The following is a 243,793-nucleotide window of genomic DNA, read 5'->3' on the forward strand; positions in this document are numbered from 1 at the left end:
CAAAAGCGCCGCGTGCTGACTCGCCACTCGGGTGTCAGAACGATGTTGGACTGTTGGCTGCGACCTTCAGGAACAACGTGGCCGAGCTCTGCGTGCCCCCGCCGCACTTTCCCGAGATCAAACTGCTGGACGTGAGCAAGAACGCCGTAATGGACATCTCGCCCGGCTTCCTGACGGGCTGCCCCATGCTGGAAATCTTCAACGCCTCCTCCAACAAAATAAGTGAGTGACAGGATGTGAGCAATGGACATCATGTGTTCTGCAATTTACGGAGATAATTATCGCCTGCAGGTTGTCTGGCACAGCTCCCAGCAAAGCTCACTACACTGAAACTTGCCAACAACGACTTCACTGCCATTTCTGATGACATACTCCGCCTACCTAAGTGAGTGTGAATGCAATAGAAATATTTCATTAACTTTCTGACTCATGAAATGATTATCATTTTACCACTTGCTATTGACGGAAAATGACATCACAGTGCCAAAGGGCTCAGTTAACAACCAATCACGACTCACCTGTTTTCTGTGTGGTCATGTGACATTCGTAAGGTGAGCCCTTAGGCATTATCAACAGAAAGTGGCGTCCCAAGAGATTGATAAAAATTTGTGATAGACCGCGCCAAAATTCAGCATTATACAAATATCGGCATCGGCCACTTTGAAGAATCATACGGCCGATAACAGATCAATATAAAAAAAGTGTTAACTTCAGTGAACTATTTATTAAAATTTTAAGACATACTGTTGACCCTGAACTCTCTGCACCTTCTGTTTTTGTTTGAATTTTTTTGTTTGAAATAAAAGCTAAGATAAGTAAGAACTGACTACTTCCTTATTTAGACATTTTGGAAAACATTATTTACTCTAGAAAAATAGACCAAGCAACTTACTCGTTTAAACTTTTATTTAACTATTATAGACATGCAACTGTCCCTGAGATACCAGAACTTTTGTTAGATTTTTAAAACAAAAATGTCTATTGACTAAGATGTATTTAGTTTGTTAATACTACAATATTTTACGAATCCTGAAATCCTGTTGTTCAATATACACATGCTTAAAAATTCAACAATTTAAACTCATTCCCTCCCAGCCATTTTCACTGAAGCAACACCCTTCGCTCCCGGCTGTTTTACTGGATTTTGACTGATTTTGTAAGGCCCACTGAATATTGTGTTCTTTTGCTATAAAAACCTACCTGAAGAAAGATTAGTATCATCTTTTATCAGGAAAAAAAAAAAGTATATTTCTATCTGTTTGCGTTTTGCAGAAATTAGCATTAGAATATAGCTAAATTTCATCATTATTCACAAATCTATTTAGAAATGTGAGTAAAAGACATGTCCCTGGTTGATCTCTTTTACTCTGCTGCCACCTGCTGGCCGTTTGTTTAATTACTACCATTCCTTCAACCGTTCTTTGCAGTTGAGAGGCTGCACCAAAGCCTTCTGTATGCGCTAACATAAAAAAAAAACGTAGAAATGCGTATTTGGGAAGCTGAAAACATTTAAAATAGAACGTATTTATACGCCAAGATTTTCCCTTTTAGTGAAAATGAATATCGGCTCCAAAAATCAGTCATCAGTGTCCTTGTCTGCTAATAATGGGTATCGGCCCTGAAAAAAACATCTCGGTCTATCTCTAATAAAAATAGCTATATTTTGCTGTTTAATTCATATTTCATAAATGCAATATTAATCGGAAAGAGCCATGTTTAAGCCTCGTGGGGCTGCAGAGAACATACTGTAGTAAAAACAAACAAAAAATTGACTTGACTTAATGGAAGCGTTTTAAGTTGACCAGACTACAATATCCATTCTACATAAAAATCTAAACTCATTTTATTGTTAATTATTTTCCTAATTTTATTCAATTTGTTTGGTTTAATTATTTCACTTATATTTTTTTTACAGCTTGAGGTCAGTGGACATGAGGACCAATCACATCGAGGTGTTCCCGGGTCCAGGCTCGTGGGCGTCCAGTAACCTGCGCGAGTTGATGTTCAGCCACAACAACATCGCCGCGCTGGATTTAAGCGGGCCCGTCCACAAGTGGAGCCGACTGGAGAAGCTGCACTTGAGCAACAACAAGCTCACTGAGGTGAGCTGAACCTTGGACATATGTAAACAGCAGAACCAAAGGATCCAAAAATGAAGATTTTTGTGTACATCGGGATGTCAGATCCCGCCGCAGGTCGGTCTGCTGGAGGGTCTCACTTCCCTGGACGTGAGCCGGAACGCCGGCCTGCGCTCCTTCCCCGACGAGATGGGCAGGCTGGGCCGACTGTGGGACCTCCCGCTGGACGGCCTGCGACTCCAGTTGGACCTCAAACTGATTGGAAGCAAAACCAAAGACATTGTCAGGTAGGACCTCGACTAGGAATTTTTTTTTTTTTTTTTTTTTTTTTTTTTTTTTTTTTTTAGAATAAGCACCTTCCTCCTCCCTCGTTCAGGTTTCTGCAGCAACGTCTCAAGAAGGCAGTTCCGTATTACCGGATGAAGCTCGTCGTGGTGGGAATCGCCGGCAGCGGGAAGACCAGCTTGGTCCATAAGCTGATGAAGATCAAGCGCTCGCAGCAGGCCTCTTCCAGGCGGTCGGCCGGGGCCACCGTGGACGTACGCGACTGGAGCATCAGGGAGCGGGACAAGAAGAAGATGGTGCTGAACGTTTGGGACTTCTCAGGTGCGTGGCGGTCAGTCAGGGTCAGCAAGGCCTAAATACTATCACATATAATTGTCACATGATAATGGTTGTCTTACAAGTTGTGTAAATCCCTACCGAAGGCCCAGGTACTAAATGAAGTCCAAGCGTCCCATGCGTGATTATTTCTCAGTAGGTTTTTTTTATTTTGATACCCGCCCCTCCCCACTCAGGCGGCGACGAGCTGTGCGGCTCGCAGCCTCACTTCCTGTCCTCCAGAGCACTCTACCTGGTGGTGCACGACCTGAGCAAAGGCGCACAGCAGCTGGATGCACTCAAGCCCTGGCTCTTCAATATCAAGGTAGCTCGAAGTGAACCGCTAACCGTAACCTCAATCCAAATCTTGGCCCGGTAAAACTAAACTAACATAACGCTTAGACCAGGGGTGTCCAAACTTTTTCATTTGAGGGCCACATACAGAAAATCAGAAGGACGCAAGGGCCACATCATGTTATGAAGAGAAATTGTGTTTAGTCCTAAAAAATGTACAAGTAATTTTTTTGTGCTTTTGCATCTTTAGAAAAATGCTACAGTATATAAACCAATTTATTTGTAATATGGCAGTAGGGTTATTGTAGTTTTGGAATTTTTTAGGGGTGTTAAAAAAAATCGATTCGGCGATATATCGCGATACTACATCGCGCGATTCTCGAATCGATTCAATAAAAAAAAAAATCGTTTTTTTTTTTTTTTTAAGAGCTCAGAATTGTTCATTCGGTAGTCTTACCGATTCAACGTCTTATCATCATTGCCTTTTTTTTTTTTTTTTTTTTTTTATTTGTGTGTGAATCGATTTTTAAACTTCCATTTTTAATGGAAAAATATTCAACAAAACGTCTGACTTCGGGTTAGGATTCACACCTTGAGCATGGAAGAATGTTATATGAACGGAACATTAAGCCTTAATATTTTATTTTAATGCTGTTCAAACATGAAACAGATTACAACCTCTATAAGACTGAAATTTCAGATAAATAAATAATACATTTTCATATAAATCTTACACTCTACAAGCTTACTGATTAGTATTTTCTAAATTTGAATGAAAAAAAATCACAACAATCGACTTATGAATTCGTATTGGGATTAATCGGTATTGAATCGAATTGTGACCTGTGAATCGTGATACGAATCGAATCGTCAGGTACTAGGCAATTCACACCCCTAGAATTTTTCCATTTTAATTTTAATTTTGTTTTGAGGTTTCTTTTTTTTTTTTTTTTATTTAGTTAGTTTTAATTAGTTTTCAGGGTGGTTCTGTTAGTTTTTATTAGTTTTAGTTCTTTAATAAATGCTTAGTTTTAGTTTAGATAGTTTCAGTAGTAGTTTTAGTTTGTAGTTGTTTTATTTTTATGTGTATTACTTGTGCGCAATATTAAAAAAAAACACCATGGGCGCAATGTCATTATTCTGGTTTATATAAAAAAAAAAAAAAAAAAAAAAAAATCTACTAAAAATCACATTTAAAATCATCCCCAAAGGCTCATGCATGAATTTAATTACCAAAAACTAAAACGAAGGACATGTTTGCTATAATTATAGTTAGTTTTATTTTAGTTAGTTTTGTAAACAGAAAATGTAGTTTCAGTTAGTTTTGTTTTTTTAAAAGGGATCTTCGTTTTTATTTTATTTCGTTAACGAAATTATAGTTTTGAATTTTAGTTTTTCATTAGTTTTATGTAACTAAAATAAACTTTAAATAGCACCTGTGTTTTTCGACACCCTCCCTTCTTACCTTGACCATCTCCAAACATTTTTGTTCTTATTTTATTTGAACTGAGTCAAATGCCACTTTTAGCATATGTCGCGGGCCACTAAAAAATGGACGGCAGGCCGCAAATGGCCCCCGGGCCGTAGTTTGGACACCCCTGGCTTAGACACATGAACTCCAACCCTAACCTGGCTCTCAAACATGACCTCTAGAGCATGTGTGCAGATCACAAACTCCTGGCCCACTTCTGACACATACTCATATTTCTCCTCTTTTATTGGGATTCAGCTAGCACAAATGGTCACTTGTTGCTCTAAGGGAGTTGGGGAAATAGCAGCAATGTGACAATCATTTACAGCACTGCAGATGTCTTTTTTTTACTCAAGGTGTCTCAACCATAAAACTTCTCCAGTCAGTAGTCTTTAAAGTTTGTTTACGGCCTTGGAATGAAGTTTCTGTCTTCCACTTTCCCGCAGCAGCTCCAACAGATGTCTCAATGTTGAATACCCCACAATGTTAAATACATGCTTTATAGTTTAGTTTATGTAAATAATTAAAAAAAAAAAGTAAAATTTTTTTTTACTGGTGAAAGAAGAGACTTTATTTTGGTAGGTTCCATGTTTTTGATAGAACACAATATTCTGTGGGCCTCGCAAAAATCAGTCAAAATCCAGTTGCTTCAGTGAAAATAGCTAGGAGTGAATGAGTTAAACATGGCGGACAATTGTGACATAAGCGGGACTTTTGTCAGGACTTTTACCTTGGGGTTCTTTTTTTTTTCCTGCTTGGTTTGTCTTCCTTTTTTTCCATTCTTCCACCTCCTTTAGCTCCCTTTTTTAGATATACGGAAGTCATTTTAATTCTTCTTCTTCTTCGAATTACAAACCCTCAACCTAACTGGAACTGCACCCTTACCCGATAACCCTCAACTACCCAAACCCATAACCCCAACATGAACGCTAAAGTGTCTCATCCTGTTAAAGGCGGTGGCTCCGCTCGCTCCGGTCATCCTGGTGGGAACGCACATGGACGTGAGCGACGACGTGGCGTTCCAAGCCTGCCTCACCAAGATCCGCGAGGAACTCCTCAACCACCAGGGCTTCCCGACCATCCAGGACTACTTCACCGTGTCGGCCTGCGAGGACTCGGACGGCGTCGTCCGGCTGCGCAAGGCCATCGCCAAGGAGGCCGCCGACTTCAAGGTGGCTCCTTGTTGCCGTCGTCCCGTCTGAATCCGCTTTCCTCACTCCCCCTTGCCTTTCTACATCGCAGATCCAGGGTCAGCCCGTGATGGGCCAGTTGGTTCCCGACAGCTACGTGGAACTGGAGCGCAGGCTTCTCCAGGAGAGGACCAGAGTTCCGACAGAGTTCCCCGTGCTCACGCGGCAACAGCTGCTGGAGCTCATCCAGGAGAGTCAGCTGCCACTGGAGGAGGCGGAGCTTCCCCATGCCATCCATTTCCTCAGCCAAGCTGGTCAGTGTTAGGCTGCTGAGAATTAGCACATTAGCACCCTTTATGCTGTAGGTTGTGACACAACCTAATGAGTTTTTAAATCGGATGGATGGGCCAGGACATTCATAAAATGTCTATGTAAAATAGTTATATACACATTTATTTAAAATTCAGTCTCATTTTATGGTATTATTTGTAACTATTTTTATTAAAATTAATCACTTTTAGAATAAAATCTATGTAGAATTATTTCTTTTACAAACATTTTTATTTTATTTACAATATATCAGTCAAGCAATTATTTAATATGAGTTGAATATTTGAAAAAAAAATACAAATTAAGAAAACATTTGGAATCTCTGGTTCAGAGTCCGGTAGATTACTGTAGTTAAACACTGTAAAATAAAGTAAAATGACTTGAGCTGTTTGTTTGTTTATTTATTACTTTGTGTGCCTTCAGGGGTCTTACTGCACTTTGACGATCCCACCCTCCAGCTTCAGGACCTCTACTTCATCCATCCACAGTGGCTCTGCAATGTCCTCTTGCAGGTTTGTAACAATTTTGTTGAATTTGATATAAAAATTTACACAGAAAAAAAAAAACACATTTCTGCTGATTTTTAAAAAAAAAATTTATTAGTCTTAGTCTCTTACACTTTCCTTCAAAATGTTTTTTTTTGTTTTGTTTTGTTTTCTTTTAAACCAAAGAAGTCTAATGATAAATCTTTATTGTTTTAATACAAAAATTTTCTTCGCCGGCAACCACAATTCCCTCAAAATCATGATTTGTTTGGTTTGTTTTGTTTAAAATTTAGTCTGAGTTTCAATTTTTTTGTTTACAGCCCCCCCCAAAAAAACGACTAGGGGGGGGGGGGGGGGGGGGGCGTCATTTTTAATGGTCTTGGTTTTCAGATACTTATTATACAAATCAATTTTTATTCAAGAGATTTTACTCCTTTATTCCTGTCGCTGTGGTTTCCTGTTTTGCCTTGCGTACTTAAATGAGGAGTGGTCATCTAAAAGGGCCACTTACATTATTATTGGGCGTTCCTTTGCAGAAGCTGACTCTCAAGGAAGGATGGAATCATCCCCAAGGAGTGGTTCAGCGCTCAGCGTTGGAAAACTTTCTGCTTGAAACTAAACGTTTCCCCGCCGCTCATGCCACACATTACTTGAAATTGCTGGAGAAGTTCCTGATCGCGTTGCCGTTTGGACAAGACCAGCTGCTTGTGCCCAGCAGGTACGAATTTTGGCCCACTTTGGTGGGTGAGACAATCAGTGGTACTTTAACTTTTAAGTTTAACACGCAGCACACTGGACACAACATTAGGTACACCTGCCCCGTCTTAACATACTGTAATCTGAGTATAATGTCAAAGAATAACAATAATCCAGAGAGAATATATATATATGTTATTGTAAAAAGAAAATTCTAAATCGTTCTGAATAAAATGAAAAAAAAAATTATGACACTACAAAATAAAGTTAAAGAATGATGAGATTGTATAATAAAAAAAAAATAAAATAAAATAAATGTAAAGTACCAATTCAAAAATAAAATAAAATTCAGGATGAGGTAGTAAATTAATATACAAAGAAAAAAAATAAAGAATGATGAGATTGTAAAATAAAAAAATAAAATAAATGTAAAGTACCAATTCAAAAATAAAATAAAAATTCAGGATGAGGTCGTAAACTAATATACAAAGAAACTCATTAAAATAATTTAAAAACTGTAAATTTAAAAATAAATATTTTTTGTTTCAACGACTAAAGTAATGAAGTATATATATTAAAAAACAAGAAAAAAAAGAAATGAATTTCTTAAATATTAAGTATTTATTTAAAATTAAATAAATATTAAAATAATGCAGCTAATGGGCGGCACGGTAGTCGAGTGGTTAGCACGTCCGCTTCCCAGTTCTGAGGTCTCCGGTTCGAGTCCAGGCTCGGACCTTCCTGGGTGGAGTTTGCATGTTCTCCCCGTGCCCGCGTGGGTCTTCTCCGGGTACTCCGGTCTCCTCCCACATTCCAAAGACATGCATGGCAGGTTAATTGGGTGCTCTGAATTGTCCCTAGGTGTGCGTGTGAGTGTGGATGGTTGTTCGTCTCTGTGTGCCCTGCGATTGGTTGGCAACCAGTCCAGGGTGTCCCCCGCCTACTGCCCAGAGCCAGCTGAGATAGGCGCCAGCAGCCCCCGCGACCCTTGTGAGGAATAAGCGGTCATGAAAATGGATGGATGGATGGATGCAGCTAATAAATTTCCATCATGTAAATCAACACAAATTACCGGTACATGAATACAAAATAACGATACATGTTTTAAAACATTAAATGAATTAACTAATCTAAATAAATATATTTTTAAAATCTAGCTCATAAAGTTACAAAACTAACTTGAAATTTACAAAAAAAAAGCGGTAATATATACAATATATACGGTATATTAAAAAAACAATCCAACTAAATGTAAAATAATATAACTATAGCCAGTAATTTTTCAAAATAAACTTGCTGTTTATTTTTTTATTGTTTAAAGAAATAGAATGAAAAAACGAAATGGAAGAAACAACCTAAAAAGAATGTAGCCTACATTATAGATAGATTTTACATGCTGAGATAGGCTCCAGCACCCCCCTTGTGAGGAGTAAGCGGTTCAGAAAATGGATGGATGGATGGATGGATGGATGGGTGATTCAACATTTTTTTTCCCCCTCCAGTTTGTCAAAATACAAGCCGAGCTTTGATCTGCCTCACTGCGAGAACTCGGAGGTGATCGTGCGAGAGTACGAGATGCCGTATTTCCCCACCGACTTCTGGTCACGACAGATCAGCCGCTTGCTGGAGGTCTCCGCTTATTTGCTCCACGGACGAGGTAACGTGTGCTCGCCAATCAAGTCTTTTTGACTCCTGCTTCAAGTCATTCACTTGCGTGTTTTCCCAGAGAAAGCGTGCCCGCCCGAGAAAGTGTGCTGGAACCGAGGCGTGTACCTGAGCTGGTCGCCCGAGGCCTACTGCCTGGTGGAGGCGACGTCTCGGCAGGAAGACGTGTCCAGCGTGCTCAGAATCACCGTGCCTTCCACGCGCAAAGGTATGCACTGGCCTGCTCGCCAGACAATCACGTTACCAACTCCACGATCCGACCGTTATCCTCGTCGTTATTGTTATTAACTCATTTGCTCCCAATAACGTGTAAATACGTTTTTTAAAAATGTTTTAAGTGTCCCAAAGACGTATTTATACGTTTTATTTTATTTTTATTTTTTAATGTTTAAAATGTTTAAAATGTTTTGAAATGTTTTGCTGTTTTCCAAATTGATTACTAAAATTTATATAGAGTAACTAATATTTCCCAATTTGGCTTTCCAGTGAAAAATTGCCTTTTCCGTCAGTAAGTGCAATTATCTTTATAAAATCTTTTTTTTTCCTATGAATTTCCCTAATTTTCTGTCGGCATTTGCTTGTATTTAACTAATTTGCTCCCAATAACGTATAAATAAGTTTTTTTTTTAATGTTGTAAGTGTCCCAAAGACGTATTTATTCATTTGTTTTGTTTTTTTTATGCTCGACCATACAGAAGGTTTTGATGCAGCCTCTCAACTGCAAAGAGCGGTTGCAGAAATGGTAGTTATTACACAAACGGCCAGCAGGTGGCAGCAGAGCAAAGGAGATCAACCAGGGCCATCTAGAAAAAAAGCTCAGTTACTTACAATTTTAACTAGATTTGTGAAAACTGATGAAATTTAGCTCTCTTGTAATGCTAATTGCTGCAAAACGGAAACGGATAGAAACATACTTTTTTCCTGGTGAAAGAAGAGACTTTAATCTTTCTTTTGATAGATTCCATGCTTTAGAACACAATATTCTGTGGGCCTTGCAAAATCAGTCAAAATCTAGTAAAACAGCCGGGAGCGAACGGGATTGCTTCTGTGAAAATGGCTGGGAGTGAATGAGTTAACCTTCAATTCTAGGTGGCTACGATTGTGGTTGTCATTGTTTCATTCCTCGCCAGGCCGGGTTCTCCTGGGCCAGGTGGTGGACCAGGTGGACTCGCTGCTGGAGGAATGGTTCCCGGGCCTGCTGAGCACGGACGTGCACGGCAGCGGGGAGGCTCTCCTGAAGAAGTGGGCTCTCTACAGCTTCCAGGACGGACACGAGTGGAGCAGGATGCTGCTGGAGGATCTCTTCGCCCATTTTGACCAGGGTGCGGCCAGCGGAGTGTGATGAAAACGTGTCAAAATCATGACACAAAAATATAAGAAATGTTTTGGATATCTGTTCAGATTTTCTTCTGGTGAACCCCGAGGACCCTCGTTGCACGGTTCCCATCTCTCAGGTGGCTCCCGACGTGGTCCTTAGCGACCAGCCGGCTGGGACCATTCTGGACAGTGATGAGCTGCATGTCGACCTCTCCAAAGCGAACCTCCTCGGTGAGAAATGCGACTTCATAATACTGACAATAGTGTTAATAATGGGAAGAAATCTTGGTGGTTTATCTTCTTCTACTGTACTGTAATTTGATGATACATCCGTGTATACAGTTATAGTACAAGTTACAGTTGAAATCTGTTAAGTTTAGTATTGTTACAAAATATCTACTTTTACAGTCATTATCAATAGTAATTTTTAAATTGAATAAAATCACAAGTTATGTAAAAAAAAAAAAAAATAAATAGTATAAACATTTTATAGGCAGAATGTACAATTAAATTTGAAAAAATGTAAAAGAAAATACTAATTTTTATGGGTAGTTACAATAGTCATTTTAAATTGGTGGCAATAAATTAAATGCATTTGGTTTGATATACAGGTATATTTAAAATGTGACGTAGTAATTTTAAATAAAAATGTAAATAAAATATACAGACATTTAGTATACACATTTTCATTTTTTGCATACCGGTTTATCAAAAGGCCTGAAAATACACACTATTTAGTGAACAAATATATAAATAATATAGAAAAAATACAAAAAAATGAAACCATGAATGTTTAAAAAAAAAAGTACTGTCGCACATTGATTGCAAAAAATAAATAAATAATCTATATACAGATCTATGCTGTAGCTAATTTAAATTAAATGAAAATAGCTAGCTTTATTTTATATGTAGGATTATATTTACAGGCAACACAATGCAATATAATTTGAAAAATTAAATTTAAGAAAGTTTTTTTTTTTTAATTAAGAAAGTTAATCAAACTTTTTTATAGGTGTTGTCAAGACTAATTTTCATTCAATATCCAAAAAAAGTACAAATGTATTTTTATTTTGGCTACATAAATATTTTTACTGGCAATTTCTATAGTAATTAAATGTAAAAAATATATATATATAAAAATGTATTGAACATAACCTTTTATTTTTTTTATGTAGTCATGTATATAGTGTACAAAGTAAAGCAGTGGAATCGAATCACTGGTCGATGGCCCAATATTTGGTAACCAGACATACAAATACTAGATTAGGTAGATTGAGGGGGGGAAAAAAAACTAATATATACTTACGTCATCACGTGTTATTGAAACTTCATGTGATATGTTGAACTCACAGGTGACGGCGGCTTTGGCACGGTCTACCGAGGCGTCTACAAGAACGAGGACGTGGCTGTCAAGTTATTCAACAAGCACGCATCGGAACTTTACATCTACAGACTCCTCAGACAGGTACAGGCGCACGATTACCCATCATGCATCACCGGACAGTCACCGTTCTCTAACCAATCGTTTTACAGGAGCTTGTGGTGCTCGGTCGCCTGCGCCACCCCAGCCTGGTGGGCCTGCTGGCGGCCGGCTCGGCTCCACACGTCCTGGTGATGGAGCTGGCCATGCGGGGCTCCCTCGACTCACTGTTCCAGCACAAGAGCGGAAGCCTGAACAGGAAGCTCAGGCACAGGATCGCGCTGCACGTGGCTGACGGACTACGGTAAGATTCACTCGCAGCCATTTTCACTGAAGCAACCACTTTCGCTCCCAGCTGTTTTATTGGATTTTGACTTATTTTACAAGACCTACAGATTATTGTGTTCTATTGCTATAAAAAAAGGAACGTACCAAAAGAAAAATTACAGGCTCTTCTTTCATCTGGAAAAAAAGTATACTTCTGTTTCCATTTTGCAGCAATTAGCATTAGAATATAGCTAAGTTCCATCATTATTCACAAACCTGTTGAAAACACTGGGAAAAAAAGCTTGTTGCAACATGTCCCTGGCTGAGCTCTTATACTCTGCTGCCACCTTCTGGCCGTTTTTTTTTTTTATAACTACTATTCATGTCAGAAGCTGTATCAAAGCCTTCTGTATGTTCTAGCAAAAAAAAAAAAAAAAAAAAAACAACGTATAAATACGTTTTTGGGAGTGCAGGACAAAGTATTCAAAAACGTATTTGCGCGTGTTTGGGTTGGAATGAGTTAATGAGGCAGTCAACTGTGATCCGTCAGGTACCTCCACTCGGCCATGATCATCTACCGCGACCTGAAGCCTCACAACGTGCTCCTGTTCAACCTCAAGACGGACGCCGACGTCATCGCCAAGATCACCGACTACGGCATCGCTCAGTACTGCTGCAGCATGGGAGTCCGCAGCTCGGAGGGCACGCCGGGTTAGATGGAGCACGCTCACTTTAATGGCGCCCATCACATAAATACAACCGCCTTTTGTCACGGTGGAGATATATATATATATATATATATATATATAGATATGCATCCAAAATTTGCAAGCATAAAATATATAGAAAATCCTTATGTTGGGCAAAAGCTTCCTATGTCCAAATTTGGTCAATTTTCTTTTTGTTTAACAAATTTAAAATAGCTTTAGAACACACTGGTTAATAACTATAAATAAATAAATAAATAAATAAATAAATACAATTTTAAAAAAATTATAATTTTCTGAAAAATACTATTGTTGACATACGAGGATTCCACCTGTCTGATGATTATGGAATAATAAGGGACATATTCTAAAATAATAATAAAACTAGCGACATTTAATGCTCATTTTGGGTACTTGCTATATTGACGACATAACTTCAGTGAAGATGATGAATTAATGAGTATAAAAATACCGCAAGACTGCTAAAACAGACTACAGTACATATTAGGGGTGTTAAAAAAAATCGATTCGGCGATATATCGCGATACTACATCGCGCGATTCTCGAATCGATTCAATAATCGGCAGAATCGATTTTTTTTTTTTTTTTTTTTTTTTTTTTTTTTTTTTTTTTTTTTTTTTTTTTAGGATTCACACCTTGAGCATGGAAGAATGTTATATGAACGGCACATTAAGCCTTAATATTTTTATTTTAATGCTGTTCAAATGTGAAACAGATTGCAAACTGTTTGTGTACAGTGGCTCACGGTTATAAGCCTCAAGTTTTAGATAAATATATTCATACAAATCTTACAGTGTACATGTACAAATTTACTGATAGTATTTTCTAAATTTGAATGGAAAAAAATCGCAACAATCGACTTATAAATTCGTATCGGGATTAATCGGTATCGAATCGTGACCATTCGTATCGGGATTAATCGGTATCGAATCGAATCGTGACCTGTGAATCGTGATACGAATCGAATCGTCAGGTACTAGGCAATTCACACCCCTAGTACATATTGACTTAGTTATTACTGCATGTTAATATTTGCTATCAAGTGAAAAGTGTAAAAAAAAAAGCTCTAAAAATAACTGAAAAGAATATGTAATGTAATAATATAATATATAATATAATAACAAATAATATAATGATGTATATAATGATGTAATGATAATATGCAGATTTTTTTTATTTTTTTTATTTTTATTTTTTACACATTTTAGCGGCTACAGTAGACAGGTAGATGCATTTCACATTCACAAAAATATTCTGCGATATAGTGTGGCAACTGTGTGCTTTTTTGTTGTTTTTGTTTTACCCGTCCTACACATACTTTTTAAAACAAATTTTTTAAACGCATTTGTAATTGTAAATCCTGAACTAGAAAGTAACAGGAGTTCTCTGTTGACCCCCCCCCCCCAAAACAAAAACAAAAAAAAACAAAAACATGCTATTTAGCAGTAGCATGCTAAATGAAAATCTTCGACATCACTGGGCAACATCAACTTTGAGGCTAATAGCAAAGTTGTCATTCAGGTTTCCGCGCACCAGAGGTCGCCAGAGGGAACGTGACATACAATCAGCAGGCCGACATCTTCTCGTTCGGGCTCCTTCTCTATGATCTGCTGACGGGCGGCGAGCGCATCTGTGACGGCGTCAAGTTCCCCAGCGAGTTTGACGAGGTGGCCGTACAGGGAAAGTTACCAGGTAAACCACAAATAAACAAATGAAGGATCTAATCCTCTTATGGCAATCATTACAAACTGATCATTTCCATTTTATGTTGAGATGAAATTGATGAACTTCACCATGCGCTTAAGACAGCATCAAAATGTTTTGAATGATGCTGGAAACTTTCCACGGGAATCAGGAAGTGGAATTAATGTGAATAATGTGGAATTTTGCACAATTGCTTGTTTGATATTAACTCTTTTACTGCCACACATTATCCAAAAAAAAAAAAAAAAACTCAGTGCCAGACGATTTTGAACATTTTAACTTATCTTTATCTTTCAAGGCAAACAGAATATTGTGTGCTCTTACTACATATACAAGGCGAAAGATCGCATTCCATTCTTTCATTAGAAAAAAAAAAGTATTTTTCTACCTTATTCCGTTCTTTAGTAATCACCATTTTGAAAATAGACATTTGAGTGACATTGGGCGAAAATTGTAAAGATAAGGAGAAAACGAGCTTTTTGTGACTTTGACACTAATATTTTTTGTTTACTGAGACACTGTGAATTAGATTTAATATGACAAAGGCTTTGATCATTCACGTCATCCTTGATCCTTTCGTGATGTTTCATTGTAATTCCATACAACGGCAGACCATTGAAAAGAGATACAATGCTGCCATCTGCTGGCCATAGTTAGTACTGTGTTTTTGATTACACAACCCATTGACCAGGCAACGCTACACTTAGACGTGGCACTTCCCATTGATTTAAAAAAAAAAAAAAAAAAAAAAGTAGTTGACGTCTTTTAACGTTTATGGCGGTATACATCGTGATTTTACTAATCATTATTAAACGTTTTTGGTGATAATCTTCACCCCAAAATATTTGTAAATATCGACACCTTTTTAAAAATAATCGCCTAGTCATATTTTGACAAAAAATATATGTTTTTTATTTACTTTACATTATTTATTTTGTCTATTTTTTTCCTCTCACATTATTATTGTTTCCACTTTTATTCTGTTGGTTCTCATTATTCTTTTCCTTCATCTATAAATTTTGTATTTTTTGTTTTTCTTTTCTAAGTATTTTCTTCTTGGTACTTTAAAAAAGTCTTTATTTTATTTATTTTTTTCAAACTATTTTCACTGTAATTTTTTTCAGTTTCTCAAAACTCCTCACCTACTTATACATCCACGTTTCAATTTAAAAAAATCTGAAATACGTCACCTGGCTCCATTGCAAGCATCGTTAGAGCTGCTATCTTCTTCATTGTTTGTTGCGTAGATCCGGTGAAACACTACGGCTGCTCCCCCTGGCCTGGCTTCCAGGCTCTGATGAAGGAATGCCTGAAGGTTAATCCTCATGATCGGCCCACTTCCGCACAGGTGAGGCGCCCCTAGAAAACGTCTACGAAAGCATAGTCGTCATCGTCACATACATGTGTAACTGTTGTGGTCAGGTGTTCGACGGGCTCAATTCGGCCGAGATGTTGTGTCTGATGAGGGAGCTGCCTCTGCCAAGGCCCGTACATGCCGAGTGCGTGGCCGTGAGCGCCGGCACGGCCTGGCTGGGAGGAGGCAGCAGCACCCAGAGGACGGGAACCGTCACTGCAGTGGACCTGGAATCCAACATCATCACCACGCAGGTATCGTAGGTGATGGCAAAATGGGAGAGAGCAGGAAATTAAACTATAACGTTGAAAAGCGTCTAGTGAAGTTTAGAACATGGTCATTTTAGGGAGCATCTTAAAGAAAAACAAGTGTTTTGCGCTTTATTAACTCATTCGCTCCCAGCCGTTTTCACAGAAGCAATCCCGTTCGCACCTGGCTGTTTTACTGGATTTTGACTGATTTTGAAAAAGCATGCAACCTACCAAAAGAAAGATTAAAGTCTCTTCTTTCATCAGGAAAAAAAAAACCGTATGATTCTATCTGTTTCCGTTTTGCAGGAATTAGGATTAGAAGAGAGCTAAGTTTCATCAATTTTCACAAATCTATTTAAAATTGTGAGTAATTTAGCTTTTTTTCTACATGGCCCTGGTTGATCTCCTTTGCTCTGCTTCCACCTGCTGGCCGTTTGTGTAATAACCACCATTTCTGCAACCGTTCTTTGCAGTTGAGAGGCTGCATCAAAGCCTTCTGTATGCTCTAGCATAAAAAATAAAAAAAACAAAAAAAAAACGTATAAATACGTCTTTGGGACACTTACAACATTAAAAAAAGAAAACGTATTTATACGTTATTGGGAGCAAATGAGTTAAATGTCTTGATTTTTTTTTATCGTTTATTTTTCTTTTATTTAATTTTTCTAAATTTCTCTTACTTTTCATTTATGCATGCAATTGTTATTTTCTTACTTTATTTTCTGTGATACATCATGTTTGCTTTGTGTTACTTTTTAGATTTATTTTTCTTATCTTTTATATTTTCTTGTTATGTTTTTCTTTGATTTCTTTCTATTTTGGGTCAAATTCTTAACCATTATTGAATACATTTTTAAACTTGCTTTTTATGTTTTTCTTTCTTTCATTATTGATTGGTTTCTTTATTTCTATTACTTCTTGTATCTTATTGGTTTTATACATTTAATTTATTTTTGATTTACTGGTTTTTAACTATACTTTTTTATTCATCTATAATTCATTTTCTTTCCTATTATTTTTTTTCTTTTATTTGTAACATCTTTATTTTTTCATTTATTTATTTTCTATCATATTTTTTTTTAATTTACGTAGTTTGTTGAATACATTTTGTTTGGTTATTTTTTACTTTATTTTAATTTTTTTTTACTTTTATTTATGTGATTGTGTTTTGTTTTATATTTTTTTATTTTTGTGTTTTTATTTTCCTTTTTTTACTTGATCTATTTATGGATTTGTGACTTTAGTTTTAACATCTATTTTCTTTATTTATATTTTTGTTTTCTTTTTCATTTTCTTAGCTTTTCTTTATTTTCAATTATTTTCTGTAAATTTTTCATTTTTCTTTATTTTCAATTATTTTCTTAATTGTTACATTTTATTTTCTATTATTTCTTCCTGGTACATTAGTTGTGCTCTTTTTATAGTTTTCTTTTATTTATTTTATATATATTTTGTCATTCTTGTATAAAAAAAAAAAAAAAAAAAACGTATTCTTTGTCAAATTTCCCAAAATTCTTCTCTTAAATTTTCCACAGAAAGTTCTGAGTGTCATACAAACATTGAAAATAACCACTTATCCCGGTGGATTATCATCATCATATTTCTTGCAAGCATTTCTTCAACTTCAACCGTATGACTCTCGTCCAATCAGGAGATCGACAGGAGTCCCATTCTGTGCCTGGCGACGGTCCAGATCCCCGGCGAGGCTTCCGATTGGCTGGTGGCCGGCACGCAGTCGGGCTCGCTGGTGGTCCTCAGCGGCGAGGACGCTTCCGCGTGGTTCCTCTTGAACAACGTCACCGACGCCGTCACCTCGCTCTACTTTCATGTAAACCACCCGCGCCTGTGAGTGAAAACTAACGTCAGAAAATGACATCATCCTTCTGTCAATTATACTAACTACAGCAAAAATAATTACCGTATTTTTCGCACTATAAGGCGCACCTAAAAGCCTTCAATATTTTCAAAAGCTGACCATGCGCCTTATAATCCAGTGCGCCTTATATATGGGTCAATATTGAGCCGCAACAGGTCTCGCTGTCAAGACGCTATCGGTGACCCTGCGCGATCGGTGACGCGCATGCGCAGAAGATCCCGCCATCTTGGATCGCTAGCTAATGCTAATACTTTACCTCAGAGAAAATAATAAAACAGCTGTTTATTCATTTTGGGAGTGACTGGAGTTGTCAGAAAGCTGGTTTGTATTCTATTACTAAAGTTTGACTGACCTATCTGACTGTTTTGTTGACATTCCCTTTAGCGCAGCACCATCTAATGGATGCATAACGTAACCCCAGCCTCTACTGCAGCGCCTTATATATGGAAAAAGTTTTGAAATATGTCATTCATTGAAGGTGCGCCTTATAATGCGGAAACTACGGTAATGTCCTGTGTCTCCTATTCTTTAGGCAAAGAAAAAACTACTTGCTGGTTGGCACCGCTGACGGCCTTCTCACCATTTTCGAAGATTCTGCTCTCAAGGTTTGAAATGAACAATCAATCCCGTTCACCTGCGTGACATCGCGGCTCTTTTCTCATAACATTCCACCAGGAGTTCGGCCAGCCTGTGAAGTCGGCGATCCTGGGCAGCGTCAACACTCCCGTGGTGTGCTTGGGCACGTCGTCGTACTCGCTGGACGGCCGCTGCGTTTGGGCCGGCTGCGGTACCAGGATCCTGTCCTTCAGCGCCGACTACGACGTGAGCCGGAACATCGACACCCGCAACGCCGTGACGCTCCCGTCAGTAACGCTCCCGACACTCCGCACGTACTCCTTTAGTCGAGTAAAAGTAAAAAAATAAAAATAAAAAATAAAAAATAAAATACTCTGAAATATCAAGGCAAGAGACCAATTCATTTCAGAGATCTGACAGCTAGTAACCTATTCGGCTTGAATAATAAATAATATAAAAATAAATAAATGAATTAATAATAATAATAATTATAATTATAATAATAAAAAAAAAAAAATGTTAACTCTGGAGATTTATTTAAAATCTTCAAAGCATAAAAAAAAAAATCTAATAATAATAATAATAATAATAATAATAATAAATAATAAAAAGTGTTAACTGGAAATTTATTTAAAATCTTCAAAGCATTAAAAAAAATCAAAAAAAAAAATCATTGAACTCGGTTTTATTTACTTCCTGTTTTCACTTATAACCTGTAGCCAAATTTAGCCACTGGCGCGAAGATGGACAAACACGGACCATTGGTCGTTTTACTTTCAATTTTATTTGACGTTTGTGGGATGAATTTTAAATAATTTGTGCACTTTACAAAGCCCAAATTCAATAGCGTAGCATGTCAACTCATCTCAGAGTGAAATACCCCCCCGCTCATATTCCCTCCACCAGGCCTCACAAATCTTCAAGTATTGTGTTCAAGGATCAGCTAAGTAGAAGGTTATTAGAACAGTCTTCAGATATTCAAAATGTATTTTATATCGGCTGATATTACATTCATTCCAAGGTTTTACTCAAGTGACTGTTACAAGCTTTGTGCCGTTTGTGGGTGCGGATACAGATACCACACTAATTCATTATTTATACAACTAAAAACTTTCAAATGTAATGAATTGATGGAGTTTAACTCTATCAAAATAATGTTTAAAGCCCATCATGAAATGTACCAGTTAAAATACAAATTAAATTTCAAATAAGGGAAAGTGAGTATAAATTAAGAGGAACAGATATTTTATCCAAAACAAAATATAGAACAAAACAAAATGAATGATGTATTTCAACTCGAGGTCTGTGGAACAATCTGGATTATAAAACAAAATCATCTTAGTCTATTTGTATGTTTTAAAAAAAGACTCAATTGCTGGAAAAATACATATAGCACAAGGACATGCTGCTGAATTATTGTTATAAAATTGTTATCGAAAGGATCTTGACTCTCATTTACTTTGTGTTGATGATTTGTTGTTGTTTTTGTTGTTGATCAGGGGCAGATAACAAGTTTGACTTCTTTCTGTCCCTTTTCATTTTTCTTTTTTTTTTTTAAGGAATGAACGAACTTGAATTTAATTAAAAAGAAAAAAGTAGAAAAGTGTGATTAATTGTGATTAATTATGGAAAATTGTGCAACTAATTATTTTTAAAAAATGTAATCGCTTGACAGCACTAATAATAATACATTTATAAAAAAATATATATATAAAATGAATAAATAAAATATTAAAAATGTACTTGAGAATTTATACTAATAATGCTTTGCCATTAATGTAAAAAATATCAAATAAATAAAATATTTAAAAACTTACCCTGAGTATTTATACTTCTCATCACCGTCTACTTGCGTTTCCGTAGCCATCAGCCCAGCGGCGAGGCCAGCGTGTGGCGCATGGCGGTGGATAAGCACGTGTACCTCAGCAAAGCCGGCATGGCCACCGTCGAGGTTTGGGACAAGAGGAGCGAGCGCATGCTGGACTGCATCGACTGCGCGCAAATCATCAGGTCAAGTGAGAACCCGATAATTGGCCAACAACTGCGACAACCTTGCCTCACTGTCGTACGGTGTTCCACAGGGTTCAATTTCGGGGCCCCTGCTGTTTTCATTGTATTTGCTGTGCCTCTTCCATCTTAAATTTTTATGTTGTTAAGTCTGTTTTTTTCGTCAGATGTTTACTCAATGTACAGGACTTTGGCAGTTATGGTTGTTTTTGAAGCAGGAGTGTCAAGCTAATTTTTTGTCGCGGACCACATTGTAGTTACGGATTCCTTCAGAGGGCCGTTATGTGTTGTATGTTTAATCATCTACTCATATTATTAGATATACACAATAGGAAAAAAGTAAATGATTATTTAGTTTATTCAAGTTGCTGTAAAAAGAAAAAAAATCAATGAAAACGTATTTATAATAATTATTAGGGGAGTCAAAATTTGTGTGTTAATTTTTAGTTAATTTATAGTTCCTTTAACGACACATTTTTTTTAAATGTGCGATTAATGACTGCCCATTACAAATACAATTATGCCATCTAGTGGCAGAAAAAGGACCTCAACATAAATCAATATCACACTCGTTTTTTTTTACAGTACATCGTTTTAATTTTTGTTTTGTGAATTATGAAGTTACTGTATCAATGACTAAAGATGCAGTCATATTTCTAATTTTTCCACTTTTATGTTAACATGAGTATGAAAACTTAAAAAATATATTTTATTGTACAGATACTATTGAAGTCATGCGATTAATCATGGTGAACAAATTTTAATCGGCTGACACCCTTCATGATAAAACAATTTGGAATTGTGGTAAAGATTTGGTCAAGAAATGCAAACATTGACACTTACAGACATGATTTTCTTTCCCGGGCCATATAAAATGATGGGTGGAACCAAATCTGGCCCCCGGACCTTCATTTTGACACCTGTGTTTTAAAGTTGAGTTGATCCCAAACGTCTCGCCGCCTCCCCGCAGACACGAATGCGGTTCCGTCGGCGGCGGCGCGGAGGGGCCCGCCGACGGCTCCCCGTCTTGGGCCCGGTGGGCTCGGGTCAAGTCCCTGCTGGTCGGGCAGGGCTCGTCCACGCTGTGGGTGGGCACCCGAGGGGGCCACCTGCTGCTTCTGGAGCTGGGAAACAAGCACCACGTGCTGCAGGTCATCCCGCCGCGATGCCACTCGCTACGATGCATCGCCTCGGCAGTCATAGGTGGAGATCATGATTGATTATTAAACCATGTTATTCAAAAGCAGGTGATGGTGATTTATCTCATGATTGCAATTGGGTCTTGTAGAGAAAGCGAACTGGAAGAACGCGGTGCTGGTGTTGGGCAGAAGACTCCCGCAGGACAAGAGCGAGTGGGGTGGGTGAGGATGCGCGATTTGTCGGGGTTTCAATGTGGACTCTTTGTTAAGCGCGCTTGTTTTACGCGCCCGCAGACGCCCAGTCGGTGTTGATGGTGTGGAGCAGTACGCTGCCCTCCGAAGTGAAAGACTTGAACAAACACGGTGAGAGGCGGCAACACATCGCGGCCAGGATGAGACAACAGCTACACAACCACGAATGAACACTAAGGTTGATTTACGACTCATTTTATTTCATTCATTTTTTTTTTACTCTTTATGTAAAATGAAACTTCTAACTTAAAATACATCTAAATCTTCTTTTTTTTTTTGTTTGTTCCTTATTTTCCAGAACGTTGTTGGGAAAGGGATTAAGTTGACCTCAGCGAGCTCTTGAATGAACCGTGAAGCGGGAACCGTAAATTCTGAACAAACCATGTTGAGGAGTCATTCTGGAGCAAATCTGGACATAAATGAATGATTTTAAAGGGACAAAATATTTTACATCAGGGCCCACGACCAACAATAACATTTTAGCTGCTGCACACACACACACCAAAAAAAAAAAAAACTACATTAGCATTAGCCACAATGCTAATTACGTCAGCCATTTCAAGTCATGTAACCAACATTTAAATGATTGACTGAATAAACACTACACATTTTTTTTTTTTATTGGAATGGTGTGTTCCTATTTGTGGTTTTCATTCCCATTTGAACCAGGTAGTCATCACCAAAAAAAAAAAAAAAAAGAATCAATTGACACCTCAAATGTTGTTTAGGGTCATATTTCATGTTTAATGTTAGAAGAAAAGGAGGGGGAAGAAGACATTTCTCTGATGCATGTTTTCAAGCCATTTCATGGATACAAACTATTTACAAGAACGAGGACTCGGCCCTCACAAACACATTAGTTAAAAAACAAACAAACAAACAATGACGTTAATAATAATGATTTGATGACTGAACCTTAAAAACGTTTATCCGAACAAGGCAGATAAATATATTTATATGTACAGAATACTGCAACTTATACAAACATGGCGTATTCTATAAATGTCAACATAGGAACGCATTAGACTCGCACAATCGTGGGGACTTTTCAAATGACATCGTCTTTGCTGACTACTGCATCTTCACGTCCACCTTATTGCTCACACTTTCTTCCTTCGCAGCAAGGAGGACGGGTCCAAAGATCGAGTAAGTGAAAGGGGGGGGTGATAGGAAGTTACACACTCAACCAGACATTTCATTAGGTACACCTGCTAATAAAATGTATACGTTTGTGGTAAAAAAAAATTTTGGTCATCACTTCATCGCATGAAGTCAAGCTATTGAAATAATGGCACATTTGGAACGTGCTCATCCAGGCCTTTCATATGAGATATGTGACATAGGGGCGGTTGCTATTTTATTTTATTTTTTACCTTTTACCAGTATGCATTGATTGAGATTTTGGCATTGGCAAATCTTGTCCCATGTGCTATCTTCAGCCCTCCTAAAAACAAATATGCAAAGATTTTCTCACCTAAATGGTGAATATTAAGTAGTTTTGCATTTTATATAAAAAAAAAAAAAAGTTAATGTTTTTAAACATTTGAAAGTAAAATCATATTTAGTTTTTTTTGTTTTCATTTTGGCATCTCAACAACCAAAAAATAGAACAGTCAAAATATATCTCGATCATGGCCACATTTTTGATATTTTCTAGATTTTTTTTTGTTTTTTTTTTTTAACCATTATGTCATTTTATGAGGTTGTATTGACAAATTAATAAACCATAAAACGTTCAACAAGACCATGAATATGCAAGTTGACGTGGTTGGTCGCAATTTCATTTTTTATTTTTATTTTTTGAACTTAGTAACATTAATGGAATGAAAACATTTAACTTACAAATGCTGACAATACTGCATGTAAACTTTTGTTCAATGGCTGCATAAATTAAGAGATCTGTCCTGAGAATTTAGTTTTTAAGTCTCCAAAACTATTCGCAAATTAACCTTTTCATTGATTTTTTATTTTTTTTTGGCAGGGGGAAACTATCCTCCATTTGTCATTGAAAAAAAAAATCGGCTGATAGCCATTTCTATTGCCTTTTCTGAAATACAAATGACGCAAAGCGCTGTCCAATTAAAAAAATAAAAAATAAAAAAAGTGCTCTGGCGCCATCTTTTGGCATCTTGGTGCTTAAGGAACTCTATGATAAAGTGACATTCTCATGTCTCACGAGAAAAGGAGTGCATTAGATGTGCCAAAAAGCTATGTGGAAGTGATAGCTTTTATCAAATGTACAAGTAGTGCTTTGGCGCCAAATTGCACGCAAATATAAAAAAGGAGCATTCATTGAAATTCATGTTAGTGTGCGCACCTGATGGTGTACCTAATGAAGTGGCATGTGAGTTTATATTCCCACTCCTTGTTTTGTAGTTTGAAAATGTTAAGGTTCAGAGACGACCGAGAAGAAACGATAAGAAATAAAGCGGCGAGGCTGTTTAACGAGGAGTATGCGGTACACACGGACGACTAGACGGGAAGAAGGGGGGTGGGGGCCGCTCTACAAGTCCGACTCCGGCATGTCCGGCACCTCGGCCATCAGGTAGCCGATGCCGTAGCGACCGTTGGGCGCGGCGTCCGCCTCGGGACCCCCGCCGCCACCGCCGCTCGGCTTGCGGTAGATGCCGTTGGCGGGCATGGGCGAGGGCGCCTCGCTGGGGGGGGTCTTGGCCTCTAAGGAGGCTGGCGTCGTCGCCCTCGCCGGGCGCGCCGCTCTCCTTGATGATGCGGCCCTTCTTGTAGGAGACGGCCGAGATGCCGCCGGCGCCGTCGTCGATCACGTTGAAGTAGCGCAGCGCGAAGACCACCGGCACGGGCAGCACCGCCACCACCACCAGGGAGATGCACACCGCCACGCCCCACGGGGGGAAGCCCACCCGCTTTTCCTGGGCCTGAAGCAGACCAGACTTGGTTGTTGTAGGAATAATTGTAAATATAAGTTATCATACATTTGCTGCAATGAAGAATTGCTTCTGCTTTGCTCGGCTCTACATTCACATAGCTATGTTATCGAAACAGAAGATGACTCAAGAACCAGATCATCTAATGCAGCAGAATGGTTAGAGCCAGTCTGCTGAGGTCGCCTGTTTTCTGTTAAGGAATGATTGCAAACTTGACCACATGTACTCAGAAATCTTCCACTCACATGCACACACACATAGACAAACAAGTACAGTGTTCCAACTTCCAACTATGTTTTGCATTTAAATTATTCAGGTTGGAACACCGAAGTAACTAGGGGCGTGGAAACCAAATAAAAAGAGAGGGTGAGGAGGGGATTTTCAGAGCGTGCAGTAGTGAATTTTATCAATCAGTTCGTCTCCTCTCTCTTCGCGAGCTTTGAACTGAGTGTCTTCTCTCCTTTTTGTGTTTAATAAATGTCAACCAGGTAAACCTGACTGACGGTTGTTAATACAGAAGAGCAATGCAGACAAACAAGCGGCGAGTAAATGGAAGCCATGTGCATAAGTACTGTACGTGTCGTGTATAAAAGTATCAAACAAAGTAATGTGGTTTGGGTTTAATACAAAATAAGAGGAAAATATAACAAATGTTTGTTTTTTTTAAATTGAATATATTATTAGTCGTGCTACTAATGCATAACAAGGAAATAGTGCATCTCCAATTTTGGGGGTTTAAAAAAATTATTTGTGATGATGAAATGAAGGAAGAATAAAACAAAATGTAGGAAATAAAAGGAAAATAATATTTTACAAATCAGAATATATTATTAAATTAAGCTTTAATAGTTTTAGTACTACAACTGAAATTTTTTTTAATCTCCAATATATCAGGTGTGAGTTTTCTTTGTTTTCGTCATTTTTCCAACTTTCATTTCAAATATAAATAAAATCAAATGATCATTTAAAGGGGACGTCAAATTAAATTAATTATGCTCCATGCTGCCACTCTAGTGTAAACATGACATTCTGCATCACAGGGGGCGGCCATTTTGTCACTTGTTTACGACTTAAAATGACATCACAGTGCCTAAGGGCTCAGGTGAACGACCAATCATGGCTCGCCTGTTTTTCTGGATTTTATCATGTGATGTCATTGCCTGAGCCCTTAGGCACTGTAACGTCAATTTCAGTTGACAAAACGTCCAAGACACAGGTGGATTTTGTTGCTAAATTCATATTCCACAATCGCAATCTTAATTCATATGAAGAAAATGTCTGGCGATGATGTGAAGGCATGCGACCGACCTGCTCCTGTATCCAGGCGCTGTATCCGGGCGGCGTCATGATGAGCTGGACGAAGCTGGAGCCCAGCAGCACCAGCAGCAGGATGGGCGTGATGAACTTCCACATGTAGTAGTAGAAGCGGTACGGCGTGAAGCCCAGCATCTCCTTCAGGTCCTCGAAGAACCTGACGCAAACGGACGTTTTGGATTCAAACGAAGCAAAAAGCAGGACGTTTCCCAACCGTCATGTTCAAAAATGTGATCTGATGCACGTACTTGTCGATGCCGTAGAACCAGGCGATGGCCAAGTTCTCCAGGATGACCACGATGAGCAGCGGCAGCGTGGCCGAGTAGTCGTCGAACATGGTCACAAAGTAGTTGCCCGAGCGCTGCACGAACACCAGGCCGAGGCAGAAGGCCAGCACGCAGCAGCCCACTGCGCCGCGGGGACAGGGTCACAATATTAGGGACAGCAGTTCTTCATGACTGTACTGAAAGCTGATTTTTCAGGTATGTGCATTTTTTTTATTTAGCTCCCTACATTTGAAAAATGGAAATCTGAACTTTCTACTCATTCGGTGCCATTGACGGCTTTAGACGTCAAAGTCCATTTTTACTGGGTTGAATCAGTACTTCTATATATTTTTTTCTTACACAAGTATCTGAGTACTTTGGCCAACTCTGGATATCAATAAATATGTTTCACTGACCAGTCAGGAGCTCCTTGCGCACTTTGAAGGTGTCGATGAGCGGCGTGAGGATGCCCTCGATGGTGCCGAACATGCTGCCCAGGCCCAAGTTGACCAGCATGAGGAAGAACATGACGGACCAGAAGGGTGAGGCTGGGAAGTGCGTCATGGCCTCCGTGAAGGCGATGAACGCCAGGCCCGTGCCCTGCACCGCCTGGTGGGTGGGGGAAAGGGGGATTGTGACAGTGGCTGGTTGACACTTTGTCTTTTCAAAAATAACAGCTTAATGTGGCTTTTTCATGAAAAATAAGATTTTGTGTCACTTGAATACTTTTTTCCCCACAAAATATTCCATGTCATACCATCCATTCCATTATTTTTTTTCTAAAAAAAATAAAATAAAATGAAAAATAATATATTAATATTATTTGTAAAAAAAAAAAAAAAAAAAAACACTTCATTTTATTATTATTATTATCATTATTATTTTTACAATACAACTTTTCATTAATAAAATAACTTCATTTTTGTCAAATTAACACATTTTTCTTGGACAAGAAAAACAAGTTTATTCCCAGAAAGAAAATTCCCCTACTGTCATAAATTCACTGCTGTTTTTTTGTTTTTTTTGGGGGGTGGTTAAAAAAATGTAATCACAAAAATGTCTCTATTTCCTGAGAGTCGAGTACTGGTGTCAGTCTGAAAAAAGTAATATAGAATGTCACTAATTATTATATAGTTATATTCTGATTTTTTTTTTTGTCAGAAAAACTGACACTCATTAGATATAGACTTTTTAAAAGCGTTTTAACTCGAAAAATTATGACTTTATTCTCATACAAATACTATTTTGTTGAGAAAAAACCCCCCACTGATATTGTTGAAATATAATGTTTTTTGCTCACAAAAATCTGACGTGATTCTCATAATATTCTGTTATTATTCTGGGGAAAAACTTTTTGAATGTCATGTATTAATTGGGCATGTCCATACTGCCGTGAGTCAGTCGCCATACCTTGTTGAGCTCGTCCTCGATGCTGCAGGAGTCCAATCCGAGTTTCTTAAAGTTGTCCTCCTTGACTCCTTTGATGATATCGATCATCTGACGGTAGTCGTCCACGCTCACCTTGTGGCTGAGGTTGATGTGGCTGGGTATCAGGTTGGCCTCGATGCCGTTGCCCAGAAGATCGGCAATCTTGTTACTGTTGCTAAAAAAGTGAACACAAAATCCGGTCGATAATTTCTCATGCAGAACGTTACACTTTTCCTTATTTGCGCTTCACTTCCTTCTGACTTTCGCGGCTTCCTAATAAGCCATCGACTAAACGCGAGGAGGCGGAGACTCACAGCGCCACGCATCTGCCGTTCATCATGTTGGCCTTGAAGCCGAGCACGGCGAACACCACCAGGGTGGCCAGCACCGACGTGAAGAAGTTGATGAAGGACACCAGCACGGCGTCAAAGTGGCAGTTGTTGTCGCGCTTGTTGTAGCTGGAGAAGGCGATGACGCCGCCGAAGCCCAGGCCCAGCGCGAAGAACACCTGCGTGGCCGCCTCGCGCCACACCTTCGCTTCCAGCATGATCTCCAGCTGGGGACACACAGGGTGAGATAACTCATTGTTACTTTTAAAGTGTATCTATGTTATTATATATTTGCAAAAATGCTTCACACTCATATGAACTTTAAGTGAACTGCTTTTTTTTTTTTTTTTTTTAGATGAACTGTACCAGACAGTGTGGCTGTGTTTAAAATGACTCACACCATCTGGGGCAGAAGCGAAAACGAGAACTTTCATTGCTAATGGATAATCACATGCTTATTTGCAACACACTTACATCCAAGCAGACAGATATGTTATTTTATGATAATGCAGCGTTTCCCCACCCCTTAATAGTGCAACTATTATTTCTTGTAACCGGATAGGAAATCATCCCCAATAAAAAGAGAGGACGCAAAAGAATTGCATCTTTGACAGCTTGTACCTGGCAACTCTGCTCTCCTCGCTGCAAGTAAAAACGAATAAGTCTTGTTTTCTCATCCTTGTGTTGTCATTTTTATATGTTTTGGTGTGTAAAACTAACACTCATGTTATAAAATGAAAAAGTCTCCATAAGAAGGGAGGACGAGGGTCACACTGAGGGTTGGCTTGAAGGGACACTTTTCAACAGTGAAAAGTTAATATTTTGTCCAGAATGAATTTGATACCTTCATTATTTTTCATGTACAATTAACACTTTTAAAAAGAAATTTTTCTACTTGCTGTCGACTGATGATGAATCACCTGTGCTGAAAAAGTAGGTCAGTAAACTGAGCAAAGATGGTCGTTACCTACTTCCTGAGTACATGTGATGTCATCCTTAGTCGGCAGCAAGTAGAAAAATTACTTTTTAAAAGTATTAATTCTACATGAAAAATAATGAAGTTACCACATTAATTATCGACAAAATACTAACTTTTTTACTGCTAAAAATGGCTCAATGAGTCTAGTATACCTTTAAAATGAAAATTCAAGGTGAATTTCTTCAATAAGTTAATTCTACTACACATTTTCTACTACTACTATTTTCTACTACCATGAGTTTACCTTTTAAATAAGAAGTAAATAAAAAGAAATAAATAAAAAGCCTAAACATTATTTTAAAATTACAGCTTTTTTTTTTTTCCTTAGAAGGAAAAAAATAGTACACTTTTTTTTAATAATGTGATTTTTCTGAGTACTGCTGTGAATTATTTGTTTTTTTGTAGCACTTTTATATGTAGATGGCTGATCTGGCTGCATGACAAAAGAGGGCGTCAGAGCACCACAGAAGCGTTCGTAGTTCAGTCTTTCCTGTGAATTATATCAAACGATAACGCTTGTTTCCATGGCGATGGAAGCTGCTGCAGAATCAGCCTTCAAAGCTGATTGGTGTGCTATTGTTGAGATGTCACCCAATCAAAGCAGTGAAAGCACAGACTTTTTTTTTTTGTCCAGACAGTTTTTTTTTCTCTTACACAGGGTTATTTTGATGTATTGAAAGAAACATCACTTTAAAACCAGTTTCTATAAGCAGATTGTTTGATCATTTTCCTGTTAAACTGAAAATGTGACACCTTAATGCTCGCTGTTGCGCGAAGAGAGTTGGACACCAATTCCAACACTGCGCCTTACCTTGGGCGTGAACATGTGGCGAATCCCGTCCATGGAGCCCTCCAGGAGTAGCGAGCGAACCAGGAAGCAGATCAGCACCACGTAAGGGAACAACGAGCTGAAGTACATCACCTGAAAGAGCAAGCACAGCGCAGGTCACCAAAATATTCTAAATTAACAAACGAACTTTACATTTTGTTGAAATCAGGGAAAATTTTAAGGACTGCTTTTTGTCTCGAAAGAACCCATGGAAAATGTCTAAAATGAGCCTAAAATGTCCGTTTCTACTTTTTTGGGTGGATCTATGATAGCCATTTCATATTGGTAAGCAACTTCAATGCTGCAGGGGGGCACATATGCCCGTGCACTTCCGAACCAGATATATGACAAAAAATGCGAATGAACAAGAAACCATCATTAAGTGCAAGAACTCATTTTGTGCATTTTTTATTTGTATTTTTTCAGAAAAGCAAGTGACTCAAAACATTAATTTTATTGAGGACTCATGTTTGTCCTGCATATTATTCCAAATCCACACAAAAAATATTAGATCTTTCTCATGTTGTTGTATAGGGCACTAAGATCCAGCCATGTTTGCCATCTAGTGGTGATGAGTGATATTGCAACTTAAAACTACAGTTGACACATGTTCGCAGTTCTGTGAATTCACAAATTTGCAGATTTTATTTATTTTTTATTTTTCTCCGATATTTTTCCTTCCTACATTTTTTGAAGAGTTTCTTGTGTTTGTACAAAACAAAAACATATGCTCAGTTGCTCATTCCTGCTCTAATATGACCACTTTCCTCAATGAAGTAATCGAAATTTATTATTTCCAAATTGATAATCAGATTAAAGCTATTTATCCTACTCACTGTGCTAAATACAGTATTGCGAAAAGAATGAGTCGCCCTAGAAAAGGAAAGTAGTTCAGTTTGTTGAATGAAAACGCTTTCGTGAGTACTCTGCCAAAAGACACACCCCCAGGTAGTTGCTAAGTCATTTACGGGAATTACCGGGAGGTCACGACAGCCAACACGCCCTGCGGTCAAGAGTTAATTTAATATTAAATAAATGCGCAATGCAAACATACACAAGACAGGACAGGTAAGTTACACACACTTTCATTCGGGAAATGCAGACAAGTAAACAATTAACGCCATTTTTTATGTACAAAGGAACTTTTTTTTTTTTTTTGCTAGCAAATTTTGCAGGCATTTTATTCTGGAGTTTAGTCAGATTATACTTGACCACACTTTCATATGTGTACAATTGTTGAGTCCAGTTGTGTTGCACTAAGTTAGCATGCTTTGCTAAGTTTGGTACTGCGTTAATTGAGCAAGTGCAAGTCAGACTAATATTGCATTACTGTGTCCACCTTTAGGTTGTTTTGATAACATTCATGTATGCTAATGTAACAAGTAGTTTGTAAAGGCACTTTTTACCTTTTAAAGGAGTAATCAGATTACTTTTTCAAGGTAGATGTGGCTACATTGCTGCTGAGTGAAACAGACACTGGAGACTGAATTTCCCAATAATTGGAGAGGGCGACTGAACCAACAGTCACAAAACTTTGTTGAAAGCTCCAACCACAAGCTAACCTCACAAGCCATTAATTGTGATTCACTCAAGGGAGTTCTTCACATTATCAATCTGGAACTTCACTTGGCAGATCCGTTCGGGAAAGGAGGGACATTCTGTACGATATTTTGAGCTGATTGGACAATGCGGCATCTCGTGCGCGTTTGTTTTGACCAATCACGTCAATAGATGAAAATGTCGTCATTGGTCTTGCCTTGGGGGGAAAAGAAAAAAAAAAAAAACACACAAACATCTTTACCACATAAAAATGCACAAACGCCTCTTGCTGTTCAACATTCAACAAGGAAACGGTGTGTTCTGCGAGAACAGAATTAATTGCAGCGTCCATTCGTCTGCTAGGTTTGTTTGTTTGCCCCGCCGCCATTGGCGCTTCTTGGTTTCGTCCTGCCCTAAACAACGCCTGATTGGTCCGACCTAAAAAAGGTCGGTTGCAAAGGTATCAGCGGGAGCTGTACAAAATGTATTTCTCGTCGTACTTGTGAACAAATACAGCTTGCTGGCAAGGTTAACCGCACGCAATAACGAAAACAAACTAAAAACTAAAAAAAAAAAACTAAAATCGGACATCTGTCCTATGTTTATCTGTCCCGTTTGTTAATCAAAAAGACCAGTTTGCCTTTGAAATGAGCCTGATAAGATTTACAAAGTATTCCTCTTTGCTAAACCAAGCTGCCCCTTGTCAGCCTCCCTCCGTCCTCACCATCTCTGACAATCAAGCCAAGCCGAAAGAGCGCGTGTAACCATGGCAACCAGATCCCTTTCACGCCCACCCACGCTCACACAAGGATATTCCTTGCAGAAGGGGGAAAAAAAAAAAAAAAAAAAAAGTCTTTGTGCACACGGGAGGAGGAGAGACTCCATTAATATTCTTTTGTGCTCACACTTGCAAGATGCCTCGTGGGGGCTACGACATGGAAAGTTTGGACTCAGAATCTTACCCCAAAACCTGTCTAGACACACCCAAGTCAATTCTTTATATGTTGTCTTTAGGGATTATTTCCAATTACAATAGTGACGGCACAAAAATAGACCAGAGTGTCAGCGGGAGATAGCGTCTTGACAATGGCAGTGGCTATCGGCCGCATTTCAAGCCACGGAGGCCAGACGGGGAACGGTCTCAAGATGGCATCCATCTTGTTTTGTCTTGGCCTGCCACATTGGACGGGGGCACAAAGAGCAAGACAAAAAAAAAAAAAGGCCGTCTGGCAGAGTTCCAGGTCCCACCTTAACGACGCAATTTGGACCAAAATGAGAACGAGAACATAACAAGATTGCGCTAAAATGATTGATGACACATGATAAGGTACATCGTTAGTGCATGCTGTAGTCGAGGTGTGACGTAAGAAGAGGGGATCAAACCAAATTCAAACGTCAAAAACATCAAAGCTTTCCTCTCCTAAGATTAAACGCTGTGCCCATTTTTTCCAATTAGCTCCGGCTTGACCCCCGAACATCCAGCGGCTAATACCTGTCATATGACAAACAATGGAATGATTAGAAAAAACGGAGGTACGCTCAGGTCTTAATCCTTCCGGATGGTAGTCACGTTACTGTCAGCTTTGATGCTGGAGGTCAGCGTAGGTAGCAGGTGAGCTTAAGGATGAATCCCTCCAGGAAAATCACATGAGCGATCAAGGATGACACTTCGTAACATCATTTTACAATGTTGTTTTTTTTAAACTACCACTTTGTTCTCATAACATTGAGCCTTTTTAGAGCTGCATAGTTTTGCAACTTTAAACTTTATTCTTCTTTTTGTAATAATTCTTTATTCTCTGACTATTGTTACTTAATTCTCATAGCATTTTTTATTCCCTGTAATATTACTACCTGATTGTCATAATGTGCCTTTCCTTGATTAACATTACTTTTTTCAGAATACAATATTCTCGTAATATAATTGCAACTATTTTCTTATAATATTATGATTTTAACCTCTTTTTTTGCAATATTCCAATTCAACATAACATTACCCCTTTTTTGATCTCATAACTTAAAGGCCCAGTATGCCAGTTTCACTCAGGAAAATGTACTTTTTAAATACAGGATTTAAACAAACAAACTACTTCTCAATTTACAGATCAGGGCTTGTCTTCATTTCTGGTGGTGATTTTGTCCTCTTATGACGATTTCATATCATTACAACTTTTGCTGGCGGTTGACTAACTTTTCCAGAAAATTGGGACAGTATTGTCAGACATTTTACAATATATTTTGGAGTACTGAAACTATTTTAAAACTGTGACAGCATTGCAATTTTTTTTCAATATCATTATTCTCGTACAATGACGTTTTTATGTGAATATAACTTTATTCACGTTTCTTCGGGGGGGTTTGTACACTACCTACTTCATTGCAACTTCTTTTTGTAAAATTCTAACTTTATACTTTTAAAATTACAGTATTTTTTTCTGAATAATACAATTTTATTCTCATAAAATTGCAACTTTTCTTCACAATACTATGCTTTATTCTCAATGTATTTTTTTTCTTTGAAATATTACAAGAAAAAACTTTTTTTTTTTAACTGAAGGCGGTACTAATTATGAACTTTTTTTTTTTTTTAAAGAATATTTCAATTTATTATTGAGACATTGTAACTCTTGGATAATATTACGAATGTAACTTTTTTTTTTTTTTTTTTTTTGCAATATTGCAACTTTACTTTTGTACCTATACATGCTTGTAAACTTCTGACTTTATTACTAACTAAGCATAATTGAGCAATCCGAGTGCGTGCCTGTAGACAAGGCATCCATACAGTTAGCGCTCCGTAATCTTCTGCCTTAATGTGAGCTAACGAGGTGTGAGAGGATTTCCCAAACACTTTGCAAGAAATGGCCTTTTGTTCTATGGACACTGCTCCCAATATCCAACACTACATTTAACCTGGCTATGTAGGCCGAGACCTTTCCCCCGGTTCCCTTTAAGAGCAGACAAGGTTAAGCATACCTTCCCGGAAGACTGGATGCCCTTGATCATGGCCAGGCAGACCATGGACCAGGCGGCCAGTAGGCACAGCGTCATCTTCCAGTTGAGTCCTCCGCTCTCGGAGATGCTGTCGGAGATGTCCAGGGCCTCGCGGTACCAGTAGTAGGTGGTGGCTGAGCTCTTCTCACACTCGGGCACCACAACTGTACGGTAAAAAGGAGCTTTGTAACTTCAATATGTTTTTAGTGTCTTAACGTTTTGTTTTAATTTAATACTATTAATTCTTACAACATGCCATTTTATCCTCTTTCATCACCTTATAATATTCTTTCGTAACAATTATTATTTTTTTTTTACATATCTTACACGTGCTGTTCTTGTTCTTGACCAGTGGGCACTCGTGCCATGGCAGCGGTTGCTGGAAGGACTGTGAGAAGTAGAAGAGGCTCCAGCTGATGATGACATTGTAGTAGAGAGCCACAAAGAAGCACACCTGCACAGAACGTCTATTATTGGAGGCGGAGCCATTAGGGAGGCCGGGTGTCAGAAAAGGAAGACATGTTTGAAGGATGCCTTGATTTGTGCCACAGTAAATGTTGCCTTTTTAGTTAGCAACAGAATTCAAATTGGGATTTCAAGTCTTGGCGCTATTTGTGGTTAGGGATGTAACGATATCCAAATGTCACGATACAATATTATCACCATATGAAGCTCACGATATTGTGTGGAGGTTGGCGATATTTTTAAAAAAATGAGCTCATACTAAAAAAAAAAAAAAAAAAACAATATTGTGCTTTTGTACATAACATCAATATTATGTTATTAGCATCATGTTTTATTATTATTATTATTATTATTATTATTATGTTATGTTGTTAATGCACGCACACGTTGTTCCTCCACATATCGACTTGTTTCACAGGCATATTATGTTCGCCTTCATCTGACAATTAGTGTAGATTTTAAACATAGAAGGGCCAAAACATCCCTAATGAAAATTAAATTGCACTAAAAACTAGCCACCAGAGGGTGCTAGAACTGCACAAATGGAAATCAACCAAGCTTATTTGAACAGATGTTTCCATTTAAATATTGTGACCATGACGACGACGATATTGTGGCAGTTTTAATATCACAATATCACGATATTGCGCTTATCGTTGCATCCCTATTTGTGGTTGTAAAAAATAGTTGTTAAAAGGACAGTGCAAGAATTAACCACATTTCCTTATCAAACCAGTGACATCATCCTTTTACATATTACAGCTAGCTTGTTACTGGCTGGCTAACATCATTAAGAAAAAGGGATTACTTATTACATAGCATTCGATATAATTAATCTTCTTACTGAACATTACAGTTATCGCATTAGTGGCTAAGGTCGTTAAGAAAATGGTAAGATATTACTATTTGTCCAAACAAGCTAGGTCAGTGGCAGTGCGGCAATTTGTAGGCCAGCTAGCAAGCTAACGTTTCCAGCCATAGGACAGCGCGGGACTCACCACGCAGCTAGCGAAGCCGATACCCCCCAGTCGAGGGCTGATGTAGTTCCACACGCCGATGCTGCCTCGACGGATGCGCTGACCCACTGCCAGCTCCAGGAAGAAAAGCGGGATGCCAATCAACACCAGCAGGATCAAGTAGGGCACCAGGTACGCCCCTGATGGTAAAGAAAATAACACGTACAGTTTTTTAAAAAATAAATAAATAAATGAATAAATAAAATACAAAATAAAAAAAGATAATACATTAGCGGTCGACTAATTGACATCAATTATCAATTGTTTTTGATAATCAATTAATCATTTAGAGACCTAAAATTGTCCAAATCATTAGCATTTAAGCCTCGTAATAGTAAATATTCCTTTTTTTTTTTTAAATCAGTCCTGCAAGAAAGGACACTGATTATCATTGTGTTGAATCGAAACAGCAGCCAGTTCAGGGTGTACCCCGCCTACTGCCCGAAGCCAGCTGGGATAGGCTGCAGCACCCCCGTGACCCTTGTGAGGAGCAAGCGGTTAAGAGGATGGATGGATGGATGGATGGATGGATGGATGGATGGATGGATGGGTGGATGGAAATAAGACATATTGGCAAACATCGGCTTTTACTTTGGAAAACAATGATCAACATTTTTGCTTCTATTGAACCATAAAAATATTGTTTTTGCATTTTCTGCATGTCAATTTGAAAAGATGTCCATGTGTTTTAATCCGATTCTTCAATTAATCGAAAAAATTAATTAACAGAATAATCGATGATTAGAATAATCGTTAGTTGCAGGCTGAAAATAGGGCCCCAAATGTTTACTAATTACAGCAACACTCTTTATTATCGAAAACAATTACCTCAGTTCGGTTTTGGTTTAGCTGAAGGAAATTTTGGCTCCAGTGGTTAATTTGCCTAACACAATAGAAAAGGTGAATTTCTTGCTTCTGATGTTTTGTTTTGTTTTTTCTTCAAATCTGAATTACTTTTAGGTTATTTTTTTTCAAGCTAAGATAATAACATACTAGCATAGCATTGGCAAGGCAAGGGCAAGTACACGTGGCATCTGTTTTGTCCTGAATAAAACTTGGGGCCCAAATTCAACTAATCCTAACCCTAGTTATACTTAGAAACCATTTTTTGACCTATTTTAACAGGAAGTCGGTTGCTTTTCAGGTGCATACATGTGAAAGCACCCTTTTTAAAACTAACAACACAGACTTCTCTCCTATGATGCGAGTGGCTTGTCTTCAATGTGGTTTCCATCAAATACCAGTAAACTTAAAGATGGAGTCAAAAATGACTCATAGTGGGATTACTCAGCGAGAAGTCCTCTCTAGAATTAAAGTCTGTAACAAGTTAGCTTTTGGTGTACTTCCGCCGGCACTCGAAACCACCAAAATCAGTTAAAGCAGCATTGCATCACACCTTTCAAAAGTACATACATGATGAAAGCACACAGTCTTTTTCCTTACACACTCGGACACACAAAATTATGTTAGCATTGTTGATATTTTTAGCGACACGTCATGGCATTGCACAATCTGGCCACGTGTGTATTGTATGACTGTTAGTTTAATCCTTGTCCAAATAGGGTTTTGTTTATTGTTTCCCCAGGCAGGATGTTCTTCGTTTAAGTCACACTGCCCCTCCCAGGTGTGCATGTTGTCTTAACAATTAGATCATCTTATTCTATTTCATTCCGGGGAGAGGCTGACACATCAATCAGCATCAAACCCACACCCACATCCCAGGTGGTCTCCCATTGTCTTTCCAAAGGCAAACAATCTGATATTAGCACCTTTTATCTTGCCCCCAAAATAGCCTCTGCAGTACGGTAGTCCAAGTCGTGGTTAAATGTGCTCCAAGCGCTCAGAGCAATTGGCATGGTTGCTCTGATTCAACGTAAACATTACTAACATAATTTATTTCATTTTATAAATAGCTCATTTTTTATTCCATCCATCCATTTTCTGAACCACTTATTGTTTTAGTTCAAGTTAGGGCTGCTCGAATATTAAGACAATATTAATTACGATTAATTTGCTAATAATTGAAATCATAATTAAAACACTGTATTTGTTTTGGTACAAAATAAGAAAATGTTCAAATATGTAAAAAAAAATCTATATATTAATGCAAAAAAAATTGCTTTGAAACATTATAATTATGCAATTTCCTTTTTGAACCAAACAAGATTTATTAATTTAGTCATTTTAAAATAAAAAAGGTGCAAATATATAAATTTAAACAGCTCAAAACTAGTATTAATAATCTTTTATTTTTGCCTATGATTATGTCGATTTGCTGTATACTGGAGTATAATAATTGAAATTGTAATTGAATTTTGATTAATTGCACAGCTCTAGTTCAAGTGATATTTTGAAGTTGTACAGTCTTATTTAATATTTTTGTCTATATGACACTCATGCTCTGATTGAGAAAGAAAATCGTTGCAGAAGTACGGACCAAAACCTGGAAAAATGCACTTGAAGTACAGTGGGAATTACTACTTTCCTCCGAAAGTGGTGTTTATTTATTAACTAGTGGAGCCATCTGTTAATTTAAGGGAGAGACGCTAATTGTTGTTAAAGATGCCATACAGGAAGATCATCTTTTCTCTTAATTTTTTTTCTTATTTTTTCTGTTCATATTATGAAACTACAGTATGAATTGTTGCCCCTGTGTTCAACTGTACACTATTTCTTGAAATAAAATGAAATGATGATGATGATGATCTTTAATACTGCACAGGAAAAAAAAAAAAAAACATTCATTTACTCTGATTCTTTGTGTGCTGCTGTTTTGGTTAGCAACAGTTTGTTACATGCTGGTTGCCTCGCAGGAGAGCATTCTTCTTCCATTCTCACTTTGCTGGTCGTCAACCAGCAGATGAATCACTCATTGACTAAACCTAAAGTTGTACAGTAGCCCTAAATCCGTTTTTCCACTCAGGTCTGTGCTTTCTTAAAGAGACAGTAGCGCCCGGTCTGTGTCACCATGAAAGGAAATTTGTACCTTTTTAATAGATGAAAGCATAATGACGTATATATGAACTACACTGAGGTTTCTGGTGTGTGTTGTGATGGCGCTGCTGAAGTCCCAGACGTGTCGTTTTAATCCAATTACGCTCGGACGCAGCGGGGTGACCAGAGCTGTTTAAAACGGGCCTGACTCTCTGGCTGACTCATGGGAACGACCTGACTCACAGCATGAGTGTGCCGGGCACCTCACTGTACAAAAGTAGAACAGTAACGTCATGTTACATGTATTGTATAATACTTGAACTCGGCTGTTCCATTGCCGTGAGCCTTCTCTGGCTTAGAAATTCCTTACCTATGGCACCCTGTTAGCACACAGGATTCAACTCATAAATACTCTATGTGCCACATACAGTATTTATTAGTTGTTAATTGGCAGACCTTCTTCCGCAAAAAGGTTCCACGCCCGTGTTGTCAATATTTTGGCATCCATTAAGTAGTTCAGCTGAGAAAATACAGTCCTCTGCTCGTTGCTATTATCATTTATTTATTCATTTATTTATTTATTTTATTAATTTAAATTTACATCTCTTACATAAATCTAGACAGACTTGTCAGAACTAATGAGTAGTTTAGCTGCCCAAAACATACACATGGTCGCACATAACATTGTGGAGCGACCAGCTACGAGTCTATCGACCACTAATCTCTGTTTAATACAACATCTCTACTTAATCTAAGATCTGCAACAGACTTGTCAGAACTAATGAGTAGTTTAGCTGCCCAAAACATACACATGGTCGCACACAACATTGTGGAGCGACCAGCTACGAGTCTATCGACCACTAATCTCTGTTTAATACAAAATTTCTGACCTTTTCTCTGGTCTCCTGACCATTTAAACCTCACGACTCTGGCAAGATTCTGAAGTACCTGGTTAAGGCGAAGGGTAATGGGATATTTATAAGGCTTTAGGTGAATGAATGAGTATAAATTTACACGTATTTGCACGCACGCGCGCACGCACGCAAACGCACGCACGCAAAAAAAAAAAAAAAGAGCAATGATGACAAGACGTTGAATCGGTAAGACTACCGAATGAACAATTCTGAGCTCTTTTAAAAAAAAAAATAACAATAATAATAATAATAATAATAATAATAATAATAATAATAATACAAAATTTCTACTTAATCTAAAATCTGCGACAGACTTGGGAGAACTAATGAGTAGGTTAAGCTTCCTACAACATACTCATGGCCACACACAACATTGTGGAGCAAGTTGCAACCAGCTATGACTCTATCGACCATTAATATCTGTTTAATACAGACTTGGCAGAACTAATGAGTAGTTTAGCTGCCTGCAACATACACATGGTCGCGCACAACATTGTGGAGCGACCACTTCAGAATCTACTGGAGCACAAACGGTCATTTCACTCACCTCCCCCATTCTTCTGGCACAGATAGGGGAACCTCCAGACGTTGCCGAGACCTACGGAGAAGCCCACCTGGGCCAGGATGTACTGCAGTTTGCTGTTCCAGGCCGGGCGCTCCTCCTCCTCTTCCTCGTCGCCGTCGGAGCCGCCCTCCTCCACATCGCGCTCCTTGCCGTCGCCGTCATGGCTGCTAATGATCAACGAGCTCTTCTTGAAGGATTCGTCGCAGGCGTCCTCGTTGGAAAGCAGGTCCCGGGCCGACTCTGTGACATCGTCGTCAAGCTCTCTCTTGACGGCTTTGCTGTTTTTGGGCATTTGATAAACGCAAACGAGGGCTGCCAAGTGCTTGTTGTCGTTGTGTTAAGGTAGCTCGATTGTCCCGCTTTTCAACTTTTCAGTTTGTTTGAGTCTGTAGGATTTCGGGAAAGAAGTTGAAAGATGTTCTTAGTTCGTCATTATCACCGGATCTGTGGAGCACAATGGGGAAATTAATCAGTAGCCAAATTGAACACATTTAGTTTTCTCAGTCACAATCTTCCTCGGTTCACAAACAATTTACGAACAAAATTTTTGAAGAAATATTGCCTCAGTTCACGCAGTATGATTCAGTTCATGAACTGCACTCAGTATGGTTTCAAAGAACCTAATCCTGTTAGCAATAGTGTTACGAGGAAGCCTATTTGCATTACTGTTGGGGGGAAAAAAAGAAAGTAGTAATACTGTAGCTAAGCATGTGTGGTGTTTTGAGAACTTACTGCCCAGTTTGTTTTGGCAAAATCTACCATCTATACTACTCTCCCGAACAAAGAGGCAATAAAGGAGTGACTATTCTTTAGGAGTGTGACGATATATCGATATCGTGATAAATCGTGATACTTTGTCTCCCTATATATAATATATATATATATATATATATATATATATATATATATATATATATATATATATATATATATAGAGAGAGAGAGAGAGAGAGAGAGAGAGAGAGAGAGAGAGAGAGAGAGAGAGAGAGAGAGAGAGAGAGAGAGAGAAAGAGAGAGAGAGAGAGAGAGAGAGAATCGTGGTTGGATTTTAGTTTGGTTTTGGGTGTTTGTGTTGTCTTTTGTCCAGTTTTGTCTCCCCTAGTCTCGTCACTGTTAACCTTGTCCACCTGTGTGTCTCTCTCCTCCCCGTTTGTGTGACCTAATTCGTGCCCTCTGCGTTTCCCAGGTGTGTCTGGTTATTGTCTCATTAGTGTTGGTATAGGAAGGGAAGGGAGTGGTGTTTGTCTCACGCGGGTGTGGGAGCATTGTATGTTGTATTGCAGTTTTGTCATTTCTAGTAAGTCTTCCCAGTTTTCCCAGTCACGCCAAGTCTTCCCAGTCACGCCAAGTCTTCCCAGTCACGCCACGCCACGCAAAGTCTTCCCAGTCATCCATGCCATGTCATCCATGCTATGCCCTGTCTGCCCACCTTCATCATACCAAGTCTGCTCCACGTAATGAATAATCAAAAAGAGCTTGCTGGTGACCGCTTAGCAAGGCTATAATATACAAAATTTTAGGATTTTGCAAAACAGATTCATTCTCAGAACAGATTAAAATCATTAACCGAGGTTCTGCCGTACCTACGACTTTAATGCCATGCACATAGCGTTAGAATTTGGGCACATGAACACATTCAGGGTGTCTTCGGTTTACGAATTTGCGAATTTGTTCACAAGTCGGAACACTCGTAGACAATCACTAGTCTACCCTAATGGGTAAAATAATATCAGATTTCAGATGTAATCAACTTGTATTATTCTCTCATTTTCTGGGATTTGCTCAACAAGCTTTGAAATGCCAAGTTCTTTTCCTTTTAATATAGTTAATATGAGCAATCACACATACGTAATTCTTTTTTTAATTGTATATTTCACAACCAGACAGCCATTCTCTAAAGCACTTCTATAGAGTCACGGATGAGCTGAAGCCTAATGCAAGCTGACTTTGGGCGAGAGGCGGGGTACACCCTGGTTGCCAGCCAATCACAGGGCATATATCGACAAACAAGGATTCCCACTCACATTTAAGATTGGAACAACAAATCTTCTTTGGACAATTGTAGAGTCTCCAATGAAGCTGTATACTTTTGTAAGGTGGGAGGAAGCCAAAGTAGGCAGAGAAAACCCACGTAAACACGGAAGAGAACATACAAATGTGAACCCAGGACCTCTCATCACCGGTGAGGGAGGCGTCATGGCCACAAATTCACCTTGCTGCCTCATATTTAATGATACATCAACTTAACAGTAAATTCTATGAATATATAAATATAAAGAACGTATCACAACAAAGCAATAAATAAATTATAATTAGAAAGTTAATTAAATAAGGAATTTTAGAGGGGCAGAAGTTAAATTCATGCAAAAAAAAAATAAATACAAGAGGACTCATTTTAATGTAAACATAGGGCGGTCAGGATTAAAGAAAGCGGGTCATACTATGTCCACGATTCCCTTCTTACCCACCACCCCTCCACCCGTCAAAATGCCTACCTCTACAGAGAACTGACTACAAGCAATAATAATGACATAATAATGACAATCAATCAATTTGATTAGCAAAAGCAGTCTTTTTTTGATAGTCTCAGACTGTGCAGGTGTACCTAATAAATTGTCTGATGGTGGCTGAGTGATGATGATGATGTGGGGGGGGGGGAAGAGACCCAAGGGTGTGGACGACGCACCACGCGCAGCATCAGGCCATTTTGTTCATATTCCTTTCTCCTTTGCGGAACACAAGGATTTAGAACACAAGGATTAGGCCGATTAATAGATTTACATAGTTGCAGATTAGCTCGCTTTTCCTCGGAGGATGCTGAGTAACCTTCAATGCGGCGAGGAAGGAATCGTTATTTAACCCGCAAGGCACCACGCATGATGTCTTAACCGGGGCCTAAGTGTGGAAAAATGACGCTACAGCCTATAAATCGTTTAAAAATATATCCCGTAATTAATATGAATTAATAAAATGCCACGTGGTTCGTTGCCGTTTATGAGCCTTGCTAACCCGAGGCGCCCACATGTGATATTTCATCATCCCATCACGCGCGCGCACGTTGGTACCCTAGTCCATGCCTAGTCTGTCTCACGTGCACGCGCTCGCACGCACACACATATCCAGGATGCTCCGAAGCGGGAACTCACCTAATGTAGATGTGTGGGGGAAAGGCAGAGAAGAAGCGGAGTCGTCTCAAGGGATGAAATTGTGAGAGCGCATACACGGGGCGGACATTATCACTGGTTCTGAATGCATCCAAAGTAGGTGTGTTGTGTTTGGTGGTCGGTGGGTGACTGGCGTGGTTGGTGCGACGCCGTTTCTTCGTCTGCCAGCCGGCACGGACCACTCCGTGGAAATTGGGGGGTGCTGGCGCTCACTTCCACCGTCGTCAAATTATCGCATCCCAGTTTCTAATCCGCAGTGTCTCCTCACATCTATTTAGTAACCTTTGAAACACAACATGCCATTAAAGCACAATTTTATGGAGATTTTACCGTATTGGAGCACCTGTTTGAACCATAACCCCCCTCATTTGGCTTGATTTTGGTACGTTCAACTACTAGCTTGTCGTTACAGAAAGGGGTTGGCGCTTTACGAGCAATGTGCCTCTGTTTGTAAACCGCCCAGGAAATGCACTATACGTTAAAAGTACATTGTTCTTTTAAGTTCTCTTTGAAGATATTTATCAGAGGTCAATGATTTAATGGTGTTCATTGTGGTAATTTGACGTTCATACTAACCTTGTTAACACTTATGTGATACTGATTACTAATTCGTCCATTTTCTTTCTATACTGAATAAATATTGTTTCTTCAGTGTAGAAACAAAATGGACGAATTAGTGCTTTTAGTGCTTTTGGTGTACGGCATTCTTCCCTTAGGGAAGAATCATCCGCAATGTACAGTAGACCTATTTCTTAGGGGTTCAAGATAAATGTTCATGATACATGTTCATGACTTTATGTTTTTTGCATCTCATGCTTTGGTTTCATTTTCATATGGCCTAAACACTGAAAAGCACTGACACTCCGGCCCGGTTCGAGCCCCACTCCTGGCCCTCAACTTCCTCTTGTGAACTCAACTCAACTTTATTTATAAAGCGCTTTAAGAACAGGCATTGCTGTATACAAAGTGCTGTCCATAAAACGTAAATCGGTTGTGCAGTCAAGAATAAGGTAACAAAACAAGAACAAAGCAAACATTTTGAAGTGCATATACAAGTTTTTTTTTTTTAATTAAGTAAATACATTTTACATCAGTAAATTAATAAGGAGTAGGTGAGTGAATAAAGAAAGAAAGAAAGAAAGAAAGAAAGAAAGAAAGAAAGAAAGAAAGAAAGAAAAGTGAGGGTTTATCGATACCTACCAGTAATTGTGGTAGGACAAGTCATTCAGGGTTTTGTTTTGTTTGTTTTTTCCCCCTGACATTTGAGATCTTACTTTCACTTTTGGAAGTTACGCTCTGTTTAAGTTGGGGACAGGTGTGGCCGTGGCAGAAATCGACATTAGATGTTCTTGTCATCTAAAGACCACAAATGCTTTAGCTTCTTCCACATCAAACTTATGAGTTTGACGCTTAATTGTCAGTATAAAAAAAAAAAAAAAGTATTTTTGCCTTGAAGGAAGTATGGTCCATTCTTATTTCCGACCAAGCTAGTCATAAGATAAAGTGCAGTGAGCAAAAAAGATCACTTTGCCTGGAGGAAGTGCAGTATGAAAACTGTCCTTCATTCGCAACAAACCATGAATGAACATTAATTTAGTAGTGTTTGCTGAAAGCTGACAATATTGACATTTTTAAATGCCTAAACCAAACAAAAATATTTACTTTATCGGAACAAATGAAGTGGACAAACTTTGGATAGGAAGATTGTGTTCTAACTATATAACTAATTAAGCAATGAAAAAAAATAGGCTTATAATTTGTGGTACTAACAAAAAAAAAAAAATGCTTAACTCACTGTACATGCGATCAAAACAACTCTTTTATAGAATAAGTGCTCACTAACTAGTCCAAGTTTTGTCCTTAGATAATATCAGCTTTGGCGAATATCCACATGATTATTCATCAGCAGCACCATTAACACCGTGATGATCCGTTCATCAGTTTTTGTTTGTCAAAACAGTGTTGATGGTACACAGTGTCGAGAAGCTGCTGTTTTGATTCAGCCATGACCACAAAACACACACAAGCGGGTCACAGGTGATGTCTCGCTAACGTCCCCCCCCCCCCCCCCCCCCCCCCCCGTTGAATAGTTGATGGCGTGCTTGTGACTTTGGTAACATGAAGCTCATGGAAAGTTGAAGGGTATTGTTTTACACCACGCGTCACAGATACGCTACCTCTCAGCCAATGGGGAAAACCCTGTTACGGAAGCAATGAATCAATGAATGAATGAGTCAATCAGTCATGTGACGCTGCCTCTCACTGACATCTTTGCAAAATGATTTACATCTTATATAAAATAGAAAATTAAAATCACAATTCAACGGGGTGACCAGAAGTAATTTATTCCACTGACATGGCCACATTTGTAGAACTACAAAAGGTGACCTAAAAGTTTTCTTCCCTGTCATGTGGGAAATAAAATAGGACATAGTGGCCATATGTTCTTTTACCCTGACATGTCCACAGCTCGACATAATCCACAGTTTAGTAACTACAGAATGACATTTGCGGTCCAGATGCCGTCTTTTAAACTGATATGTCGACATTTTAAGGAACTACATACAGCATAGGTTGATAATTTTTTTTTCACCACAAACATCCGGACAATATCCTGTAGTATCACTTTGATTCAAAGGAGGCATCGGTGAGCAACTACAAAGTGTTGTCTAAAACATCACACGTGTTTACTCACAATACTTTTCTATTCTATCAAAAAAAAAAAAAAAAAAAGCGACAACATCCTGTCCTGGTGGTCCCGAGCTTTGATGGCGTTGATTATTTAGAATATCATTGTGGCACAATAAACTTTGGAGTCGTGAGACCTTGCGGAGAACAAGGTCTTTTCATGTCTTCTAGGAAGCCTGCGAGCACGGCGCTATTGTGATAAAGGTCAAAAAACACAAATTATATCTGCGTGTTGTGTCTTTTTGTTTGGACTTCCACGGATACTTTAGGTTGTTTTTCCCTCTGTCGGAGAATTCCCAAAATGACACCCCAATGCGCTAGTTGGACACGTAATGTTTGCGTCCCCAATCTCTCATGTATTGTACAATTTTGATTTTTTTTTTAAAGGGGTTTTGTTGTATACGGGAAATATAATTTAGAGTTACAAACTTTCAATTATTTTCATGTTTTGCTTCTGTATGTGTTATGATCTGAGGTTGGATCCCAAAAGCGCAGACACAAATAAGATTTTAACTCTTTATTTGCATAACATCGAGAGGCATAGAACAGAAGGAACAGAAGGTAATAATCCGACAAACACACACTTCTCGGTTTGGCTTAAATAGACAGTGAATTGATCGGATTGGCTGTGGCTAGACACCAGGAGCGTTTGACGTCAGAGCGGCTAGGTTAACGGCTACAGAAAACCCTTGGGCAGTAAAAACCGGCTATTCAAACACCACCATTGACGGGTGTAATCTGCTGTGCAAATCTGTGGCTCGCCGTTGTCTGACCGCTGTCTGCAGCGCCTGCACTCGGACAAAAGCCGCGTACACCTTGCCCGGCGAGAACTAATTGGAGCGGACAAGGCTTGCTGATGGAGGCGTTTTTACCGATTTAACTTGCTCCACAGAGCTAACCAAACGTAAACCACTGAAGTTGTGCTATGACCCGAGTGGACATTTACCATACACTTGTGCTCACAGTAATGGAAGCCAGTAAAGCTCAAAATCCGTTACATCTGTGTTGCATGGAGTTCACCTGAAGCAAACTACTATTTCAGCCAAGTCAAGTCTTCATAGTATTACTGTAATCACTGAATTATTTGAATGCATACACACTTTTATTAGTTCCTTGTTCTTAATGTCATCTTGTGTTGTGTTGTAAACTGTGTTGAAACTAACTTTTTGCTCCCATGTATGTCATTTAAATTGTAACTTTTCGCTGCCTCTTGACCAAGACTCCCTTTAAAAGCTGGTTTTTAATCTCAATTGGACGTTCCTGGTTAATGGTAAATCAATAAATACATTATTCAAGTACATTATGTGCAGTGCAGACTATACTGAGCAGGAACAGGTGCAGGGCTGTTTAATGTCATGGCTTGAAGTAAAAGACAATGTTCCGGTTGCTTTTGTTTCCATGAATCCGCACTAGACACGCCGTTCCCCGCCGTGTGAAAGGCCGAGGAAGGAGACTGGGTTCCTTGCGGAGGGCCCCGGTGGGAATGCGGACGGGAAAAGCAGCGTAGGCCCGCTGGAATCTCCTCAAAGTCAAATTCAGCACAAGTGCAAAGTCTTCGCTGCGGGAGAGGGGAACTGGGGGGAAAAGTCTGCATTGTTCACAGTACCATTTTTGTTTTGTTGTTGTTATCGTCTTGTGATTCTCACCTACAGTCATGACCCGCGTCTGGCCCACCACAATGACCACACAAGCACACAATTCATCATTGTAGCAGGACAAAAGGCCACAACAAGTTGTCAAAAGGATTGCTTCATGTTGAGTGTAATATTTTTTCCCACAACATTTCTATATGATTTTAATCAATGCAAAATCTGAGCAGTTTTCATGTGAGGAACCACATTTTGAAACTTCAAAATCGACACCACAGGCCATGTGATAAGTGTGATAATGGCCCCTGAACACATTCTGAGTGGCCCCTAATTTCCACCTTTCCCCAAAACAATTTTTTTCTTTGTAAAAAAAACAAAAACATCAGCAAACATTTTTTTTGTCTATTTATTTATTTATTTATTCATTTATTTATTTTAAAATAAGGGGCCACTCAGAATGTGGTCAAGGGTCGCAGTTGCCCATGCGTCCTTGCCTCTATAACTTTAAAATTTCATCCAGTAAGTATACTATTTTTATAGGAGTTAAAATGTGGAATTTCAAGTAGCCTATTACTCCCCTATAACGTAGTGTTTCTCAATGTTTATTACACCAAGGCGACCCCCCAAAAAAAAGAAAAAAAAAAAGTGATGGCATTCCACGAAACGTCACAAAATTGGATACACAGGTTCAATTATGTACCTTTTGCCATCTAGTGGAAGAACTGTTAATTGTTCTGCGGTCGCATTTTAATCACAGTCAGAAATCTTAAGCCAGTTAAGCCTTCTCTAGCCTTTATTTGATATTGTAAAAATGTATATAGAAATTATTTTCTCAGCCCTCTTATGTATTTGCGTAAAAATTGCCAAGCTCCCCTTTAGCCCCAGAGAGAAAAAAAATAAATCCTGGAGCCGTGCCTGAGTGTATTTTGGTGGCCTACACCAGTATATACTGTAATACTTAAATTAAAAAATAAATAAATAAATAAATACATAAAATAAAAAATAAATTAAAAAAAACATAGGAAATGAATTGTTTAATAAAAGCGGAAATGTATCATAATAAATAATCACTAAGCAAATTGATTTATATAAAATTTTAAAAATATAGACTTCCCTTTCCCCCATCCCTGTAGGCCATAATGAATATTTGCAGGGTTTTTTTGTTGTTGTTGTTGTTTTTTTTTTTTGCGCAATTTGTCCCCTCCACTGTTCCGTAAATTCCCATTTCTATATAAATATTTTTAAATTCATCACAGGATTATATTGAATATATTTTCTGTTATAGGAAAATAGACGCCCCATATAGTACAGATATTATATTCACATTTTACGTAAAATGTCCTTTCGGTTTTCCGTAGCGGCCACTGTTTCTATGGTAACAGTAACTCGTGGACGTGGAAGTAAACGTTTGTTAACGAAGGTAAAATTGCGCGCCAAATGCCATTTTACGTGATGAGACAGCAAATGTGACAATTAATCATAGACTTGCCGGTTGTGGCACAACTTTTAATCAATTTTTGGCAGCTAAATGTGTGCTCGTCATGTGAAAAGTAGTCGACAATCAGCGTCTCAACATGTCGGAGGTGCTTCTCCCTTCTTCTGACACGGAGGAAGACGCCACTGAAGAGTCTGAAGAGGAGGTTGGTGTTAAGTATTTTGAAGCACGTTTATTTGTTTACTTGAGAAGTTTTCAAGGTTAGTGGTTCATGTGGGTGCTAGCATAAAGGCAAATGGAAGGTGAAGGTGGTCTAAAAGCAGGTACAGGAGTATGCACTTTTGAAATCAGCTTATTTGCTGGACGAAGAATGTATAGAAGGAAGAATAAGGAGGCAAGTAAAGAAGGAAGCCAGGAGGGATGGAAGGAAACAAGGATATTTGATGGAAAGAAGGATGGAAGAAAAGAAAGATGTTTGGAAGGGTGGGAAATGAAAAGAAATCTAATCTAATATTTTGAAAGTCTGATGTTACTAAAACAACACACAAACAATATTTTGAGACTATCGCCCATTTTGTGAATTCAGGCCTTGAATGAGATCCCGGCATCACTGCTCAGCTACTTTGAGGCCTCCAGAAGGCGAGCGGCAGCTTGTGAGAAGCTTATTTTGGAGGATCTTGAATGTACGAATTCAACTTCATTTTCTATACAAACCACAATAATCGATTTCTGAGCTTCTATATCTCCCTTGACAATAAATGATGCTGTATGTGTGTTCTCAGATCTGACTGCAGCACAATGCAATGAACGAGCAATGCAAGAAAATTTGACTTTGGTAGACAAGGACACAAGGGCAATAAATGAGATGGTAATTTTTTGTACATATACAGAGAAATTTCAGTTTATCTTACATCTACTGTAACCCATGTAAACATGATATTAGCCATCATGCTGTTACTCATGGAAAAGTAAGTATACTTGGCTTACACTACTAAGTCCACAGTTTATGTACTCATATCTGATCTAGTATTTCCCAACCTTCATTAACCCAAGGCACATATTTTACACACGGAAACTCTGACAACACAGCACCAAAAAAGTCATAAAAAGTGTATGAACTGAAATAATGATGATTTCACCTCACTCATAAATGTACTTCGAGTGAAATTCAGCGTTAGTTGGATACAAAGCTCATGCACTAATATTTAATTATTCTGCTTGTCAATATATTTCGCTTGCATAATAGTTGAACAAAAATATGTTTGCTCTGCAGGCAGACACATCTGATGAACAAAATGAAGACAACAGCGCCTCCTCTGGCAGTCACGCAGATGAACAAGAGTTTTCAGCTGTGCCCTACGACAGGCAAGGTACAATGCTGCAGGACTGTCAACGGTCGCAAGGCGGCGCCACAATACTAGCTTTGTGTCTTAACTCACTTGACATGCTTTTTTTTATTATTTTTTTTATTTTTTATTTTTTTAGATGCGGGTGTGAGTGAACTCCAGCAGGACATGGAGTGTAGGAGACGAGCGGAACAAGACTTTGAGGAGGAGCTGCAGAGGATGATGGAGGTGGAAAAGGTGAGTTTGAGAGAGTCTTTGAGGTGAATCCAGGAGCAAAGTCTTGTGTTTTTGATTTGCAGCTGCGTCAGCGGGAGGCTGATACGATGGAGTTAAAGGCTCAGGAAGAGCTTGAGCGGGAGTTCCGGCATCAACAGGTTGGTCTCGTCGAGAAGAACGAAGAAGTGAATATTTGAAAGCATGATGTCAACTATTTGGGTATGAAAGTTTCACAGAAAATGTATTTATGATATATCGGTCCAACAGGAGCTTCTCAATGACATGAAGAGACGAGTGGAGCAAGAGGTGAAAAAGAGAGAAGAGGAACAGAGGTGCATGGCGCAACGACAGAAAGAAGAGGAGGAAGAGGAAAAGAAGAGAAAGAGGCAAAACGAAGAGAGGCGGCAAAGGGTAGAGAGGAAACTGAAGGAGGAGGAGGAGAAGAGGAAAGAGGCAGAGAGGAAGCAAATAGAGGCGGAGGATGAGAGGAGGAAGAAAGAGGAAGATGACAAAAGGAGGAAAGAAACAGAAAAAAAACTGAAAGATGAAGTGGAAATGACTCAGAGCAAGGAGGAAGATGACAATAAAATGAAGCAGATAGAGGAAGAAGACAAAAAGAAAATGAAAAGGGAGGAAGTTGAAGCTTGGATGGACGAGACAGAGGAAGAGGAAAGGATGAAGAGGGAGGAAGAAGAAGAGCGGCAAAAGCAAATGCAAAAAGAAATGAGGATGGAAAAGGAGGAAGGCAAGAGGCGGAATAAAGCAGATGGGAAACTGAAGGAAGAAAACCAAATAATGAGGAAGCAAAAGGAAAAGAAGGAAAAAGTGGAGGAAGAGGAAGTCTGGAGAATCAAGATGGGGGGAGTGGAAAAAAGGGAAGAGGAGGAGGAAGAGGAAATAAACCAGGAGGAAAGGGAAAAGAGGAAAAAGAGCATAAAAGTGATGCAAATAGAAAAAGAGGTCATGAGAAAGCAGGAGGAAAAGAACGAGAGGAGCAAAAAGGAAGTGAGCGGTCGACTACAGGAGGAGGAAAAGAGGAGACCGGTGGATAAAGAGGAGAGTGGGAAGAAAGAAACAAAGGGGAACCAAACTGAAGAAGAGGAAATGAGGGAACAAGAATCTGTAAAGAAAGAAGAAGAGGAAAAGAGGAGGAAAGGGGAAGAAGAAGAAAAGATGCACAAACAAATAGAAGAAGAAGTTGATAAGAGGGTGACAGTGGAAGTGAAAGAACTGGAGCAAGAGGGAGAGAAAAAGAGGCAGAGAAGGAGAATAAAGGAGCAGGAGGAAGAGGGGATGAAAAAGATGGAGTTCACTCAGAATAAAGAAAAGAAAAAGAAGACTGAGGATGAAGATGGGAGGATGAAGAGAGACGAAGCGGAAATAAGGAGCCCGGAAATTGAGGAAGGGGAAATGAGGGGAAAAGAGGTGGTGAGGAAAAAGGAGGAGGAAACAAAAATAAAGGAAAGAGAGGAAAAAAGGAGCATAGAGGTAGACAGAATGAGCAAAGAAAAAACCAGGAACGAAGACGACATGATGAGGACCAATGAAGAAGAGGAGCGATGGAGGGAGGGAAAGGAAGAGCAGCGAACTGAGGAAGTTGAAAAGAAGAAGCAGAGTGAGGAAGTAGAGAAAAGTAGCGACTTACAAAGAAAATGGAGGAAGAGTGTTGGCAAAGACATAAGGACGTTGAATGAGCTGAAGAAAAAGGAGTCAGAGGTGAGGAACACGACAGGTGAAAATGAGAAGGTACTGGAGGAGGAGAAGGGGGAGGAGCAAAGGTTGAAGCAGGAGGATGAAAAGACGAGCAGGAGGTGGGAGGAAGAGGAGAGAAGGAACAAGCAAAAGAGGGACGAGAGGACAGGGAAGAATGAAGAGAATGAAGAACCTTTGAGGAAAAACCAAAGAGAAAGGGACTCGAGAAACTCCAGAAATGAAACGGGCAAGAATATCCAGGAGAACATTGACATGAACATCCAACAGAATATCAGTGAGAACATCCGACTGAACTTCCATGGGAACATCAATCAAAACATCCAAGAGAACATTCATGAGAACATCAATAAGAAGAACATACCCCAGAACAGTCATCAGCATATCCCTGAGAACTTTCAGGAGAACGCCCATGAGAACCACCATTATAATATTCAGGAGAACATTCATCAGACCGTCCACAAGAACAATCACCGGAACCCCTCATGCCAAACCTGTCTTTCCCAGGTCATGGGTCAGAGGAGACTTTCTTGGATGAAAGTACGCGTCCTCTGGTCGGAAATGCAGAACAGGTGCAGGCGGCGAAGTTCGGTCGGGTCCAGGAGAGAGTCCAGGAGCTCCGGCCAGGACGGCAACCTTCCTCCGCTTTGTACCGAAATGCTGCTACGAGCTGCAGGCAGGCGCTCCCTGCAGGAGGTATGCCAATGAAGTCCTGTTTCCACCAAGACAAGCACTTGAATTTGTAGTAAAAAAACAAAACAAAACAAAATTCCGCTTTATACAAAAATTCATTTTTGCGCTTTTGCCATTTACACAGAATCCAATGAAACCAAACTACCTCAAAAGGCACGTTGGTGCTTTTCACACAACATAAAATTTCATGCAGCGTCTCTCAAGGAATCCAAGGATACTTATAAAAGTATGTAATAGCAAACTGATGACACCCTTTTGTGTCTTCCAGGTAACCATCTTGGTTCTGGAGGACTTGCCAGGCTGCAGTTTGTCCACTCTGGCTCAGTGCGCAGGACTCCAGTCTCTCACGTTGAGAAGATGTGGGCTGAAAGTCTTGGAAGGAATCGGCCAGTTAGCGGACCTTTACTACATCGACGTGCAGGTGAGTGCTTGGTTGGCCATCTTATATGGCGTCCATTTTGTCAAGGCAACGATCTCAGTTGTTTTTTTTGTTTTTTTTCTTCGGGACAGGAAAACAACATCTCAAGGATGGACTGCGAGAATATGACTGGTCTGAGAGTTCTCAAGATGAGCCACAATCAACTGACGTTCATTCACGGCCTAAGTGGTGCAGAGAACTTGAATGTTCTAGAACTTTCACACAACTCCATTACACGTGTTGGTAAACACATTTTTTTTTGCTTGTTTCAATTTTGCAAATAGAAAGGTTAGGAAAAATCTTGGGTCCACCTTCATTCAGATTAGCAAACAAGTCTACCTTTGCCCCTTTTTCACCACTCCACAAACCTTAGTTAACACAAGTTAACTATTTGCATGCTTCATTCAAACTTATCACCAACAAGCTAATAGCAATTGTAATTATTTCCATACCGAGCCAAGTGAATCGTAAAAAGCTGATTATTTGTATCTTTACAAAGGCAAAGTCTTTGATACAACTTGCGGAATTGTGCAGGTTTACTCTGCCTAATGAAGTGTACTGAGTGTGTGCAAGATTAACAAAAGTTAAACATTTTTATAGTTACTTTGTGACATTTTGATAATGTTTTAACTCGATTAGTTTATTGGGTCCAGCTTTTGGCGAGCAATGTCTACAATTCTCCATGAGGGGGCAGTATTACGATAAGTATGCCACTAATTTGCTCACCATTGCAAGATGACCAGCAGTGGACTAACTGACTTCTTGCCCCATTGAAAATGTAATTTAAAATAAAATCCCACATTGATTTTCATTTAACTCAATACTACTGGCTGTCAATATTTAATTTTTCATTTTGATTTTATTTTATTTTTGTAGGTCTCAAACACGAACAGCAATAAAAACATAACAAAGGAAAGAAAAAAAAAGCACAATATGATAAAATGCAAGTTTGAGAAGGGGGAAAATCCACTTATCACAAAGACATACATAAATAATTCAATACATTTTAGAAGACGACAAGAAGTTTAAGAATAATTTGTGCAACAAATTGCGTTACTTATTCCCATTTAAAGCATTCAGCAAAATTCCACCCCATTTTCGCTGAGATGATAACTGTGTCACCATCGATGACTTTCCCGTCTTCTAGCTGGCCTAGGCCCTTTGAGGAGACTCCAGCGCTTGTCTCTGGACCACAATCAGCTCGTTAGCACAAAAGGCCTGAGGGACGTCTGCACCCTGCTGCACCTCGACTGCTCCCACAATCACCTGGCTGGCGTGGTGGGTCTGGAGAGTAACGTTCTGCTTCGCACGCTGGACCTGACCTCCAACGGCCTCACCGAGGTATTATTTGCCAATATCTTGCGGTATCCTTTGTATTTCAGATGCATTTTAAATTGTTTTTAATCACAATTAAAATAAATATAATATATTACGAAAAATTAAAAGTAATTAATATTTTTAAATATAATTAAATATAATTTAGAAAATCATTTATATCAAATATTATTTTAACATTTCTGCAATTTTCAAAGCAGGATTTGAAAATATTGTAAACCAAAAATAAACTACCATATGTATTATAATTTTAAAAAACAAAACAAAACCACTAAGATAAGTAAGTCTGTGGCAAACATTTACATAACTATAATTGGAAAAAATCAAGTTTTTCTGTGGTAAAAATTAAAATAAATGAATGTGGGGGGGGGGTTGATATAGTGGTCTAAAAATAAAGTGGTTTAAATTAGTAAATAATTGTTGTTTATTTAATGAGACTGTATGCAGAATAAACTACGTAATTTTACAATGATGTAGCAATTGGGGGAAAAAAAAAAAAAGTATAAAATGAATGTTAAAGCAATAATCGGGCAATAGTGTCATTCCAAGCAATTAACAAGACAAACACAAGAACATATATTAGCGGTCTAATTACTTAACGAAACAGTGCTTTTCTGCCCGGCTGGGCCGTCTGACATTGATGGATGGACCCCACTTAGCAGCAGCGCGCTAACGTTGTTGTAACCCCCCCGTGCGAGCCTGTCGTTAAGTGACAACTGGGCTGTGTTTCTTCCACTCCAGCCGCCCGCTCTGCACGACCACGTCCTCCTCGGGGAGCTGCACATGGACGACAACAGCTTGGCCTCCCTGAGCCGCCTTCTCGCTGCCTCGTGGCTGCCACACTTGCACACGCTCACGCTGGCGCATAACAGGTAAACTATACTGGGATGGAGAATAACACATTCACTAAGTTACAAGTTTGTTTTTTTTGTTGTTGTTTTTTTGCCATTACAAAGATACCGTAATAGTGTTTATTAGGTATTAATTGAACAATGTGAAGGTTTCATTCATAGCATGGTATTTTTAAATTTAAGAAATTAAGAGTATTTTTTTTTGTGTTGTGTTTTTTTTTAATCAAATTTAAATAACAGCAAGTCTACCAACAGATGGTTTTGCGTTTATTATACAAATTTTAGTAAATTTTCAGAAAATTCTAATATTGTGATGAAGTCCATTATTTTCTGTAATGCAATTAATTAAGCAAAAATGCCATACATTCTGGATTCATTACAAATCAACTGAAATATTGCAAGCCTTTTATTGTTTTAATATTGCTGATTATGGCTTTTTTTTTTTTTACTTGGTCTGAGGAAATATTCTAATATTTTGAGCTAGGATATTTGAGTTTCCTTAAGCTGTAAGCCATAATCAGCAATATTAAAATAATGAAAAGGCTTGCAATATTTCAGTTGATTTGTAATGAATCCAGAATGTATGGCATTTTTTCTAAATTGCATTACAGAAAATAAAGAACTTTATCACAATATTAAGATTTTCTGAGACAGTCCTGTAGTAGAGTCCTAATGTAGTTTTCTATTGCCGACATGAAAGTGAAGGCACAGTTTTTGCATTGGGTCTCATTAGACTGTGTACCTAATAAAGTGTCCAGCGACATTGGCTAGCTTATCTATCTGCGGTATTATGAAAGTGTGTTCCTTTGTGTGTTCAAGGCTCACGCAACTGCCTGACATGTCTGTTGCCGTATCACTAACTAACCTGGACCTGCGTTTTAACTGTTTGTCAGGTAATTAAGCTTTAGAATGCAAGTAATTTACGTGGTCCATTTCTCCCCCCGAATAAGCATAAATTGTCTCGTAGATTTGCAGAACGTGTGCCACAGCCTGGAAGGATGCTGTTCCCTAGATGAGGTGCACCTCGCTGGGAATCCTCTCCAGCGGGAGAGCAGCTGGAGGTGAAAAGACGCCGTTAAAAACATTGGACACGCAGTGAAAAATCACCTGCGCCCCATCAGGGTGATTTGTCAAAGCGGCACATTCCTGAAATTTCCCTTTGGGATCAATGAAGTATCGAGCGGCATGCCAACTGGCGGTCCACCGCGTGCTGCTGCCGATGTTCTGTGGAACATGCAGTGTCTTTCCTTATCCCTCGAATTATTCCAGTCTCTCAAATAACCGCAACATTCCGACATTCTCTTGTACTTTCCAGCATTAGTGCTGTATTCGTGCCACCGTACACGGACACCCGTCGAGCTTGAGGAAAAAGTAGGGTATTGTGTGAATGCTGAACAGCAAGTTCCAGATTTAAATCATCCTTCCATATTTCTCTACTTTTTTATTTGTTATTCAAACCATTCCCATTTCCTAATGTTTAGCATATTCAGCATATCTACTAAGCTATCACTTTGCCCGAATTACCACTTTTTTTCAATCGCCTACATTTTCTAAGACCATTCAGAAATTTTGCACCTAATGCTTCCACAAATCTAATCCGTTTAAAACCATTACCACTTGAAAATGGTCAACGCATTCTGACCATCTTGGGAATTATTTTTCACGAAAAATTCATATTACACAATTTTACACTAAAATTCCCAAAATTAGAGATATTTTATATTTATGTTTACGTTCCATTACATTTACCTCCTTGCTCCATATTTCTCAACTGATTTAAACCATTCCAACTTCAAAATGTTCAATTCATTCAGTTACATTCAGGTTACTATTTTGCTATATTTTAGCAACTGCTAGCATGTTAGCATTTGAACAGTTGTCATTACAAGATACAAGATGTAAAATCCCTATTGATCACGCTGATTTTCTATAGTTCAGCATTTTTACACTCTTCACATTCTACCGTACATTTCACTTAATTTCACTTGATTTATGTCATTTTAGTTCTTTGTCATCTCCTCACCATTGAAGCGCAATTTCTACAGAAATTGCATTTTCAAGTTTTCTATGAGTTTATATTGTAAATATGCACAGAGCGCTTCTATGGGCGTCTCTTGGTGACCCAAAACTGATTCACAACCATTCTGTAATGGCAGCAGGTCCAAAACAAGCTAAAGTAAACTTGAATTTCCTGCCAAAAAAGCCATTAATGCTTGGCTTAGGGATAATTGTGTTACGGATTTTTGTCTCTAAGAGCAAACTGGAGGAGCCAAACACAAGCGGTGCGACTTTGCTCAAGGATTCCAACCCTTTAGTGTTTTAAAGTAGACATCTTATGCAATGTTTTCCACCATTTAAAATAGTTCCCTGGTGTCTTAATAAGTCCTCTCTGACATTCTTCTGTTAAAAATCAACAGAGGATTAAAGAATTACAGAACACTTAACCTTAATTGTAACATCTCGACTTTTTTTTTTTTGGGGGGGGGGGGGCTTCAGTCTCATGCAAATGCCAAGAACAGCTTTTGTTACCATGACAACTGGGATGGCGCTAGGCTGCTGTGATGGATTCATAGACCACATTTACTAATACCCCAAATAGTCGGTGTTAATTCACGCTAACAGATCGTATGCGCTGTTGGCAACAGGTGTAAAAGTGGTGGAGACTGTTGTATTTAAGAAGTTCTTATGCTTTTTTTAGGTTCTGTATTTGGGAGAGAAAATGACGCTTGGAAGTGTTAGTGGAAAAGGCAAACATATTTCTGACTTACAGAAATGAAATCAATCGCTCCTATATTTTTGTGGAAGTATTTGCATAAAAGCCATGTTAAACCTGTGTAACATTACATTTAAAATTTGTGACAACATGCCTGGATGGAAATCTGCTGTGCGAGAGACCATCGCTCATTGTCCTTGTACGCTAAAATAAGCCTGTCAGGCGATATAGCATGACTCCTTCTTGTGACTGGCTCCAGGGTCAGCCGCTAGATCATTCAGAAATTGTAAAATTGCATTGCTGAGCAGCAAAAAAGTTGCCATACTTTTTGTTTCTGGTACTTTCAAAAATGTTTACACAAGAAATGAATCACTAGAAATTAATCTATTTGCAGAAAAAACAAAATTAAGTGTGCAGCAATTTTGAGCATTTGAAAAATACTGGGCGCACCCATTTAAAAGATTTTTTTTTTAATTATTATTGTTATTATTATTGTTATTATTATTTAAATGGTCAACTTAATGTTTGTAAATGTTTAAATTGCAACTTTAGGCAGTTTTGAATATTTTTACGTTAGGCGTCCATTATTCATTTTGCTAGCTAGGGTTCACTGTACAAAAAATCATAAATTAGATTTTCCATAATATGACCCCTTTAAAATGTGGAAAACGTAATGGCTAGCTTCCCCCCCCTTGCGATGAACTCAAAGTGACCTCCTCCGTTGCCTAAAAGTGGAATTTACACTTTGTATTTCCACTCGTCTGTCTTTCATCCAGAGCCAGCGAAAACAGTGACAAGCGTTAGGAATCTCATCACCGCAGAAGAAAACACTGATCCCGATAAATTTAGCTTCCACGGCTTTCTGGAGGAAAGTCCTTGCGTTGTGAAATATGGTAAGAGGGAGGATGTGGATGATATGCAGCAGTTTGCGAAAGTCTTAGATGTGTTGTTTTAACAATACGATGCTAAGTAGGGTGTCACTCAGGAAAGTGCGGACCTCCTGGTAAAAAAAGGATATTTGTTTGTCATCTATTTGTCATTCGTTTGTAAGCGAGCAGGCAACTTCCTGGTTTGTGGAGAATGGCCGACAGATGGGCGCCACCATTATAATATAGTATAGTTACCTGCATTGTAACATTATCGTTATTGTAGGCAAAAAATGTGATATTGTATCACAAGTTACAAATCAAAATTTAAGACTGAAACCAAAATTGAAAATTTCAGGAATTAGATTTTCTATTTTTCCTTTGTCCTAAAAATGGTCACTTTTTAATTATTACATATTTTTATCCAGATCCTCACCACAATTTGAATGGCTTCCATTGAGAAAGGAAATCCATTTTCATATCTGTCTTGTGATTTTGTGTTTTTCATTTTTTTTTTTTTTTTGTCCAACCAACTGGCGCACTCCCCACCTCAGTGAGCTCATATGAGGACGGAGAGGGTTTTATTTATTTAGATTTGGTGCACCGTTTGAAGAGTGCCAGACAACGTGCCCGCAGGCACGCAACAGAATCCCGATCTGTGTCAGCGAGACAAAAACGCAGTCGGTTCATGGCAGACGACAGCGAGCTGTCAATCACCAGCACTGAGGAAGTTCTTTAAAAAAAAAAAAACATATTGTGTTTAAAGTTGTTGAACATAAAGTAGCCTTTAACAAAAAAAATTTAAAACCCGCCCCATCTAAATCTTTTTTAAAAAGTCTATTCAATTATGCGAACATTTAATGTAAAAGAAATAGATTTCTGGCAGGCCACCCAGCACCCAGATTCATATTCAATCTGTTTATTTGGCAATATTTTTTATTATTATTATTTTTTAAACATTTTCAATCACAAACACACACTGAGAGCATCCATTTTGTCCAATGACGTTAAAAACGTAGACCCATAAAAGTAGTACAGTCTCCTGAAAAGAAACCCATTCAAAAGTATTAGCAAGTTTTCCGAAAAAGATCATAGCCGAAGGAGTCGCTGTTTTATAAATATATCGAATTTTCTGATTGGCTTATCTTTAGTGAACATGGGACTGAAATATCCACAAAACATTCCTGAACACATCTCATCCTATGTGGCTCTGAGAATCCTTTTTGAACATCTCTGTTGTTTATCGTGTTTAAAAAAAAAAACACGTTTCTCGCCGGAGGGTGTTTTTTTTTTTTTTTTTTTTTTTTTTTAAATCATATTATTATTCTTGACGTTCCCCAGCGTCCCGCGCATTTCTAGCTCCACATATTCCCACATTTGGACGGCCCGGAAAAGTCTGTTTCTCTGTCTGGCAGATAGTTGGGATTCCTCTGCTCGGACATCCTTAGCCTCGGGCCGCCATATCAGCACCCCCCCCACCCACATGCTCTGCCACTCAGCGGGTCCTTTGCCCTCACAAGACCCTGCTACTTAACTAACAACACTTGTTAGATTTTTCTACAAGTGCACAACTACTTTTTGTGCGTGTGTCACCGGTATTACTATTCTCATAAAACATACACTTATCCCAGACGGACAAATTGACTGTATAAAGAGAATAGGACATGTTACCATTTTTGGTTACTGGAAACCCAAATGCCCCATTAATACACCCACCTAAATTGTTACCTAAAAACTGAAATAGTAATTACATGAAATATAATTCAAAAGTTATATTCGGTGTGAAAATCGCTGAGTAACTTGAAATGCAATATTATCATGATATTTTGCCAATATTGTTCATGATTCTAGCTGATCTAAATTTATATGTTGGAACAAAATCAATCTATGAAGATATCCATCCATCCATCCATCTTCTTCCGCTTATCCGGGGTCGGGTCGCGGGGGCAGCAGCTTCAGGAGGGAAACCCAGACTTCCCTCTCCCCAGCCACTTCAACCAGCTCCTCCGGTGGGATCCCAAGGCGTTCCCAGGCCAGCCGAGAGACATAGTCTCTCCAGCGTGTCCTGGGTCGTCCCCGGGGCCTCCCACCGGTGGGACATGCCCGGAACACCTCCCCAGGGAGGCGTCCAGGAGGCATCCGAACCAGATGCCCGAGCCACCTCAGCTGGCTCCTCTCAACGCGGAGGAGCAGTGGCTCGACTCTGAGTCCCTCCCGGATGACCGAGCTTCTCACCCTATCTCTAAGGGAGAGCCCGGACACCCTGCGGAGGAAACTCATTTCGGCCGCTTGTATCCGGGATCTCGTTCTTTCGGTCACGACCCACAGCTCGTGACCATAGGTGAGGGTTGGAACGTAGATCGACCGGTAAATCGAGAGCTTTGCCTTTTGGCTCAGCTCTTTCTTCACCACGACGGACCGATACAGAGTCCGCATCACTGCAGACGCTGCACCGATCCGCCTGTCGATCTCCCGCTCCATCCTACCCTCACTCGTGAACAAGACCCCAAGATACTTGAACTCCTCCACTTGGGGCAGGATCTCATCCCCGACCTGAAGACGACACTCCACCCTTTTCCGACTGAGGACCATGGTCTCGGATTTGGAGGTGCTGATCCTCATCCCAGCCGCTTCACACTCGGCTGCGAACCGCTCCAGTGAGAGCTGAAGGTCCCGGCCTGATGAAGCCAACAGCACCACATCATCTGCAAAGAGCAGAGATGCAATGCTGAGGCCACCAAACCGGAACCCCTCCACTCCTCGGCTGCGCCTAGAAATTCTGTCCATAAAAGTTATGAACAGAATCGGTGACAAAGGGCAACCTTGGCGGAGTCCAACCCTCACCGGAAACGAATCCGACTTACTGCCGGCAATGCGGACCAAACTCTGGCAATGGTCGTACAGGGACCGAACAGCCCGTAACAAGGGGCCCGGCACCCCGTACTCCCGAAGCACCCCCCACAGAACTCCCCGAGGGACACGGTCGAACGCCTTCTCCAGATCCACAAAACACATGTGGACTGGTTGAGCGAACTCCCACGCACCCTCGAGGATCCTGCGGAGGGTGTAGAGCTGGTCCACTGTTCCACGGCCAGGACGAAAACCACACTGCTCCTCCTGGATCCGAGATTCGACCTCCCGACGGACCCTCCTCTCCAGCACCCCTGAATAGACCTTACCAGGGAGGCTGAGGAGTGTGATCCCTCTGTAGTTGGAACACACCCTCCGGTCCCCCTTCTTAAAAAGGGGGACCACCACCCCGGCCTGCCAATCCAGAGGCACTGTCCCCGATGTCCACGCGATGTTGTAGAGGCGTGTCAACCACGACAGCCCCACAACATCCAGAGTCTTTAGGAACTCCGGGCGGATCTCATCCACCCCCGGGGCCCTGCCACCGAGGAGCTTTCCAACCACCTCAGTGACTTCGACCCCAGAGATAGGAGAGCCCACCCCAGAGTCCCCAGACTCTGCTTCCTCAAAAGGAGACGTGTTGGTGGAATTGAGGAGGTCTTCGAAGTATTCCCCCCACCGCTTCACGACGTCCCGAGTCGAGGTCAGCAGCACCCCATCGCCACTATACACAGTGTTAATGGTGCACTGCTTTCCTCTCCTGAGACGCCGGATGGTGGACCAGAATTTCCTCGAAGCCGTCCGGAAGTCGTTTTCCATGGCCTCACCGAACTCCTCCCATGTCCGAGTTTTTGCCTCAGCAACCGCCGAAGCCGCGTTCCGCTTGGCCATCCGGTACCTGTCAGCTGCCTCCGGAGTCCGACAGGCCAAAAAGGCCCGATAGGACTCCTTCTTCAGCTTGACGGCATCCTTTACCGCTGGTGTCCACCAGCGGGTTCGAGGATTACCGCCGCGACAGGCACCGACCACCTTACGGCCACAGCTCCGATCGGCCGCCTCAACAATGGAGGCGCGGAACATGGTCCATTCGGACTCAATGTCCCCCACCTCCCCCGAGACAAGGGAGAAGCTCTGCCGGAGGTGGGCATTGAAACTCTTTCTGACAGGGGATTCCGCCAGACGTTCCCAGCAAACCCTCACAATACGTTTGGGTCTGCCAGGTCGGACCGGCATCTTCCCCCACCATCGGAGCCAACACACCACCAGGTGGTGATCAGTTGACAGCTCCGCCCCTCTCTTCACCCGAGTGTCCAAAACATGCGGCCGCAAATCCGATGACACGACTACAAAGTCGATCATCGAACTGCGGCCTAGGGTGTCCTGGTGCCAAGTGCACATATGGACACCCTTATGCCTGAACATGGTGTTCGTTATGGACAAACCGTGACGAGCACAGAAGTCCAATAACAGAACACCGCTCGGGTTCCGATCAGGGGGGCCGTTCCTCCCAATCACGCCCCTCCAGGTCTCACTGTCATTCCCCACGTGAGCGTTGAAGTCCCCCAGCAGGACGAGGGAGTCCCCAGAGGGAGCGCTCTCCAGCACACCCTCCACGGACTCCAAGAAGGGTGGGTACTCTGAGCTGCTGTTTGGTGCATATGCACAAACAACAGTCAGGACCCGTCCCCCCACCCGAAGGCGGAGGGAGGCTACCCTCTCGTCCACCGGGGTAAACCCCAACGTACAGGCGCCGAGCCGGGGGGCAATAAGTATGCCCACACCTGCTCTGCGCCTCACACCGTGGGCAACTCCAGAGTGGAAGAGAGTCCAACCCCTCTCAAGAGGACTGGTACCAGAGCCCAAGCCGTGTGTGGAGGCGAGTCCGACTATGTCTAGTCGGAACTTCTCGGCCTCGCACACCAGCTCGGGCTCCTTCCCTGCCAGAGAGGTGACATTCCATGTCCCAAGAGCCAGCTTCTGTAGCCGGGGGTCGGTCCGCCAAGGTCTCCTCCCTTGGCCGCCACCCAGCCCACACTGCACCCGACCCCTTTGGCCCCTCCCACCGGTGGTGAGCCCGTGGGAAGAGGGACCCACGTTGCCCCTTCGGGCTGTGCCCGGCCGGGCCCCATGGGTGCAGGCCCGGCCACCAGGCGCTCGCCAGCGAGCCCCGCCTCCAGGCCTGGCTCCAGAGGGGGGCCCCGGTGACCCGCGTCCGGGCGAGGGAAACGCGTCTCCAAAATTTTTAATCATCATAGGGGTCTTCTGAGCCGTTCTTAGTCTGGCCCCTCACCTAGGACCTGTTTGCCATGGGTGACCCTGCCAGGGGCATAAAGCCCCAGACAACATAGCTCCTAGGATCATTGCGACACGCAAACCCCTCCACCACGTTAAGGTGCCGGCTCACGGAGGGGTCTATGAAGATACTTCACCAGATATACTGTCTGCAACTGATAACAAAATAAAAAAATAATTTAATATTAAATATTAATAAAAATAAATGTTAAAGTTAATATTTACTTACTTCATTATTTTTCCATGTACAATTAATACCTTTAAAGAGTAATTTTTCAACTTGCTGTCGACTGATGATGACATCACCTGTGCTGAGGAAGTAGGTAATGGCCAATCATGGCTCACCTGTTTTCTGTGTTTGGTCAATAAACTGAGCCATGATTGGTCGTTACTTACTTCCTCAAAACAGGTGATGTCATCATCCGTTGACAGCAAACAGAAAAATTACTTTTTAAAGATATTAATTGTACGTGAAAAATAATGAAGTTACATCATTAATTATAGACAAAATGTAAACTTTTTACTACTGAAAATGGCTCAGAGTCAAATATCCCTAAAATACTGAGATTGTATTGCAAGTTAAAAATTATAGGGTTCCTAAGTAGGCGTTTCAAAGTTTGTCCCCAGTGTTGAGTGAAACTGGTGTTGGGGGGCACATTTTGGGGGGCTTATTATTTATCTTTTCTTTTTTTATTTTTTTTATTATTGTGAATCCTCGAAATGATCATCAAACTTAGCAATTAACTGTCACACATTGGGTCTGTTATACCTGCTTCCAAATGGAGCTTATTTGCCTACTGTATGACACCTGTTGTTCGCCCCCCTCCAAATTGCTTCTTCAAACCAAAATGGCTGACTTCCTCTTTAGTGTTGCTCCTTGTGGCTTTTTAGTCATCAGGCTATGATAGATACATTATGTTCACCCAATTTTGTTTCATTCAGGGAAACAGGTGACAAATTGTTTTCCAGGGAAAACTACTGAGTGAGTTTTGGGCGGGGTCATGTTCCGATCCCTAAAAATATACATACATTTTCACCAAGATAGATAGATGACCAAGTTTTCTCTTGTTGTCAGATGCACGCTACAGACAGCAGTGTCCAGTTTGAGGACGATCGATGGAACAAATGCAGACGTCCACCTGACGCACTCGGCTGTTGCTCAGCAGATGGACTCGACCTCGGACGGTCTCCTCAGCTTGATTCGGACGCAACGTCAGCAAATTAGCGATTTACAGCAGCAGCAGCGCATCGAGCAGCTCAGGTATGTCGATGTAAGGTGCTGGCCTTGCCTGAAAAGACACAGTAAGGCTGCCGTTTTGGTTTGACAAAGCAATTTTGCCCATTTTCGGAGCTCTTTCAAAGATGACCTCCTCGAGATTGTGTCCAATTGCTACCAAATTTGAAGTATGTATACTAAATAGACCGTAAATTGAGAAGCATTTGGCTTTTCGGCACTGTGTAATTGGAAGAATTCACCCCCTAAAGCCAGTTTCACTTAGCACCACAAAATTTGGTATCATGAGTAGATAAAAAAAAATAAAAAATCTAAAAAAAAACATGCGGATCATCTGCATTTATGGTTTGACGTGGCCATTTTAGGTTCATTTTGCTCATGCCAGGGGTCCTTCAAAGTCAGACTCCTCGGGGACATGTATGTTTGGCTACCAAATTAGAATTTGAATTTGTGTTGTGAAATATTTTAGTGTTTGTGATTGTCTGTGGGTTGAGCGGGGCGCCGAAGTTTTGATGACACGTGTGTAAAATAGGACGCTAATGCTTAAATTAACGGTAATTTTGGGGGGAAACAAAGACTCAACAATGTCAATCTTGAGTCATGCCTGTCATGAGTTTGCTGTGATTCCAACTTTTACTTCCTGGTAGTATGCTGACCCTTGTCGCCGTAGAGTATAAACTTTTTATGTTTTTTTGTAGTGGTGTCAGGTGATGAAATTTTTTAAAATTGTAATTAAACACATGACTTCAATAGTTAACTGACGATTAATTGCAAATTTTATATCTGTTCTAAATCCATCCATCCATTTTCTTAGCCGCTTTTCCTCACAAGGGTCGCGGGGGTGCTGGAGCCTATCCCAGCGGGCTTCGGGCAATAGGCGGGGTACACCCTGAACCGGTTGACAGGCAATCCAGGTATCTGTTCTAAATGTACAATAAAATATTTTTTCTAAGTTTTCATCCTCTTGTTAATGCAACAGTAGAATTTTTTTTAAACTATTAGAAATATGGCTGCATCTTTTAGTCATTCATCCAGTAATTTCATAATAATTAATCAAATTGAGTTAAAATTAAAAAGATGTGCTGTACTGTAAAAAACGAGTGTGATATTGATTTGCATTGAGATCATCTTTCTGCCACTAGATGGCATAATTGCATTTGGAAGACACTGGTGACAGCTCAGTGCATTTTTCTTTTCATACTAAGAGCTATCTAATCTTTAACATGAAGTAAATTGTGAAATTCTGCACATTTTAAAATTTTTAAAATACAACTTGACCCCAGTCTCCACAAATATATGCATTATTATTACATTTATTACTGCTAAATTTTGACATGGACGTGTCTGCTGCGTTGCGACTGGAATTCCCCCATTACAGGCTTTCCAAGTAAGCGCATGTTTACAAAAAATAATAGCGTTAAACGCACTAATTTTGGCACCTCTTTTTTTGTAACTATTAGTGCTAGGAATCCTAAAAGTGATAATTTGGTAGCTGACTTTACCAGGTAATCAAGTAGTGCAGCAAGCAACAAACAAATTGGGTGGCACAAAGGACACCTTATCTTTTTATTCTCATCTTGAGAGACCCTCGAGCCGGTCAGGAATGTCGGGTTACCTTCTTGTTATGTCTGATGCACAGGGTGTAGCGAGCCTTAAGACAACGTTCATCTATTTTCACAAGGCCTTCCACGTCGCGGTGCTCCTCGGACCACCAAGGCTTTAAAAAACGGCGCTCAACTTTCCACTGGTCTTCGTGACCCATCCAAATTACGGCCGCACAAAAGATGAAAAGTGGCGTCGACGACTCCCACAGGTCACGCTGAGGACTGTTGTGGCTTGAGGGAGGCCGGTGGCGTTGTTCACCCCACCCAGTGTGCCCTCTACTCCCCTCTGGCCACTGGACAATGAGCCAGTTTGTGGTCTTTGCAGAGAACAGCGCCGGCCATTTAACCCCTGGCCTGACCCGGTGTCACTGCAAGGCTTATAGACGAGCTTGAGCGCATTGCCTACACGGCCGTCCAGTAAAGGTGGAGGGGAACCATGGGGTCTGGCGGGGGTACGGTTTCACAACTTTGCCCGACAGGATGCAGGATGAAAGAGCGCTTGTAGACAATATCACTTTTACTTTTAAAAGTCGGTGCACGCAAGACTGCTGCAAAGTGGTCCAATATGTTGGACCCATACTTGAAAAATACAGTGAAGACGTGTAAAACTAGAAGGCGGAAGGTTCACAAAAAGGCTGTTCTCGTGAAAAATAGATAAGGGGTTCCCAGATTTGGCTGTGCGTATCTGTGGGGGTGCGTGAGCATTCACGTTGCTCTACTCCCCCAATCCATCCCAATTTTGATTGTTCAATACAATTGTTAATCAGTTTTGCGGCTGATTTGGATCAGATTAGGAGTTTTGTAGTACAAGCTCTAGAATTCACCTGAAATGGCTGCTTCAATCCAAAATGGCAGACTTCTTGTTGAATTCTGTTTTATGCATCCTGTTACAATAGACATGTCCACCTAATTTTATGGTAGTGATAAACCAATTTGGGGGTTTTTCAAGGCCGATATTGATATTGATTATTCGTAGTCAAGAAGACCGATAACCGATATTTCAAGCCGATATTCATATGCAGTAACAGACAAAATATTACCATCAACATTTTAAAAATGTTCTTTTTCTTTTCATTTTAAACATATAAAGAATTGACAGGTTTTACTATTGTAAATAAAGTTTTCCAAGATTTCAGAATTTCTTTTTTATTTTATTTTATTATTTTTTTTATTTTTAAAAATAAAAAGTGTAGGGAGTTCCCAGCGTCAGCATCATTTTTTTTTATTTTTTTTTTTAATAAAGTGGAAATTTAAATAAATCCATAAATGTATTTTGGGTTTTGTCAGAATTCGTAAAATGTTTCAAAAGACTTTTGCAGACAGGGAAAATCGAAATGTCTTTGCGACAAGTAAAAACTGTTTGTGAACATCTTTAAAATCCTAATGAAACACCCTAAATTCGCTACGTTCGCAAACATTCACCTCTCAGTGAGAGACCAGCTTTATCGGCATTTAGATTCCTAAAAAAGCCGATGTCTATATTTGTCAAAATGCTAAATATTGGCACCAATAATCAGCCCTGCCAATAATTGGTCTATTCCTAATTTATCTGTGTAATTGGTGTCTGGAACTCTTTTCTTTTTTAACTTTCCAAAAATCCTCAAAATGTGACAAATTTAACACGATGCTCTGCCGAAGTAAGATGCTGTAGGTGTGCCAGGTGTGTCAAACTCATTTTTGTTGCTGGCCACGTCGTAATTCGTTTTGACTGTGAACCCACATAGACGTATGATCGCCTCATACTGGGGCCAGTAAACCTGTTGAAAGTGGTTCTATATGAGTTCATCAAAGTAAAAGCCTGGGAGTTTGCCCCCCAAATGGCTGCTTCAAACCTAAATGAACAAGTTCCTGTTCAATTTCAGACATTGGTTGTTGAGACGTTTTCGTACTTCCTGTTATGATAAACCTGTCCATCCAATTTCATGTGAAACTGCTGTTGTGGAGGGAATTTTTTTTTCTAACATTCAATGGGGCACTACTCAGGTTCCACTGTACTCCTCTGAATGTTTAATGATCACCTATTAAGACTGTAAGAAGTTTTTATATGTAAACCTTGAGTGGAACAGTGTTTTACATTCTCAGAATGACCCCGGAGTGAACCAGCAGGTAAAAGAGGGAGGGTTACCGGGGTCGCATCCCTTCGGACCTCCGGACCCCCTCTCCCTCTTTGTCCCACTGTGAGGAAAGAGGCAGGTCTTTGTAGGGAGGGACGTGGTCTACGGGTTATTGGCCTGCTACCCTAGAAGAGCTGGAGGGCAAAAATTGGGGATCAGAGACAAGGCTGCTAATAGATTCATTAAGTTTTCATTGAGGTGGCTTTGTAGCTACTAAATCCCCTAAATGAAAGAGTCACTATCCGCTGTTAGGCTTAGGAGACACACTTACCCTCACTTGGAGGTCCACAATGAAGTTAAAGTGTGTCTGATGTTAGTCACAATTATTACAAGTAAAGGAGGTCCTCGGTTTATAATGAAGTTCTATTGTGAGGAAAATGACATAATTCTACATAAGTGGGGACATGCCTGTCGCCAAAAGTAGGTAACCGCCTCCAGAGACCACATGAGTAGCCCGCAGGCCTGTTGTGAAAATAGTTCACCTGTGAGATGCCTCTAATTTTTTTAAGCATTGCTATTTATATAAAAAAAAAAAAAAAAAGTATAAATATAGCACCACTTTTTGCACCAGTGAGCTGCATCTAACTTTTTATGTTTCTATCCTTTTTTTTTTCTCTTTTTTTTAAGTACACACATCGTTATAAATCTGGAAATTACGATGTTGGAAAAACAAAATACTGTAGTTTGGTTCAAAGGTCAATTTTGTGTACATGACCACACTTTCAACACATTTCAGAAGTGTGTATCAAACTGATATCTATTCGTATTAATAAGTACCCAAGAAATAGCTCTCAGTTTCAAAAAGGTCGGTGACCCCTCCTTTAGTGATGAGGCATGGGGAGGGAAAATGGCTCATTGGACCCAATTTTGACACTTTCTTTTCGGGGTCTACTCACTTTTGTTGCCAGCTGTTTGGACTTAAAGACAATAAATGTGTAGTTATTTAGTAGTGTAGTGGTAAATGCTGCTTCTCTTTGTGCTGAAGCCAAGCCAGGATGCAAAAAAATGGGTGGGTTGGGCCCGGAAGGCGCAAAAACTCTTCTAAACAAATCATGCAGGAGACCCGCTGCCAAAAGTCGGAACAACATTCAATCTGTGTACTGGCAACGTAATTGTGCATTATAGCAAAGTGCCATTACTTCAGTGTTGTCCCATGGAAAGATATAATAAAATATTTACAAACATTTTATTTACGGATATACTGTGAGCAAAACGCACTGTGTAAAATGTTGCTTATCAACAGCGAATCTTCCCACCCGCTGGACGGCATCAAACTTTCCTGCGGACACTTGTCGCCAGATTTGTGCCTGGCCGAGGAGCAGCGACGCGCCCTAGAATGTGCCCACATTGGTCAGACATCCGCCAGCCAGGCAACCTTGGAGGAAACTCTTGATGAGGTTTCGCCCGTCGCTTCCAGCAGTGGCAGTGCAACGTCATTTTGTGATGCTAATGCATCAGCAGTGAACGGAACAAGGAGCAGTGTGCAAATGACATCGTGCCATCAAAACTGGGACCTTGTTAAAAGGTAATTCACTCTTGAGTTTGTTCACTCTACCAAAACATGGAAATGCATCATTTTGATCACAGTTTGTCAGTGGAGTTTTGCAAACGCTACAAAAAAAACAAACATGCAATTTTGGATATTTCAGTCACAATGAAAACGCTTGCCCCACTAAATATACAGATGGATTTGTATTTCGAGAGGAATTTGTTCTCTCATCTTCTCCGTTTTCTATCAGCAGTTCTGTTGCGTCAGAAGCTGGAGGAGGAAAAGCAACAGATGAGCGGAACCCTGAATCTGCTGTGCTGAGGAGCAATTTTGCCCAGCACCAAGCAGCAACTATCATCCAGGTAAAAACGCTGGAAATAATAGAACTAACATTCCCAAATGTTTGGACGCACCTCCCACAATGGGCTGGTTGAGTCCCCCTCAGTTTATCGCCAATAAAGGCATTATTTGATGATTAAAACACATGGAAATGAATTATTGATAAAGTGTTATAGATAACTGCAGTATTTCACTTTTAATGTGACACACCCCCATTTGGGAATCCCTGTAGAGATGTTCTTCACTGGTTGGCCTCCTACATGCCGTGTAGCCTTGTTGCGCTAATTCAACACTTCCTGCAGATCTATTATTTAACATACGTGTTAAATCGGTCCTTTGAGGTACGGACGCTCATGTGTGTAAATACTAGCATTATATTTACAATAAAAAATAGAAAATATTTTAAAAAGTTATATTTTCTCAAGATACAAGTTTTCTTTTTTCAAGAAAGTTTTTTTTCTCTTCGATAAAGAAGCTTACAAGAATAGTATGTTAAAAAAAAAAGGTACAATCTTACAAGAATAAATGTCACAAGACTAGAACTTGTAATCATTCAAAAATAAGGTATTTTCTTGAGAAAGAAGTGAACATAATGAGAATCAATTCAGATTTTTAAAATACTTATAACTTGAGCAGAATGTCATTTTTTTCTAAATCTTACAAGAATGTAATTTTTTTCTCAAAAAAAAAAAGAGACAAAAACTTGTCAAATTGTGATGATAGTAAAGATGTATTTTTTATTTAAAGGGATACTTCACTTATTTAGCCATTTATGGCAGTCAAACATTAATATTTTGCCTATAATAAATTGGATATTTTCATTATTTTTCATATACAATTAGTACCTTTAAAAACACATTTTGCAACTTGCTGTCGACTGAAAATGACATCACAAGGGCTCAGGTAACCAATCACAGCTCAGCTTGTTAATGCCATATGACCAAACCTAGAAAACAGGTGAGCTGTGATTGGTTACCTGAGCCCTTGTGATGTCATTTTCAGTCGACAGCAAGTTGCAAAATGTGTTTTTAAATGTACTATTTGTACATGAAAAATAATGAAAGTATCAAATTAATTATAGACAAAATATTAACTTTTTATTACTATAATGGGCTAAATAAGTGAAGTCTCCCTTTAAAAAAAAGCACTTTTACCACAATAATGTCATATTTTTTTTGTAAAAATGTTTAGTTTATTTAATTTTAATGTCTCTTTTTTAAAAAAAAATATAAAAAAGAACATCCATGTGTTGGGAAGGTGCATCGTGATTTATCAAATTCCAAAGATGTGTAGTAGTAGGAGTCCCCCCTGTTCTCCCCTAATTCCCACGGGGACTCATAGGATTTAGAGGCACACTGGAGCTCCATTTGTCTTGGAGCAACCCGAAGTCACGCAGAGTTCAGGGGGAAAAAAAAGAAAAAAGTAGAGGTTAAACATGTTTTATGTATGGAATGAGCTAGTACACAGTATTTTAGCCATGTGATTCATGGAGCATTAAAAATTAAAAAAAAGATTTGCGTGTGTTCCACATCCAGGCGCGATGGAGAGGCTTCACATTGAGGAGGAGACTGACGGCTGCTCTTGCCGCCGTCACATCCCTGCAAGGTGACGACGACGCGTCTGAGGTGGTGGACATGGAGGAGTTTGTCCTGGCTGAGGTGTGTATGTACATCTTTTGCTAAGACACATGCTCACAAAAAAAAACTCTCAGAACAAAAACTCAAAATGGATATCTAAATTATTCTTGGAGACTATGTGATAAGTTCATTCAAGCTATGCATTCATCAACATGTTCATTTTAGTCCCTTAATTTTCTTTTGACACTGTTATAGGCCATCTGACCAATTAATAAAAAGCTATGTGGCTGTACATGCAGCTATTAGAATCCCAGAATAATTCTTGGGCACTACAGTAGACCATTTGACGAGCTAATAAAGCTATGTGGCCGACTCATTATGCTGTATGACGGCATAGTATTTGAAGCCCTGAATAATGTTTGGACACTAAAGTAGCCTCTCAAATACAGATGTAGCTATGTGACTGTAGCATAGTTGAATACATCATTACAAACTGAGAAAGCTATGCACAAAGTGATCTCAATCCTTGTATTATTCTTGGATGCTCGAGTAGACAATCTGACTGATTAATAGAACTATGTGGCAATCCGTGTAGTGATTTGTAACAATAAATTAGACTTCGGTACAAAAGTAGAGCATCTAAAGCTACCGTATGTGGCCAGCCACATAGCAATTCGATCCCTGAATTCTTCATAAACACTACACTAGACCATCTAACTAATTAATAGTGCTATGCGTCCATTCGCGTAGAAATTTAGAATAAACAGGTGAACCTAGCTCTTTTTCGGATGAAAAATATCCAATGAAGTGTATTTTCCGTCTATATCAAAAGGCAATGCTGGAGCAAGGCTGGACTTTACGTGAGGATGCACCTGCCAGATGTTCCTCGGAGTCCAAGCAGCCATTGTTTTGGCAGGTAAGGTTGCACACATTGCGAGATCAGTTTGTACTTTTTAATATGAGTATCGGCTTTTACATGACAAGACTGCTTAAAATCATTGCAGTTCTTTCCTTGTGCCTATGTATTAATTCGCTGTCCCTTTGTCATGGCTCTTATCGCCCCCCTACAGGGGATTTCTTTCCGCCTGTCGCTGATTGATCTTTAAAAGTGTTCCCTGCAAAAACATGCTGGCTTTTTTTTTCTTGAGGCATGATGTCATTTTTCACATTTCTTTGTTTTCTCTGCCTTCATTTACCTCCCGTTGGATCTTTACTTTGGCCGGAGAGCTCGCTTGCGCTGTACTGTACATCATGTGAGCTGTTTGGGTCCGGCTGAAACGGCCCAGCTGTTTTTACGGCCTGCCGTAGTAAGTATTGTTTGTATTCTAGCCCACAGGCTTCTATCCGGAACCATCCCAGTGTGTTCTACCACCTCTGCCCACACGGCGGCTTACGCAAGCCTGGGAAGTCAAAGAACGTGAGGGGGTTTCGCCACAGAGCTCCAATATGTAAGACGGACACCCGCCCATGTCGAATGCTAATGCCAGAAGGGTAGCAGTTATCACCACTTACGATTTCTAACCATTATCTCTGGAATTGCATCATAAAAACAAATATATATATATTTTTTCATTTTAGGAAAAAGTCTCCTTCAACCTCCGTGGCAAGCGACTTCTCTGAGAGATCAGAAAGAATTCTGGAGGAATGGTAAACTCTCTCATGATGAAGAAGGAGTAATAGAATCTTCAGTATCTTCTCTATGCGGAGTCCCACAGGGTTCCATTCTTAGTCCTTTTCCATTTGAACTTTAAATGATGACATTGTCCATTATTCACAGTTCCATGTTACATTTAAGAACATTGTCTAAGATTTTGAATCATTTCATGCCTGCAGGGGATTCACTAACAGGCACACTGCTGAGCTGATGCTGAGGAGAGCCCAGAAGATGAAGTCCCAGCGGAAAAGCACAGGTGTGTAACATTTAAGCTTTGTAATAAATCGTAAACTCAAGATAAGACATTCAACTCAGAACTGTCTGATTTTTGTAGTGTTGTAAAAGGAGGGTTAAAAGTAAACGTGCTGTAATCCTTGATCATGGGACTATTTTGACTTGTCCCGTGGAAAAAAATTGCATAATATGTCTGCTTTAAACCTAACTGACCCTGACGGCATTTCCTAAACCGAAAAAATAAAATAAAAAATAAATAATCTGAAACGTTGCATGGTTTGATGTTTGTTCCCCGGGCTGCGCTTTGACAGCAGAGCACCTTTCCAGCTCGCGTGCGCTAACGAGCCGTAACGCACAGCAGAAGCCAGACTGTCGCTTCTTATTGAGCTTCATTTGCGGAAAAGGACAAGCCTCGTGTCGTCGTCGTCTGGGTTTCGTGCGGTCCGGGTTGACGTGGCCCTGCTGCGCCGCTCCAACGGTAGTCCAACCCTTTGATCGGAATGTCATCTTGTCATCCCGCCCCGACGCCGGCCAGGTCTTTGTCGAGTATAACTCGTGGTGGCAACCAGAGCCGTGCTCTCATACTTCCCAGAAGTGAGGTTGTGGTTCTCTGCTTTTTTTTTTTTTTTTAGGCATGATTTAACCTCCTCCTGCCCTCCCATTGTAGGTCCATCAAGGCATCTGGATGCCTGGCGAAGCCAACCACTTACCACCTTCCAGCTGGAGGCTCCAATCAGGCTGACACGGCGCAGCAGAAGTGCTACAAGGGGTAAGACTATGCTGTTTGCGGCGGGTCGTCCATACGTGTCATTGTTTAAAGCAGGGGTGGGCCAATACACCGCGGGATATTAACTCATTTGCTCCCAAAAACGTATAAATACGTTCTATTTTAAATGTTTTAAGTGTCCCAAAGACGTATTTATACATGTCTTGTTTTTTATTTATTTATTTTTTTTATGCAGGAGCATACAGAAGGCTTTGATGCAGCCTCTCAACTGCAGAGAATGGGTGAAAAAAAACTGTAGTAATTGCAAAAAGGGCCAGCAGGTGTTCAGCAGAGTATAAGAGATCAACCCAGGGCCATGTTGAAAACAAGCTATTTCCCCACAATTCTAAACAGATGTTTGACTAATGATGAAGCTTAGCTACATTGCTGCAAAAATGGAAACAGATGAAAGAAGAAACTTTAATCTTTCTTTTGGTCGGTTCCATGCCTTTATAGCACTCGAACACAATATTCTGTGGGCCTTGCAAAATCAGTCAAAATCCAGTAAAACAGCCGGGAGTGAATGAGTCAATGACAAAGCAATCCAGCAATAAAATCATTTGATGATATATAGAGGTGATTTTAACACAGCCGAGTGAAATCTCACATTGCAAAATATAAAGTAGAAGTGTCAGGCGATACAAATTTGTAATCGTATGACTCGCATGACTTCATTAGTTAACTCATGATTAATCGCAAATTTTATATCTGTTCTAAACGTACAATAAAATGTACAACAAAATGTTTTCATACTCTAATTCACACAAAAATGGGAAAAATGTTAAACTAACAAATATGGCTGCATCATTTAGTCATTGATACAGTAATTTCATAATACTTCATAAAATTGAGTTAAAATGAGAAAGATGTACTGTACTGTAAGAAAAAATGTGTGATGTTGATTTGTGTTGTGGTCATTTTTCTGCCACTAGATGGCCTAATTAGATTTGTAAGACGGTGACAGCTCAGTGCATTTTTCTTTTCATATTAAGAGCTATCTAATCTTTAACATGAAGTAACGTGAAATTCTGCACATTTTTAAAATTTTAAAATCCAACTTGACCCCAGTCTCCACAAATACAGTATATGCATTATTATGATATTTATTACTACCAAAGTTTGACATGGACGTGTCTGCTGCGTTGCAACTGGAATTCATTCCCCCAGTTAATTAATCACGTGCTAAAAAAGTAGTGGCGTTAAAGGAGCTTTAAATTAAATCAAAATTAACACACTCAATTTCGACACCCCTACTATAAAGCCTTTTATACAGAGATCCTGCTAAATAAGCATAAGAGGCTCTGAGGAAGTTCAAGAAGAGACATTTCTCCCTTGGCCTCTTTGGCCTGCCCTGAGGTGAGGAGATGATTTGACATTGTGACATCGGCAGCCAAACTTCAGAGGCAGAGAAGAAGCTGGAGGGAAGAGAGAGTAATGAGTGATAGCAGAGTGCGAATCTGGTCTCAATTCACTCACAATTTTGTCTACTTGATGTGCAAACTAGGTCTGCCCACATAGCTATTATTTATTATTCTTCTGTATGAATGGCAGCAGGTGGATACGCAGGTTAATTACAGTATATCTTCTGCCATCTAGTGGGAGAGCAGTTCATTGTTCTCTATTTCACTATCCATCAATGGCAAAAATAGGTGAACTAAGAAGATACATCATTTGTAGTTAATTAAATAATAAATGTCTTACCAATTAAGCAAAATTGGATGATTTCCCAGCACAGTGGTTGGGAATCACTGCACTAAGCCAATGGCGTGTCAATAGCTGGCTCCCTATGCTGTGATCCGTATTGGACCCACGCCGACCTTCCCTGGCGCACCCCTGGCCGTGACCTGTGGAAGACACCCCACCTTCCTCCCCTCCTCCTCGTCCGGATCAAGCACCCCCCCCAAGTGCCCGAGGCCTGAGGAGGCAGCCAGGCCTGGCTCGGCCCGCCACGCTCTGCCCAACAGGGGTTAACGTTTCAGGGGGTTTCGAGTCCGGGTCCTTCTGGAGGTGATTAGCCCCAAAAAGCCATGACAGATTCTTTCCAAGATATCTGACGCGGCGTGTTTATTTTATCCGGGCTTTGTGTGGATGTGCTGGACATGAGTAACCCACTTGAAACGGGTATCGGCTTACACGGAGAGTCGGGGAAAGATGATGGAAGGGGGAGGGGGGGTGACGAGCCTCGAGATGTTTCGTTGTGAAGGGGAAAAAAAACAAACATTCCTCGGATGATTCCTGTTGTCAAGTGTGCCAGAGTGGGTGACGTGGTCCATCCGCAATGTTGTATGCGTCCATGTTTGTGTTTGAGGCAGCTACGCAACTTGTTTGTTACGCCCCAGTTTGCCTCAAATCCTATGTGGTGTTTTAATGACGGTTAGTGTTTCAGTAGAATCAGACATGTCACTCCACAATGTTGTATGTGTTCATGTTTGTGGCAGCTGCGCAACTTATTTGCTACGCCCCAGTTCGCCTCATATCTTATGTGGTGTTTAACGACCGTTAGTGTTACAGTAGAGTCAGACATGTCACTCCTCAATGTTATGCATGTCCATGTTAGTGTTCCAAGGAGCCACACAGTTTGATTCCACGTAGTCTGCCTCATATCTTAGTTATCTGGAGCTGAGAGTCTTTAACTGTGAATATTCAAGTTCTGAGGTGTTTGTTCCATAATGTTGTGTGCCTCAGTGTTTATGTTTATTTGTTATGTTCCACCGAGATTGCCTCAAAATTGTCGGTTGTGTGGAGATGATGTCATTAACGATAATTAGCCTAACGATTGTGCCTGCTCCACAATGTTGTGCATGTTTATGTTCAAGTTTTAAAAAGCTACACACTTTATTGGTTCTACTCAGACTGCCTCAAACGGTAGACATATGTAGAGCGGGAGTTTTTGACAATGATTTAGTATTCAAGTAGACTCTGAGGTGGTCGCTCCACAGAGTTGTGTGTCCATGTTTGTGTTGCTGCGGAACGTAATCAATGTACTTGTCAGCAGCATCTTCAGCAACGATTAGCGTGCCATTAGACTGACACGTGATCGCTCCACAATGTTGTATGCATCCATGTTTGTGTTCCAGGCAGCTTTGCGATGGTTGTGCCCGGTCTGCCTTCAAATCTTGTGTCATGTAGACAGCGTAAATAAACAGCTCTGTGCACTTTTTGTGGAAATGGGCTTTACAGTAACATAAACAGTTTGTGGCACAATGGGGCATTATGATCATCTTTGGCAATGCATTTATAGTTTATCCGACTGGCTCGAGAAAGGGGCCGGAGCAGATGGGGGAAGAAGCATGTCATTTCTTCAGCCCTTCAGGCCACCCTCTGTTCCTCCTCCCGACCTTCTGATATTCGGTCTTCTCCTTGGCGCGGAGACGAGCTCGCTTAATGTGCTTAAGAGCCCCTCTTAACAGGCGTGAATCCTACGGGGGCCCCCCGCCTGATGTCCTGCAGGAGTACTGGAGGGGGTCTCGGGGGGTCTCGGGAGGTTTGGAGATTTTTTGTGGGGTTGATTGTCTCTATATGCTACTGCCTTATTGAATGTTTTTTTCCTGTTTCCTCAAATTATTTAATAAGCAAAGGAGGAAGGAGAGATTTGGTGAATCTCACCCTATCACCCAACCCATTAAATCTAATTTCAACTTGAATTTTAACCAAACCCATAACCACATTATTTTGTGATTTGATTGATTTGATTATTATTTTTTTAAACATTTATTTTACTAACCATAAGCATATCTGTGTGGTCATGTCCCAGGATTGAATTATTTGTATAAAAAAAAAAAACACTTACAGTTGTAGATGTATTATTACCTTGACTGCTTTTGATTTTATAAAGGTGAGACGAATGGAACCCACGGAACCCAAATTTCTTGACTCACACAGCTAGCCTTATTTCACTCTCTTCTTATCAGATTATTTTTATTTAAAAAAATAGATTAGTTTTCCCTCTTCTTATCTCAAATATATATATATATATATATATATATATATATATATATATATATATATATATATATATATATATATATATATATATATATATATATATATATATATTTAAATATTATCTTTTAATAGAAATTATTCTAGATATTAAATGATACTTATTGTCTTGTGCCCGCCATTAGTACTCTTGGGCACTATGTTTTTCGCTAATACAAACTAAACCCCTTAACCCCAGACTTCTGTGCCAAATCCTACCACCTTCAACACTAACCTGTGATTTTTAACCCTCAATCTTCACCCATATACCTGACCTCCACCCACAACAACCGAAGCCTATCCGCGAACCCACCCCAACCTACTCCTAACCCCCTAAGACCTTGTCTACACATACGTTTTACAAACGGGAGATATTTTTCTGCGTTTTCCCCTGTCATCCACTTGTCCCTGGGGAATTTTTTCATTAAAAACAAAGGTTGAAATTTTTTTAAAACTCCAGCCAAATCTAACCCAAACTACTTAACTCAAACCCCTAATCTCCCCCAAACTCTTAACCTACTCGCAGCCCCTAATCCTAACCATAGCCTAATTTCCTAACTCCGTAACCTTAAATGTTATCATAGTCAATGATTCTCTATAATTAGCCATAAAACTAGTTAAGCACTGCTTTGCTGCTGCTTTAGTGCATAAAATTGATATCGCATCAATTTCAATAATGTTAACTGTGACAATACACATATTTAATTAAAACTTAGTTCATAGTACCGGTAATGCAAAGTGACTCCCAAAGGCCTCTTCATCTTCCCATTTCCAGGCCCGCTTGCGCACCCCCCGAGGGGGAACATCCATCACTTGACACTTTTAGTGGTCCTCAGCAATTAACCCATGAAAACTGCAGCACTTTCCCTCGCCGCGTTGCAGCAAAAGTGAGCAATAAAGGCGTCATTAGTCCCAGCGACGGCCTGTCAGAATCCGTTATTAGCCCACACCACGTCTACGGCCGCCCTACTGTCAGCACAACGCAAATGTTTACTCTGAATTACGGCCTTATTATGGGATTTCAACACACCTCGTAAATCAGCCGAGTTCTCCCTCGCTCCAGAAAGCTGTCGGATTGCAGAACCACAACAGTCGGGGAGAGAGTCACGCATCTTTCAGCGAATGGAAATCTTTGATAGCAAACACACAAAGATCTTTAAACTGAAAGTAAACACACCAGTAGATTTGACCACACAAGTTTTTCACATGAAGCTGCCTGTAGTAAATTTTTATAGTGACACAACACGTTTTTTTTTTTTTTTTTTTTTTTTTTTTTGGGGGGCACAGCGATGTTGCAAAGGCCCTTTTGAATCTCATTATTATTCTTAGGCCAAACAATTCGGCATCTTGAGGGCTTTCCCCACACATGACATTTGTTGTTTACGTCTGTTTTTTTTTTTTTTTTTTTTTTTTTTTTTTTTAACAGATTTTGAGAATTCATTCAGCACTCAAAGCCTGTTTCACTTGGCAAATCTCAAAGCAAATAGTCACCTGTTGACATTTTTTGGTTGTTGTCTTGCGGCGGCCCAGTTCACCAGGCGGAGGCGGGCCTGGGTCGAGCGAGGTGGGACCGGACTCGTGAATGGCTCCAAAATCAGAACACTTTGAGGCACTCGGAGAGGTGAGCGGCAGCTTTTTAATTGTGGAGCGACCTTGTCACAGTTTTCACCGTGGAAAATTTGGGATCACATGATGAAATGATGACATTGGAAGTGTTAATGAAAGACAAACAAACAGTTACAGTAAAGAAGACTTGGTACGGCACTCTTGGAAAGCTGGTATGGGAGAGGCCAGAACCAATTGTCACCATGTACTGCAATCAAATTACCCAAATGTAACAAAATGCAGAGTACAAGTGGCATGACTCCTTCTTGTGGCTGGCTCCAAGTCAGCCTTTAGATCATTGGCAATTTTCATTATTGCATTGCTGCATAGACCATATATTGTTTCTAGCCTTTAAAAAATGCTTAGATTCTCATTTTGTCTCCTCTTGGCAGCCGGATTATATCACATTAATGGTGGAAAATTTTTCAAATGATCTGCTGTATCGTGTTATAAATTCATGAATATGTCCCGTTTTCATTGCCGGACAAATGTTATTATCGTTATATATTACAAAGTGTTTTTAAGTAATAAGTAGGTTAGCTGTTTACGTACCTTATTTCTGGAGCGTCTATGTAAGGTCCTAAACTTTGTTAGCAGCTCACTGGTGGCACTCTATGCTAGCAAACCGGAGCTGCTGTTGTGAGGTGGGTTCAATGTGTTTTGTTTTATTTTCTACCCCTACAGAAGAGGCACACGTTAAAATATATATAGTTGATGTCAACTTTGAGTAAACTCTCGGTATTATTTACATATCTCAAGTGGCCAAGTGCCCTCTTTTTTTGGAAATGAAAATATAGTCACCCTAGCATAACGTTGCTGCTTTCCATTTTTGTCATTTTTTACATTTGTATGTTTAGCATGCAGGGATCCCCAAAATTGACATATTTTTTTTTCCCACATAGCAGCGACGATATGCAGTAATGCATAATTTTACATATTGTCATCTTCAGCGAGCATTTCTTACCGGACATCTCCGCCGACGCGTTGAGCGGTGGACGACGTCGACAACTTGCAGTGAGTAACTCATCCGCACACATTTGGAATGCCGGCAATATTAACGGGTTGATTGTTTTGTGTGCAACGTGTGTAGCTAGAAGCTGGACGTACGGAACATCACGCCACTGGAGCTCGGGCCTGCAACAGTTTACCTGCCCAAGCTTGTAGAGAGAACAAAAATACTTTCACATTTGCAGCTGACTCAAGTGAGTAATTTCATACATGCACAAATTCACTGTCATTGCTTGCTAGGCAGAATTATCTCCCACTATTTGTCCCCCCTGAAGACCAAAAATCAAGCCCCATTCTCACTTAACATTTGCAATTATTGGTACTTAATCAAACTTGTCCAAACTCACTCAATTGTCCACCGATAGTTCCTAGTTCTTGATAAATGTCCCTGCTGTGTAAATGGACCATATAAAGTTGCTTGTTCAGACTGCAGAATTGTTGATTGGCTCCAGTGATGGGGGCTCAAGAGGGCCCACGAGGTCAGTCTGGGGACATGGTGTTTCTCCTATAGCAGGAAACGGTTAAAAAAAAAAAGAAAAGAAAAAGAAAGACAAGGTGGAGGATGACTGGGCCTTGTGTGAGGGTCTGAGGGGGCTGACAAAGATGCCAGTGAGGGCAGATGAGCACATGAAAGCGTCCCAGGAAGCCAGAGTGAACGAGAGCCCTGTCCTGTCCTGTTCCAACCCCCCACCCGCCCTCACCAAGCCTTTAACGAGACTTAATTGGATTCTGATGATGATTTCAAAATGATTTGCACGAGGTGCGCCGGCCCAGAGGAAGAAGAGCGCCTTGTCCCGACGCCACCACCGAAGGCGTCATGCTCTCAAGGACAGGACGGGACAGTCAAGAGTCGAGACAAACTGCCTCTGTTTGCACTGAATTATGAACATGTGTGGTAATTAATTTTGATCACTTTTATGATCATTATGAGTAGGGATGTAGCGATATCCAAAGTTCAAAAATCACGATATGATATTATCACGATATGAAGGTCACAATACGATATTGTGGGGAAGTTAGAGATACAAAACAGGTCACTATATTGTAAAAAAAAATGAGCTCATATACTAAAAATAAAAATACAAGATTGTGCTTTTATTATTTACAGCAATGCATATGAACAACCTACGATCTCTAACAACACTTAATATTGACACTTATTTGGTAATGAAAGCACACATTGAGTTCCTCCACATATTGATTGATATTGTGTTGCCCTTCATCTGACCAATAGTGTGGATTTTAAACATACAAGGGCCAAAACATGCCTTGTGAAAATTAAACTGCACTAAAAAAAACAAAAAAAAAACAGCCACCGGAGGGTGCTAGAACAGCACAAATGAAAATCAACCTGACTTTTTTTTTTTTTTTTTAACAGGTGTGCTGCTTTTAATATTGTGACATGATGACAGTTTTAATATCGCGATATCACGATATTGCCGGTATCGTTACATCCCTAATTATGAGCTAGGACTGAGCGATGCGGCCTTAAGATAAAATCTACTTTTTATTCGGCGTGTCAGGCAATTAAAATTTGTAATCGCAATTAATCACATGACTTCAATAGACAACTCACGATTAATCTCAAATTTTATATTTGTTCTAACTTCTAAATGTACAATAAAATATTTGTTTCATACTTCACATTGTTGTTTCACATAAACATAAAAGTGGAAAAAATGTTAAAATCTTAAACTAATAAAATATGGCTGCATCTTGCAGTCATCGATACAGTAATTTCATAATAATTCATGAAATTGAGTTAAAATTAAAAAGATGTACTATACTGTAAAAAAACGAGTTGGATATTGATTTGTGTTGAGGTCATTTTCTGCCGCTAGATGGCATAATTGCATTTGTAAGACATTGACAGCTCAGTTCATTTTCTTTTCATATTAAGAGCTATCTAATCTTTACCATGAAGTTACGGTACTTGTGAAATTCTCCACATTTAAAAAAATTGCAAGAGACTATTTCACCCCAGTCACCACAAATAAATGCATTACCGGTATTATTACATTTATTCCTGCTAAATTTTGACGTGGACGAGTCTGCTGCATTGCGACTGGAATTCCCCCAGTACATGCTTTCAAGTAAGGGGGTGGTCATTAATTGCACGTTAAAAAAAAATTGTGGCGTTAAAGGAACTTAACTCAAAATGAACACACTAATTTTGACACATCTACATTTTATCAATAGTATGCAAACTTTTAGGGTGCATTGTTCTGTGCCACAGCAAGACCCTCTCACTGACTTTAAGATATCAGATGACACACACAGTACACGTTCCTCCATGTGTCATTCGCAGGTCACCCCGACTCACGTTCTAAACAGAGTGACATTCTATACGTGGTGTGCCAGCTGTGCACGTATTCAAGCACGGCTCGCTACCTGTTATGAAGTCCCGGCCACCCCACCCCCATGCCCCATCTTTGCCGCCCGCTGGTCTACACGTGGAATCCATCACAACTGCCAGCATTGAAAGAGCTTTGCTGGGATTTACAACTATTTGCCCTCACTAAAAATGTTTATAATTGCTTGTACTGTGTGGTGCTATATGATATGAGTGACCCAACTTTCAAGTCAAGCCGTTGTTTAGGGAATCTTTTCATTTTTTATTTTTTGCTTTGACTTGCGAGCACGGTTGCAATGATCTCAACTCAGCTCACTTCACAGCAAGGAGCATTTTAGCAAGTTAGGAGGGACATAATACATTCTACATATAAAATCAAGATCAAATTTATTTTGTTTCTTTTTTTACTTCTGCTCTGTTTACTACGTTCAGTCGGGGTCCCGTTCCAGGTGACACTGTCATATTGGATTTGGCCATCGTATCAGCCATAAAATCGGCATATTATATTCACGAAATTGAGTTAGAATGAGATAATACAAGCAGGAGCAATGGTTCAGTATTAATGCCACGAGTTCTGGCTTGATACATCTCCAAGGAACGAGGGAACGAGGCATCGTCATTTGACAAACTGCCACGCTTTGCCACATCCAATATGGCTGCCATATTGCCATACACAAGGTGTGTTATTTGTCTAGGTACTGTCATGGCAATAATTGAGTGACAGTGCTGTGCGAGTAATTGTATTATTGACTAAGTTGTGCATTTCAATATATATATATTTTTAGTCCATAAATGGTGCCTCTCAATCATGTTCTCTTCTTTCCTTGGTGTTTTCCCACTAGAGCAAGACGTTCCCACCGTGTGGAGGAAGGAGCGCATCTCCTTCCGGGATGAGCCTGTGCGTCGGAGCAGCGGCTGGGGTGGAGGGAAGAAGAGACAGAAAGTAAAACACTGATACATCTTTTGTTCCAAAAAACCCCCCAGAACTTTGCTGCTGGGCTGCATTTTAGGATATTCTATCCTGAAGCCCAAACACCTGCAGGCGCTTACCTTGAGTATTGCAGGCTAAACAAATAATTTTAACACAGCACGGTTTGTCTCGTCACAGGAAATAGAAAGCAGAAACTTCAGCTCAACTACCGTTTTGCCCTTCTTTAAGCTAAGTCTAGTCTTGAAAGATCCTGATGTGTTAAGTTGAAGCACTCATCCGTAGCCAGGCGAGCCTTCTAGTTGCACTCGTTATGGAAGATTTTGTTGACAGCCAACAAAAAGATGACGAAAAGAGTTGTGTTATATGTCAAGTTATCAAACTTTGTCGCCATGCTCCGCCCACGCACGATGACGATGACAACAGCTCAAATATTTCATACTTCAGCGTTGTACGTACAGTACGTGGCTTAAATTCGGTGGCAAGATGGTAGAAGTTTGTTTGTGAAGGACCACCTGAAAAATGACCATAAATGGTCAGCTTCAAACAAAAATGGCTGCCTTTCTGTGTCTTTTCAGGCATGGCTTCTTGAAACTTTTTTTGTGGTAGACATGCCAATCAAATTTCATGTTTCCAAGAGAAATTGCCTGGGGCTGAATAAAAAAAAATAAAAAATAAAATGAAAAAAAAATAAAAAAAAAAATGAAAAAAAAAATCAAATATTTTCCAGTTTACCCTTAACGTCTTCAAATTTGGTCACCGTTGGACTAAATCGCTAGGATTTCATTTTTTAAAGACCCACGGAAAAATGATCAAAGTAACGCTAAAATGGTTTCTGCAATTCAACAATTTTCAACACAAAGTCGTCGGCCATTTTGGTATGAAGCGGCCGTTTTGGCGCTCTCCTCTCCAATGATGATCTCATCCTACAGATTTTGCTCGATTGCTAGCTTTAAAGCATGTATATTCGGCAGATAGGCGACAATAAAATAAACTTTGGAGTTTTAGTTATGACGTACAGTAATGTTGGAGCATGGCAACGAAGTTTGATGATTCGTCATTCGTATAGTAATTACTTGAACACTTAGCTACCAAAGACAATTTTCACTTAACATAAAATTCTGTAGCCATAACTGAAAAGACAAAGGTAATCTGCCATTTGTTTTGAATTGGCCATTTTGTCCATTTCCAAGGGTCCTCGAACGGTGAACTTGCCCAAGAGATTTAGTTTAAGTGCTGCCAATTTTGATGTACAAATACCAGAGCAATGCCAGTTTTGTTCGCTGAGTGTGGGAGAAGCAGGGCGGCAGATTTCAGAACTCACCATAAAACCGCAAACTCTTAACACCTCATGCACTTTTTTGTGAGCTATTATTGATTATCCTCTTCGTTATTATTTAAATGAAGAGTGCAATTTAAAACAAGTCAAATAAAACTGCCAGCGAATGCGATTCCAAAATGGAAGTCCAGCCTTTCTTTTTTTTTTTAGCAGTCGCCGAGACAAGTCAACTCGGCGAGGAATGCGCCGCAGCGAAAAAAGCCCGAGAAACCCGAAGCCACGTCGAAGGGGATAACGCTAGCAGAAACCGTGGGTAAAATGTCCGAGCTAATTGGTGGCTCTAATAAGGGCTGCAGGATGTTTTTCTTCAAATTGAATTTAAAAAAGAATGTTCGCCAAGTGGTGTCCTGACTCCACTTGGTTGAACAGCTAGCGTCAGGTATTTGTTGACCTTTAAGCTCATTTTACATGAACCTTGTAAACAAGTCTACGTAAGGTATACATATGCTTTCAAATATAATCAACTGTCTTGTTTCATTTTGCTGGCAAAAGAAGTCAAAAATTCTGTTCAAGTGGTTTATTTCGGACCCAGACCTTAGCCCCACTCGTCTAAATGTGGTATTCTGGTTAATATTGTGTTAGTGGAATATAAAATCCAGCTATTTTTTATCCATCTCAGGGGGCGGCCATTTTGCCACTTCAGTGGACAGCAAGTGGCAAAATGGCCGCCCCCCGAGATGGATAAAAACAGCTGGATTTTGCTTCGTAACTCATATTCCACAAATGTAATATTAATCATAATGTCAGGTTAAGACTAGTGAGGTCACATAAAATATATTATTATCAAAAAATGTTTAAGTTTGACTTCCACTTGAAGTCAAAACATGAAACGGGTTAGTAATTCGGGTGTTGTAATATCGCGATATTTTGCTGACAACAGTGATTGCGCAATGCTTATATTGGAGGATGAAAACATTGATGATATATCACGAAACAGGATGAAAATGTAATGCCACTTTAAAATGTAATAAAAACTTTGAGGGGAAAAACTCCTCAATTTGCATGAAGTGAACTTATTGTAAATTTTAAGCTATCAATTTGAATAAATCATGGCTAATTCCCAATAGCCATGTGTATGTATGTAGCATAGACAAAAAAAAATAAAAATAAAAAATCGCTTACGTCTTTGTCACCTGTATTGCATTTTCATTTTACTATTAATAACTTCAAATTGGATGTCTAAAGTGCACCTTTTATATTTATATATTTGTCATATATATTCTATTATTATTATTATATATTTGTCATAAATGTTAAAGGGATACTTCACTTATTTAGCCTATTATAGCAATAAAAAGTTAATATTTTGTCTATAATTAATGTGATATTTTCATTATTTTTCATGTACAATTAGTACCTTTAAAAACACATTTTGCAACTTGTCGTCGACTGAAAATGACGTCACAAGGGCTCAGCTAACCAATCACAGCTCACTTTGTGAATGTCACATGACCAAACCTAGAAAACGGGTGAGCTGTGATTGGTTACCTGAGTCCTTGTGATGTCATTTTCAGTCGACGGCTAGTTGCAAAATGTGTTTTTAAAGGTACTAATTGTAAGTGAAAAATAATGAAAGTATCACATTTATTATAGACAAAATATTAACTTTTTATTGCTATAATGGGCTAAATAAGTGAAGTATCCCTTTAACATTTACAGTGGGTGTCACAGAAAGGATTCGCCAAAATCACAAATATACCGTTAATAGCCTACAAGAAAAAAAACAAACAGTATATTTGAATGATCATTTTTCTTTTCTGTCTGCTGGTACTAAAATGTGCAGAAATATCCGTGAACTTTTCACATCTTCCTCCTCAGCATGGTGCAGCCGCCACACTCGCTCACTTTAGAAGTCCAATAAGACCCTCGCATGCCCCCCCCACTCTCCCTTCCACCGATGTTTATTTGGACTTTTCCTCGTGTGGCACCGCACAGACCCCGGGTACCACTGACCCCAGAAAGACACTTACCATCACAGCACTGCAATTTGATATCACAATTTATATTTATGTGATGTCATTGATGGGATTTTTCCACAAATACTACAAAATGGTTTTGCTTTGAAAATACTTTTATAAAATCAAGCAATTTAAAAAAATAATAATTAAATTAAATTAATTAAAATTGGTCAGTTTAAGTATTCAAGTTTTGAACATTTTATAAAGAATATACAACATGTACTGAAATTATTATAATAAAAACAAAATATATTTGTATCCATCCCTCTTGTGGGTAATTGTTTACATCGGCATCTGCAGTTTGGCCAATTGTTGATGAAATTACTGTGTACAGTGTTTACTCGTTTTCTGCTGGGGTTAGGTTCCAAAAAAAATCCGCCAAGTAATTAGCTTTATGTTTTACATTTATTATAAATGTTTTAAGGCTCTAAACCCCCCCCACCAAACAGTTTATACACTTTTCTCATTAAGGCTCATTTTCTTACATTTCTCTCTTATTTAAACATTCACAACGTTTAAACCTTCAGAAATTTTAGAAAATGTGTACATTACTGCAAAAAAAAGAATGGAAAATTGCGCTAAAAAAAAAAAAAAAAAAAAGCCGCGAGACCACGAAAAGTGAACCACATTATAGCGAGGGAACACTGAATTTCAAATTGCATCTATACACATGCATACTGCAAAAATTTTAATTGTGTATACTGTACATAAGTAAGCATGCATATACTGACATTGAGAAATATTTATTTCATTTTTTTTTCTGCAATTGAACTAATTCTCTGAAAATAACAAAGAATATATTTCTATTTTACCATCGAAATGTGTGTTTGTAAAGTTGTAAAGTTGAAGCAGAAGTAAATAGGAAGTAATTTAGAGTTTCAATCAAGCTCTTATGATACCAGAACTACAGACTTTAGAAATTGTGCTTTTTTTGTTCCATATTTGTCATTTCAAGAGCAGCTTTTGTTTGTGTGGTTCGGTTCCATATGGACTATACAGTGGGAGGAGTTCTGAGAGGGAGTCGAGACGGGAGTGTGGTTGTTGTTGATGTCTGTATGGTGCTGGTGGTGGTGCTGGTGGGGAGGGGGGTTGTCTTGGAAGACTTTTTTTTGGGGGGGGGTCTATAAAGTCGTGCCGCCGCTGTGATGACCGCTGCACTCACGATGATGATGATGGACTTCATGGAGGACAAGTTCGGCCTGAAGAACCAGGCCATGAAGGCCGCGGAGTACTTCATGGAACCGGCTATGGAGGGTCTGGACGGCGGCGCGTACTTCGCCAAGTCTTCCCCGAAATGCGCGCAGGCCTTCGGGGCTTCGCCTCGCTCGGACCAGCACGGTAAATTCACATATAACATTATTTATTCTCGTTAAAATGCCTTAATTGAATATATAAAAATAATTTTAAATCGGGCGTTTTTTTTATTTTTTTTTTATTGTATGTCATTTTAAAAAGTCCATTTTGTTGCTGACTTCCCAGGCGGCTACGGCGCGGCCAAAGCGGAGGAGCTGGCCGGCTCGGCGGCGTCGTGTTGCCGCGGCGACGAGGCGGACGAGGCGGCGGACAAGGGCGACGACAAGGTGACGAGCAGCAAGAAGCGACGCCACCGGACCACCTTCAGCAGCGCTCAGCTCGACGAGCTGGAGAAGGTCTTCCAGAAGACGCACTACCCGGACGTGTACGTGCGCGAGCAGCTGGCCACCAGGACCGAGCTGACGGAGGCCAGGGTGCAGGTACGCACGCACGCACGCACGCACGTACGCACGCACGTATACGTACGTACGCACGGGCTCTATAGCAACGTTAGCTTTAGGAGAATCTACAGATAAAGAAAGTTTATTATAGATTCTCGTTATTTGTATGCAAAGTGTAATTCAAAACAAATGGAATCAGGGTCCTCGGAACATGCCAAAAGAAATTGGTGAGCAATTTACTATCAATTTATTCTTTATTTTTCTGTTTGCATGTTTGACAATGCAAGCAAATACAGTATGGTTAAGTCCCAAATAGCTACATATTTTTCAATGTCTTTTCAATTAGTAACTTTCTAACTCAAAACAAATATAATCAAGCATCTGGAAACCTTTAAGAAGAAATCATAGTTTTGGCTATAAATGTTTTTAATTAGATTTTTAGTTTTGTTTTATTTGTTTTTACATATTTTCTGATGCCTTTTCTACAATTTTTTGTTTTGTTTTGTATACATTTGATGTTCAACTCAGAGCAAATGTAATCAAGCATCTGGAAACCTTTCAGACGAAATCGTAGTTTTGGCTATAAATGTTTTAAATTAGATTTTTAGTTTAGTTTTATTTGTTTTTTCATATTTTCTGCTGCCTTTTCTCCATTTTTGTTTTGTTTTGTTTACATTTGATGTTCAACTCAGAGCAAATGTAATCAAGCTTTTTCGGAAGTCGCAATTTTGGCAATTGTAAATGTCTTTCAAATAGCTACTTAATAATAATAATAATAAAAAAGATTCTGTGAACATGTTAAAATAAATTGTAGGTTTAATATATTTATTTGTGCATCTCAAATTCTATACGGCAGTCAAGTGTTATTTAGGCTTATTTTTATTGGCATGTTTGACAAGTAATTCAAAAGTGTTTCTCCAAACGGTCATGGAAAAAAAAATAATAATAATGTGATTTTAGCCGCCACGGTCTTGTCAATTAAAGCGTTACTTTACTTATTTTCATAATGATTAGTCAATTTCTTGTACGATTATTATTATTGACATGTTTGATATAATTCAAAACAAATCAGTCAAGAAATCTTCATCTTTAACTGCATGCTTAGCTCGGTCTCAATTATACGGTCAATTTCTATTGTTTATTAATATCACTGAAGATTGTTGGTTAGCATTTTAAAACATGAGTTTTGTTGAACCCCCCTTTAATATTATCATTCATCACGTAATGTAAAATAAATGAAGCGCCTCCAAATGTCCCAAAGAAGTCGTAAATCTATTTACATATTTGTGAGTGTCTCAAGATGTTGGAAATGTTCCCGTGTTTTATATATAATTGTTATTGTTATTTGCATGATTGTTCTATATTGAGCCAAGTGTCAAGCTCCTCCAAAACAACATTGATTGTTGCACATAATATTTAAATTTTTCTCAGTTTCTCAATGTCAACACTGTCATTTTTTTATTATTTTTATGATTTATTATTATCAGCATATGTGACCTCCAAATCTTCAAACAGCATGTCAAGAGTCAGCAAATTCAGAAAAAATCACAACTTAAGCGAGATGTGAATCATGAGATGGGCAGCTGAATAATAATAATAATTATTATTATTATTATTATTTTCATGATTAACCTACTAATTAAAACAAAAGTCAAGATTGACTTTACATTCTTAAGAAATGTAGCTATGCGTGTTTGAGTGCCAAACTTCACGTCAGTTATCATTTAAATTTATTTTTGCGATTGGAATTGTCATGAAACTCTTTCAGTTCAGTTATTTATTTATTATTATTTTTGGTTAACTTTAGCTTGAATTATTTACAACTTTCTTAAGCATGCTAATATTAGCTATAATGTTGCTGATACACGTGACCCGTAATTTAATAAATAGATGGACAAACCTTTCCAAACATTCAGAAAAACTCATACATTTAGCTCTATCATCAAATGTTCAAAATACAATTTTAACTTTAGCTATATGTATTTCAGTGTCTTAAGTTTTCAAATTTTGAATGCTTACATTTTTTTTTTTTTGAAACGATTTTTGTTTTCTGTTGGTATGAACTGTAAATCACTTAAAACTTTTCCAAACATGCCAAAGAAATTGTAACTAGCTACATATTCCGTTACTTAAAAAAATAATAATAATAATAGTAATAATAATAATGAATAAATAAATAAATAAATAATACGTTTTAAAAGTGTTCAAAGATACGTCTTTAATTCATAGTTTTGTTTTGCTTTTTTCGTTCAAAAGCCGATAATGATTCATCAAAGTTGTAGTTAAAAATTGTACTAAAGTTTGGCACCATGTTTATGATTCTTTGTAACGATTATTTTCAAGTGTATGTTTGAGCTATAATTTAATTTTAGCATTAACCTCAGAAGTGCATAACTTTGGCTACGTATTTCAGTGTTTTAAGTTGTTGAATTGTTTTTATGTTGATTTTCACAATCAACAACAAAATGAATTTTATCATTGATAATATGGCTGACCTGAAGTTAAAACATTTGATGATACGTTCTGAAGAAATTTTAACGTCAGATGTTTTCTGTAAAATGTGAAAAACTTTTAAACAAGGGTCTCAACTGTAATAGTGAATTTATTCTATTTAAAAAAAAAAAAAAAAAAAAGTTGAGTTGAACATCTCCCCTAAAATTATAACTTTATGTAATTTGTCATGAATTTCTTGTGCTTACTATTGCTGTATTTGACCTCGATTTCTAAACAGTGTGATCCTCAAATGTTGAAAAGAAAATTGTAACCAGTTATGAATTTCAGACTCTCTTAAATGTTGAAATTGGAATTGCATTTGCTTGTTTTTCTGTATATTTAATATTTTTTGTTTGCATATTTGACCTTAAATTTAAGTAAACACTAAGCTTACAGACATAAAAAAAAAAAAATCTCAACTCGAGTTACATATTTGTACTATTGTCACCTTTTTATTGTGATTATTAATATTATTGTGGCACGTGTGTGTGCGTGTGTCAGGTGTGGTTCCAGAACAGAAGAGCCAAGTGGAGGAAGCGGGAACGTTACGGGCAAATCCAGCAAGCCAAAACCCACTTTGCCTCCACCTACGACTTGTCTGTGCTGCCTCGCACTGACAGCTACGGGCAGGTACGCCCGTCCAGCTCTTGACATTTTTAATACACCAAAAACAATAATGCATCCGCCACATATTATGTCGTGTACGTCAAGAAGAGTGACCACCAATTCGAGACGACACAGCAAAATGAATAAATGACATTTACATAAGTTTGAGGAAAAGTTTAAGCAGCCAAAAAGACAGATGGTGACATACGTGTTTAGTTTATGACTTTTATTGTCAATAATTATGCGGTTAACCTATTGTTAACATAAAATTAAAATTGTTACATGGGATTTTTCAAACATGAGGATTTTGGAGGTCAATTAAAGTTATATGTGCTTGCTAATTACAACAACCTTTTGCCAGAAATGTCTGTTGTAATTTGGTGGATTTTTAGTTTTTATACAGGACTGTCTCAGAAAATTTGAATATTGTGATAAAGTCCTTTATTTTCTGTAATGCAATTAAATAAGCAAAAATGTCATACATTCTGGATTCATTACAAATCAACTCAAATATTACAAGCCTTTTATTGTTTTAATATTGCTCATTATGGCTTTTTTTTTTTTTTTTACTCGGTCTGAGGAAATATTCTAATATTTTGAGATAGGATATTTGATTTTTATTAAGCTGTAAGCCATAATCAGTAATATTAAAATAATAAAAAGCTTTCCAATATTTCAGTTCATTTGTAATGAATCCAGAATGTATGGCATTTTTGATGTTTTAATTGTATTACTTTTTTATGTACTAATTAACAAATCTTGTTTGCGATCAGTGGCCCACATTTGTGGGAGTATTTTGTAATATAGTATCCCATAAAAAATGTTGATTCTGAAAGGAAACTAAAGTCTTCCTGGGGTCCTCAAATAATTCAACAAAAACATACAACGTTTAAAATTACTCTATATAATAAAAATGAAAACACTAAACAAAAACAGTATTCAACAGATAAAGTAAGTAGAAACAGACAAACAACCATCCACAATTTGAAAGGTCACAAAAAAAGAAAAAAAAAGAAAAGAAATTTGCAAGTGCATACATTAATAAATGCGATTTCATCAATTCCCCAATTATAGTTATTAACGAGTTCATGTATAATGTTCTTACAAACCTGTTGTGGTGTAGCCATTTATGCTGAGCACCATAAATTTTGTGGATGCTGCATGCTAAAGAAGGTGGCGAAAATGCGGCAAAAGTATTTGCTAACCTCCAAAACAAGATAGAAGTAGTAGTCATGGCACGGACCGTCTCCCCAGCTAGCTTGCTATTTTAGCATGCGCCATCCGCCACAAGGACTTACTATTCATTTATGCCTTTGAGTATTGTTATATTACTTGCCTGTATGTGTTCCTAAAGCATTTGTGTGTAAATATTCATTATATGAAGGAAGTCATGCCCGGTACTCATCACTAATTTTCTATTAGCCCGTCATTAGCATTTCCCATTTACTGCTAGCATCAGCGCTGGCGATGTTTCGAAAACAGTTTGTTGTCTTGAAATCCACAGTGTTTGTAAATAAGGACTTACTATTTATTTATGTCTTTGAGTATTGTTATATAATGAAGCGCCTCCTAAATGCTTCCTAAAGCATTTGTGTGTAAATATTCATTATTTAAAGGAACTCATTGCTAATTTTCTATTAGCCCGTCATTCGCATTTCCCATTCACTGCTAGCATTAGCGCTGGCGATGTTTCGAAAACAGTTTGTTGTATTGAAATCCACAGTGTGTGTAATTATTTTTATGGCGTGTTTAGTTTTATAGTAAACTCCAACTAGGTTGTCATTAAACATTTTAAAGCACAACAAGCAAGCAAGCAACACGGTACATTCAGGGACCGTTTACAACGCAGGAAATTGCATATACAGTGCCGTTCAGAATCGTTTTTTTTTCTTCAAATGTAGTGTTTTTTTATGATGGTGTGAAAACCATGTCAAGGTACGACGGTATAAAATGATGACTCTGTCATTTCAGATTCCAAACAACTTGTGGTCGGGCGCCGCGCCCACCGGTCCTGTGGTGTCCCCCTGCATGCTGCCCCGAGGTTCGCCCCCCTGCGTGGCCTCCTACTCCCCGCGCTCGGCCTCCTCCGCCGCCGTCGCCGGGGACCACGCCCACGGCTACTTCCCCAACCAGCAGAACCAGTTCGGCCACGTGGCCCTCAACAACTTCTGCGGCGACCCGCTTCTCTCGCCGGCCGCCAACGGCCACCACGCCTTCGAGACCAAGCCCGAGTTCGAGAGGCGCTCGTCCAGCATCGCCGTGCTTCGCATGAAGGCCAAGGAGCACGCCGCCAATATCTCCTGGGCCATGTGATACCACGGCGAGAACAAAAGAGAGTTTGCTCCTCTTCTAGAACCAAGAAACACTTCTGAGGCTCAGGAGTGAGGCGGACTCCAGTTAGTGCGCGAAAAACACTCTGTTGCCATCTCCTGGTGCCTCCATGTGTCTTCGGACTCTTGGTCACATGCTGACCCGCTTCTAGAACCCAACTTCTAGAGCCCCAAAATTACTTTTGAGTCTCGGGATTGAGGTGGACTCATAGCACATGAAAGCAATTAAAAAACAAACAAACATGTACTCTCATGTTTTAATGGTCACACGACCTGCTTCTAGAGCCAAAGGAACTTTTGTATACGATTCTAGAACCAAAAGAAACACTTTTGAGGCTCAGGAGTGAGGCGGACTCCAGTTAGTGCGCGAAAAACACTCTGTTGCCATCTCCTGGTGCCTCCATGTGTCTTCGGACTCTTGGTCACATGCTGACCCGCTTCTAGAACCCAACTTCTAGAGCCCCAAAATTACTTTTGAGTCTCGTGATTGAGGTGGACTCAATCCACATGAAGGCAATTAAAAAGAAAAAAAACGTACTCATATTTTAATGGTCACATGTTGACCTGCTTCTAGAGCCAAAGAAACTTTTGTATCCGATTCTAGAACCAAAAGAAACACTTTTGAGGCTCAAGACAGCGGCCGACGCACATGAAGGAAATATGAAAAACACGTTGTCAGTGTTTGAAGGCACATGTAATAACGCAGTTAGACATCCTGAAAGTCTTCTGCAACCTAGCAATTGCTGACCCGCTTCTAGAGCCAAAGAACCTTTGAGTCGCTTTTATAACCAAAGAAACCGCTTCTCGAGCCAAGGAGTGATATGGACCTACATGAAGGAAATGAAACCAATGCTCGGGCTCGCCAAATACACCCTCGTGTTTCCGTGGTCGGATGCTGACTCACTTCGAGAGCTAAAGAAACTTTAACCTGCTTATAGAACGAAACAAAACAAAACAAAAAACACTTTTGAGGCTCAGGAGTGAGGTGGACTCAGTGCACATGAAGGCAAAAAATAATGCTTAGGCTAAAAAAAAAATGCACTGTCATAGTTTCATGGTCACATACTAACCCACTTCTAGATCCAAAGAATCTTTACCCTGATTCTAGAACCAAAATAAATACATTTGAGGCTCTGGAGTTAGGTGGACTCCAAATTATGCACATGAAGGCAATACAAAAAATTTTTAAATAATCATTGTTATCCCAGGTTAAGTGTTTTGAAATTGCTTAGTTTTTTCATAGCCACACGCTGACCCGTTTCTAGAGCCAAATAAACTTTGACCCACTTGTAGAACCAAAGAAACTCTACAACTTCTCTCACAAAAAATATAAAATTCTGATTCTGACTCACCCACCCTCACCTCCAAACACTGATCCACTTCTGGACCCAAACAAATGTAGATCTGCTCTATAACAATAATAATAATAATAATAATAATAATAATAATAATAATAATAATAATAGTAATAAAAGTGTCTAGCTCCTAGAAGCCAACAACCACTAGCAAAGTTTTGTAACATCAACTAAACAAAACACATTGCTCCTCCTTTGGAGCCAAAAAATACTGACCCATTTCTAGAACAACATATCCTGCTTCTAGAACAGAACCCCCCTGGAACTGAAAGAGGCACTGACTCACTTCTGGAACCCAAAACTAGTGCTCCACATCTAGAACCAAACAAATGATTCTAAAACCAGTTAGCATAAGCTTTTTTGGGGGGGGTCCTGGTAATCCATAAGGACGGATGAGAACCACTATGGATGGATGGATGGCCCAAGGGTGCCGCCTCGGTTCTGTCAGTCGCTACTCAGAACTCTGAATGTGAGATTTTAATATCCAAATAAATCCCAGTCACTTCATCACCAATGTTTGTGTATGGTTGTTACTTCAGCTCAGGGGGGTGGGGCTACACGAAGAAATGATGTACGCGACTGCGTGTAAACAAGTACGTAAACGGCGTAGTACACTTTAAGTCCACTAGATGGCAGCAGAGGAATAACTTGTTTTGTGATGGTTTTGAATTTTTATTTTTATTTTTTTACACCAAACACAATTTAAAAAATGTAGGCCTAAATTTCCATCAAAAAACGTGGATGAAGCTTTATTCCTAAAATTATATTTAACTCATTCACTGCCAGTCATTATAGAAAATTTTTACATTTCCAATACTCATGTGATATTACATTCAATAATTATATATAAACCGAATCTACCAAATAACAGAATAGACTCCCTACTTTTTGTCCCGTCCCGTTCTTTTATAATTGACAGCAGAAAAATGTAGGTTTGCCAAAATACAGCCATTTCTCCCATGGACTCTGAAACTGTGTTTATTTCCTATAAAATGGGGCAATGATGTCATCTACCGGTGGTTGGGCATCAGTAAAGTTGTTTCCAAGTTTGATATTTACAGTGGAGCATGCTCAGATTCGCCCCCATTTAGCACCGCTCTAAAAAATACAATTGACAAGTATACTTGTCAAAGGCAGTGAATGAGTTAATTTAATAATTTTCTTTAAAACATTTTTTTTTTACTCTAAAAAGTATATATTGATTAGATAGTGTTGAAAATAGCTGTAGAAAATGCGCTTGTTTTCATTAAAAAAACAAAAAAAACATCTACTAGATATCTTTATAGTATGTATGTTTGTCATATGTCAGAATATCTCTATAGGCTACATGAAAAATTATACATGAAATCATCATACTAAAAAAGGTGATTATGTTTGTGATGAAGTCAATCCAAAGGCAAGTCAAAGCAACTTTATTGATAGAGCACATTTCATATAAAAGTAACAACTAACTCAAATGTGTTTCACACAACCAGAAGCACAACATCGAAAAACATTCACAGACAACTGACAACATTCCAGACTGCATTGTGAGGACAAAGTGGACTTTGTTTCCCTCTGCTGGAGACACAAACCAGCAGCAGTGAGAAACTTGAAACACTTTCATTCAATACTCATTACTGTATGATTATATTAACCTTCATTCCATACATATTGATGTTCAGTATTTTGTTACTTCGTCAACGTGTGATTAGTTTGAATACGACGGCCCTGATTGAGCTCACTCGTAGCGAAGTAGAAGCTTGCGGTTGCTTGCTGCTGAATTTAAATAATCATAATAATAAAGACAGAACCTGATATAGTTGTATAGATGCATAATTCACTCAATTGGTATTAAATAATTATGGTTTTTATGTTTATATAATTATTATGAATTTTGTTTTGGATTATTGTAACAATTTGCCCCAAAATATCTTTATAATAGCCTTTTTATTTGACCATTCATGACGGAAAGATCTTCTAATTAGCTGCAAGCCTCTGACCAACAGTTTTCAGACTGGATTCGGGTTCGAATTTCCTGCCCTCTGTCTGCGGATGTGACGTCGTGTACGCCTTGTGTACTTGTAGAAGGGAGTGTGCAGTTTAATTTTTCGGCCACAGGTGGCAGTAGCGATTCAAAATTCAATGTTCTGCATTCAGCAGCTTTAACATTTTTCAAGGACAAAAATCAGAAATTACGGATAAAAAAAAATAAGTCATTTTTAAAATCTGACCAAAGAATGTTTGGAATTTTTTTATTTATTTTTTTTTTAAATGTGAAAGTAGAGAACTTAGTTGTGAGAATATATATATATATATAGTTGATGTAATTTTGTTAGGAGAAATATAATATATATTGCTTTCAAAATATCATATAAAAACAATTCTGAAAGTAAAGTTTTCTCGGAAAAGTCCAGAATTGTAAGCGAAAAAATATTTGGGGGGAGAATGTCATCATTTTTCAAGTTGTATGTTTTGTGAGAAAAACGAAAGAAAGTTAAAAAAACAAAAAAACAAAAAAAACATGTTTTAATTTTAACTCATTCACTCCCAGCCATTTTCACAGAAGCAATCCCGTTCGCTCCCGGCTGTTGACAGAATGTTGCTGACAGAATATTGTGTTCTATTACTATAAAAACATGGAACTCATCAAAAGAAAGATTAAAGTATCTTCTTTCATCGGGAAAAAAAAGTATATTTCTATCTGTTTTCGTTTTGCAGCAATTAGCATTAGAATATAGCTAAGTTTAATCAATTTTCACAAATCTATTTAGAATTGTGAGTAATTGAGCTTTTTTTCAACATGGCCGTCCGTGGTTGATTTCCTTTGCTCTGCTGCCACCTGATGGCTGTTTGTGTAATAACTACCATTTCTACAACCGTTCATTGCAGTTGAGAGGCTGCAAGCCGTCTGTATGCTCTAGCATAAAAAAAACAAAACAAAAAACATATAAATATGTCTTTGGGACACGTAAAACTTTTAAAAAACGTATTTTGACGTTTTTGGGAGCAAATTAGTTTTAAAGAGAATTAGGATGTCCTATTATCTCATTCTTTAGGCTTCTATTTGGCTTAAAATACTATCGGTCTACTCCAGTTGTTCTCAAACTTTTGCGGTGTGCAAAGATTTGACACCACTCGTGGTTCTCGTACCGTTCATGTTATCAGCAAGTTGCTCACTAGTTTGAGGAGCTTGCTGGGTTTATTTTTAGCCTTTCTCCCGCCTGACGTTATTGTGTGATGAAGACGGAGATGATGAAGGTGACTCATCAACAAATCCTACATGAACGCAAGCAAACGGAAAGAAATCCTTCCTTTCACGCCGTCGATAATTTGCTCCACGCGATTACAACTTGGCTTCTTATGTAATATACAGTTTCTAAATGAGCTCTGTGCTTGATATAAGTCTTAAAATGTGCTTTTTTAATTTCATTTTCTCCGATATATTCGTTTAACCTTTGAAGTGCCTCCGTTATTATTGCGCCTCATCCAAATCCAAATCAATAGAAGTCTTCGTGAGCTTTCGCCTCTATCTTAAGAATCAATTCAGTTATGATGACATCATTATGACCGGCAGCATGAAAAGGCTTAATTGAATTGCGTGACCTTTGAACTCATCTTGTAGCGATTTCTTCATCGGAATGTAATAAAATGTCAGGTGTGTTGCATTCAATGACTGGCGTGACGATGAGAGAATTTCAAGACATAAAAGCCTGCCAGAAAATTATGATGTCATTTTTATTTAAAAAAAAAAAAAAAAAAAAGAAGAGGAAAAAACACATCTTCCCATATTGATCTAAAAAAAAAAAGAAAAAAAAAAGTATGTGTGTGGAGAAGTGTCAACATAGGATGGATGAGCGAGTGTGCGCGTGCCACAACGCAATTATGCGTCACTGGCATAAGGTTAATGCCCCCGCATAGCGCTCGCTAAAGGTCAAACGTATTCATTGCCGCGTCTCAAAATGCGACGCTCTCCGTCCGAATGCGCTAACCTGCTAACCCGCTCACCTGCCTCGGATGGCGTTTTCATGCCACTTGAGCAACTTGATCGTTTGGTTTGGGAGAAAAAAAATAATAATAATAAAAACGTACTCAGCAGCACTCCATTTTTTTTGGTCCATGTGTGCTAAAAGTAAAAATGAAAATAAACCGACCAGGTAACAGCTGATGTGCAAAACAGCTAAAAATGCTCCATATTGGTTGTGTACCTAATGTTGTGGCCACATAATGAGGGTGTGGAGGATGGACCCCTGTGGGACTCCGCACGGACAAGCTGATGTTTGTTCTAATAAAGGCATCGTCCTCCTCATCATCATCATCACCACCATAATCATCATCATGCCTGCGAGGGAGTGAGGTGTGTGCGTGTGCGGGGGTGCGTGTTTGCGTGTGCGCGAGCGCTGGCAGACGCAGACCTCATCACTCGGCACAGATGCGAAGGCGCCGGTGTTAATTGCGGCTAATTGCTAAAACGGCCGAAGAAAACACTCGGGCTCATTAAGGACTCCACAGGCTGCTGATTCAAATATGGACATATTGATAAGCAAATATTGATTATGTGTAGAAAATTGCAACCATCGTAAAAGCTTTATTGACAGCATAGGCGATGTCTTAAGTGACAGTTTTACATTCTTTACTGCTATACAAGTGTAAAAAAAAAAGAAGAGAAAAAAAGTCAGCAAATTTTCAGAAATGTTTGTATTATTTTTTTTAAAATAATGATTCATTTTAATTTCTTAATTTGTAAATTCAATTAAGACCCATTAAGGCACTTTATTATTATTATTATTATTATTATTATTATTATTATTACTTCTCCTGTATGTGTGGAATGAGATTAACTAAACTTTTTAATATTATTCAAATTTATTTCATTTTTTAAAAATGTTACTTATTTTAACCCCAAAAGATAAATTCAGTTTATACTCTACCATATATTGGAACATTCTTAAAGTGATACTTCACCTATTTAGCCAATTATAGCAATAAAAAGTTAATATTTCATCTATAATTAATTTGATACTTTCATTGTTTTTCACGTACAAATAGTACCTTTAAAAACACATTTTGCAACTTGCTGTCGACTGAAAATGACATCACAAGGGCTCAGGTAACCAATCACTGCTCACCTGTTTTCTAGGTTTGGTCATATGACATTCACAAGCTGAGCAGTGATTGGTTACCTGAGCCCTTGTGACGTCATTTTCAGTCGACAGGAAGTTGCAAAATGTGTTTTTAAAGGTACTGATTGTACATGAAAAAGAATGAAATCTGAATTTATTATAGGCAAAATATTCATGTTTGACTGCCAAAAATGGCTGAATAAGTAAAGTATCCCTTTTAAAGTCATACAAAAAGAGATTTGTATTTGAAATTTGAATAATAATTCAAATGTATTTAAAATGTTAAAGTTGTAATCTATGTTTGGTTTGGGATTGTTTCACCTCATTTTAATTCTTCAAGGGGAACTGATTTTACACAGTTATGTTCTTGACATTCTTAACTGTAAAAAAAAAAAAAAAAAAAAAGGTTAAGGTGTATCAGGGTAAAAAAAAAATAATAATAAAGAAAAAGCAGCCAGCAGAGGTGTTTATGACGTATCATATGAATATTGGACCCAATGATGTTAAATGTGAGTTGAAGCATATTCTGTTACATTGCTTTTATTACCCCATTAAATGAAAGCAACACCAACGATAGGAATGAAAGCAATTATATCCACACGACTTCTTTCATTTATTCTCTGCGTTATTGTACACGATTAAATTGATGGAATCGGCTCTTCTCGGGTGAACAGACAAACTTGCACAAACTTTAGATTAAAACTCAAGAAAGAAATTAAAAGGCGAAAAAGTGTGGATGTTATAAGAACAATAAAAAACAAGTCATTTAAAAAAAAAAAAAAAAAAAAAAAAAAGAACAAAGTTGTATTTTCAGATAATAAAAAAAAAAAGGACAATACTTTTTTGTAAATATAAAAGTACATATATGACTAGAATAAAATTAACATTACTGGAATTAAATTGTAAATTGTGGGGGAAAAAATCATACTTTGAATGGTGAAAAATAAAAATAAAAAATACAGTGGACCCTAGCTATCTGCGACGCGTAACTACCAAGCTTGACTGCAAAAACAAATAAATACACAAATTAATAATAATAATAATACATCTACATGATAATCTTACAAAATTGAATGCTCAGTTTGTATATTTTTAATCTTACTAGAAGGAAGTGAAATTTTGATATTGTTCAAAGCAATATTTTCACAGAAAAATAAAGTGTTAAAAAAGTCAGGGAAGGATGCAATTTAACAGCAGCAAATAATTTAACGTGGTTTACTCTTCTTGGCTAAAGAGCAGAAACGTTTGATAGAAACTTGTCACACCGCTCACATGAATTTCACTAGTGGCATTTTGATCATAAAATGACGTAGACATGAAAATGTAACCTGACCGTATTTCATGGTGGCTAGCTAGCAAACGGTCACGTTCCGTCTTGTAGGACGTTTGGTACAGTGTTAAGTATGTGTAATACTTATTAGCGCCACCTACAGGACTGGAGGGGAACAGTCAGGCCCACGCACAGTTTCTTTCTCTGCTGCTTTCATTCTATCAGCCTGCAATTTTGCCTGCTGACGATTTTGCAAAGGCACACGCACGCACACACAGACGTGCGGAATGACGCATACAAATAAAAATGTCCTGATGACAGGGAGAAAGGAGGTACAGTAAAAAAAAAAATAAAATAAAAAAAAAGAGAACATTTTAACGCACAGAAGCGAGCTCTTCTTCCTCATTGCTTTCTTGGAGCTTTGTCATGGTGTGAAACGACACTTTTGGTCACGCACCAGCAACCGAGTGAAAGGAGCCGCGGTTTTTACGCTTACGCCCGATTAGCACGTTAAGTGATCCTAAACGACGGCGCTAACCCTCCATCACGCTGTCACGAGTTCATTAGCTTCACTAAACAGCAAAGATATTGACAAACGCAAAAAAAAACCACACACACAAAAGAAATAGGGGTTATGCCTACTTTACATTCTATGCCAATGTTAACATAATCAAGTAGTGATGTTTTTATAAATATTTATGTTAACATGATCAAGTAACTCAAATAATGTAACACGTATACAGGTATCATAGTGTAACTAACGTAATCCGCACGTAATGTAACTAAAATGAAGTAGCTAACATAACCAAGTAACGCAACGCAGCCACGTAACATAATTAACATTGGGAGCTCATGTAACCAATTAACCGCTGATGTTATGTGGCCAACATAAGTTAGCATAATCTAAATAGCAGGAGTAGCTCACCTAACCAACATAACCAGCTAACGAGATGTAACTACTGTAACCGAACTAATGCAACAACAATGAGTATCGTAATTTAACAAACATTATGTAACTAACGCAACATAGCAAATGCTAACGTAACATAACCAACTAACGTCCAACTACCGTAACCACAACAATGCATTGTAATTAACATAATCAACTAATGTAACCGGTATAACATAACTAACTAACTACACTAACGTAGCGCATCCAGCTAAGGTAACATAACCAAGTAGCTAATGTAACTAATATATTGTAATAATAAATAACAAGACTATCGTACTGTAAGAAAACTGATGTAACAAATACCAGTCATTAACGTAGCATAGGCAGGTAACAAATTTAGTAGATTGAGGTTTCATCATGTAACATAACACGTTAAAAAGGACACACAATGTGCGTTTTATTGTCCTTCATTAAGGTGATGAGTGTGTTTAGTTAACGGCAGCTTGTTTCTTTTAACCCTATGACACAATGACATAACACAGAGCTTGACCCCCGAAACGATTATTTCGCTTCCCATTGCTCGTGACAAATAGTGAAAACAAAAAGTGTATTGTTAGCCGCAAGGTAATAACGTTTTCTAGTGTTCTTTTTTTAAGGCAATATAATGGATGAGAGTATTTACACTTTCAACCAGATCCATGTGTTCTGTGATCTATTGCTTCATCCTTGAATTGTCAAGCCCTCTTCTTTTTCTTCTTCTTGCATATCCATTACACTGACGACACTTTGCAGTCACACAGCTTTATTGTGTGATTGTGTGTGCACATCACGTTGCAGCCGCGGGCGTCAGCCCAGGAGAATTGGCTTTAAAGGATGGGGGGTAATGTAGAAGGGATTTAGGGGAGAGAGGGGTTTGAAGGGGAGGGGGGGCATCCAAACAAGAAACCACAGAGACCTGTAATCCTTCTGAGCTATGCTAAGAGGCTAACAACTGTATCGCACTTGTGTTGGTGTAGCGCGTCAGTGAATTTCTGAACGTTCCCATAGTAGCTAACACCATGGCTAACAATGTAGCTAAAAGAAAGATAAACTTACATACATTAATTAATCAATTCATTACATTACATTAAAAAGAAAATCAAATTTTTTTTTTACTTAAAAAAAACTGCCCAATTGATCAGAGTATAGTGTTTCTTGATACCTGCCATCGTGTCTTTGTTAGCTATGTTGCTAACCACTTTTATGTTCACATGCTACTGTATGCTATCCAGTTATAGCTATTATCACACTGTTCCTAAAGGACATAATCTACTGTAAATATAAATAAAGCTTTATTAACAGTACAGGCAACATTTTAAAGCATGGTTATAAAAAAGATGAATGTCTTGTGACACAAAGAAAAGATTACAAAGCATAACAGTGAGTCTTGACAGGACAGAAGTGAGACACACAATGGATAGGAAGATAAGAACAAAGATGGTGTCTACTGTCTAAACAAGACGAGACGTGCGAGTACAGCCTTGAAGATTAGACCAGTACAGACTAAACCATCAAACCACAAAAACATGCTCAACTGGAGAAGCTCAACACTGACAAATGATCATTTATGCTTCACATTATTATTGATTTGTTAATTTGTAATGCCATAACAGAAAACAAGTATTGTTTTCAGTTTTGCTTAGATCATATTTCCGAACATAACCATAGTTAATGTTAAAAACAGTTTTAGCCATGATATTAGTGTTGACATTAGCTACTGTGTTCACCATGACGTTAGCAACGACATTAGCTACAGTGATAGCCATGATGTTAGCAATGACATTAGCTGCAGTGTTAGCCATGATGTTAGAGGCTACCTGTTAGGCATGATGAAAGATCTAATAAGATTGTGGTGTGTGCATGCCCACGTACTGTATGTGTGTGTATACACGCGCATGTGCGCAGCTGGCCGACACGGTGCATGAGTGGGTGACGTGATGTTCTGACGGGCACAGGCAACACCTGTTTGCTTTGCTTGCGCATGACGGCGGGTGGCCGGCACGCAGGGTCGTGACCCCTCCTAGTTATTGCGGTGGAAGCATCTGGATGCAGCACACACACACTAATACTAGCTTTGATTGAACAGGAAACGCCCTCCATTGTTCTTGACCGCTGGCGAAGCCCAGCCCAGCAACGAGCCTAGTTCTACTTCTACTGCTTATAATAAGAAATAATAATAATAGTAAAGCAAATTTTTAACAGAATTAAGAGTTTTAGCAGTGTTCTTACCTGCTACGTTAACTAATGTAACAATAATAAAATGGTCTTTGCCGCCTTTTTGCTGTCCTTTCAACATGAACGTGAACACTTGTCCATTTGCTCCACTTCACTGAACCAAAGTGATAGTTGGAATTTGTTGATGATGAACACTCCCTCCAGACAGACAAGATCAAGTGGCTCTCAAGTGCTACTGCTTGTGCACAAACAATAAATATCAATTAGCACCTACAAAACATGCTTCTTTTTTTTATGACTCGAGCTCCATATTATAGCTTCACTGTGATACCGCGTTCGGGTCTTTAATGCTCACTTTGGTGTCTAGCTGACATCCTTGAATGTTTTGATATTGTAGATCAAACATGAGGAGCACACAGACATGCGCTAACACCTGAAGCATTAAGAAAGCTGCAATGTTACCACGTTGGATATGATTAGCCATGATGTCCGCTACTGTATTAGCAATGAAGTTAGCTACTAAGTTAGCCATGGTGTTAACTGCATTAGCCACAATGGTAGCAATATTAGCCATGTTGTATGACGTTATCTACTGTGTTAGCCATAGTCTTATAGCCTCTATGATATTAACAAAGCTTTTGTTTATACTGTAGTTAGCTATGATGACAGCTACCATGTTAGCCATGATGCTAGACATGTTAACTACTATGTTAGTTGTGATAAGTTGTGACGTTTGCATCAGTGTTAGCAATGATATCAGTCATGCCGTTACCTATGACGCTAGCAATGATTTTAGCTATTATATTTGATGTGGTGCTATTCGGAATGTTAGCGACTGTGTTTATCCATTATTTTAAGTACTGTGTGTGTGCGTGCGTGTAGGGGTGTGTGTGTGTGTGGGGGGTGGGGGGGGGGGGGTGAGAGAGAGAGAGAGAGAGAGAGAGAGAGAGAGAGAGAGAGAGTGAGAAAGAGAGAGAGAGAGAGAGAGAGAGAGAGAGAGAGAGAGAGAGCGAGAGCGAGCTCAAAGAATTCTTCCAGTTGCTGCAAATGGAAAATGGAATGGTCTGGAACGTAAACTTGACAAAAGTTTCGATTGAATTGAAGACTGTGTTTGACATTTGCTTTTAGTCCCCTGTGTGGTCCTCGGCTAATGAAAACGGCGCCACTGAAAAAGGTTATGTTTACATTCTGTTGAAACACAGATTCAAATCTGTGAAAAAGTAGAGGAAAAAAAACAGGTAAAAACGTAAACTGACATGGACCATTATATAATGTTAACAATAATGTTAGCACAGTATTATTAACTACAAAGTCCCTGTAATGTTAGCTGTGCTGTGACGTAAGCTATTAGCCATAAGCCAAGTTAGCTAGTCATGATCTTAACTGTGGTGTTAGCCATGAAATTAGCAACTGTGTGAGCTACAATAATGTAAGCTTCAATATTAACAATAATGTGAGCTACAATGTTAGCCACGATGTTAGCTTCTATGATATCCACGATGAAAGCTAAAATATAAACCGTGATGTTAGCAATTATAGTAGTTACTCTGTAAGCCATGTTAGCTACAGTCATAGATATGATGTTAGTTATATTTGCTACTAATTTTGCCAGGACTTTAGCTATGCCAGTGACAATTTTAGCTAATGTTAACATGATGTCAGCAAATGTTTTGTTAGCGACTATATTAGCCGTGACTTAGTCTGGCTACAATGTTAGTCATGACGTTAGCTATTGTGTTAGCAATTACATAATAGTTAATGTTAGCTACGGTATAGCAACTTTCGCTAAAATATTAGTCATGACGAGCATCTGTGTTAGCTGCAATATTAGCAATAATGTTAGCTACCGTGTTAACCTTATGTTAGTGATAAGGGATAAAGCTGGACATTTTTGGACTCTGCTATGTGCTTTTTGGAGGGGCTCACGACTCCAATTGTGGGGGTCAAAACATTTTATTGACAGCCCTTTGAGTTGAGCCTAAAAAAAATCTCTGGATAGATTTTTATTTAAAAAAATAAATAAAAGACCATTAATTTAAATGTGCTGCTTGAACTCTGCGCTGAAAGCTGATGGAGTGAGACGGGAGTCAATCATTTTCTTCCAAAGAGGCTGGAGTATGAAATGCCTGCCAGGTGACTGACATGAAGTTATTCCAAAGTAAATCCCCATATGGGAGTAACGTGATCGTCCTGCGGTGTGATGTGTTGATTAGCAGATGAAATAAATCTGATTATCATGTTCACACGCCACAGCCGCTAATCTCGTTTAGGGATGCAATGAGTGGGCCAAAAACAATTAAACAAGTCTTTAATCATGTTAAAACAAGCTGCATGAATGGTACATTTTTACACACAGTGAGTGTTACACCTTAGCTTGTCACTTTTTGGTTTTTTTTAAACAGTTTTCTGGAGCGCTTTAGCACACTTTATTTATTTACTTTGTGTGGCCCCATAATGAGTGCGCAAACACGCTGCTTCCTGCATGCACTTTCCTGTGTTGCTTCTAAGCAGCTTCAGTCGGCTGCTGATCAACATCAATGGGCGTCTTGCTTTGACATTTGCCAGGAATGTTCAGCAGCCACAAAAGCAACTGTGGAATATCACATATGTTACATGTTTGTGAGCTACAGTACCAAACTATCAACCTTGCTATCAACCAAACTGAGTGTCCAGCCACCAAAAGTGTGGAGATAAAAACATATGGCTACTCACAATAAACGGCAGTGAGCACAGTCAGTTTCCAAGCGTTTTATTGAACATAACATAACTGACTAGCAAAATTGCATGTAATACTGGCTATGTAGTTTTTACGTAAACCTGCAAGCTACCTAAATACCAACCTAACCAACTGCATACAAAAATGGCTAGCTCACGAATTAGCTGTTCTTATTTTAATGTGCACACCTTTTGGAGGAGCCAACGTGCCATTTTTTATTTTTTGTATTTTTTTTTTAGATTTATGGTAGTTGTTTTTAAATACAGTATGCATAACTTATTATTATTATTATTATTATTATTATTTGTATATTTAGAGATTTATTGTAGTCTTATTTAACCTTCACAACTTTTGCAGATTGACAGTATTGTATGTAGTCTGAATTTTGTTGTACATAATTGTTTTTACAATTTAGACATTTACGAGATTTTCTCACACATTTTGCTTTAAGTCTTGACAATAACAACCATAAAATAGCATGCGTGTGTGCATGCGTGCGTGTGTGTTGCGACTACATAAGGTCATCACACAGACCTGTCCACTTGCCACTTTTCACATTCTTTTTGGCTTTCCTTTTAGATGGGAAAGCTGACGGGAAACACACACAAGAGGTGGGAGGAATGTGTCTCTCTTTGTGCCACTGTAAATCAGAATCCCCGCAGCCCCCACCACCCACTGTCTGTCACGGTGAAGACGACCACACAAAGTTGTTTATTCAAAAATGACTTTACCCACGATGGTCTTTTTATGGTAAAGAGGCTATTTGTTTTGTGGGAATCTGATTGAAGTGCAGCAGCAAACAATGTAGCTGCCGAAGCACTAGAAGATGAGAACGTATTCCTTAAGTAGTCATGACAACATAGGGTAAAAAACACAGTGGGCTTTGAAGTGTACAAAATGTGTGTGGCTTCTAACAGAGGTCGGTCTGGTTCGGGTAAATCGGACAACGTACAAACAGTAAGTTGACATTGTGTTGTCTTGTGTCCATTGCCTTGTCTGCCAGTACGCCACAGTATAGTTCCACTTAGTAAGCTGGCAAGCTATAGCCTGGTGTTTTACATACAAACTACATAGCTAAGTGATATTGCTTAAAAGGTTAATTTATTTAATGAACTAATTATCTAGTTAGTCAGGTTATTGGTTCGTTAGCTGGTTAGCTTAAATGTTTGCTTTTGGTTAACTAGTGGGATGGATTGTTGGATCATTAGTTGGTCCACAAGTGAGCAAAATAGGTAATGAGTGAGTGAGTGAGTTAATTAGTTAAAACAAACAGCGTAACCAATATTTCTATGTGGGATATTATAAGGTGACAAGGTTAAATAAGCTGACAAGTTTATATAAACATACTGTTATATAGTATAATTGCAAGAAATTTAGTAGATAGTTAGCTAGTTTATAATTTGTTAGGAGGCAAAGGAATTAGCTAGCTGCTAGCTTGGTTTCCGGTGGATGGCAGGGTTACAACCCCACATAACCACTGCTAATACAAGGATTTTTTTTTTTGAAGAGGTGCTAGCACATGGACCAACAAACCGTTTTGTATTTATGAGTTTTATTAGCTCGCGCGTAATAATCCATTCAGTTTTAATCCCTGTAAAGAAATATGTCTTCTAAATTTGACACCACAAAGAAGAGTGTTAACAACACTGCCAAATTTGAATGATTAAGGAATCGCAAAATACAGTAAATGAGGCTTCAATAATCATGAAGAATCACAGTTGTCATCGCTGTCAAACACTGTGGCCGTGTCTGACGAATGAAACCACACCTCACTGAAAAGAGGATGCTACTTGGATGCTAACTTTCTTTTGCCTACAAATCCCTACAATTTGATTCTGTATCTTCACAGTTCTGTACTCAAACATGTATTTAAAATCAAATCTGCAATTTAATTTAATGTGGAAACATTCCACAATGACAATAGTTGGATTTATGTGACTTAATACAGTGGACCTAAAATCCAATCCTGTAGTACACCGATAACAAAGATATCTTTCTTGCTATGCAAGGTGGCCATTTTTAATTCCAATCAGGCGAGTCAACAGCGGGAGGTCATACTTAAAAGCACAGCAGACACCGTGTTCCATGTTTACGTAAGTAGCTCCTCGACAAGCGGCGCAATCCGGCGCTCGCTACAGCTCCTTGCTCAACGGCAATTGTTGAAATTGACTACAGTGTGAATGCGTTCACTTACTTCCACCGTACTTATTCTGTATTTTTCCAAACATTTTAGCTTGGCAAATGCTATCTTAAAGTAATGACTACATTCAGTCAGAAAATGGTAAAATAAAATACAAAAAGGCTCAGCAAAACATTAAGTAATAGTTAACCTGGAACAACGTGTCATTAGCTGTGACATTTGTCGCACAATGTTAAGCTAGCAGTGCTGTTTGGGAAAGCTTTCAAAAGTCAGGGCTTTCGGCGACTTCTGCTAATGGGTAACCCCAAGGTCACATACAGTATATGTGGAAAATGTAGCTGTCATATGCCTTTATGTTAGCCTCTCTGCGTCTGAGCACAGGCTAATATCTTCAACCTTTTCTTTAATGACAGGCTTTATGCTCATACTTTGATATACAAGAAATGTTACCAAACATGGACATTAAACTTAGACTAAACTTAAGCATTAGTGGCACTACTGAACCCCCAAAATGGAACAAGGTTAGATCATTTGTTAGGTTGTCAGTAATTTTGTTAGATTGTTAGTTTGCTAGATAATTCGTTAGTTCACACATTTCGAGTAGAACAACGTCAGTGTTAGCTAATGAGTTAGCTATTTGAGTTTGATAGTTTGTTAGCTAGTTAGGTAGCTCTCAGGTTTCACTTTCAAATTTAGTTAGCTCATTGGTAGCTCAGTAACTATTTATGTAGTTTTTAGGTTTATGGGAAAACAACATAACTGATATTGCAAGTGGGGCAGTTAGCATTAGTATTAGCTTGAAGGTCTGCAACAACACAACATAACCAATATTCCAAATGGGCATATTTGGGTGAAGGTGGAGACCGAGGTTGTTGTTGTTGTTGTTGTTGTTTTTTGTTTTGTTTTTTTCAATTTGAGGACGTTACAGCATGCTTCTATGTAATAGTAAACACATTACTGTCACCTAAAGAGCCTGAGGGAAACTTCCTCTTTGTGATTCATGTCATAGAGACATGTTTTGTCTGGCCTTGGTGAAGGTCTGCTTAAGTGATACAGCATTTGTAGTTATTATCTGTATGATTTCCTGCCTTTAAAAGTGCCAATGAAAACACACACACTTGTGGGTGTAGTGATACTTTAGTGCCATTTTATTGCCTCTTGGGCCGTTTGATGAAATGATTCACGCTTGTTGGATGTGCTGCCAATTATCTGTGAGGCCCTCGAACGTGTCGGACGCGTCTCAGCTTGTGGAGCTTGAACTCAGATGTGACACCGCAGCGCAGCTGGCGTCATAATTGGACCTCTTTATGCTGCGGACCCTGTAACACACAAGGCAAGCGATGGCGGCAGAGCACGATCATCAAATTACGAATTAAATTGAATTGCATTTTAGAAAAACAGACATAGCTATCTGGGGAGAGTTTAAGACAGTTATTTTACGTCTCCTACATGCCAGTTATGTAGCTATTTATTTCAGTTCAAAAATGGGGAGCCATAGTGTAGTAAAAAACTATGCTCATATAAACTTAAGATACTGGGTAACTCATGTGCTGCTTCTGATTCATCGTTTTTTTGTTTTTGTTTTTAAATCATGCATGAACATCAAATATGCAACATTTTAAAAGACTAACATGCAAATGCAAATATTGCAATACATAACTGCGTTAGCTTGTATGCTATTGTTATTTAGGTAGTTTGCTCATTGTTTTTTTTTTTTTTCTCAAATCGGTAACTAGTTAGCTAGCTCATAGCATATTTAAAAATACACTTCATAACCAAGTTATTAATTAAGCCAGTCAATTATCTAGCTATTTAAATCACAAGTGTGTCAGTTGTTAGGCTAGTTTGCTGTTAACTTGTTAGGTAGCCCACAGCTTTACAACAGTGCTACATAAGAGTCAGTTGGCTTTTAAAATTAGTAGTTAGGTAAGAATCTGGCAGGTTTAAAAAGTATGTAACCCGTTGGTTAGTCAGTTTTATTTTGTTAGTTGGTTGGTAGTTGTGTAGTTTAGCATGTCAGGTAGTGGGGCAGTTAGCATTAGCAATCGGCTATTACCTGGGCTTAGTCCAAATAAACATATGAAACACTTTATCATGCATGTTTGTAATAAAAACTGTGGGCCAAGATAGTTAGCAAACAATTTTTATTTTTTTATTTTTTTTATAAGATTAGCATCTCAGCTCCAAACGAGCCTCAACCAGAAAGTATGGTGGCCGTTAACTGACAAAAGGCATAATCAACAGGCTATCATTTATCTGCTCCGAGGTTACCTGTAAAATAATTCTTGGTGTTGTTACTTCGTTACCCAAATGCTAACTTGATGGTGCTAACCTGATACCAATTGACTATCCATTAGCCAGCTAAGCTAAAAAGGCTTGCCTTATGGTCCAAAATAAAAGCAGGCAGAGACCAGTGGTCTTTCAGCCTCTCAAACGTGACTTGGTTGCAGAGGAAGTGGAAGGAGTAGTAGAGGATGTTTCAGAGATTTGTGTGCGTGAAATAGATACCCTCCCCCCCCAGCATAGCTCATCTGTCTCCAGCACAAAGAGGCAGTCTGTCAGTCATACGTTTGACGGGAAGATACCTATTTATTGCCCTGGAGACCAGTGTCTGATTATATGTTGCACCCTACATATTAGCCTCTTTCACACAAAGAACCCGAAAAAAAGAGAATCCCTTTTGTGCAGGACCTCCGACCTAGCGAAGGCGGGATATTGCCGCTTTCAGACAGCAACTCAGCATTCCGCAATCAGATAATTAATTACGTGACAAAGAATATCTACAAGCCCTTTTAATACTACCTATTAAAGCATGGCATGACGATGTGTTGTGTTGCAAATTAATGGAATTTTGAAACAAAAAAATGTTCTACCTTAATTCAGTCTGTGTCACATTTTCATTTGTTTATTATGAAAGTGTAAATGCAAATTTCAACTTCATTGTGTGGATTAAAATTGTGGGATAAATAAATATATAATCTTTGTACAACTGTAGCATTTAAACAGATATTTACAATGGATAATGGGTACAATATAGATAAACAACAGGTATAAATGTAATAAAAATAAATGTCATATATATGTACAGTACATCTTAGTGAGTTTTAACATAAAACACTATTAAAGGACATTATTAAGTGCAGTTATGGCTTTTAACAAAGAGTATGAAATCATCTATATTCAACCCTGCTGGTTTGATGTTTGTACTAATTTTTCAGTCAATTCAAAGTGTTCTGGAGGTTCTCAAAGGCAACTTCTGGATGATTGGTGCAAAACAAGGAAGTAAGCAGGATGTGGGTGTGGCCAAAGTCTTTCAAAAAGCAGTTCATTAATGAGGACTATGAACAAAATAAGCGCAGTATGGTTGGACGGATTGTATTACTAATGGCTCAAATGCACTGATTTTCAAAAACATGATGGATATTGAAAATTTGGTCCATGCCTGATTTGAGTTGGGAGTACAAAGGGAAAGTCTTCAGCAATTAAAAAAGTTATTATAAGCTCTTTAGAGTTAATTACAAGTCCTTCTCAGACATCCTTGTCCAGTAGTGCAGACATCGATGCTCAGTAGTGTAGATGTCCTTGAGATATCCTTTGAAGGGCTTGTCTGTTTCTCCTGGTCGAAACATCCTTTTGAGATCCATTTATAGAAATGCTTTAGATGCCTTTGTCCAGACATCTTTAGACATCCGTGTCCCAACATCGTTTCAAAGTCCTAGTACAGTAGTGCAGTTGTCCGTGTTCAATATTTTTTAATTCTGTTTCCAGTGGTGGAGACATTTTTTAGAGGTCCGTGTCCAGACATGTTTATCCTGTATTTCCGTGTCTTAGACATCTTTATATGTCCATGACCAGTGATAGAGACTCTCTACAGAGGTGTTGTCTATGTCTAGGACAGAAACATCGTTTAGATATCCGTTTCTAGTCATCTTTAGACGTCCATGTGTCTTCAGGCGTATGTGTCCGACTGTCCGGACACGCTTTAGACGTCCATGTCCAGAAATTCTTTCCATGTCCAATGACAGAAACATACTTTAGAGGTCTGCTGTATGCCCAATGGTGAAAACATCTTTTTGAAACATCTTTAGACGTCTACAATCCTGACATCTTCAGACATCCTTGTCCATACATTCTTTAGAATTCCGTGTCCAGACATCCTTTTCACATCTGTGTCCCGTGGTGGAAACATCCTTCAGAAGTCTGTGTCCAGAGATCTTTAAACGTACATCGCCAAAACATCTTTAGATACGTTTCCTGACATCGTTTAGACGTCCGTATCCAGTGGCGGTGGGAAGTCCAGGCCAGGCGACAGCGAGTCCTGGCTATGTGTGGAGCTGATGCCGGTATCCGAGTCCGTGTCCGTCACGTCCATGGGGAATGAGCCGTGTTTGACCGCGGTGGCTTCATTTTTCACCTTCGCGTTTCCGCTAGTGATCTCCTGGGCGGCGTCACTCATTTGCAGCGATCTGAGCTGAGCGGCTAACTGCCAGCACTCCTGATCCCTGGAGAGCCAGGTGGCCTCAGAGCAGCGGATCTGCTTGTCTACCTCAGCCGCCTGGCTATGGAGGGAGACGCCAGCCAGGTAGCTGCGCCTCACCTCAGCCTGCATCCTTTCCAGCTCGGCCAGGAGAGACTCGTCGGCCTCGGTGGGGGTCCAGGCAGCGGCTGATGCTCCTTCCTGCTCGCCACTCGCCGCCACCCTCTCTTCGGTGTCTATGTCACGACAGAGCTGCGCTATGAGCACCTGCTGCCTCTGGACCTGGAGCTCCAGCTGCTGGACATCGTCACTGGCTTGAAGGAGCTTGTCAAGCTCCTCTGAGTTGAAACCGCAAGCTTCCGACTTGTCCGGGTGGTCTTCCTGCCCTTCAAACTGCTGGACCTCCACCTCCAGATCCTCCATGCGCTGGATCTGCTCTCGAATGGTTTGGTCCTGGTTCAGGATGAGCTGCACCATGCGGTCAATTTCCTCAGTGCCGGCGGATGTCTTGGTCTCTTTGTGGAGTTTCTCTAGTTTCCGGAAGGCCTTCCTCACTACTCGTTTCTGCTTCTCCACAGGAAGAGCCTGAGGGTTCCTGGTGTATCTGCTCCGGTACTTTGTCGGCTTCATAGCCCGCTGAGGCACAACATCGCTGCTTTTGACCAGGACAAACTGGATGAAGGGTCTCTGGTCCCCCCAGGCACACCACAGCCTCAGGATCCTGCTGAGGGGCGGCAAAACCCTCTCGAAACCCTTGTAGCGCTCCACCAGACTGAAGTCTTTGGGCTCTCCGTGCAGAAGCCGCTTACTCTCCGGCACAGATCTGTGATCCTCTAGTAATGCCTGAATCATGTCGGCACAGGTGGTGTGCTTCGTCACGCCGCAGACCACCTTCTCCTCATTGCACACTGTCACCTGGATCTCCTTCCCAGCGATGGGCTTGCTGTCTTTTGTCCTGGGGAAGACAGGAACAGAAACATGAATGTCAAAATAAAAGTTGTAGTTTTGTGGGGAAAAATAAGTAATTTTTTCAAAGTAGAATTGTTGTTGTTGTTGTTTAAAATATAAAATTTTACATCCATTCCTGTTAAATACACATTAAAAAAATGTTTTGAAAAATTTGCAATTTGTTTTGTTGCTGAAAATTTTTTTTTAGTGAAATGATGACACTATACGCTTGAATTTTTGTATTTTTTCTTGGAAAAAAAACTAAGCCAAAATTAACAGATGTTTGTTTAAAAAAAAATGTACAACTTTTTTTCTTGAAAGTATCGTCTTTTGTCAAATATATGCTTTTTTTTTTCTCCACAAAATATACTACTTTTCTTGAAATAATACTGTATTTTGTTGAAAATCAGCATTTTATTCTTTAGAATATACAAATTGTCTTCCTGTTAAATGTGCACATTTTTAAATCCCCTTTTTTCTTACTATTTGTTTTCTCGTACTACTTTAAATGTCTTTTTTTTGTTGTTGTTGAAAATATACAACGATCACCAAGAGAGATTTAATCAGACGCCTCCGTTTAAGACCTTTGCATCAACAAAATCTCCTCCATCAACTGAAAGAAGAAAGTGTTACATCTTCTCTTTATTCTCGTAAGATTATGACTTTTATCTCAAAGTGTAATTATGTTGTTTCCGTTTCCTAAATCCTCCTTGGTAATGTAAAACTTTTTAGAGGTCAAAGTCGTGCTCGCTTGTTGAATTTGGATGATTTGTTTGTCGAATGCGTCACTCAGCTATTTGCTCAGAGGGTCCACATAACCATTAACCCCCATTGTTGCATGCCTGCCACATTCCTGACAACTCGTTCACCACTTCCGTTTTAAACACGCGCGCCGCTTTGCATTCACATCCACGTGGGAAACCAAACAGGGGGATGCAAAGCTGACTTGTTTTACAGGATGATGCTATCTATTGATGCTACGTAGGAGGCGTTCTTTGCTATATAGGATGTTAGGGGAGGCGCCTCATCAAGCTTAATCTTGACAATGTGCATATTTTTCAATTAATAAGGATAATATTTGAGAGAAATTTGGAAAAAAACAGACGAATGAATACATTTTAAAGATAATAATCATACATTTTTGAGAGAAACAGCTTACTTTAGAGAAAAAAATAATTTGTACTTCAGATTTTAGAAAAAAAAAAAAGGCCATTCATTTTTTTTTCTTTTAGAATTAGCTTTTATATTTTCAAGAAAAAAAAATCTTAAAAATAGTCATACACTTTTCTAGAATTTGTATGTATTTTCAAAAAATGGTGATTTTTCTGACAAAAAAATCTTTTATGGAGAATTTATTTTTCAAGGGATTTTCATAGTTTTAAGAGAAAGTCATATTGTGAGAAAAAAAAAACCCAGTTCATTTGAGAATTTTTATATTTTTGAGAAAAAATATATTTTAATAAGTCAGATGATACAGTATTTTTGAGAATAAAAATATATTTAGTTACTCTATAATTGTCAGAAAATTTTACATTTTTTGACAACAGCTATTTTTTCTAGAATTTGTTTTTATTACACTTTTGTAGGTAATATTTTGACCACAATGTCAGATTTTTCAAGATTTTCACGTTTTTATTTTGACAACTAAAAGTCTCATTATGCCATATTTTAAGAACAAGTAAAATAAAAAAAAAGTCTTATAATCCTTAACCACTTCATTAAAAAATAAAACTCAAATAAAAAAAATCACACAAAAAAACATTTGGTTTACTTTTATAAAACAAAGTCACACATTCATGAAAAACGTCAGCACCATTTTCCTTTTGTGAAGGCCGACTTGCAGCTCAAACTGGATGTCTTTCCAGTCCAGTACATAGTTCACGTGTAACTTTGTTGTGCTACAAGTTCATCTGGTAAAACGAGTCATCAATCATGTCAAACTGCATAAAAGTTATTATTATGAACTAATATTATAACCACAGGTGGATAAACACATTCATAGCAGGAAAATCGTACAAGTGTGCACAAGTGTGGGGGGGAAACACCTGCATTTGTCTTCAGGCACAATCGCCACTTCCTGTGCCAGACAGGAAGTACAAGAATGACCCTTGCCTCTTTATTTTCCACTGAATTTATCTGCTTGGTGTGTGAACATATGAACATTAGGTAGATGCCTCAATCTGGCAAGCCTTTGACAAAGACGTGATGATACTGTTTCAGTTTCACACAGAAACTAGCAAAGGTGGCCTAATTTCTGTGCATTTTTTCACACATCATGCCAATCGACAACATCTGGTATGACGTATAAAATGACGTTCTTCTTCATTTCTACTTTGCCACCCTTAAAAAAAAAAAAAAAAAAGTCGCGTTTGTTTTGTTTTGTCATGCTAACCCATGCTAATTTCTTCCGATCTTCCTCTGGTTGAAAAGTATTGTCAGCTTCAAATATCCACCTTTCGCAATTAGTCTACTTAAAACAGTTATACAAGATCAAATATGACTTTTTCCATTACAGGTTTATGTTTTTTATGTTGTGGTGAGTATTGTACCTGCCAATACAGTACAATCCGCAAAGCTGAGAAATTTGATAGGCAGTGGGGAAAGCGGTTGAAGGGGCTTTGATGTTCTGATGAAAAAGACGGTTAAACATTCGCTTGCGTAGTGGAAAAGAAAAACACGGGCGGCACTTCCTGTCGGGTGTCTTATCTGGGCTGGGAATGAGGGAAATAACATCATCTTTATCTGCGGGATGAGTCGTACTTATGATCTGTGAACAGACACAACACGCCGCTTCCCCATCTTATCTAACAACAACAGCCACGACACAAACGCCACACAAGTCCATCGGGCACTTTGACTTCGATATGTTCAGCAGCAACATATCTATTTTTTGGTCAAAGATGCTATAAAGACATAGATGGAAATGACTTTATCCTAAGAATTACACTTTTTTTTTTTTTTTTACTCCAAAATAATTTTTGGGGGAAAATATTTTTCTCATGAAAAAAATATGTTTTTTTTTTTTTTTTTACCTTTTCTTGAAAGTAAACATTTTTTCCCAAGAATATAAAAGATAATTCTAAAAAATATACAAATGTTTCTCAAAAGTACTTATACAACTTTTTCCTCAAAACTTGCAACTAATTAGACTTTTTTATTAGTTTTTTTTTTTTTAAATAAAATAAAATAAAACTTGTTTTCAAAACAAATATGTTTGAAAAGACCTTTTTTGGGGGAAAATGGTGACTTTTTATTAAAAAATGAACGCCCTCTCTAACAGATGTCTTTTCTACCCAAAAAATTCCACTTTTTTAAATGATAGCTGTTTCTCTTTTTTTTTTCTTTTTTTTTTTAACATAGCTTGTATCAAAAAAAAATAAAATTTCTGAATTTATTTTCCTAAAATGTAATTTTAGAGTAATATTTTTTTCATTTGTCTAATATATATATATATATCAAAATTTTTATTTTTCAAAATATGTAACTTTTTCAATAGTTTTTTTCTCATTGATGTTTTTTTCAAAATAGATTTGTTTAATAACAGTTTTATTCTAAGTATGTTTTTAAAATATATATATATTTTATTTTTTTAAATATTATATTTTTGGAAAAGGTTTTTTTCCCCATAAAAAAACATTTTTTAAATCTTCAAAATGCAAAAACAAACATTTTTTATATGTATTTTATATTTTATTTTAATACAAAAAAAAAAAGAAAAGAAAAAAGAAAAGTACAAAAACAATCCGCAGTTCAGGTACTATTTGGATTTCAGGGTCAGGTTGTTGCTAAAATACACTTTTTGTTTTCTCCAACATTTGGAGGCATGGAGAGAGCCTTTCAATTAAATCCAATCCAAGCCAGCTGAGGCTTGAGCTGCTGCCCTCATCTCATCGAGGACGGCGTCGGCCCACTCCAGACCACTCAAGGCGAGCTTTTGGCGACGTTTTGCTGGGGGTGGCATTCTGATTTCGCTCGCTTTTTTTTTTTCCCCAAAGAAGCGTCATCAAAAAAATATACATGAAAAAGCACGAGTGAGCCACTTGATCAAATTGCCGCTGCAGATTCAACAAGTGGTGATGACAGTGTTGGCTTTCAAGATGCAGACAAGGAAGAGGAAGGGCGCGTAGACATTTTGCAGGTAATTATGGAGCAGAGGCGCATAAGTGAACGTCTGTGCAAACATTATGCATGTAAATATCACTGGGGAGACCACACGTGACAAAAGCATTCATTAAATATCAACTGCATAGCATACAAATTCCTTCTACCAAGCATGTATGCAAGTGTACTGCATGTACAGCGTTGCCTTGAAACACAACTGACAAAAAAAAATAAAATTGTATCTCAAATCATCTTTCTCCATTGAAATGAATGGGAATGCCATTAATCTGTTCCAGCCTCTCATTAGATATAATTCAATACAATGTAAATAATTAAAGTTTTGCCACACCTTTTTTGATTCGATTCAAATGACATTGTGCTGCTCCTTCTGCTGTATGCGCTTTGGCCACTAGGGGGGCAGGATAATACAGATGTGTAATGTATGTATGGAGACAGTCAGACCTTCAAGAATACTGGGTTCATTTGCCCGATCGATCAATGGCGTCAATAGTCATCTATACGAAATAAGACATCACATTATATTTAATTTTTATCACCTTTTTTCCCCCACCATATATGTCAATTGCCTTCAATTAGATGTGAGTTTTTGCTATTTGTGGGCCGGGCCAGTCCCTATCCCACTAGTTGACTGTAAACACAAATAAATAAATAAATAAATGGACGTATTGCTCCATTTTCTAATCACTGATTGGTGATTGTTCGAACAATCCTGACCGTGATTAATAGATTAAAAGATCAATACGTTTTGTATTTAAGTTTAAATTTAGTGAGCTCATCACTGGTGGAGTTTGACCAACATCGGGTCATTAATTTTGGGATAAAACAATTGCAAAGTATCAATAAAAATCAATAAAATGACAAGTAAAGGACATATTAGTCATAAAGAAGTGACTCCCAAAGTTTTCTTTGGGATCATTTAAAGATGATTTTTTTTTTTTATCTTTTTTTTCTCTTTCCAATATTGACCAAAAACTCTTCCTACGACCCACTTCGTATCACTTTAAGTTAATTGCATTGCCAATGCTAACACTTTAAACCACTTTACATGCCTGACCTGGTTTCCACTTGCACGGAAACTCCCACCCAAAAGCTCCCCCTGACAGAGACAATGTCATGTAAACCCCCCTGAAGGGGCTCCCAGCCTGGTTTTAGATTACCCTACCTGTTTTTCTGGCGAGCTTTCAGGAAGTTCTTCCCGAATGGAGCCATTGCAGTTGGTCCAAACTCCTCACAAGCACCGCCACGCACACTTTGTCGCGCTAAACTGACAAAAAAAAAGTTGCTTGTTGTCCCGGCAGGAACTCAAAAAGGAGGAGGAGGAGGAGGCGGAGACAAGAGTGGGAAGTTATACTGGCGCAACACTGCCCCCATGCACCTGCGTGGTAAATTTAGGTACTGCAACATACTTGTTGGTACCGGTACACTTGTTGAAGAAATTCTACATCCATGACGAACTGTTCACGACAAATTTGACAGAAATAAGAATTCCCTAAATGTCATTCTTTCACATTTTCCTGAAGCGATCCAAAATACTGTAGCCAAAAATGAAAACGTTTAAAACAAAAAAACAAAATGACGCTTGTGGGGTTCAGCACTAAAGAAAATGGAGGCAAATATATTCAGGTCAGGTGTGAAATGAATCATCAGCACAACTGCAGTGATGCTTGACTGAGGACTAGAATCTGCTAGGTTCAAGCCCCCCCAACCAACTATCCACCCCACCCCATCATCACCTCTTAGACTGCATTTGATGTCAAATAATAAAATGACAGTCATCGAAAAATCTGTGACGGCAGAATGACGTTTTGATGACACATCTGTATGAAGGCATGACGGTGGGCGAGTGTAGGGGAGGGTGGGGGTCTCGGAGGGGGTGCTCGTATATAGCGGAGGCTCACACCAGCAGAAGCAGAAGGGAAGTCTCCATCAAAGTTTCCCCTCTATGGACTAAAAGACTCCCTCTCGTCAGGCCACATTTTGGATTTTTCTTGCTTTTTCTTTAGATTTTCCACTCACTGCTTTCTTTCGTTTTTTTTGTTTTGTTTACGCTGGCAAGATGCAAGCTCACTTGGCTTGTGTGCTACTGCTGCTGTGTTTCAACTGCAATGGGCTCTGTGCAGGTAAGATGCATTATTTAGAATGGAAGCTATTTATTGATTATCACACAAACAATGATGATTTCTGGATGATGATTGTTGGTAAAAATAAAAAAAATAAAAAAAATGTAAAAATGCACTTGAATGTAAAAAATAAAAATCAAGAAAACAATTGGGATCTAAAACCTTTACTATTCAGTGCATTTTTTTCGATATGTAATATTATGAAGAAATATTAAGAAGAAAAAGAAGCACAAAGAAAATTCCTTATTGAATTTTTCACCTTAAAAAGCTGTTAGTTGACCAAAACATTCAGTACATCGGCACTATCGTATCAAAAATTACATTACCACGTATAACATGTATATCACTGTAAATTGTTGTTGTGCTTAGAAGTTGTTTTCAAATATGCATTTAAATTTATATTTAAAATTTTGACATTGTGATTACTCTATGTATTATTTATCATTATAGAATGCAGATTCAATTGAATTCACTGTAACAAAGAAACGTTTTCAAATTCTTACCACTCTGACATGATAATTGTGATGTTAATTATGATCATTATACGTATTTGTTGTTTTTTAATAACAATAATCATTGGCATTATGATAGAAACACTGTTATGTGTAATGATATTTTAAATGATACTTTTCAATCTTATTATTTGTCACTATATTTGTGGTTGTACTACTACCAATAATAATAATAATAATAATCATAATAATAATTATAATTCAAATTACCACCTCTCTTATTTTTAGACCGGCGCCATTTCTGATACTCATATTAGACATAATCAGTTTATTATGATAATTGTGATTTTGTGGATGATTATTATTATGTTTACAGTTACAATTACTTATTCTATTCCTATGACTAAAAATAGCAATAATAACATATTGTTTAATTAACATCTCTTATTTTACTTGTTATTATTATCTTTTTTTATTTTTTTATTCTGAAGACAAACTTGTTGATATTTGTATTGGATTTGATCAGATTTGGAAAGTGTGCCTAATGATCTGGCCTGTGTTTGTTTTGCACATTAATAACATACTGTCTTCTTCTTCTTCTTCTTCTTCTTCTTCTTCTTCTTCTTCTTCTTCTTCTTCTTCTTCTTCTTCTTCAGACATAGAGCAGGATCTGGGAGAGCAGCTCTTCAGCAGCCTGTTTGCTTCCAAGGTAGGACAACACTGGGGGGAAAACAAAGGAAAAGCTAAGCTTATGTAAAAAAAAAAAAAAAAAAATCAGCAGCACTTCACTCTGCATTAATTATAAAGTACATGTATAGAAACACTGACATCTGCTGGCCATGCTTGGACACTGAACCTTTTAACCCCATGATGACGTGTCAAGCCCGTTTTGTCTCAGTTTCACAAAAAAAGTCTCAAGACATGCCCAAAAACCTGCAGAAGTCATCCATTTTAATTTATTTAAGTGGCCATTTTAGGCTTTATTTGTCCATTTCAATTCATCTTTCACAGACAAACTTGTCATCGGAATTTTGTGTGATTGCTTCCAAATTTAAAGCATGTACATTAGTTATATGAGGACGGTAAATCTGATTTTTGAAATTTTATATAAGCGGTCTTGGCGTACATTATGAATAATAAAATACAAAACACAGTGATTATTAATTTTAGCATTAAATTCGGCTGTCTTATATCCATACATTTCAAGCTTTTTATTTTTCTTAAAAACACAAACAAACAAACAAACAAACAAAACTCATCTAAGAATAACTGAGCTGACTCCTCCGTTTTTGTCTGAAACAGCTGAAACAGGCGAGCAAGCAGAGCGCCCCCTACTGGCGCCTATCGCTGGACAAGTTGTGCCGGCTGGCCGGCAGGCTGCGGCACGGGGAGGAGGAGGGGGAGGAGCAGTCGGCATGGTGGCGGAGGAGCGGCGAGGAGGCTGAAGAGGAGGAAGATGAGGAGGAGGGAGAGGAGGGCGAACAGCAGATGATGATAAGGGAGTGGAGCGACCATGAGAGGCTGCAGGAACTCTACAGCCTGCAGCACATCTGCAGGGCGCTGCTGCGCAGTCGCCAGGGCAGGGTGAGTTCAAAGTAACGTCATTACGTTCTCCATTACTTGACTTGAACAATGACTCAATTACTTTCCTGATTACTTGATTTCAAAAGTAACTTAACTACTCCAATGATTACCTGATTTCAAAAGTAACTTATTTACTTTCCTGATTGCTTGGTTTTAAAGGTAACAAATACTTTCCTGAGTACTTTAAAAGTAACGCAACTAATTTTCTGATTACTTGATTTCAAAAGTAATTGGATTACTTTCCTGAGTACTTGGTATGAAAAGTAATACAACTACTTTCCTGATTACTTCATTTTAAAGATAATGTAGTTGCTTCCATAATGACTTGATTTAAAAAGTAATTGAATTACTTTCCTGATTACTTAATTTTAAAAGTAAAATACTTATTTTCCTGACTAGATTTTAAAAGTAATCTAGTTAGTTTCCTGATTACTTGATTTTAAAAGTAACTTTACTGATTACTCAATTTTTTTAAAAGAAACCTAATTTATTGATTGCTTCATTTTACTGCCTCAGCAAAATCAAACAAACAAAAAAAGTAGAGGTGCCAATATTTTATTGGAAGTGCTTCTTTTTTTCAACATTATTGTTTATATAATAATGAAGGTCTAATGAAAAATAGTATTTTATTTTACTTGAATACTTGTTTTTATGAAAAAAAATAACTAAAAGAATTGCAGTCTTTCACAATTTCACTTATAATTAGAAAAATGTATTTAAAAAAAAATAAATAAAGACCGTTTTTTTTTCCGTTTGTTTTACCTAACATAGTTAACTGTCATTGATTGTAAATCAAGGTACCGCTATATATTATAAAAACCTGAATAATAATAATAATAATAATAATAATAATAACATATATATATATATATATATATATATATATATATATATATATATATATATATATATATATATATATATATATATATATATATATATATATATATATATACAGTATATATAATGCCGCTGACTTCCTCCCAACAGCTACGCCAGGACTCCAGGGAGTACGTGACAGGAACTGCCGGCGAGGCGTCCCTCAAGCGCAAGTCGCCGTACATCCTCAAGAGGCAAGCTGGTCACGCAGCCAAGACTCGGCGGCCGTACATCTTGAAACGAAGTGAATTTTACTGACCGGTCGGCGCCCGTGTTCCCTCCTGACGCCGTCCAGGCCCTCTCCCGCTGCGACCGACTTTTCCCCGCTCTGCCGATCCTCTCGCCGAAATAAAATGATCACATTAAATGAGAAGCTATATTTCTTTATTGACACTTTACTTTGGTATGTTTGTGTACATCATTAAAGAGTCATGGTACAAAAGAACGTCTCATTTACTTTTACTGGTGCGCAAGTACGGTGGCCCTCAAGGCTAAAAAAAAAAATAAAAAATAAAAAAAAATAAAAAAATAAAAATGAAGCTGTGAGGCCGGTTGAATGATCAACAAAGGTTTGTCCCATGAAAGCACGTTTTTTCCTTTGTCATTTTCTGTTTATGACTCTCAAATGGTTGTTTCAGCTGTCTCATGGGGTTCCACAAGGTTCAATGATAGGTCCCCTGCTTTTTCTCTTAGCATATGTTGGGAAAACATGTTACTGTATTTCCTTTCATTGCTATGCTGTTGACAGTCACATTTATGTGCTACTAAAGATGAATGTACGATAGCTTCCTTCTTTAAACCTTTTATGTCTTGAAATCAGAATTATGAATCCAAAAGATGTGCTTCTAAAGTCACATAAAACAAGAAAGGATAACTGTGTTTTGTTTAGTTTTTTCCTTATTTTGGTGTCTTTTTCATTGTTTTCTGTTTACAGTCTTTGATTTTATTTTTAAACATAACATGCACCAAACTGTGAAAAGTAACCTTCTAAGGGCATATAATGTCAAAAACATGTACTGTAATATATAATATAAAAATTCAACAAAAATTCTCAGGGACAATATACAAATGTATATATATAATTTTACGCAAGTCCCTCATTGATTTTGACTTTTTATTCAGCCTTTTCCTCCTTCAACTATATTCTAGTATGATTGCAAATTCTTTCTTGAAATATCTAAATTTTTCCTCAAAATGCTTTTACGCTCTAAAAATAATTTTCTCTGAGAAAATGAATTATTCAAAAAATAAAATGTACTTAATACAAAAGATGACTGTTTAAAATTTATAATTTAGCAGTTATTAGTCAATTTTTATTAAGTTACATTTCTTGTATTTTTTCATGTAATTATTACTCACTGAATATGGCATTTTTCTTGATACATATTTGTTTCACAGTTATATGACAGGTTCAAATGTTACAAATTCAAATCAACTCATGTTACGTCCAATATAGTTTTGCAAATGGTTGGATAACATGTTAATAACACATTTATTACAGTGTAATAACACATGCATAAAAATATTATGGTAGTAATATGGCGGGGTATCTAAAATAGTATTTTATAATTATGATTATTATTTTTATCATAATCACCATCATTGATGGTCTATCAAAAGAAGTGTCAGATTGCCAAAGCAGCCAGCAGATGGCAGTGTTATGTAAGAAATTCACTCCTGCCTTTTTCAAAGTATCTTTGGACTAAATGGCTTCAGACATTGTGAAGCAGCATGTGGTTCATTGCCCAAGGTTATTCGTGCATATACGGCAGTCAATGAATTGTATTCCAAGCAGCTTCCCATTTAGTATTTTGCGTGCGAGTTTGTGTACCGCTTGCCGTGTACGACTGCTTGTCCTTCTTGGCAGGGAACGAACTAGAAAGACAAGGACTGTTTTGTGGATACTTTTATTGGAGAGCTGCAGGCGCCACAAGTTCTTGACTTTCATTTGAAAGACATTGCGGAGACGTCTTTGAAAAAGCACAACGGAACATCACTGTTTTGTCTTTTTTTTCCCCCCCCAAACCCAGAAAGTTAACTTTTCAAAGACTGAGCGTGCGCGCGTGCGCATGTGTGTCTACCGTCAAATGAAAAGCCAGAAGACAAAATCTCATATTGTAGACGTTGAACAAACCTTAGAAAAAGGTATTGAAGTCTCTCAGGTTGTCTGTTTTCAACCTTCTGGAAGGAATGTGTACATGTTACGTCTCAAATGGTAATGTATGGTCCTTTCTTACTTTGTTAAAAGAGAGAGAAAGAGAAAAAAAAAATCAGCATTTTGGAGGGAAACATTGTGTCAAAACATATTGTGTTTCACAATTATTATTTTTTTAAGTTCATGATGTTAAAGAGAACAAATTATATAAAATTGTGATTAAAAAAAATAAAGATAATGATCAAATATTTGAAAAAAATTTTTTTAGAAGAAAAAGCCATATTTTTTAAGAAAATGGTTTTAATAAGATTGGCAAAAAAATAAAAAATAAATTAAAATAAAATAAAATAAAATAAAAATTTCTTCCAAAATATAAAACTTGCATTTTTGTACAATTCTGAGTATTTTTCCCATTTTTTTTAATCTTCAAGAAAAAAAAAGTTATTTTCATAGAATATTTCAACTTTTTTTTTAAACTGTAATCACACAAATATATTACAAAATAAAAAAAAATAAAGAAAAACATTATTCCCTGAATTTCTATTAAAAAAATAAATAAATAAAAATTCTGTGTTGATTTTGTCTCCTCAAAACAAATCCATCAAAGTTCATCAATCCCGCAACACCATGTTTTTTTTTTTCAAGTGGTCTTTTTCAAAATGAATTTTTAACAATATAATCACGTCATGCCCTTACATGTGGGAAAGGAGAGCCACAGTCATTGACACACTTTTCTGGTGTTATGTTTATTTAACACCGTGAGAACAGCAGAACGCATGAAGTCAGCAAACTCATGCAAGAGCTGCTGTTGGCCACAGCTCACTCCCAAACGCTCACACACAGTTTCACCAACACCACATGGCAACCTACCAGGCCCCACCTCTTAAAGGCACATGCACGAACAAACTACAATACAGCAAAATATTTTGTAAACATTTTATGCTTGCTATTTTATTGTTGTGTGTTAAAAAATGTTACAATGTGTCTCAAAAATGTTTTTTAATAAGTTTTAGTTTAAAACCAGCGGCTGGCATAAAACAACGTAACAACAAAGTATACAATCTCTCTATATTGCGGCTGATGTATCCCATGTGATGAAGCAGAATTCACCGTCCTCACAAATGCAACTAATGTTTGTTCCTTCCCAAGTTTTCTTGGCGTGTCGGCATCCCCTTGAGACGTTTTAACGCCAACATCCAGCGCAGCTCGAAATGCCAGATGAATGGGAAAAGCATCCCCCGCCAGATGTTGCAGCAAACTTTTTTCATGGAGTCCAATAATTTGCCGGCGGGCTCGATTAGTCGTGTTGGACGCCTTTTCAGGGTCGCGCGGATCCTTCTGGTGATGGGCATCTGTTGTGCCGAAAAGATAACACGTCGTGTGAGGATGGATTGCTTGGCACAGGCAAATGAGGTTTTGTCACTATGGGCTGCAGCAGCGTTTTTTTTTTTTTTTTGTTTTTTTTTTTTTTTTTTACTACACAAGTTCATATTAAATACAATCTTTCTCATAACAAACACAATAGAAAGTATTGTCTTTTTCTAAATATAAACATTTTCACAGAAAATAGTTTTACCCCTGAAAATAAATTGTCATAAAATATTTTTTGCCTAACCATTCCTTTTTTTTCATCAAAAAATGTATATATGATTTTTTTAAAGCAAAAAATAAAAAAAAGTCACATTTTAAAATATTTTATTATTTTATTTTTTTATATATTTTTTTAAATTCTCCAATTTAAAAAAAGTTTTAAAAAAATAAATCAAAAATGCATATATGATTTTTTTAAAAGCAGAAAATTAAAAAAGAAGTCATATTTTAAAATATTTTATGATTATTATATTTGTATTTTATTTTAAATCTCGACGACACTGCCTCAGTCGGACACTCCAGTTGTTGCTATGGCGACGTCACATCTTCCCACGGGGCAGTGACAAGCTAAATAAATAAATAAATAAATAAATAAATAAATAAATAAATAAGATAACCTAACCCTAACCCTCTGACTTAGGAGTGATTCAGTCAGTCTCTGCAACACGTGTAGTTGCGCTAGCTAGCAAGCTGCATCTTGTTGTTAGCTAGCTAGCGAGCTGCAGCTTGTTGCTAGCTAGCTAGCTGGTGCGGCAAAACTGCGATGCGAAATTGCCTATTTTGAGTTCCATTTTTCTTGTGATTCATATACATGCCAACACCCCTTCCCCCCCCCCCCCACACACACACACACATCCTTGTACATATATCTTTGTGAGGACATCCATTGACATAATGCATTTCCTAGAGCCTTACCCTAACCGCAACCATCAAAAATGATTGCCTAAACCTAACCCTTACCCTAACCCCAACCATAACCCAATTCAAACCTAAACTCTAAAACCAAGTCTTGACCTTCAAAAAGAGGTCTTGCAAAGTGAGGACCGGCCAAAATGTCCTCACTTCACAAAAATGTCCTCATTCTGTTGGATAAAGACGTATTTTGGTCCTCACTATGTATTATGTACAAGAACACACACACACACACACCCACCCACACCCACACACACCTATATATATATATATATATATATATATATATATATATATATATATATATTAGGGGTGTTTAAAAAAAAATCGATTCGGCGATATATCGCGATACTACATCGCGCGATTCTCGAATCGATTCAATAATCGGCAGAATCGATTTTTTTTTTGTTGATTTTTTTTTTTTTTTTTTTTTTTTTTTTTTTTTTTTTTTTTTAGGATTCACACCTTGAGCATGGAAGAATGTTATATGAACGGCACATTAAGCCTTAATATTTTTATTTTAATGCTGTTCAAATGTGAAACAGATTGCAAACTGTTTGTGTACAGTGGCTCACGGTTATAAGCCTCAAGTTTTAGATAAATATATTCATACAAATCTTACAGTGTACATGTACAAATTTACTGATAGTATTTTCTAAATTTGAATGGAAAAAATCGCAACAATCGACTTATAAATTCGTATCGGGATTAATCGGTATCGAATCGTGACCATTCGTATCGGGATTAATCGGTATCGAATCGAATCGTGACCTGTGAATCGTGATACGAATCGAATCGTCAGGTACTAGGCAATTCACACCCCTAATATATATATATATATATATATATATATATATATATATATATATATATATATATATATATATATATATATTGTGTGGATGTTTTGCTTTATTCAACTCTTTATTCAACTATTTATTAACTAACCTGAGCAACCACAATAAACAGACTTTTGACAGTGTTTAGCTACTGTATTTTAAATGTGCTATATAAATGAATATTTACTACTAAAACTACTACTACTAAACCCTAACCCTAACCTCCTCCCTCCCCTCCGACGGAGTTCTGAGTGTGTGTGTGGTTCTGCTGGGAGGTAGCGCCTTCAGCTGGTGTGATATTAAAATGTGCATCTTTGTGACAGCGACATGGCCCGACTCACACGCCCCCCCACCAACAAAACACATATTTGCACAACGCCGAGGCCTCTGCTGGTACACCAGGCGCGTCCCGTTCCCACAGCCAGATGGCTCGCTGCGTTCCAAACACGAGCATGTCAGTAATTGTGGCGACGAGTGGAAGATTGCATCTTTGCCTGCCTGCGCTAATTAAAATGAGTCACTCGCCGTAGTCCGCCCCCCTTCCCCCTCTGGACAATTGCAGGCTTTTGTCATACAAGATGCTCTCCTAATCTTTCAACTGGAGATATATATATATATATATATATATATTTTAAAGATTTAACTCAAGAGTTAAAGTTTTAAAGCTTTAACTTTGACAGCTTTGACAGCACGAGGCCGGGTGGACTCTTATGACAGAAGTTTTTTTTTTTTTTTTTTTTTCTTTCTTTCCCCCCTTTGAAAAATATCGTGATTTTTAAGTTAATAAAAAGTTCATATTTGGTTGCAATTATTATGATTATTATTATTTTTATTATTATTATTATTATTTAAATGTTAAATAGTCATATTTTTTTCTAAAAAAAAGCCACAGAAGCATTGTTCCCTCTGTTTATTTTCTTAATTAATTAATTAATTAATTAAGTTCAACCATAAAAATCGTAACAATAATGCTACTTATGCACAGGAATGCCTTGTTTAGTGCTGTGCACAATTTCAGTAGTTAATTAATTAATTAATTAAGACAATAAATTCATAAAAAAAAAAAAATTCAGAGAAGAAGTATATTAAAATCTAGTTGCGGTTTTTTGGGGTTTTTTTTTGGGGGGGGGGGCATGTCCGCCCAACTTTTCTTGTATTTTCTGAAGAAGAAGAAAAAAGTACCCCAAACTAAAAATGTTACTTTTTTTTCTCAAAATTTTACGTTGTTAAGTAATAATAATAATAATAATAATAATAATAATAATAATAATAATAATAATAATAATAATAATAATAATAATAATATGATTTTTTTACAATCAAATCAGTAATTGTGTCGAGAATTGTACGATGGTATGTTTGCCTGCTTGCGCTAATTAAAGCGAGTCAGTCACTCGCTGGCACTGTCATTGCTTTTCATGCGCCTTCTGGCCGCAGACTGGCAGCCGTTTGTGGAACGAGCAACACGCGGGTGTCCGGCCGGGATGCTTGTGAGCAAAACGCTGCTGGGAGCCCAGAACGCACGCAGCGCGCGCTGACATTAATCTTTAATTAGAGCCTTTACAGTGTCAGGCTACATGGCCGCCAGTGTGGATATACGCGCAGGCGCACACGCACACATGAACACGCACTCATTTGATGTGATAAAAGTCAAAGCCGTGTGCATCTGTCAAGGCTTTTCCTTGCGATCCACAGAGCATGCTGTACTAAAGATGTGGAAGTGATTTGTTTTTCTTTCATATAATCCAGATTCATGTCCACAGATGCTGTCAACTCCTTCTGGTGTGCACGCATTGGCCACCAGGGGGCAGTCCAATACCTACGTAGGGGAGACCGGGACGAGTTGTAGCACAAATTGTCACGTTGCAATTTTCTTCTCCGCCAGGGGGCACAACGAAAAAGTGGAATACTGTACATGGAATGCTAGTTTTCGTCGTATAAATGGTCAGGTACTGTCTGAGAAGAGAATTCCGCATTGTGAGCCGTGATGAATTCCAGTTATCTGTTTTGCACAACCCAAAATAAATATTTTCGACATCATATATCTTGAAACAGACGTAGACAAATTTTTGCAGCAAATCATGAGGACTCGTTAGAGGAGAGATTCGGGCATCTTGTCATGCCTCAGTCACTGCTCAGTTTTAAGATAACTTTAAGCTATTGTAACTATTAGCCAACAGGGTAGTTTGGGGCAACTTGTCTCAGTCATTTTGGGGTTTGTTGTCACATATGCAAAGAATGGGCCAATGAGAATTGCACCTCTGGCAACTCTGTTTATGTATGCTTGACTTATTTTTCAGATTATGAGTCTGAAGAGTGAGGAAATTAGTTTGTCAAGATTTGTTGTTGTTGTTGTAACTACAGTATGCCCACGTGTCAGGACTGGTTTAAGTTTCATGATGAACCCTCCTCCATTAACCAAAATGCTTTATTTTTCTTTATTCAATTTAATCTCAAATTTCCAGTTTAAAGGAAGCAAAACGGGCATTTTAGGCTGAGCGCTATGACCCATATGCCAGCAGTTCTTAAGGACTTTAATCTATTTTATAATATTTTGTTAAAATTTGCTCAATAACTATGGTATTATTTTAAGATCAATGATAAACAATTTCTCTAGCTGTAAAAACAAACAAACAAACAAACAAACAAACAAACAAAACAGGAGAAAAAGAATAATTTTGCCCTTGTTTTATTAGTTGCAAAAGCCATCGTGACATCTTACCCCACATAGTGTGACAACTTACCCATTGGCGGGGCAACATGTCACATGCTCACTCCCTCTATTTGATTGCTTATAACTGCACTGACACAAAGTATGAAAATGACATGAATACAAAAAATATACCCAAGACATTGGTATTTCATCTGGTATACATTTTGTTTCTATATGATGCATTGATTACAAAAAACATAAGTATAAAAAGTGATATAACAAGCCCCGGTCTCCCCTATATGTTAAACACGAAGGCCTTTGCAGAATACATGTCTGTGTCATCTGCCTGTCTGTGTTGCAGTTTTGATGCTAGTTTGGTTTGCCCGTTTATGATTTATTACACATTGCTATGTGTTAACATTCAGCTAGCGAACGTGCGTATTGTTTCCTTTTCACCCCAGTTTATCGTAATGCGGGTCATCATTTGGCTCTTTTTTTTTTTGACTGAAAAAAAATTGAGACGAGCACTGTAGACTGACCAATAGTGAACAATTCTTAAAAAAAAAAAAGAGTCTTTCACCATTAACATAACCCCTAACCTCAAACTTAAATTCCCAAACCGTAACCGTAATGTAACATTTTGTGTGAAACTAGGCCTTGAAAGTCGCCGTCATGCTTTTTGTTGCATCAGTTTAACTCTCTCAAGAATATATATTTTTTCCTTTGGCTGGACTATATCCATTTCTTTGAACACTTGTGTGCTCAAATGTAGCTGAATGTCCTTGAGATTTGTCTTTTGTCCCGACCATTCGCAAGCGTGTCCCTCTCCCGTCCTTCAAAGTCAAGCGGAACCGAACAAGGATGCGTTCGTTCGGTCAGCTACTCTATGTGGCTGGAAAAAACAACAACAACAACAAAAAAAACCCCATAATAATAATAATAATAACGGGAAGAAGGAGAGCAGCAGCCCCACAGGAGATTGCGGGACAATCAATTGTCGTGGTTGCCATGGTTGTGCCGGAACACGGGAAGCCAAAGCCCGCCAGGCTTCCTTCCTTCCCCCCCCCCCCCCCCCCCCGCTGAGGCGTTTAAGTCAAAACTGACTGAGAAAAATCCGCCAATAGCAACCCTCCCAACAAAATGTCGGCTTATGCTGTTGTTGCACACATGTTGCATGTGCACTGACAAGCACTACTGGACATCAAGCCAATGTATGAATGTAGTTTAGCAAAACAAACAAACAAATAGACCTGTTTATTTGAGGGAGGCGTTTATTTTTACTAGGTCAACTCCCAAAGCATTTTCATAAAAACCCTCCTGTATCTAGCTGAAATGTAGGGAGGAAAAACTTGGAGCGAGTGTTTATTTCAGGGACGCAATTATTTAATTAAGCTTCCTCCCAAAGTATTTCACAACAATAAAGATTGTAATTCTAATTCAAATTAAACACAACAATAAAAACCATCGATTGTCTCTACAGCCATTCAAATTTTGTTGACGAAAGAGAAGTCTTAATTATTTTTTTTCTCCCTTTTTAAATCCCCTCCCAAAACATTATCATGAAAAAAAAAATGTGTTTGCTCCATATCATTTGAAATTTTGCTAAATGGACTTGGAGAAAGTGTTTGTTGAAGTGAGGCATCAATTCGTATCAACCCACCTCTCAAATGGTTTTCATTAAAAAAAAAAAAAAAAAGTTGTTTTGTAGTTCTATTCATTTAAAATTTGGAAAAAAAATACATATGAGACATTTATTTGTAGGAGGAGTTTATTTTGTAACTTTTTTTTTTTTGCCAAATTACCAACTGACAGAGTGCACGACCTGTTTGGCTTTCCCCAAACGAGAGCATTTTGGGGGGAAGATTAAGTCAACTCAATGCCAGCCTCAAATAAATGCTTGCTCCAAGTCCGTTTGGCCCAATATAAAATGCATAAAGGGCTAATAAGTTGTTGTTTTTTTCCCCCCTAAAGAAAATTAATTTGGAGGGGGTTAATAAAATTAGATTCCTCCCTCAAATAAACAATTTTGAGCAAATTTAAAAGATAGAAATCAAGCCAATATATATGTTCGTTTTAAAATGAGGGCAACCATTGAGATGGGGCAAGATAAAGTCCTCCCTCAAATAAACACCCCTATTTAGCACCAACGCGTTTGTGGTTTCCATAAATGAAGACACTTCAGTATTATTTAAAAATGAAAGGTTGTATTTTTAGCCAAAACATGAAAACGTCATGTGACAGCTTCCATCCAATCAGTTTTGTTGGTTATTTTGGAGTTTTTTTTTTTTGTGTGTTCCTTTCCCTCATGGAATTGTCACAGCAACCATCTGTTGTGTCGGCTTGGCAGACTGCGAAAGGAAACGTGTTCCAAATGTGGGATGAAAGATGAGAACGGCGAGCGAGGAGCATTCAAAGTTAGTCAAAGTGGAGGCGTTCCATGTGGCACCTGGTGGAGTGCAAGCAGGAGACCTCCGCCAAGGCCGCACAACCCGACAGCAAAGCAGCACCACCTTGTACTAAATGCAAAAATTCGACTTTGGTGACAAACTCTTTGGACCTCATAGTTACAAAATATTTAAAGAAATGGAAAGTATCTCGGTCTTGGAATTGAGATATGACAAATACGGCTCGTCAAAAAAATTGAAACGTAACTTTGTTATGACAGAAATGGGGTCAAAGAAATTCATCACTGAAAACTAATTACTTGTGAGCGGCTTTCTATCTATCTATCTATCTATCTATCTATCTATCTATCTATCTATCTATCTATCTATCTATCTACCCATCCATCCATCTAGCCGTTTATCCATCTAGCGAGCTAGCTAGCGAGCTAACTATGTACTAATTCAGTGGTTCTTAATCTATTTGGTTTTGACAGTTACAATTAAAAAGTGGGGGGCATAAAAATCGTACTGATATCACTGGTATAGCAGGTCAGAAAACTATAGAGGGTAAAAATAAATCAACTGGCGACAAAGGACCGTCAGCCCACCAGCCTTTTCATGTTGGATGGGCAGTCCAGCCCTGTTAGCCGTGACCATGCGTCATATGAAAGTGTGTAGTTGTGAAAAATAAAACATTGTCAAGCTTCAACAAAATAGCTGCGCTAATAATACTAAGCTAGCATTAGCAATGTAAACAAGCCAGCGTTAGCCACTGCTGCTAGATTGATTGCGTGACTTATTTGTTACACACTCTTTTTTTTTTTTCATTTTCAAGACTTTCAAGACAAGGGATGAGTGCTGATTTTTATTTTTCAGAGGCTGACATAGCTTTAAGAAAGCTCCTGAAGCGCAAGCTAGCAGGTCAGCATGAGGCTACGGGCAGGTGAAGGATTATGATGCGACTGACTTTATTCTCTAAAAAACAAAACAAAACACCTGGTTCTTTTATTATCCTTTTTCTTCGAAAACATAAGCCTTTTCCTTGAAAAAAAAACAAACATCTTTTTTATTTTTTTATTTTTATTTTTTAATTGCCATAATAATCCTTCCTTCTGGTACAATTATGACTCTCCAAAAAGGTCACAAGATGTCAACGCAATCTTCTTTGGTGAATAGCTAATTTGCATTGAATCAGACAGGTGCGCTTGCTGTTTCCTGCACCAGTGGAACACGATGTTCTTGCATTTTACTAAACAGGCGCTCGCCTCCGAATGGCTCGGCCCGTCGGCGAACGACGCTGTTAAGCGTTGTCAAATGCTTCGTCTCGCAAAAAAAAACGTGCAATGACGTTACACTCCCCCTCGTCTCCCCCATTTGGGTTTCAATGTCACCAGTGACTGTGTTTCGCCTAGGGGAGGCGTGTGAGGGGGTTTGGGGGGGTTCTTCCTCGCGTCCAGCTGGTGACGACGACAATTACCAAAGTCTCACGGCGATCGTCTCCGAGGAGCCTCGTCTGCTTTCAAGTGCGTCTCCAAGCAGGTTGTGTGTCTGGAGGCCGGCAGCTGTCACAACAAACGCTGCGCGCGCAAAACATGAGCAGCAAATGGAAAATGTTCGGATGCAACGCCGAGTCTCCGGAGACCAGGAACAGATCATGTAACGTGACGGGAATGCAGAGGATTCCCACGGATGCTTTGGTAGTGTGCTTCTTCTCAGAACTACAAACAAACCAATGCATCTTTTCTATACGATCCTATAAAGTGTGGCTCCCTCTAGTGGTCCACCAAAGAATCACTGAATGAAATGTTTAAACTCAGAATAAATGCTACAGTGGTAGCTGTGTGTGTCCGGGAATATTTTTGCTCAGCTAACGCCGTCCTAGCAGTGGAATTATTTGGCTGGCTAATGGCTCAATGTTGGCCTCTCACTCTTTTTTTGTAGGGAATTGACAAACTTGGCCGGACATGAGATACGTACTAGCTTAGCGCTAGCTAGGACGAGGCTAGTACAACACAGCGAGGATGGATTTAAAAGGGGATGAAAGAGAGAGAGAAAAAAAACTTTATGGGTTTTGTTGTGTTATTTGTTGTTGGAGGTTAAAGTAAGTAATTTTAAACTTAAAAGAAAAACCTTTCTGAGGGGTGATATGCTGCCTACAACAAGCCGAATAATACATTTATCAGTATCTTTCAAGACACACAAGGACGGTTTACACGGCAAAAAAACAACAAAAAACTAAAGACAGTTAAAAAGCAACCCTAATTATTATCAAAAGATTGAAATTTAGATTTTTTTTCCCTGTAAGAAAAATTATAATTTAATTCCAGTAAGATGACAGGAAAATGTTTTGGTTTTTTTTCCCCAGACTTTATTCTCAAAAAACTACTTCAGCCTTGTAATATTTTCTTTCTCAGAAAATACTACTTAATTCCCAAACTAATCCTTCCTTCTGGTGGGATTACAACTTTCGAAAAATGCTGGACTGGAAGAACCCAAACGATTAAATCAGATTAAATTAAATCAAATCAGATTTCCTCCAAATAATGAAGAACCATTTTCCAACTTTTTGATGTATATATCAGCCCTGCAAGTGACGCGGGACTAACCGGCAACCCGGCTTTTGCTTTTGACATTTTGCTTGCTGTTAGCGCCTCACTGCAATTCAAATGTCATCTTTTTACTTTCATTTTTTTGGGGGTTGTTTTTAAGGCCCATTTGTAACACCTTTTGACAGGATTGCAAGACCAGAAGCTTCAAGTGACATTTACTAGTGTGAAATGAAACACAGGGAAAAAAAACAAAACCAAAAAAGTTTAATACTGTAAGAAAGTATTCACAGCTCCGCATTTCCCACCTATATTTTGTTGGCCTCATCCCAAAATTGACGAAATTGTTTTTTTTTCCCATCAAAATTCAAAAAGCCTTAAAAGTGAAGCCCTGCGAATACTTTCTGAATCCATTGTACTGTAGATTTTTCGTTATAATAATATGCAAAAAAAAATGTAAACGATTTATAAACGTTGCCATGAAGCGCTTACGTGTGTTCAATTTTTGAGTTTAAAAGAACATTGTGAATACTGACTGAATGCACTTAATTTTGTTTTTTAATTTAAATTTTACATTTTTTTTTACAAATGTTATGTTCATACTAACACCTGTCAATTGTAGAATTTTGACGCCAAAATGAATTTACCTTATTTTCACGACTGTAAGGTGCAGCGCATTATAAGGCGCACCTTCAATGAATGACATATTTTAAAACTTTTTCCATATATAAGGCGCTACAGTAGTACTGTGGTTATATTATGCATCCATTAGATGGTGCTGCGCTAAAGGGAATGTCAACAAAACAGTCAGATAGGTCAGTCAAACTTTATTAATAGATTACAAACTGGCTTACTGACAACTACATTCACTCCCAAAATGTTTTATTATTTTCTCTGAGGTAAAGTATTAGTATTAGCTCGCGATCCAAGATGGCGGGATCTTCTGTGCATGCGCGTCACCGATCGTGCAGGGTCACAGATAGCGTCTTAACAGCGAGACCTGTTGCGGCTCAATATTGATCCATATATAAGGTGCACTGGATTATAAGGCGTATGGTCAGCTTTTGAAAAAAATTGAAGGCTTTTAGGTGCGCCTTATAGTGCGGAAAATACGGTAATACATTTTAGAACAAGATTGGAGCACTGTGAATATTTCCAACTGCACTGCATGTACTGTATATGATGTGATATTGCACTTCTTACATTTTAATAAAACAAAAAAACGGCAATGTTTTATTAAGGAGTGTTGAATTTTTAGGGAGGAAAAATAAATTATTCAATTTTGGAATCAATCTGGAACAAGAAAATATGTAAACTGGAAAGCGCTGAACATTTTCTGGGTGTCACAAACGAGGTGTGGTGGTGGACCCAAATGCAGGGAAGCAGGGCGAGGAAGCAAAGAATGAGGTCAAAAAGAAGTTTAAGAAACAAAAACGAGGAGGCAAAAATGAGCCACAAACTAAGAAACAATGAGTTAAATGACAATGAATCGACACAGACAGAGGGGAGACAAGAGACTAAACACACACACACTAATTGACACAACGAGCCTCAGCTGGGCAAGACACAAGTGGCAGAGGATTCTGATAGGTTGACGCACGAGGAAGTCAGGCAAACGCAGGTGGGCAGGACAAGGAAAGCAGAACATAATACGCTAGTGATTAAAAAAAAAAAACTGTTTTCAAATTGCCATTAGTCTGTGTTGTATGTAGAATTTCGACAGAAAAAAAACACATTTATTAAATTTTAGAAGAATGGAGCACTGTGAATACTTTGTGTGCACCATCTACACAGGTACGATATACAGTATAGTTGTCAAGGTATGACAGTATATCTGATGTGCGAGTCCCTCATGCAAATCAAAACAAAGAGCCTGTGTGTGCGCGCCCCCCCCCCCAACCCCAGCGTTCATTATGGATGCTCTCGAGCAGGAGGAAAAACGCATATCATGAATATTGAAATGAATAATGTATGTTCTTCGCTGGCGGCTAAACGTTCGTCTCAGGATGCTTCAACCAGCTGCAAATGTCACAAATGCGTTTTTTTGGGGGGGGGACTGCGTAAAGTTCTACTTTGATGTCAAAAAGTGTGCAGTCAAAGAACACAAACATGACACTGGGCATTCAGGGGTTTAATCCGTCTCCTTTTTTGCAACACAACATCATCGTACAAGGTGTGGATAGCATAGCAGTACAAAAATATAGGCGGCATCTTACAGTACAGCAGCAACCAGAAGGACAGAAGACAAAAAAATAAATAAAAAAAATGATATGTTGTCGATTTCTACGGGCTGGGAAAAGATTTCACAATCACTTCATGCACGTGTTACATGCGTCACATGACCAACATCGTGAATCCAGACTAAGCTAACGTCAGACTCGGGTCATTTTGGCTCTTTCCAGATTTTGGGACATGGGAGGTCTGCCATTTTGTTTTGAAGTGGCCATTTTGGAGTCTTTTTGTCATTTCCAGAGGTCCTTCAAAAACAAAGGAAATCAAAGCCGCCATAGATTTAGTTGTGAACCCGAGATATCAAATAAAATACAGCGTTCAACGCCAATTAGCAACGTGAAATTTGGTTGGCATGTCGACTCATACTCACAAAACTGTCACCGAAAGTCATCCATTTTTCTGGCCATTTTAGTGTGATTTCTCGGCGACCTAAACGTACTCATGAGATTCTCTGTGATTGATTAAAAAAAAAAAAAAAAAAAAATGAAGTATGTAGGAGACTAGCCAGTCTCACTTAGCAACATGGAATTTGGTGTGGATGTCTACAATGAGTAGACCCATTAAAAAAACAGTCTCGAGACATGGAATGTCTGCCATTTTGTTTTGAAGTGGCTATTTTGGAGTCTTTTTGTCATTTTCAGAGGTCCTTCAAAAACAAACAAGCCGCCATTGATTTAGTTGTGAACCCGAGAAGTAAAATACAATTCAGCGTTCGACGCCAGTTAGCAACATGAAATTTGGTTGGCGTGTCGACTCATACCCACAAAACTGTCACCGAAAGTCATCCATTTTGTTTTGAAATGGCCATTTTAGGGTCATTTCCAGAGGTCCTAAAATGTCAAAGAGATTTTGTTAGACTGAAGTGATTTATTTGTTACCAAATTTTCAATAGGATGAATATGATACTCAAGAGGATTTTTAGCTTCATCATTATGCGTGAGGTTTGATGTCTCGCCAGCATGAAATTTCATAGGCAAGCCTATCATGAGTTGACACAAAAAAAAGAAAACTCTCAAGAAGTCATACTTGAAAAGACACGGGAAGTCTGTTGTTTTGTTCTGAATTGGCTTTTTAAGAGTCTTTTTGTGTCATAAAAGAGAATTTACCGCAGGAAAATTGAGCTGCTGAGTTTGAAAAAAAAAAAAAAAAAAAAGAAGAAGAGGAATAGAAGGAAAAAAGAAAAACGCAACACTGCTGGCTCATTCTTCACTGAGCAATCTCATCTCCAGTGGAAAAAACAAACAATGTTCTCCTGTCAGCCACTTTGACACAACACGGAGCAGACGCGGTGACACAAGAGGAGGGACAAACGCTTTCAAAGTGAATATCCAAAGTGCCAGACACCTCAAGATGGCGCTCCTCCTGGTGGCTTCGCGATGAGGGAGCCCATTAAGGGCCAAACGGGGACAAGGCCTGCCGGGAATCCCACAGCGACACTTTGCCGCCTTGTTATCCGTCTTGAAAGGCTGCGAAAGACACAATTACCTAAAGTAATTGGACAACGTTCTCAAGGACGGCCTGTTGTACGACACTTTCTAATAAAGACCGACCCTTTTATTGTAAGATGTATACAGAGATACTTAGGTTCAATCTAATAGCTTGGAATAAAATTCAATACCTTGTAAAATCCAATTTAATTGCTTTTTTTGGGGGGCCTCAACATGTCCAGAAACCCAACAATGTTTGCATGAGGTGAAAATTGGTAAATAGACATTTTATGGCCAAATTCAATGAAAACGAGGACTAGTTAGAAAAAATAAATTAATTAATTAACCCCCGACGCAAGTTGAAATTGGGTGGACATTTCTATCCTATCAAGTTGCATGAAAAAGTCTCATGGACTCGTGCTTGAAATTGAGCTGAAAATCAGCCATTTTGGTTTTTGCATTTTGTGGTAAATGCCTTGGAAAAAAGGAGTTTGGAAAGTAAAAAAAATAAAATAAAATAAAAAATACCAACCAGTTTCAAACCAAACAAGACACAAATTTGGATGGACGTGATGTGACGTGGTGGACATGTGACATGGACAAGACAAAAAAACAAGACGCATGAAAAAGACTTAAAGACCTGTAATTGAAACTGAGCAGTAAGTTGGCCATTTTGGTTTGAAGCAGCCATTTTGGGATGAATTACATTAAAGGGAAGTCAACCTTAAATATTTCTTGACAATAATATGTTATATGTGATCTCACTAAACATTTATGGAATATGAGTTAAGAAGCCAAATCCATTCGTTTTCATCAATATCAGAAGGCAGCCATTTTGCCACTTTCTGTCGAGTGAAGATGACATGGTGGATTTTGCTGGTCTCAGGTAACAACCAATCACAGCTCAGCTTCAGAAAACAGGTGACCTGTGATTGGTCGCTGCCTGAGCCCTGAGCAACAGTGATGTCATCTTCACTCGACAGCAAGTGGCAAAATGAACGCCTTCTGATATTGATGAAAACGGCTGGATTTGGCTTCTTAACTCATATTCCAAAACGCAATATTAGCCAGAATTAGACTAGTGGGCCTGCATAGACCATATTGTCAAGAATTAAAAAAAAAAAAAAAAAAAACGGATCTGAAAGACGGCCTAAAAATCTATAAAAACTGACATCAATTTTGCCGATCTTCAATAAACTGGGCTTGTAACTTTGATCAGTTTTGATTAGGGACTTGGCTGAGATGAGACAATTTCCTCGACAGGTGGACGAGGCTAAATGGCCAAGCCTTTTTTTTTTTTTTTTGCCTATGCCATTATTGTGGGTGGAACACTGATTGTCAAACCAAAGCAATTCATGACGCTGGATGCTCCCCCCCCCCTACTTTAATACTTTTTGTTACAAAAACAACAACCTCACATTTAATAGTTCATTTCAGTACATTTTAATCTTCACTAATTCTTCATGTTTTCGCTCATGCCCATTGGTTTGGCTTGCTATCAATTTATGTGAACAGACTTTGACTTGAGTCAGATGTCCACCTGTTTTTTGATCAGATGTGGCACAGTATAAAGAAGTAGAGCGCCAATGTTAGCTTCTGCAGAATTTTGTTTTGTAAGTCAAACAAACCTCTGCACCGTTTCATAACACGTACCGATCGATGGCGACCGTTTAAAGTGTTATCAATGCTGATCTTGTAAACCACACTACAATCGCTTTCCACTCTAACGTTACGGTCACGCTAACAAACACAAGGACCAGGAAGATGATCCGAGACTTGCAGGTATAAAAACAAACAAACAAACAAACAAAAAAACAGTAGCAATCCAAATCAATAAATACGTACAAAACGCTTACGTTGGAGTGGAAATATGTATATTTATAATAGAAATTGTTGACTACGATGTACTAAGAGTCCGCACGCCCCCCTCATTGGCTGGGTGGGGGTGTCGTCCATAAACTTATACTTCTGATTATGAGCCACTCCTTCTGACCGGCTGTCACTACAATACGCACGCACTCCACATCAAAGCTGATCTTGCGGTCCACGTCCCGGACTTCGATGTTGCCTTTCTTAAACTCCCCCAAGGTGATGTACGAGGAACACTGCTTTCCCTTCTTGGTGCCCACCAATTTCTCGCCGACTTCCAACGCTCCGCGGTGGAGGATGTCGTTCTGTCTGTCGTCGGATCCTGTGGCGATCTTGATCCTGCTGATCTTGGCCGACTTGTTGAAGACCACCACGAAGAAGTCCCCGGTGGACGGGGGCTTTCCCCAGAAGTACTCGTCCACGGCGCTGTAGGCCTTGGCGGCGTCGTAGCTCTCGAAGACGTCGATGTTGGTGTAGAGGCGCGCCGGCGGGTTGTCGGGAATGTCCACCGCGTCCTCCTCAAAGTCGTCATCCTTCAGCTTGTTCTCGGCTCCCTTGTAGGATGAGTAGTAGCCCATGTGCTGGAAGAGCGACGGCTTGAAGCGAATCACGTCCTTTTGGGCCAGCAGGCCTCGGAAGTGGATGAGCAGCCAGTCGCACGGCATCTCCTGGTAGAACATGAGCAGGAAGTGCGCCAGGCGCGGCAGATCCCGCGCGTGGTACAACTTGCCGATGTAGCCCAGCTTGGAGAACTCCAGCATCACCCAGTAGGACCCGTCCCGGGAGGCGATCACCTTCTTCAGCGCCGTCAGAAAGTTGCGAGAGCAGCGCACGTCGTCCTCCAGCATCATGTAGAAGTCGGACAGGTTGGTGCAGAAGTTGAGCAGGAAGGCGTAGTCCACGTTCTGCTTGGAGCGGAAGCGAACCCGGTCCTCGGGGTCGTTGTAGTTCCTCTTCAGGCCGTCCAGGGACGGGTAGTACTCCTCGGGAGCCTGGATCACCAGCAGGCGGCCGGCGATGATGTGGTGCGAGAACTTGCGGCTGATTTCCTGCAGCAGGTTCTCGCACCACAGAGAGTCGAAGTCGGCCAGGTGGACCACCACCACGATCTCCTTCAGTTCTTCGTAGCTGGACTGGTCAAAGATGGACTTGATGGTCTCCAGGAGGTAGTTCCCTCGCTTCCTTTTCACCGACGACAGCCCGATGGTCAGATACTCTGATGATGACAAGGGACAAATTATGCTAATCAGGTTTTGACGGTTTCACAGTGGAGGTTTTTAACAAGATGAACAGTTAGGTAAATCTGGTCCTGCTCAGTGCCAATCGTGTTTTGTGATGACTTCTGAAGAGCTAGACTGGGCAGTAAGGTCGTTATGAAAACAATCGGCTAGGTCATGATAATTAGCCCAGACCTGCTTTCAATCCTGAATCCAAAGTCTTTTAAACAAAACATTGGACATACTCTTGCGGTTGAGCGGCGTCCCGGCCAGATAGCGGTACGTGACGTTGATGGATCCCGAGAAGTTACTGAGGTCTCGGAAGGTGTGCACGTATCGCTCTGCGCTCGGAGGGTGGGCCGACGTCTCCCTGAGCTGCCTCTTATCTTCTTCCTGGAAGACAAGGTGGAGCATTCGAGACTAGTAAACACCCAGACTCGCACACAAACACAGAAAGTCTTACTAACCAGCACATATCCGTCTTCAATGTAAAGGTTGAGGAAGAGGAGGAATGTGACGAGGAAGCCGAGGAAGGGGATGGCCGAGCGCTTCCTCAGACACCTCATCTTGTCCAAGCATTTCCACAGTAACCTCATGGTCAGCTCACCTGCAGAGCACACAGTTACGAGATTCCGAATCAATTGATCCTGATTCCGATTCGGCAACGGCAGGTCTCAGGTGGGGCTGAATCGAAATCAGATTCTGATCAGAATCATCTGATTGCGATTCTGATATGGCACGGCAGGTCTTGTGCGTGGTACAATCAGAATCATCGAATTTGGAATCATCCGATTCTGATACGGCACGACAGGTCCCATGTGTGGCGGATTCAGAATCAGATTGTTTTTCCTTCATTTCAGTTGGTTAAAAAGTCAATGATTTGGTTGTTTAGATTGTTTATTAGTCGGTCATGTTCCATGTTAGTTCGTAGTTAATTTTATTTTATTTCATTCCTTTTGGTTGGTTAGTTCATTGGTTGCTTAGTTTGTTTCCAGTCTTGTTGGTTGGTAAATTAGTTTCCAATTTTTGTTAGTTGGCTAATTCATTTACTTTTGGTTGGTTGCTGAGTAAGGTCATTAGTTACTTGGCGAGCTAGTTAACTTTGAAATTTCGCAGAATTTTGCAACAATACAAAGATAGAAAGCTCCGTCTGTCATTACACATTCCCGGAATAGATAGATGAACAAATTGATAATCATTTTCAGACCAAGTCAGCAAAAAAGAACAATGTCCCATTTCCCATTATTGAACAGCTTCCATAATGATCACAATTAGAACTTCCCCTCAGTGCTCATCAGTGGGCGTGTCCTTGGTGTGTGCCACGACGATGATGGAAACAACACAACACAACACGAGGCTCATGTGGATTATGCGGCTTATGTGGATAACTGCTGTAGCTTGGCGGCTCGATGCCCAGGTGTTGCCATGGTAACCGTCTTCTTTCCTCCTACCCAGAAACTCAGCTGACTGACAAGACCGCACGTCCCTCTTATATTCCTGGAACGGGGGAATAGCTATAAATTCCCAGGATGCATTAACCGGGTGTGTGCTAGCGTGTGCGTGTGTTTGTGTTCATTCGAGTCGCAGCAATCCAGCCTGCCAAATGGACTAAAGTGTCTTTTAATGGTCGCAACCCACTGGCAGGCACACTGGCTGGGATGTCAGCGTCGCCATTTTCTCAGGACGCTGCACACTTCCAGCAGCAGGCAGTTAAGTGTGTGCGTGCGTGCATAACCTTGTGTCAAGTGGAGCACATAAGCCACACAGTTGCCTCTCAGCTGGCCCATTCACTGCCATTCACACGCTATAGTCTGTCCATTGAATAGGAGGCGAGAGCTCGCCTTGCAGTGCACGGTTGGTACGTAAGTTGCTCGGTTGATTCAGTTGGTCGGTCACTTCGTTGATTCCTTGCTTTGCTCACTTGTTAGTCAAGACTAAGCACTCAATGTGCTTCACATATACTCAACACTTTTGTTTTTGCTCCCATTTTTTTTATGAGATGAACTCAAAAGATCTAAAACAGGGGTCTCCAAGTTCGGTCCTCGAGAGCCCCTATCTCGCCGGTTTTCCATGTCGCCGTTCTTCAGCACAGCTGAATCTAATGATCAGCTAATCAGCAAGCTTTGCAGAAGCCTGATAACGATCCCGATCATGAATCAGGTGTGTTTGTGGAGAGAAACATGGAAAACAGGCTGGATAGGGGCTCTCGAGGACCGAACTTGGAGACCCCTGATCTAAATCTTCTTCCACATATACACAATATCGCCATTTCTCTCAAATATTGTTCACAAACCAGTCTAAATCTGTGATTGGGACTTCTCCTATGCCGAGACAATCCATCCCACCTCACAGGTCTGCCATATCAAGATGCTGATTAGACACCATGATTAGGGCACAGGTGTGCCTTAGACTGCCCACAATAAAAGGCCACGGAAAGTTGCAGTTTTGTTGTGTTGGGGGATGTGAGGGAGGTCTGGGGACTGAGAAAACCAGTCAGTACTGACTCATCGTTTTGTTGAGACGACGCAAAGTGGAAAAATGTGCTGTGGTCTGACGAGTCCACATTTCAGACTGTTTTTGGAAATTGTAGACATTGCGGCCTCTAAAGCTAAAGAGGAAATGGACAGTCCAGAATTCCAGATTGTTATCAGCGTAATAGTACAAAAGCCAACATCTGTGATGGCATGGGGGTGTGTTAGCGCCCACGACTTGGGTAACTTGCACGTCCCTCCTCATTTCAGCGAAGAGAGTTCGAGTACTAGACTGGCCTGTCTGCCAGCAGTCCATTATGAACCACAAACTACAAATTACGGGGACCGCGGACTGCTAAAGCAAGAATCCAATTGATTTTGAACGGTAACCTCGAAGACTCTGCAATTGGCTGGCAACCAGTTCTGGGTGTACCCCGCCTACTGCCCGTAGCCGACTGGGATAGGCTCCAGCGCACCGCGACTCTTGTGAGGAGTAAGCGGTTAAGGAAAAGGATGGATGGATGGAACCTAGAAGACTGGTCAAACGTCAAACTGCTTATTGCAAGCTTCCTTCCTAGGTGCATTATATACGACCTCAATCTTGTTCAGCGTATTGCACTGGAAAGCTATATAACAGCATCAGTGCATTTATGTCAGCTTCCTAGCAGCTGTTGACACATTTTCCTTTGCTGCTGAACAGAGATGGCCTTGTGTCACCCGTCTTGTTTTCGACTTTCTATTACCTCACTAAAACAAATAGAGAATATCCTTGCAAGCTGCCTTTGAATGTGTTGTCAATGATACCCGAGCTACAGTCTCACACACACACACACACACAGAGCATGAAAAGCGATCTGTGACGAAGGCGAAGGACAATCAACAGCCTGCAGCTCGCCACCAAAACAACAACAACAACAACAAAATGTTCTGTCGTTGGCTGCTTCTCGATGGGAGACACCTTGATTAGTTGCATGGAACACGACTGCAACTACACAGTCTATTATTTACTGTAAATTTGACCCTATTTAGAGTGGGACCAAATATAGTTTAAGTATTTACACTTGGAAGAGAATGAAATAAAGAATTGACAAAAATAAATAAAAGTCACCCAATGGTTGGGGAACAAACTCACAACCTTCAATGCGGCGGGAGACAGCCGATCTACTTCCTGAGCCACTCAGCTCAGGCTGTGTTTTAGGATATTGCTCGTATCAGTTGGAATCTTTGTAACTCCAAGAGAAAAACAATGTTTTTGGTCTCCTCTTGAATATAAGCAAACAGTAGGAGGAGCATAGCTCAGATGGTAGTGTGGAACTCTCCCAAGGTGAAGGTCGTCAGTTCGTTCGTTCGTTCGTTCGTTCGTTCGTTCGTTCGTTCGTTCGTTCGTTCGTTCGTTCGTCAATCCTTGAATGACTTCCCCCCCCCCCTTCTTTATTTTACTCTCTTCCAAGTGTAAACATTACTCTAAAACTATTTGGTCCCACTCTAAAGAGAGTCAAATTTACTCCACAGAATTTACATTGTACAATGCTTCGATTATTGAGATTATTGGCATAATTTGGAAATTGGTTGGTTACTAAATTATTGGAGAGGTCGTTGGTTCGTTAGTGGTTGGTTAGTTAGCCAGTTTGTTGGGTTCTTTAGTTGGTTGGTTATTCAATTATTCAGTTCATGAGTTAGTTGGTTACTTCAAGGGTTCGTTAGTTGGTTTTAGATAGCTTTGTTGGTTGGTTTCTTAGTTTTTGGTTTGGTTTGTTTGTTTTTGTGTTTGTTAGTGAAACTACTTCATTATTTTTGGTTAACTTTACAATGAGTCATGAAAGACAAGGCTCTGACTGAAACGTCCTCATTAAGCACTTGAAAAGACAGACGTCGACATTTTACAAGTGAAAAGTTGTCCAGCGGGAGCACTTTGAACTGGAGCCACACGACGGAGTCACTTTGGAAATCAAAAAGTCTCTCCGACACTTTTCCGATTACATCATGTTTACGTTTCGATTCGGGCAATTTTGAAAAGCTTTGTTGGCGCGCCGGGAGGAAACGGGCCAGGCGTTAATACAAACGGGCGGCAGCGGCAATTCTTCCGCATTTCATCTTATCTGTTTTCCATTATTTCCCCCGAGGCCCTCTGCACCTCACAGATACCCGCTTCCGGCGCCAATAATCAATTAAGCGGGCAGATTTGCTGGGCTTCAGCAGTCGCTTTGTGTCAGCACGTCAGCTTTCCATGGATTTCTCCTCCTTGATGAGAGACGCCAGCGCTTTTTATTGATAAGAGAAACGCGACGCAGGCAGGGGAGGAATAATCAGTGCCTTTCATTACCGAACGGCTGTTTGGTTAATCATTGAAATTGGTCAAAGAATTGAGCTTCTTACAGGCCGACGCAAAGAAGAAGGAAGTGCGCGCACACTTGGCGGACATCAAGCAATGCTAATTAGCAGCCAGTGCAGGCCTAATCTAATCATGGTCTGCTATAATTCAATGGTAGGTCAAGTATTTTACAGTCGGGTCTAGCATAGTCTGGGTTTAGTCTAGGTCAAGTCTATATCTAATGTTGTTGAAGTGTAGGTCTACTATTGTCCTATTCTAGTTTCAGTCTGAGTCTAGGATAGATCTAGTCCTGGTCTCATTGAAGCCTTGCATATGTACAAGCTGACTAGTCTAGGTCTAATATTGACTAGTCTAGATCCAGTCTGGGTCTACTCTGGCTCAAATCTGCTGGCAGTATTGTCTAGGTCCAGACTAGGTCTGTTCAGGCCTGGTTCACAGCTAATTCAAGGGTTGTATAGCCTAGGTCAAGTCTGGGTCAAGCATAGTTCTAATCTGTCTGGTCTAGCACAAGACTAGGTTTCGTATTGTTCAAGCAGAGGTCTGGTAATGTCAGTTTAGGTCAAGACTGGATCTAATATGGTTCAGGTCTGGGTCTATCTAGTTGAAGTCGAAGGCTATTATTGATATGTTTGTCGAGTCTTGGTCTACAATGGTTATAGTCTGGGTCTAGTCTAAGCTAAAGTGTGGTTGGTCTTCTCTAGTCCCAGTCTGCAACTACGGTAGTATTACCCCGTTTACGAATGACAAATTTTATAATTCAAAGTCCAAACTGGGAGTCTGCTACAAACCAACAAACAACAGCCACACTTGGTTATCCCGAGCTGAGCATTTCTTCAGCATCCCCCCTCCCCCCATCGCCCCCCCCCCCCCCCCACACACACACACACACGCATCTCATTCCATGTGCACCGCAGCATCCAGACGGCGTCACCGAGGACCTGAACAGATGTACGACCCACACCGAATCCCTCCTGCACCCCCCCCCCACCCCCCCACCCCCCAATCCCACCCCGTCTCACATCCTCCCCCGCCTTCGCTTCCCTGTCACGGCTGTCAGAAACATGAGGAAGTGCAGCTTTAACGGTAGGAAGTGGAGCTTGTCCCCGAGGACGCCAGCCACCAGCCCATCGCGTCGCCTTCAGGGAGTAAACGAGGCGCCAAGTCCACTGGACCAGGAATTGGTTTGCCAACTTGCGCATGTTCAAAATAATATAAATAAATATGGAGTTTTCATTTTGTTATGGTAATTCATGAACGGATTTTTAAGTTACAATGACATTATTATCCCCTTGCATAAAAAAAAATGGTATGGTTATATCGACTGACCTCACCCTCAGTAAACCAGGAAGTAGCCTTCCCCTGCCACTAGTATGGGTCGAGTCAAATCAAGGATGGCTCTAGTCTAGCTCTCAACCAGGTATAGTATGACCATCATCTAGGACCAGTCTTCATCCACCCTCATTCCAGTCTAGGACTAGTCCAGGTTTAGTATGGCTGTAGTCCAGGACAAGACCAGGTCCAGTCTAGCATGGTTAAGCTTGGTCTTGTATGGTTGTAGTCTAGGACTTCCCTAGGTCCAGTTCTGGTCTAGCCATGTCAACTAGCCAGTCCAGTAATAGTCCAAGTCTAATATGGCTAAAGACTAGGATCAGTCTAGTTGTAGTCCAGGTCTAGTCTGGTCAACATAGTTCTTGCATAGCTCTAGTACTGCACCCATCCTGATCTAGTATGCCCCCTACCCTTGGATAAGTCTAGGTCAACACTAAAATCAGCCTAAGTCTAGTACAGGTCTAATATGTTCCTAGTCTAGGACCATCTAGGACCACCTAAAAAAGTAACAACAATTTGTAAAACTGTAAAATATATCATGAAATTAAAACTGTTGGGCCTCTGTATTGCGTTGTGATTGGTCAGCCTGTGCTTGGAGGGGCGTGGCTTAACAAAAAGGTCCATTAAGAGCTGCTCCCGTGGCCTTCTAAAGGACAGCATGAGCGAATGCAGTAAAAGTCCGCAAGGGATCTTTACTTCAGTCTCTCGAGGAAAAAAAAAGAAAAAAAGAAAAGCACTTAAAAGCACTTTAGAGAGTCAAGGTCACGTCCTGGTCAAAAGGGAAAAAAAAATGTCTGCAGGCGGCAGACAACATGACAAAGCTTTATCTCCTGCCTACACGCCTGGAGAGGGATGGCGGACTGCTGGCTTTTCACCAGAAAATGAAAGCTGAAAGACACAATGAGACGGCACACTGACACCCCGGGGGAGTGAACGCCAGCACGCTCCTCCGGGTGATGATAGCCATAGAGACGGAAATTGGAACAACATGAGAAAGTGGTACGCGCGTCTCTGTCCTGGCTGCTCAGTGCAATACGGTAAATGGAACAACAACAGAGTAGAAAATGCATTAGCTATGTAAAATTCTCAAGCTGTTTACGTTTTACTTGGAACCCGTAACCTCCGAACTGCGAGGCAAACGCCGTACCCACTCAGGACAACATGGCTCAAATATCAATGAAAGCCACTGACCACATTGACCACATTGAAACCAACTTGATTATAATTAAAACCCATGAGATCAATAACAATCCGGGCCTTGAACCCACAACCCTGACATGAACATAACCAAGATGGCAAGCACACTACCTTCACCAAGAAGAAGAAGAAGAAGAAGAAGAAGAAGAAGAGTAGTGGAGCAGACAGCAGATGTTGGGCTGCCTTTTCCCGGACGCCGCTGGACTGGCGGCACAATATCCCGTACATCTGCGCATGAATCTTTGATGAGGCGCGTCGACCGGCCAGTGGCTACGAGACACTTAGTGGACATCCAATGGGCCTGACAGGGCAGATCTCTCTGTGCCCCCCCCCCACCCCCCGCCATGATTCACTCCTCCTCCCTCCTTTGGGAATCAAACAAACATGTTGTTGTCGGATTTAGCTCGCCTGTAGCTTGAAGCTAATTTAACCATGCGGCGGTTGTGAGGCGTTTATTTACACAACTGAAGGAAGGGCCAGTCCACTATTGGGTCTGCGGTAGATCACAACAAGGCGTTTATTGGAGGGGGGGCCATGTGAACACTGACACATTTGGGTATGTGGCGGTTTCAGGGCATTTATTAAGTCAACTGACTGAGGATTTTATTGGGGGGAGGCCTTTAAATCTGGACACAAGTCATCACATAATGGGTGTGGGGAATTTATTCACGCAACTGAAGGGAGGATCAGGTCTCTATTAGGTCTGAGGCACATTGGATGAAAAAAAGAACTGTCACATAATCATCTACACAAGGCATTTATTTGGGGAGAGGCCTTTAAACATGAACACATTTCAATATGTAATGCTTGTGGGGTGTTTATGTACTCAACTAGAGAGACTCAAGTCTCTATTAGGTCTGAGACAGATCGTGTGGAATAAATAATTACTCTATAAGGCATTTAAATATGGACACACTTCATTTAGTAGAATTTTTGGGGCATTTATTTAATCAAATGAAGAGAGGCGCAGGTCTGTATTAGGTCTGATGCAGATTGGGTGGAACAAGTAAGTAAAAGGTTTTGCGCATGGACGCATCCCAGATGACTAGAATACTAATCGTCAATATGAAATTATTTTTATTAGGGGCCAGGCCTTTAACTCATTCACTTCCAGCCATTTTCACTGATGCAATCCCCTTCATTCCTGGCTGATTTTGACTGATTTTGCAAAATATTGTGTTCTATTGCTATAAAAACATGGAACCCACTAAAAGAAAGATTAGTTTCTTCTTTCATCAGGAAAACATGTCTAATTCTGTTTTGCAGCAATTAGCATTAGAATATAGCTAAGTCATCATTATTCGCAAATCTGTTTAAAACTGTGGGGAAAACAGCTTGTTGCAACATGGTCCTGTTTGATCTGTTATACTCTGCTGCCACCTGCTGGCCGTTTGTAATAACTACCATTTCTGCAACCGATATTTGCTGTTGAGAGGATGCATCAAAGCCTTCTCTATGCTCTAGCATAAAAAAAACAAAAACAAACAAAAAAACGTATAAATACGTCTTTGGGATACTTAAAATGTTTAAAAAACGTATTTACACGTTATTGGGAGCAAATGAGTTAATATTGGACTCCTCACAACGTTCAACATATCACTTAATAAATGTCTTATTGTGGAGACAGCATCTTTTAGGACACTTAGCGCAGACGCCACAATGGTGTATGCGTCTATGTACTTTGTACAGTTACAATCCCCCAAATAAGGTTTGGCTCCTGGTATTTATTTGGGGCAAGGCCTTTAAAAATGGACACACAATCTGGAGTGACCACGTCTGAGTCCACCGGAACATTAACTGTGGAGACAGCATCTCCAAAATAAGGCTTTTACTTATGTGTAGGCCTTTAAAATTTAATGTTACACAACTTTGTGAAGCGATCACACATCAGTTTACTGTATGCTAATCATCATGAAAGGTGCAGTGCTTTTAAAACAAAGTAGGTTGGAGTTCTTTAAACATGGACACATATCATATGGGGAGTCTACTGTAATGCAAATTGTTAAAGCTAAAGCTGCCATCTTCACAGTAAGGCATTTAAATTAAAATGGAAGCACACCACAAGGAAAGCAAAGACGTTAGCATCTACTTGACGCTAATCTTAGTGAAAGACACCATCTTGACAATTTGGTATTTATTAGCAGAGAGGCGTTTAAATACGAATGGTCAAAACATTGTAGAGTGACCACAAGTCAGTGTCTGAGAGAGTATTTAAGAGTTTGTCTGCAGAATATGGAATTTATTCGAGGATTGGTCTTTTTTTGGATGCACACAACAGTGGCGATGACATCATCATTATCACTATATCCAAATGAACTTCCTTCGCCAGCACGTCGTATCCTGTAAGGCTTTTTATTATCACCTTGTGTTTGGAGGCGCGGCACAAATTTATAGGAGGCTCCGGCCCGACAGCGACACGATTACACTTTAATTAACAGGAGGTTGTTAATGCTCGCTGACATTCACACTTTAAACCCGTTGCACACCGCCGGATGAAACATCTCTCGAAGCCGCCTCAAATAAATCCAATAATAACCTTTTTAAACACCTAACACCAGTAAACAAAGAGGTGGGAAAAGAACTGTAGTCAAAGCAAGCTGTTGTATTTCATCTATAGTAGGTGTTTATTTACTCAGCTGGAGAGAAAACCTGGAAACTCAACTACAAGCAGGACCAGTATGTTTATTGGGGGTGAGGCCTTGAGGCAATTAGCCACTGTAAGCTGCCATATTTTCTGTAAAGTGCACAATTATTTATTCAACTACAGTGAGGATCACGTGTCTATAAGGGGGAGGGTATTTAGTTACTAATTACCAAAAAGAAAGCTATTTAATCTAAATTGTCTATTTGGGCCCAATTAGCCAAAGCAACCTACAGAACTACTGTATAATTCCTCCTCACTAAAAACAGTAACAGCACAAACTATATATGTCCAAAGAAGTGTAAAATAGATCCAAATAAAGTCCTGTGCTCGCAAAGGCAAGAGAGAGAGGCAGAAGAATTGTGGGCCACTCAACGGAGACTTTCTGCCGCCTCGGAGAAATAAATTAGACTAAAGGGCAGACTTGAGGAATGTATTGAAAAACTAAATGTCCTTTTCACAGTTTAATGCCCAATAGATGATAGCCAAAGGCTAACGCTATACATCGCCGTGACAAGCACCGCTTCTTCATCATGAAGAGCACAGGGCTACCTTTAAGGCTCAAAATGCCACACTTGGACCAGGAAGATGTCGAGACCAGCTTTTTGTCACCAAAGGACTTGAAATTAATCTACAATATTTTTTTTGTACACATTTTCAGAGATGTACTTTGTGCTGAAACTGGGTTTGGTTGAAAGCTACTTACAGTACTTCCTGTCTTCTTTCCAATTCACGTTAAATTTATTAAATTTATTTTCTGTGAACAAATGACCGCTGACTGGATAATTGCTATGAGCTTGTAATCAAAAGGTTTAAAATGTGTTGTTTTGGAACTAGCATTGAGCAGCTTTTTGTAAGCAAAAGACCGCGATTTTGCAAATATAGTGTGTCGTGTTTCTGGTTTTAATTCGAAAAGTTGCTACTTGCTGGTTTATTTCCTGGTCTCGGCAAGCTAACCTTGCTCTGCAAAATTAATTCTCGCGGTATTTGTGAGTTCACAAACTCCCGCGAATACATCTTGTACTGAGCCTGTTGATTTACACCGATCCGAACCACGACCAATCACAGAGCGACATTGTGTGTAGGGCAGGGCATGCTGTGACGAAACCAGGAAGTCAGAATTACTCACCGTTTCCTTGTTGAATGTTGAACAGCGAGAGGCGCTTTGTGCATTTTTAGCTGGTAAGGTATTTGTGCTTTTTTTTCTTCTACCCTTTAGACGAGAACAAGTCGACATTTTAATCCGTGGCCCTGATTGGTCAAAACAAACGTGCACAATGCCGTATCGTCCAATCAGCTCAAAGTATTGTACAGAATGTCCCACCTTTCCCGAGCAAATCACCGTGGCGAAGTCCCAGATTGATATTGTGGAGAACTCCCTTGAGTGAATCACAATATCAATGTGGCTATTGCCATAAACAAACAAAAAAAACGGAGTATTGGTGGCATCAAAAAAGAGCAACAGTACAGCATGGAAGCAGTGCACACTGTTTTTTTTTTTCTGCATTTGTACGTCAGCCAGTGAGACTCAACACAAGCTTGAAGTGCCATTGTCGCTGTTCCTTTCACGAGGTGCTGCTGACCGCCCATGCCGAAACTGAAGCAAGGTGAGAAAATGTTCCAGGAGATGCTGTGTGAAAGGACGCCGGATGACATCAGCGCGTTCTCCCGGAACATTCCGCTCCGAGAGTCACGCAGGCGGGAAGCGAGCCTCTTAGAGCCGTTACGGGCGCAGATTTGCTCATCTTTTCTTTTTTTCTTTTTTTTTCGCGTGGGCCCTGAATGCGGGGGGAAAAGCGGCTTAGCGTCTTGACTCTTCCCGCGACGCCACAATGATGGCCCGATGCCCAACAATGAGTCACGGCGCGGAAAATTGGCGGAACCGAGGCCGTCATTAGCCGGCAAATCCCGTCGGATCGCACGGACCGCCAACAATGGAGGACCGTGTCGGTACATTCATTGAAGGATGCGCCTGTCACGTCCAATGTGTGACTCTTAAGTCACTTGGCGTCATTTTGTATAGGGCTAATGTAACACATTAGCTCGGGTGTTTAAGCATTTGAACATGGCAAAGCTTTGACTGTCAATCAATTCCATGTTGCAATGACTCACTGTTTTATTCCTACGGATGTGAGGTGGTATGGGAAAGAGGGAAATAAGAGAACTAACTAAAGCCCCACCACAAGCTCTTCCCTGCTTCGAGAGCAGAACGCAGTTGGTAAGTTGCCGTTTAGCACCAAGCAAGTTTGCTATAGCGCTCAACAGAGGTCTGCACGGCCACTCCCAGACTCCTTTGAGAGCCAAGAGCCACGCTTAAGCCTGTCTTGGCACTTGGAGTGACTCCAAGATCTTTAGACATGATGCATATTTTTTCATTTCATTTTATTGTTTATTTGAAAGGGGCAGTGGTGAACCCTGGTACAGCACCTGTGTAAATGCACTCAAGTTAGCATGCAGCTAATTTACTTTCGTATTCCCTCGACAGGAAACATAAAACGACGTATTTTATTAACTCATTCAGTGCCATTGACGGCTATAGACGTCAAAAATCCATTTTAACTGGGGTGGCAGTGAATGAGTTAAGCAACTCCAGAAGATAGCTTGTGTAACATCATCGGTTTTATTTCTGGCTCGTTTGCTGGAAAGCTGCATTCCAATGACGATGCGCATCAAAAAATATAAAGGCATATACAATGTTGTGCAAAAATGTCACTGTAAAATAACTTTGCAATAATAATAATAAACAGAATTGCGGGCACTGGGGTCTAGTTTTAATTTTCAAAAGACAAGAGTCCGCGAGTTGCTTCATTAAACAAGTCTTAATTTGAAATGAAAATGTACTGTTGCTGTCACCAATGCCCAACATGAAACACTAATGCCACATTGTGGGAGAAAAATTATCTCAACACAAATCTATGACTCAATGTTTTACCCTCCTTTTAACTGTATAGTAATACTGTATACTATTAATACTTCAAATAATTATGGATTATTATAAAATTAATCAATATTTAATAATTAATTCTTATTAGTATTAAAGAAAAAGCAAAAAAAAAGGTTCATTTATCAGTTTCCAATTGAACAAGTTGTTGATTGATTCATAGAAAATCTATAATACAAATATTAGTAAAATGCAGTTTCACTTTATTTAGTTTTATTCTGTCTTCATAACGCAGTGACTGTGACTTGTCTTAACGCTTGTGTGACAGTTTACAATGTTAAAAAGTGACTTAAATCATCATTTGTATCCTTCTGTTGGGTCAGTGAGTATTTATTTGAGCTTAATTATACAGTGATTAACTTGTCTTTGCTTGGCTAAGCAGCTTGTTTGACTTGATTTACTTTGTATACAACACAGATGTACTGCCCAGAGCCAGCTGAGATAGGCGCCAGCAGCCCCCGCGACCCTTGTGAGGAATCAGCGGTCAAGAAAATGGATGGATGGATGGATACAACACAGATGCTCTCAGCTCAAGGTGACTTTTCATTTCAAATGTTTCAGAAAAAAAAAAAAAGTGTAAAAACAACATTCAGTGAACATCCGGGGTTACTTTAAGCTCTTTTCTCCCCCACATCAAACATTGATGAGCTGTTTTTATTTTAATTTCCGCCCGCCGGCGCGTGTCGTGCCGCAATCGGAGCGTCCATGTTTACAAACCGCGAGCTTGTCGGACATACCTGCTTATTAAAACGTGTCTCATTAGAAGCACTGAGCAGTTATTTTGCATTCATTGTGTTTTTTCTAAAGCCGCCCTTTGTCGCTTATTACCATTCCGACTTGCAAACGGTTGAAAAAAAAATAAATATGGTAGGGCATGAATATTCATTTTACAGTCCGCTCGGAAATAGTTGTGGAAATGAGCCAAAGGTGGAGTCATGTCGCCGTGACGACCGCTGATGAATAATAAACAAAAGCTTGTTTGTTTGCTATAAACGCGGCACCGCGGCCTTCATTGAATTATTATGTTTTATACATATTTACAAAATACAGCAGGACCTTCCAGTCTGACCACAATCATTTTTTCCCCTCATGGTCAAAGTGTGGCCATAATAAATTTGTACTAACTGCACAGGTAATGTTTACTGACCTGAATGCACTGCAGCAGTCGCACAAGATTAAACTCTTTGTTGACAAAAAGCTGCTTCTATTAAGACAACGGGAATTGGAACAAAAACAAGAGTAGCAACCTAACACAGTAAAAACACCGACTACAGTACATCACCTAAGATATATTGGACCCAAAACAAAGTCCTTGGTTTACAAAAAGCTGGATTGTTCTATTATGACGATAAAAAATGGGAATAAAATTGGGTAAAAATTTATCAAACTAAAAGACGTAATAGCGCAAACAACATTTCCAAGTTTTTTTGCTCACAAGAATGCTGGTCTTGTCAAGTCAATGACAACAAAAACAAAAGTGGCAATTTATCAAACTAAAAACCAGTTAACAGTTCAAATGTAATCTCCAAAGGTACAACATGTAAATATGGATCCAAAACCAGTCCATTGTTCACAAAAAGCCATCTCTATTAAGCCAGTGGATAAAGGTGAAGAAGTGAAAACCAAATCAGATTAAACCACCAAACGCATAAACTACGTCTCCAACTGGACCATTTGCGAAAATATATGCAAATGAAAATTCAAAACAGCAACCTATAAAACTAGAATGACTTACAGCACACACCTTAACTCCAAAGGTACGAGTTGTAAATCATTCCAAACCAAAGTCATTTGTTCACAAAAAGCTACTTCACTCAAGCCAACGGAAATGGGAATACAACAAGACGCAAAACCCCATCAGTCTGAATGCAAAGGTACAACTTGTGAAAATACATCAATAAAAAAAAACAAAAAAAAATGGATCCCAAAAACGCAGACACAAAGAAGATTTTCGTATAACATCAAGAGGCGTGGATCTATCTTGACTAGACCAGAAACAACGAGAATATATCAAGAATCAGTGGACGCTAAGCTAACTTGGGCTGTGGAGGTGCACAGAGGAACAGAGGTAATAATCCGACAAAAATGCACCCTCCTCAGACAGGCTTATATGGGGTATATGCCACGGAAGAGGCGGGACTGTTTTTGCACATCAGTTTGTTTCCAGTTCGGTTTGCGATGTGTGTGCTGCGGCAAAAATACTTGTGCTTCCGACTTTGTGCCCCTGGGTTGCGCGTTCGTAACCTGGACCAAAAATAAACTGATGATGGTATATACCCCATAGACAGTGAATCGATCTGATTGGTTGTGGCTAGACATGTGGGTAACAGGACTGACACGGAATTATCTGATTGGCTGTTGACCAGATAACGAGATTAAAGATTCTTGACATCACATAGCTCCTGACATCACATAGCGTCTTACCATTTGAAACTAGATGCTGGTTACATCAGTTCAAAACAGACACTTGACCACATGGTCATGACCCAAACATAACCCTTGCATGACCCTAGTTAGTCATGACAGCAAACATAACCCTTGCATGACCCGAATCATGAGAATGGGAACAAAAACACAAAGTCACAACCTTTCAATTCAAACAACAGCAAGAAGCTAATCTCCAAGGATTTGTAAAAATAAATCCAAATCAAACTCATTTGCTCTAAAAAAAATAAATTAAAAAAAAGCAAGAATTCGCAACAAAAACATATTTACAAAAATAAATCCAGATCAAAGTCCTTTGTACACAAAGATATGCTCAATCATCTTTCCAAACCATGTCATAGAAAAAAAAAAACACACAAAAAAAACCCTTCTACCTTTTGACGAAAACATTTGTTCACAAAAAGCTGGTTCTGTCAAGCCAACGGGGATGGAAACAGAACAATTCACAAATATCTTTTCTTGCCTCTCAGAGAAAGGAAAAAAAAAAACATCTGCAACTGGGCCCAAATGAAGACTTTTGTTACTTTCCTGCACGTCTGCAGTAGATAGAGATGGAGAGATGGTCGAAATAGGGGAAAAAAAAAAAGAAAAAAAAAAAAAAGAAATAAAGAACGAAAGGTAGCACTCGTCTATCTTGTAAGAATCCAGTAAAAGCCGGTGTGCATTATTAATGGCAGCAGAGTGGAGGAGAGGTGCATGCTTTCCAAATCCTCAGGCAATCACAATGGACAGCGCAGCAAAAACACACACACTCAGCAACACACTCAAGTATACACAAATGAACAACACACCAAAGCACACGCAGGAGCTCTTTGCCTTATGTACTCCGGATACTACAGTATGGGGGAGCACCAGGTTTTTCCCGTATATAAAATGTAGAGCCGTCAATTTGGTTAATTTTCAAACAGGTCACGTTTATTGTGGGGAATGCTAAAGCATTCCCACATATGTTATTGTGATTTATTCTCCACACTTTTTTTGCCGCCAAACATTCTCCCACATAATACTTCCAATTGACATTGTTCAAATTTCAACTAGCTTCAGAAATTCACACCTCCCGGGTTATATATATCGTCTGATTCCACATTACTTACAGTATTTACACAATTTAACATTTAATATAAACTTTTCCCCATTCATTTTCAATGGGACAGTCATATCACTTTAATATATATAACTTATCATCATTACCAGGTGTCTGATACTGCTCGGTGGCACAGTTGGTAAAGCGCATTGTCCAGTAACCAGGAGGTTATAATTTTATAATCTATCTCCCAAATTGCTTTCAGCATTCCCACGCAATTTCTCCAGTAATTGCACATAGTCTAGTCTAGGAACCAAACAGGTCTGAAATTGTTGGTTTTTCATTCAAGGTCGCAGCATTTCGAAATTTCCTTGTGGCGAGAAAGACCAATGAGACTGTTTCGAGAACATTTAAGGAAATGTTGCAACCTTGAATGAACCCTGACGTGAAATCAACATTCGCTAGCGTCGCAAACGTTCAACCCTCAGTGGGATATGGGTTAAGATCATTCCAATGATACTTTGATAACCTGTCAGATTTTCAGTCTAGCTAGCTATAAAGCTATAAAACCAATTCATCTCAGATTAGGGGTTTTTCCAGCGCTCAAACTTTTGGAGAACTTATCAGTTTACCTTGGTAAAATTCACCAACAACAATTTCCAGGGTAATTAAATTCCCCGGGGACATCCAAGTACTATCTCGGGAGCAGGGTCTTGCTAAACCAGGCAGGAACTTTTAGGGGGCGGGCTGTACTGACCAAGGCTGATTGGTTGGTCATATTTGGGGGTGTGTTTTTACATCAGCTGGGCTCATCAAACTCATTTGAATTAATTACCAAGAACTCAAAGACGCTGTGGAAACACAAATCATAAATTCCCTGCTGAACTTTTACAACCAAGAACTCCCTTTACCCAGAACCCAAAGATCCTGGGCTTGTTGGTGGAAAAGCATCTATGATTTGTATTTTTCAAAAATAATATATAAAAGCACAATTACTGGAAAAATATTTAGCACAAAGTCATGCTAGTGAATTATTTTGTTTCACTTTTTGACCGCCAAAAACGTTGAATAACAATTTGCAAAATCACGACGTATGCCGCCATAAACGTTAAATGACATCAACTACGTTTTTTTTTTGTTGTTGTTGTTGTTGTTGATTTTTTTTAAATCAATGGGCAGTGCAATATCTAAGTGCAGCGCTGCCTGGTCAATAGGTTGTGGAATCAAAACCACTCACTAACTATGCCAGCAGATGGCAGCATTATATGTATTTTCAATGGGCTGCCGGTGTATGAAATTACAATGAAACATGACGAAATCTGATGAAATAGAAGGATGATGTGAATGATCAAAGCTTTTGTCATATTAAAGTTTTTTTTGATAACGTCTTGACTGTTTGCTGTCATTTATTTTGCGTTGATCGTTTTACTTCTTTCTGTCCCCGTTCATTTCTTTTTTCTTCTAAAGAATGAAATACAATTTTGAATTGATTTGAATTGCAAAGCCATTGCGGGCAGCTTTTAACAAGAAAGCGCAAAATACAAACATTCGCTTCTCGCGCTCGCCGCCTGTATCTGCTTGCCATGTGTGATCTGTAGTGCGCCAGCGCGCTTTTTAAAGCCTCACTTTGGAGTCACCGCCGCTGACATTTACAGACATTCAACAACGCGGCCTTCGGGGTTACGTTACAAACATAAAAGGTCTCACGGCGGAGCCCCCCCACCGCATGCCGCGTCGCAAGCTGTGAAGGCTATTTTGTACAATGTTTGCTATTTATTTGCGTGGCAGAAAGAAGAGCGGCGCTCTTAAAGGTGAACGCGTGAAAAGGTCGCATGGTACAAGGTATTTGTCGTGTTTTGTCAGCCGCCTGCTGTTTGTTGCTCGGTCTGCAATCATCACGCCCATCACCTCCACGACTGTCACCTTGTTTTGATTCGAAGTCATGTCGCCTCCTGTATGCCAGATAAATAGGGCATGATACTATAAAACATCAAAGTACATGACGTTCAAGTGGTTATTTAAGTACCATCATTTTTAAGTATTAGTGAATGGAACGTATCGTAAATGGAGTATTAGTAATGGAAATTGAAGTGAATCACATCATAATTAAAGTTAATGGCATCGTAATTGGAGTGAATGAATCACATTGTCAAGTGAATGGTAAATCATATTGCACCGTAATACAATTCTATGACATAATAGGATGCAATTCACTCAATACAATACCATTCAGATTATTATGATTTGATCCAACACAATTTTTAATTTGATACAATTCATTCCAATTACAATAAAATGATTCAATCCAATTGTGATGTCATATGACTCTTTCCAACTTCCAATATAATTTATCATTCCAACTAAGACGTTTCACTTCGATTCCAGTACGACTCTCTCTGATTACAATGTTATTTACTCTCCTGCTGTCATGACTAGGGTCTTGCAAGGGTTATGTTTACTCTCATGAATAGGGTCATGCAAGGGTTATGCTTACTGTCATGACTAGGGTCATGCAAGGGTTATGCTTACTGTCATGACTAGGGTCATGAAAGGGTTATTTTTACTGTCATGGCTAGGGTAATGCAAGGGTTATCCTTACTTTCATGACTAGGGTCATGCAAGGGTTATGTTTACTGTCATGACTAGGGTAATGCAAGGGTTATCCTTACTGTCATGACTAGGGTAATGCAAGGGTTATCCTTACTGTCATGACTAGGGTCATGCAAGTGTTATATTTATTGTCATGCAAGGCTTATGCTTACTGTCATGACTAGGGTCATGCAAGGGTTATGTTAACTGTCATAGAATTGCTGTAGTTGTACCTCATTTTGTCTGGTGAGTGGCCAGATAAATTGAAATTGAAGTATCCAGACACAAAACTCGATTGGTGTCAGTCAAACTTTTAATCTAAGCGTCAGCGGGGACTTGAAGAGCTTTACAGTGGAGTAAACCTCCCAGGAATCCTCGAGTCGGCGGCTTTGTCTTTGGCGTCGTGTCTGTGTCACCGTGTTGTGGATGACTCTCGCTCTGCCCGCGGGGGGAGCTGAGAGGCCGAGACATGTCCTGACGGATCAACAGGATTTCATGTCTGGCCGGCGGAAGATTGTCAGCTCCAATTTCTCCGGGGAATTACGAGCGCGACAAGACACCGGAGCGTCGGACTGAGCCCGGGACTGACTTCTTCAGCGTGCTCCACGGAGGAAAAAAAAAAAACTGATGGGATGGAAATGTCACAGTCTGGACAATTTTACTATGAGTGTACGAGAGTAACGTATGACACCATGCCGTTCGCGCCAATTATGATGCAATATAGTATGATTTGCTGCAATTATGATAAAATTCACTCCAATTACATACACTTCAGTTGCGCTACTGCTGTATCCAACTGTGATAAGATTCACTCTAATTGTGATGCAATATCATACGATTCATTTCATTGTGTTACTGTTGAGTCCAATTGCGACAAGATTCACTCTAATTATGATGCAATGTCATACGATTCATTTAAATTTGGATACATTTCACATCAATTAAGACGAATCAATTCAGAGATTTCTGATTCACCAAAATTCAATAATTCAATACACTAATTCAAATCCGATGGACTCCACTTATGATCCAACTGACTCAAATTATGTTTTGAATCAATTTAGTTATGAGTCGATTGACTCCAATTACTGTCCGATTCACTTCAAGAATAATGCGATACAAGATGATTCACCTAAGTTACGATACGATTCATTTACTTTTGAATCCAACTGGATATGATTAAGTTCACTCTCAGCGTGATGCAGTACATTAAGATTCACTTCACTACTGTTATGATTCCTTATTATATTACTTATGAACAGAATCAATACATGATAAATATCAACCAAATCACCCAAATTATAATGCAATTCCCTTCAATTACAAAATAATGAACTTCAAATATGAAACGCATAAAATGTAGCACAATTCACTTTAATGATACGATTCACCCCGATTATGAGCCGATTCACTTCAGTTACGATGCAAAAGAAATTGTGATTTGATTCACTTCAGTTACGATGCAAAAGAAATTGTGATATGATTGACTTCAATATGATGTACTTCCATTATGAATCAAATTCGATTTAATTCAATTACCTACATAACTAAAAAAATATTGCACCATACTTTGAATCGTATCGTATATTGAAATAAATCGCACACAATCATAATTGTAATGAATTTTATCATTATTTTGATAAAGTATTGTGAATGGATATTGAGATACAGTGTGTGTCACATCATCCTTAATAATATAGTTGCACATCCCTAATATTAGTCATAACCTGTCCGGGTTCAGACAGCGTGAAGACGAATCGACGTGAGGTTGATCCGACTCGATGAGGACACGGACGATGAAGGTGTCATTCCGAGCGAGGAGGACGACGCTGCGTCCAAAAGGTGTGATAGGGCGGCGAGAGCACAGAGCGTTGACGTAGTGGTGTGAGGTCTGCTCGGACAGATGGCGAGCGCTAATGAGAGTGTGGCGGCGAGGCGGGAGGACGGTCGTGTGCTGCTGCGCACCACTTTTACACCACAACAACCTCGTCAACAACAGGGAATAATTATGAGAACATACATAGTTAAAATAGGGGAAAAGGGACAAAAAGGGACTGTTATTACCATTATTCTGGTGACAGAGACAGACTTGAACTGATGCACAATGCTGTATTCAATTTGTAGTGATCATGTGCACCGGCGCACCACTTACGCGCACCCCTGGTTATATGATAATTATCTGATCTTTGTGTGAAATTCTAAACACGAAACTCGCTTTAAGATGGGCGTCTGAGAGAAAGGCAAAGCCGAAGACAAGCATTCTTTCACTCGGAGACGCCATTAAATCCACAATCAATTAACAGATTCTTTACGAGCGATCTCAGGCCAAAATGTCAGCGATTAGACAACGTGCGAACGGTCCCTTAGGCTGGAAGGTGGAGCAAGCAACTGCTTCCTGCGCCGTGAGAGACGGGATGAATATTCCGGCATTCTTCTCCCGTCTGGTGCTCCTTGACCTTGTCATCATTAGTGGCTTGACACCAATGCATAATTAATGCAAAACAAATGAGTGTATGCTAATGCAGCGGGTGAAGGTGCAGACCTTTGTGGTCCGGGTTCAGACGGCAGGGACATGTACTGACGGACTGGGCCATTGCAAGTGTGGAATGATTGGCCACTGACGGTCGTCAAATTTGAAAATTAAAAAAGAGAGTGAAGGGGAGTTTTTTTTATTTTTCTTTGAAGAAGTTGCATTAGCAACTTGGGTTGGCGAACGATCGAAATCAATAAGATTTTCACTCGGGCATCGACGAGAACATTTTTTGTTCAGCCACATCCATCTTGGCTTGAAAAATGTTCAAAATCAATAAGATTCTTGCTCAGGCATCAACACAAAAACAACTTTTGTGTGCCACGTCTGTCATGCATTGGAGAATGTTTACAATCAATAAAAATGAAATAAGTTGTGCCACTTCCTACCCCATTTCGCACATGTAAGTGAAATGATTTTAATTTCCATGTTCTATGTTTGATTTTGTACTAAGGAAATTGCTGAGGTATTGCCATAAAAAAAAATTGTGCTGTGTCACATCCATTTTGCATTGCAGAAGGTCTCAAGGACCCATGTCCAAAATTGAACTGGAAGTCAGCCATTTTGGTTTGGACTGCCACTTATTTGGCCAAATTTGCTCTCTGGCATGTAGATAGTTTGACTTTTTTTTGTTTTTGTTTTCCCAGACACCAGTTTCCCACAATAGGTATTTAATTGGGCAAACATGTCTACCATAACAGCATGTATAATTAAAAAAAAAAAAAAAAAAAAAAAAAAACTGTCAAGGACACATTCCCTAAATTGAACAGGAAGTCAGTACTTATGGTTTGGAGCGCCACTTTTGTCTAAATTTGCTCCGTGCCACTTAGAAAGTTTTAAAAATAAAAAGTTATCCCAGACACCCGTTTCACGACTTGACACTAAATTGGGCGGGCGTGTCATGTCATAACACAAAAGACACATGACTTAAATTGAACAGGAAGTCGACCATTTTGGCTGAATTTGTCCCTGGAAAGTTTGAAAAATATAAACCTCAGACCTGATTCACCAATTGTTACAAAATTGGACGGACGTCAGTCATAAGGAGATGCACAAAAAGTCTCAAGAATCCATGAACTAATGCTGCATTCGAGGATGGTCGGAAGTCGGACTTTTCCGAGTTCAAACCAGGAAGTGTGTACGGGAACGCCCCCTTGAACTGGAAAATTCCACTTGCGAAGTCGGAAAATAAAAAGGACTCTGACTTCACTGACGGAGCACAAGTGACATCACTCTACAATGGCGACCCGTTTGGAAACACAGACAGTGAATGAGAAAACACAATTTACTCGAGTATAAAACTAGATAGCTTTCTTCATTCATAAATATTCAACATAACTTGACCTAACACCATGTACATGACAGTATGCCGCTATCTCCTGGCATGAAATTATACAGTGAACTACTAAACTGTATGGAATGCTTATGAAATAAGATTAAAACAATAAATTAAGCAAAATTGCGAAAAGGTAAGTTTGCTGGAGGTCAAAATAAGTTTTGAGGACCAAAATAAAAAACAATTTATCACTATCCGCCATTTTGGTTGTTTACGTTCGCCTCAAACACTTTCAGGCGGGAAAAACCAACTCGGTTATATCCGACTTCTGACCATCCTCAAATGCAGCAGTAATTGAACAAAAAGTTGGCCATTTTGTTTTGAAGCAGCTATTTCGATTGTACCTTGACAAATTCCTACAAGCGAAATCAGCCAAAAGAGGTTCATTGGAAACCAGACACCCAACACAGCTAAATTATGAAGCTATTTTGCATTTTATATCTCATTTAGGCGGATTATGGTGTCAAAGTTAGACGATGATTGATTCTCGAATCTAGCCAAAGAAATTCCAAAGCCTTGTAGGAATTTGTACGCCGTCCCCTCCTTCCCACCGTTTCCGACGACAGCTGACGGGCGGCAATGACATTTTTTAGTCATTAACGGCGTGCGCTCACAGGAAATGAGCGCCGGTATGTCAATATCCCGCAGTGACAGCGACGCCGCAGTGTGCTTCGCTATTGATCCGTCGCTATTATCATTATGGATTCCAGCGCGCATCAAAATGTCGTGTGTCTTGATGTCAGCGCTCAGAGTTAAGGAGGTGCAAAAGGACAAAGACTGCAGTGTGGCTACATGTGTTGATTGGGATTAGCTAAATATCAGGTACACTATCAGCGCCTATAAGCTAGTGGTTTGCAAAATGGGGATCACAAACCTCAAATGGTACGCTGGTAAGCTGTAGCTAGGAAGTATGTCAAATAATTTGCAATGCATATTTTTGTCACATTCTATATATACGGTACATACAGTATAAAATGAAGCTATCGTGGGCCATCGCGCTTCCTTGGAAATTTGGGGCGTCAACCCACTATTTCTCCTGCGTCGGTACCGCTGACAGAATGGTGAAAGGGGAAAATTATGACGGACAGAGTGAAAGGGGCTTTTATGATTAATGTAATCATAACACTTAGTGATATCCTTCACAAGCTACTTTTATCTGAAAAGCTGGAGGGCAGACAGCTCCATTTGGGATAGAATCTATTCCCCATCCCGCAGAAAAGGTAATGGAGTCTCCGCTGATAAACGTGCCAGGTTCTCCGCGAGGTACGCGAATTGGCCGTCGATTGTCGCTCGCCAGTCACGTGACAAACGAGCCGGCGGCCATCAATCATGGCACGGCTTCATTTTGCCATGTAATTGCAGTGACTAATTGCGCTCCGATGGCAGTTGTTACGAGATTGACCGAGTTGGAAATATGGGCTCGGGTCCATTTGTGATATATTGAGGTTGCCATGGAAACGAGCACCTGAGCAGAAAAAATCGACACCATTTGATAACAGCAAGCCTCATCCATCAAAAACATTCAAAACCGAGAGGTTCTTGTTCAGGCATCAATACAGACGTTTTGGTTCTTACGTCACAATCAACTTGAGTAATAGCATTCTTAAGATAAGGAACCAAAGCAAGTTGCCAACACAAAGCAAAAGGTCTTCATCGGGGGAGAAAAGTGGAAGGTCTTAGACTGGCCAGGTCAACTCCTGGACCTGGACCCAAAATAGAATGCATCTTACCTCCTGAAGAGGAGACTGAAGGGAAATCCCCTGCAGAAACAAACTAAAACTCACTTATACCGGTCATCCCAAAGTTGGGTGGACATGACAATTAAAGGGGTCTTTTTAAAATGTCCCAGCCCTAGTATACATAGCAGTTTCTTCCTATAGGCCAAGTAGGCGGCTGCCTAGGACCCCCAAGCCACCAGGGGGCCCCACCAAGCTCTATGTGTAGTGTTACCTGAGGATGATTAAAGTGTACTGTCTTTAGCTGTCGCTAATATTTGTTTATTACATTCCTTTTGCGGTTAAAATAAATAAATAAATAAATATAGGATATAAATAAAACAAACTGTGATGATAAGCAGTGGCGGGTGTTTTTGTGCCACACAGTTCGTGATGTAGCCTATACGTCACGAATTGTCTGAGAATGGTTGACAAGCTACCTGATAGCGAGAGCAGTAAACAAAAGTGACACCGTAATTAAAAAAAAAAAAAAAAAAAAAAAAAAAAGTTTTCTCAGCGGCTCGGAGAAACAGAAGAAAAAGAAAACTTATGAAGAAAACCGGTCAAAGGAGAAAGGTAAGGCAAAGATATTTGGAGGCAAAATTCCATTTTATTTTATTATTTTTTTTAGCAAGTTTTTTTTCATTTGTTTTGCTAGCCAGCTCGCTGGCATTTGGCACTTATTTATAGATGTTAACCTTCCCTTGGCCAACACCAAGTTCAACTGTAATAGGTAAATATTGTAAAAATGGTGGAAAATGCTTAAAACTGACCATTTGTAATTGGGTACAAGCTTTAAAGAGAGACTGTACGTCATGATTTGAGACTAATTTTAATATTCAGTATTACTGCAATATTACTGTATTTAAAAAATAGGAATATTCACTCATAGTCTATTTGCTTGATAACCTAAGGAGCTTTGTCTTCCCAGGAGCAATTCGAAAATATTTTTGAGCTCCAGATATTGAGCCATAGGGAACTTCGGAACTTCATGACAAGAATGCAGCAAGGTCGTCTTCTTCATCTACATATTTACATGGTCATCAACCCAGCAGATCCTGTCCATAAGTGTGAGACTTATGTTAAATAAGCATTATTTTACATTAGTTTGTTTTCCTTGTTGCACTTTAAAATAGTTTGTTTTGTTGTGTTTTATTTAAATAAATAAAAAAAATTCTCAACACTCAAAAGCTGTTTTATTTATTGACGTAAAGCGGACTGTCAATTTAAGATGTTTAATTTTAACTGTAGTGTGTTTTGCTCATAAAGTGTATTTGATTGCGGTTTCTTAGGAGTCCATCGAAAGGGTTAGGAATCTTTTCATTGTAGTTTGGCAAGCTAGGGGCCCCCAAACAGAATCTTGCCTCGGGCCTCCATGAAGCTAGAAATGGCCCTGCTAGTATGTAAAGGTGTCTTTTATTAATAAAGCCTTACATTACCGTATTACTTTGGACTGAAGTCATCTGGCATTGTTTCAGCCGAGCTAAGCTCATAAGCCGCTAAAACGGCGGCGCTCATTTCCAACTTTTTTTTTATAGAGCAGAAGACATCCATTACCGCGAGGCTAGGGGCTCCTCCAGGACCTAACGTTTGTCGTGGTGTAGCCACTAAATAATTATTGGTTTATCAAAAGGTTAATTGCCGGACGGGAAAGCATGCTATTGTGATTTAATTGCACCGTTAAACGTCTGGGTTGTGAAGTAGGCGTCGGTAATTTGCTCATTTTGGCACGGTGTAAATGAAAATGAAAACCGCTTTGGATCCCCCGATGAGCGCTCAAAGTTTGCAAAGCGTTGCAAACACTTGGCTGCTGACAGATAACGTCTCGTCAGATTTTTGGTAGCGTCGTGTCAGTAGGAATGTTTGTCATGAGTAGACTCACATGCCGTTTCTGTTTGAAGACACCGTTTTTAAAGGGATTTCTTGGGATACTGGCCCCCTTTGGAAAATCCAGCCAGTGAAGTCAGTTTCACTTAGCAACGTGGTAGGCATGTCTGTCATGAGTAGACCCACAAAAAAATTCACAAGAAGCCATGTCCGAAAAGCCTCTTTTAGTTTCAAGCTGCCACTTGAGGGGCATTTCAAGGGATAACCTGAACCTTGGAACGTTGCCCTTGAGATTTTGTCCAATGACTCTCAAATTAAAGTGAAACATTTGGTGCTGATCTCTTGCCATTGGTTCAGTAGTGCACCCCAGCACTTTGGCAAAATTCGTCCCCAGAGCCAGTTTCACTAAATAAAAGTTCTCAAACCTGGTAGGCATGTTTATCATGAGTAGACCCACAAACAAGTTTCACAAAGGCCTGCCCAAAAGGTTATTACTACTCGTGAAAGGCATGCCGACCAAATTTCATGGTCGTAAATAAATCTGGTAACCATAGGGGTGAAAAACTCGCACTCTTCATCTGCTGCGTCGACAGCAAGCCAGTGAATTGGCGTCGTTTTGACCTTGGAGGCGTGGCAGAAGGTGTGCGTAAACAACAACGTAATTACCTTGCTCTTGATGGACGGAGCTGCCAGCTGGATGTTTGATAAACAGTAATGAGATGTCCCTGCATTCATTTCACGCAGGTTCCCTCGGAAATGAGCCGATAGCGGCGGCGCTAATAATTTATACAGCTTCCATTAGGCTGTTCTTCTGACAAGACGCTCCTTGGAACGCTCCCTAGACAGTCTGTTTCTCACTTAGTTATCTTTTGCAACTCAATGTTGAGACTGTTTTTTTCCCCCCCCTGCTAGCGACTAATAGTGGAATCAGAGCTGGAAGCACCAAATTATGACGACTCGAAACAGCTAATCTATATTGAAAAATGGTTGCCTATGGAGATCAATGGTTGTTATTTACCTCTCGTTTACCTACTGTATTTACTCCCCTCTGATGCATTTGTTTTAGAGGAGCCTGAGGGACAATGAAGCCGACAAGGCAGAGTATAAGGCCCACAGTAAAAGGAGCGACTTGGCTTATAATTGGGATGTTCACAAGAAAAACTGTAGCTTTTGCTGTAGCTGTATTATAATAATACAAAGAAAGGAAAATGCCAAAAAAAAGAATGGAGAGAATATCAATATTTGAGATGCTTGGCAATAATGGTTCCATTCATTTACCACACTTTCACCGCAATTTGCTTTTTATGAACAGGTACATACACATATATACTGTATACTGTATATGAAACTCGAAATATAGTTCAGGATTATAGCTATAGTATGATACGACAGCCATTTTGATTGGCCTTTACAACTGTAACGATGCGACACTGTTCAACTGCGATTCAATTTTAAAATTGTGTCAAAACTAGTAGTAAACACTTGGCCACTCATGAAAGCTCGTGACAGAACCACTGACACAGCAACTTTTTCAGCTAATGTTAGCATCAAATGCTACCATTTCTTTTCGGCATAGCACGCTTGGAACCCCGTTACTAGGTAGCAAATTGGCCATTGAAAACAAATCTGAATTTTCCCATTCGAGTCAGAACACACATATTGTCGTCAGAGAGGACATTTTGGATGTTTTGGCATGTCCCGTCTCCCTATGTAAGCATGAAAGCTACGTACGCGGTTTATTTGAGCAGATGGCCGGAAATAGTTATGGCAATATTTGGCCGGCTAACGTCTCGCTGTTGGTCGGATAGCGCCCGACTAGAAACAAACGAAAGGGAGTTTGCAAAGCGGGTCAGACCTGAGAGACGAACTAGCTAAGCGGTTTCTAGGCTGAGGCTAGAAACAACGTAAATGGATTTCAGAATGGGACCAAAAAGAAATAGCACCCTTTCGTCAGATGTTAGCTACCGGTGTAGGCTACACTCTAATGTATTTGAATGAGATAAGTAAAATTCATTTGAATTATCCTTAAATTGTTTTGTTTTTTAGATCTTTAAAACGCCATAACTTAACTCCATTTCGCAATGCCTTATTCTTTGACGAGTGCAGGTTTCTCGTCACTATGGTTACCACCGTGGTATCCACAGTGGGACTCAAACTCGAGCCCCGCTGGGCCGGAGCTTGCTGCCTTCCGACGTTCTGCTTTCATCCGAGAAGCTTCATAACTCAGCGGGAGCGTCGCAGAGGTGCTCCTGCTGTTGTCTTTCCACCGCAAGTGGTTTGATTCTTGTTATTTCACGACATTTCGTTGCTGTAGCTGTGACAGTTAAAACCAGTTTTCTTATGTATTTTATTTTTTTTTTCATGGATGAGAAAGTTGATCAAGTTGACAAGACATCCCCTTTTTGAGCATTCGAAAAAAAATCATGGTTTGGCTCACTTTTGGTACACAGTAGAGGAGCAACATTTACTGACATTTAGAGTGAAATGTGAGCAGATTTTCAAATGAATTAAATAAAATGCAATAAAACAAATGTAATCATGTATAACAACAATAATTGGACGCCGCCTTTTGTTTTCACTGTACGATCCTGGCGCTGCCTGTTGTAGTTGAAAAAAGAAAACTGCTCGCAGAACATTATAGTACGGTAAATAGTAGAATACAGTCAAATGACATAATATCTTAAAGTAAAGTGCAACATCAAAAGTTGTATACTACCCAAGCATGGCTTGGAAATTTGTGGGTCGCCTTCAGCTCCTTCTACACAGACCAGAAACATTTAATCGATTTTTTTCTTTTCTTGAAATTGTAATTTTCTGGAAGTTCAAGTCCCAGAATGGCCAGTGGAACGGGAATAAAACCCCTTATTTCCTGCAGTGTGGGTTTATGTGGTTGATGGCTGACAGCAGGCTGCCTTTAGCGCAAATGCTAATGTTGTTACGTGCATCTCGGCGTGTGATCACAGCTTGTTGCGCTGGCGGTGTCGTCGAGGATGAAAGCGGTTTGTCGCCGCGTACCCGCGCCGCTGTGAACGGGCTCGAGGTTGTGAGCCGGGATCAAAGGCGAGATAATCGACTGCAACGTTGCGCGCGAACGCCAGCACCCCCCCTCTGGGACGCTGAATTTTCATTAAGCGCAAACTTCCGCTTGGTGCCAGGGGGTGGGGGTTGGCGGTGCCAAGCGATCGGAAAACGGCTGCCAGATACTTGACCTCCTGGCGCGTTGCGGGCAACTTGGCATTGCCTCCGACTGACTGACTGACTGTGACTGGTGATGCTGCGGGGTATTAATTGCAAGGTGGTTGACAACCTCAGAGCACCAAACGAAGAAGACGTGCTTGCTGGTTGGAGTAGTGTTAAGATTTTGGTTAGTGGGTTCGGGTAAAGTTTCGGAATAGGTTTAATGGGTCGGGAGTTTTGGTTAGTTTTATTGAAACTACTCTGAGGAGTGATATTTTTTCCAAAAGTCAATGTAACAGATTAAATGCAAATGGTGAAAATTTAGCGTATGTATTTAGGGAGATACGTTGGTGTTCGGGGTTGAATGTTTGTTAGTTGGTTAGATTAGGATTAGGATTAGTGAGGGTTGTAGTTAAGGTTAGTGTGTTATGGTCAAGCTCATAAAAGTTTGTAATTTTTCTTTAGTTACTTTTTATTTGGCCTTTTTTTTAAATTTAATTTAATTAGTTTTAATTCGATTTTTCGAGGTGGATTGTTACATTTTTCAAAAATTGCTCATTTTAGTTCAGGTATGGTTTAAAAAAAATAATTTAAATAAGTAGAGTATTTGTTGAGTATGGTTTAAAAAAAATAATTTAAATAAGTAGAGTATTTGTTGAGTACAAGATTAAAAAAAAAAAAAAAAAAAGTTACCAAGTATTGTGTAAAAAAAATAATGTACAGTAAATTACAATTCCCAAACTGTTTGTCCTTCCTCCTTCTGTATGGGAGGTGCAGCAATACCAAAATTAAATAGGATTATGCATTTGCATTACCTTCAAGGTTAAGAGCAGCATTTTTTTTAAGAGAGAGCTCAGAATTGTTCATTTGGCAATCTTACCAATTCAACATATCATCATTGCTCTCTCTCTGTTTTCTTAAATGTGCGTATGTGCGCATTTGTGCGCGTGTGTGTGTGTGCTTGTGAATTAGTGTGAATTTGTGCTCATTAGTTCACCTAAAACCTAATAAAAAGAGTCTTCATAGTCCATAGTCCAGGGTCGTGAAGTTCAGAAGGTCAGGAGACCAGAGGAAAGGTCAAAGGAAAGAAAGACGAATCAAAGAACCACCTAAACACCTCCTGCCACCCACATGGTTACAAAACCAGAATCTTACACAAACCCCAGAAACCTCTAAATTCCAACAGATTAGGGAGATCTCAAGAGACCAGAGGAAAAACTTAAGGGAGGACAGAGGGAAGGATAGATGAAGCAGATTGAGGTCCACAGACACCAGTATCCACTGATTCAGCGAGCAGTGGGAGGTAGAAGCAAATTCTGTTTGAATTTCAGTCGATGCTGGTGTGATGCGTCTGGCATGCATAAGAACCTCCATAGCCCACAGAGAAGCATTTTTGATGACAATGCCCCCCAAAAGACATTAAAAAACAAAAACTATGCTATGGATTGCCTACAAAGTTTAATAGGTGATGGGTTAGAAAAATCTCCACCGGATTTGAAAAGACTCCCCCAAAAGGTTTTTGTTTTCCATGGTGAGTTTTGTGAGAAAACCAACATAAAAATACATCAAATTCCCAATTAAATCCAATGCAGTCCTGTCGGACCTAGTACCAGGTCTTTAGGATTCAACAGCTTTGAAGGGTTTCTTTCTTTATCCTGTTGTGTTTCATAACAACCTGAGGCCTTGCACTGGTAATAAAATTTTTAAGACAACCCGGGAAATGCATCATGGATGTGGAGTTAAAGTTAAAGTGGATCAACCACCTGTGAAACAGTTAATACGCGCATGTCCTCCGGTGAGCCGCCTGTTTACAAGAATCCCATTAGGCCCGGCGAGGCCCGGCATCTTAACGCCGCCCCGGAGCTGCTCGTCTCTCGCATCCAATCTGCAACGGATCGCCTGTCTGTGAGAGTAATGAGAAGCCGCTTCTGCCACGGAGATTTCCTCAAAGACAGGCGGATTAGGGATTCACGGGAGCTTGTGCCAGATCGCAACCTCCCCTCAGCCTACCACCCTTCACTTCTCCACCAATCAATTCTAATTTCGCCTTCGGCGTCGATATCCCGCACACGACTCCCCCTCGTCTTTCTCGTTTCCCACCAACCGTTTTAAACTCTGGGATGGGTTGATCTCACACTCTTGTGCCAGTCCGCGGAGAAGCAACCCAAGCTGCGGCCTGATTGTTCCCAGAGTAAGGATATACATCTCAGCTACGCACAAATTTTTCAGGAGAACCAGTATAACAGTTTGTTGAAAAAAAAAAACGCCTAGCCACAGATTCTTGTGCTGTTTTTATAATGCCACAAGATGGCACCCAATCGCCCTGCTCGCGTCATGTTAGCTAAGGAGTAGCTAGCATATAGCGACGGGCTGATAGACACTGAACAGCAGCTCAGCTTCAAGATAATAGGTGAGCCATGGTTGGTCGTTTTACCTGAGCAACTGTGATGTCATTTTCTGTCGACAGCTATTGGCAAAATGGCCGCCCCCTGAAATGGATAAAAAAAAATAGCTTGATCTTGCTGCTTAGTTCATATTCCACAAACGCAATATTAATCAGAATGTGTTTAGACCAGTGGGCCTGTATAGAACGTATTTATTCTCAAGAAAACTTTTCGGTTGACTTCCCCCTTAAAATTGCAATGTACATAAAAAAAGTGTTTGTACATTATTATTATTATTATTATTATGGTGATATAATAAAAAAAAAAAACAATAATCAGCATAGCATCAACACTTGTGTATCTACCATGCACAATTGTACACAATAACAAAGCCTGTTACATAAAAGCCTGTATTCAATTCCTCAAGACAAACAAAACGCCTTCATGAGGCTCATTAGCTAGTAGGGATGTAGCAATAACGGCAATATCCTAATATATTAGATATTAACATTGTCACAATATCGTTGTCATGCCACAATATTAAAAAAAAAGTCAAGTTGATTTCCATTTGTGCAATTCTAGCGCCCTCTGGAGGCTAGTCTTTTTGCGCATTTGAATTTTGACAAGGCATGTTTTGGCCCTTCTATGTTTAAAATCCATGCCAATGGTCAGAAGAACGGCAATGTAATATGCTTGTGAACCGAGTCAATATGTTGAGGAATTCAATGTTTTTTTTTTTGTATGAGCTCATTTTTTTTAATAATACTGTGACCTTTTTTTAAAATATCGCCACAATATTGTGATAATTATCCTATTGTGACCTTCATATCGTGACAATATCGTATCGCACTGTTTAGATATCGTTAGATCCCTACTAGCTAGCTGGGCATTCACTGCATATTGGTATTCACAGCATCACGGTATAGCAACTTTATTTACTGTAATTAAAATCTGATCTTCGTAATATGTGTAGGTTCTCAATTGTATATTAATACCAAATACAAACTGACACTCGGCATCACGAGATCCACACGGCCGACTGCAAAGGGGCAGCGGCGGTGATCATCAGCATTGTGCTAAAATCCTCCACGCAGAGCCTCTGATCGGAAGCGGCGTGCGCTCGGCTCAGAGGTGATCCACGAACGCCCGGCATGTAATTATGAACCCGCGCCAGGCAATTTTCTACTTGGCGACTCCGAAACTGCGGCGGCGAAATGACACAAAAGCGTCAGAGGACAATTCTGTAATGACGGAGTAGAGCCATGCCGCTCCGCGCGCGAGCCGTAATGCGCTTTAATGCGCCATTTTACCCCTCAAAACACGCCGCTAATGCACACTGAGCGAATGCGCCGACTTTGAGAAGAAGATGGATGGCTTGTGCGTCGGATGATGATGATGACTGTGTTTATGGTATTTTGGGATTCCACGCATCGATGCAGCAAATTATGACACGCTTTGTTTTCACTTTGCTTATCCGAGCTTGGCCTGTTAGGCTATCGTTTGTTTTCTATTTCGGAAAGGGCAACTCCAACAGATGAATGCCACTCTTATGCCTAGATTACGTTTACCTTGTTCCTACTGTGAGTAGTAACGTATAACTAAATATGAAATGCTTCCTTTTTCAGAAAGTGCAACATGTGGACTTGATTTTTTTAATGGTTGTTCTTATACTAACATGGCCTGTTGTTTATACCCATCAACTTCTCAGTCTACACCTCTGGGCTTCTGTTAATGTGTGGCGGTGATTTTTTCCTAAGCCCCAACCCCCCAGGCTGTATTTTGCCATTTTTGTTTGTTTTGTCAACTAAGGGACGTTTCTGTGGACAGACAGTTGTTTACCCCTCCAGCCAATCGCAGAGTGGGGGATGGCGGGGGCCGAGCGACTGCAGCAACTTGACAGGACGCACGGATTTTTTGTGAGTGAGTGAAAAATAAAAATAAAAAATCACCACCACACATTAACAGAAGTCCAGAGGTGTAGATTGAGAAGGAGTTAATGGGTATAAATCCTGTATTAATATAGTGCATGTGAAAACGGAAGACCCTGCCTTTAAAAAAAAATAAAAAATCCAGTCAAAAATGTGTAACCGTTTAAATATCTTCTTTTTAGGAAACTGTAGCATCAGTAGTTGGATGCTTGTCCTTGTACTTATCTTACCATGATCTGTTATAATCACTAAACAGCTGAATTGAAAGCAGTAAATTAGAATAAACAGTAAAATGGTAAATAACAGCTTTAGTCTTTTCTTTTTAGGATAGTGCAACATCGATAGTTGGATGCTACTGCTTCTTTTCACTGGGCTATGTAGCCATGGTCTGACACGGATTTAAAAAACACAAAAAACAAAACAAAACAATAAATGGTCAGATATAATAAAATACTTTCCAATATAGTCAAATAAAATAGAACAGTTCAAATGTGTTACAATTAAAAAAATTAATACATAAATTGAATCATTGCGATTTGTGATGGACACAAAATTTGAAAATGGATGAGTAAATGACACCCTTTCAAAAAGGTTTTTAATTTGCTATAGATGCCACAAGATGCAAAGCACTTAAAAAAACCACACAAGAACAGCAAATCGGTGACAATTTAAAAAACAACAGAGTGTCTTGTGTTTAAAAAAACATCTACAAATACTGCATGTAAATTTGCAAATTCCAATCCACGAATGTGGACTATAAAATGAAGCTATCAGGCCACACATTTTGTCCTGACATTGTAGACTTCTAGCACACACACGGACGCCACATCCCACCTCAGTGGGATGCGGTGGTCCCTCTTAGCTTCACGCTTGACCCCCCCCCCCCCCACACACACACACACAAGCGTCACGCCGGCTTGAGCTCTGAGTCCGGTGTGCTTTGATGTCACCTGTGCCACTGGAGCAATTTCGCCTGCCTGCGCAAATCAGGTATCTCCACTTTGTAACATTGTCACAGTCATACATTCACACTGCAAATAGGTCATTCCTTATTTCTATATGCAAGCTCTACTACGTGACCTCATTCACACAGATATGGGTCAGCGGTTTGACGTATTTATGCTTATTGCTATATTCAAACATGCACTATATCATCACAGTTTGATGACAACCATCTATGTCCAATTATCTGCAACATTCCCATAGGAAATAATGGGATTAAAGCTGCTCAGGGGTAAAACTAACTATAAATAATAAAACAGTCTGAACTGTAATGCAATTCTGGCTAGTCAGGCATGCGGAAAACAAAGTAAACTGCTGTTGATATAAGAAAAAATAAATAAATGGTCAAGGTTTGTTTCTAAATACATTATACATGTTTAAAGACAAAGAACTATGTATTACTCAGTTGTTGAGGTATAGCACTAAACGGCTCATTTCTGTTTTTCAGATTTTTTTTGGGTGTGGCTAACGAGATCGAGTGACACGTTAGGGCCCCGGCAATTACTTGAGCGCCTTTATTGGCGTCAACGGTTATCTGACACAATTGCGACGTGCAGTTAGCGAGCTAGCTATGTCTAAACATGACATTCTGATTCATATTACATTTGTGGAATATGAGTTACGAAGCAAAATCCAACCATTTTTATCCCTCTCAGGGGGTGGCCATTTTCTAACCCAAGTCCTGAGTACTGGGAGGCGGACGTGCTAACCAGTCATCCACCGTGCCGCCCTGTGTATATTTTAAAGTTACTAAATAGTTTGATCAGCTCCTCACTTGTCTGTTTACTGGAATATCTAGTGTGCACCAGTGGGCGGCACAAGTACAAATACCCCCTGAGACGAGACGGTATCCGGTGCGCGCCGGCGCGTGTTACCGATCGAAGCGAAGCAAGCAAAGTGTGGTCGTATTAAAGCGGACGAAAGGGCGCCGGGCTTCTTAATGTCACCGTGTGTTTCCAGAGCACTGATTCAGCTTCTTGTGGAGATGTACAGCGCTAACCTTTACAGATTACACTGACATTAAACGCTGCATATGGCAAGCGCGAGCTGGGGGGAAGGAGGCGGCGTTTTTTTGCCGGCAAGCTGGCGGCGTACTCTTGTCACCTCTATCAGCACAAGTAATTACAACACCTCAGAAGGGACTCTCGTACCTGTTCGGGGTGGAAAGGGGGGGGTCACACAGATACACGCCCCCTCCCCTCCTCAGAACGAGGAGACAATTATCTTTTCACGTTCGGGAGGAATAGCTGGGGGACCTCCCGTCCTCCATTACGGCGGCTTCTTGAGTAGAGTCAAGCCCGGCTACTTGCGATTCTTTCTGTCGAACGTGGCAAATGATTTGTGAATTGCAAGCATTGTAGTATCTGTGAAGTAGATATGTGCCTGGTGGAGTGCGATGTCGACGAGTTGACGTGGGGAAAAAAAGAAAAAAACAGATCATGACAAGCATATATTATTCGTGACTTTTGTTATTGGAGGGTTAATAATGTGTTCACTGCAGAGCAGAGAAAATATGTATGTTAATCACACACACACACGCACGCCCACACAGAGAATACAACGATGATGATGATGATGATGCGTTCACGGTCGGCTGCCTTCAATTCCCACATTGTTCCGATTCACATCAGGTTGTGTACTTGAGATAAAAAGGGCGTAGAGGACATCCTTCTTCGGCAAAAAAATAAATAAAAATACACACAAACAAAACAAACCTTGTGTTTACTTATTTACTTGCCCCGATAACAAAGTTTGCTCGCGTGGGTGTGCATCAGTGTTCCCTTTTTTCGGTGCAGCAGACGAGGGAACCCAAGTGCGAAGCAAACAAGCGATCCCTGGTGTGCGATAAAATGAGCGAGGGCCTGCGGCGCACCAAACAAATGAATCCTGGTGCTCACCAAATAAGAGAACTCTGAATTTTCTTGTTTGGTGCACATCTCGCCTCGCAGACAGCTGGAATTGGAAACTGTAAAATTTGAGCAGCACAACTGCAGGGATGTGACTCACTATCGTATACGGCAACATTACATCATTTAAAAAAAATAGCAGGAGGGGATTCTTGACAATAATATAGCCCAGTGTTACAATTCAGAGGTGTCCTCGAGAATGCCTATCATGCATGTTTGAGATGTTTCCCTTCTCCAACACACCTGATTCAAATATAATCAGGATCATTTTCAGGCAGAAATTGCTGATGTGCTCATCATTTGAAACAGGTGTGTCGTAGGAGGTAAACATCTACGACATGCACGATAAGGGCCCTAAAGGACTAGTTGTTTATCTTTGTTTGAGATGTTTCCCCTCCTCCAACACACTTGATTTAAAAGTTCAGGATCATTGTCAGGCTTCTGCCAAACTTTCTGATGAGCTGATCATGTGAAACAAGTGTGTCGGAGGAGGTAAACATCTAAAACATGAACGATAAGGGCCCTCAAGGATTCTAGTTGATATCCCTTTTTTTTGTGTGCCTCAAACACACCTGATTCAAAGGATGAGGATCGTCATCAGGCTTCTGCAGAACTTGCTGATGAGCTGATCATTTGAACCAGGTGTGTTGGAGGAGGGAAACAGCTAAAACATGCACTATAGAGGCCCTCAAGGATGCTAGTTTGTTAACTAGATGTTTCTCTCTCTAACACACCTGATTCAAATCATGAGGATCGTTATCAGGTTTCTGCAGAGCTTGCTGATGAGCTGATCATTTGAACCAGGTGTGTTGGAGGAGGGGAACAGCTAAAACATGCACGATAGACGCCCTCTTGGACTGGAGCTGATGACTCCCGTTTTAGATGTTTCCCTTCCTCCAACACACTTGATTCAAATGATCAGGATCGTTATCAGGTTTCTGCAGAACTTGCTGATGAGCTGATCATTTGAACCAGGTGTGTTGGAGGAGGGGAACAGCTAAAACATGCACGATAGACGCCCTCTTGGACTGGAGCTGATGACTCCCGTTTTAGATGTTTCCCTTCCTCCAACACACTTGATTCAAATGATCAGGATCGTTATCAGGCTTCTGCAGAACTTGCTGATGAGCTGATCATTTGAACCAGGTGCGTTGGTGGGGGGAAACATCTAAAACATGCACGATGGGGGCCCACATGGACTGGAGCTGATTACTCCTGTTTTAGATGTTTCCCTTCCTCTAACACAGTTGATTCAAATGATCAGGATCGTTATCAGGCTTCTGCAGAACTTACTGTTGAGCTGATGATTTGAACCAGGTGTGTTGGAGGAGGGAAACATCTAAAACATGCATGATAGGGGCCCTTGTGGACTGGAGCTGATTACTCCTGTTTTAGATGTTTCCCTTCCTCCAACACACTTGATTCAAATGATCAGGATCGTTATCAGGCTTCTGCAGAACTTGCTGTTGAGCTCATGATTTGAACCAGGTGTGTTGGAGGAGGGAGACATCTAAAGCATGCACGATAGGGGCCCTGGAGGACTCGAGTTGTTTACCCCGTTTTAGATGTTTCTCTCTAACACACCTAATTCTAACGATCATGGTCGCTTCTGCGTAACTTGTTGATGAGCCGATCATTTGAAATAGGTGTGTTGGAGGAGGTAAACGTCGAAAACATGCACGATAAGGGCCATTGAGACCCTGTGATACATGGTTTGTCGCAAGAGTTTTGCAAGATTCAACTGTTCATACAGGTTTCTGCGATTTGTGATTGATTGGTTGAGTGAGTCGGGCCGGGATACAAAAATAAGAAGAGGATTGTGAGCGCGTGCGTGTCTGGCTGTCTGCGGAATGAAGCCTGATAGTTGCGAGAAAAGCTACTTGGATGCTGTCTTTGACAACATGACCCGTTCATTTTTAGAAACAAGACGTTATTGATCGACCACTGCTCGTCTTTGTTTGTCTAAGCAGACGCTAGAGTATATTGTCTGTCTTTTTCACTGTTGTTGGAAGGCGTTTGATGAATTTGCTGGTGTGAGGATTTAAGGCAGCTTGTCAGCTAGCACTTCAGACGGGCGTGCATTTATAATATCTGAGGATAGACTTGCATATTTTGACAGCGACAGTGCTAATGATCTCATTTGAGTCAAATATTTCCATATACTTGAGGCACCGCTGCTCGTCTGCCGTCACCAACTGTTGATTTTTAGCGAGGTTGTTCATGCCAAATTGCGTCATTGGCAATGAATCGACCTCAAGCTTTTAACCCTTTTCACACTGCATTTAGCAGGACGCAGTGTGCCGTTCTCAAACCCATTTATTGTGTATGTGGTGAGAGCCAGGGACCACGGAATGGAGCGTTGCTAGGCGGTGCAGTGAGGCAAGAGGACTAGTTATTTACAAGTAACTGCATGATTAAAATATCGAAGTTCCTGCTGCTTGTACCCACATATTCCTTGAAATGAGCTGAGGTGCGGTCTAACCAGCGGAAAAATCTCCATTTTTACTTCCAGGTAGGCTGGTTAGTTCAGCACTTCCATATATGGGCATGCTGGCAATCGATCGTTTTGAATTGCCGAGCGACTTTTTCTGTCATGAGCTGGAGGTTGGATCCCAAAGCGCAGACACAAATAAGATTTTAACTATTTATTCACATTGAGAGGTGTGGAACAAACTTGACTAGACGAGAAACAAAGAGGGTTGCACAGAGAGACAGTGGTAACAGAATTAATAATCCGACAAAGACACACACTTCTCAGGAGGCTTATATAGAGGTATCGATCTGATTGGTTGTGGCTAGACATGTGGGTAACAGGACTGACGTGGAATGATCTGACTGGCTGCTGACCAGGTAAAGGGATTAAAGACTCCTGACATCACATAGCCCTTGACATCACATAACATCACATAGCCTAAAATCAGTTGAAACTAGATGCTAGTTACATCAGTGCAAAACAGACACTTGTTACATCAGTACATAACAGACACTTGACCTCATGAACCCAACTTAACAGGTCATGAACTCCAATTTTACCCTGGCGTAACCCTAGACATGACACTTTCAACCGGAGATAGGCACGCCAATGAAGTTTGAGCATCCGTCATTCGGCAATCGTCAACAGTCTATCATCAATGTTAATATTTCGAGCCAAACCGTCAATCCGTCATTCGCTGATTGCTCAACAAAATGAGCGTCCGTCAGTGTTCATTTGTCATTCCATCAGCAAAACGGGACGTCCATCATTGACGGATTGCCGAAATATTGAGGGATTGACGATTTCATTGACGGATGAAACCCCTTCCGTTAATGCTCAGTTTGTCAATTTTTGTAGTTTCCCTGGAATCGTCAACAAAATGGACGTCTGTCATTGATGGGACTGACGAACCTTTCATCAATATTGACGGAATGCCCAACTCTGTCTTTCACACTGAGCAAGTGCAGTGTGAAAAGGGCTTGTGAGATGGTAAAGTCGACTAGTCAGCTTTAAGCCCCGGTGGTACCGTTCAGGATTCATTCATTTGGTGAGCATCAGTTGGACCGTATTAATTAATCTGTTGCGCAATCGGGTTTCCTTTGCGCAGTTTGCAGTTAACTTGTCTGGGGCCACCTCCACCACTTTCTTTTCATCTAAGTTTCATAGAGCTTGCATTTCCGTTCATCTCATTTATCAAGGACCGTTATCAATGAACTACAAGCTTAAAGAAAAAGAACTCCACTCAATTAGCACCCTGTTTGCACCCAGCATCCATCAGGCCCTGATAACTGCTACTGAAAAAAATAAAAAAAATGTTGCGCTATGGCCCGAGCGCGAGCAAGAGCAATTAGGTGCGAGGATGCGTGGCTAACAGCTGCTGATGAACGAGGAGTGGCGTGCGTTGACGGCCTTGTAAAAACACGACCAGCTGCTCGTCCCGAGAGGAGCTCCGCTTGCTTATTAGCGGCAGGAAAGCGTTGGCGTGATGACAAGGGCCGACGTGGCGTTTGTGTTTGTTTGCCGTCTTGCCGCGACTCCACGGGGGAGGCGGCGGCGGCGTTTCCCCGAGAGTCGCAAATTGGCAATCGGCGCGCTCCTGGAGGTTCTTTTCTTTGGCGAGCTCAGGAGATGAGGTCAAGGCCCCATCTTACTGCTAGAGAGAGTGTTATTATGTTGCTCCTTTAGAGCTCGTTCAATGTTTTTGCAGGCCCACGGGGGGAGGAAGTACAATGTAAACCAAGGGTGGGAAAACTTTTGTTCTCAAGGGCCACAATTGTTTTTGTTTTCTTTGTAATTCAGACAGAGGGGCCACATCATTTGCAAAAGGTTAAAAAAAAATTAAAAAAAGTAAAAAGTTAAAACTACGGATGCAGCAATAGTACTTTTACACAATACTACTAGATACCGTGAGCTGATACTTAATAATGCCGTCACGTCTTGTTATTTCCATTAAAATGTGTTTTTACGAATACTGGTGTATGGTATCGGCACCGGTACATTAAACTGGTATCTGCATCGTTGTATTCCTAGTTAAAATGTAAAATGGGTAAATTTTATTTGTTTAGTTAGACAAAACAATAATTCATGGAGCTAATTTATGAATTATTATTATTATTATTATTATTATTATTATTATTATTATTATATTAATTTATTAATATTCATAATTAATTTCATTTTAATTAAAAATACGTTTTGTCTACGGAGCCCCTAAAGTGAAATGAGGAGTGAAAAAAAAACAAAAAAACTTTAATATGTTTCTCAGTACGAGTCTCGTCCCAACTTGAAACTGTTCTCGTTCTAACGAGAAACGTTCTCCCTAGGACGAGAAACATTCTTGTTAGGATGAGAAAATGCATTAATGCAAGACCCTATAACTATTTCGTAAACTTTCTTATCTTAACGATAAAACTGACTCATCCTAACGCGAAACTTTTTCATGAGGATGAGAAAGATTCTCTTCCTAATGAGAAAAAAATTCACATTTGTTCCCCCCCCCCCATGTCACTTAAGGGTTTCCGTAGAAAGATGTTAAATGTATGTTTAAAAAAACAAAAAACAAAACTATTATATATAAGAACCAACCAAGGCTACCTGCAAAGCGACCAAGGACCAAAATCACTTGCCATAGTAAAAGGACCAAAACTACCACAAACTGACCAGCATAAATTAAGCCATATAAAAAAGGACCAAGTACAAAACCAAAGACCCCAACCACCTTCGATATGCACAGATCAAGACCACATGCAACAGACTAAAACCACCAGCAAAGAACCGTAAACCATTTGCAGATAACCAAGGACCAAAACCACCCCCAAAGAAACATGAACTGGGCCAAGGACCCAAATCACCAAAAAACATCCATCCATCCATCCATCCATCCATCCATCCATCCATCCATCCATTTTCTTGACCGCTTATTCCTCACAAGGGTCGCGGGGGATACTGGAGCCTGTCTCAGATGGCTTTGGGCAGTAGGCGGGGTACACCCTGGACTGGGGTTGCCAGCCAATCGCAGTCACCAAAAACAGTCAAAACCAATTCACCATATGCAATGGAACAATGTCCAAAACCACCTGAAATGGAACCGCAATGACGTAGAGTTACTACATACAAAAATATGATGAGTCACATGCTGCGTCACCCAGTCTCAAGAAGGTTTTGGTGCATTTCCAGTCTAGATGCTCATCTGAAAAGCATCTCCAGCACAATGTGTTGAGGTGAATCTTTAATCAGCTTCAATCTTTCAAGTCCCGCGCCATCACCAAATGTCAAGGGCCTGCTTGACTGGAGTGTGCCACTCCACCGGGGGCTTGACAACCATTTAAAAGCTGAAAAAGGGAGTGTGCGGCAATTACAATGCGCACTTTAAAAAGTACAATAACATTTGTACAGTATGTGATGTCCATGAGGGGGATTGCAATAGTGCTCAGGGTGACACGCTCATGTTACAGGCGGCATACTCACAAGCTGCCTCAATTTAATCACTATTATAACTCATTTGCTCCTAAAAACGTATAAATACATTCTATTTTAAATGTTACCATGCTCCCAAAGACGTATTTATACGTTTTTTTTTGTTTTGTTTTTTTATGCTAGAGCATGAAGAAGGCTTTGATGCAGCCTCTGAACTGGAGAATGCTTGAAGCAATGGTAGTTATTACAAAAAACGGCAGCGGTAGGTGGCAGCAGAGTATAAGAGATTAACCAGGGGCGTGTTTTTCCCACTGTTTTAAACAGATTTGTGAATAATGATGAAACCTAGCTGTATTCTAACGCTAATTGCTGCAAAACCAAAAAAGATAAATATACTTTTTTTTTTTCCTGATGAAAGAAGAGACTCTAATCTTGCAAGCCTTTAGGCACTGTGATGTCATTTTCAGTTGACATCAAGTAGCAAAATGGCCAACCTCTCCAATGGAGAAAACAGGTGGATTTTTCTGCTTGTTTCATATTATATAAAAATTCAATATTAATCAGAATGCCATGTTTAGACTAGTGGCTGTCATAGAACATATTATAAGAACATTTTTGACTTGACTTGACTGATTTGAATACGTAGCTCTGCGCCAGCACAATTATTTAGCAGACCACACAAGCCACAAAACATTGATTCTCCTCAGGGTTTTGCGGCTCACCAAAACACTTTTGCTCTTGTTCTCTTTAATCAAACACATGTGTGTTATTTGTCCACAAAACACACACGCACACGCAGTCACACACACATGCGCAGTACGAAAAGTAATAACGCCAGCAAAGTGCAAGTGTTGCTGGTCAATATTTCCTCTGGCAGATAAAGGCTGTGGGCAGCAGCCAGCCAGCCAACACAAACACTTTTTTTTTATACTTTCAATCTGTCACAGGGTGTGAATTCAACACTAGGAGGAATCTACTAAAGCTCGTCTGGCTCAGATATCCATTTTTTGGGGGGGGTGTCGTCAGATTGGCATCATCACCAAAAAACATGCTTCAGAGTGGAACTCCTACCGTAGTCTCAGGCGTGCTTGTGGACTGTCAGGCAGAGTCAAACCAGGAAGTTGTCAGCAGCTCCTGAGAAGCAAAGAGATGCTAATGCCACACCGTGCTGGAGTATTTCATACAGGCAGACGGCAACTTCTTATACACGGCCACATAGTACATATCCCCAAAGCGAAAACAACGCTAATGATAAAGGTATGTCATTGTGTTTAAAAAAAAAAAAAAAAAAAGTTGTGGTTGTGCTGGTTGGCTAATGTGAAAGATACATTTTAAAAGAGCGCCATGCTAGCTGGCTAAAGGTGGTGAACGCATTTTAAATTGTGGGGCACTGTGGATATGCTAGCCTGCTAAAGCTAAACCTAAAGAAAAAAATAGTTGAGCTGTGGTCGTAGTCGTCGGCTAAATATAATGCTAATTTAAATGTAAAATAAAGTATGTACTTTTGCCATGTTAGCTGGCTTAATCTAAGATTATACATTAAACTAAGAGAGAGGTGCACTGTATTTGTGCTACCTGGCTAGCTTTAAAGCTAAAAAGGTAAGTTAAATAAAAGGTGTGCTGTGGTCTTGTTAGCTGGCTACTGCTAACGCTGACTATGTAAATTAGTAGTGCTTGTGTGCGTGTGTTAGCTGGCTAACGCTAATAATGTATGTAAATTAATGTGTGTTTTAAATTCTTTGAAAACAATTTATGACCACATTTTTTAACATTAAACAATTTATTAGCAAATTTATGTAAATGTGTGGTAGCTAAAGCTAGCGTTATCTAGCGTTAACCGTGCATGTGATTGTGAAATAAAGATGTGCAATAAGGCAACTGCTAACTGTATACATAAAATAGGGGTGCGCTATAGTTGTGCTCACTGGCTAAAGCTAACACAGATGGCGGGCATAAAAATAAAGGTGCTCTGTGGTTGTGCTAACAGGTGACAGCTACCACACAAACAGTGTTTATTAAATAGATGTAGGGCAGACAACAACACCAGTGCTCCATCGCGCACAAATTCACATTTTATATATTTGAACTGCTCTCCAGCCACCTGCATCATCACCAGAACAGAAAGGTCACCCCTTCCCGCGCCATTATTAGCATCGGCCGGCGGTGGATAAGAGCACACAGCGGCGGATAATAGGCTATCCTTTCCCGCGGCGCTATCACCGCCACACACGCACGCCTTCCATTACCATAACACTCGGAGCCGTAATAAGCCGGGAGAGGCTTCCAGTCGTGACGGCCGCTGTGCGACGGGAGGTCAGCGGCGTCAAGGATGTTTGCTAGCGCGCAGCTAATTGCGAGAAATCAGGATGTCGCAGCAGCAGCAGCACTCCTTCATTTTTCTTTCTCTCTGCGGCCAGTCTGTTGCTGGCCCGCCCTTGGAGTGAAACAAAACTAAGGCAACTCTGGAAAATGCATGGTTCAAGCGTGGATGCTGCTGTTGAAGATATACGCATTGGAATTGGAATTAAACTGTTACATTATAACTCATCGTACTTGGTGTGACTCATCAATAATAAATTGAATTAACTTCATTTATAAAGTGCTTTATAAAAACAAACAGCTGTAAAAATGTGCTGTATATTGGAGTGAGCATAAAACATGAAGCACAATAATAATAACTTGACTAAGTGCAATTTCTGGAGAAATTGTGTGGGAATGCTGAAAGCTGAATGCATGGGGAATGCTTATGAAGTAAATTGAGAGATAAATTATGACGACCATAAATCAGACACCTGGTAATAATGATAAGTTATATCTATGTAAGTGGGCGTGGCAAGTAATATTAGAAAAAGTTCAGTGTCTGTCCCATTGAAAATGAATGGGGAAAAGTTGATATTTAACGTTAAATTGTGCGGAAAATGTAAGTCATGTGGAATCAGACGATAAATACCCCGGGAGGTGTGAATTTTTTAAGCTAGTTGAAATTTGAACAGTGTAAATTGGAAGTATTATGTGGGAGTTGTTACGCGGCAAAAAAAAAAATGTGTGGAGAATAAAAATCACAATAACATATGTGGGAATGCTTCAGCATTCTCACAATAATATATGCTTAAATAACTGGAAATGTTTATACTAACATTGCTACAGATATTCTATCACTAACTTATAACTAACTGTAGGCCTATTTAACGTTAAACCTTTTCTTTAATTTGCTACTAGGTAAATTGGAGGACTACGTACAAAAACAATATACGGTACAACTGTGATGGTTAGTCTGGGCAAGTTAAAATAATTCGAGCCAAACATATCATATTGTATTTCATCATTATTAAAGTTAAACATACAGTATTGTATCATATCGTCCTTGGAGTGACTGGAATAAAACATAACTTTTTGTATTGCATCATCACTGAATCACAATCGTATCTCAATGAACCTGGAGTTAGTTGTATCATAGTGTGGTTTTATGCATCTCACTGTACATGGTGTGACTAAGAATCTTCGTAATTGGAGTGAAGCGTATTGCGTTCTAAAGTGTCACATTGTAGAATTAATCAGACCTTTGTGATACATAAAGTGAATCACATATCATAATTGGAATGGATTACATCAAATCTCATTTTACTTTAACCTTGCCAGCAAGATGAATTCTCGCGGTATTTGTGAGTTCACAAACTCCTGAGAATATATCTTGTACCGCTGACACGTTTGCAGCCGACCTTTTTTAGGTCGGACCAATCGGGTGTTGTTTAGGGCGGGGCAAACCCAATATGCGTCGATGGCGGGGGGGGGGGGGGAACAAATCTAACAGATGAATGGACGCTGCAATTAAATTGAATCGTATGTATACATTGAGAGTGGCTTTTCTACTACTCACTGAGAATAAAAGTCTAATTTATAGGGTTACAGTCAGTGTCTTTTGACTGAGGTGGGGTTGTACCCTTGACTTTTACACCCCCAGAACAGGAATGGGAATACACCTGTACCTAATTAGCATGTGGGAAAGGCACCTCGGTTTCCAATAATTATCCCTTTGGGGAGTACATTGGACCTTGAGGGATGGTAAAGGACGAGCGACTACAATGGTGGTTATCTTTCAGCGCGGGAGATGAAATATGTGAGATATTGTGACGCAGATGTTTCCATTGTTGGTGGCATCCAGCATGGTGCTAAAGCATCTCTCATTATTGCCCTCATTAGCGGCGCCATCGATACGGCAGGCGGCTGCCAGCGGACCTGATTTATGCGCCCAGCTCCACCAGTAAACCCCACCTCATTATCTGACAGGCAATTATGCAGCATCACTTTTTTTTTTTTATGATTTAGTGATAGACCCCCCCACCCCCACCCCTTCTTGATTCTTACACCTCATGTCTTGTGTCTAGGGTCTGGACCAGAACTTGATTTTGATGGTTGACGTTATCGTAGCAGGTGTTTCCAAAGCAATGTGAAGAGGCTGCGTTTTTTTTTGTCCTTTAATGCAACACCTGCGTCTTTACAGCATCACCACAGTCATGTGCCTTGAAGACGACATTTGGGGGAAAGTAACCCAGATGAACATTTTGTTGCTATCCCCTTCAACAGCAACATTTGATAGTACCTCCAAAGATAGAAAATACAGGCGTTGACTTCAACCACGCCACTGAATGGCAACCAATCCATGATAAGTCGGAGATTGACTTGCGACCGGTGAAGGTTGAAAGGCGACCAATCCAGTGTGTAGTGTGCTTTTAGCTCACCTCCTCCTTTTGGTTCTACATAATATAAAAATAAAAAAAATAGATGGATGACATTTCCTCTTAAGGGATAATGATCGGGTGCAGTTTGATGAGTATTCATGACGGTGTCACGCATCATCAAGAAGGCAATTATGCGCCAAATTAATTGGACAAAATCATGAAAAATGACAACGCTCAAGCCAGTGGACTGTAACCGTGGTGTCCTCTCCACAAAATGGCCCCCCCAAACAATCTCAGGTGAGAGCGAGATGGAAGAGAGGAAAAGGAAATCAGGTCGGCGTGACGATGTCTCTCCAGGGCTGCCTGTTGGCTCTGTAGGCCGAAAGGCCCCAGGGAAGCAGACAGGCGACACTTGTGCCCAAGGTGGCGGCCATGTGAGGCATTTGCAAGGTGCATTATAATGTTGTGCGGATGGGGAGAAGAGCAGCAAAATGGTCGAGTCGAGAAATGTAATCTTTTTGAAGAGAGCAGACAAACTCTTTGATGATGCAATGTGAGGGTGCCTAATAATGTAACTAGTGCCTGTTTGTGATGAGACCAAATCATTCACCCATTCATTAACCCACCTACTCATCTACATCGAATACGCCATGCATCCATTCGTCATCCATTATTCTAACCAACCAATCACAGAATCCACATCGTCCAGTTATTCATCCACATCATCCATCCAACTGTCCATCTGTCTTTTCATTGATCCATTCACTTCCATCCATCCATCCATCCATCCATCCATCCATCCATCCATCCATCCATCCATCCATCCATCCATCCATCCGCCAATTCATTCATCCATTATCCATCCATCCAACTGTCCGTCTGTCCATGAATCCATTCACATCATCCATCCATCCAACTCTCCGTCTGCCAATTCATCCACCGTTCATCCATTCATCCACATCATCCATCCAACTGTCCATCTGCCAGTACATCCATCCATCTCCTCCAGTTATTCATCCTCATAATGCATCCAACTGTCCATCAATCCATTCACATCATCCATCCATCCATCCATCCATCCATCCATCCATCCATCCATCCATCATCTACCCACATCATCCATCCAACTGTCCATCTGCCTATTCATTCATCCATCCATCCATCCATCCATCCAACTGACCATCTGCCAATTCATCCATCCATACATCCATCCATACATCCATCCATCCATCCATCCGCCAATTCATTCATCCATCCAACTGTCCATCTGCTAATTCATTTATCCATCCATCCATGCATCCATCCATGCATCCATCCATCCATCCATCCATCCATCCATCCATCCGCCAATTCATTCATCCATTATCCATCCATCCAACTGTCAATCTGCTAATTCATTTATCCATCCATCCATGCATCCATCCATGCATCCATCCATCCATCCACCCATCCATCCAGCCATGCATCCATCCATGCATCCATCCATGCATCCATCCATCCATCCACCCATCCATGCATCCATCCATGCATCCATCCATCCATCCACCCATCCATCCATCCACCCATCCATCCATCCATCCACCCACATCATCCATCCAACTGTCCATCTGCCTATTCATTCATCCATCCATCCATCCAACTGACCATCTGCCAATTCATCCATCCATACATCCATGCATCCATCCATCCATCCATCCATCCATCCATCCGCCAATTCATTCATCCATTATCCATCCATCCAACTGTCCATCTGCTAATTCATTTATCCATCCATCCATGCATCCATCCATCCATCCACCCATCCATCCATCCATCCATCCATCCATCCATCCATCCATCCATCCATCCGCCAATTCATTCATCCATTATCCATCCATCCAACTGTCCATCTGCTAATTCATTTATCCATCCATCCATGCATCCATCCATCCATCCATCCATCCATCCATCCATGCATCCATCCATCCATCCATCCATCCACCCATCCATCCATCCACCCATCCATGCATCCATCCATCCATCCATCCACCCATCCATCCATCCACCCATCCATGCATCCATCCATCCATCCATCCATCCATCCATCCATCCATCCATCCATCCATCCATCCATCCGCCAATTCATTCATCCATTATCCATCCATCCAACTGTCCATCTGCTAATTCATTTATCCATCCATCCATGCATCCATCCATCCATCCACCCATCCATCCATCCATCCGTAGTCATCTGCTTGGCTGTTCGTGTGTGTGTGTGTGTGTCCATGTGATCCGAGTGTGAAGTGTGGCGCAATATTCATGGTCGACTTTTGACAAGCCGGCTGTCACAACTCCTCCCTACACGCTCTCCCTCGCTCGTTTACATTTCCTCTCGCCTCCCCGCCTGCTCACATGCACGTTTCTCCTTGCACGTTTCCGTCTGCAGAGGATTTCATCTCCGAGATAAAGAAAAGAGTCACGGTTTATTTTATTTTTTATTTTTTATTTTTGCGCCTGCTGTTAAGTCATCATTAAAGGTTTGCTGCGAGTCCTTCAGCTCGCTCTTGCTACCTGATACGTTTTCCCAAGGTGCTGCTTGGTGCTGCTGTGCGAAATTGATTTAATTTATGCTAGGATAATGGAAGAAGAAGAATAGAGGCGTCTCTTGAATTCATGTGGCGTTTCCCCCCCAGACGCCTATTGTTTAAAAGTAGTCAGGACAAATATCATGGCAAATTGATAGGTTGCTTGCACTGTACTAATGTTAATGTTTGGGGTTAGGGCTTTCGTGTTCGGGATGTTACGGGTATAAATAAGTCAAAGACTGAATAATGTACAGTACTAAATTGTGGAGATACTATATAGAGAATAAATGTTTAGAAAGGTTGGAAGTTGTGACTTTTACACTGCATGGGTAACAATGGACATGTTCTTGCCTTGTGTCTATCAATACCAATTCATCCTATTACATCAATTATCTCTTATCTGGTGTTGATCAAAATGAACAGGGTTCATGCGCTGACATGGAACAATCATCCCTGAGGATTTGAAAAAAAGATGACACGTTCTAAAGGTTTTGACATGTGTCAATATCAATAGGGCTCGTCTTGTGACACAGAACACTAACCCTCAACAACAGAGAGAAAACCAGCAGGAATCTTGCTAAAGCAAAGAAATCCAAAAAGAACAGAAGATGTTTCCCTGCGTTTTCTCCCCTGGCCAGAGATTGCGTGGGAACGAACGTCTGCAGCGAGGCGCTCAAGTCAAAGAAAATCCTCGGCCATCAAGGGCAGAAAATCTTTGTGTGGTGACAGGCGGCTTGTTTAAGTCCGCCGGAGCGTTTGGCCGTGGAAGGCACCATTGATCATCTGGCTGCGGCGTGATTAGCCTCAGAGAAAGAAGCGCAAAAGCAGGCAGGCTGGTAGGAAGGTTGACTTGGAGGTTGCAAATCAAGTTTTCATTATGCGTTGGAGCTTAAAGTCTCCTGTTATGTTTCTCGTGTTTGACTAGCGGTTTAAGGTGACTGTCTGCCAACCAATGAAACTAAACCTGGCGAACTAATCCAGCTACAGCAAGTGGTGACCAATCCCACATGATTGGCAAGCAGTGAATCCGGGATGATAAAGTGGCGATCAGCAAATGTTGTTGAGTGACGACCAGTCCAGGGTGCTTGTCTGGGGATCAGTCAAAGTGAGTGACTGGTGGTGAAAAAAACAGCGTGATTGGCTGGCATCCAACCCAGGATAATAAACTGGCAAAAGACAAATCCTGCGTGGTGCTTACTTGGCGACAAAGTCTGTGGTCTTCTTCTTGCGTATGAGACAGCAGGAGCTACACGTTACATCCAGGCACTCAGCCATTGGATTTTGGTTTCGTCAAGTGCCATCGTGGAGCCGGTGACAGTCATGGATCAGATGTCCACAGTCACAAGATGGTGGAGCGGCCAACCCCCAGTTCTTACACGGTTTAGTCTCACTTATTCTTTTCGGGACACTTCTGAGCCAGGCATGTTTGGGTGCACCGTGAACTGGTTTGGCCTTCCAGTTTTTTTTTTCTCTCAACTGCAACTCCAAGGCTTCCAAGATGTTAACATTGTCGTCAGAGGCCTGTAGCATAATGCAAACGCACGCAGAAGAAGTCTGGAGTGACTGACTGGCAACCAGCGTAGGGTGAATAACTAGCAATCAATCAGGGGTGACCACTGTGAGAAATCCCGGATGGTTGATTGGTATCCAGTCTGGAAACTAAAGCAGGATAAAAACATCACTTCTTGACAAATATTTCAATATTTTGGCATGTGATGGTACTCCAACGTGCTGACATCATATACTGTTTGTGATTAATGTCGCTGAGGACCTAAGAGCAGTGAAGTCGGTAGTCAAGACTAAAAAAGTGTTTCTTCAAAAGAACAAAAAGGCAAAAACGGTACATAGATATATCAAAAATACTAAATGAACAAAAGTCCAAAACACAAGATTCAAAGTAACAAGCAAATATTAGGATATGACTTGACATAACTTGGGGACAGACTACTAACAAGGACTGGGACAACTAACAATGAATCGCCAAAGACAGAAAGAAATTAATTCTACTGTATGAATTAGTAAATGTAACTCCAAACATTTAGTAAATAAAAGTCAGTTTCTTTGAGGCAATTAGCGTATACACAAATTAATTTTGCCTAACTTAGTAGTAAATTTAAATAAACACCAGTTAGGAAATGTAAATCAATTTCTTTTTGATAATTATTATGTATAAATTACTTTTGCCTAACTTATCAGTAAATTAAAATATCAACTAAATATTTAGGAAATGTACATCTTTTTTTGATAATTAGTATTTGTAAATTAATTTCACCTAATTTATTAGTAAATTTAAATAAATATCGACAAAATAATTAGGAAATGTACATCAATTTCTCTTTAACAATTATGTATAATTAATTACACTTCATGAATTAATAGATTTAAATCAATATAAGCCAGCTATTTAAAAGAGAAGTTAATTTTATTGAGTTAATCGGTATGTATAAATTAATTCCACCTAATTAATTGGTAAATCTAAATGACCCTATTATTTAGTAGAGCTATAATATTTTTTTCAGATAGGTAGTTTGCCATGTAAAATTGATTTGGATTCAATCTCCCTATACTATATTATTAGTCAATCCAAAATATGTATATCAACCAGTGACTTCATTAGTTTGTATTTAATAGTTTTTAATCAAAGTTGAAGTAGTTAAAATCTATTCAATTACATTAATTGTCACTTTGTTGCCTCAATTTATTTATGTAGAAAATGGTCAAAATTTATACAGTGTACAAGCAAACTGACGAGTAAACAAAGAACATTTGGACAAGACACCAATGGCCGAGGGAGCTGATTGGAAGATACACGCGACCAGGCTGACCAGAACAGGTGGACAGAAAAACCCAACAAGACATGAGAAAACATGACAAAAACTAAATCCAGTCAAAACCAGATCAACAAAAACACAGATCATGACTTAAAAGACTTCATAAGCATGTTGTTTTACAGTTCACCATAATAAATACACTTTATGGGGATAAAACCTTTGTCTAACTATTTACTAATGTTGGTCAAGTACTTCAAATGTAAGACCAGGAACAGCTGAAGGAGGATACAAACTGTCTCCCAGCAGCTCATTAAAGCTGTAATCACGTCGTGGAGGAAAAACACAAGAGGGGGTTGGGCTCTGTGCACTTTTACTTAACAAAGTCAGCTAATTAGGTCAGAGCTCTTTATCCTAGTGGAGTTCTGAGGCTGAAGCGCTGGCCCAGAATTCACCTGCTTTCTGCCGTTCAACATCAGGAAGTTTGGACACACTCGTTTGCTTCTTCGCTCGGTGACAAAAGGCCAAAAGCATCACGGGAGCTTTCGAGCGAGGCGCCGCCGCTGAGGCGGACTCATCTTTCATCTCCGGAGGAGGTGCGGAGGTGTCGGACTGCCGCCGATTCGCCTCAGCGGGACGCAGACAGCGGACGGTGGAAGCAGGAGACGTGCTGCTCGAATCCCTTTTTATCCGGATAGGTTGTCGAACAAACGCAACACGCTCGCTGTCCCCATGGACGATCTTTGAAGGTCAATGACGTCAAAAGCTCCTTCAAATGAAGACTTTGTACCCCCATTCCCCCAGACCTTTTTTTTTTTAGCCATACTAGTCATTCCAATTACAATGCAATATGAGTCTCTCCAATTAAATACATTTTGTTTAGATTTATTCAAATTCTGATTCAAAATGGCACGATTGCCTCACTCTTCAAACAGTTGGATCAAAAGTAACCCAATTATGGCTAAAAAATGGACCGATCCACCCAATGGGTCAATTTGACCCAACTTTCTGTCATGACTCGAGTCATGCAGGAGTAATGTATGGGTCTTGTCTCATGTCTGGGGTCACGCCTGGGTTAAGTTTGAGTAGAGTTCATGACCGTGCGCCAGAGTTCACGACCCGTTACGTGTCTGTTTTGGGTTGATGTAACAGCATCCCGTTTCAACTAGTTTTAGGCTATCTGATGTCTGGACTATATGTTGTTAAGGATCTTTTATGCTATATGATGTTTGTTGATGTCAGGAACTATCTGTAATTACAGCCAATCAGAGAATTCCATGTCAGTACTAGTACTCACATGTCTAGCCACAACCAATAAGATTGATTGACTGTCGACTTAAGGGTGTGAGAATTGTGTGTTTTGCCAGATTATTGCTCAACTGTTCCTGTGTGCAGCTCTCATAGGTTCTGCCTCTCAATGTGAATAAATAGATAAAATCTTATTTGTGTCTGCATTTGGGACCCTACCTCTCAGCACACGACACTTTCTGGTGGTTTTATACAAACATGACCCATTTTTTTGACCCAAGTAAAGGATCTGACCAATATTTGTGAGTTGTTTTCCACTAAAAGACCCATTTCTTGACTCAAAGTTGGGTCAAATTGACCCAAGTAGAGGATCGGTCCATTTTTGACGTATAGTTGGGTTATTTTTGACCCAACTGTTTTAAGAGTGCTCCATTTATGATTAACAGTATATGATTGACCCATTACGATTACGATATGATCAACTCAATAGGAAAGTTCAAAGCAAACATGGTGAATCAGCTTTTAGCTGTTATGCTGCACGCAAATGGAAAAAAACTGCTGAAGTGAAGTCAAACCAAAGTGGAAATGCTTTTAAATCCAGGTTAAAAACTGTGATCAGATATGATACGCTTAAAAAATATGCACTATGATTCACTCCAATTACAATACAGTTAATAAGTATGATGCTGATGGGTGGAAGGATGAGTGACTCTGGATGGTAACCATGGAGACAGTCAAGATGCATTAAGTCTGTCAATAACGTCACATGACTCTCATATGCACAACACGTCACAGAGACTTTGCTGTCCACAAAGACTCCCATCACCACAACCTTCATTTTATTTCTTCTCTTCAGACTGGTTTATTTATTTCTTTTTTTGTCATCAACTGGACGGCCACCGCACTACGAGAAGCTAATGTCGAGCTCCAGAGGCTCTGATTTTCCGCTCTGAGAACTTTATTAACGTAATGCCCGGGAAACATAATGGGATTATTTTTCAAAGGCTCGCAGTGTTGTCACTGAGAGAATTAAAATGGGAGGGAAAAAAATGACACTGGATGGACATGTCGTTTTGTAAGTTCTTCAAAATGGCAAAAAAAAAAAAAAAAAAAAAAATCAAGAATATCAGTCAGTTTGCATGCTGTTTTTGAAAGCTGTGTTAAAATCAACAGCTGTCCTGTCGAATGCAGACGAGCCACCGCTTACCTTGCCTTCCTCCACTTCGGACTGTGTAAACATTCGCGCTGAATGTCTGCAATTATGACACATTGCTGTTCACGTCAATTAAAATGCGATGTACTCCGATTATGATACGAATGTCATACGAAGCAACCTCTGGACTTACGATAAACCCCAATTACAATGTTAAAGGGATACTTCACTTATTTAGCCCATTATAGCAATAAAAAGTTAATATTTTGTCCAGAATTAATTTGATACTTTCATTATTTTTCACGTACAAATAGTGCCTTTAAAAACATTTTGCAACTTGCTGTCGACTGAAAATGACATCACAAGGGCTCAGGTAACCAATCAAATCAAATCAAATTTATTATAGGCAAAATATTAATGCTTGACTGCCATCCATCCATCTTCTTCCGCTTATCCGGGGTCGGGTCGCGGGGGCAGCAGCTTCAGGAGGGAGACCCAGACTTCCCTCTCCCCAGCCACTTCAACCAGCTCCTCCGGTGGGATCCCAAGGCGTTCCCAGGCCAGCCGAGAGACATAGTCTCTCCAGCGTGTCCTGGGTCGCCCCCGGGGCCTCCCACCGGTGGGACATGCCCGGAACACCTCCCCAGGGAGGCGTCCAAGAGGCATCCGAACCAGATGCCCGAGCCACCTCAGCTGGCTCCTCTCAACGCGGAGGAGCAGTGGCTCGACTCTGAGTCCCTCCCGGATGACCGAGCTTCTCATCCTATCTCTCAGGGAGAGCCCGGACACCCTGCGGAGGAAACTCATTTCGGCCGCTTGTATCCGGGATCTCGTTCTTTCGGTCACGACCCACAGCTCGTGACCATAGGTGAGGGTCGGAACGTAGATCGACCGGTAAATCGAGAGCTTTGCCTTTTGGCTCAGCTCTTTCTTTACCACGACGGACCGATACAGAGTCCGCATCACTGCAGACGCTGCACCGATCCGCCTGTCGATCTCCCGCTCCATCCTACCCTCACTCGTGAACAAGACCCCAAGATACTTGAACTCCTCCACTTGGGGCAGGATCTCATCCCCGACCCGAAGACGACACTCCACCCTTTTCCGACTGAGGACCATGGTCTTGGATTTGGAGGTGCTGATCCTCATCCCAACCGCTTCACACTCGGCTGCGAACCGCCCCAGTGAGAGTTGGAGATCCCGGCTTGATGAAGCCAACAGCACCACATCATCTGCAAAGAGCAGAGATGCAATGCTGAGGCCACCAAACCGGAACCCCTCAACGCCTTGGCTGCGCCTAGAAATTCTGTCCATAAAAGTTATGACCAGAATCGGTGACAAAGGGCAACCTTGGCGGAGTCCGACCCTCACCGGAAACGAATCCGACTTACTGCCGGCAATGCGGACCAAACTCTGGCAACGGTCGTACAGGGACCGAACAGCCCGTATCAGGGGGCCCGGTACCCCGTACTCCCGAAGCACACCCCACAGGATTCCCCAAGGGACACGGTCGAACGCCTTCTCCAAATCCACAAAACACATGTGGACTGGTTGAGCGAACTCCCACGCCCCCTCAAGGATCCTGCTGAGGGTGTAGAGCTGGTCCACTGTTCCACGGCCAGGACGAAAACCACACTGCTCCTCCTGAATCCGAGATTCGACCTCCCGACGGACCCTCCTCTCCAGCACCCCCGAATAGACCTTACCAGGGAGGCTGAGGCAGTGCACCATTAACACTGTGTATAGTGGCCATGGGGTGCTGCTGACCTCGACTCGGGACGTCGTGAAGCGGTGGGGGGAATACTTGACTGTCAAAAATGTCTAAATAAGTAAAGTATCCCTTTAAGAAAATGGATGGATGGATGGATGGATGGATGGATGGATGGTTCAATGCAATTCAGTTCATTTACAAATGGATTCACATCTAATTACACAATTCACTATAACTATGATATGATTCAATTTAATTCCGATTCGCATCAGTTACAAACAGTTATGATACAATCCACTTACATGAATGAGATGACTCAATCCAAGTTAGGTACGGTATAAGTCACTCCAATTACGATTTGATTGGTTTCAAATACAATCTGATTCACTTCTATTACGATACGATTCACACCAATTATGATGGGATTCAAATCAATTATGTTTTGTTCCAATCACAATATGATTTACTGAAGTTACAATACTATCCACTTTAATTAAAATATACTTCACTACAATCAATACATAATTTACTCCAATTACAATACAGTTCACCCAGTTTAAAGTACGATTCATTGCAGGCCACCCTTCTACTGCGAGGTGCACCAACGCCAGTAAGAACTACCACTGTACCTACGGTATGTCATATGTTGGGTTTCACCTGTAACAACTACATTTACCTACCTAATAAGTGGTGTACCGGTAACCAACGTGAAAACCTGAGCAAGCTGTTGACGGATACACGGGAGGGCCAATAAACGGTGAAAAGCGCCACACTTACTTACTTCCACTGCGGGGCCATCACTGAGCTCACACATCAAAGTGGCAGAGGGTCCTTACGGCCTAAAAGGGAAGAAACAAAAGGAACATTAAATGCCTTACCCACACGCACCCGCACGTACACATAAGCGCAGTAAAGCTCAAGCTGAAGTTGTGCGAAAGAAAGATGGAGGCACACAAGAGAGCAAGCGACATTGATTTTTCCCTCCTGTGAAGTGCCGCTTCATCATTTCTCCAGACACAATCTATCGATCGGCCGCCTTTAGTTTGTTGTTAATTTTGGGGGGCTCCGAAAGCCATCGTCCGCACTGACACTTGAACCTCGCCGGTGATGGATGGCGGCGGAGAGCAGGTGACGGCGCTCCTATATGACCTCGTTGTTTTTTTACCTCTACGCTACTGTTAACCCCACTTTATTGCGCAAGAGATGAAAATCTGGAATATGGCGATACCAGATCAGTAAACATATCAAAAACCTGAACACAAAAATACAAATTGTAAAAATTTAAGCCTAAGTTGGCCAGCCCCCCTTTTCTCTCACATGCAAAAAGCTCAATTTGGTGCACCCCTATAACCTACGTACAAAAATCCCCCCGCCCACAAATCTATTTGGCGCACCGTTTGAGCACTACACTAAAAAGTTCCCTAAAAACCCCCAGGTGCACCACCTCTCCACCACACCTATATATTTTAAGATGCCCAGTTAGCGCACCCTCTACTCCGCATACGATGCTGTCCAAAAACACCCACTTTGGTTGCTCCCCTCTCGTCAAAAGAAGCCTGAGTTGGTTCACCACCTCAAAAAATATATATATTTAGGATTTAGGGCAACTCCTTTCCTTATAAAACTAATATGTTTACAAGTTAAAATGAAATTTGTGCGTCCCCTTTTTTCCCCGAGATACAATAAAAACACCCAAAATGTTTGTTTTGGCACACCATTTCTGCAAAAACATACAGAGTTGCTCTACATGCTCACTTGACAGGAAAAAAAAAACTAACAAAAAGCATATGTTGGCGCACCACCTTTTATCGAGATTTTTTTTTTTTTAAATGTGTGCAAATAAAGCACAATTTGGTGCACTCCCTCGACAAAATAAACCTGATTTGGTGCACCGCTTCAACCATCACAAAAAGTAGTAAAAAAAAAAAAAGGTTGATGTAAAGAAGCACCTCTTGATAAATAACTAAGTTGGGGTCAGTGCAACTTAATAAAAACCTGGTGTACCCTCTTTTTCCCTTATATGCAATAAAAACCTAAAAAAAATAAAATAAAAAATAAAAAAAAACTTGGTTTGGTGCACCATTTATCCCCCCAAAAAATAAAACCAGAGTTAGTGCACATACTGACTTGTCGGTGACTAATATATAAAACAAAAAACATTGAAAAAAAAAAAAAAAAGCCTGAATAGGCGCACCCCCTTCCCCCCTCACACAAAATAAAATGGTGTTGCCATGTTTTTGCCCAAGTGTCTACGGACAACAGCACTCAGCATGTCATAAATTATTCACCGGCAACACAAAGCAGCGCGCACGCAGAGATCAAAAGGTGCGCGTTTTTTTTCCAAGACGCCCGATTTGTCGCCTTCGCATCGCAGCGGGAACGCAATTTGCACGTCCTCGCCGACAATATCTCAAAAATAAACAACGGCTCCCGGCGCCGCTTATTTTCTGCCGTTTTATTTGAAAGAGCGTCGTGTGGGCGTGCAACAGCCTGACTGAGTGTAAAATAGAGAGCGAGTGGATGGGCGGCGGTGCGTGGTGATGGGGGGGTGCGCGTGCTGGTGATCCTTTGTCAAGCGCTCAGTGCCATTTAATGGCCTGTAAAAGGCCCCTTTGCAGCAGAAAGAACAGGCAATTAGCATAGTGAGTGGATTACAAGATTGCTCTGACTCCGGGATTAATGTGTGCACTTCATCCTCTCTTTGCTTTTACTATTTACTGCGCCACAGGAACTCATTTCTCACTCCCCGGGATTTCGTTTTTTGTTCCCTATCCTGCTGGCATCCTTGTCAAAAAAGTAGGCACTTTATTAGGTACACTTGGTCAATGTGACACAATGCATGAATCCTGGTGCGCACCTGTCAAGTCTGCATTGGTGCGAGCCAAACAAGTCAGCTCTGGTACGCATCTAACAAGTGAACATTGCGCGCACCAAACAATTTAATCCTGGTGCACAACAAACAGGCAAGCCATGCACCCAACAAGTAGTGCCAAAATAGCTATCCTTGGCGCACAACAAACAAGATGAGAACAAACATGTCAATTTATGTCCTTTTTTTTTTCTTTTTCTTTTTTTTAAACGTTTTGGGATTAAGTTTCATGCCATAAACGTAAAAATGTAAAGAATAAAATAAAATTTAAAAAAAAAGGCAAAAATGGACATAGTGTATTTGTTTTTTACAGCACAGCAACGATATGAACCAAACAAGCTAACTTGGGTGAGCACTAGGGGTGTGAATTGCCTATAGTACCTGACGATTCGATTCGTATCACGATTCACAGGTCACGATTCGATTCGATACCGATTAATCCCGATACGAATTTATAAGTCGATTGTTGCGATTTTTTTTCATTCAAATTTAGAAAATACTAATCAGTAAGCTTGTAGAGTGTAAGATTTATATAAAAATGTATTATTTATTTATCTGAAATTTCAGTCTTATAGAGGTTGTAATTTGTTTCATGTTTGAACAGCATTGAAATAAAATATTAAGGCTTAATGTTCCGTTCATATAACATTCTTCCATGCTTAAGGTGTGAATCCTAAAAAAAAAAAAATAAAAAAATAAAAAATAAAAAAAATAAAAAAAAAAAATCGATTTTGCCTATTATTGAATCGATTCGAGAATCGCGCGATGTAGTATCGCGATATATCGCCGAATCGATTTTTTTTTTAACACCCCTAGTGAGCACCAAATGAGCCAAATTCGGGTGCGTACCAAACGAGGAACTAAGGTGCATGCAAAGCAAGTGAACTCGGGTACGCATCAAAAAACTCAACCCTGGTGAAAGCGATCCCTGATAACCCACTGTAAACTGAAAGAAAAAAACTAAATAGCAGTGCGCACCAAAAACTAAACACTAGGGCGCACCCTGCAAGTGATTCTTTGTACGCACCACACAACTGAACACACATCAAAAAGGTGGGGAGCACAAAACAAGCAAACCAAACAATTTATCCCTGGTACGAACCAAACCTGGTCCCAAGGTTCGCTTTTTTGGAATACACTAGGGTTCAGTAGTCTGGTGTGCATCAAAGTTTGCAACTGAGCCAAAACATGCAAACTCTTGTGCACACCAAGAAAGTGAGCCCTGGTACGCATCAAACAAGAATACACTCAAGCCCATCAACTGACTGGGCCAAACAAGCAAAAACCATTGTGCACCACTAGATCAGTAAACTTGGATGCGCACCAAAAAACAGAACCCTGGTGTAGGCCTAAAAACTGAACACATTGCGCACCAAATCAACAATCTCTGGTGCGCACCAAAAAAGCAAACACTGAAGCGCACCAGTTGCGTGAAATTGGGCGTGCACTAAAGTTTTCAACTAAACAACTGGACACCTGTAAGTGAGCACCACTCAAGACTACCTCAGTGCGCACCAAAAGTGGTAAACAAGCTAAGCCCTGTCAGCCACCACAAAACTGACTCTGGTTGAGCCAAACAAGTAAACTTTCGTCTCAAACGATAAGAGGCGCACCTCTCCTCTCATCATTATTCTGTGAGGGGAACTTGTGTACCGTACTCCACTTGGCCGTCAACTCGGCCCACGTGGTGTATCTCCGCCATCATTCCTCTGCTCCGCCGCACGATATCATCTTTAATCCGCAGGCCGCCCGCCTGCCTGCCACCTCCCTCCAGATTCTTCTCAGCCGCAGCCTCGGGCGGCCACAACTCATCACGCTGAGCCAAGAGGCTCCAAACAAAACAAATACGTATGAATACGAATGAATCCGGACGACGATTGAAGTCCAAAAAGCTTCATTTGGCGCACCCCCTCTAACTCTACACGTGAAGTCTAAAAAAATAAAAAAAAATAAAAAATGTGCACGTTGTCATAGAAAAACGAGGGGAAAAAACTTTAGTTGGTGCAGTGACTCGACACAAAAACGTTAAAGTTCCTATGAAGGGAAATCGGACTTTATACGTTTGAAGTAACCTTGCTAGTTCACAAAATCCAGAGAATACCATCTTGTACCGCTCCCGCAGATAACTGCCGTCGGACCAATCACAGAGCGACACCGCCAGCGCCGACGCCGGAGCTAACAAACAAACCTATCACATCACAAAGCTCATGACATCACATAGCATAAAACCAGTTGAAATCATCACATTTTTTTCCCAGTTGAAACCAGATGATGGTTACATCAGTTCAAAACAGACAGTCGTTACATCAGTACATAACAGACACTTGACCTCACGGTCGTGAACCCAAACTTAACAGGTCATGAACTCACACTTAACCCCGGCCTGACCCCAGACAAGACAGACAGTGACAGCGGTATCTAAGTGTAGCTCGTTGTTTGCTTGTATTTATGCTGCATTCGAGGAAGGTGGGAAGTCGGAATTGCCTCCATGCACTTGGGCCCTCCAGCTTTTTATCCACCAAAACTCTCAACCTCCTGATATTTTATCATTCAATTCAATGCACATTGTATTGCACTCAGTATTCAAGAAGAAAAAAAAGCCCCATGTTAACAAAAAAACAGAATTTGTATGCACTTATTTAACAAAAAAAAAAAATCTGACTTTTCACACCCTTCTTCACCGCCGAAAGGTTAAAAAAAAAAATTCTATTCGGTGCACCATCTTTACAAAAAAGCCTGCACTGGTCCACCAATTCGAATCCAAATGCTATAAAAATACATACTTCTAGTGCTCATTTTCACTGTGGAGGAGGAGGTGAGAAAACAACACAGTGATCACATTTACACATTCACAGTGTGTGCGTGTGTTCACAGATCAATAATGTCACATTGCAGCCAAGATCACCTTAAAAAACAATCACACTCAATGTATTCGCTCCATCAAGACAACCTGGTGAGTCAGTGCTTTTTGAAGACCTTAAGCAAAATGCATGTTATGCACTCTCAATTATACATTTTAATAGTAGAAGTCTACATAAAAATGTTGCAGAAATTAAAGAATGCTTGCGTAAAATTAACAAATTCCATGTAATAGCCATATCAGAGACATGGCTTGAAAATGAGATAACAAATGATATTGAGATGGAAGGATATGAACTGTTTACAATGAATAGGGAAAACAGAAGAGGAGGAGGGGTTGCAATTTATGTTGATAAGGTTTTTAAATGTAGTAAAGTTGAACATCTGACAACTGCCATGGATAACGTAATGGAATGTGTGACAATTGAGGTACATATGAAAAATGTACCAAATGTAATTATAAGTTGTATATATAGGACACCTGGTTCATGTCTTGACACATTTAACGATAAACTAGCAGAAATTCTTAGTTATACAAATGATAAAAAAACGCGAATAATGTGTGGTGATTTTAACATTGACCTGTTAAATCCTAATGGACACCAGAAAACAACCGACTTTATAAATATGATGTATAGTAACAGTTTATTCCCTGTCATTACGAAACCAAGTAGAATAACAATTGATACAGCTACACTAATAGATAATATATTTATAAATAAAATAGATTTTAAAATAGAAAGTGGACTCCTTATTAATGATATAAGTGATCATCTTCCGGTCTTTGCAGTTCTTCATGATTATTTTGAAAAAAAAATTATGAAGCCGTCAACTTACACAATTGAAAAAAGATTAACAACACCTAGGTCCATGGCTGCCTTTAAGCTGGACCTAGAAAAGCATAACTGGTCTGAGGTCTATTCAAAAAACGATCCTAACACTGCATATAGTGAATTCCAGTCAACAATTAACTTTTTATACAATAAACACTGTCCAATAGTTCAAATTAAAAGGAAGTATAAAGGTCCAAATAAGGTATGGATGACAAAGGGGATAGAAAATGCATGTAAAAAGAAAAATATTTTATATAAAAGATTTCTTAAAACAAGAACTATGGAATCTGAAACAAAGTATAAGACCTATAAAAATAAATTATTAAATATTATACGTATAAGGAAGAAAGATCATTACCATGCATTACTAGAGCAGAATAAAAACAATATGCAAGAAATATGGAAAATACTAAATGATGTAATTAAAAATAGATCTAAAAAAATAAATTATCCAGAATATTTTATAAAAGATAAAAACAGTGTAATCGATAAAATTTCAGACATAGTCAATAACTTCAATGAATATTTAGTTAATGTGGGTAGTAATTTGGCAAATGATATTCCAGAGACAAGAAATAAACATGAAATAGATAAGTACGTTGTAAATAATTCATCCACTATGTTCCTAAATGGTGTTAATGATATTGAAGTATTAAATGTTGTAAAAACATTAAAAAATAAAAAGTCTACCGACTATTTTAATATTGATATGACACTGGTAAAAAGTATTATAGAATATGTTGTAAAACCTTTTACATATATTTGTAATTTGTCTTTCCAAACTGGTATATTTCCATCAAAAATGAAAATAGCAAAAGTAATTCCTATTTACAAAAGTGGTGATAGACATATATTTAGTAACTATAGACCAATATCATTGTTGCCACAGTTCTCAAAAATTTTAGAAAAATTATTTTTATATAGACTGGATAATTTTATTGAGAAACATAAGATTTTGAGTGAATATCAGTACGGTTTTAGAGAAAAACGGACCACCTCAATGGCAGTCATGGAACTTGTAGAGGCAATAGCTACCAACATAGACAATAAAAAATTTACTGTTGGGATATTTATGGATCTAAAGAAAGCATTTGACACCATAGACCATTCTATATTAATGAATAAATTAGTGAAATATGGTATAAGAGGCTTAGCATATAAATGGATAAAAAGTTATTTGGATGATAGATATCAGTATGTGCAGTTTAAAAATACAAATTCTAAACAATTGAAGATTATTCATGGAGTTCCTCAGGGGTCTGTGCTGGGCCCTAAATTATTTATATTGTATATGAATGATATCTGTTGTGTCTCGAAAATACTCAAGAGTGTCTTGTTTGCGGATGATACAACTTTCTACTGTTCTGGAGACAACTTGAAGCAGCTTCTGACTACTGTGGAGTATGAATTAAGTACAATAAAAAATTGGTTTGATATGAATAAATTATCATTAAATTTAAATAAAACCAAGTTCATAGTTTTCGGTACTAGACCAATCACTCATCAAGTTAAAATTATGGTGAATTTAATTGAAATAGAAAGGGTGTATGAAAATAAATTCCTTGGAGTAGTTATTGATGATAAATTATGTTGGAAACCACACATAGAAAATGTTAAAAGGAAAATGTCAAAAATCATAGGGATACTCTATAAAACCAAGGAGGTCCTGAACATGAATTCACTATATACATTATATAATACATTATTATTACCATATTTGACCTATTGTGTGGAAATTTGGGGAAACACATATAAAACAAATACCGACACTGTTTTTAAATTGCAAAAAAGAGCCATAAGGATTATTAATAGATCAAAATATACAGAATCAACACATCCACTATTTATTAAATTAAATACAATGAAATTTTATGACTTGGTTGAGTTTAAAATAGCACAAATAATGTATAAAGTATACAATAATCTACTCTGCCACAGTACTCAAAAGTTGTTTGAAATTAGAAACTGTCCTTATGAGATAAGGGGTACAAGTGTATACAAAAAACCCAAAACAAGAACAAATATTAAGCAAAGGTGTGTCTCCGTTAAAGGAGTTAATTTGTGGAATAACTTGGGAACTGAACTGAAAAGATGTAATTCACTTGTTGAATTTAAAAGAATGTTTAAAAGTAAAGTTCAATATTATTATTTAAATCAGATATGAGTTAAGAAGATTGTAGAAATGATTTATTCATTTACTTATTTTTCTTTGATGTATTAATATGAGTGTAATGAAATTTGTATATATGTGTGTTACTATTGTGTATTTTTATTTTTCTATTTATTTTATTTTTTTATACGAGTAGCATTATATTTTCTTTTATTAAAAATGTAATTTATTATAAATAAGTGATAGGATATGAAGAATAAGGGGTAGGACTGGATAAGTTTTCAACTTCTTCCTACTCCCTTGAACATATACATAGATATTTATTGGATGTTTCTTTTATTTTATTTTTTTACTTTTAACTTTATGTGTTTATATAATTATACGTGTATATATGCATATGTTCAATAAACTTCAAAAAAATAAAAATAAATAAATAAATAAATAAATATACGGGTTGGCAAGCTCCCTCTCGAAGAAAAAAAAAATGCTGGAGTTGGCATAACCCTCTCCCTCCCACACAAAAAAAGTTACCCTGTGCCCACACAAATAAAATAGTAAATTTATTTTAAAAGCTTCAACGTCAGCATGCTCTCACTGTGTACCTTTTCTAGCCGGAATGCAATAAAAATCCCCAAAAACCTGAATTGGCGCACCCCGCTAGCAAGGAAGTTGGACGCTCTTCTCTCAGTCACACACACAAAAAAATTGGTGCACCCATCCACCCTCGCACACATAAAAAGTCAAATGGAAAATAAACAAAAAATTAAAATAAACTGAGTTGCCAGACCTCCTCAAACCTAAATATATTTAGTCCAAATGACCTCACCCTCACTCCTCTCCACAGAAAACAGTTCCTAAAAAAATGAGTTGGTGCACCCCCTCTCAACTGCACCCAAAACAACGCTCCCCCCCCTGCACACATATAAATGTAAAATAAATAAAATAAAATAAAATACAATTAAAATAAAATAAAATAAAATAAAATAAAATAAAATAAAATAAAATAAAATAAAATAAAATAAAATAAAAAAATAACAATAAAATACTGCGATTGGCTGGCGCAGTTCATGGTGTAGCCCACCTACTGCCCTTAGCCAGCTGAGAAAGGCTCCAGCACCCCCCGTGACCTTTGTGAGGAGTAAGTAAGTAAGTAAGTTCAGAAAATGGATGCATACAATAAAATAAAATAAAATAAAATAAAATAAAATAAAATAAAATAAAATAAAATAAAATAAAGCCAGAGTTTGGACTACCCAGTGTCCCCATATCTCTCCCCCCCCCCCCAAAAAAGAATAAAATAAATAAAAAATTACAAGAGTTTGTACCCATAGAAAGCTTTGGTGCACCCTTTCTAAAGAAATGTGCGCTGGCTCATCCCTTCTATCCAGATTAAAAATATGAGAAAAAAAAATAAATAAAAAAGTAGAAAAATAAATAAAAACCTGAGCTGGTGCACTCCATTTCCCACCCACACACAACTACAAGTCCCAAAAATCCCAACTTGTTTCACTCCTTCTCTTCACAACACAACATCACAGTCCAAAATACACACTTGACATATGTACATAAAATAAGCCTGGATCATGTTTCACCAGCCTGCTGGCAACAACAAATCGCACCATCAGCGAGTTGAAATGCTGACGTCGTTCTTTTTTTTTTTTTTTGTTACCTCGTCGAGATATGATGCATAGTCATCGAGTCGGATGCGGTTGAACGCGTGCGCACGTCGCGCACCTCTTGACCCAACCCAACTGCACAACACAACTCAAATGTATGACAGAATAACCGCTTTGCTTTATTAGCACTAATGTGCCATCTGCCTCCCGGGGTGACTCCTCATTAAAGATGGAGGACATGAATGACAAAGTAGACCATCTGAATAATTGGGATTATTATACAGCGTGTGTCAAAAATCAACAGGCACACCTTTGTCTGTTTATTGGCTCTCGTCATGATATACGCAGTCATCTTATTAGCAGTGATCAGCACACTAACGCATGTCAGGACAATCTTTACGGCTTTCAAAGCCAGGAATGAAACCCTACATTGACATGCTAATTTGAAACCCTAACAAAATAAACTTACATCAGGATTTAAAAAACTAATTTCAAACGAAAACATCGTTTTGGAAGCTTAATTTAAAATCCTAAACATAGTTTAAAATCCTAATCCAATCTTTAAACCTGAATTTGAATGCCTAAACCATACGTCAAATCGCACATTTTTGCCTGTGCTATGCTAGCACCGCTATGTTAGCACCTCTTTGCTATTTATTGGCTCTCATCATGATTTGCGCAGTATTATTAGCAGTGATCAGCACGCATGTCAGGACATTCTTTACTGCTTTCAGACCTGAAGCCAGTAATGAATTGACTCGTTAATTTGAAACACTAAAAAAATAAACTTCAACCAGGATTTAAAAACTAAATTGAAACAAACATTTTTTGAAAGCTTAATTTAAAACCCTAAACATAGTTTGAAATCCTAATCCAGTCTTTAACCCTGAATTTGAACCCCTAAACCATACAGTATTTCAAATTTTGATATGCTAGCACTGCTATGCTAGCAACCCTTTGCCGCCTTCACGTAAATGTAAATCATGAGATGTTGTTTTTATTGTTGATATCTCCTCTGGTTGTTTAAAAAAAAAAATGCTTGTAATTTTCAAAGTCACTCTTCAGTTCTGAAGACCGCAAAGAACCTCGACACTCTGTATAGTGTTGGTGTATAGACCCTAATTACAAGTTAAGACCGTGCAGCAGAGAAGTCTCGTCGGTGACCCCCACAAGTAAAAAGGTGAGGCCCAATAAAAGGCAATTTACTGCTTGGCTGCTCCCACAACTAAATACACCATATGGACAAAAGCCTCCTCTTAATCAATTAATTCATCAATGGAGAGTTGGAGCGCAGCCTGAGTTGTGCCTGAGTGTTAATTCTTCATCTTAACAAGACGGTTTTAGAAACAGACTTTCGCTCCAGAGCTCAGCGGCCAAGTGGCCAGGCCGACTGGCGTGGGTGTCCGCCCGAGAGGAGCCTCAGGCTGGGCACGGATGCCGACGCAGGTTCTTGCTTCTTTTTCTTCTTTAGGCATTCATTTCAACTTGAATTTGAAGCCGTAATCGTTGCTTGAAACCTTGACCTCAAGTCATAGCGCACTCTAGAAAAACTAACTGGACTGTAACCGTTGCTTGAAACACCAATTTGAAACCCTAATCTAGATTTGAAATTGTAATTTGAAATCCCAACCCTCACTTGAAACATTAAACCTTAATTTTAAACCTTTATTTTGAAACCATAAAACCCTATTTTGAAACTTGAATTTGCAACACTAATCCTGGTTTTGAAACATTAACCCTGACTTGAAACCCTACTTTGAAACTTTAAACATCGTTTGAAACCCAAACCCTGGCATGAAAATGTAATTTGAAGACCCCAGCCCTTCTTGGAACCCTAGTTTGAAGCCCTTACCCTGTCTCACTTGAAACAGTAATCCAGACTTGAAACCCTAATTTGATTTTAACCCTTAACTTTAAACACAATGTTCCTGATTTGAAAGAATAACCCTTGTTTGCAATCTTAACCCTGTCTTCAAACAGTTAGGGTTGGGCTTCACATTGGGGTCTGATTTAGGGCTTCAAATAGGGGTTGTGATTATTGAAACACTAACGCTGTCTTGAAACCTTAACTGTGTGTCGTCTTTCGTGTTAATTCATTTTTGATATTTGAACTTGCTTTTGCATCTGTGACAGCAACTAATGTTGTAAGGCTGCTGCAGAACATAACAGAGGACAAGTCAACTTTGGCAAAGAAACTTTGTGTGATTGTGTGGCCGCGCTGAGATGTGGTGTCCCCGAAGCGGGGCCGCGCTTTGGCGCAGTGTGTGAAATGAGCTTACAATTCCATTACACGCTGGCCCAGGCCCGGACAAGAGCTCACTCTTGTTTCCATCAGCCCACAGGTGGACTCCGGGGGCCGACCGAGACGCAGCCCGCTGAGCCGTGAGGAAACGCGGCCGACGTCCGCCCAGCAGGATACAACTTCAGTAAACTTGCAGGCTTTTATTTTGAAACTACCTGGGCCCGAGCATTACTTTGGAGGGGCTCTGTAATGGAAATTGAGCACAACATGCTGCTAAATGTGAGTAGGTAATGTTTGGAGAAGCAGCGTGTGGCTCGTTATGCAAGAGGATTCGGGCGTATTCCAAAGCGCTTGACCGATAAACTGATCAAATTTCCACACAGTTACGACCGCTGTGAATTTTCATTATCACTATGAGCAAATTTAGTGTGTCGGAGAGTAGTTGTTGTTTTTCTGGCTTCTCCAAAGACTGTAGAAAAAGGAAAAATTTTATTGTTTTAAGAGTATCATTTTCTATTGCTTGCCCCATTTTTCCTATCTTTTTAATGCTTTAAAATGCTTCTTCTTTTTTTTTTAAATAATAATAATTTGTGTTGATTTTGTAATTTCTGTCAAAATGTTTTCGATTTGTGTCGATATTTTTCATTTTCTTTAAAAAAAAAAGATATTTTCAAATATTTAATGTATTATATATATATATATATATATATAAAATGTTTTTATTTTGTATTTGAATTATTTGTGGTTTTTATAATTTATTTATTTTTTTTCCAAATCATTATCTTTGTATGATTTTCCAGTACTTTTGTATTTTCATTTTCATGTTTATTTTCGTCTTTTGTATTAGTTTCTAATATTTTAGTTGTAATATTTTTTTTTTCATTTAATAGGTTTTGGTTTTTATTTTATATTTTCCATCCAATATTTTATATTGTTTGTTTTCCAATGTCAGGGTATCCATCCATCCCTCCATCCATTTTCTTGACCGCTTATTCCTCACAAGGGTCGCGGGGGGTGCTGGCGCCTATCTCAGCTGGCTCTGGGTATATTTGTCGAATTTGCATTTTATCGCCTAGTATTTGCGTTTTTTTTTTTTTTAACATTTGTTGTTGTTTCTCTATTTGTGTCTATTTTTTGTATGATTCTAATAGTTTGTTTGATTTATAATATTTGTGAAATTTTCATTCAGTATTGTCTTCGTTTGTATTGTTTTCTAATGTGAAATGTGTGTGCGGGGGTGTGGGTGTGCACGTGTTTGTGTGTGAGCGCATGTTTTATGGCATCCATTTAAAGATTTCAGCATTGTGGAGCCAGGGGGGCCTACTGCAGTAATAATAAAAACCGGGATGCCCACCATGGATCATTGTGATTGTGACACTTTTCACCCGATTGGCTCACGGTTTATTCCGGACAATTGAAGGCGGTGCAACGAGCCCACCATGATCATTGATGGCATTGACCACAGGGGGCGACGAAAAGCATCCTTTTGGCCAATAACGTTTGTTTTCACTCCTCGGGGGTTCCCGTCAGGCTGTCTTTGGTGATTGAACGCAGCCTCGTTTTTTTGAGTGCTCCCCGCACTCACTAACTGGTTTTGTTGTGTGTGCGTGCGTCCCGTCGGCCTAATTGTGCGCGGGATATTTACGGGGGACCATCGACGCTGACGGGTGATGAAGCCGGCGCCGTAACTAAAATATACGGCGAGCCGCAGAGCGACGCGGGGATATACGGCCGGGGAATATGGGAGATTGCAGTGTTATTAAAAAGACACGTCGCAATGCCGGCAACCAATCGGCTTCCAGGGGGCGTGGCATAGCTGTGGATTGACAGCTTTCTTCCACATGAGATGCACATCACAGAGAGATAGCGGAATAGTTGAGGAAGTCTCACATACAGCCAGCATGTGTACTGGACTTCATGCTGGCACGGCTGCTTTAGAGTGCCTCGTTGTTGGCCATAAGTGCATGAGCTATGCAGAGAAAGATGGATAAACAAAATAGGAGGATTTTTTTTTTCCAAGTCCAACTTGATAGCCTGCGTGTGGACAAGGGCTTTGGGCTGGTGTGGCCGGTTTAGAGCGCCTCATTGTTAGCCACGAGTGTGTGCACATTATGGACAGATGGAGGAAGAATGAGTAGAAAAGTCAGACTTTGCAACCAGTGTGTGGACCAGGACTTTGTGCTGGCATGGTCGGTTTAGAGCACCTCGTTGTTGGCAACGAGTGTGCGCACGTTACGGACAGATGGCGGAAGAGTGAGTAGAAAAGTCAGACTTGACAGCCAGCGTGTGGACCAGGGGTTTGAGCTGGCGTGGCCGGTTTAGAGTGCCTCATTGTTGGTCACGAGTGTGTGCACATTACGGACAGATGGCGGAAGAGTGAGTAGAAAAGTCAGACTTTGCAACCAGTGTGTGGACCAGGACTTTGGGCTGGCGGTTAAGAGTGCCTCATTGCTGGCCACGAATGTGTTCACGTTATGTAGTGATAGTGGAAGATTGAGAGGGAATAAAAGGTCTGACGTGTACTGGACTTCATGCTAGCATGGCTGATTTAGAGTGCCTAGTTGTTGGCTGTGAGTCTATACTTCATGCATAGAAAGACCAAAAAAAACAAATATGAGGACATTCTTCCTTTTTAAAGTCCAACTTGACAGCCAGCATGTGGGTCAAAGCCCTGGACTGGCGTAGCCGTTTTTGAGTGCCTCGTTGTTGGCTATGAGTGTGCGCACTTCATGGAGAAAAGGGCAGAAGAGTAAGGGGGGAAGAAGCGCTTTGTCTTGGTAATGTTTGAGAGCTGAGAGTGGTTTTTGAAGCCTCATTTCATGTACTTGAAGAATTCAAATTTAGCAGACATTCTTCTATGTGGTGTGTCAAATTAACAGGACATATTTATTTTCACTGTACAGTTTCTTTCGGTACAGTGTTTTTTGCCACATGACTAGTGGTAAACTGTTTACACTTGTCTGAGCGATAAAAAGTTGCCAACGTGCACGCGTCAATCATCGGCAGCAGCAGAGTAATATTGGAGACATGATTTTTATTTTTCGCACATAATGTGTGTTTTTTTTCCCCTTCATGTTGTGGCTGCGGTTCATCAAGGAGACAAGCTGTTAAATATTCATGAGGCGTGTTGTGTTTCTTAAAATAAGGCTCATTAGCGCTCCCGGCCTCTTTTCAAGTTTCCGCCTTTCTCGTGTCACTCTCCAAAGAGCAACATTACAGCTTGTTATGCGTCTTGGCACCCAAAGTGGGTTAAGACCATCGGCGTGCATTCGCATGGACGCCGTGCTAGAAATGCCGCTCTGAGACCAACGATGGCATCACGAGTCTGTGATTGCTTTTTGATGACTTGAGTTGGCACCCGTGAACGCTAGCTGGACAAATGGACTCACCAAAAAAGAAAGAAATATGAGAGAGTCATTGTGATTGTTGTAATCAGGCCCGAAAGGCAAAAGAAAGTTTGTCCATGATTTACAGCTTTGTGGTGAACATGAGGGAGGTTGATTGCAGTGCATTCTTGTGCTCGGCATGATGCTGCACTCGTTTTAAAAATTAATAACTAAAATAAAAAAATATATATATATAAAACCGTGAACAAATAATCATGGCTATAAATTAAAAAAAAAGAAATGAAAAAAAAAGGAAAATCTGGAAAAAAAATAAATAAAAGATTCTTAAAAAGTTAAACTAAAATAAACAACAATAATTGGAATACAAAAAAAAAAAAAAAATTACTTAAATACAAAATAAAAGAATAACTAGAGCAGCTATTCAGGGTGTCGCAATCCTGCCCCCTCCCTCTAAAATATGTTTTTGGCGGGCTTGATGATTTCAGCTCAGATTAGACCCTCAAAAACCGCGTCATTTTTCTCATGGCACATCGCCACGGCAACAGCGTGCAACAAAATAAAAAGCTTTCAATAGCTTTTCATCTAAAACAGCTTTAAATGAAACACTGATCCAAAGTATGACGACGATGGGATAAATCCTGTGAGAGGAGTTTGTTAAATTATGACCTCTATAAAAGGCCAAAAATGGCCCAAAATTCCAAATTAAAGTCAAAATGGTAGACTACCCATATAAATTACAATCATTATAAAATTTAAAAAAAAGAAAAATAAATAAAAAAAAATTCAAAATAAGATATTTAAAAATACAAAAATATAAACCAAAAATGAAAATACACAAAATAATTAGGGGTGTTAAAAAAAAATCGATTCGGCGATATATCGCGATACTACATCGCGCGATTCTCGAATCGATTCAATAATAGGCAAAATCGATTTTTTTTTTTTTTTTTTATTTTTTTTTTTTTTTTAGGATTCACACCTTAAGCATGGAAGAATGTTATATGAACGGAACATTAAGCCTTAATATTTTATTTTAATGCTGTTTAAACATGAAACAGATTACAACCTCTATAAGACTGAAATTTCAGATAAATAAATAATACATTTTCATATAAATCTTACACTCTACAAGCTTACTGATTAGTATTTTCTAAATTTGAATGAAAAAAAATCGCAACAATCGACTTATAAATTCGTATCGGGATTAATCGGTATCGAATCGAATCGTGACCTGTGAATCGTGATACGAATCGAATCGTCAGGTACGAGGCAATTCACACCCCTAAAAATAATTATCACAAAAATACCAAATAAAAACACTGCCAAATAATAAACAATTGAGATTCTCCATCCATTCACATTTTCAAATATAATCGCCCTCTTTTGGGAGGTGTTCACTACACAGAATGTTTGAGAATGACCTCCTCTTCTCTTCCAGTGTCAATCAAGCAACACCCTAACCCAGGCCAAAGTACTCCAGCTTTTGTACGCAACCTGATAACGCCACAAAAGGCTTTTGGAACAGCCAATAATTGATTTTGCAGTGAGATGCGGTCTATGAGGAGAGAACAGATGAGTCAATTACACTCTGTCACCTCGTAGCACCTCTCTCCACGCTCAATACAAGACTTGCCGTCCATTTTGAGGGGAAAAGAAACTTTTTCGCTCCCAAAATTGACACTTTGCACATTTCCCAAAAGTCAGAGAGAGCTTCCAGGGACATGCTTTGTTGCCAGGCAACGCCCAGAGCACCCTTCACCTTCCAATAGAAAGATATATACAAAACACAATTCATATGCTAACGCGAGTCGAGCAGTCCAGGAATATTTCTTTATTTATAGCAGATAGGGGGAAGCATTTTGTGGACTAATATGAAATACTTTAATGCTATTTAGTGATTTATCTTGGAGTTTAAAACTTTTTTTTTTTTTTAAAAAGCACTAGTGTGAATAACATGTTCAGAAAATGTCAAGAATTTTCATTGTGTCATGTTATTTGGGATGTTCAATACCACTTTTTTCCGGATACCAGCATTCAAGTACCGATACTTACTAGTAACTGATACTTTTGATACACAAAATTTCTGTAAAAAAAAGTGATAGTTTTTTTTAAAATGATCCCAATATAGTATTTTCCTTAAAACTGCATGAAATAAATACCAATTTTCTATTCTCCTAATTTCTAAATTCTTGTTCCTGATCATAATACAGCTACTAGAACTGCACAAATGGAAATCAACCTGACTTTTTTTCAACAAATGTGTTCCTTTTAAATATTGTGAACATGACGACAATGATATTGTGGCAGTTTTAATATCACGATATTGCCCTTATCGTGGCATCCTTACTAGTTAGGTTACAAATGTGATATGGTGCGCTCTCCTTACAATATGTCCTGGAACAAAATGGTGCCATGAGATAAGATACGAGTAACTCCAATAATGATAGGTGACAATGTGATGTGCCTTTTTTTTTTCAGCGTAAAAATGTTACCAAGGTACACTGAAGAAAATCCCATGAAAAAAAAAACAAAGCTGAAAAATGCATGTAATTGCTCGGTTGCACATTCCGTCCTTGGTTTTTTTCCACCAAGGCAGATCAAAAACAACAAAGTAGGACTTCTTATCAAAGCAGGCTGGTTTTATCTCATTAGCGCAGATGCAGTCGGGAGGCTGGTGGGGGGTTTGTATGGGGGTGGGCTGGTAGCGGGGAGGTGTTGCTTCCAGTTCCAAAGGGAAATGAAACAGTTTTGCCCATATTTGCTTTGTTATTTAGCTGGAAGAGCTAAAATTAATGACTCGCACTCTATTCATTACCGTCGCCGTAAACACATTAGTCCAATGAATCGTCTCCGCGCACACCTGGCCTTATCTCCGCCGGAGAAGGATCCAGGCGGGTTCAGGCTGGCTCTCATCCCGCCAACGCGCTGCGGGCGTATTAAAGAAGAGGCGGCGCGGCGTTGATGGGATGCGCTACCTGCCGCCTCGCCGGGCCCCGCAGCTGCCTCCCAGGAAGCCGTAATGCATGAGATCTGTCAGTGTCAATTTCCCGCCTAATCTCGCCGCCGCCGCCGCCGAGGCCGCGTTGGCTCGCCAACACACGACATGGAGCGGCGGGAATTTCACCTGCGATAAGACAATTGGCAATCGCCGCAGGTTTGTTGGCGACGTCCAGGTGGCACGACGACACCACGTGGGGGGGAAGGGGGAAGGTGCGGGCAAGCAGCTGCCTCCTGATGATTCCCAGATACGACTCGTGTGTAAACAGACGCTTGGCCGTACAATAAAGTTCTTCCCATGCAACATGATTCGTTTCCAATTAGGAGTGTGACGATATATCGATATCGCGATAAATTGTGACACTTTGTCTCCCAATCGATTATCGATATGCCTACACAAGTATCGTGATATTTGTAGTTAATGTGCAGCCACTATATCGGCTCCATTGTTCATTGCTTAGTGAGCAATTACTTGGTGGGCCGCTAGGGGGAGCACCTCATAAGTGTGGCGGGGAAATGTACACAAGTCTTCAGACAAAGAAGACTTAGCTTACTTTTACTTGTGGAAGACATTTATCTGACTCAGTTTTGCATACGTTTTTCTGTGAAAAATGTGTACTATATCTTCAACTTTAACATTTTAAAAAATATATGTTACTACTTTTTAGAGCACACAATTTCTGATTTAATTGGATTTATTTAATATTTAATTTTATTTATTTATTTAGTTTTGGCATGTTACACAAAAAAAAATTGTGTCACAGTTTATAAAATAAAACAAATGACTATGTTACCTGACTGCCATGTTTTGGCAGCCTTTCATGAAGGACTACAAAAATGAGTGAACATTTACTGTTGAGATGCTGAAATCTGAGAATTTGGAAGATTTTAAATAAAAAAAATAAATGGCTCCAAACGGTTACTCGTCTATTTTGATAATCGATTACTTGTTGATTAATTTATTGATTAAGACAGCTCTAAAATAGCATCATTTGTCTATAAAATTGCAGTATAAGTGCATCTCTGCAGAGGAGCGAATACTCGCTGCATACTCTGATAATGAGAGCATCACTGCCACCTACTGTAGTGGATGCACCATTACACTTCCCACCCCCCAGCATCACACTGCACCCCCCAATTTGATAAGCAGTGGCCTCCACTTTATAACCGCTCGGCTGATATACAATGCAGTTAGCGTCAATTATGATTCAAAACCATGCCATTCACTCATTCTAATTCACGATATAATGTGATGTAATAAGTTAAACTGTGATATATGATATCACATTATGATTCGCTCCAATTACAATACGATACAATAGGATGATACGTCATGCTGACAGCCCGCCTGATGTCCACCGTCGCCATCCTTTACGGCCCCATCGGAAACCCGAGGTGGGATAAATAACAGCGCTACACATTTATGTCACGTCTCGGAATGAATGCGAGCGCAAGAAACTCCAAGAAGTCGTAAAAAATGTCGGGATCTCCCGCCGTTGTCTTTAAGTGGCGAGCTAACGAGCAATAGCGCACGGCGTGAGACATCATGCCTCATTCAAGGTTGTCAGGGGAGGAATTATCATACTGCACGGCAGATCGGACTTTAAGCCAGAGAACAGATGTTGAATTCAAAGAGATGGGAAAAAAACAAAAAAAACGGCTTTTCAGTAGCGAGCTCACCGGGCTCCTTGGAGACAAACCGCTAAAAAGGTAAAGAGGAGCATTCTGCACATTTCAGGAAATCTTTTATGAGCCACTGAGAGGAAAAAAATAGCAAAAAAAAAAAAATCTATAAAACAACAAAAGAAATATTTTTCCCCACATTTTTAAAAAAGGAATAAAGTATATATATTTTTTCTGAAAGCCTTACCTTTCTATGCCTCTTCTGGAAAATAAACAAATAAATTGTTTTCTGACACAATGACTTTTTCCACTCAGCTAAAGTTGAAAACTACTGAGATTCCGGAGTTTTGCTTCTTTTTTTTTATTTTGCAACACTAAGATAAATTACTTTTCAATTAACATTTTTTAAAACGACAATTTAGACTCTTTCTAATCTGGTCCATGTTTAAATTGTCTTTGATGTATATAAAACCACCTCTCAAGTGGGTCTTCTCCGGGTACTCCGGTCTCCTCCCACATTCCAAAGACATGCTTGGCAGGTTAATTGGGCGCTCCGAATTGTCCTTAGGTGTGCTTGTATGAGTGGATGGTAGTTCGTCTGTGTGTGCCCTGTGATTGGCTGGCAACCGGCTCAGGGTGTACCCCGCCCACTGCCCGAATCCAGCTGGGATAGGCTCCAGCACCTCCGTGAACCTTGTGAGGACTAAGCGGTTAATAAAATGGATGGAAGGATGGATGGATGGATGGTTGGATGGATGGATGGATGGATGGATGGAATAGGTGGTTAACTGGGCGCCGACTGCGGGCGCAGTTGTGGTGCAATATTTCGTGCTATTACTGGACGCAGCGCGTTCTTCGTGAATCTACCCCTAAATTCTCTTTAATGTTTATAAAACATGTATATTCGGTTCATTGCTGTCTAATGTTTACAAAATGTTCATTAATATGTATTTGATGTTTACAAAACAGTTTTGAGTCTTAACTCAAAATAGTGTTTGATATTTACAAAACATCAATCATTGAAGACTAACTTGCCTTCGAGTAGAAAAAAAGCATTGTTGCAATTTTTTTAGTCTAGCTATAGTTTACAAAACCACTTAGATTAGCTTCACTGATAGATTTCGCTGTTTCACACTAATTTTTTTTAATTATGATTTCAAACATGTAAATGTAGCCCGCCTACTGCCCGAAGCCAGCTGGGATAGGCTCCAGCACCCCCACAACCCTTGTGAGGAGCAAGCGGTTAAGAAAATGGATGGATGGAAGAACATGTAAATTAAAAAAAAAAAGATCCAGCGTAGCATAACTGAACGGTTGTCAAGGCTGCCCTTGTTTCACACTTGTAGCCAAAGAATGTTTTTGTTTCCTTTAAAGTGTTTATCTGCTTGCTTTAAAAAAAAAAAAAAACATTGCTGTTAGCTTCTGTGCATATTCGCTGCTACACAATAAACTTGTAAATGTTCAATTTGGATTAAGTGGCGGGGAACTTGTTCCCTCCTCGCTGGCGCACACCGGCGGGAAATTAGCATCACAAAGAGCACAACATGAGCGCTGCACGCCTCCCGCTCCCGCTCACTTCCCGTACGGCCTCGACTTGAAGGCAATGCGACGCGACCTCCAAAATCTGTGGGATGTTCGTTAGCATCGGACGACAGACGCTTACGGGATTTGTATTGTCTGATTTGCGGAAAGCGGGATGGTGCGCCAGTGGTGGGCATGTGGCTGCCACACGGTTCGAAGGTTTTGGTTTGATTCTCCTCCCACGTTCCAAAAATATACATATTAGCTTCATTAACATTAATTCATTAAAAATAATAATAATTGGGTTCGTTGAGGAGTCATAATCATAATTTACAAAAGCCCAATTGATGATTTTAAATTGTCTTTAGACTCAAATGGTCTTTGATGTTTACAAAGAACTTAGCGCAGACAAATAAATGACACGTCCTCTTTATCTCCGCACTCGAGCCGTCTGAACTTAGGCAAACGGCGTTCAAACTTGTTGCATTCGCCCGATAACGTCGTTCAATCTGTGCGCGCACGTATGTGTGCATGCCTGCGTGTCGATGCCGGATTAATCATCGTAATGTAACGCGCACGCCTATAGCGAGTAAGACTAATCCTCACGTATTAAATCAATTTTCCACGTGGGCTCAGGGAGCCCGCGGGAAGACGAGTCACCAAAGTGGCCGGGAAAAGAAGTTGTGAGAATCAGAATGGCAGCAAGAGTCAAAAAGCAACAATACCACAAATCATAAGCCTTTTCAAATTGTTACGAATATCAGAAAACAAAATATACGTAAACTTCATTGAGTGAAATTTTTACTCTCCAGGCAAGCTACAATGAAAGTCAAATAGTCTTTGATGAGGCCAAAAAACTTGCTAGGTTTGTTGAAGGCAAAATTGTCATGTACAGTGGGGTCATTGCATACTATAAATGTATTTGTTTCCATAAGTTTACAAAACCAGGTATATTTCATTCATTAAACATAGAAAATGGTCTTTTCATTGCTTTTAAAAACTTGCATTTGGTTAATTGAACATTAAATTGTCTTTGATTACAAAAGTACGTACAGTATGTTAAGCCCGTATCCCACTGAGGGGACGAACATTTGTGAGTGTTTACGTAACATTCACTAAATGTTTGCTTGAACATGTTCAAAATTTCCTCGCGACAACAAAAACCTTTAAAATTGTTGTCGAATGTCTGGCGAACGCTCAGCGAATGTTGCCACCTCGAACGAACACTGACGAGAAAGTAACATTCATTACCTTCGCAGACGCAACCGTTCAACCCAAATGTGGTATATGGGCTTTAGCTTCACTGAAAACTAAATCGTCTTAGATGTTTACATAACTGAAAATGTCTTTTAAAACATGCAGTTTCATTGAAGATAAAAAAAATATTCTTGATCCTTACCAAAAAAAAAACACATAAGTTAACTTTACTGAATATTAAATGAGTCTTCAGAGTTTAGCCATTAGCGTCACTGCAGACTAATATTTATGAAAAACTGCATATTAGGCTCTAAACTATCTTTGCCGTGTATAAAAATGTGCACCTTACACATTGCTCGGTGTTAACAAAACCATGTACAGTACTCACGTGGAAGACTAATTACTAATTTACAAACACATGTACATCAGCTTCATTTTGATTTCAAAAAACAGTCAACAGATACACAATGTGAATTAGCAGTGATTAACACACAATGCGAACAACATTTAGCATGTAAAAAATAGGGATCAATTGCACGTATTATGTTGAAGAACCTGTAAAGGCGTCATCTAGCCAAAAACAACTGAGCGCACCTTTTTAGAAGAAAAAAAAAGGGGGAGAGCAGCTCTGCCGCCAGCCGGTGACCCAACCTGACCCACTTCTGGCTGATTTATGCTTCACGGGCCCTCGGCAGACGCAGCTTTGTTCGGCTGGGGTCATAAATCTCAGACTCCTCAGCGCTCATCAGCTGACCAGACGGACCCCCACCTCTCCCCTCCCGTCACCCCACCACCCCACCCCACCACCACCACCACCACCTCCACTTCCTCTCAGGGATCACCTGAGCCACATCACCGGCACTTCATCAGCCTGAGCAGACAATGGCGGCGAATGCAGCCAAGTAGGCGGGCACTCAGGAGTTTACCCATTTGTAAACACTCCCTGGGGGAGGTTTTGTACTCACTTTCTTCATAAAACAAACCAAGAAGATGGTAATAAAAACACAGCTAATTAGAGTAAATAATAGAAACCATTTGAGGTTATTGGTTAAAGGTTTTTTGGTTCATTTTTTTTTTTAGGTGAGGTTCAATAGCATTACATTAAATTACAAATTGTATTCCTGTTTACAAAAAAAAAAAAACATACGTTAGGTTCATTGAAACCAAAATTGTCTTTAACTCATTTGCTCCCAAAAACGTATAAATACGTTCTATTTTAAATATTTTAAGTGTCCCAAAGACGTATTTAGTTTTGTTTTAATGCTAGAGCATACAGAAGGCTTAGATGCAGCCTCTGAACTGCAGAGAATGATTGAAGCAATGGTAGTTATTATAAAAACGGCCAGCAGATGGCAGCAGAGTATAAGAGATTAACCAGGGCCATGTTGCAAACAAGCTGTTTTCACCACAGTTTAAAACAGATTTATGAATAATGATGAAACTTAGCTATACTGTATTTCTCTGATAATTGCCCCAAAACGGACACAGATAAAATATTAGGGGTGTGAATTGCCTCGTACCTGACGATTCGATTCGTATCACGATTCACAGGTCACGATTCGATTCGATACCGATTAATCCCGATACGAATTTATAAGTCGATTGTTGCGATTTTTTTCATTCAAATTTAGAAAATACTAATCAGTAAGCTTGTAGAGTGTAAGATTTATATGAAAATGTATTATTTATTTATCTGAAATTTCAGTCTTATAGAGGTTGTAATCTGTTTCATGTTTGAACAGCATTAAAATAAAATATTAAGGCTTAATGTTCCGTTCATATAACATTCTTCCATGCACAAGGTGTGAATCCTAAAAAAAAAAAAAAAAAAAAAAAAAAAAATCGATTCTGCCGATTATTGAATCGATTCGAGAATCGCGCGATGTAGTATCGCGATATATCGCCGAATCGATTTATTTTTAACACCCCTATAAAATATACTATTTTCCTGAAGAAATAAGGGACTCTAATCTTTCTTTTGGTGAGTTCCATGTTTTTATAGCAATAGAACACAATATTCTGTGGGCTTTGCAAAATCAGTTAAAATCCAGTAAAACGAGCGAAGGTGATTGCGTCAGTGAAAATGGCTGCGAGTGAATGAGTTAATATTTTCAAAGACATGATAATAGCTTTCTCGAAGGCCCTAAATTGTCTTCGGTGTTTACAGGAACAAGCACTAAATTGTGTTTGATGGTCCCAAAAAAATGCTACTGCTAAATTAACTTGATTGAAATCATGTGTTGCCACACTATTTAGATACCTATGCACACACTACACATAAACCATCCTGAACTGGCTCGGACCACTTGATAGAAAGTCAAAGGGCCACCTTATGAACAACATAATCTTCCCCCAAGCTTCTACTTGGCACGTGATGACGAGACGTGTCAAGGCCAAGCTAATTAGACTTGCGGGTGACAGAAGCGGGACACGCCTCCATAATTCATGAGCGCCATTGATGTGGCAACGGCATGCAGATGCCCACCTGAGGAAAGCGGCGGAGTTGTGGTTTAGAGAGATGGAAGGCGGGACGTTATCTCATCATCTCTGCCATTTATTGATCGAGGCGATGTGGCGGCGGCTTCAAACGAGCGTCAGGTAGAAAGCAGGCTCGCGAGGAAAGCTCCTTAAACGGAAGCGACAGGCCGTCGAAAGTGTTTGTTCATCAGTTAGCGGAATGAAAAACTCTCGTTTCAATGCTAATAAATGTGTTTTGGAGGCTCTTGTGAAAGATGTTAGTGAGTTACTGGACCTCGACGACGCCAACGGTTCTTCGGGGTAGTTTAAAAACTGCACCGGACACACCAAATCCAACATAGATGGAGAGTACAGACATAATGATGGAAGCTACTCGAGTCTTTAATCATGTTTACCACCTCACGAGGCTGTCCTTGTTTTGAAAAACATGTACGTTAGGATTATAGAAGACTCTGAAATGTCTTTGATGTTTTCAAAAACAACATTAAGCTTTGTTGACAACACTATATGGTCTGATGTTTTCAAAGAAACGACAATACCTTTGTTGAAGACAAGCTGACTTTTTGGTATTCTCAAAACAACATTAACTTTGCTGTCGGATGACTTGTCTGAAGTTTTCAAAAATTGAACAAATTTTCTATGAAGCTTTCAAAAACAACAGTTTCATCGAAGACTGATTCAAATTGTCGTTAACATGTCAGAAACGTTACATTGGGTTTGTTGAGGACCGTCTTTGATTTCAAAAGTGTGAAGTTAACTACACTTGCGGTTAAATGGATTTGATGTTTCAAAAAAAAAAAAAAAAACTAAAAAAAAACAATACTGCGTTTCGATCCTTGATAGTGAAATTGTCTTCAATGTTTTGAAAACCAGCGTTAGATTCATTTAAGAGTTGACATGCCTTTGAAGTAGTAAAAAAGGCGATGCCAGATTCAGTTAAGGGCACAATTGATATTTTTTAAAATGTGATTGCAGCTTCACAGATTCTAAAGTTGATGGTTTTAAGCAATGTCAGCTTCAAATCCCTAAACTGCCTTTGTCCCTGACAAAAACATGTACACTAGATGCATGGAACATTGGAAATTGCATGTTTTCAAACATGTTAGCTGCGTCGAAGATTGTCAACGGTCTTCGATGTGCTGAAAAACACAATGTTCGCTTCAAAGACCCTAAATTCTCTTTGATGTTTACAAATACACGTACAATGTTCACACGAAGACGTAGGCTACATACATTGAACATTCCCTAAATTGTCTATGATGCGTTCAAATCTTCATTGAAGACTCTAAATTGCAATTTCATTCGTTCAAAAACACAATGCCCGCTTCAAAGACCCTAAACTGTTTTTGATGTTTACAACAAACGTGCACGATGTTCACAAAACCATGTACAACGAGGGTCATAAATCATTCAAAATTGTCACTTTGAAACCCAACATTGCAGACTGAACTGTCTTAAAAAAAAAATGTTCACTTCGTCGAAGACTGAAGTGGATTTGATTTTTTTTCCCAAATATAAGTACATTAGGATCATTAAAGACTAAATTGTTTTGATTTCTAAACTGCGTACGCTAGATTGAAGGGGTACGTGAGGGGCATCAGCAGCGTTTATTACATTGTGTGGGCGGAATGAGTCATCGGGACCTTTATGACCTCCACTAGCGCAGATAACCAACACGGGGAGAGACAAACGGGGGGGTTCGGGAGGGGGTCAAGAGGCGCCACAACCATTATTGCTAACATTTGTCTAACCTGGTCGAAGCAATTCTTGGAAAAGGACAACAATTGGGATACGGCAGACAGACATCAAGATAGTGGAAACAGACAGGGTAGGATAAGTATGTTGCAGTTTAAGAATTCAAATAAATTATCATTAAAAATTAAATCATATGATGAATTCAGTTAAATTCACTGAAAAACTCATAGAATGCGCTAACAAAGGTGTAGTTTTTCAGAAATGATTAAAAAAAACATTTGATTAAAGTTGCATGCAGTTAAACAAATTAATTTACATAAATGTACTAAATAAATTAAATACCTGTGGCTAATTAAGATACCTGATATGTCTAGCACCCACACCCACCCCTCGAGTGGATAGCAAATGCACTTAATTACAGAGAGTGGGGAGTGCAAGTGTAATATAGAAAAAAAGAATTAAAAACGCTCCTAAAACGAATCGACTTTTATGACCATTTGAGGCAGTGAAAAATGTGAATGTTAATCCGAGTGTCGTCGCACTTACTCCATATTTATGTTCATAAGTTTTTGATACTGCATGGTGCATTTTAATTAACCAGAGGACTCGCATTGACGAGTAATGTTTTACCATATTTTACAGCCAATCTTGATGCAAAATAGGGATACAATATGGACAAAAGTATTGGGACACCGCTGAGAAACAACAGGGTTCTTGCTCTAATGCAGCAATCATTGCCCGAGTGATCGTTGTACCCTGGTATTAGAACAAGAATCCACTTCGTCTTGAATGAACACAACACATTCACATACTTGCATTTCAGAACCACGACGCTTCTTTTCTTTCCAGGAATTTGTGTTTTATTATCAGAGTGGCTTGACATAGATGAGTTCAATCATCGGTCATATATTTTTAGATTAGGGATGACTAACAGACAGCAAGCACCCCTTGCCCTTCAGAACAATAAAATGAAAGAAAGCGACAAAAAAAAAAAAAAAAAAAAAGAGCTCTTTCTGGTAACAAGCTGGGGCTCCGAGAAGCTCTGTCCACCTCTGGTGACCCCTAGTGGGCCGGCAGCATGGAGTAATGAGCCACTGTTTGAGATGGGGAGTGGGTATATTATTTGAGGGGGGGCGACGGGCGGCAGCGGCAGAAACCCGAACGTGACGCAATTCCTCCGTCGCTTTGTGAAGGAGGAAGCCTGACCTTGTCGATGTGTGACTCTTTCTTTTTGTGTTCCATGTGATTAAAACACACAACAACAGTCTGTCACTTAAGTGGAGAAAGGACAAGCATCTCGAGAAAGTCATACATACGTGAACAAAATAAATGATAAAAAAAAAAAAAAATGCAGACTTTTGATTGACAGGGGGCTGTTTCAAGTGCTTTTAAATTCCTCAAGGATCTGCTGCCACACAAACTGAAGAACAAGGAGAGAGAGTGGCAGCAACATCAAGTCACACACGCACACAAACTACGAGAATTTTACAAAGGAGAAATGTTAACTTTCGATGGACACCATGGACACCGTGCTTTTTCTAGACAGTGCAGTAATATTTTGGAGGTACTGCCACGCAAAGCATAAACAATTTTAAAAAATAAAAAATAAAAAAGGATAGAGTTGGCGACAACAGGATCGGTATCTGGCCAATACCAGCCTGATTTTAATATTAATTGTATATTTTTTATTACATTCTTTTGCTTTTGACTCAGCATGAGACTCTGTGTTGTTTTAGAGTTTTGTGGTATTTACTCTTCTTATGTTTTAAATGTATTGTTTTAAATGTCTTGTTGTATGTTGTGATCTATGTACAGCAATTTGTATGTAGTGATGGTTGTTTTAAAGTGCTATTAATATAATTGAGTTATTTTAAGGTATCAAGTACTGGTGCATGCTGCCGAATGTGCCGATACCAGATACTTAGGGCAAAGAAATCTGACTCTGAGTAAGTCCTCCGTGGCAGTAGTTGGCAGCAGTTTGACAGATCGGCGAATCATCATTTGCTTCAAATATTTTCATCATTGCGTTCAAAGAAATTTATAGATAAAAAACACTAGCAATCTGCGATTGGCTGGCAACCAGTCCAGGATGTACCCCACCTACTGCACAAAGCCAGCTGAGATAGGCTCCAGCACCCCCCGCGACCCTTGTAAGGAATAAGCGGTCAAGAAAATAGATGGATGGATGGAACACTAGCGGTTTTACGCAGTACTCAAAGAGCGAATAATCATACTGGTATCGGTCTGGAAAAAAAAGTGGTATTGAACATCCCTATAGTAATAAGTTAAATCATCCAGTTATCAAAAAAATACATAATTATAAGTAAAGGGACCCACAGTAGGCTACTAAGTAAAGCCACATAAACCTTCCAGAGTCATGAGTAAATCCACCCATATATTTCTAACAATCCATCATAACTAAAGTGATTCAAATAAATTAGTAAAGACATCAGTAGTAGACTACTAAAGAAATCCATTAAGTAAAGTCATCCATAGTATTGAGTAAATCCATTAATAGTTAAGTAAAGTCGATAGAAATTATTAAGTAGCCTATACACTAATGGTATTAATCGTAAATCTATACATAAATAACTAAAGTCATTCATGGTGCTAACTTCGTAATCAATAACTGTATTAATAGCAAAAAGCCATCTATGGTAAATTAGTAATAAGTAAAGTCCCCCATAAAAACAAAGTTATGCTGATTGACTTGCACGTCCACGCTCACTTACCGACGTGCGCCCGCGCGTCACTCTCCTCTACGTCAGCACACGCCGATGTCCGCCACCGGAATGCCGGGGCTCCGGTGGCACAGCACCGAGCGACGCCGCCGCAAAGAAACCGCCGGTACAGCCAGGCGGGCTCCAGCCGCGAACGTCCGCACTGGCGTCGACGCCTCCTTCTCCTCTCCTCCACTTCTCTTCCACTGCTTCCGCCTCGTCCGGTACCACTTTTTTTTGGGGGGGGGGGGGTCCACTTTTTTCTCTCTCTCACTAGCTCTTTTTTTTTTCTCTCTCTCTCTCTCTTAGCCGCCCGAACTGCTGCCGTACCTCAGAGGTGCCATCGGTGCGGTTTGTGAGCGCCGTCTGCCGCTGTTCTTTCGGAGCGGATGCTCGCGGCGGCGCGGAGCTGAGAGCTCGGGAGGGGCGGCGCGAGGGAGAAGCAGATTGGAGGGAGAAGTGGAAGAGCAGCTCGCTCCAGCTGTGTGCACGCCTGTACAGCGAACCTCAGCTCGCCTGCACACACCTGTCAAGAAGGCACACATTCACTTGATATTCAACATAAACAATAAGAAGACTCATTTTGCTGATATAAAAGCCCAAGCCCGAGCAAAAAAAAAAAAAAAATGTTCTGTTTTTCCCCATAGCCGTATGCACGTACATTTATTTACATGTCACAGACAGAGTGTCATCAGCAGGTTACAAAAGACAGATTTTTTGGAAGAGTTTAGGAATACAAGAGGACGACCCTGGGAATTTCCATGGCTCAAACAACCTGTTGTGAATTTGGCCGCTTAGCTGTGGGGAAAAAAAGTAGCCTACTAAAACAGTGGGTCGTTGTAAAGACAAAAGTTTACAGAAGGTTAAAATATAATTTACAATATGTTCTATACGCCCACACTAGTCTGAACACAGCATTGTGATTAATATTGCGTTGTGGAATATTTAAGGAGAAAAAAAAAATAAAAATCATCCATTTCATCTTGGGCGACCATGCTTCCTTGTCCAGCCACTTGCTGTCGACTGATAATGACATCACTCAGAACTCAGGTAACCACCAATCACAGCTCACCTGTTTTCTGGGTTTGGTCATTTGACGTTTCCAAGCTGAGCCATTCGGCACTGTGATGTCATCTTCAGTTGGCGGCAAACAGCAAAATGGCTGCCCCCAGAGTCCTATGTTTAGATGAGTGGAAGCACATGAAACATATTATTGTATTATTTGTAGTTCCGTTGTTGTTTTTTATAGATAGATAGATAGATAGATAGATAGATAGATAGATAGATAGATAGATAGATAGATAGATAGAATGTAAATATTAGTCATTATTAATTCGGTCCCATAAAATGTATTCTTTGGTAGCTCCATCATTATGTCAATAACTTTAATAACTTAATTTGGTTGGTTGGTTGGTTGGTTGGTTGGTTGGTTGGTTTGTGACTCATCAGTTACTAGACAGAATTCATTGGTGTCAGTCACCTGCCATCAAGTACAATAAAAACAGTTGTACACAATCAAATGAGTGACGGGGGGTGTTTCATTGGCATCTTAGAAGGCTTACACAATAATAATCATAATCATATTAATAACAAAAACATAATGTAATTTGGTGAAATCACATGCTTGTAAGATCACTTGTTGATAGGCAGGATTCAAGGCGCAATCTTTGTGTATCACAGTCCATTATAATCAATTTCATGGTAACAATTTAAACAACAGTAAACGTTTTTGAGTAAAATAAAAATGTAAGGAATTCAATTAACGCTTCACAGCACAGCAAGGTCAGCCAAATGTGAGAAAATGGGAGTGGCTCCTTATTTCCGTTACCTCTTATTTGTCTGCTCACAACCAAAACACATGATAGCGCTCATCTACATAACAATTAGCAAGTGACTATTAATGCAGTACACTTTTTTTTTTTTTTTTACACCCCGCATTATTATCCATAACATTTGCATAGAGAAACACTGATTAACAGCGGCATGTTGCGTTTGGCGTCGGCACACGGAAATTATCCCGCCTGTCTTGCGCATTAAAATGCTGATTGCATTATTTAAAAAGCCACCCGGTAATTATTCCCATTCTGTGTTTTACTTTCGAATAATTTCACGCAGACTTGACAAGCGATGACAGGCGCTAATGGAAATATTTTTTTTCTGTTTATGCGTGTTGAACAACTGCTCATTGGAATAATTCATATTTTCAGTTTTAAAATAATAATAATGGAAAGTCTTTTTGGTCAGAAAGAACTAAAAGTGGAGGAAACAGCTACTTGTCTTGTTAGCTACTAGCCTGCTAAGCTAACGTAGAAATCTACCTCATTATTCAGTGCTTCTTATGCACCACATCCATCTCATGATATCAAGACTTTTCTCTTGGAAAAATATGACGGTACTTATAACATTTGCACTTGTTTCTTGGGAAAAAAGAGGTCACGACCCAAATGAAAAGAAATGTGAGAAAACGTTGTGCTTTGGCAAAGCATTGTGTTGAGTTTTGGCTCTTGTGTTGCTGCCGAAGCGGTCTGAGCTATTTTTGGCGATCGGTGGCGCGGCCGTGATTCAACCGCGAGGTGTGAGTAATCCGAATGTGTCACTCCGCTAATTGTCACTCCGGCTTGGAAAAGCCATCCTCGAGGGCCCGCGAGCGCTCCTCTGACCGCAGCTTTGTAACAACGATGCTACCTCAGGGAAGGATATTCTACAACACCAAACTTGGGTAATAACCATTTTAGTTGTTCACATACATTAAAAAGTGCTTGGATGGACCCCTTTTTAGCCAGCTTCGAAGGATGAACGCTGGCATTGTCTTTCACTTTCCTTGGACTTTTTTTGTGTCGCTTATGTTGAACATATAAACTGCAATATTCGCTAATTTTACCTTGAAACCATAACCCTGCCCTTATTTTGAAATCCTAGCCCTGCATTTAAACCGTAAACTACTTTGAAAGTCTGACCATACCTTGAAACCATAACCCTAATTTGAAACTCTTCTGTGAAACACTGACAATACTTTGAACCCCCTGCGCCTAGCTTCCTGTGCTAGCTTAGCGTGCTTAACATGACGTTAGCTCAGTAGATTTTTCTTTTATACTTGCTTCTTTTTTTTTTCTTTTTTTTCTTTTTTTTACTTAATTGTGTGACTAAGCTATAAGTACACTCATCTGTTTAGTCAGTTAGAACGCAAACATGACTTAAAACATATAGCCTGTACAAAGAATCAACTTCAGTATTGTGTGATGAACAGGCTCAGAGTATTTCTGTCAAGACGACAAAGACTGCGATGCAGACTGCTGTTAGCTTTCCAACCTTGTGCTTTGATGTTTGAGGATTTCTACACAACTTTTTATGACTTTAATAAGCCTTCTCTTTTGCTTTCCATTTTTTTGTTTCCTTCTCACGTTCCACACAAGCCATAACGTTTTACTGCTTTTTTTTTTTTTTTCCTTTTTCTTTCTTCATTTTTTACTGCCACTGGGACAGAGTCAACCACGCAGCATCTTGAAATATTTCATTGTGTGTATACATTTTATTGTCACTGGCAGTGTTGGCCATACCAGATGATGCCAGCCAGGCAATGTTGACTGGCAGATGAGCAGACATCAGGAATACAAAGAAGGGCTGTTGTCACTATCTTGTTGCGACAAAATGATATGTTGCTCAGCTTCCAAAAACAGAACTGGACATTTTCTCTTGATTTCTTTCCAATTGGTCTCATCAAACACAAGGACAGAGAAAACTATGTTTTCTATTATAGTTTATAAAATAAATACCGCCATATTGATACTAATTGTTACCCTATATTATGCCTATGGTCCCAATTTGTGATAGCATACAGCCAGCGGAATCAACTGTAACATGGCTGATTTAAATTCTCTGTTATTTGTTTAGTTTGACGGTAACCTTGGCGCTGAGAGAGGCAATGATATGATGATGCATCCAAAAGAGAATAGAAAGTTTTCTCTGATTTCTTTCCACTTGGAAAGCCATAAATCCAAAAGATGATGACAAAGGGTTGTTTTCAGTATTTCACTGCGAAAGTCATGACAGTCCATAGTATGCTGCTATGCATCTAAAAACAAACAGGGACGTTTTCTCTGATTTATTTCCACTTGGATAGCTCAATGCTGCAAAAAACGACGATGACAAAGGGCTATTGTCAGTGTTACCTTGCAATGGCCAGGAGAGTGCATGGTATGCTGCTCTGCATCCAAAACAAAACATGGCATTCCCTCCCTTCATTTCTTTCCATTTCAAGCACTATATATTACAAAGACTAAATTGACGAAGGGCTGTGGTCATTATTACTTTGCAGTAGTCACAGCAGTGCATATAGTATTCAATTATGCATCTCAAACAAAACAGGACATTAAGGCTTCTTTATTTTTTGTAGCTCATTAAAAAAAAAAAAAAAAAGATCCAGATGTAGTCAGCATATCCATGCAGAGTGATTTGAACAACAACGTTGACATTTTACTAATTGCGGCCTTCACCGTGCACTAGATGGATTACACTCATTCATTAGAAACAAATGTACATTGAAGGACGAGCTAAACAGCCATGCTTCTCTAATAGGGAGGCTAATTAACGTTACAATTGTGTCCTAATGAAGCAAATAGCATTTATTGTCTGCTTCCCAATACTGAACTGTCAATCATGTTGGGATTTGTTTGGCTTAGCTGTACTGAAAACACTAGACTTCACATTTGTAGCATAATGTTGCTAATTTTGCGCTAAGCAAAAAGTAGGATTATTTTATTGCTAACACAATTTACATACCTTGGAGCAGACAAAAGTTTTGCCTTTAATAGAGGGATAGCAGGGAGTAACAACACTTTACATTAGTAGCGTCAACATTTGTGCCTGTTAAATTCAAATGAGATACAGACCACATGGTTTTAACTGTAGCTAAGTAGGTCTATACAAACTTAGCAACCAGAAACTGTCTTCTTTAGCTAAACTAGCTAACGAAGAATTTTAAATTGTGTTTTTGTTTCACTTTTTTTTTTTCTTTTTTTTTAAACTAGGCTACACATAAGTAGCATAATATTAGCATTTTTTAAATTAAAAAACAAGCAAAAGGTGTGGATTCATATTACTATATATATGAGTGCCTACCTTTATCCCCAGCTAACTCTGTTTTTGCTAACATTGCAACTAGGAAATAGCGTAATGGGCAGGCAGTAGTAATTTGGCAGAACCAATTTGGCCAATATGTTGAAATTTGGAACCTCGAGCTGGCCTCATTTGCTGAGATAGCTAACGCTAGGCAGTAACTAGGCCTCGGTTTTGTAGCATATTGTTCGCATTTTTATTAACAAGTAGCATTATTTGACTGCTAATCTGAGGACATTCTTTCGCTTTATTTCAACAGACATCACCTCTTTCTTTCTTTCTTTCTTTGCAGTCACTTTTTTGGGACCCATGTTTTGTTTTGTTTTTTTCAAGGTACCATTTTAAGTTTGACATTCCTGTTTGGCGGTGTGCTGTAAGATTTTTCAAGTACAGAATACTGTATGTGCCTTGGCTCAATAAAGTTGGTAAGCAGTGATATATATTTATTTGAAGTATATATTTTTTATTTTGGTCAGTGTTGTTTCTTGCCACTTAAGCGGCTTAAGTGTGTTAAGGTAGCGCGACAGCCGAACGACACTCATCAGAATCGCCTCCATCCTTTCCCTGTGATGATAAATGTTTACGGCACTACATTAAGAGCAAATTACCTCTCCTTCTCGAGGCTGTGTCATCGTTCATCCGTGGGGGCCGCTGTCGTAAATTTGTTTTGCAGCGCTCGGGCGGGAGGAATTAGGGGACATCTATCTTGTGGACGGGCGGTTGAAATGACGACTTGGCCCCCTGCAGGACACAGGTTGCATTGTGGAGTGACAGATTGGTGTGTCTTCTTGTTCTGGTGGTCGGTGGCGAAGGCAGGGCCACCCCTCGCGTATGACTGCTGTGTCTTCCCGCTTGTAAGCACAGATGACAGGCTCGTGTGGAGAGGCCTCAAAGCGAGTCCTCAGTGCATTCCCTAAGCAAAGATTTACAGCCGGCTTCAAACAAAATGCACTCCAATCCCCACTGAGTCTAATATTAGAGTCTTTTATTTCATTTTTCTTGTGCATCAAGGGTAGGTGATACGATAAAGAAGTAAAAGCAGGTGGCTTGTTTTTGCACAAAATTAATCTCACGATGACATATTGACAAAATAATGGTATATCTGAACGTTGGCTAGCCTTTACTATGACGTACAAATCGATGAAGTCTGTCACAAACTGATTTTTGACCAAATTGCAAGGAAAGTTTGGTTTAGAAACGAGGCACATAATGATGTATAGATGAAATAATGAGAGCTCACGGAAGCTGAGCTCAATGCCATTAACATGACATACAACTTGATGTGGTATGCCATAAAGTGATTTTTGAACTTCATTGTAAACTTTAAGTTCAGAGGCGCGGAACCTATTCCATGACTTGGCCCTAAACTTTAATTTTGACCTTGATTATTTGACCTGTTAAGTAGCAATGACGCCACAGAACCTCCATGATAAATGTCAATGTTTCTCCAGCATATTTGTAAGTTTTTTAATGAAACATTGTTTTGTTTTGGGGTTTTTTTGTTGTTGTTTTTTTGTTTTTTTCAACATTGCTTCATCTCACTAGCTCGTACCAACTACATAATCACAGTTCTGGAAAGCACAAATCAAGGCCTTTAATATGACGTATGAGTTGATGTGGTTAATTACAAATTCATTTTTGATTTTGTTGTAAGTCAACGAGAAAACTACAATTCTTATTTTGGTGGCATTTGTTCCTCTTCTTTAAAGAAATTCTCCCTGATAGTTATTTTACTTCATTTTTTACTATAATGCTAATAATACTGGGGTTTAATAAAAAGAGCTAATAAAGTGTAGCATAAAACAATAAACCACGACTATTTGTGAAAATCTGTACTTTAAATTTGAAAATATATTATGTAGGTAACGGTCAGGTAACAGCATTGAACACGACAAATTTAGTTAGATATTGGGGAATGTGAAGTTTGTCGATTTGGGATAGTCATCAAATCCATTTTAGACCAGCAGGTGGCGGTAATGTAAAAATCAGGGGGAAGAAGCTACTGTACATCTGCAGAGCTCTGTAACATCTTGAAAAATAAAGTCTTATAAAGCCAAAATTTCAGTTTCTTCCTCTGCAGATTTCAGTTTGTATTTGTTTTTTTCTGTGTAATCATGAGAACAAATCAACCAGGATGAAAATATAATTTAGGGCGTGATATAGAGGTGGGAGTAAGTCATGTGCAAGTATTAACATTCAAGCTTCAAGCAAGTCCCAAGCTATTGTGGCAAAAAAAAAAAAGAAAAAAAAAAAAAAGTAAGTCAAGTTGGGTCCCTCCCTAATAGATTTCTAGCACATGGAGTCTTGTCATTTAGTCTTGGTCAGTGACAATACACGCTTTAGCCACTTTGTAGTTACCGTAGTATCGCTACTTGTGTTAGCTGTGCTAACTTCAGTGGAGTCAAGTCAAGGAACTTGAGCTCACCACCTCTGGTAATTAACATTTTGCAAACACGCCTCACGGAGAGCGACAATGTTCAACGGGAGAGTTTAGCATTTTTAGCGACGTTTGGCCAAAGATCACTTGCCGCTCGACATGGCGTCCTCTACCTCTAATCCTGCTAAACCTTCCCTCTGAAGGTTTTTTTTTCTTATTTAGTAACATGAAATGGTCAAATGTGGCTAATGAAACGCCTGTTTAGAATAAACATTAGCTTTTACCGTACTGGATACATAAAGAGTGAACAAGGTTGCAAATGCCTCGGCGGACCGTCCTTCGCGGCTAATCCCGCTAAACCTCCCCCTGGTGGATCGCTGCAGCAGGACGGCCCCTTCCGAAGAAGAAGAAGAAGGGTGAGGCTGGGAGGAATTAACAATGGCTTAACCTTTTCATGCACACGACCCTCCACGGGGAGGGAGGGAGCGACGTTCGAGACGCCAATTAGCCACTATCGTTTGGCACAGAAATGATGAGCCCAACGTGACTCCCTTCCCATTGTTGAGGCTTCATTTCAAACCGTGTTGTCAACTACCTGGCTGTCCTTTCACAAGATAACGCTGAGATTTTAATGAGTCGCACCAAAAGCAAAAAAAAAAAATCACTTTTTAATTACCGCTAGAGCCCATTTCCTCTTGTGTAGTCCAATAATGAGGCCGTCTAGGAAATCAATTGAGTGCCCTGTGTAACAAGAGGGAGTATAGCCACTTTATTCCCTCGCACTGAAAAATGACCTCAGATCTCAAACGTTAGCATATTTTGTGCTCAAAAGGCTTAATGGGCTCAGTGTAAAGCTTTCACAATGATGTCGCTTCCCGTGTGTTCATTATTTGACGTATGAATAGCCGTTACGTCTGGACAATTAATTTCTAATTATAGTCTACTTTAATATGAACACATTTGTATGCTATTGATCTCGTCAAATGTTAACTTGATGTCTGATAGTAGTTGGAATTTGTGTACGTTTCTCACGAGGATTTTGGTTTGACTTGTATGATGATGTTATCCATGATTGCTCATGCCTTTGAACACAAAAGATTTCATGTTGATTTCGGTCAAATTCTAATTCAGGTTGGACTTTGTCGAAATAGTGTACATTAAAAGATGTAGGCTATGTTTGATTCATCCATATTCATGCTAGCAGTTGGGGCTAGTTTAGTTTTTAGCAAAAATTTAAGTTGAATTCTGAAGTGCCCAATTATTATTTTATCCTTTATCCTGTAAGGTGATGCTAAATGATGCAGGAAAGCGGTTTGAAGTGAAGATTTTTGTGATTTAGTTGAATTCCAAATATTAGCTTTTCGTTAGCCGGACTTGGAAGAATTAAACGGCAAATGATTTTGTGTTTCTGTTCTTTTATTGCGCACAAAGACACGAATGATTGGGATGTAAGGTTCTCTCATTATTTGTGATTGCTAGAACTCAAACTCACACCCAAAATCTGCATTCACTATTCCCATTCACGTTAATGACCGAATACCGAATTAACTTGAATCGGTTGCTTATTGTACTTTTCCCGAAAAATGCTTCACAGTCCAACAACGAGAAATCCAACTTGGTCAAAATGTTAAATGGTAAAGGGTGTGCACTTAAGTAGCATTTAAGCTAGCATAGGGTGTCCAAAGTGCTTTACATAGCCTCATTCATTCACTTATTTGAAAGGTTAGGACGGTTATCTATGTAGAACCAGCGTATACACCCATGTGTTGCTGTGTTAACCTGCCTAACTACCTATTTTAAGTCGACTGTGTTCACTCCCACAACGGCATGAATCCACCTTTTTACCTGCACCCCTCTACGAAAATACCAAAAGAAAAAAGAAACTCCACTAATGCTTACAGTTAGACTGCACTTGTGCTAGGCTTGCGCTGGGCTCGAAAATAGGACACTTCGTTTCTATTTTATTTCAAATCAGAACTCAGTCCTTTTTATTTGTTTTTAAATATTCAGACATGATTTCATTTATTTCCTGATTCTCAGTGAGACATTTTTAAATAAAGCCTCATGGTCAGATGAAGGTTGCTCTAAAAGCACATAAAAGCATAATAATACATTATTAAAGCAACCTTTTGGTGTATGTAATTCATCCCCTTTTAAACCTCAAATGTTTCTGCCTTTCGGATAAATTCAGTTCGCCTTCATTTTTTATTGAAATAAAAATAAAAAAGTGCGCTTGTGATCCCAAAATAATCCCCCCGCATGTGTCTTTGTTTGCCCCGTGTCGTAAACAATGCAGCCCAGGGGATGCGACTCGTATTTTATGCATTCGCACGACGACTATGACGACAATGCTGCTGCCGCTGCTGTTATTGCTGCTGCTGTGGTTCCTTCGCGCCAACACTTACACAATGCGGCCTGAGGAAAGATGGCAATAAGTCCGACAATGCCGCCTGTGGCAAAAAACCTGAGCCGCAATAATAAGACGGCATAGGACGTACACAATATGCTTGGGAAAAAAAACGTAGGATAAACATGGTATAACAATCATCGGCTCAATTAGCAAGTATGAATACATAGTGACAGCTCATGTTTTGTGATAGTAACGTATTTGGCCTACATACATTTTCTCATTTAAACTCTTGTAGTAGGCGATCCTTGTAAAAGAGTAGTTGGAAGTTTCATTGAAATTCGGATGTTGGACCAAATTCAGCGTATGACATCCTTTACTTGTTACATCATACAGGACTGTCTCAGAAAATGAGAATATTGTGCTAAAGTTGTTTATTTTCTGTAATGCAATTAAAAAAACAAAAATGTCTGGAAAAATTCTGGATTTATTACAGATCAACTGAAATATTGCAAGCCTTTTATTATTTTAATATTGCTGATTATTGCTTACAGCTTAAGAAAACTCAAGTATCCTATCTCAAAATATTTGAATATTTCCTCAGACCAAGTAAAAAAAAAAAAAAAAAGCCATATGATAAAGCCATATGATCGAAATATGATAACGATTCTTAGCTGTTGCTAGCTCGTGTAATGCTAACATGTTATCACTTTGAACTCATTTCATGTCCTGCGATAGTTTAGCCATGCACGATAGCCAATAAAATGCTCAATTATTGTCTCAAAATTGATGGTCAAATTCCAAATTGCACAAACTTGGGAATGTTGGACTTGAATACGTTGAACACTTCGATCTTTTCCAAAATGCTAACATCATAGCCACTGAACTCCTTTAAGCTCACGTGATGTGCTAACACCACATAATGTTTTTTGTTGTTATTTTTTTAAAGATAACACTACATTCAAATTCTGAATTATACAAATATGGAGGCCTTAATTTTAGCCCAAATGTATTTGATGCTATCCTTCAATCTGTTGCGATATGTCAACATGGCAATAATAAGTGTCAGACAAAAAAAAAAAATGGGGTACTGAACTCTGGTGAGATAGAAATAAAGAGACAAGCATCAGTGCGAGTCACCTCAGTCAAGTGCGTGAAGAAGAAAAGCAATACAAGAGCGCTGTCAGAAAGAATGAATCAACGGGAGAAAGTGGCCCCGAAATGGGAAATAAATCAATAGTCAAATGTCATTTGACGCCATGCCGAGCCTTTTACCCATCTCTGCGAGTCCCATCGGATTTTCCGCTCTCACCGGCAGGGCCAAACGTTTATTGAATGCCACTCGACGCGACTAAAGCATATTCAATGCCGTGTCATCACCGCATCGATTTTCGGAGCCGTGATGCGGAATAGGCGTGCGTTTGGTTCCGCGTTAAAGTTCACCGCCTGAGATTGGTTGCATCAATCTTTCGTCTATGGGCTCAAATGAGCAATTTTAAACGCGAGGGGACCTGGAAGCGTCACTAACGTGTGCTGGGCTTACTTTTTTGTTGTTTATGGGACGCTAATGCTATTCTGCAACAAACAGGCTCTGTA

General features: G+C 39.6%; 7 protein-coding genes across 19 annotated transcripts in view; 4 read left to right on the forward strand and 3 right to left on the reverse strand.

Annotated features, from left to right (window-relative positions):
- Positions 1–22,135, forward strand: part of lrrk2 (leucine-rich repeat kinase 2) — a 43,455-nt gene extending 21,320 nt beyond the window's left edge. The window contains exons 24-51 of one of the 2 annotated variants that reach the window (XM_077517185.1): positions 71–222; positions 292–385; positions 1,916–2,102; positions 2,184–2,365; positions 2,455–2,684; positions 2,876–3,003; positions 5,397–5,615; positions 5,686–5,887; positions 6,327–6,415; positions 6,928–7,106; positions 8,587–8,741; positions 8,811–8,957; positions 9,880–10,071; positions 10,151–10,297; positions 11,419–11,531; positions 11,600–11,790; positions 12,304–12,464; positions 14,003–14,173; positions 15,433–15,533; positions 15,608–15,793; positions 17,442–17,635; positions 18,199–18,271; positions 18,342–18,529; positions 20,106–20,252; positions 21,220–21,452; positions 21,538–21,606; positions 21,683–21,818; positions 21,939–22,135. In XM_077517185.1, coding sequence (XP_077373311.1) covers positions 71–222; positions 292–385; positions 1,916–2,102; positions 2,184–2,365; positions 2,455–2,684; positions 2,876–3,003; positions 5,397–5,615; positions 5,686–5,887; positions 6,327–6,415; positions 6,928–7,106; positions 8,587–8,741; positions 8,811–8,957; positions 9,880–10,071; positions 10,151–10,297; positions 11,419–11,531; positions 11,600–11,790; positions 12,304–12,464; positions 14,003–14,173; positions 15,433–15,533; positions 15,608–15,793; positions 17,442–17,635; positions 18,199–18,271; positions 18,342–18,529; positions 20,106–20,252; positions 21,220–21,452; positions 21,538–21,606; positions 21,683–21,810 — 4,258 coding nt within the window. In that variant the 3' untranslated portion in view covers positions 21,811–21,818; positions 21,939–22,135. Of the gene's footprint in view, positions 1–70; positions 223–291; positions 386–1,915; positions 2,103–2,183; positions 2,366–2,454; positions 2,685–2,875; positions 3,004–5,396; positions 5,616–5,685; positions 5,888–6,326; positions 6,416–6,924; positions 7,107–8,586; positions 8,742–8,810; positions 8,958–9,879; positions 10,072–10,150; positions 10,298–11,418; positions 11,532–11,599; positions 11,791–12,303; positions 12,465–14,002; positions 14,174–15,432; positions 15,534–15,607; positions 15,794–17,441; positions 17,636–18,198; positions 18,272–18,341; positions 18,530–20,105; positions 20,253–21,219; positions 21,453–21,537; positions 21,607–21,682; positions 21,819–21,938 lie in introns of both variants that reach the window. The other variant, XM_077517184.1, reaches the window with a different exon arrangement.
- Positions 22,136–22,358: 223 nt separating this feature from the next.
- Positions 22,359–43,429, reverse strand: slc6a15 (solute carrier family 6 member 15). The gene is given in 13 exon segments (XM_077517196.1): positions 22,359–24,327; positions 24,329–24,534; positions 25,852–26,014; positions 26,106–26,265; positions 26,540–26,732; positions 27,534–27,726; positions 27,866–28,107; positions 29,671–29,781; positions 34,204–34,385; positions 34,549–34,675; positions 35,685–35,842; positions 40,098–40,559; positions 43,262–43,429. Coding segments are annotated over 12 exon segments (2,229 nt in total). The 5' UTR covers positions 40,408–40,559; positions 43,262–43,429; the 3' UTR covers positions 22,359–24,143.
- Positions 43,430–48,737: 5,308 nt separating this feature from the next.
- On the forward strand, positions 48,738–87,055 carry lrriq1 (leucine-rich repeats and IQ motif containing 1). Of its 5 annotated transcripts, XM_077517191.1 has the most exons (27): positions 48,738–48,976; positions 49,081–49,196; positions 49,578–49,674; positions 49,774–49,859; positions 50,265–50,361; positions 50,477–50,574; positions 50,637–50,738; positions 50,821–52,959; positions 53,225–53,377; positions 53,467–53,617; positions 54,522–54,715; positions 55,451–55,581; positions 56,380–56,453; positions 56,528–56,621; positions 65,357–65,542; positions 70,477–70,758; positions 70,973–71,084; positions 72,597–72,719; positions 73,471–73,554; positions 73,968–74,086; positions 74,217–74,285; positions 74,472–74,548; positions 75,194–75,295; positions 80,804–80,894; positions 81,829–81,892; positions 81,969–82,080; positions 85,082–87,055. In XM_077517191.1, the coding sequence occupies exons 2-27, from the start codon at positions 49,131–49,133 to the stop codon at positions 85,192–85,194; spliced, it is 5,016 nt and encodes a 1,671-aa protein (XP_077373317.1). In that variant the 5' UTR covers positions 48,738–48,976; positions 49,081–49,130; the 3' UTR covers positions 85,195–87,055. The 5 variants fall into 5 exon arrangements, with proteins under 5 accessions (XP_077373317.1, XP_077373318.1, XP_077373319.1 ...); XM_077517192.1 differs by having other exon boundaries at positions 48,738–49,196; positions 70,976–71,084; XM_077517193.1 differs by having other exon boundaries at positions 48,738–49,196; positions 50,637–50,711.
- A 2,551-nt stretch (positions 87,056–89,606) lies between these two features.
- On the forward strand, positions 89,607–97,456 carry alx1 (ALX homeobox 1). Its single transcript, XM_077518079.1, has 4 exons — positions 89,607–89,802; positions 89,944–90,197; positions 93,153–93,281; positions 95,229–97,456. The coding sequence occupies exons 1-4, from the start codon at positions 89,610–89,612 to the stop codon at positions 95,568–95,570; spliced, it is 918 nt and encodes a 305-aa protein (XP_077374205.1). The 5' UTR covers positions 89,607–89,609; the 3' UTR covers positions 95,571–97,456.
- A 12,418-nt stretch (positions 97,457–109,874) lies between these two features.
- On the forward strand, positions 109,875–126,294 carry nts (neurotensin). The gene is made up of 5 exons (XM_077517198.1): positions 109,875–110,093; positions 122,880–122,943; positions 124,052–124,104; positions 124,698–124,979; positions 125,970–126,294. The coding sequence occupies exons 1-5, from the start codon at positions 110,034–110,036 to the stop codon at positions 126,114–126,116; spliced, it is 606 nt and encodes a 201-aa protein (XP_077373324.1). The 5' UTR covers positions 109,875–110,033; the 3' UTR covers positions 126,117–126,294.
- Positions 114,155–122,151, reverse strand: rassf9 (Ras association domain family member 9). Its single transcript, XM_077517197.1, has 2 exons — positions 121,986–122,151; positions 114,155–116,708 (listed from the first exon to the last, which is right to left on the reverse strand). Exons 1-2 carry the CDS (start codon positions 122,030–122,032, stop codon positions 115,541–115,543), a joined length of 1,215 nt encoding a protein of 404 aa, XP_077373323.1. The 5' UTR covers positions 122,033–122,151; the 3' UTR covers positions 114,155–115,540.
- Positions 126,295–140,831: 14,537 nt separating the features above from the next.
- Positions 140,832–238,149, reverse strand: mgat4c (mgat4 family member C). 8 transcript variants are annotated; one of them, XM_077517199.1, is made up of 8 exons: positions 238,082–238,149; positions 233,431–233,534; positions 232,371–232,884; positions 203,033–203,090; positions 189,200–189,262; positions 145,931–146,070; positions 145,709–145,856; positions 140,832–145,462 (listed from the first exon to the last, which is right to left on the reverse strand). In XM_077517199.1, the coding sequence occupies exons 6-8, from the start codon at positions 146,057–146,059 to the stop codon at positions 144,306–144,308; spliced, it is 1,434 nt and encodes a 477-aa protein (XP_077373325.1). In that variant the 5' UTR covers positions 146,060–146,070; positions 189,200–189,262; positions 203,033–203,090; positions 232,371–232,884; positions 233,431–233,534; positions 238,082–238,149; the 3' UTR covers positions 140,832–144,305. The 8 variants fall into 8 exon arrangements, with proteins under 8 accessions (XP_077373325.1, XP_077373326.1, XP_077373330.1 ...); XM_077517200.1 differs by having other exon boundaries at positions 203,029–203,090; XM_077517204.1 differs by lacking the exons at positions 189,200–189,262; positions 232,371–232,884; positions 233,431–233,534; positions 238,082–238,149 and having other exon boundaries at positions 203,033–203,053.
- Positions 238,150–243,793: the final 5,644 nt, after the last annotated feature.

The sequence above is a fragment of the Festucalex cinctus genome, chromosome 3, assembly GCF_051991245.1.
Source record: "Festucalex cinctus isolate MCC-2025b chromosome 3, RoL_Fcin_1.0, whole genome shotgun sequence".
NCBI lineage: Eukaryota > Metazoa > Chordata > Actinopteri > Syngnathiformes > Syngnathidae > Festucalex > Festucalex cinctus.

Coding starts and splice junctions, on each gene's coding strand:
- lrriq1 (XM_077517191.1), top strand. CDS start 49,131: ATGTCGGAGGTGCTTCTCCCTTCTTCTGACACGGAGGAAGACGCCACT. Junction 50,739..50,820: donor TCGTCGAGAAGAACGAAGAA/GTGAATATTTGA, acceptor TCGGTCCAACAG/GAGCTTCTCAATGACATGAA. Junction 53,618..54,521: donor CAACTCCATTACACGTGTTG/GTAAACACATTT, acceptor CCCGTCTTCTAG/CTGGCCTAGGCCCTTTGAGG.
- alx1 (XM_077518079.1), top strand. CDS start 89,610: ATGACCGCTGCACTCACGATGATGATGATGGACTTCATGGAGGACAAG. Junction 89,803..89,943: donor GCCTCGCTCGGACCAGCACG/GTAAATTCACAT, acceptor CTGACTTCCCAG/GCGGCTACGGCGCGGCCAAA. Junction 93,282..95,228: donor GCACTGACAGCTACGGGCAG/GTACGCCCGTCC, acceptor CTGTCATTTCAG/ATTCCAAACAACTTGTGGTC.
- rassf9 (XM_077517197.1), bottom strand. CDS start 122,032: ATGGCTCCATTCGGGAAGAACTTCCTGAAAGCTCGCCAGAAAAACAG. Junction 116,709..121,985: donor AAAGCTCGCCAGAAAAACAG/GTAGGGTAATCT, acceptor TGTCTTCCCCAG/GACAAAAGACAGCAAGCCCA.
- mgat4c (XM_077517199.1), bottom strand. CDS start 146,059: ATGAGGTTACTGTGGAAATGCTTGGACAAGATGAGGTGTCTGAGGAAG. Junction 145,857..145,930: donor TTGAAGACGGATATGTGCTG/GTTAGTAAGACT, acceptor CTTGTCTTCCAG/GAAGAAGATAAGAGGCAGCT. Junction 145,463..145,708: donor GACGCCGCTCAACCGCAAGA/GTATGTCCAATG, acceptor TGTCATCATCAG/AGTATCTGACCATCGGGCTG.
- nts (XM_077517198.1), top strand. CDS start 110,034: ATGTGTGTGGCTTCTAACAGAGGTCGGTCTGGTTCGGGTAAATCGGAC. Junction 110,094..122,879: donor AATCGGACAACGTACAAACA/GTAAGTTGACAT, acceptor TACGCTGGCAAG/ATGCAAGCTCACTTGGCTTG. Junction 122,944..124,051: donor CTGCAATGGGCTCTGTGCAG/GTAAGATGCATT, acceptor CTTCTTCTTCAG/ACATAGAGCAGGATCTGGGA.